Source organism: Coregonus clupeaformis, chromosome 11, assembly GCF_020615455.1.
Source record: "Coregonus clupeaformis isolate EN_2021a chromosome 11, ASM2061545v1, whole genome shotgun sequence".
Classification (NCBI taxonomy): domain Eukaryota; kingdom Metazoa; phylum Chordata; class Actinopteri; order Salmoniformes; family Salmonidae; genus Coregonus; species Coregonus clupeaformis.
This window is the reverse complement of record NC_059202.1, coordinates 8379251-8656550: the sequence shown is the minus strand read 5'-3', so window position 1 is coordinate 8656550 and position 277300 is coordinate 8379251. Positions and strand designations below refer to the sequence as shown.

General features: G+C 43.9%; 5 protein-coding genes and 1 pseudogene across 7 annotated transcripts; 4 read left to right on the top strand and 2 right to left on the bottom strand.

Moving 5' to 3' along the window:
• The first annotated feature begins 67667 nt into the window (after positions 1-67667).
• Positions 67668-81118, top strand: LOC121577409 (annotated as a pseudogene).
• Positions 81119-88954: 7836 nt separating this feature from the next.
• Positions 88955-104004, bottom strand: LOC121576373 (dynein light chain roadblock-type 2). The gene is made up of 4 exons (XM_041889461.1): positions 103894-104004; positions 89913-89988; positions 89430-89597; positions 88955-89227 (listed from the first exon to the last, which is right to left on the bottom strand). The coding sequence occupies exons 1-4, from the start codon at positions 103894-103896 to the stop codon at positions 89184-89186; spliced, it is 291 nt and encodes a 96-aa protein (XP_041745395.1). The 5' UTR covers positions 103897-104004; the 3' UTR covers positions 88955-89183.
• Positions 104005-104041: 37 nt separating this feature from the next.
• On the top strand, positions 104042-107166 carry LOC121576370 (26S proteasome non-ATPase regulatory subunit 7). Its single transcript, XM_041889456.1, has 8 exons — positions 104042-104189; positions 104628-104719; positions 104881-104973; positions 105093-105190; positions 105342-105422; positions 105562-105653; positions 105841-106039; positions 106328-107166. The coding sequence occupies exons 1-8, from the start codon at positions 104116-104118 to the stop codon at positions 106580-106582; spliced, it is 984 nt and encodes a 327-aa protein (XP_041745390.1). The 5' UTR covers positions 104042-104115; the 3' UTR covers positions 106583-107166.
• A 2166-nt stretch (positions 107167-109332) lies between these two features.
• On the top strand, positions 109333-117939 carry LOC121576372 (hypoxanthine-guanine phosphoribosyltransferase). Of its 2 annotated transcripts, none has more exons than XM_041889460.2 (9): positions 109333-109752; positions 111071-111177; positions 114952-115135; positions 115569-115634; positions 115815-115832; positions 116091-116173; positions 116652-116698; positions 117431-117507; positions 117695-117939. In XM_041889460.2, exons 1-9 carry the CDS (start codon positions 109735-109737, stop codon positions 117740-117742), a joined length of 648 nt encoding a protein of 215 aa, XP_041745394.1. In that variant the 5' UTR covers positions 109333-109734; the 3' UTR covers positions 117743-117939. The 2 variants fall into 2 exon arrangements, with proteins under 2 accessions (XP_041745394.1, XP_041745393.1); XM_041889459.1 differs by lacking the exon at positions 109333-109752 and adding an exon at positions 110110-110186.
• Positions 117940-128868: 10929 nt separating this feature from the next.
• Positions 128869-173240, bottom strand: LOC121576368 (nuclear factor of activated T-cells 5). Its single transcript, XM_041889453.1, has 12 exons — positions 172895-173240; positions 140336-140467; positions 136146-136770; positions 135804-135987; positions 135496-135686; positions 135119-135291; positions 134788-134922; positions 134562-134614; positions 134276-134408; positions 133930-134111; positions 131463-133716; positions 128869-131373 (listed from the first exon to the last, which is right to left on the bottom strand). Exons 1-12 carry the CDS (start codon positions 172965-172967, stop codon positions 130955-130957), a joined length of 4554 nt encoding a protein of 1517 aa, XP_041745387.1. The 5' UTR covers positions 172968-173240; the 3' UTR covers positions 128869-130954.
• Positions 173241-189214: 15974 nt separating this feature from the next.
• LOC121576371 (WW domain-containing oxidoreductase-like) lies at positions 189215-270083 on the top strand. Of its 2 annotated transcripts, XM_041889457.1 has the most exons (8): positions 189215-189463; positions 189728-189798; positions 191403-191460; positions 191972-192141; positions 204911-205017; positions 245971-246059; positions 256855-257040; positions 269938-270083. In XM_041889457.1, the coding sequence occupies exons 1-8, from the start codon at positions 189357-189359 to the stop codon at positions 270050-270052; spliced, it is 903 nt and encodes a 300-aa protein (XP_041745391.1). In that variant the 5' UTR covers positions 189215-189356; the 3' UTR covers positions 270053-270083. The 2 variants fall into 2 exon arrangements, with proteins under 2 accessions (XP_041745391.1, XP_041745392.1); XM_041889458.1 differs by lacking the exon at positions 189728-189798.
• The last annotated feature ends 7217 nt before the right edge of the window (positions 270084-277300 follow it).

Below are 277300 nucleotides of genomic sequence, written 5' to 3'. Positions count from 1 at the left end.
TGGAAGGTTTGGGAATCTCTTCCTTTTAGGTGGTTGTAGAATTTAATGGCTTTGATAAATAGCGGGTATCGGCCTCAATTTGGTGTTTGTCCCATTTTGTGAATTCTTGGTTGGTGAGCGGACCCTAGACCTCACAACCATAAAGGGCAATGGGTTCTATAACTGATTCAAGTATTTTTAGCCAGATCCTAACCAGATCATCAGCAAACAGTAGACATTTGACTTCAGATTCTAGTAGGGTGAGGCCGGGTGCTGCAGATGTTCTAGTGCACTCGCCAATTCGTTGATATTTATGTTGAAGAGGGTGGGGCTTAAGCTGTATCCCTGTCTCACCCCACGGCCCTGTGGAAAGAAATGTGTGTGTTTTTTGCCAATTTTAACCGCACACTTGCTGTTTGTATACATCGATTTTATAATGTCGGATGTTTTTCCCCCAACACCAATTTTCATCAATTTGTATAGCAGACCCTCATGCCAAATTGAGTCAAAAGCTTTTTTGAAATCAACAAAGCATGAGAAGACTTTGCCTTTGTTTTGGTTTGTTTGTTTGTCAATTAGGGTGTGCAGGGTGAATATGTGGTCTGTCGTACGGTAATTTGGTAAAAAGCCAATTTGACATTTGCTCAGTACATTGTTTGCACTGAGGAAATGTACGAGTCTGCTGTTAATGATAATGCAGAGGACTTTCCACAAAGTTGCTGTTGACGCATATCCCACGGTAGTTATTGGGGTCAAATTTGTCTCCACTTTTGTGGATTGGGGTGATCAGTCCTTGGTTCCAAATATTGGGGAAGATACCAGAGTTAAGGATGATGTTAAAGAGTTTAAGTATAGTCAATTGGAATTTGTGGTCTGTATATTTTATCATTTCATTGAGGATACCATCAACACCACAGGCCTTTTTGGGTTGGAGGGTTTGTATTTTGTCCTGTAGTTCATTCAATGTAATTGGAGAAGCCAGTGGGTTCTGGTAGTCTTTAATAGTTGATTCTAAGATTTGTATTTGATCATGTATATGTTTTTGCTGTAGGGCCAAAAATATTGTAGAAGTGGTTTACCCATACATCTCCATTTTGGATAGATAACTCTTTGTGTTGTTGTTTGTTTTCCAATTTTCCCAGAAGTGGTTAGAGTCTATGGATTCTTACATTTCTAACGCGCTGTGCCTTCTATTTCCATAGTGTATTTCTGTATTGTTTTAGTGATTCACCATTGTGAAGCCGTAGGCTCAGGTTTTCTGGGTCTCTATGTTTTTGGTTGGATAGGTTTCTCAATTTCTTTCTTAGGTTTTTGCATTCTTCATCAAACCATTTGTCATTGTTATAAATTTTCTTTGGTTTTCTGTTAGAATTTTTTTGATTTTATAGGGACGCTGAGAGGTCAAATATACTGTTTAGGTTTTCTACTGCCAAGTTTACATCTTCACTATTACAGTGAAACGTTTTGTCCAGGAAGTTATCTAAAAGGGATTGAATTTCTTGTTGCCTAATAGTTTTTTGGTAGGTTTCTACACTACCTTCCTTCCATCTATAGCATATCTTAATATTATTCAGTTCCTTTGGCTTTGATGCCTCATGATTGAGTATTGCTCTGTTCAAGTACCGTAATTTTCAGACTATAAGCCGCGCCTTTTTTCCCATTTTTCGACCCTGCGGCTTATATAACGGTGCAGCTAATCTATGGATTTTTACAGCTAACGGCCACTAGAAGACCTCCTAAATCTATGGATTTTACAGGTTACAGTCCACCAACTTTAACTCTATGGGCTCTATGACCGGTCCGCGCCCCCCACCTTTAAGCGGCGGGCTCCAGCAGGAAAAGCTGGAGGCCGGAAAAGAGTGAGACAGGTAGCGCGCAAAAGTAAAAGTGGAACCGAGAGTGGTACGAGAGACAGAACGAGAGACAGAACGAGAGCAAGACAGACAGACATTACGAGAGCGAGACAGTTTGTGCAAAGGAAGTTTTCAATCAGCCATCTCTTTCCCGTCAATCCCCTCTGTGCACGAACCCTTACATATGGTAATTAAACATTAAAACACCTGCGGCTTATAGTCCAGTGCGGCTTATATATGTACACATCATTCAATTTAGCTGCTGCGGCTTATACTCCGGTGCGCCTTATAGTGCGGAAAATACGGTAGACTGTGATTTTGCTGTGATCTGATAGGAGTGTCAGTGGGCTGACTGTGAACGCTCTGAGAGACTCTGGGTTGAGGTCAGTGATAAAGTAGGCTACAGTACTACTGCCAATAGATTAGCTATACGTGTACCTACCATAGGAGTCTCCTCGAAGCCTACTATTGACTATGTACATACTCAGCGTGCGACAGAGCTGCAGGAGTTGTGACCCGTTTTTGTTGGTTATGTTGTCGTAGTTGTGCCTAGGGGGGCACATGGGGGAGGGAATGCTGTCACCTCCAGGTATGTGTTTAATAATAAACAAAAGAGAAATAAACAATCAGAAATTAACAGTAAATATTACACTCACAAAAGTTTCAAAAGAATAGAGACATTTAAAATGTTATGTTATGGCTATGTACAGTGTTGTCTCTTTCTCTCTCTCTCTCTCTCTGGCTGCGTGATCAAGAGGCAGGACTTTTCAGAGGGGGAGGGTGGGAGAGCAAGCACCTGCTCAAACGGACACACCCCTAGAGACACGGCCACAGACATCGAATACATTATATTACTGAAAGTCTATGGGCGATGTCCACTGTTAGGAATAAATCATCAGTATTTTGTTATCCTATATTGTCATCACCAGCCATCACCATGCAGTCACCACTGTGTAGGCTGAAGAGGCAGGCCCATTGCTTCATAGGCTATTCTACAGGTGACAACAAAGTAACTTACATAAAGTAGCTTACACATGCAGTCAGTCACCATATAAGCTAAAGAGGCAGGCCCATTGCTTCATATAGGGTATGCCTATTGCTATGCTACAGTGTATGAGTGCACCTCATCCATACAGTGCCTTCGGAAAGTATTCAGACCCCTTGACTTTTTCCACATTTTGTTACATTACAGCCTTATTCTCTAATTGATTAAATAGTTTTTTCCCCTCATCAATCTACAAACAATACCCCATAATGACAAAGTAAAAATAGGTTTTAAGAAATTATTGCTACTATTTTTTTTAATTTTTATAATTAAATATTAAATTTACATAAGTATTCAGACCCTTTACTCAGTACTTTGTTGAAGCACCTTTGGCATCGATTACAGCCTCGAGTCTTCTTGGGTATGATGCTACAAGCTTGCCACACCTGTATTTGGGAAGTTTCTCCCATTCTTCTCTGCAGATCCTCTCAAGCTCTATCAGGTTGGATGGGGAGCGTTACTGCACAGCTATTTTCAGGTCTCTCCAGAGATGTTTGATCGGGTTCAAGTCCGGCCTCTGGCTGGACCACTCAAGGACATTCAGAGACTTGTCCCGAAGCCACTCCTGCATTGTCTTGGCTGTGTGCTTAGGGGCATTGTCCTGTTGGAAGGTGAACCTTCGCCCCAGTCTGAGGTCCTGAGCGCTCTGTAGCAGGTTTTCATCAAGGATATCTCTCTGTACTTTGTTCCGTTCATCTTTGCCCTGATCCTGACTAGTCTCCCAGTCCCTGCCGCTGAAAAACATCCCCACAGCATAATGCTGCCACCACCATGCTTCACCGCAGGGATGGTGCCAGGTTTCCTCCAGACGTGACGCTTGGCATTCAGGCCAAAGAGTTTAATCTTGGTTTCATCAGACCAGAGAATCTTGTTTCTCATGGTCTGAGAGTCTTTAGGTGCCTTGGCAAACTCCAAGCGGGCTGTCATGTGCCTTTTACTGAGGAGTGGCTTCCGTCTGGCACTCAACCATAAAGGCCTGATTGGTGGAGTGCTGCAGAGATGGTTGTCCTTCTGGAAGGTTCTCCCATCTCCACAGAGGAACTCTAGAGCTCTGTCAAAGTGACCATCGGGTTCTTGGTCACCTCCCTGACCAAGACCCTTCTTCCCCGAATGCTCAGTTTGGCTGGGCGGCCAGCTCTAGGAAGAGTCTTGGTGGTTCCAAACTTCTTCCATTTAAGAATGATGGAGGCCACTATGTTCTTGGGGACCTTCAATGCTGCAGAATTTTTTTGCTACCCTTCCACAGATCTGTGCCTCGACACAATCCTGTCTCGGGGCTCTACGGACAATTCCTTCTACCTCATGGCTTGGTTTTTGCTCTGACATGCACTGTCAACTGTAGGACTTTATATAGACAGGTGTGTGCCTTTCCAAATCATGTCCAATCAATTGAATTTACCACAGGTGGACTCCAATCAAGTTGTAGAAACATCTCAAGGATGATAAATGGAAACAAGATGCACCTGAGCTCAATTTCGAGTCTCATAGCAAAGTGTCTGAATACTTATGTAAATAACATATTTCTGTTTTTTATTTGGTATAAATTTGCTAATATTCTGAAAAACTGTTTTCTCCTTGTCATTATGGGGTATTTTGTGTAGAGTTAGGAGGGGAAAAAAGAATGTAATCAATTTAAGAATAAGGCTGTAACATAACAAAATGTGGAAAGATTCAAGGGGTCTGAATACTTTCCGAAGGCACTGTATAGCCTAGAGAGGCAGAGAGAGCAATAGGAGAGAGAGTCAGGGAATAATAAAGTTGTACAACCCTGTACAGAGCCCAAATGTCTGGCTGTAATGCGTGCCACGTCTACAAGGCCCATGTGTGTTTTAGGGTAGTTGTAATACTTCTGTAATAGCATGGCCAGGCAGTAACTATTTGGTAAGACTCAGCACATTCGCACCCAGAACATGTATCACTTATCTCTACTGTGTCACAGGTAAGAGACAGCTTATAGGGAGGGACTATAAACTGATAGGGAGGGACTATAAATCAGTTACAGTATTAGATTAAAGTGATGGACACATGGACTGAGAGATTGGTCATGTCTGGATGTGTTATCAGGAGGCGGAACACAAAGTGTCTTTGAGAAAAACGTCAATTTCTGGCGATCAGCCACATATGCCATGTAAAATAAATGAATGAGTGAATTCATAAATGAAAGGATGCCCTCTTTATGATCCCACCTCGTACACTTAACCATGATCCCACCTCGTACACTTCATAACCTGCCTCACCTATTATCTCCTCATTCTCTCCTAAGATACCTGCCTTCTCCCTTCTCCTTTCTCCCTCTCCCTCTCCCTCTCCCTCTCCCTCTCCCTCTCCCTCTCCCTCTCCCTCTCCCTCTCCCTCTCCCTCTCCCTCTCCCTCTCCCTCTCCCTCTCCCTCTCTCCCTCAGTCTGTCCGTTGTGATTGGTCTGTACGTTTCTCTCTTCTGTACCTTTTGGCCTCTCCCCTACCTTCCCTTCTCACTCTTTCCCTTCACATGTCACTCCCATCCTCCTTCTCGCCATCCTTCCATCTCCCTCTGTCTCCTGAGCAGCTGCTCCACTTCACAGCTATTTAACAGCTGTTTTGCATATATTTCCCATCATAAATGCAGTTTTCTCTCTCTCTCTCTCTCTCTCTCTCTCTCTCTCTCTCTCTCTCTCTCTCTCTCTCTCTCTCTCTCTCTCTCTCTCTCTCTCTCTCTCTCTCTCTCTCTCTCTCTCTCTCTCTCTCTGTCGCTCTCCTTCCTACCTACCTCCCTATCTTTCCTTCCTGTTGAACCATAGAATAAGATATTCCACGCACAGTAAGATTATGCATGCCCTCCTCTTTTCTCACTCACTCTCTCTCTCTCTCTCTTCTCTGACTGAAAATAATGCTTCCTTCACTTATTTTCCTGAAATCCCCTCATTGCTGGAAGACACACGCACACACGTACATACAAACGCACAAACAAACACATACGCACACACACTGATCAGAGCCCCCCCTCCCCCACTCTCCCGTTGAGAAAACAAAAAGTAGCAAGCCTCTGAAGGAGGCACTGAGAGGAGAGAAGAAAAAAAGAAAGAGAAAAGGGGGGATGTTCAGCCCACCATCACCACCCCTTTCATTTGCAAAATTCTCCTCTCCTTCATAAAGATACACACACACGTTCCACGAATTTGGTGCCTTTGAGAAGTGTATCTTGGTATAAAACAAAAAAAGATTTCACCAACTTTTTTACATTCTATCATAAAGAGCACATGTTCAACTTAATAAAAAACAAGTTTTCCCATCTCAAGAGGTTAAATAAAAAAATGACTATAGTAAGTGCCAATGAAGTGCCAAATAAAGTAACAGGGTTGACGGTAACAGGGTTGACCGTAACAGGGTTGACGATTTCTTCTTAAATCAGCCATAAATCCCCTTATGACAGGGGGAATGGAAGCTTGTTGTGTGTAACCGGGGGTGACAATTGAATGCAAGATTCACAAGATTTTGTACACTGTTAAAACATTTCTAGCCTGTCTATCTATGATAACAGCGTTGATGTGTTATGCTCGACCCACTCAGTTTTCCACCAACAAAACACCAGAAAATGGCAAAAGAAAGTAGAACCAGCTGACCTGCTTTTACTCTATGATTTGACTATTAGATGTTCAATGTTTCTTTTGAAACGTTTTTTTTTTAAAGGAATTGTATCAACGTATTAAAACAGGGTTGACCTTAAAATGAGGGACAGACATAAATTAATCATTAATCAAATGAAATAAATAATAATCTTCATAAATGGCTTTGTCAAAGCAACAAAATAACTAGGGCTTTACAATGATGGTGAAAACTTGGAGTATTTTGGGGGATTAAGTGTGTTAAAATCTTCCTAGAAGTGACACAGGGTTGACAGAAGGACATGTCAAAATGCTGAATTTTGGCACATTAACAAGCCTTTATTCATATAAAAAAATCTGATTTATTGAATTCTCCATGTGGTCCATATAAAAGGGCACTTCTTTTAAGATAACTGGCTTTTAAAATTCGATATTGGTGCCCAATTTCTACTTAAAATAGCAAAGGCACTCATTTCGTGGAACGACCCAGAGCGAAAAAAAATGAAAAGAGAAAGCATCTGCATAGTAGGAACTGCCATAGAATAGGGACAGAAAAAGTGTGTGTGCGTGTGTGTTTGTTTTCTTGTGTGCATGGGTGTGTGTGCCTGCCCGTAGAGAGTAGCAACCAAGATGATTAATGGTGTAGCTGTGCAGGCAGACACTCTCTGGGGGTCTAACCTTCTCTACTCCGCTTTGACCTTCTACACACAGGAATCACAGTGTGTGTGTGTGTGTGTGTGTAGTCCTTTAAGAGGTGTGTAACTGAGGACACTATATTGTGTAGAGCTACAGTGGTAATAATAACAGTAACAGTTTTACTGCTGCTGGAGACCCAGTCATCAGTCTACTTCACCCATAAACTCCCCTCATAAACCTGCATCACACACATACTGACAGGCACACACAAGGATATGCACACATTGGTATGAGGGGTGAAATGGGGACTAAATTGAGCCTAATGTAGCTGGTGATATGTCTCACAAAGTCACCTAATGTGTAATTTAGCGCCTAAGAAACCGTCTTGAATTAACCTGGACTGTCGATGGGGACACGTTTTTTTTTTTCTTAGGCGTTCCCACGCATGTTCACACGTGCTTTCACTCATTGACACGTGTGAATGTGTCAACGCACTTGTCAACGCACGTGTGAAAGCACCTGTCAACACACTTGTGAAAGCGAATCAATTAAAACATTTTTCTGCTAGAATTGCCTCTGCCTTGGGTTTTTAATGTCCCAGTTATCAGGGGATGATTATAGCAGAGGGCATTTTTCATGCTGTGGGCAGGAGCGGTTGGTCAGTCAGACAACTTCAGGATGAAAATATATTTTTGTCCCATCTTTCTATTCTTTGGTCATTATATTCTAGGGTATAAAATCACTTTTGCTGCATTATTCACACATAAGACTTGCTTGCTCAACTTCATTGTTCATTCATTCCTCTCCTCTCCCCAGTTTGGTCCACATGTGTGTTTGTGTGTGGTGTGCCAAATGGAGGCTGCCTGAACGCAGCAGCAGTGAGTGCATGGCGAACTGATTAATAAAAATAAGTATTTAATTATATTATAAAGGCATTTAAACTTGTTTTCGTTAGAATGGGATTTTTTGGAGTCCGACTTAATTTCACTGCTCTACAAAAGCAACAAAGGCAAAAAGATTTACAAAAATGGATAATGAAAGCATATACAGTGCATTCGGACCCCTTGACCTTTTCCACATTTTGTTACGTTACAGCCTTATTCTAAAATGGATTAAATTGTTTTTTCCCCTCATCAATCTACACACAATACCCCATGATCACAAAGCAAAAACAGGTTTTTAGAATTTTTGCTACTTTATAAAAACAAAAAAGTACTTTGTTGAAGCATCTTTGGCAGCGATTACAGCCTCGAATCTTCTTGGGTATGACGCTACAAGCTTGGCACACCTGTATTTGGGGAGTTTCTCTCATTCTTCTCTGCAGATCCTCTCAAGCTCTGTCAGGTTGGATGGGGAGCATCGCTGCACAGCTATTTTCAGGTCTCTCCAGAGATGTTTGATCGGGTTCAAGTCCGGCCTCTGGCTGGGCCACTCAAGGACATTCAAAGACTTGTCCTGAAGCCACTCCTGCATTGTCTTAGCTGTATGCTAAGGGTCGTTGTCCTGTTGGAAAGTGAACCTTCGCCCCAGTCTGAGGTCCTGAGCGTTCTGGAGCAGGTTTTCATCAAGGATCTCTCTGTACTTTGCACCGTTCATCTTTCCCTCAATCCTGGCTAGTCTCCCAGTCCCTGCCGCTGAAAAACATCCCCACAGCATGATGCTGCCTCCACCATGCTTTACCGTAGAGGTGGTGCCAGGTTTCCTCCAGACGTGACGCTTGCATTCAGGCCAAAGAGTTCAATCTTGGTTTCATCAGACCAGAGAATCTTGTTTCTCATGGTCTGAGAGTCTTTAGGTGCCTTTTGGCAAACTCCAAGCTGGCTGTTATGTGCCTTTTACTGAGGAGTGGCACTCTACCATAAAGGCCTGATTGGTGGAGTGCTGCAGAGATGGTTGTCCTTCTGGAAGGTTCTCCCACAGTGACCATCCGGTTCTTGGTCACCTCCCACACCAAGGCCCTTCTCCCCCGATTGCTCAGTTTGGCCGGGCGGCCAGCTCTAGGAAGAGTCTTGGTGGTTCCAAACTTCTTCCATTTAAGAATGATGGAGGCCACTGTGTTCTTGGGGACCTTCAATGCTGCAGACAATTTTTGGTACCCATCCACAGATCTCTGCCTCGGCACAATCCTGTCTCGGAGCTCTACGGACAATTCCTTCAACCGCTTGGTTTTTGCTCTGACATAATAAATCAATTAGTCATTTAGCAGACACTCTTATCCAGAGCGACTTACAGGAGCAATTAGGGTTAAGTGCCTTGCTCAAGGGCACATCAACAGATTTTTCACCTAGTCGGCTCGGGGATTAGAACCAGCGACCTTTCGGTTACTGGCACAAAGCTCTTAACCACTAAGCTACCTGCCGCCCCGACATGCACTGTCAACTGTGGGACGTTATATAGACAGGTGTGTGCCTTTCCAAATCATATCCAATCAATTGAATTTACCACAGGTGGACTCCAATCAAGTTGTAGAAACACCTCAAGGATGATCACTGGAAACAGGATCCACCTGAGCTCAATTTCGAGTCATATAGCAAAGGGTCTGAATACTTATGTAAATAAGGTATTTCTCTTTGCTAAAATTTCTAAAACCTGTTTTCGCTTTGTCATTATGGGGTATTGTGTGTAGATTGATGAGGACATGTTTTTATTTAATCCATTTTAGAATAAGGCTGTAACGTAACAAAATGTGGAAAAAGTCAAGGAGTCTGAATACTTTCCGAATGCACTGTATGCCTATAGGTTTGCTGCATGCAAAGACCAATTTTACCTTTATTTTTAACCAGGTTAATTATTTTTTATTTAACCAGGTATTTCACCTTTATTCAACCAGATCGGTCTAATTGAGATGAAAATTCTATCATAATTTAGCAAAACAGTTAATCTCATGCAAGCAATCTATAGGCAACAGAAATAAACGACAGGTGAACCAAATGGTTCAAACACAATGGCTCTTGTTTCATTAAACTATATTTTTTATTTCCATGATATTGTAAAACTTTGTTCATTAAAATAGAAGGCCTACAAAACAATTGATCTCAAACAACATATAGACTAGCCTAAAGTTGCACGCAGGCTACAAACACCCGTGGTGACTACGGCCTCTCCACATTATTTTTATGATAGCAACGTTTTTGACACCCAAGTTGCTTCTGCTGAAGATGCTGGAGGAAACTGCACGTGAGGAGGTTATGCAGGCAAACCAAAGAGCTCATTATGACTTTGGGCCTTGAGAGTGTAGCCGGAGCCTTAGGTCCCCCACTGATGAAGAGCCTGGACCCTCACAGCCAAAGAGACCAACAGTGAGTTCTCCGACTGGGAGGATGAATTATATGAATGGTCTCTGTGTGCGGCAACATGCACTTTCATTATTATTGCTTTCAGTTATATTATTTATTGTTTTACTTTAATGTGAAATTAACACAATTTATAATTATAATTATTTTTAAATATTTTCTAACCATTTTTTGTTTAAATGCCTTTATTCTGTGTATAATATCCATCCATTTAGTAAAAAAAAGTGAAGGTATCTGTCTGCCTCTGTTATTACCATATTGGCATATCCATTCTAAACTTCTTCTTAACTAGGCTAAATATAAACGCAACATGTAAAGTGTTGGTCCTATGTTTTATGAGCTGAAATAAAAAATCCCAGAAATTATCCATATGCACAAAAAGCTTATTTCTCTCACATTTTGTGCACAAATTTGTTTACATCCCTGTTAGTCAGCATTTCTCCTTTGCCAAGATAATCCATCCACCTGACAGGTGTGGCATATCACAAAGCTGATTAAACAGCATGATCATTACACAGGTGCACCTTGTGCTGGGGACAATAAAAGGCCACTTTAAAATGTGGAGTTCTGTCACACAACACAATGCCACAGATGTCTCAAGTTTTGAGAGAGTGTTCAATTGGCATGCTGACTGCAGGAATGTCCACCAGAGCTGTTGCCAGATAATTGAATGTTAATTTCTCTACCATAAGTTGCCTCCAACGTCGTTTTAGAGAATTTGGCAGTACGTCCAACTGGCCTCACAACCGCAGACCACGTGTAACCACACCAGCCTAGGACCTCCACATCCGGCTTCTTCACCTGCGGGATCGTCTGAGGAGGGGAGGCTGGTGCTGAGGACTATTTCTGTCTGTAAGAAAGCCCTTTTGTGGGGAAAAACTAATTCTGATTGGCTGGGCCTGGCTCCCCAGTGAGTGGGCCTGGCTGCCAAGTGGATGGCCCTATGCCCCCCAAGGCCCACCCATGGCTGCACCCCAGCCCAGTCATGTGAAATCCATAGATTAGGGCCTAATTTGTTTATTTCAATTGACTGATTTTCTTATATGAACTGTAACTCAGTAAAATCTTTTAAAAATTGTTGCATGTTGCGTTTATATCTTGGTTCAGTATAGAAGGTATTGGTAGGCTATGATAAATTATGTGACCACCCCCTAATGCCTTGCGTAATGAACGCCTGGCTAATGTGTAGTTGAGAGGTACGTGTAAAATATGTAACCATAAATGAAAACACGCAGTATTTCTGCTAGAATTGCATCCGGTTTGTGTTTTTCATGTTCCAGTTATCAGGGGCAGGTTAACTCCATGGTGCTGAATTGACAGCACCGCTGTCTAGCCAACTGTAAATCTTTTTTTCTATTTTTTTTCTTTATTCTTATTTTATTTTTTTTGGGGGGGGGTAATTCTTACCGTTTTTGTACAGGCCAGGAGACGTTACAGACCCACTGGTTATGTTTTACAAGTTTGACTAGGCTAATAGTTATTCTTATGTTCATTCAACAGTAGCCTCGCATCTGCTACAAGACCATGGTGCTTGCCTACGGAGCTGTGAGGGGAACGGCACCTCCGTACCTTCAGGCTCTGATCAGTCCCTACACCCAAACGAGGGCATTGCGTTCATCCACCTCTGGCCTGCTGGCCCCCCTACCTCTGCGGAAGCACAGTTCCCGCTCAGCCCAGTCAAAACTGTTCGCTGCTCTGGCACCCCAATGGTGGAACAAGCTCCCTCACGACGCCAGGACAGCGGAGTCACTCACCACCTTCCGGAGACACTTGAAACCCCACCTCTTTAAGGAATACCTGGGATAGGATAAAGTAATCCTTCTACCCCCCCTTACCCCACCCAAAAAATTAAAAATAAAAAAATAAAAAAATAATAATTGTAAAGTGGTTGTCCCACTGGCTATCATAAGGTGAATGCACCAATTTGTAAGTCGCTCTGGATAAGAGCGTCTGCTAAATGACGAAAATGTGAAATGTAAAATGTAGCCTAACCCACATATTGCACAGAAAAATTTATTTAGGCCTACCTTTACTTTTAAATGAAGTCCATTCGTCTGTCCTTATATCACTACATTGCTTCAATCAAATCATTATTTCTTGTGTTTGATGTATCCGAAAACAAGGTGGAAGTCTCCATGTGTCTAGCTAATCTTTTGTCTTTTTCAAAAAAGGTAGGCTATACAATAACTCTAAATATTATTTCTACATCTTTATTTATCATCATAGTGCATAGAAATATCTCCTTTGGAGGGATATGTTGAAATCATGCACGCTCACTTTGCTAGGACACACGAAATGGCAAAAAAACATCACCCTCACCAATATCTAAGCAGGAGTTGTGTGAATTACTTTATGAATGAATCTATGTCTGTCCTGTACATTTGCAATGCATCAGTTTGGCCAATTAGGCTATCAATTTATCACCACCAGTCAATCACATCACATCACACCAGAGATATTTCTCGCAGTTAATTTCCAATGCTGCAGCCTACTTTATACTCTGCTTTCTCCTCGAATATTAGTTTAAAAAATGTATCTAAATAAGTGACGAAACTATATTGCTATTCCCATGGCTCGCATTGAGCTATAGGCTACTCGTTTGGTACAAAGCTATTAGGAATAGAGAGAGAAAAGGGGAAGCAAGAGAGGCCAGTGGAGCTGATGCTAGCAGAGATGTGTGAATTGTGCAAGACAGGAACAGTGAAGACAGAGATTACACTACCAGTCAAAAGTTTGGACACACCTACTCATTCAAGGATTTTTCTTTATTTTTACTATTTTTTACATTGTAGAATAATAGTGAAGACATCAAAACTATAAAATAACACATCAATAACACCAAAAAAGTGTTAAACAAATCAGAATATATTTTATATTTGAGATTTTTCAAATAGCCACCCTTTGCCTTGATGACATCTTTGCACACTCTTGGCATTCTCTCAACCAGCTTCATGAGGTAGTCACCTGGAATATATTTCAATTAACAGGTATGCCTTCTTAAAAATTAATTTGTGGAATTTATTCCTTCTTAATGCGTTTGAGCCAATCAGTTGTGTTGTGACAAGGTATACAGAAGATAGCCCTATTTGGTAAAAGACCAAGTCCATATTATGGCAAGAATAGCTCAAATAAGCAAAGCGAAACGACAGTCCATCATGACTTTAAGACATGAAGGTCAGTCAATATGGAACATTTCAAGAACTTTGAAAGTTTCTTCAAGCACAGTCGCAAAAACCATCAAGCACTATGATATAACTGGCTCTCATGAGGACCACCACTGGAATGGAAGACCCAGAGTTACCTCTGCTGCAGAGGATAAGTTCATTAGAGTTACCAGCCTCAGAAAATGCAGGCCAAATAAATGCTTCACAGAGTTCAAGTCACAGACACATCTCAACATCAACTGTTCAGAGGGGACTGTGTGAATCAGGCCTTCATGGTCGAATTGCTGCAAAGAAACCACTACTAAAGGACACCAATAATAAGAAGAGACCTGCTTGGGCCAAGAAACACAAGCAATGGACAATAGACCGGTGGAAATCTGTCCTTTGGTCTGGAGTCCAAATTTGAGATTTTTGGTTCTAACCGCCGTGGGTGAACGGATGATCTCTGCATGTGTAGTTCCCACAGTAAAGCATGGAGGAGGAGGTGTTATGGTGTGGAGGTGCTTTGCTGGTGACACTGTCTGTGATTTATTTAGAATTCAAGGCACACTTAACCAGCATGGATACCACAGCATTCTGCAGCGATACGCCATTCCCATCTGGTTTGGGATTAGTGAGACTATCATTTGTTTTTCAACAGGACAATGACCCAACACACCTCCAGGCTGTCTAAGGGCTATTTTACCAAGAATGAGAGTGATGGAGTGCTGCATCAGATGACCTGGCCTCCACAACCCCCCAACCTCAACCCAGTTGAGATGGTTTCCAGTTGAGATGGTTTGGGATGAGTTGGACAGCAGAGTGAAGAAAAAGCAGCCAACATATGCTCAGCATATGTGGGAATTCCTTCAAGACTGTTGGAAAAGCATTCCAGGTGAAGCTGGTTGAGAGAATATATTTTCATTTGTTTAACACTGTTTTGGTTACTACGTGATTCCATATGTGTTATTTCATAGTTTTGATGTCTTCACTATTATTCTGCAATATAGAAAATAGTAAAAATAAAGAAAAACCCTTGAATGAGTAGGTGTGTCCAAACTTTTGACTGGTACTGTATGTGTTAATTAGAAATTAATAATATATTAATCTATCATTCGTAGGCCTATGCTGCCATACCACCTGAACATGTGCTATGCAAGACAGAGACAAAAAATATCCACAGGCCTATCATACATACAAATTAAAATGTGGTGTCAGCAATCAGCATAACCACACTCAAATGTCGAATGGTTGTACATTTCATCTTCATCATATGTCTACTATTGCATAGCTGCCTCTCTATCCACCTTGAAACTTTCCTTGTCAATTCATTTGATAGGCTACTTTGTTTTAGCATTATCCTATAGGCCTATATAGGTAATTAATAGCCAACATTCTTAGGAAAGGAGAAATGTGGTTCGATGTTGTGTGTTTGAGATGCGCTGGTGGCTTTGATTGATGCGTCCTTTTGATGGGTGTGAGTGTGTGAGTTTGCTAATTCTTTCAATGTCCTTTCAGAAAGTTTCCTAAAGTAAATTCATTAGTTTCTGTTGTTGCATTGAGATGAGACTGTCCCGTTATCAATTTGGCCGAGCGCTTGGCCGGTGGTCATGGCCCTGATATAGTCACTACCGCCACGGAGACGCACAAAACAGCCCAGCGCTGGGCCTGCACTTCGTCTGGATAACACAAGTTAGCCTATATGTGTCTCTATTTTACCTGGGCTTCTCCCAATTAGTTACAACATGCCACTACCGTGTTCCGAATTAGATTTAGTTTTCAACCACAGTTGGTTAAAGACGTTCTTGCCCTGGGCCCCATAATTGGTTAGTCCGGACCGAATAATGGCTCTGGTCCGGTGTATATCGTAACGATGTTAATGCTTTGCTTATTGGTTATGTGCTGCATTGGCATGCACAGAAACCTGTTGGTGGAAGATTCGATGCATATATTTTATATACAGTGCATTCGGAAAGTATCATCTAAATTAGACCGATCTGGTTGAATAAAGGTGAAATACCTGGTTAAATAAAAAAGGTTAAATTGGTCTTTGCATGCAGCAAAGCTATAGACATACAGTGCATTCGGAAAGTATTCAGACCCCTTGACTTTTTCCACATTTTGTTACGTTACAGCCTTATTCTAAAATGGATTAAATTGTTTTTTTCCCCCTCATCAATCTACACATAATACCGCTGTCATGACTGTCCTGTGAGGATCCAAATAGGTCAGACTAGGTTTGCAATTAATAACTTCAACCAGACCCCCTTTCACCCACAGAGGGAGGAGGGATCTGGGCCGGGTTGACACCTCACGCCCCGGTTGTAAATCAAGGCAGAAGGCCCCATTCACAAAGGAATGTGCTTGTCTCCAGATACTTTTCCCCGCTGAAACTTTAACACGTTCAAAAGCGAATACTGGAACAATATTCCTAACAGAGAACGTGGGGAATGGTCAGAGGCGATCTACAGAAAACAAATGTCATATTGTTGGTTATTTTGTGATGTCATTAAAAATGTTATAAAGGAAATACTGTAACTTGGAAAGGATACCCCCTATATATGCGAAGTTTCAATACGATGCGTTGTGCATGTAATATGAAAAATGATGAAAGTATTTTTGTTAAGAGAGGGATGTGATTTTAGGAGCCATAAGAGATCATTGTTTTACATAAACTTTGCACAGTGACAAGTCACGCCCCTGAGTGAGGTCAGAGAGCGTGTCAGCCCAACGGAACCGCCCTTTTGAACAAACTGTATAAAATTATGGGTTAAGAATGAACATATCAAACCAGAAAACGTGAAAGCGGGAGCTGCACGTTTAAAATGGTTGGAACTTTGAATTGCAACACGAGGTGAAGAAGATAAACTCACCTCCTGGACAATCACTGGTTGGGCTGATTAGCTGTCCTAAGTAAGGTATCTTCGAAAGCGACTTCTATCCAAACCATACCACTAAGCTACTCTCATCACCCCACTGGGAAACCATCGACACGGCTGGCTAGCTTATCTTCACAGAACCAATCTTCCAGAACGAGTGGAAGGAAAACCCATTCTGTAGTTCTGTTTAGGACTACATGACAAGTCACCGGACATTGGACAACTACAGAGGACCACAACAGTAGAAGACTTGTTGTAACTGTTGGACAATCAGAGCCTTACGAGCGAGCCTCCAGAAGGCCTGACCAACTCCCTTTCCAGGACGGCCCGGTTCCGAGAGAGAGAACTACACAGCGGCACCTCACGTAAATACATTCATGATTTCTTACTCCAAGCGGGCGGTGGTTTGTGTGCAAAGGAAAGGAGAAATATAAGTGAGAGTAGTTTCTAAATGTACCAACGTTAAATGTCTCTATCCCTGTCTCTCTACCTCTCCCTCTTTTGTAACAAGCAGTCATGTTGTTGTCAGTCCGCTAGGGACCTGTTGTTAATGTATTAAGTATGTATGTTATTCTGTGTTACCATTTAGTTGACTGGACCATCCCTTGAGAGCCCTCTGTTGCCAGGAAATAGTGGGATCATGAGTGGTTAACCAGGGAAGTCCCAACACCACAGGATACGCAGGAGAATCAATCAGATAGAGACTAATCCTCTCCTCATGACCCCCCTGCGTCCTCATAGAGAGTGGTGCGGTAACCTCCCTGATTAGACCTGACCCTAGCGGGCGACTATCTAATGCGTGGACAGGAAAAGGCACATCAACACGAACAGTAGGAATCCCTAACCTAAGAGAATATTGATGATCAATAAAATTCCCAGCTGCGCCTGAAACTACTAGCGCCTAATGCTGGGAATGAGGAGAAAACTCCGGAAACACAACCTCTATAAACAACTGACCAACAGGGAGCTCTGGGTGAGTCGGGTGCCTACTCACCTGAGATGGTCGACCAGTGCTCTGCTTACTGCCTCGACTCCCTGGCGACCCTCCCCAGCACCGAACCGCAGTGTGTCCTCTGCGGCCACAGTTGGTGCAGGGGACGGCCCCTCTCCTGGTCTCCCTAAGTGCAGCACCTCCGAGCTCCATGGGGGTAGAGTCGGAGGTGCTGGGGGATGGAATGAATGAGCCCTGATCAGAACATCCACGGGTCTCCAACAGGTTATCCAGCCTGATGGACATCTCCACCAGTTGGTCCAGATTGAGATTGGTATCCCTGCAGGCCAGTTCCCGACGAACGTCCTCCCTTAGGCTGCACCGATAGTGGTCGATCAGGGCCCTCTCATTCCATCCGGCGCTAGCTGCCAATGTCCTGAACTCCAGCGCAAAATCCTGGGCGCTCCTCCTCTCCTGTCGTAGGTGGAACAGACGCTCGCCCACCGCTCTCCCCTCTGGTGGATGATCAAATACCGCCCGGAAGTGGCGGGTGAACTCCTCGTAGCGGACCGATGCAGCGTCAATTCCTCCCCACTCGGCGTTGGCCCACTCGAGCGCCTTCCGCGACAGACAGGAGATGAGGGCGGACATGCTCTCGTATCCCGAGGGCGCCGGGTGGATGGTTGCCAGGTAGAGCTCTACCTGGAGCAGGAAACCCTGACACCCGGCTGGTGTACCGTCATATGCCCTCGGGAGCGAGAGCCGAATCCCACTGGGCCCAGGTGGAGAAGAGGTGGACTGTGGTATGGGTGGTAGAGTGGTTGGAGGAGGTGTGGGAAGGCCACCTCTCTCCCAACGGTCCATCGTGTACATCACCCTCTCCAAAACGTTCCTCCATAGATTCGGACTGACGAGCTGTACCTGCTGACTCCATAGATGGTGCGTGGTTCTGTAACGAGTGTCAGTGTAATGCGGTGGATCGAAGTCAGGCGCAGGACAGAGAACTCGAGGAAACGTACTTTACTGAACTTAAGTAAGGAAAATAACACAGCAATACCTTCACGCAGGAAGGAACTAACCCGCTCACCAAACAACACACGAAACGAAAAACTACCACGCACAAGACACATTGGGAGCACCTGGGTTAAATAGGGTAGGCGTGATTACACAAATGGGTAACAGGTGTGTGACATAGACAACAGGTGCAACATAGACACATATAACATAGATCGGCAGTAGCTCGTATTCCGGTGACGACGAACGCCGCAGCCTGCCCGAGCAAGGAGAAGGGGCAGCCTCGGCCAAATCCGTGACAGCAAGCGGCACCATGAACACCAAGGAGCTCTCCAAACAGGTCAGGGACAAAGTTGTGGAGAAGTTCAGATCAGGGTTGGGTTATAAAAAAATATCAGAAACTTTGAACATCCCACGGAGCACCATTAAATCCATTATAAAAAAATTGAAAGAATATGACACCACAACAAACCTGCCAAGAGAGTGGCCACCAAAACTCACGGACCAGGCAAGGAGGGCATTAATCAATGAAGAGACCAAAGATAACCCTGAAGGAGCTGCAAAGCTCCACAGCGGAGATTGGAGTATCTGTCCATAGGACTACTTTAAACCATACACTCCACAGAGCTGGGCTTTACGGAAGAGTGGCCAGAAAAAAGCCATTGCTTAAATAAAAAAATAAGCAAACACGTTTGGTGTTTGCCAAAAGCCATGTGGGAGACTCCCCAAACATATGGAAGAAGGTACTCTGGTCAGATTAGACTAAAATTGAGCTTTTTGGCCATCAAGGAAAATGGTATGTCTGGCGCAAACCCAACACCTCTCATCACCCCGAGAGCACCATCCCCACAGTGAAGCATGGTGGTGGCAGCATCATGCTGTGGGGATGTTTTTAATTGGCAGGGACTGGGAAACTGGTCAGAATTGAAGGAATGATGGATGGCGCTAAATACAGGGAAATTCTTGAGGGAAAATGTTTCACTCTTCCAGAGATTTGAGACTGGGACGGAGGTTCACCTTCCAGCAGGACAATGACCCTAAGCATACTGATAAAGCAACAATTGAGTGGTTTAAGGGGAAACATTTAAATGTCTTGGAATGGCCTAGTCAAAGCTCAGACCTCAATCCAATTGAGAATCTGTGGTATGACTTAAAGATTGCTGTACACAAGCGGAACCCATCCAACTTGAAGGAGCTGCAGCAGTGGCTAGATGTGTCAAGCTTATAGAGACATACCCCAAGAGACTTGCAGCTGTAATTGCTGCAAACGGTGGCTCTACAAAGTATTGACTTTGGGGGGGGGAATAGTTATGTTATTTTTTGTTCAAGTTTTCTGTTTTGTTGTCTTATTTCTTGTTTGTTTCACAATGAAAAATATTTTGCATCTTCAAAGTGGTAGGCATGTCGTGTAAATCAAATGATACAAACCCCAAAAATATCAATTTTAATTCCAGGTTTTAAGGCGACAAAATATGAAAAATGTCAAGGGGGGTGAATACTTTCGCAAGCCACTGTATCTTATCAAGTCCGTATCTTGAGTGAAAACATGGCTGAGACTCTCCGGTGTCCCCCGTCTGATTCCAAATCCTGCTACACACACACACACACACACACACACACACACACACACACACACACACACACACACACACACACACACACACACACACACACACACACACACCCCTTCACATTTGAAGTGTGTGGTGGTGACAAAAATAGAAAGGGCCAGTTCTAGACTGTGGCACGATGTATTGGATGGACTTTCTTCAATTCATTTATTGAAATTGTAAAAAATTATATATAAAAAATATAAAAAGAATGACATGTTCACGCATATCCGCATTCATGCATATAATAATACTTTTTTTAATATGCATTCAGGCGTTCACAAGTCCAACAAGGGGTTAGTAAGGTGTTCAGTAGCCCCCTTCGGTTCATTTATGGCCTTTATCACCCCTCATACATACAGACATGCACAAATATGGACACACACACATTAACCTAGCCTACAGCAAGGGAGCAAGATACACTACATCATTGATTCGGAAAATGACATCAAGCTCTCTCTATTTCTCTCTCTCTCTAATCTGACTTTTTCTCTGTCCATTCTCTATTCCTCTCCTTTTCCTCCTTTCTCTGTTTTCCCCTCATCATTCAACACTGGCAGCTGCGACATTGTGAGAGATATAGAGACACAAAAAGAGAGATTGAGGAAAGAGAGCCAGAGAGAGAGGGAGAGAGGAAAGAGAGCCAGAGAGAGAGTAGTGTAACCTTTAGAGAGAGATGAAAGAAAAGAAGAAAGGGATGTCATGTTAGGCTACTGAGATGCAGTCTAACTAAGCCAGCCAAGAACAGAGAAATGCCTGAGCCACTGTAGCAATTACTAAGGGAAACCATGCAGAGAGAGCGAGAGATAGAGAGGTGCTTGTGCTGTTTATCTTCAGCCAGCACACACACACTGCCACACACACTGCTGTTATATGAGCTATAATCCTGTTTATTACCCTGCCCCCCCCACCACCCCCCAAGGGAGGAGAAAGGGGAGGAGTGTGTGTGTTTGCTCTGCTTTTGAAGTGTACTGTTCGTGTCCTATATATAGAGAGAATTACCTTTCTTTGTTTGTGTGAAAGGGTTACTTACCTCTGCCATCTGTGCAGCAGATACAGTGGCAGTGTCACACACACTCATTCACATACAGGCACACACACACACACACACACACACACACACATACACATACACATACACACACACACACACACACACACACACACACACACACACACACACACACACACATAGAGATTGAGGGAATGAAGGAGTGTGGGTGAGATGAAGGAGAGAGAGATAGAGAGAAATTAAGTAAGAGTTAGATGCCAGGTCGCAGTTGTAAATGAGAACTTGTTCTCAACTGGCTTACCTGGTTAAATAAAGGTGAAATAAAATAAAATAAATATGAAGAGGGAGAGAGATGGAGAAGATTGATCCCTGTATTATATAGTCTTCATACAGCTAGATGTTTCTGCATGACAACAGTAGAACATTAGAGAGATCCATTCTATTCTCTTCTCTCCCTTTCCCTTCCTCTCTCATCTCGTCTCCTTTCTCCATCCAGCTCCCTCCCCTTGTCCTTTCTTTCTTCCCTTCCTACCTACTTCCCCCTCTCCCTTCCTCTTTCCCTCCCCTCCTGTCTCATCCTCTCTCACTTCTCCTCCCTTTTTCCCCTCTTCGTTCCCCTCCCCCCTCCCTGCTCCCTCCCACCCTTCCTCCTCCTCTCCAGATGGGAGGTAGATGTAGTGGAGCAGCTTGTTATGTTCAGGCCAATTAGTGTGATTCATTATCATCTCCTACTAAACCACATGATCTCCTATACCTGGCCACGGCCAATTACAACCAGGCTCGTTATGCAGATTATGCAAATGAAGTCAGAAGCGGAAAGAGGTGGTGAGAGATCACACATGAGCGTGTGCACACACACACACACGCTGCAAACCTGCACACTGACACACGTTGTGTAAGTGCATACTCCTGAGAGTGTATGTGTGTGTAAAATGTAGAACAGTAACCTCCGCATGCTGTGGCCAGGTGGCAGGCAGAGCCATGCCCGAGGCCACTCAACAGGCTGAATATTGAAGCAACATGGTGTGTGTGTGTGTGTTTGTTTTTATGTGTATCACTTTGTTTAAAATAAAATGAAAAAATTATTTGTCACATGCGCCGAAGACAAGTGTAGATTTGACTGTGAAATGCTTACTTACAAGCCCTTTCCCAACAATGCATAGTTAATAATAATGAGAAATTAGCAAAAAATTAAAAAGGAAATAGTAGCACAATAAAATAACAATAACGAGGCTATATACAAGGAGTACCGGTACCGAGTCAATGTGCAGGGGTACAAGGTAGTTGAGGTAATTGAGGTAATATGTACAGTACCAGTCAAAAGTTTGGACACACCTACTCATTCCAGGATTTGTCTTTATTTTTACTATTTTCTACGTTGTAGAATAAAAGTGAAGACATCAAGACTATGAAATAACACATATGGAATCATGTAGTAACCAAAAAAGTGTTAAACAAATCAAAATTTATTTTCTATTTGAGATTCTTTAAAGTAGCCACCCTTTCCCTTGATGACAGCTTTGCACACTCTTGGCATTCTCTCAACCAGCTTCATGAGGTAGTCACCTGGAATGCATTTCAATTAACAGGTGTGCCTTTTTAAAAGTTAATATGTTGAATTTGAGCCTATCAGTTGTGTTGTGACAAGGTAAGGGGGGTATACAGAAGATAGCCCTATTTGGTAAAAGACCAAGTCCATATTATGGCAAGAACAGCTCAAATAAGCAAAGAGAAATGACAGTCCATCATTACTTTAAGACATGAAGGTCAGTCAATACGGAACATTTCAAGAACTTTGAACGTTTCTTCAACTGCAGTCGCAAAAACCATCAAGCGGTATGATGAAACTGGCTCTCATGAGGACCGCCACAGGAAAGGAAGACCCAGAGTTACCTCTATTGCAGAGGATAAGTTAATTAGAGTTACCAGCCTTAGAAATTGCAGCCCAAAAAAATGCTTCACAGAGTTCAAGTAAAAGACACATCTGAAAATCAACTGTTCAGAGGAGACTGTGTGAATCAGGCCTTCATGGTCGAATTGCTGCAAAGAATCCACTACTAAAGGACACCAATAAGAAGAACAGACTTGCTTGGCCAAAAAACATGAGCAATGGACATTAGACCAGTGGAAATCTGTCCTTTGGTCTGATGAGTCCAAATTGGAGATTTTTGGTTCCAACTGCCGTGTCTTTGTGAGACGCGGAGTAGGTGAACGGATGATCTCTGCATGTGTGGTTCCCGCCGTGAAGCATGGAGGAGGAGGTGTGATGGTGTGGGAATGCTTTGCTGGTGACACTGTCTGTGATTTATTTAGAATTCAAGGCACACTTAACCAGCATGGCTACCACAGCATTCTGCAGCGATACGCCATCCCATCTGGGTTGCGCTTTGTGGGACTATCATTTGTTTTTCAACAGGACAATGACCCAACATACCTCCAGGCTGTGTAAGGGCTATTTGACCAAGAAGGAGAGTGATGGAGTGCTGCATCAGATGACCTGGCCTCCACAATCCCCCGATCTCAACCCAATTGAGATGGTTTGGGATGAGTTGGACCACAGAGTGAAGGAAAAGCTGCAAACAAGTGCTCAGCATATGTGGGAACTCCTTCAAGACTGTTGGAAAAGCATTCCAGGTGAAGCTGATTGAGAGAATGCCAAGAGTGTGCAAAGCTGTCATCAAGGCAAAGGTGGCTACTTTGAAGAATCTAAAATATACTTTTTCTGTTACTACATGATTCCATATGTGTTATTTCATAGTTTTGATGTCTTCACTATTATTCTACAATGTAGAAAAAAAAGAAGAAAAAAAAACCTTGAATGAGTAGGTGTGTCCAAACTTTTGACTGGTACTGTACATGTAGGTAGGGGTAAAAGTGACTTGGCAATCAGGATAGATAGTGTGAAAGTGTGTGTATGTGAGTGTCTGTGTCGTCAATATGTGTGTGTGTTCAAATCAAACCAAATCAAATGTTATTTGTTACATACACGTGTTTAGCAGATGTTATAGCGGGTGTAGCGGAATGCTTATGCTTCTAGCTACGACAGTGCAGTAATATCTAACAATTACACAACATATACCCAATACACACAAAAAGGTAAGGAATGGGATTTAAGAATATACAGTGTATAAAAGACACCTGTCCACAGAAGCAATCAATCAATCAGATTCCAAACTCTCCACCATGGCCAAGACCAAAGAGCTCTCCAAGGATGTCAGGGACAAGATTGTAGACCTACACAAGGCTGGAAAGGGCTACAAGACCATCGCCAAGCAGCTTGGTGAGAAGGTGACAACAGTTGGTGCGATTATTCGCAAATGGAAGAAACACAAAATAACTGTCAATCTCCCTCGGCCTGGAGCTCCATGCAAGATCTCACCTTGTGGAGTTGCAATGATCATGAGAACGGTGAGGAATCAGCTCAGAACTACACATGAGGATCTTGTCAATGATCTCAAGGCAGCTAGGACCATAGTCACCAAGAAAACAATTGGTAACACACTACGCCATGAATGACTGAAATCCTGCAGTGTCCACAAGGTCCCCCTGCTCAAGAAAGCACATATACAGGCCCGTCTGAAGTTTGCCAATGAACAGCTGAATGATTCAGAGGAGAACTGGGTGAAAGTGTTGTGGTCAGATGAGACCAAAATGGAGCTCTTTGGCATCAACTCAACTCACTGTGTTTGGAGGAGGAGGAATGCTGCCTATGACCCCAAGAACACCATCCCCACCGTCAAACATGGAGTTGAAAACATTTTGCTTTGGGGGTGTTTTTCTGCTAAGGGGACAGGACAACTTCACCGCATCAAAGGGACGATGGACGGGGCCATGTACCGTCAAATCTTGGGTGAGAACCTCCTTCCCTCAGCCAGGGCATTGAAAATGGGTCATGGATGGGTATTCCAGCATGACAATGACCCAAAACACACGGCCAAGGCAACAAAGGAGTGGCTCAAGAAGAAGAACATTAAGGTCCTGGAGTGGCCTAGCCAGTCTACAGACCTTAATCCCATAGAAAATCTGTGGAGGGAGCTGAAGGTTCGAGTTGCCAAACGTCAGCCTCAAAACCTTAATGACTTGGAGAAGATCTGCAAAGAGGAGTGGGACAAAATCCCTCCTGAGATGTGTGCAAACCTGGTGGCCAACTACAAGAAACGTCTGACCTCTGTGATTGCCAACAAGGGTTTTGCCACCAAGTACTAAGTCATGTTTTGCAGAGGGGTCAAATACTTATTTCCCTCATTAAAATGCAAATCAATTTATAATAACCTACCATTAAAATTATAGAGTCAGTGGGCAAACGTACAAAATCAGCTGGGGATCAAATACAGTGAGGGAAAAAAGTATTTGATCCCCTGCTGATTTTGTAAGTTTGCCCACTGACAAAGAAATGATCAGTCTATAATTTTTAATGGTAGGTTTATTTGAACAGTGAGAGACAGAATAACAACAACAAAATCCAGAAAAACGCATGTATAAAATGTTAGAAATTGATTTGCATTATAATGAGGGAAATAAATATTTGACCCCTCTGCAAAACATGACTTAGTGCTTGGTGGCAAAACCCTTGATGGCAATCACAGAGGTCAGACGTTTCTTGTAGTTGGCCACCAGGTTTGCACACATCTCAGGAAGGATTTTGTCCCACTCCTCTTTGCAGATCTTCTCCAAGTCATTAAGGTTTCGAGGCTGACGTTTGGCAACTCGAACCTTCAGCTCCCTCCACAGATTTTCTATGGGATTAAGGTCTGTAGACTGGCTAGGCCACTCCAGGACCTTAATGTTCTTCTTCTTGAGCCACTCCTTTGTTGCCTTGGCCGTGTGTTTTGGGTCATTGTCATGCTGGAATACCCATCCATGACCCATTTTCAATGCCCTGGCTGAGGGAAGGAGGTTCTCACCCAAGATTTGACGGTACATGGCCCCGTCCATCGTCCCTTTGATGCGGTGAAGTTGTCCTGTCCCCTTAGCAGAAAAACACCCCCAAAGCAAAATGTTTTCAACTCCATGTTTGACGATGGGGATGGTGTTCTTGGGGTCATAGGCAGCATTCCTCCTCCTCCAAACACGGTGAGTTGAGTTGATGCCAAAGAGCTCCATTTTGGTCTCATCTGACCACAACACTGTAACCCAGTTCTCCTCTGAATCATTAAGATGTTCATTGGCAAAATTTAGACAGGCATGTACAGTGGGGAAAAAAAGTATTTAGTCAGCCACCAATTGTGCAAGTTCTCCCACTTAAAAATATGAGAGAGGCCTGTAATTTTCATCATAGGTACACGTCAACTATGACAGACAAAAGGAGAAAAAAATATCCCGAAAATCACATTGTAGGATTTTTAATGAATTTATTTGCAAATTATGGTGGAAAATAAGTATTTGGTCAATATCAAAAGTTTCTCAATACTTTTTTATATACCCTTTGTTGGCAATGACACAGGTCAAACGTTTTCTTTAAGTCTTCACAAGGTTTTCACACACTGTTGCTGGTATTTTGGCCCATTCCTCCATGCAGATCTCCTCTAGAGCAGTGATGTTTTGGGGCTGTCGCTGGGCAACACTGACTTTCAACTCCCTCCAAAGATTTTCTATGGGGTTGAGATCTGGATACTGGCTAGGCCACTCCAGGACCTTGAAATGCTTCTTATGAAGCCACTCCTTCGTTGCCCGGGCGGTGTGTTTGGGATCATTGTCATGCTGAAAGACCCAGCCACGTTTCATCTTCAATGCCCTTGCTGATGGAAGGAGGTTTTCACTCAAAATCTCATGATACATGGCCCCATTCATTCTTTCCTTTACACGGATCAGTCGTCCTGGTCCCTTTGCAGAAAAACAGCCCCAAAGCATGATGTTTCCACCCCCATGCTTCACAGTAGGTATGGTGTTCTTTGGATGCAACTCAGCATTCTTAGTCCTCCAAACACGACGAGTTGAGTTTTTACCAAAAAGTTCTATTTTGGTTTCATCTGACCATATGACATTCTCCCAATCCTCTTCTGGATCATCCAAATGCACTCTAGCAAACTTCAGACGGGCCTGGACATGTACTGGCTTAAGCAGGGGGACACGTCTGGCACTGCAGGATTTGAGTCCCTGGCGGCGTAGTGTGTTACTGATGGTAGGCTTTGTTACTTTGGTCCCAGCTCTCTGCAGGTCATTCACTAGGTCCCCCCGTGTGGTTCTGGGATTTTTGCTCACCGTTCTTGTGATCATTTTGACCCCACGGGGGTGAGATCTTGCGTGGAGCCCCAGATCGAGGGAGATTATCAGTGGTCTTGTATGTCTTCCATTTCCTAATAATTGCTCCCACAGTTGATTTTTTCAAACCAAGCTGCTTACCTATTGCAGATTCAGTCTTCCCAGCCTGGTGCAGGTCTACAATTTTGTTTATGGTGTCCTTTGACAGCTCTTTGGTCTTGGCCATAGTGGAGTTTGGAGTGTGACTGTTTGAGGTTGTGGACAGGTGTCTTTTATACTGATAACAAGTTCAAACAGGTGCCATTAATACAGGTAACGAGTGGAGGACAGAGGAGCCTCTTAAAGAAGAAGTTACAAGTCTGTGAGAGCCAGAAATCTTGCTTGTTTGTAGGTGACCAAATACTTATTTTCCACCATAATTTGCAAATAAATTCATTAAAAATCCTACAATGTGATTTTCTGGATTTTTTTTTCTCAATTTGTCTGTCATAGTTGACGTGTACCTACGATGAAAATGACAGGCCTCTCTCATCTTTTTAAGTGGGAGAACTTGCACAATTGGTGGCTGACTAAATACTTTTTTCCCCCACTGTATATGTGCTTTCTTGAGCAGGGGGACCTTGCGGGCGCTGCAGGATTTCAGTCCTTCACGGCGTAATGAGTTACCAATTGTTTTCTTGGTGACTATGGTCCCAGCTGCCTTGAGATCATTGACAAGATCCTCCAGTGTAGTTCTGGGCTGATTTCTCTCCGTTCTCATGATCATTGCAACTCCACGAGGTGAGATCTTGCATGGAGCCCCAGGCCGAGGGAGATTGACAGTTATTTTGTGTTTCTTCCATTTGCGAATAATCGCACCGACTGTTGTCACCTTCTCACCAAGCTGCTTGGTGATGGTCTTGTAGCCCATTCCAGCCTTCTGTAGGTCTACAATCTTGTCCCTGACATCCTTGGAGAGTTCTTGGTCTTGGCCATTGTGGAGAGTTTGGAATCTGATTGATTGATTGCTTCTGTGGACAGGTGTTTTTTATACAGGTAACAAGCTGAGATTAGGAGCACTCCCTTTAAGAGTGTGCTCCTAATCTCAGCTCGTTACCTGTATAAAAGACACCTGGGAGCCAGAAATCTTTCTGATTGAGAAGGGGTCAAATACTTATTTCCCTCATTAAAATTCAAATCAATTTATAACATTTTTGACATGCGTTTTTCTGGATTTTGTTGTTGTTATTCTGTGTCTCACTGTTCAAATAAAAATACCATTAAAATTATAGACTGATAATTTCTTTGTCAGTGGGAAAACGTACAAAATCAGCAAATACTTTTTTCCCTCACTGTATATGGACAAGCAATGACAGCAATGACAGAGCGGCATGGACTAAGATACAGAAGAATATTATAGAATAGAATGCAGTATATACATATGAGATGAGTAGTGCAAGATATGTAAACATTATTAAAGTGACTAGTGTTCCATTTCTTAAAGTGGCCAGTGATTTCAATAGGCAGCAGCAGCCTCTAATGTGCTAGTGATGGCCATTTAACAGTCTGATGGCCTTGAGATAGAAGCTGTTTTTCAATCTCTCGGTCCCAGCTTTGATGCACCTGTACTGATCTCGCCTTCTGGATGATAGCAGAGTGAACAGGCAGTGGCTCAGGTGGTTGATGTCCTTGATTATCTTTTTGGCCTTCCTGTGACATCGGGTGCTGTATGTATCTTGGAGGGCGGGTAGTCGGCAGACCGTACCACCCTTTGGAGAGCCCTGCGGTTGTGGGCGGTGCAGTTGCCGTACCAGGCGGTGATACAGCCCGACAGGATGCTCTCAATTGTGCATCTGTAAAAGTTTGTGAGGGTTTTAGGTGATAAGCCAAATTTCTTCAGCCTCCTGAGGTTGAAGAGGCTCTGTTGCGCCTTCTTCACCACACTGTCTGCGTGGGTGGACCATTTCAGTTTGTCGGTGATGTGTACGCCAAGGAACTTAAAACTTTCCACCTTCTCCACTGCGGTCCCGTCGATGTGGATAGGGGGGTGCACCCTCTGCTGTTTCCTGAAGTCCACGATCATCTCCTTTGTTTTGTTGATGTTGAGTGAGAGGTTATTTTCCTGGCACCACACTCCCATAGCCCTCACCTCCTCCCTGTAGGCGGTCTCGTCATTGTTGGTAATCAAGCCTACTACTGTTGTGTCGTCTGCAAACTTGATGATTGAGTTGGAGGCGTGCTTGGCCACGCAGTCATGGGTGAACAGGGACTACAGGAGGGGGCTGAGCATGCACCCTTGTGGGGCCCCATTGTTGAGGATCAGCGAAGTGGAGATGTTGTTTCCTACCTTCACCACCTGGGGGGCGGCCCGTCAGGAAGTCCAGGACCCAGTTGCACAGGGCGGGTTTCAGACCCAGGGCCTCAAGCTTAATGATGAGCTTGGAGGGTACTATGGTGTTGAATGCTGAGCTATAGTCAATGAACAGCATTCTTGCATAGGTATTCCTCTTGTCCAGATGGGATAGGGCAGTGTGCAGTGTGATGGCAATTGCATCGTCTGTGGATCTATTGGGGCGGTAAGCAAATTGAAGTGGGTCTAGGGTGACAGGTAAGGTAGAGGTGATATGATCCTTGACTAGTCTCTCAAAGCACTTCATGATGACAGAGGTGAGTGCTATAGGGCGATAGTCATTTAATCAGTTACCTTTGCTTTCTTGGGTACAGGAACAATGGTGGCCATCTTGAAGCATGTGGGAACAGCAGACTGGGAAAGGGAGAGATTGAATATGTACATGACCACACCAGCCAGCTGGTCTGCGCATGCTCTGAGGACGCGGCTAGGGATGCCGTCTGGGACGGCAGCCTTGCGGGGGTTAACATGCTTAAATGTCTTAATCACGTCGGCCATGGAGAAGGAGAGGCCACAGTCCTTGGTAGTCCGCGTGATCAAAACAAGCTTGAAGCGTGGACTCCGATTGGTCAGACCAGCGTTGAATAGCCCTTAGCACGGGTACTTCCTGTTTGAGTTTCTGCCTATAGGAAGGGAGAAGCAAAATGGAGTCGTGGTCAGATTTGCCGAAAGGAGGGAGGGGGAGGGCCTTATAACCATCCCGGAAGTTTGAATAGCAATGGTCAAGGATTTTAGCAGCGCGAGTACAACAGTCGATATGTTGATAGAACTTCGGCAGCCTAGTCCTCAAATTTGCTTTGTTAAAATCCCCGGTTACAATAAATGCAGCCTCAGGATATGTGGTTTCCAGTTTGCATAAGGTCCAGTGAAGTTCTTTGAGGGCCGTCGTGGTATCGGCTTGAGGGGGGATATACACGGCCGTGACTATAACCGAAGAGAATTCTCTTGGGAGATAATACGGTCGGCATTTGATTGTGAGAATTTCTAGGTCGGGTGAACAGAAGGACTCGAGTTCCTCTATGTTACTACAATTACACCATGAGTCGTTAATCCTGAAACACACACCTCCGCCCTTCTGCTTCCCGGAGAGATATCTATTCCTGTCTGCGCGATGAACTGAGAATCCATCTGGCTGGACCGATTTCGACAGAATATCCCAAGAGAGCCATGTTTCCGTGAAACAGAGTATGTTACAGGCCTTGATGTCTCTCTGGAAAGAAATCCTTGCCCGTAGTTCGTCGACATTGTTAACCAAAGATTGATGATTAGCGAGTAGAATACTCGGTGGGTGGTGTGGTGTGCGCGCCTCCTAAGTCGGACCAGCAGGCCGCTCTGAGTGCCTCTCCTCCGCCGGCGATGTTTTGGGTCAGCCGGCTGTATGTAATGATGCAAAAAACTGTTTGAGCTAATAATGTAAAAAATAATAAATAAAAAAACAAAATACTGCAAAGTTTCCTAAGAGCTAGTCTTCTAATGGGCATACACAAAATAGACCAAATTGGTGAAGTGAAATGAAGAACAAAAACTTGTTTCCAAAAATTCTAAAAAATAAATAACGGAAAAGTGGTGCGTGCATATGTATTCACCCCCTTTGCTATGAAGCCCCTTAATAAGATCTGGTGCAACCAATTACCTTCAGAAGTCACATAATCCACCTGTGTGCAATCTAAGTGTCACATGATCTGTCACATGATCTCAGTCTATATACACCTGTTCTGAAAGGCAACACCACTAAGCAAGGGGCACCACCAAGCAAGCGGCACCATGAAGACCAAGGAGCTCTCCAAACAGGTCAGGCACAAAGTTGTGAAGAAGTACAGATCAGGGTTGGGTTATAAAAAAAGATCAGAAACTTTGAACATCCCACGGAGCACCATTAAATCCATTACTAAAAAATTGAAAGAATATGGCACCACAACAAACCTGCCAAGAGAGGGCCGCCCACCAAAACTCACGGACCAGGCAAGGAGGGCATTAATCAGAGAGGCAACAAAGAGACCAAAGATAACCCTGAAGGAGCTGCAAAGCTCCACAGCGGAGATTGGAGTATCTGTCCATAGGATCACTTTAAGCCGTACACTCCACAGAGCTGGGTTTTATGGAAGAGTGGCCAGAAAAAAGTAATTGCTTAAAGAAAGAAATAAGCAAACACGTTTGGTATTCACCAAAAGCCATGTGGGAGACTCCCCAAACATATGGAAGAAGGTACTCTGGTCAGATGAGACTAAAATTGAGCTTTTTGGCCATCAAGGAAAACGCTATGTCTGGAGCAAACCCAACACCTCTCATTACCCCGAGAACACCATCCCCACAGTGAAGCATGGTGGTGGCAGCATCATGCTGTGGGGATGTTTTTCATCGGCAGGGACTGGGAAACTGGTCAGAATTGAAGGAATGATGGATGGTGCTAAATACAGGGAAATTATTGAGGGAAAATGTTTCACTCTTCCAGAGATTTGAGACTGGGACGGAGGTTCACCTTCCAGCAGGACAATGACCCTAAGCATACTGCTAAAGCAACACTCGAGTGGTTTAAGGGGAAACATTTAAATGTCTTGGAATGGCCTAGTCAAAGCCCAGACCTCAATCCAATTGAGAATCTGTGGTATGACTTAAAGATTGCTGTACACCAGCGGAACCCATCCAACTTGAAGGAGCTGGAGCAGTTTTGCCTTGAAAAATGGGAAAAAATCCCAGTGGCTAGATGTTCCAAGCTTATAGAGACATACCCCAAGAGACTTGCAGCTGTAATTGCTGCAAAAGGTGGCTCTACAAAGTATTGACTTTGGGGGGGGGGTGAATAGTTATGCACGCTCAAGCTTTCTGTTTTGTTGTCTTATTTCTTGTTTGTTTCACAATGAAAAATATTTTGCATCTTCAAAGTGGTAGGCATGTTGTGTAAATCAAATGATACAAACCCCCCAAAAAATCAATTTTACTTCCAGGTTGTAAGGCAACAAAATAGGAAAAATGCCAAGGGGGGTGAATACTTTTGCAAGCCACTGTATGTGTGAGTGTGTGGGTAGAATCCAATGAGTGTGCAAGAGAGTCAGTGGAAATAAAAACGGGGTCATTGCAAATTGTCAGGGTAGCTATTTGATTAACTGTTCAGCAGTCTTATGGCTTGAGGTAGACACTGTTCAGGAGCCTTTTGGTCCCAGACATGGCGCTCCGGTATCGCTTGCTGTGCGGTAGCAGAGAGAACAGTCAATGACTTTGGTGGCTGGAGTCTTAGAAAATTTTTAGGGCCTTCCTTTGACACAGCCTGGTATAGAGGTCCTGGATGGCAGGGAGCTCGGCCCCGGTGATGTAGAGGTCCTGGATGGCAGGGAGCTCGGCCCCGGTGATGTAGAGGTCCTGGATGGCAGGGAGCTCGGCCCCGGTGATGTAGAGGTCCTGGATGGCAGGGAGCTCGGCCCCGGTGATGTAGAGGTCCTGGATGGCAGGAGCTCGGCCCCAGTGATGTAGAGGTCCTGGATGGCAGGGAGCTCGGCCCCGGTGATGTAGAGGTCCTGGATGGCAGGGAGCTCGGCCCCAGTGATGTAGAGGTCCTGGACGGCAGGGAGCTCGGCCCCGGTGATGTAGAGGTCCTGGATGGCAGGGAGCTCGGCCCCAGTGATGTAGAGGTCCTGGACGGCAGGGAGCTCGGCCCCGGTGATGTAGAGGTCCTGGATGGCAGGGAGCTCGGCCCCGGTGATGTAGAGGTCCTGGATGGCAGGGAGCTCGGCCCCAGTGATGTAGAGGTCCTGGACGGCAGGGAGCTCGGCCCGGTGATGTAGAGGTCCTGGATGGCAGGGAGCTCGGCCCCGGTGATGTAGAGGTCCTGGATGGCAGGGAGCTCGGCCCCGGTGATGTAGAGGTCCTGGACGGCAGGGAGCTCGGCCCCGGTGATGTAGAGGTCCTGGACGGCAGGGAGCTCGGCCCCGGTGATGTAGAGGTCCTGGACGGCAGGGAGCTCGGCCCCGGTGATGTAGAGGTCCTGGACGGCAGGGAGCTCGGCCCCGGTGATGTAGAGGTCCTGGACGGCAGGGAGCTCGGCCCCGGTGATGTAGAGGTCCTGGACGGCAGGGAGCTCGGCCCCGGTGATGTAGAGGTCCTGGACGGCAGGGAGCTCGGCCCCAGTGATGTTTTGTGTGCAACCTCAGTTGGAGTTGCTGTTGACTAACTTAAGGTAAACACACCAAGCAGTGGATAGAAGAGAGAGTGAGTGTGTGTGCGTGCATTTGTGTGTGTTTGTGCGTGTGTGTGTGCTGAGTGAAACTGCAGTTAATGAACAGCTTGTTAGAGACAGCAGCTCCTTTGACCAATTAGGGCTGCTGTTTGGATGTTTGTTTTCCGGCCCCAAGACCTTAACGAAACACACTTGTTTATCCCTCCCCCTTTATCCCCCTCTTTTGTTCAACCCCTCTTCTGTTTATCCCCCTCTTCTGTTCATCCCCCTCTTCTGTTCTTCCCCCTCTTCTGTTTATCCCCCTCTTCTGTTCATCCTTTCCATCTCTGAAGGATAGAAGGGTGAGGATTCTTTATTTTTCTTGTATGTTGTTTCATTTTCATATTCCCGAGAGACAGTGTCCTGTTCTTACATGATTGGGGAGCAGTGTGTGTGTGTGTTTTCTGTACCCTAAAGCTGTTGACATAAAGCTGTTGTCATGGTCTCCTACAGTTGAAGTCGGAAGTTTACATACACTTAGGTTGGAGTCATTAAAACTCGTTTTTCAACCTCTCCACAAATTTCTTGTTAACAAACTATAGTTTTGGCAAGTCGGTTAGGACATATACTTTGTGCATGACACAAAGTATATGTCCTTTCCAACAATTGTTTACAGACAGATTATTTCACTGTATCACAATTCCAGTGGGTCAGACCTTTACATACACTAAGTTGACTGTGCCTTTAAACAGCTTGGAAAATTCCAGAAAATGATGTCATGGCTTTAGAAGCTTCTGATAGGCTAATTGACATCATTTGAGTCAATTGGAGGTGTACCTGTGGATGTATTTCAAGGCATATCTTCAAACTCAGTGCCTCTTTGCTTGACATCATGGGAAAATCAAAATAAATCATCTAAGACCTCAGAAAACAAATTGTAGACCTCCACAAGTCTGGTTCATCCTTGGGAACAATTTCCAAACACCTGAAGGTACCACGTTCATCTGTACAAACAATAGTACGCAAGTATAAACACCATGGGACCACGCAGCCGTCATACCGCTCAGGAAGGAGACACGTTCTGTCTCCTAGAGATGAACGTACTTTGGTGTGAAAAGTGCAAATGAATCCAAGAACAACAGCAAAGGGCCTTGTTAAGATGCTGGAGGAAACAGGTATAAAAGTATCTATATCCACAGTAAAACGAGTCCTATATCGACATAACCTGAAAGGCCGCTCAGCAAGGAAGAAGCCACTGCTCCAAAACCGCCATAAAACTACGGTTTGCAACTGCACATGGGGACAAAGATCGTACTTTTTGGAGAAATGTCCTCTGGTCCGAGGAAGCAAAAATAGAACTGTTTGGCCATAATGACCATCGTTATGTTTGGAGGAAAAAGGGGGAGCTTGCAAGCCGAAGAACACCATCCCAACTGTGATGCACGGGGGTGACAGCATCATGCTGTGGGGGTGCTTTGCTGCAGGAGGGACTGGTGCACTTCACAAAATAGATGGCATCATGAGGAAGGAAAAGTATGTGGATGTATTGAAGCAACATCTCAAGACATCAGTCAGGAAGTTAAAGCTTGGTCGCAAATGGGTCTTCCAAATGGACAATGACCCCAAGCATACTTCCAAAGTTGTGGCAAAATGGCTTAAGGACAACAAAGTCAAGGTATTGGAGTGGCCATCACAAAGCCCTGACCTCAATCCTATAGAAAATTTGTGGGCAGAACTGAAAAAGCGTGTGCGAGCAAGGAGGCCTACAAACCTGACTCAGTTACAGCAGCTCTGTCAGGAGGAATGGGCCAAAATTCACCCAACTTATTGTGGGAAGCTTGTGGAAGGTTACCTGAAACGTTTGACCCAAGTTAAACAATTTAAAGGCAATGCTACCAAATACTAATTGAGTGTATGTAAACTTCTGACCCACTGGGAATGTGATGAAATAAATAACAGCTGAAATAAATCATTCTCTCTACTATTATTTTGACATTTCACATTCTTAAAATAAAGTGGTGATCCTATCTGACCTAAGACAGGGAATTTTTACTAGGATTAAATGTCAGGAATTGTGAAAAACTGAGTTTAATGTATTTGGCTATGGTGTATGTAAACTATCGACTTCAACTGTATATAAGCACTGGTTGGCTGCTAGTTAGCCCTGGCACGCACTGGCCTCACTGTCAGGAAGCACTTATTGCTAAGTGACATATTGTGTCACTGGTGACATTAACAGCAAGATAACCCATTGTGTGTGTGTGTATGACATCACCCATTAATCACATCTCTTGGTGTCCTTGTAGCTCAGACACACATCATAGAAATCAATGCAGAGGTCAAGTCATACACAGCCGACCAGCTCCTAGAAATGCCACAACAGCTAATAAATATGGCTGACTAACACACACGTCAACCACGCTGCTTTTTAACCTTATTGACTCATGATAAATTATCTAAGGTGTGTGTGTGTGTTTGTGTGTGTGTGTGAGAGAGAGAGATGTGTTTTGAACAGTCAAACCACCACCACTGGGTATAGTGTGTAAAGGTCACATAGAGCTCTGGGATGATTGGCAGAGGAGAGTTCCCTCTGTGCATGCATATCTCCTCTCCTTTCCTCTCCTCTATTTTTCTTTTCTTCACCTCTCCTGTCCTCTTTTCCTCTCTCCCCCTCCATTTCCCCCCCGCGTCTGTTGTCCAATAATCATTGTATAGCTACTGTAGATGTGGTTGACACACTGTCTCCACGGCAACCACACTTAGACCAGGAGGGGGGCTGGGAGACCATTATCTCCGTGGACAAGGAGAGACACCCAGACACGCACAGAGAAACACACACGCAGGCAGAAATGCATGTGCGCGCGCACACACACACACACCACAGGGAGTGTGTAGAAACCTACTAAACAGAAGAAAGGAGGATGAAAGAGAGAGAGGAGAGGGAGGAGTTTTTATCCTGAGGAGGGAGAGAAATTGTCTCATCTCTCTCCACCTATCCCCCATCCATGTATATGGATAACCCCCACACAGCAGACACACACACAGCAGACACACACACAGCACACATAGCACACCCGTGCAAGCACACACATGCACATACACACACACAATGACAAAGCATCACATAATCACTTTGGTTCAACCATTTATGAAAGCAGATGTATAATTCAATAACCAGCCTAAAAGATTCAGGAGGTAATGAGCATTGTTTAATCTAGCTCCACCCTCCCTCACTCGCTCAATTGAGGTCTTACCTGGTAGATAGAATTGTGGAGTTTTAAACCAAACAAAGTTCTCAATCACTCATCTGTAGACAACGCTATGACAGATCCTCCAGGAAAGGTGGAAAGAGGGGGGACTCCGGCTGTTTGTGGGGATCTCCGTGTGGGGGGTGAGTTATTAGACTGGTCCCTGCTCTGTCTTGAAGCCTGGAGGTGGGCATGTGTTACCCCCCCTTGACTGCTCTCACACAGAGGGAGATCAGACAAGCAGAAGAAGGAGGGATCATGAAAACAGATGAAAAGAGAGAGGGTTACTCCGCCATACTAGGCTGAGAATGAGTGTGTGTGTCATCCTGTCATCCTATGTTCATGGAATCCTCAGAGAGAGAGAGAGAGAGAGAGAGAGAGAGAGAGAAAGACAAAGAGAGAAGCTGATTTGTTCCGCTTTCCTCCTCTCTTCTTTTAATTCTCTGCTTTAGCCTCCTTTGCTTTCATTCTTCCATTAGACACGTCCTCTGTTTTTCAATCCTCCATTCTCTTTCTCTGTCTGTTCTCCCCCTTCGTCGTCCTCAAAACCTCTGTCCCATTCACTGCACTGCTCATCCGAACACTGAAGAGGAGAGAGAGCGAGAGAGAGAGAGAGAGAGAGAGGAGAGAGATGGGAGGAGAAGAGAAAAATTAGACAGATAAAGGAGAGAAAGTTGAATGTGTTTTGTGAGAAGATAGAGAGGGAGGGAAGAGAGATGGGTGAGAGAATTTGAGACAAAGACTTATAGAAGACGAATTGAGCTGAACTGAATTGAGAAGGGAGGATAGAGAGAGGGGGACAATGCAGGACATTAACAGTAGATTGGACTGGTGCCTGACTGACAGCTGATTCATCATCACCCTGAATGATAGAGGGGGGGGGAGTAGGAAAGGATTAGGAGAGGGAGATGGAAAGGGAGAGAGAGATAGAGTGAGATACTTCCCCCACACACTCATATAGACACACACTCCTCACACACAGGCCTGCCATCAACCACAGCTGGGCTCGCGTCCTTATGGGCCAGAGGTCACTCCCTGTGTATGAAGCAGGTCACCAGAGGTCACGAAGTCAGCCACAGGCCAATGAACACGCTGCATGATCTGTGATGATTACAGGTAGCAGCCAATAACGATTGATGATCTCTGACCTCATCACCGTGGATACATGACGGAATGCCTTGGGATTATAGGATAACTCAATCTACCCCTGACACACAAACAATTACGATATTCCTCTCTCTCTCCTCCCTGTGAGGTCACTGACCCTCTCTCCGTCCTTCTCTACCATATGTACATCTGTCTGTCCAAACGTGTGAGCAGAGCCACAGTCATACTGAGTGTGAAATAAGCCTGCTGTGTGTGTGTGTCTTTGGCCCCGCTCTGTCTGTCCAGATGGTGTATCACTGCAGTGGCCAATGGCCATCTCACTCTTTCTCTCTATCTCTCCTTCTCTCTCTATTTCTCTGTCTCGCTCACCCTGTCAGTCAGTTGGAGTATGTCCCGCCCTGTCACTGCCAGAATAACGTGTCATTTCAACAACTCTCCCCAAGTGGCTTTTGAACTTAACTCAGAACAGTGACCACTGACCCCTAACCCCTGATCTGAGCCTGTGACCTCTGACCTCTCCCATCTGTCCCTGGAGATACATTAATCACATCACTTTCAGAGACAGAGAGGAGGGGGAGAGAGGATAGAGAGTGAGGGAGGAAGGAGAGAGAGTGAGGAAAGAGAGAGGGAGAGAGAGATTGATGACAATGTCAGACCTCCTCTCCCAGACAGGGTAGAATGACACTGCAGGAACGGAATGATACAGAAACTCCTACACCACTAACACTAGCTCAAGGCCTCATTTATCTACAGTATTTTGCTTTTCTAGCTCTATATCATATCAACTCAATCAATTTCTATTTGTGTACAGCCAAGCATATTCTGACAGAAACTACATGAATAATAACATCACCAGTTTTAGTAGTCAGTCTGTCAGGCCGTCAGTCCGTCTGTCTGCAGTCAGTCAGTCAGTCAGTCAGTCAGTAAGCCAGCCAGCCAGCCAGCCAGTCAGTCTAACCTACATTGGTCCTGATCCATTATTGAATGTGAAGATACTGTACTGTGCCTGTCAGTCATTCTTCTGACTTAATTCTCTAATTTCAGTTATTACCTGAGGGGGTCTCATCCTGCACGCTACTCTCAATTAATCAGCCAGCAGAACAGATGTCAGGGACAATGGAAAGATCTGGAAGCCTGGGGGGAGAGGGGTGGCTAGAGGAGAAGGGATGAGGGGGAGGAAGGAAACATGGGGGAGGGTGGTTGGTGGGAGTAGGTGTGTGGGATGGAGTGATGGGGGATGAAGGGAAAGAGAGGGGGAGGGTGAATGAAAAAGAAGGAGTTGGTTTGATGTAGCTGTCAATGGTCTGTTGTGTGTACTGTATACTGTAGAGGTGTATAGTGCCAGGGGAGGGTGGGGGCTGTACACACACACACACAAGCAGACACACACCCGCCCCATTTCCACTGGGGGTGCTAGCCTGACCTCTTTAACAACTTCCTCAGCATCTGTTTTAGGTGCTGCAGCTAATCGGCAATGAAGGAGGCAAGAATGGAGGAGTGAAATAAACCAACCACTTATTAAATCCACTACACCATGCCCCATAAACATGCTGTGATACCTATAGATATGTCCTACAGTCTGATTACAGCAGTATACACGCCAGTTTATTAGGTACACCACCCCATTCACGAAAATGTATTGCTCCTACAGACAGTGAGTCATGTGGCCGTGGCTTGCTATATAAAGCAGGCAGACAGGCATCGAGGCATTCAGTTACTGTTCGATTGAACATTAAAATGGGCAAAACTAGTGACCTAAGCGACTTTGAGCGTGGTATGATCGTCGGTGCCAGGCACGCCAGTTTCAGTAGCTCAGAAATGGCTGCCCTCCTGGGCTTTTCACGGATGACAGTGTCTAGGGTTTACAGAGAATGGTGCGACAAACAAAAAACATCCAGCCAGCGGCAGTCCTGTGGGCGAAAACAGCTTGTTGATGGAAAGGTCGAAGGAGAATGGGAAGAATCGTGCAAACTAACAGGCGGGCCACAAACAGACAAATAACGGCGCAGTACATTTCGGAATGCACAACTCGTCGATCCTTGTCACATATGGGCTATTGAGGCAGACGACCACATCGGGTTCCACTCCGATCTGCTAAAAACAAGAAGAAGCGGGCGGCTCCAGTAGGCACGCGATCACCAACACTGGACAATTGAGGAGTGGAAAAACATTGCCTGGTCCGACGAATCCCGGTTCCTATTGCGTCATGCTGATGGCCGAGTCAGGATTTGTCTTAAGCAGCATGAGTCCATGGTCCCATCCTGCATGGTGTCAACGGTACAGGCTGGTGGTGGTGGTGTACTGGTGTGGGGAATGTTTTCCTGGCACATGTTTCTGACCAAACCCAATAGAGCATCTTTGGGATGAGATGGAAAGGGCTGTTCGCAGCATGAATGTACCGCCTCCAATCTGCAGCAACTCCATGATTCCATCGCGTCAGCATGGACCAACATCCCTGTGGAACGTTTCCGACACCTTGTAGAATCCATGCCCCGAAGAATTCAGTGTGTTCAGGAGGTAAAGGGGGTCTAACCCAGTACTAGATGGGTGTGCCCAATAAACGGGCCACTGAGTGTACATCTTAACGCATGAACTAATTGCCCTGTGGATATGCCCTATGAACCATATACAGTGTACCATAAGGAAATTGCTTATCTCTTCTGCTGCTCCACACCTGCTACAGCTGTGTGTTAGTGTGTGTGTGTGTGTGTGTTAATGTGTAGTTGCTGTGGCAAATCGTGGCAGCAGCCAAAGTATGTACGCATAAAACATCAGATACATTTTAATGTCATCTGAAAAATAACAAATACTTGGTTTTATCTGCATTAAAGGGACATTTCACCACTGCTCTATTTCACGATATATGTCCATTGATATGTTATTAACATATCATATGTGTCATAAAAATGTTGAATTTCCTCACTACACGCAAATACAAGCGTTTCTGCATCTCACTGGTAGAAACGGGCCAGCTACATTGCCCGGTTGTAAGCAAACCACAATATCCAGAATTCATAGCGATTTCAAGACGTGGATGACCGCCCCTGTGTAGGTGTGAGAAATATAAAAATGTCTGTGTTTGTAGCCAGCACTTTCAGCCAGAGGATTTCGAAACGGAACTGAAGTCTTAACTGATGGGGTTGCCATGTCGTCGAACGTTGAAAAGTGATGCTAATCTATCGATTTTCCCCTTCACTTCAAAGAGGGAGCTGTCCGATCAGCCAACATCAGCACAGTAGAAAACAAGTCAAGCTGAGGTAACGTAGCTAATATTACCTTGCTAACTAGGTAGCTAGCTAGCAAACTACACTATATATGTGACCGACCGGCTCGATTAGGCCTTATGTAGCAAAATTTGAAATTGTGTTTTTTACATTGGATAAAAGTAGAGACTCAGAGCTAGAAATAGCTATATCCTACACTACAGTTGAGGAACAATGGGAAAGTAATTCTGCTTTGAAAGTTGATAAACTTGAATGTTTTGGTACCTACTGGAGAGCTCTTCTTTGTCTACACTCATTCAGTATCATTCACACCCTTTTAATCTTTAGCCCCACCCATCTCTTTAAGGATTCACATGTAAGGCTATGTACTAAACAACCAAAGATTTCAAGACTAAAGGCTAGCTTATACTACGGGTGTGTTCGTAAATTGAATCTGGAGTGCCAGAGTGTGTCAGATTGGCTATTCGTAAATTCAGAGCGTTTCGCTCTCGGAGCGTTCAGAGCGCACACTGGACGCTCTGGCCGGAAAGTAGGGTTGATCCAAGCCTTCTGACCTAACAACAGCAGTCAAGCACCCAAGCGAACCAGCTAACGTTGGCTAGCTTGCTAGCTACTTCCAGACACAAATGAGAGAATAGCTCACTCTGACCATTTTACTGGCCTAGTAGAGCTGGTTAGGCTGTTTTTATGTTATCCAGAGCGTTGGTGACTGCAACTGTGCTGCTGGCAACAATTTAATTATGCTTTTTTGCCAACGTTTACTGACACTGGCCTTATTCAATGGGTGTTGAGCGTTCGTAAATTTGTCAGTTATTCTGCGTAGATAGTAGATAGCCAGAGCGAATTTACCAGCTACGTCTATCGACAGTTGTCGCAGTGACATCATAAACATTCTATTGAAGTAGTTACTTGCGTAGTGGAGTCATTTTTTTAGACATATAGCTAGCTAGCTAAACAATTAACCATAATCCCAACTCATAAAGTTACTACCCTGCATGAATCTGCAGTTAGCTAACCAACCAGGTTCAATGTTAGCTAGCTAACATTAGGCTATAACTAGCAATGCAAATGGCTCTGAGATACGAATAATATTACTACACAGATCATACATGTAATGTTAGCTAGCTAGCCAGCCTGCTAACGTTAGCTAGCTAGCTAACAGTACACTTTAACTTAAAATGAAGAAACAAAATTAGAAACGTGTAATATCTGAACATGTCGCTAGCTAGTATACATGGATGGACGCTTCTCCCTCTCTGTCACGGATGCCATGGTTTCCCTTAGTTTGAAGATATAATCCGGAGACGTGTTTTATACAACAGCCTTCCGTGTTCTCTTTTCAACTCCATCTGCATATTTGCAATCAAACGCCAGAATTTTCTCCATCTCCTTAGCTATCATACTCTAATTCCACTGATCTCAAAACTCAGTTCTCCAGAAAGTGAAGAGCAACACTTATGCAGTTCTACTACGTGATATCTTTCAAAAAGGCCACTTTAGAAAGGATTACCTACACATACTGACCAGCTCATATTATAGACAGAAGCGTGCTACATGGCAGACCAATCCGAACTTATCTCTCGGCATGTCCAGCCCACTCATTATCTCAGCCAATCATGGCTAGCGGGAAGGTTGCTGTCTTTTTCCAATGGCTAAACCAACTAGGCTCATAATTTAACGATGTTATTCGTATTTACAGATGGCATACAAGTTTGTTATTAAGGCACATGAAAGTTCACATGTTCCAGAAGGCATTTCTGCCAAAAAACGCATTTTGACTGAAAAAAAGGTTTACGTTCAAATGGCGCTCCTGTGAAGTAGTAACGCGCGACATACGCCTAGTTTCCTGAAATGAGTCACATTTACAAAATGCTATTTCAGCGACACCCGTTGCTGACAGGTGTATAGAATCGAGCACACAGCCATGCAATCTCCATAGACAAATATTGGCAGTAGAATGGCCTTACTGAAGAGCTCAGGGACTTTAAGCGTGGCACTGTCATAGGATGCCACCTTTCCAACAAGTCAGTTCATCACATTTATGCCCTGCTAGAGCTGCCCTGGTCAACTGTAAGTGCTTTTATTGTGAAGTGGAAATGTCTAGGAGCAACAATGGCTCAGCCGTGAAGTATTAGGCCACACAAGCTCACAGAAAGAGACCGCCGAGTGCTGAAGCGCGTAGCATGTAAAAATTGTCTGTCCTTGGTTGCAACACTCACTACCGAGTTCCAAACTGTCTCTGGAAGCAGCGTCAGCACAATAACTGTTCATTGGTAGCTTCATGAAATGGGTTTCCATGGCCGAGCAGCCGCACACAAGCCTAAGATCACCATGCGCAATGCCACATACTTTTGGTCATGTAGTGTAGATTTGTTTATCTAAACCAAAATCTAGCTAGCTAGCTTTCATAATACACTAGCTATACATTCCAAAACATATCAATGTAATTAGGCAGCTACTATCTGGCGATGTGATTTGTAACAAGCAAGCTAATGCTAGTTTTGTTAGGTTACGTTAGCTAGCTAACTAACTACCGTAGAGGCTAACGTGACTGTATTCTATTTACAGTCCGATATACTTGAGCTAGGCACAAACATGGTCCATGTCTTGTTGTCATAGTTGGTGTGTTTACAAGTAGGCTACAACTTCTACTGTAGTTTTCTGTATTATACATTGATTGTACAATATAGTACGTTGTTTGAGTGTGTATTGATGGGGCAAAAGCAGTAAAACGGTGGCTAATCACTGACTACTGTGTGTCCTACAGACTAATCCTGCTGCTGATGACTATGACCTTGACACCAGCTTTAGTAGTAAAGAGCCTGTAGACCAGAGTATAAGAGCGGTCGGAAATCCCGCTCATCGCTGGCGCTCCATGTCCTTTCCAACCACTCCGCTACAAACAAACAAAAAATGCCACTCCAAATTCGCTCCATTCATTAAAATGACAATTTAACCAACAACCATCAATTGTTTTGACTACCTGGACCTACCATTTGGTTTTGAAGTATTGAAACCAAACCATATGATTTGAATGAAAAGCATTTTAATAAACAACATGAAAAGGTGCCCTGTAAAAATAGAAAGACTCAAAACACCATGATTGTGTAATGAAACCATGAAAAGCAGTGCATCTAACCTCAGATCTGGTGTTTGGAGGGTGTTGGAATGCAAACCCAATGTAAGTGTTATGATAAAGAAAAAAGTGTTTTCAAAACAGAATAAAAGTACTCTGAAACACCCAAAGAGGTTTTTCAATCTGAATATTGGTATTTCTAAGAGAGTGTTGTGAAAACACTTTTGGGGGTTTTCAGTGCATGTAAAAGGCAGCATCAAAACACACACAAAATATATTTTCCTCGAAAGTACGTAATGTCTTGATTCCAAAGCTATACGATATTAAAGATAGTAAGTTAAATATCTCCCATCTCTGAAAAGATTTGTAATGTTGTACTTGTTGGTGACGAAATTCATTAAATATTGGGTTTTTGAGTTAGTCTCCCATTCACTCCTTGAAGGAGAGCGCTCCTTGTCCCAGAATTGCCCAAAATGCACCGCTCAGTCCATTTACATAGCATGGGCAACGTTTCCCATTTCCTCAAAAATATATCTGCCGTTGCAAATGTCAGACTCCACTCTGTGAGGCACATAGATCTGCAGGTTGAACATGGTGAGACTGTAGACTCCGAAATTGGTAGTGCAGTTTGTTTAGGCAATTTTATAGCTAACTAGCTTCTTTACATGCTGATATTGTCTTTGGTATTATTGTGTGTAGCAACGTTTGATCTAGCTAGCTAGCTAGCCAGCCCATAGAGAGAGCATTGTATTGTGGATTTGTAGTCGACTTGAGCTGCAACAGATTTCCACAACGAACATTTGTTCACAGAAAATATTGTTCTCACATATTAGGGTTATTTAACACATGTAAACTAAATGAATGAGTGGTTTTGGGTGGATTTTTCCTTTAATATGTTTCTTAAAATGTTGGCCTAAGTATATTTTCTAAAAGGATAACCAAAGATAGAGAACATTTAGTGATTGAACTAATTAGAAGTCTGGTTTTAATCTCTTTGCACTTCCTATCTTGCCACGTGGCTCTGTTTTTAGAGGATTGTGGGTAATTCAACATTTTTAGACTTTAGTATTGTTTTACACAATGTTGTATGCATGTTTGAAGAAATAAGAGTATACTTTCTATATCAGTATTAAGCAGCTTGTTGTGCCATGAGGTGTTGGCCTAATGGATCATGATGAATGGATATCAAAACCATCAGGCAAAATGACGTTCAATGCTGTAAAACCTCTAGTTACTGCTGGTTGATTGAGCACTGCTCAACAATGCCTGCCAATGATCAGATACATAAATCAATGAAAATACTCCAGAAGAAGTGATCTAATTCTGCACTAGACAGGATTTGAAATTTGTTTAGAAGCTTTAGAGAGACGAAATGACACCAAAAGAGAAGATATCTAATTCTGCACTAAACAGGACTCGAAAAACCAAAATAGTGTTTTCATCCTCTTCCAGTAGTGTCACGGTTCAGACAGACGACAAGAGGACCACAATTGCGTCACACCAGAAAGTTTATTTAAACTTAAGGGGAAAGGGATGTAGGGAGTGAGTGAAGGCTCCAGGGGTTATCCCGTCCGATGTGCTGGGTCTGTGCCTCCCCCCAGTGGCAGCGATGCGTCCGATGACGCCGGTGGTTGGTGGTCCAGAAGTCCTGGGGGGGGGAGGAAACACAGACACAACGGGGCGGAATGAAACCAGGCAGCAGTACAGTTCAAGGGAAATCCAAAATACGTAGTAGCAAGGCAGAAGGCTGGTCAGAGTTACCGGGATTGAAGAGTAGTCAGGAGTCGTAATGGCAGAAGCAGGTCTGGATCTCCTGAGGCAGAAGAGTATCCAAAAAACAGGCAGGTCCGGGGTCACAAAACCAGGGTGAGCCAGAAGCGCGAGCAAACAGGTTCCGGGTGTGAGCTTTGCAGACGATCTGACAAAGGAGAGCTGAAAGACAGGGCTATAAATACTGGGAGAGGTTAGTGGGTAATGCAGCGCAGCTGGCAGAGTAATTAGAGCCGAGCAGAGCAGGGACAGGTGGAGCTAGTTAGGCTGAGTAGAGAGAGTGGTGAGCAGAGTGGAAGAAAATTAAGGTGGTAACCCGGTGGAGTGAGAGGCTCATGACAAGTAATGCTCCCAGTACCTGGCAAGGTGTTGCACAACACTTGATTAAGTGGTGTTACAACACACCATGTAATGTTTCAAAACATCTCAGGATGATTTGTTTCAATACTCCAGCAAAGTTAAGGTTTCGTCTCTTTCAAGTTGGTGGCAGCTCAGTTCCCACTAGTTTTGGTGTTACAAAGCACTTAATTTTAACAATGCAGACAGTTTAGTGTATTGGTGATTTTGTTTCATAAATACCTTTGGCTGTCCTGGCTTGTTTCAAAGTCATATTATGTTGAGCTTGAGCTTATTCCAGGCTGAAAGATTTCATCCAATGGGTCTACAGCAGAGTATGTGAGTGGAGCGGAGCTGGAGTGGAGCGAGGAGCAGAGCATGAAGCGCGTTTCCCAAAGGCTGGAGCATTTGTATTTGTATTTATTATGGATCACCATTAGCTCCTGCCATGGCAGCAGCTACTCTTTCTGGGGTCCAGCAAAATGAAGGCAGTTATACATTTAAAAAAACATTACAATACATTCATAACAGATTTCACAGCACACTAAGTGTGTGCCCTGAGGCCCATACTCCACTACCACATATCTACAACACAAAATCCATGTGTACGTGTGTGTATAGAGCGTATGTTATATATGTGTGTGTATGCGTGTGTCTGTGCTTATGTTTATGTTGCTTCACAGTCCCGGCTGTTCCACAAGGTGTATTTTTATCTGTTTTTTAAAATCTGATTCTACTGCTTGCATCAGTTACCTGATGTGGAATAGAGTTCCATGTAGTCATGGCTCTTTGTAGTACTGTGCACCTCCCATAGTCTGTTCTGGACTTGGGGACTGTGAAGAGACCTCTGGTGGCATGTCTTGTGGGGTATGCATGGGTGTCTGAGCTGTGTGCCAGTCCTTCAAACAGACAGCTCGGTGCTTTCAACATGTCAACACCTCTCACAAACATAAGCAGTGATGAAGTCAATCTCTCTTCCACTTTGAGCCAGGAGAGATTGACATGCATATTATTAATGTTTGCTCTCTGTGCACATCCAAGGGCCAGCCGTGCTGCCCTGTTGTGAGCCAATTGCAATTTTCATAAGTCCCTCTTTGTGGCACCTGACAACACGACTGAACAGTAGTCCAGGTGCGATAAAACTAGAGCCTGTAGGACCTGCCTTGTTGATAGTGCTGTTAAGAAGGTAGAGCAACTCTTTATTATGGACAGACTTCTCCCCATCTTAGCTACTGTTGTATCAATATGTTTTGACCATGACAGTTTACAATCCAGGGTTACTCCAAGCAGTTTAGTCACCTCAACTTGCTCAATCTCCACATTTATAACAAGATTGAATTGAGGTTTGGAGTTTAGTGAATGATTTGTTCCAAATACAATGCTTTTAGTTTTAGAAATATTTAGGACTAACTTATTCCTTGCCACCCACTCTAAAACTAACTGCAACTCTTTGTTAAGTGTTGCAGTCATTTCAGTTGCTGTAGTAGCTGACATGTATAGTGTTGAGTCATCCGCATACATAGTGTCACGATCGTCTAAGGAAGCGGACCAAGGCGCAGCGTGTTGAGCGAACATGTTGACTTTATTCAATTAAAGCAACCACGAAACAACAAAACAAATGACGATACGTGAAGTCCTCTGTGACACTGACAGAACATGGAACAAAAACCCACAACCCCAAGGTGAAAACACACAGTTTAAATATGGCTCCCAATCAGAGATAACGAGCCGACAGCTGACACTCGTTACCACTGATTGGGAGTCACACGAACAACCAAGACAACACACCCAAAGACAACCAACCAAAACACAACAAAACGAACACACCCTGGCTCAACATACAAAGTCCCGGAGCCAGAGCGTGACAGTACCCCCTAAAGGCGCGGACTGCGACCGCGCCTCAAAAACCCCAAACAGGGGGAGGGCTGGGTGGGTGTTGCTCCTCGGAGGCGGCTCCGGCTCGGGCTTGACCACCACCCTTCCTCAATCCCCCCGTAGCGCCCCCGGTCCGATCCGACCCAGCTGGTAGGATCTGGACTGACGACGCGTACCCCTGGCTTGGCGCGTGAGGCAGAAACGGACCGGACCTGGCTGACGATACGCACCCTAGGCTTGATGCGTGAGCCGGAACGGGCCTCACCAGGCTGACGACTCGCATCCCTGGCTTGGTGCGAGTAGCAGGAATGGGCTGGATCAGGCTGACGGCTCGCACCCTTGGCTTGGTGCGAGTAGCAGGGACGAGCTGAACCAGGCTGACGACTCGCACCCTTGGCTTGGTGCGAGTAGCAGGAACGGGCTGGACCAGGCCGACGACTCGTACCCCTGGCTTGGTGCGAGTAGCAGGAACGGGCTGGACCAGGCTGACGACTCGCACCCTTGGCTTGGTGCGAGTGGCAGGAACAGGCCGGGTCGGGCTGGCGACGCGCACCGTAGACTTGGTGCGGGTGGCAGGAACAGGCCGGACCGGGCTGGCGACGCGCACCGTAGGTTTGGTGCGAGGGAGCAGGAACAGGCCGGGCAGGGCTGTCGACGCACACCGTAGACTTGGTGCGTAGAGCAGGAACAGGCCGGGCAGGGCTGTCGACGCACACCGTAGACTTGATGCGTAGAGCAGGAACAGGCCGGGCAGGGCTGTCGACGCACACCGTAGACTTGGTGCGTAGAGCAGGAACAGGCCGGGCAGGGCTGTCGACGCACACCGTAGACTTGATGCGTAGAGCAGGAACAGGCCGGGCAGGGCTGTCGACGCACACCGTAGACTTGGTGCGTAGAGCAGGAACAGGCCGGGCAGGGCTGTCGACGCACACCGTAGACTTGATGCGTAGAGCAGGAACAGGCCGGGCAGGGCTGTCGACGCACACCGTAGACTTGGTGCGTAGAGCAGGAACAGGCCGGGCAGGGCTGTCGACGCACACCGTAGACTTGGTGCGTAGAGCAGGAACAGGCCGGGCAGGGCTGTCGACGCACACCGTAGACTTGGTGCGTAGAGCAGGAACAGGCCGGGCAGGGCTGTCGACGCACACCGTAGACTTGGTGCGTAGAGCAGGAACAGGCCGGGCAGGGCTGTCGACGTACACCGTAGACTTGGTGCGTAGAGCAGGAACAGGCCGGGCAGGGCTGTCGACGCACACCGTAGACTTGATGCGTAGAGCAGGAACAGGTCGGGCTGGGCTGGCCACGCACACCGTAGGCCTTGTACGTGGAACAGGAACCGGCCGGGCTGGACTGGCGACGCACACCGTGGGCTTGATGCGTGGAGTAGGAACAGGTCGGGCTGGGCTGGCCACGCACACCGTAGGCTTTGTACGTGGAACAGGAACCGGCCGGGCTGGACTGGCGACGCACACCGTGGGCTTGATGCGTGGAGTAGGAACAGGCCGGTCCGTACTGGGAACACACACCACTGGCCTTAACCGGGGATCAGGAACGGGCCGGACCGGACTGGTAACACACCTCAGTCTCTTACGCCGTGCCTCAACTACTTCCCTCCCTCTACTCGCCAATGGCTCCCGTAATCCGGTAGCCTTCTCTCCACGTCTCCCTGTGGCAGCCTCCTGCTGCCCAGCCGCCCAAGCCATGTGCCCCCCCCCCAAAAACTTTTTGGGGTTGCCTCTCGTCCTTCCGACGATGACCCTGCTGACGCCGTTGCTCCTCTCTCGCCAGGGCCTTGATCTTCCCCCAAGGTCCCTTGCCCCCGAGCATGTCCTCCCAGGACCACGATTTGCCCACCTGGGCCATCGCCAGCCTCTCGATCTCCTTACCCGGCGCTTCCTCCCATGTCCAGTCTCCTTGCTCCTGGACACGCTGCTTGGTCCTTCTTTGGTGGGTTTTTCTGTCACGATCGTCTAAGGAAGCGGACCAAGGCGCAGCGTGTTGAGCGAACATGTTGACTTTATTCAATTAAAGCAACCACGAAACAACAAAACAAATGACGATACGTGAAGTCCTCTGTGACACTGACAGAACATGGAACAAAAACCCACAACCCCAAGGTGAAAACACACAGTTTAAATATGGCTCCCAATCAGAGATAACGAGCCGACAGCTGACACTCGTTACCACTGATTGGGAGTCACACGAACAACCAAGACAACACACCCAAAGACAACCAACCAAAACACAACAAAACGAACACACCCTGGCTCAACATACAAAGTCCCGGAGCCAGAGCGTGACACATAGACACTCTGGCTTTAGTCAAAGCCAGTGGCATGTCATTAGTAAAGATTGAAAAAAGTAATAGGCCTAGAAAGCTGCCCTGGGGAATTCCTGATTCTACCTGGATTATGTTGGAGAGGCTTACATTAAAGAACACCCTCTAGCCCGCTCCAATTTCGCTCCAGTACCGCTCCAGTAGCGCTCTCTTCACGAGCTCAGGGCATGCCCGGCCCAGCATGCATTTGTAGGCTACTTGTGTGCTGTTATAGCCCCTTGCTTTAGCAACTGTCATGGAGTTCACTAAATATTTTCATAAAGAAACAGATAAAACACACAGGTGCAAAATCAAGGTGACATACAAAGATGAGGACCAAGAGCAAGAGAGAGAGTGTGGTGATGTAGTGTCCAAAGAAGAATCATTGTGGAATCGGAAAAGACACATATCCCGAAAGCATGATGGTGTACTTACTACGTGCACATGCTAACAGAAAGGAAGGAGGTGGGTAGCTAGCTAAGTGTGTCATTGTAGCAAAGTATTTCTAAACTAAAAATCAGATCTCTTAAAAGTTTAGTTCATTTTCCTTCTATTATCTATACAATAGGCTATCATTGATTTTGGCCAAATAAGCCTGACATATTACCTCTTTCAAGGAGATTTCCGTTTTGATAGGATTATTTTGCCTAAAAACCTTTAGGCCCACCTATAGAAAAATAAAGGAATGCTGATGGGTGCTTAGGATACCCAGTGGCTCTGCAAGCACGGAGAGGGTATTCTCCGCTGCTGGCCTGTTTTCCAGGCACCATCACATGCCTGAAACCAAAAACTCCTGTTTCTAAAAATGAATTCAAAGGCACTGTAGACTGAGCCTAATAAGGCATTTTCTGTTTAATTTGTATTACATTCTCAGTAAGTCACAGCCTATATGCGCAATGTATAGACTATAATGATTTAATACAATGAAATGTTTAAATGCTGAGCACTATAATGTTCCTGCCAGCCTAGTGTGTCGCACTCGCAAATGCTTCACAATGTATTTCTTTGTAGGCTATAGCCTTGAAATAATTGAAATAATAGGCTAATAATATAGCCTAAATAATTTATTTTCGTTCCTCCTTCTTAGGCTACCTGTCTGGCTCCGGACAAATTTAGAATGATTATATGCTGTTTAATACAACATGTAGCCCATTTGAATTTTGAGTGCTTCTTACAGTCACACTGTTAAATTTAAGTGCTTTGTAACACCAAAGCTAGTAGCAACTGAGCTGCCACCAACTTGAAGGAGACGAAACCTTAACTTTGCTGGAATATTGAAACACATCATCCTGAGATGTTTTGAAAACATTACATGGTGTGTTGTAATACCACTTAATCAAGTGTTGTGCAACACCTTGCCAGGGACTGGGAGCACTACTGGAAGAGGTTGAAAACACTATTTTGGTGGTTCAAATCCTGTTTAGTGCAGAATTAGATCACTTCTGTACTCATATCCTTCCATATCCTTGTCTGTACATAATGCCCTGAATCTATTCTACAACTCCCCTTTTATTCTCTGTACCCAACGCACTAGAAGACCAGTTCATAAAGCCTTTAGCCATATCCTGCTTCTATTCCTCCTCTGTTCCTCTGGTGATGTAGAGGTTAACCCAGGCCCTGTAGCCCCCAGTATCTCTCCTACTCCCCAGGCGCTATCATTTGTTCACTTCTGTAACCGTAAAAGCCTTGGTTTCTTGCATGTTAACATCAGAAGCATCCTCCCTAAGTTTGAGTTATTCACTGCGTTAGCACACTCCGCCAACCTTGATGTTCTGTCAGTGTCTGAATCCTGGCTTAGGAAGGCCACCAAAAATTCAGAAATGTCCATCCCCAACTACAACATTTTCCGTCTAGATAGAACTGCCAAAGGGGGCGGAGTTGCAATCTACTGTAGAGATAGCCTGCAGAGCTCTATCATACAATCCAAGTCTGTGCCCAAACAGTTTGAGCTTCTACTTCTAAAAATCCACCTTTCCAGAAATAAGTCTCTCACTGTTGCCGCTTGCTACAGACCCCCCTCAGCCCCGAGCTGTGCCCTGGACACCATATGTGAACTGATTGCCCCCCATCTATCCTCAGAGTTTGTACTGCTTGGTGAGCTAAACTGGGATATGCTTAACACCCCGGCCGTCCTACAATCTAAACTAGATGCCCTAAATCTCACACAAATTATCAAGGAACCTACCAGGTACAACCCTAAATCCGTAAACATGGGCACCCTCACAGATATCATCCTGACTAATTTACCCTCTAAATACACCTCCGCTGTCTTCAACCAGGATCTCAGCGATCACTGCCTCATTGCCTGCATCTGTAATGGGTCCGCGGTCAAACGAACACCCCTCATCACTGTCTGATATTAGGTTTTTATAGTGTTATGATGTCATGTCATAGTATCGTGGGGAACAGGTTAGAGTTACTAGATAAGTGGTTTCGGACCATGGAGTCTACATTCCGTTATGTCAAAGGAGATTACTGATGTTTAGGATAGCATGATTGATGGACAGGATATACTGACTTGGGGTAAAGAGTAATAACATCAAAGAATGGGAGTGCTCATTGACGATGGCCAGATGTGGTTGAAGAAATGTGTAACCAAGAGTATAAAAGATGTGAGATTTGTGTACGTGGGCAGTTCAACTGACAATGGGGCAAGGCTATGTCTGTTTGTTAGATGAACCCACGGGCTCGTGATCAAATAAAATCTCCACAGTAAATTCTTGCATCTTGAACTTCTCAATACCAGAAACTCATCATAACACTGTCAAACGCTCCCTAAAACACTTTAGTGAGCAGGCCTTTCTAATTGATCTGGCCCGGGTATCCTGGATAGATATTGACCTCCGTCAGTAGAGGATGTCTGGTTGTTCTTTAAAAGTGATTTCCTCTCCATCTTAAATAAGCATGCCACATTAAAAAAACTAAGAACAGATACAGCCCCTGGTTCACCCCAGACTTGACTGCCCTTGACCAGCACAAAAACATCCATTAGCATCGAACAGCCCCCGCGATATGCAACTTTTCAAGGAAGTCAGGAACCAATATACACAATCAGTTAGGAAAGCAAAGGCTAGCTTTTTCAAACAGAAATGTGCATCCTGTAGCACTAACTCCAAAGAGTTTTGGGACACTGTAAAGTCCATGGAGAATAAGAGCACCTCCTCCCAGCTGCCCACTGCACTGAGGCTAGGAAACACTATCACCACCGATAAATCTACAATAATCGAGAATTTCATCAAGCATTTTGCTACGGCTGGCCTTGCTTTCCACCTGGCTACCCCTACCCCGGCCACTAGCTCTGCACCCTCTGGTGCAACTTGCCCATGCCCCCCCCACTTCTCCTTCACACAAATTCAGACAGCTGATGTTCTGAAAGAGCTGCAAAATCTGGACCCCTACAAATCATCTGGGCTAGACAATCTGGACCCTTTCTTTCTATAAATTGCCACTGAAATTGTCGCAACCCCTATTACTAGCCTGTTCAACCTCTCTTTCGTAACGTCTGAGATCCCCAGAGATTGAAAAGCTGCCGCGGTCATCCCCCTCTTCAAAGGGGGTGACACTCTAGATCCAAACTGTTACAGACCTATATCCATCCTGCCCTGCCTTTCGAAAGTTTTTGAAAGCCAAGTTAACAAACAGATCACTGACCATTTCGAATCACACGGTACCTTCTCCGCTATGCAATCCGGTTTCCGAGCTGGTCATGGGTGCACCTCAGCCACGCTCAAGGTCCTAAACGATATTATAACCGCGATCGATAATAGACAGTACTGTGCAGCCGTCTTCATCGACCTGGCCAAGGCTTTCGACTCTGTCAACCACCGCATTCTTATTGGCAGACTAAATAGCCTTGGTTTCTCAAATGACTGCCTCGCCTGGTTCACCAACTACTTCTCAGATAGAGTTCAATGTGTCAAATCGGATGGCCTGTTGTCTGGACCTATGGCAGTCTCTATGGGAATGCCACAGGGTTCAATTCTTGGGCCGACTCTTTTCTCTGTGTATATCAATGATGTCGCTCTTGCTGCTGGTGACTCTCAGATCCAAATCTACGCAGACGACACCATTTTGTATACATCTGGCCCTTCATTGGACACTGTGTTAACAAACCTCCAAACGAGCTTCAATGCCATACAACACTCCTTCCGTAGCCTTCAACTGCTCTTAAACACTAGTAAAACTAAATGCATGCTCTTCAATCGAACGCTGCTGGCACCCGCCCACCCGACTAGAATCACTACTCTCGACGGGTCTGACCTAGAGTATGTGGACAACTACAAAAACCTAGGTGTCTGGTTAGACTGTAAACTCTCCTTCCAGACTCACATTAAGCATCTCCAATCCAAAGTTAAATCTAGAATCAGCTTCCTATTTTGCAACAAAGCCTCCTTCACTCATGCTGCCAAACATGCCCTCGTAAAACTGACTATCCTACCGATCCTTGACTTCGGCGATGTCATTTACAAAATAGCCTCCAACACTCTACTCAGCAAATTGGATGTAGTCTCTGGATGCGGCTCACTCTTGGATTGCGTCCTACCTGACAGGTCGCTCCTACCAAGTGGCGTGGCGAGAATCTGTCTCCGCACCACGTGCTCTCACCACTGGTGTCCCCCAGGGCTCAGTTCTATGCCCTCTCCTATTCTCGCTATACACCAAGTCACTTGGCTCTGTCATATCCTCACATGGCCTCTCCTATCATTGCTACGCAGACGACACACAACTAATCTTCTCCTTTCCCCCTTCTGATAACCAGGTGGCGAATCGCATCTCTGCATGTCTGGCAGACATATCAGTGTGGATGACGGATCACCACCTCAAGCTGAACCTCGGCAAGACGGAGCTGCTCTTCCTCCTGGGGAAGGACTGCCCGTTCCATGATCTCGCCATCACGGTTGACAACTCTGCTGTGTCCTCCTCCCAGAGTGCAAAGAGCCTTGGCGTGACCCTGGACAACACCCTGTCGTTCTCCGCTAACATCAAGGCGGTGACTCAACCCTGTAGGTTCATGCTCTACAACATTCGGAGAGTACGACCCTGCCTTACACAGGAAGCGGCACAGGTCCTAATCCAGGCACTTGTCATCTCCCGTCTGGATTACTGCAACTCGCTGTTGGCTGGGCTCCCTGCCTGTGCCATTAAACCCCTACAACTCATCCAGAATGCCGCGGCCCGTCTGGTGTTCAACCTTCCCAAGTTCTCTCACGTCACCCCGCTCCTCCGCACACTCCACTGGCTTCCAGTTGAAGCTCGCATCTGCTACAAGACCATGGTGCTTGCCTACGGAGCTGTGAGGGGAACGGCACCTCCGTACCTTCAGGCTCTGATCAGTCCCTACACCCAAACGAGGGCATTGCGTTCATCCACCTCTGTCCTGCTGGCCCCCCTACCTCAAAACTGTTCGCTGCTCTGGCACCCCAATGGTGGAACAAGCTCCCTCACGACGCCAGGACAGCGGAGTCACTCACCACCTTCCGGAGACACTTGAAACCCCACCTCTTTAAGGAATACCTGGGATAGGATAAAGTAATCCTTCTACCCCCCCCTTACCCCACCCCCCAAAAAAAACATATTGTAAAGTGATTATTCCACTGGCTATAAGGTGAATGCACCAATTTGTAAGCGTCTGCTAAATTACGTAAATGTAAATGTAATGTAAATGTCTATCACAGTGCCATCCGTTTTGTCACCAAAGCCCCATATACTACCCACCACTGTGACCTGTACGCTCTTGTTGGCTGGTCCTCACTACATATTTGTCGCCAAACCCACTGGCTCCAGGCCATCTATAAATCACTGCTAGGCAGATCCCCACCTTATCTTAGCTCATTGGTCACCATAGCAACACCCACCCGTAGTATGCGCTCCAGCAGGTATATCTCACTGGTCATCCCCAAAGCCAACACCTCCTTTGGCCGCCATTCCTTCCAGTTCTCTGCTGCCAATGACTGGAACAAACTGCAAAAATCTCTGAAGCTGGAGACTCTTACCTCCCTCACTAACTTTAAGCATCAGTTGTCAGAGCACCTTACCGATCACTGCACCTGTACACAGCCCATCTGAAATTAGCCCACCCAACTACCTCATCCCCATATTGTTATTTATTTTGCTAATTTGCACCCCAGTATCTCTATTTGCACATCATCTCTTGCTCATCTATCATTCCAGTGTTAATACTAATTGTAATTATTTTTCACTATGGCCTATTTATTGCCTTACCTCCATAACTTCCTACATTTGCACACACTGTATATATATATATATTCTGTTGAATTTTTTACTTTATGTTTTGTTTTACCCCATATGTAACTCTGTGCTGTTGTTTTTATCGCACTGCTTTGCTTTATCTTGGCCAGGTCGCAGTTGTAAATGAGAACTTGTTCTCAACTGGCTTACCTGGTTAAATAAAGGTGAAATAAAAATAAAAATAAAAACATACCAGTCTACTGTATCCTTTGTTGTTTACAGATGAACATGCTTTATTGTATGGTTACACATCCTCATGATCAGTTTTCATGTTTTACACATCCTCATGATCAGTCTTCATGTCTTTCCAGGAGACTTGCAGTACAAACAAATATTCTACAAGAGATCGAAGCAGTGGGTGGTGAAGAAAGTGTACAAGTGGCGTGTCCACCTGGCTGTGGAGTGCAGAAAGGACCAGACGGTTGTCTACAAAGAGTCAGAGTCACAGCCCCCCAAATCCAACTTCATCACCACCGCGCCAAAGCTTGCTAAACCAGCTGCCATTACCCAACACAAGAACAGGTTCACCAGCTGAAGAACATTCTGGAACCTGCCTGGAATATTCAACAAACACAACATCCATATTCAGTTAGACTGATGTTGTGGTATAATATAGAATGCCTAGTATACTCACAACTGCATTGTGGTATAGATATTGCTAGCTGTTGTACATATGTATATAATGGTGTTTTATATATAATTTTTTACAAGTGTACTGACAAGTGGCTAAATTATTCTAGCTGCATCAGAAACCAATAAAGTGTTGATTTCAACTTCTTCAAAAATGTATTTGAATAAACTAGCTTCAGTCTTATTGCTAAAACAAATGATGCAGGGAGTTGGTGTATCATTTAAACTAATTTGTTGGCAAGTAAACATGTTTTAATAAAACAGTAAATTAGTCTGTCAATATAGCAAATAAGTAGACGTGGCTTGTATTCAAGATAACGTTTTTTTGCTCTGGAGACCGAGGTGAGTTTGGACAGCAGTATGCAGGAACATGGCGACGTATGATATAGTAAAATAAAAATATACTACTAATGCTTATAATAAATACTACAGTTCTACAAAGGGAATACTAGCATATGGTGTGTTTGGGTGGTGCAGTGAGGTGTTCGGAGCCACTTTGATACAAGGGGAGTTTGTTGTTATGGGACCTTTCACATCTCCTCTTGAGAGTCAGCAACTTCTTTGTATCTAAGTGGTATTGTCTGTGAGAGAAAGATTAAAATTATATTACACATTTATGAGCAATCGTTGTGTACTGTCTGTATTCCTACTGTAGCAGCATGGTGTAGAATATGAGACATCTGACAGACACACATTAGCTAGCACACAGGTATAGTTACTCCAATACTAATATGAGTCATCAAGCCAAAATCATTCCTTTACTCTCTGCCATCATCATAAAAAAGAAATATCCAGTTTTGCTCATAATGAGAGGCACTGAGGCTACCTAGGCTAGTTAGCTAGCTAGCTATACCGTTAGACTACAGTACATTTTAGGTATATCAAACAACACAGCTAGCTAGCTAGCTAGCTAAACTTGGCCATCTTGGCTTGTATTGGTTCTACCAAGTCCCATTATGGCTGAATAGATCCCAAAATTGTACTGTACTGAACAACACTACCTCGGTTAAAAGAGAGCTAGCTAGCTACCGACAGCAAAACAACTTACTCGTTTGTCAATACCCTCCTGTCCTGGTCCAGCTGGTCTAAGCTGCCACCGCTGCTTGCTGGTCTCGCAATTATTTTTCTCGCTGTCCCCTCTTCAGTGTATCCGGGCTCAAATAAATAGGGCTGTATGTTCCTATGTAAAAGGACATCAAAATATGTTTTCTCGTCCAGCTCCTTTTGGAAGGAGGAATCATCAGAAGCAGCCATTAACCACGTTTCCATCCACAGTTTTATTGCGAGTAAAGTCTTACCATATAAAAATAAATCACGACAGCTGTGATGGAAACAATACGTTTCGGTAAAAAATTTTTTTAATGCCGACAGATAATTTGTTAGTTTGACATGGTGGGATCTTTTTGTGTGTATAGAATTAATAATGCAAGAAATGGCGGTGGAAATGCCTTTATGCACAAATATTGATATAATAACCATCATATCGAATTAAACTTCAAGTCACACGATGATATTGTGTGTGGTCCACCCACTACGACTCGGGAAACCATGCAGTTTATTAGGCTACAGAGGAAATAACTTATGATTAACTGTTTTTGTGACAAAACTATCAGTACAGTTGAAAATCCAATGGAAATTAATCCAATGAACTTGAAAAAAAATCCAATGAACTTTCGATTTTTATTCTGTACGTGAAAACTTAAGCGAAAAAATATATTTTGTGTGCACTACGTCATCACGTAGTGATTTTTATCCATAACAAGTCAGTTTGGTGGAAACACACCACTGGTGGGAAAATGCGCATATTCACTTTATGCGCTTTTTTGAATATTCGCATGAAAATCTGTCGCCAATTGGATGAAAACCTAACTAGTGTAGCTAATTATTTAGCAGTCTTGGATAGACAGTGCACGTTAATATAGCTCCCATGAACCTGTAAACTAGTACCGCCCTGTTTTGAAAAATCTACTCGCTGCTAGCGTGTTGTGCAATCGGCAAAACACGAAGGCCACAATAATTGCTAAAAAACATGACTCCATTTTTAGATCAGAGAGCAGCCTCAATCAACCAATGACGTCATTGGTTGAACTCTCCTGGCACGGAAATTCAAAAATACAGCTATAGTGCATAGTTATGTCTGAAACACCCTCTCTACACTCATCGTTATGTAGGGAGACTTGAAAAATACCCCAAATAGTGTCTAGTGGTGAAGTTTCCCTTTAAGAACCAATTTCAGTTCAATTAAGGCTTTCTGCAGGGCAATACGTTCTGACAGAGCCTGGTCAGCTGTGGGGGCAATTGCATACACCACAGTACAGTATCATCTGCATACAGGTGAAAGTTCAAGATTATTTTTATTTAAAGAAAAAACAATATTGTTAAAATATTGAAAAGAACCGGACCAAGAATCGATTCTTGTGGGAAACCCTTTGTTATGTCCAGAAAACCTGATTTAACACCATCAGTAAATACACACTGTCCTTTCAAGTGATCCACTGTCCTTTAAATAATTTTCAAACCAGCTACACGCAGTCTGGTCCAGGCCAATTGATGAAAGCATCTGTATAAGTAACGAGTGATCCACAGTGTTGAAGGCTTTAGATAAGTCAATAAAAATGCTGCACAGTGTTTCTTCTTATCCAAACAATTAAGAACCTCATTTAAAACCAAATAAGTATCAGAGATGGTGCTATGACCTGGTCTGAAACTGACTGCTGTACATTTAGTAGTTAAAAAGAATCGAAATTGAGTATTTACCAAGGATTCTAGAATTTTTGCTAGACAAGAAAGTTTGGAAATCGGGCGATAATTATTTAGGTCACATGGGTCACCACCTTTGTGAAGGAGGAATATATGGGTAGCTTTACAGACCCTAGGGATTGTACCAGAAATAGTTGACTGGCTGACCAGGGTCAGTTAAACCACCATTTATTTCAAATAAAAAGCCTACTAAGATAAAATGCTGATTAAAAGCATCACTTATCTCATTTTTCTCAGTAATGATGCCAGAGTCTGACAACTAGCTTAGGCAGGGGAGAGGAATTTCCATGCTTCAGTGCATTAACTGTTTTCCAAAGGTTTGACGGATCATCAGCAGAGTCTGAGATAGAACTTAGAAAGTAACTAGATTTAGCTTTCTTGATTGAGGAAGTGCATCTATTTCTCATTTTCTGAAAAACTGACAATCAGCTGCAGTCAGTTTAGCTAGCCTTGGCCCAGGCCTGATTTGTCATCATAACAAGATCTGAAAGTTCTGTAGAGAGCCAAGGATTTGTTTTATTTTTTCCCTCTAAGGCGTTTAAAGGGAGCGTGTTTGTCTGCCAGAGAGATACAACTAGATGAGAACAATTCTAGAGCTAATTCAGGGTCAAGCATGCAGCTGATCACCACTTTATTTTAAGAATGTGAAAGAGAATGATTTATTTCAGCTTTTATTTCTTTCATCACATTCCCAGTGGGTCAGCAGTGTACATACACTGAATTAGTATTTGGAGCTTTGCCTTCCAATTGTTTAACTTGGGTCAAATGTTTTGGGTAGCCTTCCACAAGCTTCCCACAATAAGTTGGGTGAATTTTGTCCCATTCCTCCAGACAGTGCTGGTGTAACTGAGTCAGGTTTGTAGGCCTCCTTGCTCGCACACGCCTTTTCAGTTCTGCCCACACATTTTCTATAGTATTGAGGTCAGGGCTTTGTGATGGCCACTCCAATACCTTGACTTTGTTGTCCTTAAGCCATTTTGCCACAACTTTGGAAGTATGCTTGGGGTCATTGTCCATTTGGAAGACCCATTTGCGACCAGGCTTTAACTTCCTGATTGATGTCTTGAGATGTTGCTTCAATATATCCACATCATTTTCCTTCCTCATGATGCCATCTATTTTGTGAAGTGCACCAGTCCCTCCTGCAGCAAAGCACCCCCACAGCATGATGCTGCCACCCCCGTACTTCACGGTTGGGATGGTGTTCTTCAGCTTGCAAGACCCCCCTTTTTCCTCCAAACATAAAGATGGTCAGTATGGCCAAACAATTATATTTTTGTTTCATCAGACCAGAGGACATTTCTCCAAAAAGTACGATCTTTGTCCCCATGTGCAGTTGCAAACCGTAGTCTGGCTTTTTTATGGCGGTTTTGGAGCAGTGGCTTCTTCCTTGCTGAGCGGCCTTTCAGGTTATGTCGATATACAGTGGGGCAAAAAAGTATTTAGTCAGCCACCAATTGTGCAAGTTCTCCCACTTAAAAAGATGAGAGAGGCCTGTAATTTTCATCATAGGTACACGTCAACTATGACAGACAAATTGAGAAAAAAAAATCCAGAAAATCCCATTGTAGGATTTTTAATGAATTTATTTGCAAATTATGGTGGAAAATAAGTATTTGGTCACCTACAAACAAGCAAGACTTCTGGCTCTCACAGACCTGTAACTTCTTCTTTAAGAGGCTCCTCTGTCCTCCACTCGTTACCTGTATTAATGGCACCTGTTTGAACTTGTTATCAGTATAAAAGACACCTGTCCACTACCTCAAACAGTCACACTCCAAACTTCACAATGGCCAAGACCAAAGAGCTGTCAAAGGACACCAAAAACAAAATTGTAGACCTGCACCAGGCTGGGAAGACTGAATCTGCAACAGGTAAGCAGCTAGGTTTGAAGAAATCAACTGTGGGAGCAATTATTAGGAAATGGAAGACATACAAAACCAGTGATAATCTCCCTCGATCTGGGGCTCCATGCAAGATCTCACCCCGTGGGGTCAAAATGATCACAAGAACGGTGAGCAAAAATCCCAGAACCACACGGGGGGACCTAGTGAATGACCTGCTGAGAGCTGGGACCAAAGTAACAAAGCCAACCATCAGTAACACACTACGCCGCCAGGGACTCAAATCCTGCAGTGCGAGACGTGTCCCCCTGCTTAAGCCAGTACATGTCCAGGCCCGTCTGAAGTGCATTTGGATGATCCAGAAGAGGATTGGGAGAATGTCATATGGTCAGATGAAACCAAAATATAACTTTTTGGTAAAAACTCAACTCGTCATGTTTGGAGGACAAAGAATGCTGAGTTGCATCCAAAGAACACCATACCTACTGTGAAGCATGGGGGTGGAAACATCATGCTTTGGGGCTGTTTTTCTGCAAAGGGACCAGGACGACTGATCCGTGTAAAGGAAAGAATGAATGGGGCCATGTATCGTGAGATTTTGAGTGAAACCCTCCTTCCATCAGCAAGGGTATTGAAGATGAAACGTGGCTGGGTCTTTCAGCATGACAATGATCCCAAACACACCGCCCGGGCAACGAAGGAGTGGCTTCGTAAGAAGCATTTCAAGGTCCTGGAGTGGCCTAGCCAGTCTCCAGATCTCAACCCCATAGAAAATATTTGGAGGGAGTTGAAAGTCTGTGTTGCCCAGCGACAGCCCCAAAACATCACTGCTCTAGAGGAGATCTGCATGGAGGAATGGGCCAAAATACCAGCAACAGTGTGTGAAAACCTTGTGAAGACTTACAGAAAACGTTTGACCTGTGTCATTGCCAACAAAGGGTATATAACAAAGTATTGAGAAACTTTTGTTATTGACCAAATACTTATTTTCCACCATCATATGCCAATAAATTCATTAAAAATCCTACAATGTGATTTTCTGGATTTTTTTTTCTATTTTTGTCTGTCATAGTTGACGTGTACCTATGATGAAAATTACAGGCCTCTCTCATCTTTTTAAGTGGGAGAACTTGCACAATTGGTGGCTGACTAAATACTTTTTTTCCCCACTGTAGGACTTGTTTTACTGTGGATATAGATACTTTTGTACCTGTTTCCTCCAGCATCTTCACAAGGTCCTTTGCTGTTGTTCTGGGATTGATTTGCACTTTTCGCACCAAAGTACGTTAATCTCTAGGAGACAGAACACGTCTCCTTCCTGAGCGGTATGACGGCTGCGTGGTCCCATGGTGTTTATACTTGCGTACTATTGTTTGTACAGGTGAACGTGGTACCTTCAGGCGTTTGGAAATTGCTCCCAAGGATGAACCAGACTTGTGGAGGTCTACAATTTTTTTTCTGAGGTCTTGGCTGATTTCTTTTGATTTTCCCATGATGTTAAGCAAAGAGGCACTGAGTTTGAAGGTAGGCCTTGAAATACATCCACAGGTACACCTCCAATTGACTCAAATGATGTCAATTAGCCTATCAGAAGCTTCTAAAGCCATGACATCATTTTCTGGAATTTTCCAAGCTGTTTAAAGGCACAGTCATTTTAGTGTATGTAAACTTCTGACCCACTGGAATTGTGATACAGTGAATTATAAGTGAAATAATCTGTCTGTAAACAATTGTTGTAAAAATTACTTGTGTCATGCACAAAGTAGATGTCCTAACCGACTTGCCAAAACTATAGTTTGTTAACAAGAAATTTGTGGAGTGGTTGAAAAACTAGTTTTAATGACTCCAACCTAAGTGTATGTAAACTTCCGACTTCAACTCTATCATGAAGAAAAGCTTGTAGGGGAAAATGTTTAATTATAATTATACGAGGATCATTGTTAACCTGTTTGGTATCTCTAATACATGTACTAGGACAGTGATCACTGAGATCATTAGCAAATACATCACTAGACAAGTACTTTTGTCAGAATTTGGTCAATCAGTGAGGAGTTTGCTGGATTTTTTACATTAATCCGTGTGGGTTTTGCAATCAGTTGAGTCAGGGTTAAGTCAAGACAAATATTCTTAAAATGGGGTGGTAAATCCTTGCAACAGATAAATGTGTATTTTGGCTTATGGCCACATTAACCAAAAGCTCAAAAGTGGAATTCAACTTTATGGTCACAAGATTATTACTGACAATACCCCTGGGAATATGGTTATCTGTAGCAGTGCGATGATAACGCTGTGAAATAGTGGGAATGGGAAAAAGTTCCCTGAGCAGGGGTTGGGCAGTTTTTGAGTCAATGTTTTACAAGAGCCTCCTCGATGTTGGCTGAGATAAATTTTGCCCCTTTAATATTAGGATGCAAGCCATTCCTCTTGTAAAACTGTGGCCTCTCCCAAAAGTGGTCAAAATTGTCAATGTACTCCAAATCCATCGAGGAACAGTAGGATTTAAGCCAGTAATGTAGCCAGAAGACGACTAAACCGTTCCATTCCGTGACCTATTGTTGGTAGAGGCCTAGAAATGAGAACCCGCTTGTCTGTCTCTACTTTGGCTATGAGCACTCTGAAGTCAACCTTTAATTTACGAAGATTGATGTTGTTTGTACCAACATGAATGACTACAGTGTGAACATTTGGGGGCTTCTCCATCACAGCAGGGACCTGGTGATATATGTAGAATATAAAAACAGCTTCTAAACTGTCCATCCACTGTTAGTGTAAAACAGATCAATAGCATTCTGTTATGAGAGAGAATCGTGTCTTATTCACTAGAGCAGACATACACATTTCATATGTTTGTAATAAGTTGCACATAGGCCTACTTGTAGAAAGAGAGCGGAGGAGGGAGAGAGAGTTGTGGGGGAGAAGCAGAGAAGAAAGAAAATGGAAGAGGGAGGAAAGGAAATGGAAGAGGGAGGAAAGGAAATGGAAAAAGGATGCTTCCATGCTGTTTCAATGTGTAGTATCTCTGCAGCTTGTGGGCTATTTTCTATCTAGATCATAAAGTACATAACATGCTGTCCTTTATAGAAATAGGTATACATTAACTGCATCCCTTAACCGATTCATGTTGCATGCTCACTTACACACACATCTGTGTGCATGAGTGTGTGAACATGTGTGTGTGTGTTGAGCTGTCAGAGGAGATCAGGTGATAGTGGGGTAATCGGTGTTAATTCCCCATCTGTCGGATAGCCAGCAGACCTGGGTCGTTAGTAGAGCCAGTACAGCCACAGGGGAGACTCATACTTTCTTTATATTTCCCTCTCTCTATCTCTCTCTCACACTCTCTATTCTCTCTCTTTCTGCCTACGTATATTGTTCTCCCCCTGCTCTCCTCTCCTTCTCACTCTCTTGGTATCACTCTCTCTCATTTTAGAATGATCACGTGGATTAGCAGCCACAGGTGATGACTCTGAGAAGATGATTTTCTATCTGTTTGTAATGAAAACATACTCCAGCATTCTGATTATCTTAATGCTCCTCAGATTTAATGATTTATACCAATGTTTCAGTATCAATAAACCATCATCAGGGTTTTTCTCTGGTTGTGACAGACAACATATGCCCTCTGCTGGCCAGACACTGTCTGATATCTGAGTTCACACAGAACCAGAGAGAAAGCCAAGTTTCAAGTTCAGTGGAACCCACTCCTACTGCTCAGAACAAACCGTTAAAGGGAAATTACACTTATCTCTGTGACTCTGCTACTCAGTGTGTGTATCACCATGGCAGAAGCAATTTTAGAAGATAAGGATTTGATGACTTGTTCAATCTGTCTGGATGTACTGAAGGATCCAGTGACCACTGTCTGTGGACACAGCTACTGTATGGGCTGTACTAAGGACAGCTGGGATCAGGACAATCTGAAAGGTGTCTACAGCTGCCGCCAGTGCAGACAGATCTTCACCCCAAGACCAGCATCTTGGATGACTGTCATTCATATTCCATTCATCCACTCAGTGTAACATCGATAGGTTTAAACTGAATGTTCCCTATACCCATCATGAGGTTGCTACAACCTAGCCTACGAATTAATGTTTACAACGTAGGTGCACAGGTCAAGAGAAAATGTTGAGTAATGAATGTGACAGACAGTGACACATTCAATACTGCCTTCCACACTCTTGCCTGCATCTAGCTGATCTAGGTTGTAATCATTAGTCCAACAGCTGCAATCGAGAGTTTCTATTGGACAAATTCAGGTATGTTTATTCCCATTTGTTGCGTTTGCTTCCGTTTAAGAAACATTTTTCAACAGAATCTGCATAATGAATACACCCCTGATCACATACAAAAAGCATGCTCACTTTGCTCGTTGTATACAGTGCATTCGGAAAGTATTCAGACCCCTTCACTTTTTCCAAATTTTGTTGCGTACAGCCTTATTCTAAAATGGATTAAATTAATGTTTTTCCTCATCAATCTACCCCATAATGACAAAGCAAAAACACGTGTTTAGAATTTTTTTCAAATGTATTACATATAAAAAACGTAAATATTACATTTACATTAGTATTCAGACCCTTTACTCAGTGCTTTGTTGAAGCACCTTTGGCAGCGATTACAGCCTCGAGTCTTCTTGAGTATGACGCTACAAGCTTGGCACACCTGAATTTGGGGAGTTTCTCTCATTCTTCTCTGCAGATCCTCTCAGGCTCTGTCAGGTTGGATGTGGAGCATCGCTGCACAGCTATTTTCAGGTCTCTCCATAAATGTTAGATCGGGTTCAGGTCCGGGCTCTGACTGAGCCACTCAAGGACATTCAGAGACTTGTCTCAAAGCCACTCCTGCGTTGTCTTGGCTCTGTGCTTAGGGTCGTTGTCCTGTTGGAAGGTGAACCTTCACCCCAGTCTGAGGTCCTGAGCACTCTGGAGCAGGTTTTCATCAAGGATCTCTCTGTACTTTGCTCCATTCATCTTTCCCTCGATCCTGACTAGTCTCCCAGTCCCTGCCGCTGAAAAACATCCCCACAGCATGATGCTGCCTTTGTCATTCTCTCTCTTTGAGTCAACTACTCACCACATTCTATGCACTGCAGTGCTAGCTAGCTTTAGCTTATGCTTTCAGTACTAGATTTATTTTCTGATCCTTTGATTGGGTGGACAACATGTCAGTTCATGCTGCAAGAGCTCTGATAGGTTGGAGGACGAAATTGTCCTAATTATGTGTAAGTCTATGAAAGGGGGTGAGAACCATGAACCTCCTAGGTTTTGTATTGAAGTCAATTTATCCAGAGGAGGACGGAAACTAGCTGTCCTCCAGCTACACCATGTTGCTACCCCAGAGAGTGCTGTTGAGGCTACTGTAGACCTTCATTGACAATTAGTGTGTTTTAATCAATTATTTGGTGACGTGAATATATTTAGTATACTTTCATCTAAAAATGATAACTTTTTTAATGTTTCACTATTTTATTTTTATGAAATTCACTGAGGAGGATGGTCCTCCCCTTCCTCCTCTGATGAGCCTCCACTGCCCAATACCTTTTCTGAGGAAAAACACTGTACTTACTGAATTAGTGGAAAAACTGATGAAGACAGGACTCCAATCTGCTCCTCCCCTTCACTGTTATGCTGGACCTTTAGGTGTGGGGTGTGACATCTTCACTGGGAGAAAACCCATAGCTGTCAAGTCCTGTCTGATGTGTCTGGCCTCTTACTGTGAGACTCACCTGAAACTTCACAATGCCCTCAACCCAGGAAAAAAACACATGTTGATTGATGCCACTGGACAACTAGATATGAAGAGCTACTCTCATCATGCCGTACCGATCAGCAGTTTATCTGTCTGCTGTGTGTGATGGATAAACATAAAGGCCATGATACAGTCTCAGTTGCAGCTGAAAGGACTGAGAAACAGGTAAAGATGGGAACATTCAAATTTTCCACATCTAGCTACATTTAAAAATGTTTGTCTGGCATCGAGACCAGTGACTGAGAATAGTGTAATAAGAAGAGTAGAGCATGGCGTGTAGCTCAGTCCCGTGTAGCTCAGTTGGTAGAGCATGGCGCTTGCAACGCCAGGGTTGTGGGTTCGCGTCCCACGTGGGGCCAGTATGAAAAAAAAGAAATAAAATGTATGCCCTCACTAACTGTAAGTCGCTCTGGATAAGAGCGTCTGCTAAATGACTAAAATAAATAAATAAATAAAAAATATAGAGAGACTCACACGTAGTTCATTAACTAGCAAAAACAGTCTGATATTGCCACATTGATTCGTAGAACAAGTTACAATTCTGGTTACATAGTCTGTTCACTTTTTGCTACCTCATGTTCCATCTGATAGGTTGATACCTCTGGTTCTGCATACAAAACAGGGAATGATAGGTTCAATTTGAAAAGGGGTCATCCAATCAGTGTAAAGTCAAAATCAAATCAAATCAAATTGTATTGGCCACATGCGCCGAATACAACAGGTGCAGACATTACAGTGCATTTATTTCGTAATAAAAAAGTAAAATAAAACAACAACAAAAAAGTGTTGAGAAAAAAATAGCAGAAGTAAAAAAAATAACAGTAGGGAGGCTATATATACATGGGGGTACCGGTGCAGAGTCAATGTGCGGGGGCACCGGCTAGTTGAGGTAGTTGAAGTAATATGTACATGTGGGTAGAGTTAATGTGACTATGCATAAATAATTAACAGAGTAGCAGCAGCGTAAAAAGATGGGGTGGGGGTGGGGGGACAGTGCAAATAGTCCGGGTAGCCATGAATAGCTGTTCAGGAGTCTTATGGCTTGGGGGTAGAAGCTGTTGAGAAGTATTTTGGACCTAGACTTGGCACTCCGGTACCGCTTGCCGTGCGGTAGCAGAGAGAACAGTCTATGACTAGGATGGCTGGAATCTTTGACAATTTTGAGGGCCTTCCTCTGAAACTGCCTGGTATAGAGGTCCTGGATGGCAGGAAGCTTGGCCCCAGTGATATACTGGGCCGTACGCACTACCCTCTGTAGTGCCTTGCGGTCGGAGGCCGAGCAGTTGCCATACCAGGCGGTGATGCAACCAGTCAGGATGCTCTCGATGGTGCAGCTGTATAACTTTTTGAGGATCTGAGGACCCATGCCAAATCTTTTCAGTCTCCTGAGGGGGAATAGGCTTTGTCGTGCCCTCTTCACGACTGTCTTGGTGTGTTTGGACCATGATAGTTCGTTGGTGATGTGGACACCAAGGAACTTGAAGCTCTCAACCTGCTCCACTACAGCCCTGTCGATGAGAATGGGGGCGTGCTCAGTCCTCTTTTTTTTTCTGTAGTCCACAATCATCTCCTTTGTCTTGGTCACGTTGAGGGAGAGGTTGTTATACTGGCACCACACGGCCAGGTCTCTGACCTCCTCCCTATAGGCTGTCTCATCGTTGTCGGTGATCAGGCCTACCACTCTTGTGTCGTCGGCAAATGTAATGATGGTGTTGGAGTCTTGCTTGGCCATGCAGTCAAGGGTGAACAGGGAGTACAGGAGGGGACTGAGCACGCACCCCTGAGGGTCCCCCGTGTTGAGGATCAGTGTGGCAGATGTGTTGTTACCTACCCTTATCATCTGGGGGTGGCCCGTCAGGAAGTCCAGGATCCAGTTGCAGAGGGAGGTGTTTAGTCCCAGGATCCTTAGCTTAGTGATGAGCTTTGAGGGCACTATGGTGTTGAATGCTGAGCTGTAGTCAATTAAAAGCATTCTCACGTATGTGTTCCTCTTGTCCAGGTGGGAAAGGGCAGTGTGGAGTGCAATAGAGATTGCATCATCTGTGGATCTGTTGGGGCGGTATGCAAATTGGAGTGGGTCTAGGGTTTCTGGGATAATGGTGTTGATGTGAGCCATGACCGGCCTTTCAAAGCACTTCATGGCTACAGACATCAGTGCTACGGGTCAGTAGTAATTTAGGCAGGTAATCTTAGTGTCCTTGGGCACGGGGACTATGGTGGTCTGCTTGAATCATGTTGGTGTTACAGACTGGGTCAGGGACATGTTGAAAATGTCAGTGAAGACACTTGCCAGTTGGTCAGCACATGCTCGGAGTACACGTCCTGGTAATCCGTCCGGCCCTGCGGCCTTGTGAATGTTGACCTGCTTAAAAGTCTTACTCACATTGGCTACGGAGAGCGTGATCACATAGTCATCCGGAACAGCTGGTGCTCTCATGCATGCTTCAGTGTTGCTTGCCTCGAAGCGAGCATAAAAGTGGTTTAGCTCGTCTGGAAGTCTTGTTTCACTGGGCAGCTCGCGGCTGTGCTTCCCTTTGTAGTCTGTAATAGTTTTCAAGCCCTGCCACATCCGACGAGCGTCAGAGCCGGTGTAGTACGATTCAATCTTAGTCCTGTATTGACTCTTTGCCTGTTTGATGGTTCGTCGGAGGGCATAGCGGGATTTCTCATAAGCGTTCGGGTTAGAGTCCCGCTCCTTGAAAGCGGCAGCTCTACCCTTTAGCTCAGTGCGGATGTTGCCTGTAATCCATAGCGTCTGGTTGGGGTATGTACGTACGGTCACTGTGGGGACGACGTCATCGATGCACTTATTGATGAAGCCAGTGACTGATGTGGTGTACTCCTCAATGCTATCTGAAGAATCCCGGAACATGTTCCAGTCTGTGCCAGCAAAACAGTCCTGTAGCTTAGCATCTGCGTCATCTGACCACTTTTTTATTAACCGAGTCACTGGTGCTTCCTGCTTTAGTTTTTGCTTATAAGCAGGAATCAGGAGGATAGAGTTATGGTCAGATTTGCCAAATGGAGGGTGAGGGAGAGCTTTGTATGCGTCTCTGTGTGTGGAGTAAAGGTGGTCTAGAGTTTTTTTTCCTCTGGTTGCACATTTAACATGCTGGTAGAAATTAGGTAGAACGGATTTAAGTTTCCCTGCATTAAAGTCCCCGGCCACTAGGAGCGCTGCCTCTGGATGAGCGTTTTCCTGTTCACTTATGGCCTTATACAGCTCATTCAGTGCAATCTTAATGCCAGCATTGGTTTGTGGTGGTAAATAGACAGCTATGAAAAATATACATGAAAACTCTCTTGGTAAACAGTGTGAGCAAAACCTTGAGACTTCCTTAGTATTTAATTTTGTGCACCAGCTGTTGTTTACAAATATACAAAGACCACCACCCCTTGTCTTAACGGAGTCAGCCGTTCTATCCTGCCGATGTAGCGTATAGCCCGCTAGCTGTATGTTGTCCATGTCGTCGTTCAGCCACGACTCGGTGAAACATAAGATATTACAGTTTTTAATGTCACGTTGGTAGGATAACCGTAATCTTAGGTCATCCAATTTATAAATCCAATCCATTTTACTGACAATTGAGTGTTTACAGAAACCAGACTGTTCAGTCATATCACAAATTGTAAGAAAAAGCAAGATTTCTCACATACAGAAAAAAACTGTCCGTTAGGTTTTATTACATTTTATTAGGATCTCTTTTCGTCCTCATTTGGACTAATCTTCCAAGAGTCCTTAAAATGTTTTAATACAATTTATAATACAATCACATTTTCACATATACAGTGGCTTGCGAAAGTATTCACCCCTCTTGGCATTTTTCCTATTTTGTTGCCTTACAACCTGCATATTAAAATTGATTTTGATTGATGATTTGATTTTTTTTTTAATCATTTGATTTACTCAACATGCCTACCACTTTGAAGATGCAAAATATTTTTTATTGTGAAACAAACAACAAATAAGACAAAAAAACTGAAAACTTGAGCGTGCATAACTATTCACTCCCCCAAAGTCAATACTTTGTAGAGCCACCTTTTGCAGCAATTACAGCTGCAAGTCTCTTGGGGTATGTCTCTATAAGCTTGGCACATCTAGCCACTGGGATTTTTGCCCATTCTTCAAGGCAAAACTGCTCCAGCTCCTTCAAGTTGGATGGTTCCGCTGGTGTGCAGCAATCTTTAAGTCATACCACAGATTCTCAATTGGATTGAGGTCTGGGCTTTGACTAGGCCATTCCAAGACATTTAAATGTTTCCCCTTAAACCACTCGAGTGTTGCTTTAGCAGTATGCTTAGGGTCATTGTCCTGCTGGAAGGTGAACCTCCATCCCAGTCACAAATCTGTGGAAGACTGAAACAGGTTCCCCTCAAGAATTTCTATATTTAGCGCCATCCATCAGTCCATCAATTCTGACCAGTTTCCCAGTCCCTGCATATGAAAAACATCCCCACAGCATGACGCTGCCACCACCATGCTTCACTGTGGTGTTCTCTGGGTGATAACTGGTTTAGGGGTTTGCGCCAGTCATAGGTTTTTCCTTGATGGCCAAAAAGCTCAATTTCAGTCTCATCTGACCAGAGTACCTTTTTCCATATGTTTGGGGAGTCTCCCACATGGCCTTTGGCGAACATCAAACGTGTTTGCTTATTTTTTTCGTTAAGCAAAGGCTTTTTTCTGGCCACTCTTCCGTAAAGCCCAGCTCTGTGGAGTGTACGGCTTAAAGTGGTCCTATGGACAGATACTCCAATCTCCGCTGTGGAGCTTTGCAGCTCCTTCAGGGTTATCTTTGGTCTCTTTGTTGCCTCTCTGATTATTGCCCTCCTTGCCTGGTCTGTGAGTTTTGGGGGGCGGCCCTCTCTTGGCAGGTTTGTTGTGGTGCCATATTCTTTCTATTTTTTAATACTGGATTTAATGGTGCTCCGTGCGATGTTCAAAGTTTCAGATATTTTTTATAACCAAATGATCTGTACTTCTCCACAACTTTGTCCCTGACCTGTTTGGAGAGCTCCTTGGTCTTCATGGTGCCACTTGCTTGGTGGTGCCCCTTGGTGTTGCAGACTCTGGGGCCATTCAGAACAGGTATTTGGTAAGGATAGGAACTCCAATGGCAAGGCAGAGGGAGAAGATGGAGCAATATGTGTCACGATCGCTGGAGGAAGTGGACCAATGCGCAGCGTGATGAGTGAACATACTTCTTTAATTGAGAACAAAACAACAAAACGATAACGTGACGTCCTTGGTTACAAACACTAACCATACACGGAACAAGATCCCACAACACACTGTGGAAAACAGGCTGCCTAAGTATGGTTCCCAATCAGAGACAACAAGCAACAGCTGATACACGTTGCCTCTGATTGAGAACCACACCGGCCAACATAGAAACAAATGAACTAGATAATAACCTTAGCACACAAAACACATAGAAACAACACACCCTGGCTCAACATAACAGAGTCCCAGAGCCAGGGCGTGACAATATGAAACTGAGTCAAAACATTCAGATACTACCCACTGGGCACAAACCGGTTGAATCAACGCTGTATCGACATATTTTGACGTGGAATCTATGTGTAAAATACATTGGTTTTGAGGGTGAAATTTCAACCACAGGATTATGTAATCAAGGTAACCAAATTTCAACATAGACAAACCTTGTATGAAATAAGTTGAATTTGTACCTTTAAAACAATGTCAGATCGTCAACGTTATATTAACTATCATGAAAATAAACTATAGGCTGGGCATCACCACCTACTGTAGAATGTATATACAGTTGAAGTCGGAAGTTTACATACACTTAGGTTGGAGTCATTAAAACTTGTTTTTCAACCACTCCACTAATTTTTCCAACAATTGTTTACAGACAGATTATTTAACTTATAATTCACTGTATCACATTTCCAGTGGGTCAGAAGTTTACATACACTAAGTTGACTGTGCCTTTAAACAGCTTGGAAAATTCCAGAAAATGATGTCATGGCTTTAGAAGCTTCTGATAGGCTAATTGACATCATTTGAGTCAATTTGAGGTGTACCTGTGGATGTATTTCAAGGCCTACCTTCAAACTCAGTGCCTCTTTGCTTGACATCATGGGAAAATCAAAAGAAATCACAAGTCTGGTTCATCCTTGGGAGCAATTTCCAAACACCTGAAGGTACCATGTTCATCTGTACAAACAATAGTACGCAAGTATAAACACCATGGGACCACGCAGCCGTCATACCGCTCAGGAAGGAGACGCGTTCTGTCTCCTAGAGATGAACGTACTTTGGTGCGAAAAGTGCAAATCAATCCCAGAACAACAGCAAAGGACCTTGTGAAGATGTTGTAGGAAACAGGTACAAAAGTATCTATATCCACAGTAAAACAAGTCCTATATCGACATAACCTGAAAGGCCGCTCAGCAAGGAAGAAGCCACTGCTCCAAAACCGCCATAAAAAAGCCAGACTACGGTTTGCAACTGCACATGGGGACAAAGATCGTACTTTTTGGAGAAATGTCCTATGGTCGGATGAAACAAAAATAGAACTGTTTGGCCATAATGACCATCGTTATGTTTGGAGGAAAAAGGGAGACTTGCAAGCCAAAGAACACCATCCCAACCGTGAAGCACGGGGGTGGCAGCATCATGCTGTGGGGATATATTGAAGCAACATCTCAAGACATCAGTCAGGCAGTTAAAGCCTGGTCGCAAATGGTTCTTCCAAATGGACAATGATCCCAAGCATACTTGTTGTGGCAAAATGGCTTAAGGACAACAAAGTCAAGGTATTGGAGTGGCCATCACAAAGCCCTGACCTCAATCCTATAGAAAATGTGTGGGCAGAACTGAAAAAGCGTGCGCAAGCAAGGAGGCCTACAAACCTGACTCAGTTACACCAGCTCTGTCAGGAGGAATGGGCCAAAATTCACCCAACTTATTGTGGGAAGCTTGTGGAAGGCTACCCGAAACATTTGACCCAAGTTAAACTTTTTAAAGGCAATGCTACCAAATACTAATTGAGTGTATGTAAACTTCTGATCCACTGGGAATATGATGAAAGAAAAAAAAGCTGAAATAAATCATTCTCTCTACTATTATTCTGACATTTCACATTCTTAAAATAAAGTGGTGATCCTAACTGACCTAAGACAGGGAATTTTTACTAGGATTAAATGTCAGGAATTGTGAAAAACTGAGTTCACATGTATTTGGCTAAGGTGTATGTAAACTTCCGACTTCAACTGTATATCTCCCTCACAAACGACTCTCCTCTAGACTTCTTTCCCAGTGAAATGTGCTTGAAAAAAATAAAATGTTGTATTTTTCAATATTGTAGTTTCCAGTCTCTCTGTGTCTCTCCTGGATCTGAGGCCATACCCAGCATCATTGTCACTTTTAAGCATGTAAATAAATTTGTCTCTGAACTGAAAGAGCGACTACAAGACATCTGCAAGGAGGAAATGGACAGGATATCTGGGAAAGGTTGGTAGAAAGCTCTTCAGTGCTGTTTTGTAAATTACTTTTTGCTAGAGATAAAGTTAAATCTATTGTGCTATTTGATGGCTAAGTTAGCATCACTCAGTGATGTTGCACTCCTGAAACGTGTTGTGTAGCTTACTGATGATGGGCAGGAACTCTGTCTTTTTACATTGTCTCTGACCACATTCACTCAACCCCTCAATCCAGGATTTGGGGTTGGTTCATCTGTGCGGATACTGACACTTATTGAGTGGTAACTAACAAGTACTGTGTAAAACATAATGTACATACACTGTGATTAAACTGTACTTGCCCATGTAACTGCTATGTAAATACATAAGTATTATGGACACATTGTAAAGTGGGACCATTATTTTTGTATTTAAATTTGGAAAATGCCCTGCTGACTTGGAAATGAGATTCCTCTACAATGATGTGGATTAGACCACCTTCTTGTGTCCTCTTTGAAAATCTCCCACATATATCATCCTCCCTACACCGGCAATATATACAGCAAAGGATAAGTTCAGATGCTGTACAACATACTCAGTGCCAACATCTGGCCAAGGTCACGTTTTGCTGCCAAAACAAACCATAACTCTATCTTATTATATTACCTTGATTGTAATCATGTCATGTCATGTATGAAGTATCCTTCTATATAAGTCTAATAAAAATGAGACAATGATTTGTTATGAGCTTTCTGCATATCTATTCTCAGTCCAGTGACAGACCACTTACGACTTCTTCTGGCCAGACCTAGTACCTGACATCACCGACAGAACCAGGAAGCCACTACTACACCTCAGAACAAACAGGAAAATAAGGAAACTCTGTCTCTGTTACTCTGCTACACACACTGTCCGTTAGTGCAGTGTTTTTAATTCCTTATTAAAACTGGATCCTGGTTAAACATAGTTTCCTTCGGTGGGGCACTAAATACTGTGTACTGTGCTCTCCACACTTGTGAAACATAGACATCTACAGTGAGGGAAAAAAGTATTTGATGCCCTGCTGATTTTGTACGTTTGCCCAATGACAAAGACATGATTAGTCTATAATTTTAATGGTAGGTTTATTTGAACAGTGAGAGACAGAATAACAACAAAAAAATCCAGAAAAACGCATGTCAAAACATTTATAAATTGATTTGCATTTTATTGAGGGAAATAAGTATTTGACCCCCTCTCAATCAGAAAGATTTCTGGCTCCCAGGTCTTTTATACAAGTAACGAGCTGAGATTAAGAGCACACTCTTAAAGGAAGTGCTCCTAATCTCAGTTTGTTACTGTATAAAAGACACCTGTCCACAGAAGCACTCAATCAATCAGATTACAAACTCTCCTCCATGGTCAAGACCAAAGAGCTCTCCAAGGATGTCAGGGACAAAATTGTAGACCTACACAAGGCTGGCATGGGCTACAAGACCATCGCCAAGCAGCTTGGTGAGAAGGTGACAACAGTTGGTGCGATTATTCGCAAATGGAAGAAACACAAAATAACTGTCAATCTCCCTCGGCCTGGGCCTCGTGGAGTTGCAATGATCATGAGAACGGTGAGGAATCAGCCCAGAACTACACGGGAGGATCTTGTCAATGATCTTAAGGCAGCTGGGACCATAGTCACCAAGAAAACAATTGGTAACACACTATGCCGTGAAGGACTGAAAGCCCGCAAGGTCCCCCTGCTCAAGAAAGCACATATACAGGCCCGTCTGAAGTTTGCCAATGAACATCTGAATGATTCAGAGGAGAACTGGGTGAAAGTGTTGTGGTCAGATGAGACCAACATCGAGCTCTTTGCCATCAACTCAACTCGCCGTGTTTGGAGGAGGAGGAATGCTGCCTATGACCCCAAGAACACCATCCCCACCATCAAACATGGAGTAGGAAACATTATGCTTTGGAGGTGTTTTTCTGCTAAGGGGACAGGACAACTTCACTGCATCAAAGGGACGACGGACGGGGCCATGTACCGTCAAATCTTGGGTGAGAACCTCCTTCCCTCAGCCAGGGCATTGAAAATGGATCGTGGATGGGTATTCTAGCATGACAATGACCCAAAACACACGGCCAAGGCAACAAAGGAGTGGCTCAAGAATAAGCACATTAAGGTCCTGGAGTGGCCTAGCCAGTCTCCAGACCTTAATCCCATAGAAAATCTGTGGAGGGAGCTGAAGGTTTGAGTTGCCAAACGTCAGCCTCGAAACCTTAATGCCTTGGAGAAGATCTGCAAAGAGGAGTGGGACAAAATCCCTCCTGAGATGTGTGCAAACCTGGTGGCCAACTACAAGAAACGTCTGACCTCTGTGATTGCCAACAAGGGATTTGCCACCAAGTACTAAGTCATGTTTTGCAGAGGGGTCAAATACTTATTTCCCTCATTAAAATGCAAATCAATTTATAATTTTTTTTGTTATTCTGTCTCTCACTGTTCAAATAAACCTACCATTAAAATTATAGACTGATCATGTCTTTGTCAGTGGGCAAACGTACAAAATCAGCAGGGGATCAAATACTTTTTTCCCTCACTGTATGTGACTGGTTCAGATTTGGTCCAGTCTGGACTGGACCAAATCTGAACCAATCATGGATGTCTATGTTTGGGCCAAATCAAGGCCAGTCCGGACCGAACCAAAAATCCACATCTGTGGACGTTGAAATCAAGACCAGGACGGACTGACCAATTTTCCACTACTTTTCAACATCCGGTGTCGTTCGGTGCTCAGTGGGTAAGGATGATGTTTACAGTAAATGGAAAGAGAGGGGGCTCATGGGTAGGTGTCAGTAAGAGCTGGGAGAGATTACATTAACTGGAGAGAGAGAAAAGAGAGAGAGGGATGGGGTTGTCCAGACTGTTTTCACACCAGACAACAGAAAGAAAACAGTTATGAGTTGAACGTAACAGTATGCCAGTGGAAGGGAGGACTGTAGAAGGTGACCCAACTGTGGTTTGTGACTACTATGGTTTCCCATTGTAGCCAATTCAATTTCAGTAATTCCGTTATTGATTTTTCTAAAATTCCATTAACAATTGGGTAACAGAATTGAAAGTCTTAATCACTTAATAATTCATAAACCAATAGATATCAGTAAAACACAACTAATTGGTAGGTCTAGCTTCACTTGTTACTTCTGTGAACTTTCATTATCCTCCATCGTCATGAGGGAGAGAAATTAGAAATAATCTTAAAGATCTGTGGGTTCTAGGTAACGTAATTTCAAGGCACAGGGTAATGTTTCTTAAACGTACACAAGGCAAATAATTTATCCCAAACTAAATATAAGTGTTGGCAGGGGTCTTTACTTCAACATTTTTGTGTTTTGATGTGTTTATAATACCTTTTAAGACTTTTTATGGTAGATGTTTTCTAAGAGCCCTTTTCCAACTGTTTGACCAGAAGTCAAAGCCTTTGCTTGTTCCTAATATTTAGGATAGAAAATGGTTGAGAAATGTACAGTACCAGTCAAAAGTTTGGACAAGTTAATTTGTGGAATTTCTTTCCTTCTTAATGCGTTTGAGCCAATCAGTTGTGTTGTGACAAGGTAGGGTTGGTATACAGAAGATAGCCCTATTTGGTAAAAGACCAAGTCCAAATTATGGCAAGAACAGCTCAAATAAGCAAAGAGAAATGACAGTCCATCATTGCTTTAAGACATGAAGGTCAGTCAATACGGAAAATGTCAAGAAAAACATCAAGCACTATGATGAAACTGGCTCTCATATGGACCACCACAGGAAAGGAAGACCCAGAGTTACCTCTGCTGCAGAGGATAAGTTCATTAGAATTACCAGCCTCAGAAATTGCAGCCCAAATAAATGCTTCACAGATTTCAAGTAACAGACACAACCGTTCAGAGGAGACTGTGTGAAACAGGCCTTCATGGTCGAATTGCTGCAAAGAAACCACTACTAAAGGACACCAATAAGAAGAGGAGACTTGCTTGGGCCAAGAAACACGAGCAATGGACATTAGACCGGTGAAAATCTGTCCTTTGGTCTGATGAGTCCAAATTGGAGATTTTTGGTTCCAACCATCGGGTCTTTGTGAGACGCGGAGTAGGTGAACGGATGATCTCTGCATGTGTGGTTCCCACCGTGAAGCATGGAGGAGGAGGTGTGATGGTATGGGGGTGCTTTGCTGGAGACACTGTCAGTGATTTATTTAGAATTCAAGGCACACTTAACCAGCATGGCCACCACAGCATTCTGCAGCGATACGCCAATACATCTGGTTTGCGCTTATTGGGACTATCATTTGTTTTTCAACAGGACAATGACCCAACATACCTCCAGGATGTGTAAGGACTATTTGACCAAGAAGGAGAGTGATGGAGTGCTGCATCAGATGACCTGGCCTCCACAATCACCCGACCTCAACCCAATTGAGAGGTGAAGCTGGTTGAGAGAATGCCAAGAGTGTGCAAAGCTGTCATCAAGGCAAAGGGTGGCTACTTTGAAGAATCTGAAATATAAAATATATTTTGATTTGTTTAACACTTTTTTGGTTACTACATGATTCCATATGTGTTATTTCATGAGTAGGTGCGTCCAAACTTTTGACTGGTACTGTATATGTGCTTTAATTTCTCAAAAATATAGACTCTTAGCTTTCATTTGACACCAGATTTGACATGCTCCTATGAACTTCACGTTGGTGCTCATGGTTCCTTTTAAATGGAAATAACCATAACCTATATTTATACATGGACTCTCATTAAGTACACATAGAGCTTTTTGATGTATCAGACACTAAATTAATTTCAGTGTGGTATGATTTCTTTCTCTGCAGAAACACTTCGTGAAGAATCATCAGAAATCCAGGAGAGAGAAGGAGATGCAGGAGCTGAGACAAGCTGTGGTCTCTCTGAAGGTTAGTGTTGGGCCATCTACAGTATATTTAAATTATATATATATTCCCGTTTCTATTTGCAGGCTGTCTGAGGTCCTGGTAAGGCTGAGTAAATGGGCTGGTTAAAATGGATCCCCTCCTCTCTTTCAGTTTGCCCTAAAAGCGCTCTGCACAGGCAGCAGTTGAGGACAGTGAGAGGAACTTTGCTGAGCTGATCCGCTCCATTGAGGGAACACGCTCTGAGGTGAAAGAGCAGATCAGAGCCCAGGAGAAGGCTGACGTGAGTCGGGCTGAAGGACTCCTGGAACAGCTGGAGCAGGAGGTTGCTGAGCTGGGGAGGAGAGATGCTGAGCTGGAACAGCTCTTCCTCACAGAGGATCTCATCCATTTCTTCCAGGTAACATCACTGGTTCTATACAGGCCTGAGCAGTCTTGGATAGGTACAGCAATATGGTGGTGCACTGTACTGTTTTACTCCTGTTGTGTCCTGTGTACGTGGCGAATAAACTTTGAATCTTGCTCCATCTTGTCCTCTGAAAGGCCATGTGGAATTGTTACCACACTGTGGGACACTTATCCAATTTCTCAGATCTCCAAAAGTTATAGATTCTAAATGCCTTTACTCCTCTCTGTAGTTTCAAGTGTCTCTGTGTCCCTCCTGGATCTGAGGCCTTGCCAAGGATCTCTGTCAACCAATTTATTTCCACATACTGTAAGTATAAACAAATTAGGCATACATGCACTTCAATGGTGGAGGAAATGATTGTGAAGTGAAAGACTATATTCAATGTCTGGGAGTGCAATACTGTTGAACTATTCCAGGGTAGTAATCAATTATACTTGATTATTAAGTATTTTGGCTTGGCTGTTGCACTATAATCCAGCAGGTATATCTCACTGGTCATCCCTAAAGCCAACACCTCCTTTGGCCGGCATTCCTTCCAGTTCTCTGCTACCAATGACTGGAACGAACTGCAAAAATCTCTGAAGCTGGAGACTCTTATCTCCCTCACTAACTTTAAGCATCAGTTGTCAGAGCAGCTTACCGATCACTGCACCTGTACACAGCCATTCTGAAATTAGCCCACCCAACTACCTCATCCCCATATTGTTATTTATTTTGCACCCCAGTATCTATATTTGCACATCATCTTTTGCACATCTATCATTACAGTGTTAATACGAAATTGCAACTATTTTGCACTATGGCCTATTTATTGCCTTACCTCCATAACTTACTAACTTCGCACACACTGTATATATATTTTCTGTTTGTATTTTTGACTTTATGTTTTGTTTTACCCCATATGTAACTCTGTGTTGTTGTTTTTATCTCACTGCTTTTTTTTTTATCTTGGCCAGGTCACAGTTGTAAATGAGAACTTGTTCTCAACTGGCTTACCTGGTTAAATAATGAAAAGGTGTGTATTTGGGACAAAAGTAAATCTTTAATGAAAATAGTACTTTATACTGTATGTTGATTGTGTGCCTTAACGAAGATAACTGATTGATTGTATTATATAATGTTTGTGTCAAATGAGGTAGAACAACCTTTCATTTCATGAAGTGGAGGGAATTTGGTTCACATTCAGTGTCAGAGAATGGCGCCGAAAGAGATGGCTGCCGTTTTACGGGCTCCTAACCAATTGTGCTATTGTGTGTTTTTTCGCATTATTTATAATTTATTTTGTACATAATATTTCTGCCACTGTCTCTTATGACCGAAAAGAGCTTCTGGATATCAGGACAGCGATTACTCACCTCGTACTGGACGAAGATTTTTTATTTAATGAGTCGGACGCGAAGTATATACTTCAGACACCCGACAAGGCCCAAATCCCGGTGCATCAGCAAGATAGAACAGCTGCCTCCGGCAAGACAAGGGGTGGCGGTCTGTGTATATTTGTAAATAACAGCTGGTGCACGAAATCTAATATTAAGGAAGTCTCAAGGTTTTGCTCGCCTGAGGTAGAGTATCTCATGATAAGCTGTAGACCATACTATTTACCAAGAGACTTTTCATCTATATTTTTCGTAGCTGTCTATATACCACCACAAACCAATGCTGGCACTAAGACCGCACTCAACGAGCTGTAAAAGGCCATAAGCAAACAAGAAAATGCTCATCCAGAGGCGGCGCTCCTAGTGGCCGGGGACTTTAATGCAGGGAAACTTAAATCTGTTTCACCTCATTTCTACCAACATGTTACATGTGCAACCAGAGAAGAAAAAAAAACTCTAGACCACCTTTACGCCACACACAGAGACGCGTACTAAGCTTTCCCTCGCCCTCCATTTGGCAAATCTGACCATAATTATATCCTCCTGATTCCTGCTTACAAGCAAAAACTAAAGCAGGAAGTACCAGTGATTCGCTCAATACAGAAATAGTCAGATGACGCAGATGCTAAGCTACAGGACTGTTTTGCAGACTGGAATATGTTCTGGGATTCTTCCGATGGCATTGAGGAGTACACCACATCAGTTACTGTCTTCATCAATAAGTGAATCAATGACGTCGTCCCCACAGTGACCGTACATACCCCAATACGAAGCCATTGATTACAGGCAAAATCCACACTGAGCTAAAGGGTAGAGCTGCCACTTTCAAGGAGCGGGACTCTAACCCGGACGCTTATAAGAAATCTCGCTATGCCCTCTGATGAACCATCAAACAGGCAAAGCGTCAATACAGGACTAAGATTGAATCATACTACACCGGCTCCGACACTAGTCGGATGTGGCAGGGCTTGCAAACTATTATGGACTACAAAGGGAAGCAAAGCCGAAAGCTGCCCAGTGACACGAGCATACCAGACGAGCTAAATTACTTCTATGCGCGCTTCGAGGCAAGCAACACTGAAGCATGCATGAGAGCATCAGCTGTTCCGGACGACTGTGTGATCACGCTCTCCATAGCCAATGTGATTAAGACCTTTAAACAGGTCAACATTCACAAGGCCACAGGGCCAGACGGATTACCAGGACGTGTACTCCGAGCATGTGCTGACTAACTGGCAAGTGTCTTCACTGACTTTTTCAACTAGTCCCTGACAGAGTCTGTAATACCAACATGTTTCAAGCAGACCACCATAGTCCCTGTGCCCAAGAGCACCAAGGTAAGCTAAATGACAACCGATCCGTAGCACTCATGTCTGTAGCCATGAAGTGCTTTGAAAGGCTGTTCATGGCTCACATCAACACCATTATCCCAGAAACCCTAGACCCACTCCAAATTGCATACCGCCCCAACAGATCCACAGATGATGCAATCTCTATTGCACTCCACACTGCCCTTTCCCACCTGGACAAAAGGAACACCTATGTGAGAATGCTATTCATTGACTACAGCTCAGTGTTCAACACCATAGTGACCTCAAAGCTCATCACTAAGCTAAGGACCCTGGGACTAAACACCTCCCTCTGCAACTGGATCCTGGACTTCCTGACGGGCCGCCCCCAGGTGGTAAAGGTAGGTAACAACACATTTGCCATGCTGATCCTAAACATGGGGGCCCCTCTGGGGTGCGTGCTCAGTCCCCTCCTCTACTCCCTGTTCACCCATGACTGCATGGCCAAGCACGACTCCAACACCATCATTAAGTTTGCCAACGACACAACAGTGGTAGGCCTGATCACCGACAATGAAGAGACAGCCTATAGGGAGGAGGTCAGAGAGCTGGCCGTGTGGTCCCAGTATAACAACCTCTCCCTCAACGTGAGCAAGACAAAGGAGATGATTGTGGACTACAGGAAAAGGAGGACCGAGCACGCACCCATTCTCATCGACAGGGCTGTAGTGGAGCAGGTTGAGAGCGTCAAGTTCCTTGGTGTCCACATCATCAACAAACTATCATGGTCCAAAGCCTATTCCTCCTCAGGAGACTGAAAAGATTTGGCATGGGTCCTCAGATCCTCAAAATATTCTACAGCTGCACCATCGAGAGCATCCTGACTGGTAGCATCACCGCCTGGTATGGCAACTGCTCGGCCTCCGACCACAAGGCACTACAGAGGGTAGTGCGTACGGCCCAGTAAATCACTGGGGCCAAGCTTCCTGCCACCCAGGACCTCTATACCAGGCGGTGTCAGAGGAAGGCCCTAAAAATTGCCAAAGACTCCAGCCACCCTAGTCATAGACTGTTCTTTCTGCTACCGCACGGCAAGCAGTACCGGAGCACCTAGTCTAGGTCCAAAAGGCTTCTTAACAGCTTCTACCCCCAAGCCATAAGACTCCTGAACGGCTAATCAAATGGCTACCCAGACTATTTGCATTGTCCCCCCCACCCTTTTTTACGCTGCTGCTACTCTCTGTTTATTATCTGTGCATAGTCACTTTAGCTCTACATGTACATATTACCTCAATTACCTTGACTAACCTGTGCCCCCGCACATTGACTCTGTACCGGTACACCCTGTATATAGCCTCACTACTGTTATTTTATTGTTGCACTTGAATTAATTTGTTATTTTCTTTTTTACTTATCTGTTTTTTACTTCAGTTTATTTGAGTAAATACTTAACACTTATTTTTCTTAGAACTGCATTATTGGTTACGGGCTTGTAAGTAAGCATTTCACTGTAAGGTCTACACCTGTTGTATTCGGCGCATGTGACAAATAACATTTGATTTGATCTATTTGTTGATTTCTAAGTTAAATTGTTGTTAGGTTTATCAATATCATTATCACTATACAAGATACTCAATAATCCAAAGAACAGAATCTGTCTTAAACGGATAGTTCACTTAAATTACAAAATGACACATTGGTTTCCTTAACCTGTAAGCCAGGGGTGTCAAAACTCATTCCATGCAGGGCCTAGTTACATTTTAGTCATTCAGCAGACGCTCTTATCCAGAGCGACTTACAGTTAGTGAGTGCATACATTATTTATTTATTTTATTTTTCATACTGGCCCCCCGTGGGAAACGAACCCACAACCCTGGCGTTGCAAACGCCATGCTCTACCAACTGAGCTACATCCCTGCCGGCCATTCCCTCCCCTACCCTGGACGACGCTGGGCCAATTGTGTGCCGCCCCATGGGTCTCCCGGTCGCGGCCGGCTACGACAGAGCCTGGATTCGAACCAGGATCTCTAGTGGCACAGCTAGCACTGCGATGCAGTGCCTTAGACCACTGCACCACTCGGGAGGTGTGTCTTCAGGTTTTTGGTTTTCATTTCAATTCACCCTAGACAACCAGGTGTGGGAAGTTCCTTACTAATTAGGGACCTACATTTATCAATCATCTGTAATTAGCCCACCCAACTACCTCATCCCCATATTGTTATTTACATTGTTATTTATTTTGCTCATTTGCACCCCAGTATCTCTATTTGCACATCATCTTCTGCACATCTATCACTCCAGTGTTAATACTAAATTGTAATTATTTTGCACTATGGCCTATTTATTGCCATAGTGCAAAACTTACTACTCCATAACTTACTACATTTGCACACACTGTATATAGATGTTCTATTGTGTTATTGACTGTACATTTTGTTTTTGTTTATTCCATATGTAACTCTGTGTTGTTGTTGATTTTATCGCACTGCTTTGCTTTATCTTGGCCAGGTCGCAGTTGTAAATGAGAACTCGTTCTCAACTAGCTTACCTGGTTAAATAAAGGTGAAATAAAAAAAAATTGGCATGAGTTTGACACCTGTGCTGTAAGTAGTCTTTGGACAAGGTACACTGTAAGACTTTTCTGTAATTTCAACAGTAAAAAACTGTAGAATGCACAGTAAAATAGCATAAAGGTGTTTTACAGCATTAATGCTGTAGATTGCAATGCATTATGGGTAAAATGCTGAAAAATACTGGTATTAACTGTAATTGGAAGCCTCCTGTAAAAGTTACTCTAACATACTGTATTTCTTTACAGTAACAGCTTATGACTACTGTAGATTGAAAAGATCTGTTTCAAACGCCAACCTCATGCTGTGGGGTGAGACACATGAAGCTCAGACTATTTTAGTAAATATCTTCTTGAAGTGGAATAATATTTTCAGCAGCTGCTGGGTAGATACATTGACTTGTTTATAAGTGTCTTTATTGCTAGCCAACGTTAAGTTACTGCATGTTTTCTTAGCTAATCTAGCTAGCTAGCTGGCTAACATTTGCTTGCTAGCTAGCGCTTTCGGTCTGCTCTAGCCATTTTGGTCTGCTCTAAATTGCTTGTAAATGCGACCTAGAAAAAAAAAATCACCCAGATAATAACTGTTGTGATAGTAGGATTCGCTGCCTGTACTGCAGCCTCTGAGTGCCATAGAGAATAAACTGACCGCAGATTTGTGACCGTTTTTATCATGCCTACAGAGAACATTTCTTGTTTTTAGCGGTTCAAAAGATATGACGACCGTAGCTGGTTGTCACTTGTTACCACGGCCCACAAAGTCAAAATTGGCAATATCCTAAAAATTAATGCAAACACAAATCAGCTTTTTGGTCTTAATTTAAGGTTAGCCATAAGTTTATCAGTGTGGTTATGGTGAGGGTTAGGTTTAAAATCCGATTTTAAGAAGATAAATTGTAGAAATAGACAGGGTTTAGCCATAATTATGACTTTTTGGCTGTGGTAAACTACCGGCGCAACCACAGTGTGAGCTGTTAAACTACTCGCAAACTGCTAAAGCCGATGCGAATGACCCGTGCACCGGTGTTGTATCGACGTGCCTGCCGACCTAGGTAGCAAGTAGCATGGCCAATTTTCTCCCTCCCAGGATTATATTTCAAGTAGGATAGCCGCCTACACAAGAAATAACTAATATTGGTATCCATCTAGATGCCACTGTGATACAGTCTACTCAATGGGGAGAGCATGAACGGCACCAACACTGGGACAGTGTCCTCCTTAGCTGTCACAACCCTGTGTGATTCGGATCACTCGGCTCTCAGCAGGTCTCACACTTTGTCTCTCGTTCCCCCACACCAAGGCACACAATATAGTTTTGAAATTAGTGTTGTAATGATGCTCTTATTTGGTTACATATGTGTTAACTGTTGTTAGTTCTATTGTTAATTTGTTAATGTTTTTACCAATTTGAATAAATGTATTTTATGTACAAATTGGTTTTTCTTACATTTAGATTTCAGGGAGAATTTCACTGTACATTTACAGCATTACACTGGCACCAGAGTTGCCAGTTTAATACTGTAATTTTGCTTTACAGCAGAGATGCTGCAATATATTTTACAGTACTATTTTCCTTACTGTAAAACATATTACAGCATCCCAACTCTGGTGCCAGTATAATGTTGTACATTCACAGGGGAAAGTTTTACAGTGTATGACAGCAATCCATGCTGTAAATGTACAGCATTATACTGGCGCCAGAGTTGGGATGCTGTAATATGTTTTACAGTAAGGAAAATAGTACTGTAAAATATATTACTGCATCTAGGCGGCAGGTTGCCTAGCGGTTAAGTGTTGGGCCAGTAACTGTAAGGTCGCTGGTTCGAATCCCCATGCTGGCAAGGTGGAAAAAATCTGCCATTCTGCAAGGCAATTACCCCCAACAACTGCTCCCCGGGCGCCGATGACGTCGATTAAGGCAGCCCCCCGCACCTCTCTGATTCAGAGGGGTTGGGTTAAATGCGTAAGACACATTTTGGTTGAATGCATTCAGTTGTGCAACTGACTAGGTATCCCCTTTACCTAAACCAAAGCATTCATTGCTGTCATACCTTGTCCATAGACTGCTTACAGGGTAAGGAAACCTTTGTCATTTGAGTGAACTCTCCCTTTAAGTGCCATTCAACAACACTGTAATACACTGTGCTTGTGTAACTGATGACCAACATATCCTATTTAACTATCATGTAAATAAATAGGGTAGGTATTAAGGACACATTGTAAAGTTAAAAAAAAAAAACATTTGTTCTAGCCCAATAAAAGTGAGCCAATGATTTGTTGTGAGTTTGTGTTGTAGTTCTATTCCAGTAACTGGAACCTGAGGAGAGGCACATGTAGACCACATCCCCCACCTCCAGCAGTAGTGGCTGTGTACTCGCTATGGTCACTAGTAACATTTCCCTCATTCTCTTTACATTATCACACCCACATACATGCACAATTCTGAACAAAAAAACGTATACATTTTTGCACTCACTACTGTAAGTCGCTCTGGATAAGCGTCTGCTAAATGGCTAAAATGTAAAATCACTGAGAATGTGCTGTGACAGCCAGCGTATGCCCTTTGCTGGCCTGACCTGGTATTTGATTTCTGAGTTCACACCATAGATTTCTACCAAAGTGGGGTATTCTGGAAAGCAGAATTATTAAATTAGCCAGCTAACTTTGATAAAACAGCCACATATGACACTTTGATTTTCTGATGAAGAAAGCTAAATTTGTATATGGGGTTGTTGTCAAGTCAATTATACCTTGTCAATTGTAATTATACATTTCCCAAAAAATGAAATGTATTTCAAGCAATTTTGGAAAGTTAGCTAGTTAACTCAATCACACCCCAGGAAGCTCTTTAGAACAAACAGTTGAATGAAAATTAAACATGTCTGATACTGCTGCTCTGTGGTAACTCTGACCATACACTACAGCTCTGTCTCTGACACATTGACCTTCCTCAGTTCCTCTACATTAACTCAGAATAAAGTAATTCAGATTCAGTCATTATCTACCCTCCTTACATAAGACTATATTCATATCATCATACAGGGGTCGACATGGGACATAGGAAAATAGGACATACACAATGCACCAATTGTTATGACATTCTTGTTTCTTCTATTTTTTTAATTGATGACAATGGCTAAGAAGAAGGAGAATGAATAGAATAAGGCAACATATTGCAGAGTACAAAAAGCCGAAAAATAAGAAAATACACAGAAAGCAAAATGTGTGGTCCAGTTAAACAAAACATCTATTCTTGACAGAGACAAAGATCAGTGTGTGAGGAGCTACTGCCTGACTCTCACAGGAACATCCTGGGGCTATTCACTAGGGTTCTGGATGACTATCAATAGATACTCCTTGTCTGGAAAAGAGTGAGAAGAGAGAGGAGAAAAACTGTAAAACCCCTAAATGTGTTTCATTACATTTCAATATTGAATTACATTTATGTTAACAATGAATCAAATAATCAAATGATGAGCACAATATCAACACGTCAGATACATAGATGATCTTCACGTGTCTGGGCCTCCCTTGAGAACCTAAACCACCTCTGCTACACTCACCAGGTGCCACCATGATCTCATGCTTCTTGGAGCGGATTCGGAGGAAGGTCAGGTCGTTCTGAGGGTCGATGTCTCGGACTGTGCTCCTGGCTTTCATAGTGAGCTGGTGCAGCAGACCAGCATACTGCACCGTGGTGGAGTTGTCTAAGGTAGTTCTGATTGGGATACCTAAGAAAGACCAACACACAGCATCAACTTTATAATAGAGAAGTGATGAGAGTATTACTGATTAGTTAGCTTGCTACATAAATTCAAATGGTATGTCTAAAGTGTAAAATTGTCTTCACATGTCTCTGACGCCCAGCGACTACAGATGAAAATTAGCTATCTAGCTAAATCTGGTGCAATGGCATGTTGTACATGGTCCCTGACAAATAAAAGTAATAATAATGTTGTGGCTATAGGTACAGCTCCTGTAAGAGAATGTAAACATAGGATTGTAGCGAGGGAGGGATACTGTTACTTCAGTGTTGTCTTGCTTACCCTCGGCATTAACAACTATTGTTCCAATTACACCTTTGTGAGTTTGAATTCTCTTTAGTGTCTCCTCGACTTCTGCCTGTTTATGGAAGAAAATAAAGCATGTCAGTATTTTTTATGATTTCTTACTGTTGTTGCATTCTCGAGAAGGAACCTGCAAGTAAGCATTTTGTTGGACGATGTATACCATGTGTATCCAGTACATACAACTAATAAAACTTGAAACAGATATTTTCTTTTGGCTATACAGTGTTTGTTGACATTTACTTTCTTTACAAACATTGGAGTAAAACAAGCTTATATTATGGCCACTGATGGGGTATGTCAGCTGAACTAAGCTCATGAGGCACTTATAAGTTATATTCTTCAAGAATCAATGGGTACATATCATTAATTTATAAGTCAAAAAATGTATGTAGCAACTGCTGATTGCCCCTTTAAAGTGCAATGGGTTCATAGCTGCGGGGAGTACAGGTGCTGAAGGTGCTGCAACACCCCCTGGTAGTGAGATGGTAAAATTGCAAGAATTTGTGTTGTTGCAATAAACTATTAAACTATTTTTTGGTTGCATTATTGATATAAATTACACTATATTTATATATGGGCCCCATTCTGCAAGGAGAGCTCTCAGCTCTGTTTTGTATGTGGTGGGCTCCTGATATGCTTTTTTTCTATTCAGTTGTAGGGGTTTGGTGTCGGACACACGCTCTGCTGTATGATAGACCGTTTTTTCTTTCTTTTTTAGGGGGTAGATCAGCTTAATATTGCAGATAGATTGTAACTTCCATCAATGTAATTGTCTGCATCACTTCCAATCCCCCATGTTTTTATATATATATATATATATATATATATATATATACACATACATATACATATACATATATATACATACACACACACACACACACACACACACACACACACACATATCCTTTAAAAAAAAATATATTCCCCTTTATTACTTTCCAACCCCACCACCCTTTCCCTAATTGGAGTAAACTAGTGAACAACAATGCTTAGGCCTCTACTTCCAGCTTATACTTACTATATACATTTTATGGACACAGTCAATTTTACAATAATTATATTTTGTTTGTTTTTTCTCCTGAACTTCTTCTACTCTCAACCTCTCCGATCATTTTCATGATGTCCATCCGGTTTGCTTCTATATGCCATAACTTTCTAATTGTGCTCTTTCACAAAAGCTCCCAACCTACAACCTATATACTTATTATGGACACAGTATGCTTACATTATTAGTTATCTTGTTATTAGTTGTTGTTATTAGTCCCATCCTTCAACTCCATTCAACACCTCCCATCTCTCTTAACATCATCCATATAGGATTTCTATTCGCCATATATTTTTCAACTGTACTGTGATGTTTTACAAACGTTCTGAACCTTTCTATTCTCATTGTTTCTACAGATTGTAAATTGAAAATAAACTTTTTTGCTAAAAGTATTATTATATTATTGATCGATTGACTATGACTTTTCAGATCACCCAGTAATGCCATCTGCAAGGTAAATATTGCAATCCTTTAGCCATTCCTGGACCTGTGTCCAAAAACAAGCTACAAATGGACAGTACCAAAACAAAATGATCTAATGATTCTGTCTCTTCGATGCAAAATCTGCAGAGCTGGGACGATTGTATCCCCCATATAAATAACATTCTATTGGTAGCAAGAATTTTATATAATAATTTAAAATTGAAAGATTCTAAGTTTTGAATTCGGTGTCGTTTTGCGTATCAGTTCATAAACACTATGCCATGGGATCGGTACGTCAAAAATCTCTTCCCAGCTATTTTGCAATCTATATGGGACGGCTGTCAATCCTTTTGTCCTTAAATGAAACTGGTATACTTTTTTATTTTTCACAGTTGTTTTCTTTAACCAATTATGTTCTTTAATGCAAGGCTGACAGACAAGTTCCTTACTTTCTCCCCCTTCCAATTACCTCTTCCATTTTTGCGGTAAGGCTGCAATTATTTGGTTGTAATTTTGGGTAGAGCAGACATTTCCATTTGTTTTTGTTAGCTGCATGTACGACATAACTCCACCAGTCCTACCGATGATATAATTTACGAAGATTATACCTTTTTTAAACATTTTGTCAAGGTTTTTTGTCAATTAGTATATTTGAGTTTAACCACAATATTTGTTGCATTATTTGTTCTGTCGTTTCTGGAGGATTAATAATAATTTTGTATGACTGAAGCTTTTAGTGATAGGTCTAATGCTTTAATATTTAATAATTTCTGTCCTCCGAATTCATATTCATTATATAAATAGGCCCGTTTAATTTTGTCTGGCTTGCCGTTCCAAATAAAATTGAATATTTTTTTCTCATATAATTAAAAAAAAACTGTTAGGCGTAGGCAAGATCATAAGCAAATAGGTAAACTGGGATAATACTAAAGAGTTAATCAGGATGATTTTTCTACAAATTGACAGGTATTTACCTTTCCATGGTAGCAAGATCTTATCAGTTTTTGCTAACTTTCTATTACATTTTATTGGAGTGAGATCATTTATTTCCTTTGGGATATGTATTCCGAGTATATCCACATCACCATCAGACCATTTTATTGGTAAACTACATGGTAATGTAAAAATTTTATTTTTTAGTGATCCAATAAGTACATTTGTCATAATTTGGTTGTAATCCAGAGAGGTTAGAAAATGTATCTAGATCCTCTATGAGGCTGTGGAGGGATTCTAGTTGTGGATTTAAAAGAAAACATGAATCATCAGCGTACAATGACACCTTTGTTTTTAAGCCCTGGATTTCTAATCCCTTGATATTATTGTTGGATCTGATTTTAATAGCTAACATCTCAATGGCCATAATAAATAGATATGCCGATAGTGGACAAACTTGTTTCACTCCTCTTGACAGTTTAAAACTTTCTGAGAAATAGCCATTATTTACTATTTTACACCTAGGGTTACTATACATGATTTTGACCCAGTTTATAAGAAATTCTCCAAAATTGAAATGCGCCAGCATTTATATATAAACCTCAGTCGTACGTTATCAAATGCCTTTTCAAAGTCTGCTATGAATAGCAGGCCTGGTTTCCCAGATTTTCCATAGTGTTCTATTGTTTCCAGTACTTGCCTTATATTATCTCCAATGTATTTTGTAAACCTGTCTGATTAGAATGAATAATGTCCGACAATACCTTTTTAATTCTATGCGCGATACATTTTGCTAGAATTTTTGCATCACAACACTGAAGTGTAAGGGGCCTCCAATTTTTGTAATGGACTGGGTCTTTATATTTCCCACTTGTATCCTGTTTCAGTAATAACCAGAAATCAGACCTTCTTCTTGAGTGTCTGATAATCTACCATTTACATAGGAGTGGTTAAAACATGCTAATAACAGTCCTCTTAGTATATCAAAAAAGGTTTGGTATACCTTGACTGGTATGCCATCCAACCCTGGAGTTTTCCCCGACTCAACCCCTTTCCTCCACAATCAACCATAAAATCAGATGCTCAACGGTTGGTACATCCCAGAGCCCAACTCAAGAAAGGACCTGATTTACGAATGCATATTCAGTTACAGCTGATTGAGAAAGCATGCAAGATTGAGCAGAAATTGAAAACAATGTGACATTTGATTAATCTATTTAATCTATGTCAAGTCCTAGGTGATGGAGATCAGATCCACCCTCTTCACCTGAGACACAAACACTCTGATCTCCGTGCAGTCAGACCTTTGATTATTTTGTGCCACCTGGGCCACAATGATAAGCCTCTGATTGTCCGAGTGTGACCCCCTCCCCTTGGGTTACTGCAGCCAGTGTTGCCAGCACTGCCACTACCTGGGTGGGGGTACCCCACCGGAATCCCCACCGGCTAGGTACAAGGTCGTCAAGGTTCTCATTAGCAGCTTTGAGAATTTCCTTGTATATAATGCTCTCCCATCAGGGGGCTTTGTAGGACCAACCCTGCCAGGCAGGCTCAGAATCTTGGGGGGGCGGTGCTGCTCAAGTAGGTCTCTGACCACATTTATTTTCCTGTTTTGGCTGCATATAGGCAACTCACAGCAGGTCCATAAAACAGATGGGGACTTCACTTTGGTGTATGGGTCGCTCAGGTGGGTGTCTAGGATATAGGATTGGGGATCGTTCCATCATGATAGGACAATAAAAAATAAAATGTATACATTTTACATTTTAGTCATTTAGCAGACGCTCCTATCCAGAGCGACTTACAGTTAGTGAGTGCATACATTTTTTATTTATTTTTTCATACTGGCCCCCCGTGGGAATCGAACCCACAACCCTGGCATTGAAAACACCATGCTCTACCAACTGAGCAACACGGGACTATACTTTAAAATGTATTGAAAGCTCTCTCTCACAACTCCTGCTCACAGACACATGTTGGTTCTGGGATATGCAACCATTTCCTTTCTCACTCACTTAACGCCACACTTATTCAAACACCAAAACGCACACCACACCTTCCATCACAATTCATCCATACATATCCCCAAACTGTGCCTTCTATGTCTTCTATTTGCTATGTTTTTATCTCCACTATGTTGATTGAGTACTTGTGTTCTAATTTAGTTGTATTTGAAAATGTATTATTTAGCTTGTTATCTTTTCTTGTAATACTGTCTTATCCCTTTATAAATTACTATACCTACTATAAATATGTTTTATTATTACAATCCCTACCATGACTAGTATTGGGTGTTCCATTATTCGACTCCTCTATTAGAACTTTCAGAATAGCCATGGAGTAGTCTTTGTGTCGCGGAACATTTGGTTTAGGGCTGCACGATATATCATTTCAGCATCGACATTGCGATGTATGCATCCGCAATAGTCACATCGCAGAACATGCGATTTAGTAAGGTAAACATATATCAGTCTACAATATATATATATTTTCAATGTTAAACTAGCATTATATCTGTCTGATATAACGTAATTTACTCCAATTTATGGGTTATTGGATACACAGTTTATTATTATTATTTTTAAACACGGAGTTCGTTGCTGCACGTGGTTGACATGCAGGCTCTGCTTGCGACGAAATGATGAGCGAGGAACAGGCAAAAAAGACCGAAATTGAGAATTTGGTGGCAAAAATAAATGCATCGTCAATTATATGGAAATATTTCGGCTACAGACAGGATGATGTTGACCAAAAACAGGTACTTTGTCGAGAGTGCCTTGCAATTGTTGCCACAACACGAGGCAACACGACCAATTTGTTCGATCATTTAAGGCGGCACCACAAATCTTCGTATGACGAGTGCAAAGCATCTCAATGCCCTCCAAAGCAAAGATCTAGTTCGGATGCCTTTGCCAGTATTACACCATACGAGAAAGGTTCCAAACGGCAGAGAGAAATCACAGATTCAATAACATTTCACGTCGCCAAAGACATGGTACCAATTAACATGGTTACCAAAGAGGGTTTTAAAAACATGATCCGGTCGCTTGACAAGCGGTATGTAATGCCATCACGCAACAATTTTTTTCAAGTTGCCATCCCAGAGTTGTACGAGAAATGCAAGGCACAAGTTGAAACAGAGCTGTCACAAGTGGAATATTATACAGCAACAACGGACTTGTGGTCCAGCTGGACAACGGAGCCCTACATAAGTCTGACCGTACACTTTATTAATGAGGACTTCCACCTGAAAAGTCGCTGTTTGCAAACTGCATTTTCCCCAGAGGATCATACATACATCCTGTATTTTTTCATTTCGCAATATATATAGCAGAAAAACAAAATATCGCAATGTCAGTTATTTCCAATATCGTGCAACCCTAATTTGGTTGTCAATATACAGTTTATCAACAATGAGAGCAACACGCTTCCCTTTTAATCTGTTTTCCTTGAAGATTGGGTACAGAACTTTGCGCCGTTCTGCAATCTCCCTCGGGAACTGATCATTCATGCCTATTTTCATGCCAGCAAGTCTTTTTCCTAGGTTTTTAACCATTACTTTGTCCTTAAAAAAGGCAAATTTGGCAACGATTGGACGCTCATATCTCTGCCCTCTTTGTCCGAAACGGTGTACACGTTCGAGTTGGATTTTATCGACAGCCTCGAGTGGAATCTGCAGCGCTGTAAGAAAGAAGTCCCTCACTATTCTTTCTGTAATCTCTCTCTCCTTTTCCTGGATACCCGTAAGTACTAGCTAATTCTCTCATCGATCTAGTTTGTATATCTAGTAAGGCTTCTTTCAGAAAGTTGTTCTCCTTTTTAAGTTCCTTAACATCCGTTTCTATCCTAGTGACTGTCACTTTTAGTTTTTTTGTATCGCTCTCCATTATCGCAGCATTTCCGTCACTCATTTCCAGACTCGCCTTCAACTATTTTACATCATTACTGACCAACTCCAGTATGCCCAGTTTGTCATTTATCAACTTCAACAGGTCACTTTCCACACTTACCAGTCCGATGATAGACAGTTTGCGTTAAGTCCGGTCTCTCTCGCTCCCTTTCTGCCCCTCTTCCCTTCTCTCACCCTATCAAGAGTAACGCTCGCAACAGTTTTCCACATCTATTTTATATTAGTTCAGAATTCTAAACTTGGAAAAAAGGGAATGGGAACAACTCAACGGCTCAAACACGAGACATGTGGCAGGGTCTACAGACAATCACGGACTACAAAAGGAAAAACAGCCACGTCGCAAACACCTTCTTCGCCCGCTTTGAGGATAACACAGTGCCAACAAGATCATCAAGGACATCAACCACCTGAGCCACTGCCTGTTCACCCCGCTATCATCCAGAAGGCGAGGTCAGTACAGGTGCATCAAAGCTGGGACCGACAGAATGAAAAACAGCTTCTATCTCAAGGCCATCCGACTGTTAAATAGCCATCACTAGCACACTACAGGCTGCTGCTGCCTATTGAAATCACTGGCCACTTTAAGAAATGGAACACTAGTCACTTTAATAATGTTTTCATATCTCGCACTACTCATCTCATATGTACAGTTGAAGTCGGAAGTTTACATACACCTTAGCCAAATACATTTGAACTCAGTTTTTCACAATTCCTGACATTTAATCCTAGTATAAATTCCCTGTCTTAGGTCAGTTAGGATCACCACTTTATTTTAAGAACGTGAAATGTCAGAATAATAGTAGAGAGAATGATTTCTTTCAGCTTTTATTTCTTTCATCACATTCCCAGTGGGTCAGAAGTGTACATACACCCAATTAGTATTTGGTAGCATTGCCTTTAAATTGTTTAACTTGGGTCAAACGTTTCGGGTAGCCTTCCACAAGCTTCCCACAATAAGTTGGGTGAATTTTAGCCCATTCCTCCTGACAGAGCTGGTGTAACTGAGTCAGGTTTGTAGGCCTCCTTGCTCGCACACGCTTTTTCAGTTCTGCCCACAAATGTTCTATAGGATTGAGGTCGAGGCTTTGTGTTTGCCACTCCAATACCTTGACTTTGTTGTCCTTAAGCCATTTTGCCACAACTTTGGAAGTATGCTTGGGGTCATTGTCCATTTGGAAGACCCATTTGCGACCAAGCTTTAACTTCCTGACTGATGTCTTGAGATGATGCTTCAATATATCCACATAATTTTCCTTCCTCATGATGCCATCTATTTTGTGAAGTGCACCAGTCCCTCCTGCAGCCAAACACCTCCACAGCATGATGCTGCTACCCCCGTGCTTCACGGTTGGGATGGTGTTCTTCGGCTTGCAAGCCTACCCATTTTTCCTCCAAACATAACGATGGTCATTATGGCCAAACAGTTCTATTTTTGTTTCATCAGACCATAGGACATTTCTCCAAAAGTACGATCTTTGTCCCCATGTACAGTTGCAAACCGTAGTCTGGCCTTTTTTATGGCGGTTTTGGAGCAGTGGCTTCTTCCATGCTGAGCTGCCTTTCAGGTTATGTCGATATAGGACTTGTTTTATTGTGGATATAGATACTTTTGTACCAGTTTCCTCCAGCATCTTCACAAGGTCCTTTGCTGTTGTTCTGGGATTGATTTGCACTTTTCGCACCAAAGTACGTTCATCTCTAGGAGACAGAACGCGTCTCCTTCCTGAGCGGTATGACGGCTGCGTGGTCCCATGGTGTTTATACTTGCGTACTATTGTTTGTACAGATGAACGTGGTACCTTCAGGCGTTTGGAAATTGCTCACAAGGATGAACCAGATTTGTGGAGGTCTACAATTTTTTTTCTGAGGTCTTGGCTGATTTCTTTTGATTTCCCCATGATGTCAAGCAAAGAGGCACTGAGTTTGAAGGTAGGCCTTGAAATACATCCACAGATACACCTCCAATTGACTCAAATTATTTCAATTAGCCTATCCAAAGCTTCTAAAGCCATGACATCATTTTCTGGAATTTTCCAAGCTGTTTAAAAGGCATAGTCAACTTAGTGTATGTAAACTTCTGACCCACTGGAATTGTGATAGAGTGAATTATAAGTGAAATAATCGGTCTGTAAACAATTGTTGGAAAAATTACTTGTGTCATGCACAAAGTAGATGTCCTAACCGACTTGCCAAAACTATAGTTTGTTAACCAGAAATTAGTGGAGTGGTTGAAAAACGAGTTTTAATGACTCCAACCTAAGTGTATGTAAACATCCGACTTCAACTGTATATACTGTATTCTATAATATTCTACTGTATCTTAGTCCATGCCGCTCTGTCATGGCTTGTCCGTATATGTATATATTCTTCAATTCCATTCCTTACTTAGATTTGTGTATATTGGGTATATGTTGTGAAATTGTTAGATATTACTTGTTAGATATTACTGCACTGTCGGAGCTAGAAGCACAAGCATTTCACTACACCCGCAATAACATCTGCTAAACACGCGAATTTGACAAATAAAATTTGATTTGATTTGATATCAAATAAGGAACATGGCATTCTCTAGCCCTCGGCTCACAGGCCTGCTCCTGCCCATGTCAAACACGTAGGTGTACTAGCCCACTAGTCTAGCAAGCAACACAGTGCTGGGTGGTGCGTGGTGCTTTCCACCCGCTGGTGCTGGATCGAGGTGAGCGCTTTTCTCCGCGATGGATCGCATAGCTGTCCATTTGTGCTCAGTTTTAATAGGCACAATCTTAGTTACAACAACCCTCTCATTATCTCTCTCTCACACACACACACCTGTTGTAATTACGCAGTACAAAGAATGTGCGATCTGTTCACAACGGTCTATTCCTAGGTGGCACGTGAGTTTCAAGTTTGTGATTATCAAGGGGGAGAGTGTTGGAAAGATTTTTCAAATACTGAGAGGAACTATTATCATTCACAATGGATTCTTTTTTTTAATGACTTTGTTGACTCAAGGTGTGAGGTGGAGAAAAATCACTGAGTAGCCCACCTTATTAGTGGTGGTGAGATAAGACAACCAGAAATCAGACATCCCCAAATGGGCACTTTCCTACATTTGAGCGCAGCAGGCCAGTTAGCCTACTTCTACGCATGCTCAGGCGCGCGCGCACTCCGTCAACACTAAGAGGACAGAAAAACCACACACATGCTCATTGCTCACATGGAGCGCTCCAAACAAAATACAATGAAAAAATTGACAAAATGTGCATTAACAGAAATTAATGTAAGTAAATGATGGGGATTAACAATACATTTACTATTGGTGACATATGTAATGGGGAATTTACCAAAATAAACAATCGAAGGGCAAACAATTAAGACAATACAAAAATGAAAGTGCAAGAATTGGAGGGAGACAGCTCAGCGCATTCTGTAGCATGTTGACTCACTGCTGTACAATGTAGAGAAAAACGGGGCAATTCAAGAGGGTGCTACGAAATTGTCAAAACTTAGTTTTCTTTGCCCCATGTCATTATAAATTTCATAGAATTAATAATTAGATTGTTCTCTACAATATTGTAACCTTAATATACTTGTACTTGACAGTGTTGATTAAATAAGAACGTTCATTTGCTAGTTTAAACTGCTCCGCTCTTGGTTGTATCTTCCATATTTGGCACTGTGGTACCGTTTGGAGGTGTTTCCGCTCGTTAGACCAACCAAAATCAACTTGATACCTTCCTCATTTTCACATCCAGATCCTTTGCTTTCATTGCCTATAGAGTGCCTTGCAAAAATATTCATCCCCCTTGGCGTTTTTCCTATTTTGTTGCATTAAAACCTGTTATTTAAATTTCAGGTAATGGACATACACAAAATAGTCCAAATTGGTGAAGTGAAATGAAAAAAATAACGGAAAAGTGGTGCGTGCATATGTATTCACCCCCTTTGCTATGAAGCCCCTAAATAAGATCTGGTGCAACCCATTACCTTCAGAAGTCACATAATTAGTTAAGTAAAGTCCACCTGTGTGCAATCTAAGTGTCACATGATCTGAGTATACAGTTGAAGTCGGAAGTTTACATACACTTAGGTTGGAGTCATTAAAACTCGTTTTTCAACCATTACACAAATGTCTTTTTAACAAACTATAGTTTTGCCAAGTTGGTAAGATCATTTACTTTGTGCATGACACAAGTCATTTTTCCAACAGTTGTTTACAGACAGATTATTTTACTTATAATTCACTGTATCACAATTCCAGTGGGTCAGAAGTTTACATACGCTAAGTTGACTGTGCCTTTAGACAGCTTGGAAAATTCCAGAAAATGATGTCATGGCTTTAGAAGCTTCTGATGGGCTAATTGACATAATTTGAGTCAATTGGAGGTGTACCTGTGGATGTGTTTCAAGGCCTACCTTCAAACTCAGTGCCTATTTGCTTGACATCATGGGAAAATCAAAAGAAATCAGCCAAGACCTCAGGAAAAAAATTGTAGACCTCCACAAGTCTGGTTCATCCTTGGGAGCAATTTCCAAATGCCTGACGGTACCACGTTCATCTGTACAAACAATAGTACTCAAGTATAAATACCATGGGACCACGCAGCTGTCATACCGCTCAGGAAGGAGACGCGTACTGCCTCCTAGAGATGAACGTACTTTGGTGCAAAAAGTGCAAATAAATTCCAGAACAACAGCAAAGGACCTTGTGAAGATGCTGGAGGAGACAGGTACAAAAGTATCTATATCCACAGTAAAACGAGTCCTATATCGACATAACCTGAAAGGCCGTTCAGCAAGGAAGAAGCCACTGCACCAAAACCGCCATAAAAAAGCCAGACTTCGGTTTGCAACTGCACATGAGGACAAAGATCGTACTTTTTGGAGAAATGTCCTCTGGTCTGATGAAACAAAAATAGAACTGTTTGGCCATAATGACCATCGTTATGTTTGGAGGAAAAATGGGTAGGCTTGCAAGCCGAAGAACACCATCCCAACCATGAAGCACGGGGGTGGCAGCATCATGCTGTGGGGGTGCTTTGCTGCAGGAGGGACTGGTGCACTTCACAAAATAGATGGCATCATGAGGAAGGAAAATTATGTGGATATATTGAAGCAACATCTCAAGACATCAGTCAGGAAGTTAAAGCTTGGTCGCAAATGGGTCTTCCAAATGGACAATGACCCTAAGCATACTTCCAAAGTTGTGGCAAAATGGCTTAAAGATAACAAAGTCAAGGTATTGGTGTGGCCATCACAAAAGCCCTGACCTCAATCCTATAGAAAATTTGTGGGCAGAACTGAAAAAGCGTGTGCGAGCAAGGAGGCCAACAAACCTGACTCAGTTACGCCAGCTCTGTCAGGAGGAATGGGCCTAAATTCACCCAACTTATTGTGGGAAGCTTGTGGAAGGCTACCCGAAACGTTTGACCCAAGTTAAAATAAATCATTCTCTCTACTATTATTCTGACATTTCACATTCTTAAAATAAAGTGGTGATCCTAACTGACCTAAGACAGGGAATTTTTACTATGATTAAATGTCAGGAATTGTGAAAAACTGAGTTTAAATGTATTTGGCTAAGGTGTATGTAAACTTCCGACTTCAACTGTATATGCACCTGTTCTGAAAGGCCCCAGAGTCTGCAACACCACTAAGCAAGGGGCACCACCAAGCAAGCGGCACCATGAAGACCAAGGAGCTCTCCAAACAGGTCAGGGACAAAGTTGTGGAGAAGTACAGATCAGGGTTGGGTTATAAAAGAATATCCAAAACTTTGAACATCCCACGGCGCACCATTAAATCCATTATTAAAAAATTGAAAGAATATGGCACCACAACAAACCTGCCAAGAGAAGGCCACCCACCAAAAGTCACGGACCAGGCAAGGAGGGCATGAATCAGAGAGGCAACAAAGAGACCAAAGATAACCCTGAAGGAGCTGCAAAGCTCCACAGCGGAGATTGGAGTATCTGTCCATAGGATCACTTTAAGCCGTACACTCCACAGAGCTGGGCTTTACGGAAGAGTGGCCAGAAAAAAAGCCTTTGCTTAAAGAAAAAAATAAGCAAACACGTTTGGTGTTCACCTAAAGGCATGTAGGAGACTCCCCAAACATATGGAAGAATGAGACTAAAATTGAGCTTTTTGGCCATCAAGAAAAACGCTATGTCTGGCACAAACCCAACACCTCTCATCACCCCGAGGACACCATCCCCACAGTGAAGCATGGTGGTGGCAGCATCATGCTGTGGGATGTTTTTCATCAGCAGGGACTGGGAAACTGGTCAGAATTGAAGGAATGATGGATGGAGCTAAATACAGGGAATTTTTTTAGGGAAACCTGTTTCAATCTTCCAGAGATTTGAGACTGGGACGGAGGTTCACCTTCCAGCAGGACAATGACCCTAAGCATACTGCTAAAGCAACACTCAAGTGGTTTAAGGGGAAACATTTAAATGTCTTGGAATGGCCTAGTCAAAGCCCAGACTACAATCCAATTGAGAATCTGTGGTATGTCTTATTTCTTGTTTGTTTCACAATAAAACATATTTTGCATCTTCATGTTGTGTAAATCAAATGATACATACCCCCCAAAAAATCAATTTTAATTCCAGGTTGTAAGGCAACAAAATAGGAAAAATGCCAAGGGAGGTGAATACTTTTGCAAACCACTGTATTGGCAATCAATCTACTTTGAGAGGGCCGTTTCTATGAAGATTTAAAGGGAAAGACTCAGAAATACACAAACAAACAGGAACATATTGTCTTCGCGGAGGGTGGATATTGAAATTCAGCTTTGTAAATAAATACATATTTATAATAATAATAATAATAATAATATATTATTATTATATTTAGTCCCTATTCAGTTTTGTATTCAACTGATTTCATTTGGGGAAAAAACATGTTTTACTCACAAACCTGCAGCCACTAGTTAGCTTGTGAGTTGACATTCGAAGTTAGCACCGTTCTGCTTCGCAGCAGCGCCCCAGTTCTATTGAGCAGTGACCACTTTGTGATCATGCCTGTGATGACATTCCATTTACTCTAAACATGCTAAATGTTCAGAGTAAATCGTCTGTAACGTTTGAACCATATATGGTAGAGGCATGGGGTTTGGACTATTGTTTTTCTTTTGGAATCCTCTATTGAATGGACATATTTGTATAAACCTTGAATTAATTTATCCTTTTATGGGTGAACGCCGTACATTCTGGAGAGCTGAGCGCATTCTGGGGAGAGGCCCGCCAATATATTCACCACGCACCACTCCCCTTCTTGTCTCAACATTTCAAATTATACTCAAGACAAATTATCTTCACACATATTTTAGATGCATTGGTTTTCACTGACAGCCACATCTCAATAATCAGCTAGGCCTATTGCCACGCCTTCTGCCCAAATTGAGGTCTTCCCAACTAGGCATACAAACAATCCACATCTTTAAAATAAACTAATGATCCTCTGTGGCTAAGATTGTATGTACTTCCTCTGCACCCCGTACTCAAAACATCTTCCCGCGACTATGAATGGCTTGGTATTGACATCAATATTTGATATTAGGCCTGCCTGCACGTAACTACCTTTTACATAACTATTATTGAACTAGCTAACAACTTGAGACAAAACATTTAATAATGAAATCATTAATTCTATTTTACCATATTTGCAGGTTCTGATTAACGTTAGCTGTCAAATCAATGTTGTTGTAGTCTAACAAGCGGCTTCCAAAGATATTCCTTCTTCACTACCGTCGCGTTCTGTTTAGTGGTTCTGTTGCTACGTAGAAACGGAAGTAGCTAGCCATTTGACAGGAAGTAGCTACCTAGCTAGACAGCTAGCATCACAGAGTTTGGTTGAATCCTCAAACACTTCACATAAAAATGCCGGAGTTAGCGGTAGAAAATGTGGTTGTCCATCCACTGGTGTTGCTCAGCGTGGTGGATCATTTTAATAGGTATGTCATTAATAGTATATCTGTTTCGAAATCATATCCATTCGCTACCTCTTTACTAACTTGCCACTTTTTGTACGAGAGATTATGTTGCAGCCAGGCCTAGCTAACCTGCTGAGTCAGAAACCCATATGAAGCTGTGTATTTGTTAGCCATGACAGTAGCATAGCTAGCTAGCTAATTTTGGCTAGTCAGTTGTATTTACAGGCCACTCACTATCAGTTAGTATTAGCAAGTAACATAAACTGATTTCTAAATAATGGAATAATTGGAAAACCTTTTCAGTCTGTTTCGTAGAGCACAACGTCATTATGGATCAGGGTAGTTAACTTCGCTAGTGCCGGGGTAAAAGTAGCTAGTTATGTTCACTTTAGTTGATTTTTGATTTCCTCTAAGACATCCTATGGTATTGATTGTGTAAATGTTATGTTGTTTTTACAGAATAGGGAAAGTAGGCAACCAGAAGCGAGTAGTGGGTGTTCTCCTCGGCTCTTGGCATAAGAAAGTCCTTGATGTGTCCAACAGCTTTGCAGGTGATTTCTTCTCCTTTCATCATGTACTAAAATAACCTGTTATGTCATATGGCTAGTTTATAACATTCATATAACATTTGTGATGGCAGAGTAATTATGATGACAAAATGTTTAGCTATAAAAGCCTGTAGTTGGATCCATATTGATTGGGTTTTCTCCAGTGCCTTTTGATGAGGATGACAAGGATGATTCTGTGTGGTTCCTGGATCATGACTACTTGGAGAATATGTACAGCATGTTCAAGAAAGTCAATGGTGAGAACACACACTCAAACACACTATACATTAGTACATTTTAACTATTAAATTCAGTCTCATCGACTTCTACAGTTATCCTATAAGATTCTTAAACCTTTCCCTTCTCTTCTCTTCAGCCAGAGAGAGGATAGTGGGCTGGTATCACACAGGTCCTAAACTACATAAGAATGACATTGCCATCAATGAACTCATCAAGCAATACTGCACCAATTCAGTAAGTGCTTTCAACCCTGTAAATATTCCACATTAATAAATACCAGTAAGACATATTTGTCTCATCTCCTGTTGAAATTATAAAATTGTATTGATAATGCAGCAGAGATTTTAACAATGACTGTGTTTGTATGGAACTTCCTCCCTCTCAGGTTTTAGTGATCATTGATGTGAAGCCTAAGGACCTGGGCCTGCCTACAGAAGCCTACTTTTCTGTGGAGGAAATACATGACGTAAGTGGAGCATAGACATGTATGAGCCTAAATGACAAAATCAGTCAAACCCTGGACCAGCCAACCCCGGGGTCTCTGGGCTGATTTTGGACTAGGCATACAAGTGATCACACAAGTTCTTGTTACTGTACTCCTCCAGGACGGCACTCCGACCTCCAAGACGTTTGAACATGTGACCAGTGAGATCGGAGCAGAGGAGGCGGAGGAGGTGGGCGTGGAGCACTTGCTCAGGTACGCATTATCTTTTAACTAGACCACACACAGACGTTCCACATACCAATCTCTCTTTCTCTCTCACTGACACGCACAATAAAGCTTTTCACAGAGTCTTCTGACTTCAAGCTTAACTCCACACTGAATTCTAAATCCTTTTCTATTCTCCTCTGATATATTCTATCATATAATCTTGTGTCCACAGAGACATCAAGGACACAACAGTGGGTACTCTGTCTCAGCAGATCACCAACCAGGTACATGGCCTGAAGGGACTCAACTCCAAACTGCTGGACATCAGGTCTTACCTGGAGAGAGTGGCTGCAGGCAAGCTGCCCATCAACCACCAAATCGTTTACCATTTACAGGACGTCTTCAACCTGCTTCCCGACGTCAACCTACTGGTATGATGGGGTGTGGGGGTAGGCTTGAGTGTGTGTGGGAGCAAGGGGGATAGGGGCAGGGGGTGGCAGGCATGGTAATCGATATTACCTTTTTTTATTTAGGAAAAAGTGCACATTGATACATTTTCATTCTCAAATCAAATAAATTCAGGTTTGTAGGATCTACTACCTCATTACAATGAACAGGTAGCGTGGCTTTTTCCACCAGATTCCTTGTTGTGCTGATCAAATCCCCTGGTTAGTTAATCATAATTCACAATGCCCTAATCCTGCCACCTCTCCCTGCAGGAGTTCACTAAGGCCTTCTACCTGAAGACCAACGACCAGATGCTGGTCGTCTACCTGGCGTCCCTCATCCGCTCAGTGGTGGCTCTCCACAACCTCATCAACAACAAGATCTCCAACCGCGACGCAGAGAGGAAGGAAGGACAGGAGAAGGAAGAGGGCAAGAAGGAGAAGAAAGAGGACAAGGAGAAGAAGGACGAGAAAGAAAAGGAGAAGGGTGACTCCTCATCCAAGAAAGAAGAAAAGAAGAAGAAATAAGTGTGCACTATTTTGTTGTCTTATTCATACCCTATTCCCCTGGATAGTGCACTACTTTTGGCCTGAGCCACATGCGTCTGTGTATATGGTCTAGCTAAAAGTAGTGCTCTATATGGGGATATGGTGTCATTTGAGACTTGCCCTTTGTCATAACTGACATAATAACTATAGTGCTGAGGGTGAGAGGATGGTTATGTGTGTTGATGTTCTCTACAATGAGAACGTTTGTTCTGCACCGTCTGGGCTGCGTTCTGTAGGGCACAACGTTAAGGAACGCTCAGATAGAAATGCATATTGTAGAACAGACATGCCTCTCTGATGTGAGTAATCACGTCAGCTCTATTCTGTTATTTCTATCGGTAACGTTCAGTAAATTGCCCCCTCCTGAATGCGACCCTGGTGGTGTGTGTGTGTGTGTAATATATATATATATATATATATACATGCATGCATGCATGCATACATACATACATACATACACACACAATTGCCTGGGAGCTCTTATCTTTCGTATGGTGAAAAGGAACCTTCAATTTCTGTGTCACTCATTAAAGTGGGGTCATATTAAATAATTTTGTTATGTTTCCAATTGGCAAATGTTTTCTTTTGTCCCTTGCATTTATTTGGGTGTTTTTTGTACTGTATAATATTTAATGTAATAGAAACCCAGGGAGGAGAATTGTGAGGTTATGCTGCCTCCCCTGCAGTCTTGCCAGGCATTTGTGGGGAAGACATAGGGCTTGTTTTACAGTGCAGGCGACTGCCGACTTACTGATCTACAAAGAACCTTGCATCATAAATAACTACTCAGTATTTGTAAGTCAGTCAGTCAAAATGTACCCATATACAGTCGTGGTCAAAAGTTTTGAGAATGACACAAATACTAATTTTCACAAAGTCTGCTGCCTCAGTTTTGATGATGGCAATTTGCATATACTCCAGAATGTCATGAAGCGTGATCAGATGAATTGCAAAGTTCCTCTTTGCCATGAAAATGAATTTAATCCCCAAAAAAAATTTCCACTGCATTTCAGCCCTGCCACAAAAGGACCAGCTGACATCATGTCAGTGATTCTCTTGTTAACACAGGTGAGAGTGTTGACGAGGACAAGGCTGGAGATCACTCTGTCATGCTGATTGAGTTAGAATAACAGACTGGAAGCTTTAAAAGGAGGGTGGTGCTTGAAATCATTGTTCTTCCTCTGTTAACCATGGTTACTTGCAAGGAAACACTTGCCGTCATCATTGCTTTGCACAAAAAGGGCTTCACAGGCAAGGATATTGCTGCTAGTAAGATTGCACCTAAATCAACAATTTCTCAGATCATCAAGAACTTCAAGGAGAGAGGTTCAATTGTTGTGAAGAAGGCGTCAGGGCGCCCAAGAAAGTCCAGCAAGCGCCAGGACCGTCTCCTAAAGTTGATTCAGCTGCGTGATCGGGGCACCACCAGTGCAGAGCTTGCTCAGGAATGGCAGCAGGCAGGTGTGAGTGCATCTGCACGCACAGTGAGGCGAAGACTTGGAGGATGGCCTGGTGTCAAGAGGGGCAGCAAAGAAGCCACTTCTCTCCAGGAAAAACATCAGGGACAGACTGATATTCTGCAAAAGGTACAGGGATTGGACTGCTGAGGACTGGGGTAAAGTCATTTTCTCTGATGAATCCCCTTTCCGATTGTTTGGGGCATCCGGAAAACACCTTGCCCGGAGAAGACAAGGTGAGCGCTACCATCAGTCCTGTGTCATGCCAACAGTAAAGCATCCTGAGACCATTCATGTGTGGGGTTGCTTCTCAGCCAAGGGAGTGGGCTCACTCACATTTTTGCCTAAGAACACAGCCATGAATAAAGAATGGTACCAACACATCCTCCGAGAGCAACTTCTCCCAACCATCCAAGAACAGTTTGGTGACGACCAATGCCTTTTCCAGCATGATGGAGCACCTTGCCATAAGGCGAAAGTGATAACTAAGTGGCTCAGGGAACAAAACATCTACATTTTGGGTCCATGGCCAGGAAACTCCCCCGACCTTAATCCCATTGAGAACTTGTGGTCGATCCTCAAGAGGCGGGTGGACAAACAAAAACCCACAAATTCTGACAAACTCCAAGCATTGATTATGCAAGAATGGGCTGCTATCAGTCAGGATGTGGCCCAGAAGTTAATTGACAGCATGCCAGGGCAGATTGCAGAGGTCTTGAAAAAGAAGGGTCAACACTGCAAATATTGACTCTTTGCATAAACTTAATGTAATTGTCAATAAAGGCCTTTGACACTTATGGAATGCTTGTAATTATACTTCAGTATGCCATAGTAACATCTGACAAATATCTCATAACACTGAAGCAGCGAACTTTGTGAAGACCAATACTTGTCATTCTCAAAACTTTTGACCATGACTGTACATTATGGTTTTGATCCTAACATGGCCATACATTCAAGGCTGGTGATGGACTGCATATTATGAATCTGTATCTAACATAACACAGGCTATACCAAGCGAAAGGAGTGGTTTGAAGTTTATTTTCCCATTTGGATAAACTGTAGACAAACTATTGATCGGACAAATACTGGGTTACAGACAATGAACTAAATAGTCATGGAATACGCTGTATATAGATCATCATTGAGCAGCATGTCACTATGACAGCAAGCCTCCCAAATGTATGATAATCCTTGTCATGGCGCAGCTATAGGCTAGCACAGGGAAAACGCGTTTCTGCATTGATTTGGATGTGTGGATTTATATTATAACATACGATATAACGGACGGTGATTTACGACAAATATTCACTAGGCTACAATTATTTTCACAGTTCAGCTAATTCGACAATTGTACCATTCATTTCAACGCAATGAGTACGGCGGTATTATGAAATGTGCAACAGCCAGTGCATTAAACGCAGGTTGCGTCCGGTAAATCAGATTATTGGTCGGTAAAAGGCTAGCTGTGGTAAAATGGATTGTGACGTGATGGTTTAAAATCCCGGGGGAGGGAGAGCATCGCATGTACTCGACCACGGTAAAGTAGGTCGACAGAGCACATACGAGAGACGCCCCACCCATTACACTAAATAACATTATTTCTTCCCTATGGATCCGGGCATGACTCCTCAAATATCACCCTAGTGAGGCGTGAACAGCACGAGCGGTAACATGGCCTCCTATCTCCAGGTAAAGTGTACCCTATGTTCTATTTCCAATGTCAGTCAGACAGATCCCTTGTCTTGCTCTGGACAGAATGGGTTTCTGCAGAATGGACGTTTTTGATTTATGTGTCGGAGTGTGGTTTCATAATGACTTCAGGATTGCGGGACAGGACAGGTGTGAATAAATCCCTGGCATATGTTAGCTACCTTGTCAATTGACATAATTTCACAATTGACGCAGCCAGTCAGGCCTAGTATGAAATCCTGAAAGCGGATCGCACTCGCTATCTCTGTCTCACCCAGAAACAGGTGGTTGAAAGCAAGCTTAAAAATGTTGCAGGGGTGACGTTAGTGTGTGATCGCGCGTGCGTATGTGCTTCCGTTTGCGAAGACTTGGTCAACTCAATGAAGACTTGTGCCATTCTGTGCCAACATTTCCAGACATTGGAACTATATAAGGTTATATTTTGTTTTAAAAAAGTGTTCAGTCACATATAATTTGATCTTTAGATGCTTCTTCATATGACTTTGATGTGAGATTTTTTTAAAAGTTAGTTTTAAGTGAAACAAAAATGGAAAAACTAGAAAGTTCTATCTGCATAAATACCTTTTGAATTTGGCAGTATAATGTTCTATCTGCAATCCAATCACAAGCCTGAACAAATACAGACGTACCAATCAGAAAATGTCTTTGCTATCTCCCTCTAATAATGATGGAGTTCGTTTTTCATGGCCCGGTGCCCAGGGTGGGTGGAGATTTCTATTTAAGACCAATGGAAAGGTTTAAAATTACCTAACTCCGTTCACCTGGGGCACAGGGCCATGCAAAATGAACTTGACCTGTGTTGTAGGCTAGTCTAGCAAGTAATAATGGCACGCAAACAAAATACAACGTCAGAAATCTTAAAAGTATATCTTGTCAGATCGTTTTTCAGTGATGATCGTAATTCGTCTGATCATAATATATTTCTTAATGTATTTGATGAGTTCTGACTCTATCTTGGTAAAATAGTTATTCTGTCATTTATGTATTCAAATAGCTACAGTTCTTAACTGAATGTTTCATTCAGAAGTGTCAATAGGCTCTGAAATGTCAATCTGGGTTCAGCCATAAGGTTCTATCTGTGATTGCAGCCCCCTAAAACAACAGATTGACAAATGTCTCAGGATTTTGATACTCTGCAATTTAGGTACCTGAAAGAACAATTCACTACAAAACAGTTCTGACATCTGGAATGTGAAAACTTTGATGCTCAATATCTCAGAACTATGCTTTGCACAGATATAACCTTACTCCCAAGGTCATGATTTGCTAAATGTGTTTTATCTCTTTGCTCCTTCAGATACCTGATGATGAGAAAGGGTATGAGTTGGACCTCTTCTGTGTCCCCAAACACTATGAGGAGGATTTAGACCGGGTCATCATCCCTCATGGACTGATCATGGACAGGTAAGTCAAACCATCACCACTGGACTGGCACTCATGGGACCTGGGTAGGCTACTGTACTGTAGCATCATCATCAAACCCCAAGGCACGATGCTGCGTCAAGGTTATTATAGTAAACAAAGAAAACAAAAACTAATCATGAAAAACATTTAGTAAACTGAAATAAAATGATTAAGAAACCCGTTTGGAAAACAAAAACTATACTGAAACTATTATCTTTGACTCCAAAACGAACTAAAATAAAAACCATCGTACATTTTGTTCAGCTTTAGTTTTTTCTCTTTTAATCTTTGGGCAAAAATCGAATTGGGTTTTCAAGCTTTTTTTTTCTAATGGGGTATTCAAGCTTCTGAATCTGGCAGGTAAATGCTGCCAGGAGATGGCGATGTTTCAAATAGGCTTAGCTTGTGCATCATTAGCGATCCAGTCTCTCATTAGCTATCTCTCTAGACAGATGGGTTACCTTCCACAATGTTCCAGCATACAAGTCTGTACAAGTACCTGCGTCAGTTTGGACAGGCACGGGGGATTGGAACAGGGAAGCGCGTCACATCCGGTGACGTCACCACCTTCTCCACTTGTTGCCCTAGCGTAAACACCCCCGCCGGACACAAAGTAGTAGATAGCTAGCAAGATGGAGAATGTGGAGGTTATTTTAATGAGTGCATTTTGCAAGTGGCTAGTTTGCATCATCTACCTTCAAGCCAGGTTTTGTCTGTCTACAGGCTACGGAAACAGTTAGATTTTTCAGGCTTTGCCCGCCTACCCAAACTCATGATTAGTTGAGAGATTTGTCTGTCTGAAGAGGCCCCTCCCCGGAACCTTTTTTTTTTTTATGTCCAAGAGAATCTGACATCTTCACCAGACCTTGTGCTGCTGCTATAGGTCTGGGATTTCCGAGACTTCTAGCTATCACCAAAGATGATCTATTATATTGACAAGATAGTCGAGTGACTGCGCTAATGATGGAAATACAGGTCCACAAAGATGGAAGGCAGGCGGTAGGAGGAGAGATCAGGTGGGATAATTCTAGCCAATGAGAGGGCAGATATGCGTGTGAACAACAGACACAACTCCGTGTGGCTGATACCATTCCATTTACTCCATTCCGGCCATTATTATGAGCCGTCCTCCCCTCAGCAGCCTCCACTGAACTCCGATAGTCTTTCTTTCAAAGTTGCTGAAATGCCACGTGCATCCACTTATCAGTGCATTCGTAACAACCTAACCATTACGAAACTTCTATTCGATCAAATAAGCCTCAGATAGCAAATACTAATTATATTTTTTGTTGACCAAATTCGACACTCTCATTGACCTCCATACACATACTTTTTTCTCTCTGTTATCACTAACTAACAGGGAAGAATTACAACCTACAACACCTAAATGGCTCCTAGCCTCCCATACATACAGTGGGGAGAACAAGTATTTGATACACTGCCGATTTTGCAGGTTTTCCTACTTACAAAGCATGTAGAGGTCTGTAAATCACATTGTATGATTTTAAAGTAATTAACTTGCATTTTATTGCATGACATAAGTATTTGATCACCTACCAACCAGTAAGAATTCCGGCTCTCACAGACCTGTTAGTTTTTCTTTAAGAAGCCCTCCTGTTCTCCACTCATTACCTGTATTAACTGCACCTGTTTGAACTCGTTACCTGTATAAAAGACACCTGTCCACACACTCAATCAAACAGACTCCAACCTCTCCACAATGGCCAAGACCAGAGAGCTGTGTAAGGACATCAGGGATAAAATTGTAGACCTGCACAAGGCTGGGATGGGCTACAGGACAATAGGCAAGCAGCTTGGTGAGAAGGCAACAACTGTTGGCGCAATTATTAGAAAATGGAAGAAGTTCAAGATGACGGTCAATCACCCTCGGTCTGGGGCTCCATGCAAGATCTCACCTCGTGGGGCATCAATGATCATGAGGAAGGTGAGGGATCAGCCCAGAACTACACTGCAGGACCTGGTCAATGACCTGAAGAGAGCTGGGACCACAGTCTCAATGAAAACCATTAGTAACACACTACGCCGTCATGGATTAAAATCCTGCAGCGCACGCAAGGTCACCAGTTTGCCAATGACCATCTGGATGATCCAGAGGAGGAATGGGAGAAGGTCATGTGGTCTGATGAGACAAAAATAGAGCTTTTTGGTCTAAACTCCACTCGCCGTGTTTGGAGGAAGAAGAAGGATGAATACAACCCCAAGAACACCATCCCAACCGTGAAGCATGGAGGTGGAAACATCATTCTTTGGGGATGCTTTTCTGCAAAGGGGACAGGACGACTGCACCGTATTGAGGGGAGGATGGATGGGGCCATGTATCGCGAGATCTTGGCCAACAACCTCCTTCCCTCAGTGAGAGCATTGAAGATGGGTCGTGGCTGGGTCTTCCAGCATGACAACGACCCGAAACACCCAGCCAGGGCAACTAAGGAGTGGCTCCGTAAGAAGCATCTCAAGGTCCTGGAGTGGCCTAGCCAGTCTCCAGACCTGAACCTAATAGAAAATCTTTGGAGGGAGCTGAAAGTCCGTATTGCCCAGCGACAGCCCCGAAACCTGAAGGATCTGGAGAAGGTCTGTATGGAGGAGTGGGCCAAAATCCCTGCTGCAGTGTGTGCAAACCTGGTCAAGACCTACAGGAAACGTATGATCTCTGTAATTGCAAACAAAGGTTTCTGTACCAAATATTATGTTCTGCTTTTCTGATGTATCAAATACTTATGTCATGCAATAAAATGCAAATTAATTACATAAAAATCATACAATGTGATTTTCTGGATTTTTGATTCCGTCTCTCACAGTTGAAGTGTACCTATGATAAAAATTACAGACCTCTACATGCTTTGTAAGTAGGAAAACCTGCAAAATCGGCAGTGTATCAAATACTTGTTCTCCCCACTGTAGGAGGCTACTTTCTGTCCCCAACACTAACACTAAAACTGAAACTAAATAATATAAAAACGAAATATAAATGTTTTTATAGAAATAAAACGGAATAAAAACTAGTTATTCATGCCGGGAAACCAACTGAAACTAAACTGAATTTCAAATAAATAAATAAAAACAAATAGAAATAGAAATGAATATATAGCTAATAACCTTGTGCTGCGTACAATAAATGGAGAGCAGAATATTATAGGTTCAACTCGTCGGATCAGGTTACAGTGAGTTGTTAACAGAAATAGTGTCTCTCTCTGACACACACTTTCCTATTCACTTATGGAGTAAATCAGGACTCAACGTTCTCACCAACTCCTCTGTGCCTCTATTGTTTTCTTAATTTACCCATGGTTGCAAAGGTATTTTGTGTGAAACAGCTCACCAACATATTTGTTAGGCAAATCACTGTTAGGCATTCAGACCAGCAGGGAAGTTACAGCCACCATCAATTTGAATTGCAGACATGGGGGTGGCAAGCAGCAGGCTTATGAATGCGGTGGCAAGCAGCAGGCTTATGAATGTGACATGGGCAATCAGACTACCCGGTTGTAGAATGCCATGTTAAACCCTGTTCTGAATACGGTAGAAGGACTCCAACCAGATCATTTGATTTGACCCAGGCAGCAACTTTTCATCAGGTGGCCAGACTAACCACAAACCATTATTTATTTTTTTGACTAACCAGATCACAAACCAACTGAAGATTGATGAGCCTGCACATAAATTACAGTTCACATGCCATTGTATCTTCCTCTCTCCTTCTCTCTCTCCATCCCCCTTCTTTATCCTTCTCTCTCTTTGTCTCTCTCTCTCTAGGACTGAGCGTCTGGCTCGTGATATAGTCCGTGACATGGGGGGACACCATATAGTAGCACTGTGTGTTCTCAAAGGAGGTTATAAATTCTTTGCCGACCTGCTGGACTACATCAAGGCCCTAAATCAGAACAGCGAGAAGTCTGTCCCGTTGACTGTGGATTTCATTAGGCTAAAGAGCTATTGCGTGAGTGAACCATTCCACATTTATCTTCCTTCTTCAATAGCTTCCAAATCTGTTAGATACAGTAGATGGCAATCTTTATGTACAGTAAATGCCGGGTTACATGCTTATTCTGGGGGTATTGTTGCTGGAGAATTGTGTTGTCTAGCCTGGTCTTAGATCAGTTTGTGTGTTTAGCCAACTCCTTTGTTATCTGTTCTCATGCCAACAAACACGACACAGGGGTTGGCTAAAGCACAATCAGATCTACTACTAGACTCTGATCTGCTACTGATGCATGAGCAGATAACACTGCCATTGGCCAACACTGTTATGAGGTATATTTAGATCACCACTAGATCACCTTATGATAGATTTAGACCATCACCCTCTTCCTGGATGAGATGTGTAGTTTTACTGGTGTGTGTGTGTGTGTGTGTGTGTGTATTGTCCCCAGAATGACCAGTCTACAAACAGTGTCAAAGTTATTGGAGGGGATGAGCTCTCTACTCTAACGGGGAAGGTGAGATTTGATTGCTTGCCATAATCACTGATAAAATATTGTACATCTTAGGAGTGAAGTTGTAACCCTTTTACCAATGAGGCTCTGTAATTTTTAAATAAATTATTCAAATGTTCTGATCTGTACATATTCATCAACAGTATATTTGTGTGATCAATTGTTTCGTCATTTCCTTTGCAGAATGTTTTGATAGTTGAGGTAAGACAATTTCCCTCTGTCTTTCTAGCACTTCATCTGAATTGTCAATCCTGCTAAATGTTAAAACTGCTGTAAATAAATGTGTGGAGCATGCTAGCTCTCACATGAACCGTAGCAATATGACCAGGGCACAAATCACATTCACTCTTGGGTCCACATAAATATTTTATTGCTTGCCTTGAATTAGTGAAGGACTGCTTTGCATGCCATAAATTGAAACCCCTTATCCAACTGTATCTGTCCTGCTGATTTGTTTAGGACATTGTGGAGACGGGGAGGACTATGGAGACACTGCTATCACTGCTAAGTGAATGCAATCCAAAGATGGTCAAAGTGGTCAGGTGAGAACCATTGTATACAGTACTCTCTTTTCTCCCATATCATGCCTACTGAACATCCTCTAGAAGTGCTGTGTAGCCCTGATTTAGACAGAAGTGTTTCAGCTCAGAATGTCAGTCACTTTGCCGATCCAGACAGCACTCTCTGTCTACCCTAATGCTCTCTCTTCCCCGTAAGCACTGATTTAGAGATGTTATGTGACTGGGGCAGCTTAAGAGTTAATCTATGCACTGTTAACAGATCTGTGGCAGGACGGGATATCCCTCTGCTATCGAAGGAACTGTTTGACCCTCTAGTTTAGGTTGTAGATGGCTATGTTCTTGAGTGCATTATATTATTAAGAACAATACAACACCATTGAGTGAATTGTATTGTTTGCTGTGTCATTGAGATTGTTGTATAGACTATGTCATTGACAACATCGCATGGTTTGCCTAGAGATCCTATTCATTTCTCTGGTTGTATGCATTGTCATTTCAGCCTTCTAGTCAAGAGAACACCAAGGAGCTCAGGATACAGACCAGACTGTGAGTTTTGCTGGTGTGTGTTGGGGAAAGGGGATACCTAGTCAGTTGTACAAGTGAATGCATTCAACTGAAATGTCTTCCGCATTTAACCCAATCAGAGAGATGCAGGGGGCTGCCTTAATCGAAGTCCACGGTGCAGTTGTTGGGGGTTAAGTGCTTGCTCTAGGGCAGAACAGCAGATCTTTCCACCTTGCCGGCTCGGGGATTCGAACCAGCGACCTGCCGGTTACTGGCCTAGCAATCTTAACCGCTACGCTACCTGCCGCCTGTGTGTGTGTGTTGTGTGTGCCTGCCCACTGTTGATGTACTACTGTACTAGAAAGAGCCTCAGCCTTTGGAAGGATGACCACATATAATGCAGTTATATTTTCCACGAGATTAATATGCTTATCTGAAAATCTAGACCTGCTCTATGGCCCTGGCAGCTAAAGGGTAAACCCCAGTCACAGACAACAGGAGTAAACTAGCTAGCCTCGAGAGATATAAAGTATGGTGCTCTTTTCTATCTGCCTTAATGTTGTTATGTAATACTAATGCATATAGCTGTAAAGGAGAAATGTACACTAAAACACATCCCATAAACTCATTATACGGATGTCTTGGTATTTAGCATGCCAGGAACTAGAGACTCGTATCAATATGTTAAGACATGTTGCACATATAGCTGTTTTGCATGTATTTGTAGAGTGATTTTTGTCTGTTTGTGTTTACGTCTGTCTCTGTATTTCCCAGACATCGGGTTTGAGGTGCCTGATTCGTTCCTGGTGGGATATGCCCTGGACTACAATGAGTACTTCAGAGATCTCAGTGTAAGTTGTCTGGGTTAGAGATGATACTGATATTCTGTTATATTCTCTATCCTAGATTCAGCATGTTGAATCTTAGTGAAAGACCTAAATATAAGATGGGTCTGTTAAATCAAGTCTGTCATTGGTGTATTCTTTTACGCGTGTGCGCACACACATACTCGTTACCATGTGTTTTTGCTCTGTGCAGCACATCTGTATACTGAACGAGAACGCAAAGGAGAAGTACAAAGTGTGAGCTGAAGAGGAGGCGATGGACAAATGGATGAAGGGAGTCTAGGACCACTGTGATGATCCTGAGCTTTTTGGGGTTCTGAACCGTATTTTCTTTTCTACGTATGGAACTTACTTACATACTTAATAGAGCCTCACAGTGGAGGTGTCATAATACCCATAAAACTTAGCAGTCAAACAGAGAAATGGTTCCAATAGTTTTTCCACCATTCATTTTTCCCATAGGGAATTTTAGAAATAGTTAAAATAAGGGCTGTGTTTCGTGCAGGCTTACCCTGGTGTGACATTTTGATAACCATGTAAATCTCTCTGACAAGGTGACTTTTATCAATATATTTGCCTCTATTTACTCTCAAATTCGAAAATGCTAATTAGCATCAAAGTAGACATCATGTAAGACTACAGATCCCTGCAAGCTCCTGCACGTCATCTCTAGCTGACACCTTTGCTAATAGTCAATTGTGTCAATTTAAAACTTGCACAAGACCGTTCACAGAATTGTCCATTTTAAAGAAATGTAGTCAATTTATTCATTACTAAATTTAGCTAACATTAGATAAGAATCTCTGGATTAACTACCTTTGCCTCGATTGGGCAGTCTCGTCCAGATCCTCATTTGTAGTTCTTTATGATAGCCACATTAGCAGCTAATTATCATTTCATTTTTGGGGGGTAAATACAGGCAAATATATTGATGTCACCTTGTCCTAGAGAGATTTACACCGTTATCAAAAAGTCACGCCAGGGTAAGCCTACACGAAAAACACAGCCCTTATTTTAAGTGTGTCTAAAATCTCCTATGGGAAAAATTAGTGGTGGAAAAACGATTGGAACCATTTCTTTGTTTGACCGCTAGATTTTATGACTCCTACTGTGGTACTCTATGTGAACACATGGACTGTGAATTCACTTTGCAAGATGCTCTTTGAGAAAACAAACGTTTTATTTATTTATTCTTATTTAACAAAATCTTGTTCCCCTGCAAGGAATGGGATGAGTAATGTGTTTAAGTAGAGGAGGATGTCGTGTAAAGATGGTTATGGGAGATATTACACTATTATCATTTCGATTTTTTTCATACATTCTTTTGGGGCCTTGAATGCCTCTGAGTCTGATTATGTTAGTAATAGTGAATATTGATTTACAATCCACAGGGTCTCAGACTGTACATATCCACAATGAACTCTGAGTCTAAAGTCATGTATCAAACACTTTTACTGCATCGAACAAACTACAAACCAATAATGCTGGAATGTACTGTAACATAATTTTGTTTCATATACAATGGAAATGTTGTGCTGTCAGTGATGTTTTCTTTCACCACTCATTGACAGCAATATTAAATATTATTGTTGTTCATCTTTAAAACCTTGTGCTAGGGTGTGTGTGTGTGTGTCAAAGCTGACTTCCATGGATTGGCTACAAACTCATTCCACGGAGGGTCCAATGATTGCGGGTTTTCGCTCCTCCCTTGTACTTGATTGAGGAATTAAGGTTGCTGATTAGTAAGGGACTTCCCTACCTGGTTGTCTAAGTCTTAATTGAAAGGAGAAACCAAAAACCAGCAGACACTAAGCCCTCCGTGGAATGAGTTTGACACCTGGCCTAAAGGGTTGCAAGATTGTGATTTATTTCAGGGCCCGGTTTCCCTTTAGAGATGGAGTTTAGGTTTACCGAGTGTTTTGATGATGCATCTTTCCTACAACTGCCTAAACTGTAACGTGCGCTTCCCAAAACACCACGCAGAGAGAGCAGTCGCAAGGTGCATCGTTGGAACGTATCGATACTGACAGGATCAAAAGAAAGGAAGTGCTGCTCTTGGGTCAGCTTTCTCCATTCAAATCTGGTATTTTTGACGTCATGAAGAAGACGTCTTATTTTTGTTTATCTGTTTTTTGGTTGAAATCTGATTAAACTCCTGACCACTTATCTAAATGCTACATGTGCATAGTGTTTGTGGGCCATGCACCCATTGCACATAAGACACTAGAACCATTACAATTATAAACATTGGAATAATGTTATTTTTCAGCAGTTATTTTTTTTGTATGAGTTTAGCAGCTTAGCACACTTGGCAAACAACAGCTGGCAGAGCGCATCAAAGCAGGTTAAGGTCTGGTGGCATGCTGTACCCAGTCAACACACTGGGCTCGGGCCTATTCTGTTTGAGGCGGGGGGGGGGCTTCGTGCGAGCTCTTCCCAAATCCAGCAGAATCATATTACTCTGGGCTCCGGCTAATAGTACTCGGGCCGAGTCCACATCAGCTTATCCGGCCCAATTAACTTTTCAGGAGTAGGGCCATTTGAGGTGTTTATTCGTCAGGTGATGAAATACCAATTTTAAAAAACAATGACATTTGATATATTTTACCTCCAAGTCATCAAATTTACAAGGTCATTAAAAGCTCAAAATTGTGACAGTCTCTGCGGTCCTGTAAGTATCAAAGATGGTCCCTAATTTAGAGAATCTCTGATGCTATATTATGCTTTTGCTTTTACTACAGGCTATGGCAGTGTTTTTTGTGGTTTGCAGTCCACCCAACTGAAAAGTGCACATTCACTTCCATAACATTTTGTTCTAGGCTACCAGCATGTAAGATAAATATGCACAATAATATAGGATTCCCTTACAAACTGCAGTACAATTAAATAATGGTTGTTTAATTAATTAACACGCAGCAGTAGCTCGAGAGCATCCATCAACATTCTATATTTGTATTTATTTGATTTCACCTTTATTTAACCAGGTAAGCCAGTTGAGAACAAGTTCTCATTTACAACTGCGACCTGGCCAAGATAAAGCAAAGCAGTGTGATAAAAACAACAACAACACAGAGTTACATATGGGATAAACAAAACGTACAGTCAAAAATACAACAGAAAATATATATACAGTGTGTGCAAATGTAGCAAGTATGGAGGTAAGGAAATAAATAGGCCATAGTGCAAAATAATTACAATTTAGTATTAACACTGGAATGATTGATGTGCAAGAGATGATGTGCAAATAGAGATACTGATGTGCAAATGAGCAAAATAAATAACAATATGGGGATGAGGTAGTTGGGTGGGCTAATTTCAGATGGGCTGTGTAGTTGGGACAGAGCTCCCAGTAAGCTACAACACGGCTGGAAAACAACGACAGTTTCTCAAACTGTACACAAAAACTTCGAAAAGATTTGACAGCTAAGTGGTAGTCCCTGTTCTCCTGCATTATTGTTGTGTAAAGCGGCGGTTTGGGAGAAGAACGGTCAAGGAGTGATTTGCTAGCTAGCTAATTTTGGCTAGCTAGCAAGCGAACATTAGCTCTCTCAAATCCTCCATGGACATGCCATGGTACATTTTCATTTTTACCTGTTGTAGGCGTTGGTTGTAACTAGCTAACATTAGACATTTTGATTTATGTTTAGTTAATGATAGTACATGTGTGTGTGTGTTCTCTACGTATGTGTGTGTGTGACAGAGAGATTATCACAATCACTTTAGAAAACATTGTCATGTCAGCGTTGTCACGTTAACTACCTATGTGTGTATCTGTGTGTGTGTGTGTGAGAGAGAGAGAGATGCTGACAATAACTTATAGAAAATATTGACATCGTGTGTGTGTGAGAGAGAGAGAGAGAGAGAGAGAGAGAGAGAGAGAGAGAGAGTACATGAAAACACGAAACACAGTAAGCTAGCCTCATTCTTGAAACGTGTACCCCCAATATGGATGTGAAGATTTTCTTGATTCATCGGAGATCCTTGTATTTGAGTATTTTGTATATGACAATACTATATATTTTGCTTATCCTTGCTCCCCATCAACACTCATTCTAACGTTACACCTCTCAACTGCCATTTTCAAATCTTGATTCTCTTGTTTTGCAGGAATCTTCTAGCTTGGATGGAGAAGGGAACAAAGGGAAGGAGTACAGAAGTTATCCAGCCTGCTGACTAACTAGACTATGTTTTGCTGTCTAGCTCTCGCCGTCTGTCTGCCTGACTGCCAGATTGATGAGGGTCAACATATTGCATTCAAAAAGTATTCAAACCACTTTCCTTTTTCCACATTTTGTTACGTTACAGCCTTATTCTAAAATTGATTACATTATTTTCCCCCCTCATCAATCTACACACAATACCCCATAATGATAAAGTGAAAACAGGTTTTTCGAAATTTTTGCAAAGTTATTAAAAATAAAAAACAGAAATAACTTATTTAGATAAGTATTCAGGAGGAATAACGTTGTGGGAGAGACAGAAAGTGAGTAAAAAACACCCTAAATATGTTTAGAACTACAAATTAACTTTCTTCTGTCGATTCTTGTTTTTTTTAATGTCACAATTCCAACCCTCCTCCTTTATCCGGGCTTGGGACCGGCAAAAGTGACCCAAAACAGACACTTCGGCGGAGTTACTATTTTAAAAAAAAGTTTTGTTTTGTTTTTAACATTATGGTCCACTTAGGAGCCTACAACAAGTCACAGTAAAACAAGTAAACCATAACATTTTAACAATTTTTTTGTATACAATTAACAATCTAAATGGACCAAAAAGAGACTATAAAAAAAACTGTCAATGGCAATGTGAGAAAATTATGGTAACTAGTCTGGCCCTAATTCAGACCCCCCTCCACACACACACAGGCTGTGCTGGCTCACAGAAAGAGTGGGTCATCGTCATTTTGGTCAAGGCTCTCTATGGCAGGTTCAGCAACTGAGGGAGCTGACTTAAATGAGTAAGCAGCTGATGTGCCAAAAAGCTGCAAAACATTATCAGGCAGCTGGTGCTCATAGCAAGCCTCACCAGACAGCTTCAGTCCATATCGAATGTACAGGATGGAGTTAAGGGTCTGCAAGGACATCCGATTTCTAAGTTTGCTTTTTACCACACTCATCTGGCTGAATACTCTCTCGGCTTCAGCATTCGAGTGTGGCAAGGACAACACAGACACAGCAGCCATGGCAAGTTCTTGAAATGGGTTGAAGTGGCGCCGGAGAAGATGGCTGCCGTTTTACAGCCCTCTAACCAATTGTAATATTATGTGTATTTTTCGCGTTATTTGTAATTTATTCTGTACATAATGTTTCTGCCACCGTCTCTTATGACCAAAAAGAGCTTCTGGATATCAGGACAGCGATTACTCACCTCGTATTGGACAAAGATTTTTTCTTCAACGAGCCGGACGCAAAGGATATCGTACAGACACCCGACAAGGCCCAAATCCCCGTCATTCGCATGAGAAAGAGACGGAGATATCGTGGACGTAGGTCGGGGTGCCTTGTAAGGACCCGACGGCGAGCAAGTAAACTGCGTCTTCCATCAATCCTATTAGCCAATGTTCAATCATTTGAGAACAAATTGGACGACCTAAGATTACGGTTATCCTACCAACGAACTATCATGGTCCAAACACACCAAGACAGTCATGAAGAGGGCACGACAAAGCCTATTCCCCCTCAGGAGACTGAAAAGATTTGGCATGGGTCCTCAGATCCTCAAAAAGTTATACAGACTGATCATGTCTGCACCATCGAGAGCATCCTGACTGGTTGCATCACCGCCTGGTATGGCAACTGCTCGGCCTCCGACCGCAAGGCACTACAGAGGGTAGTGTGTACGGCCCAGTACATCACTGGGGCCAAGCTTCCTGCCATCCAGGACCTCTATACCAGGCAGTGTCAGAGGAAGGCCCTCAAAATTGTCAAAGACTCCAGCCACCCTAGTCATAGACTGTTCTCTCTGCTACCGCACGGCAAGCGGTACCGGAGCGCCAAGTCTAGATCCAAAAGGCTTCTCAACAGCTTCTACCCCCAAGCCATAAGACTCCTGAACAGCTAATCATTGCTACCCGGACTATTTGCACTGCCCCCCACCCCCCCCCCCCTCTTTTACACTGCTGCTACTCTGTTTATTATTTATGCATAGTCACTTTAACTCTACCCACATGTACATATTACCTAAATTACCTCGACTAGCCGGTGCCCCCGCACATTGACTCTGCACCGGTACCCCCCTGTATATAGCCTCCCTACTGTTATTTTATTTTACTGCTGCTCTTTAGTTATTTGCTTTTATTTTTTTTTACTTAACACTGTAAGTAAGCATTTCACTGTAATGTCTACACCTGTTGTATTCGGCGCATGTGACAAATACAATTTGATTTGATTTGATTTGATATCAGCTGCATCCCTGAACTTCCAAATCTCACTCCAGAAGCCCAGTGTGTTTTTTGTCTCATTCCATTTACTAAGATTGCTGGACAATCTTGTCTATCTCTGCAGGGGAGTAGCCAAGGAGCTTAGCTATTTTTTTTATTTCTCCAGGGCTCTTATTGTGCTTTAGAGGTTCCTCCACATTGAAAACTAACATGTACTGCAATGCTTCGATGATGTCCGGCAGTCTCACCCTCAACTCATTAGTGAGGGAGATGGTGAAGGCTACACACTGCTTTCGGACATTGTTTTCATCCTCAGGCGCAAGGTGGAGCTCAGCTGTCTTTGACTCAAAAAGGTAACCAAGGTACGGTTTGGGACTTATGTATCCATCTATTGGCCCTTTGAGTACATCAACATTTGCCAGTGGATTCAGCACCCTGCTGCTCACAGACTTGATCAGGCTACCCAAGCTGTCAAGTTGCTTAAGAGGATCTACTTGCTGTCCCTCAAAAGCCTTGATGGCCAACTGTACCTCACCCAGCACTGACTTCAAAAAAGTCAGATACAATATGTTTTGAGGATCACTGTACATGGAGTATAAAACCTCAGCCATGTAGCAGTGTTCACTGGACTTGGTGACTGTGAAATGCAGCCTAAGCTCCTCCCACTGGTCCAAAATGCGTGAAACTGCGGGTTCAATGGAGAGCCAACGTGTGGCACACACCTTGGTTATCTGTAAAGGTTTCTCCCCACAGTTGATGGTCTCATATATGGCCTTGTAGGGCTCCCTGCGCTTTGGAGACACTGAAAACCAGTTATACAGTGAGAGAAAAAAGTATTTGATCCCCTGCTGATTTTGTACGTTTGCCCACTGACAAAGACATGATCAGTCTATAATTTTAATGGTAGGTTTATTTGAACAGTGAGAGACAGAATAACAACAACAAAATCCAGAAAAACGTATGTCAAAAATGTTATAAATTGATTTGCATTTTAATGAGGGAAATAAGTATTTGACCCCTCTGCAAAACCCTTTTTGGCAATCACAGAGGTCAGACGTTTCTTGTAGTTGGCCACCAGGTTTGCACACATCTCAGGAGGGATTTTGTCCCACTCCTCTTTGCAGATCTTCTCCAAGTCATTAAGGTTTCGAGGCTGACGTCTGGCAACTTGAACCTTCAGCTCCCTCCACAGATTTTCTATGGGATTAAGGTCTGGATACTGGCTAGGCCACTCCAGGACCTTAATGTGCTTCTTCTTGAGCCACTCCTTTGTTGCCTTGGCCGTGTGTTTTGGGTCATTGTCATGCTGGAATACCCATCCATGACCCATTTTCAATGCCCTGGCTGAGGGAAGGAGGTTCTCACCCAAGATTTGACGGTACATGGCCCCGTCCATCGTCCCTTTGATGCGGTGAAGTTGTCCTGTCCCCTTAGCAGAAAAACACCCCCAAAGCATAATGTTTCCACCTCCATGTTTGACGGTGGGGTGGTGTTCTTGGGGTCATAGGCAGCATTCCTCCTCCTCCAAACACGGCGAGTTGAGTTGATGCCAAAGAGCTCGATTTTGGTCTCATCTGACCACAACACTTTCACCCAGTTCTCCTCTGAATCATTCAGATGTTCATTGGCAAACTTCAGACGGCCTGTATATGTGCTTTCTTGAGCAGGGGGACCTTGCGGGCGCTGCAGGATTTCAGTCCTTCACGGCGTAGTGTGTTACCAATTGTTTTCTTGATGACTATGGTCCCAGGTGACTTGTCCCGTTGACAAGATCCTGCTGTGTAGTTCTGGGCTGATTCCTCACCGTTCTCATGATCATTGCAACTCCACGAGGTGAGATCTTGCATGGAGCCCCAGGCCGAGGGAGATTGACAGTTATTTTGTGTTTCTTCCATTTGCGAATAATCGCACCAACTGTTGTCACCTTCTCACCAAGCTGCTTGGCGATGGTCTTGTAGCCCATTCCAGCCTTGTGTAGGTCTATATTACAATCTTGTCCCTGACATCCTTGGAGAGCTCTTTGGTCTTGGCCATTGTGGAGAGTTTGGAATTTGATTGATTGATTGCGTCTTTTATACAGGTAACAAACTGAGATTAGGATCTCAGCTCGTTACCTGTATAAAAGACACCTGGGAGCCAGAAATCTTTCTGATTGAGAGGGGTCAAATACTTATTTCCCTCATTAAAATGCAAATCAATTTATTACATTTTTGACATGCGTTTTTCTGGATGAATGCCAGTGGCGGCTTCCCGCATGTGCGATTCATTTGCGGTCTGGACGCGGAGGTGTGAACATCTCCTGCTCTGACTGCAGCGCGAGACTGGGCCGCCTGTGAGTGCTTTGGGACGGGGCCCACGCAGCACCCGCTGCTCGTTGAGAAGAGTAAGAACGATACGTGCTTTCACGTCAGTCTCCAAAAGTCTCCAATAACACCAGAAAAAGTTGCTAGATTTGTCACTAGTCGATTTTTTTGAAAATGTGTCGCTAGAGGGGTCTGAATACTCACTAAATATAGCGACAGTCACTAAGTTGGCAACACTGGACAGCAGTCATTTGCTGACAAGGCTACACAAGTTGTCATAGTAACGACATGTGTGCGTGTGCAGTGGTGTAGGCTGATTGGTGGTGGTGCCTGTGCTTATGTAGCGAGCTAAGGTGACAATGCCTGCCATGGATGTTTCCCAGTTGCTTTGAATGGTCAAAATCATAGGGTAAGAACACTTTTAAAGCCTCAAAGGATAAGATGATCCAACTTTCAAAACAAGTTCTTTTTGGCTAGCTCCAGCAGTCAACTAAATATCTAGGTAGCTAGCTGTTTAGCTTTCAATCACATTCACTAATTTGTTTGTAAACAACAAGCTAGTTGGCTACCACATGTTCTTGTCAAACTGTCAACAGAGTAGTTAGCAAGCAACAAGATATGCCGAATAACAGTCTAATAACCACTTGAGGGCAAATAAATCAGATTTGACCATTCAGACACATGGCCAGGAATCAGATTTGTATCTGACTTCAAACCACCTTCGTAGTGGCTTGAAATATCAGATTCCATGTGCTTTTTGGCTGTTCAGACTGCAGGAAAAATAACATTCTAATCAGATATGCAAATAAATAGGATTTGAGTCACTTCAAAATCTAGGCCTAAAGCTATACAAAGAACAGTTGAACAGAGGAAAAGTGAGACACAGAGGGTGACATTTGTGAGTAAGCAAACTGACTGATAATGCACAAAACACAGCTCACACTGTTGCCAATAGGAGTCTTTATTATTACCGCATTTTGATCTCATGTTAAACTCTTCACAGCAACAACAGTTATGCTGACAAGCACACACACTTACACGAGAGCTTTCCACAACACCTGATCTGAATAATCTCCACCTCTTTTCCCTTTTACCTCACAATTATGAATCACGACAGGCATGAAGTAGGGATACTTATAGAAACAAACAGGTATACAGTCGACTGGTTAAGCTGCACAGAAGTTCTACAGCAGTGGTTTCCAACTCCAGTCGTTGAGTACCCCCAACAGCACACATTTTTGTTGAAGCCCCGGACAAAAAAAAACAGCTGACTCAACTCATTGAGAGCATGATGATTAGCTGACAAGTTGAATCAGGTGTGCTTGTCCGGGGCTACAATAAAAATGTGTACTGTTGGGGGTACTCGAGGACTGGAGCTGGAAACCACTTGGATGGATGAAATTAAAACACGTTAGGTGGTCATGTAACTAAAAGCAGAACACGGACACTGGCTAGACTGAATTATGAGAAGTCAGAGATCATCTAGGGAAGAGGAACATTAGACAAGGGACATGAACAGTCATGACACAAAGGGAATCTGGTAAACTTACTACACTGATGGTTTGTCAAGGCACACTTGAGAAATTCACAATAACTGATAACCCCAGTCTCATATTTCAACATGGATATTCATGAGTTAATGACAACTGATGTGTGTGGAGACCATGTGTGTGATATTTTGCCACCTTAAAGTTAACATTTTCAGATGAATATGTAGTCACTCAAACAGTTAAACTAAGCAATAGATCAATCCAAATAAGAGTGCTTGACCTTGGAACATGAAACCAGAAATTAGAACCACATTAAAACAATGTATTTCCACACATGTACAATGCACTAAACGTTCAAGATTAGGCTAAGTCAAATATTTTCTCTAAAAACAGTATATCTAGTTGGTCCGGTGGCAGATGCGGTACAAATTGATATTTCCCACACTGTGAGGTAAAGTTACATTCATCACACTGACAGGAGATACTCAGAGGTTGGCTTTTTCTGTTTGTATGGCTTAGTGAGGCACCATGAGCTCTTGAAAATCCCCAATAAAAATGGAATGGAACGCTTGGAAATCAGTAATGGACGTGATCATCTATTGTGTTTAGGCCTAACTGACATTTTGGATGGGTGAAACCAAATGTGGGGTTCAAAATAGTTTACATTTTCTGTGGGTGTTCTCAAAAAGTATGTGCCACCATCTTTGACAGGCTCTATCTCATATGGAATTATAGAATTACAGTAGAATTAGAACGGTGTCCCTTGCATACATTCCATTTATATGGTTAGCACAGAATGAGAGTATACTGTAGACTATTGGCTCGTGTTCTACATGAAGAGATCTGGTAGTATACACACCCCCAAACTGTACACTGGATTTCAGTCCAATTTTTGAACAACAACATACTATACTGCATGTATATAAAACTGAACATCTGTTATAAAAATACTATGTAATCTGATTCATGGGTAAGAAACTTTCTAAAATTACATTTTAAAATTGAGTAATCCTACTTCTGCAAGACAGAATGTGAAAATATGACAAATGTAAACATGAGCATATAGGAATCTGAGCAACAACCGAATAGTTCTCATTCCATCCGTTTGTGTCAATGGCTACATTTAGACAGGCAGCCCATTTGATGTTTTTTCACTAACTGGTCTTTTGACCAATCAGATAAGCTCTGAAAAAGATCTGATGTGATTGGTCAAAAGACCAATTAGTGGGGAAAGAATATCAGAATTGGGCTACCTGTGTAAACACAGCCAATATGTCAAACAGACTACTATTTATCAGATATGGAATAACAGTAGTATCACCTTGCATCTAAAGCAAAGTAGAGCAACATGCTTTAAAATGCATATTAATTTGGATGGATATAACAGAGGCAAAACTGTTGGGAGGAGAGTTCCTTACACAATATGTGTACTACTTAAAGTTTGTAATTTGTACAAAAACAATGTTAATATTATCCATGAAAGCTGTATGATTTAAAATGAGTAAAACATTTACAAATGAGTAAACAAACATTAGGATATTTTAAATGGAACAAATATGACAAGAGTTTGAAAACAGGATACACTCCCCACACACTGCCTGCTCACAGCAATTACTCCAACCTTAGTAACAGAGATTTTAGGCCACATTCCAATGTCCATACTAGCATACCACAGAGTACATGCCCAAAACATTGCTTTATAGTAAGTGGTATGCTATTGTAGCAGAGTTTTTGTGTAGCAGTGAGTCCCTGGTGTCAATGCATGGGACAGGTACTGTGTGTCTATTTCACACAGCTCTGCCCTGAACACTGACAGTAGTGGTTCAACATCTGTCAGTGCATGAACCAGAAACCAACCAAAAACTACAACCACACACAAAACAAGGTAAAACACTGTCTGTTAACTTACACAGATTGCAAAGTACAAGGTAAATAGTAGGCTACAGATAGCAATGTGCTGTACATTCTTAATAAAAATAACACACGCACAAATGTACACACAATGTATCGACACAAAAAAAGTATAATTGGTGGGGATGTAGGCAGAGATATGAAAGCCTAGGAACAGTAGCTAGTTACAATCAGAGACACACCAAAACAAACACTGTATACTCGTTATGGGAATGACAATTGACAGACACTGACTGGACCACTCAGTATAAATAGGCTTCAGATGAATTCACAGACAATCTTTAGAAAAATCTCAAAAATATCTCCAAAAATATAGTGAATGAAAAATGTATGAATACATGGTCAATGTGTTTAAATGTATACCTTGACAACTTTAAAAATTATAATTTTTTAATGGACATCAACAAGTACAAAGTGACTAACCATAGAAAGCCTCTGGATGGATATAAGGATTTGCTGGTCACACAAAACAGTTTATAAAGTGCTTAATGTTTATAAAACCACACAACGCTTCACTCTCCCTAGTAGAAAGCATAATTATATTCACAATATACTGGAAAGACTTCCAAATCCAATTCTAAAATCCCCCAAACACAAGTCGCACGATATATGCAAATGCTTCATAAACATGGAAAAAGCCTCTGTAACCACTTGTAATAATAAGAGACCACATGGAGACTGGGAAATGCCACAGCAAGAGATATTATGAGTTACACTGACTGCTGTATGACCAGATACACTGACTGCTGTATGACCTGAATGAAGCTTTGCAATCACAAACAAGAACAGGGTGAGATACCTTTCTCTGGCCGCACTTCCCTTTCCATCATAAAAATCTCACAATCTTTTCGCCATCTCTTCGGTCTCTCTCTCTAGCTCCAACTTTCTCTATCCCTCTCCTGCTTTCTCTCTCAGTCTTCCTCCCTCCACTCGTAGCCATCAATAACACAGTACATTATGAAAAAGAAGAACCACTGTATATGTTAAACTGATGGATACAGGAGTTACTTTCCTCTGATCCAGCAAAATGAGCAATCACATTTACATTTACATTTACGTCATTTAGCAGACGCTCTTATCCAGAGCGACTTACAAATTGGACCAACTCATCATAACAGTGTCTATATGTCTGTCCTTCTCTATGAATGCATGTACAAACACATCAAAATATGAGCTAAGGGCACAAGAGTACATCTGATAAAAATATTTAAAACATCATCATGACATGTTCTTAGCCTAGGTGGCTCATACCATGGTCAGACACCTCTATCCCCATTATCTGTATCTGTGGGGGGTTGAATTTGTAAGCAGAAGACACAACCTGTCCCAGTCTAAGAGTGGGCAGACGTCACTAGAACCCCCAGTAATGATCACTGTTTCTGTAGACTCTCCAGCAGGTCCTCCATCTTCTCCATGTTCTGGGAGGTGCTCATGGACGTCTGCATGTTGGTCTGTATGGCGTTCTGTAAGCTAGTCTGGACGTTGGTCTGCATGAGGGTTGGCAGGCTAGTTTCTATGGCAGTCTGTATATTGGTCTGCATTGCAGTATGTGTGTTTGTCTGCATTGGGGTCTGTAGGTTGGTCTGCATGGCGTTTTCTAAGCTACTCATGGTGTTTTGTAGACTACTTTGCATGGGTGTCTGAAGGTTAGTCTGCATGGGTGTGGCTGTCTGGGATATGTTTGGGTCCAGTAGAGACTGGATGTGGCTTGCCTGCACAGGGTTGGGGTTCTGGGGTTGGCCCTGGGCTGATAGTGTAGGACCAGAGGACGTCATCAGCTGGGAGGAATCTGAGGAGAAATAGTAGAGGAGGATGTCACACAAATATTATTTTAACATTTAAAACAATTTATACAGTATATATAAAATAAAATCTCACCATTCTGGAGGCCGAACACAAACAGGTTGGGTTGTCCTCCTGGCTGGCTGACGTTCCCGCTCACTCCCGTCTGGAACAGCTGCTCTGGGGGTCTCTGACCGGGGGAGGAGGTGGTACTCTGCAGCCCCACCACCCCCAGCCCGCTCTGCATCACAAAGATGGTTGCAGCTGCTGCAGCCTGGTTTTCTAGTTCCTGCGTGGCCATGCTGCTCTGCAGACCAGACAGAGAACCCTGTGGCAGGAACAGCTCCACCTGCTGACTGGCAGGGCCACTGCCTGAGCTGGAGCCCACCTGCATTGGCTGCTGCCCCTGGAACAGGCCCTGCTGAGAGGGATTGATGGAGGCAGGGGTCCCCCCTACTGTGGAGCTCTGGTCCTGGAAGGACATGGGCTCTGCTGGGTCAGACTGGGCCACCCCTACCCTGATCCCCACCATGGTGGGCTGGGAGAACAGGAGGGGAGCAGGGGTGTCCTGGGGGTGAGGGGTGCTGCTGCTGCCCATGGAGGGGCTCTGGGCCTGGGTACTGAAGAGGAGGGCTGGGGGTAGAGCCTGGGGGTTGAGGGAGGCGGTGCAGAGGAGCAGGTCTGCGGGCTGGGGCTGAGGGTGCTGGCTGGGGGACAGAGTGCTAGTCTGGAACAAGGAGCCCTGCTGAGCCATGGGAAGCTGCTGCTGGGTTTGCTGTGGTTGTGTCTGCTGGGGGGACTGCTGTTGGTCCATGGGGGTGCTCTGCTGCTGCTGCTGGGTCTGAGGCTGGAACACTGACACAGTCTGAGGCTCACTGGCTGAAGTCTCCATGGAGGACAGGAATGCTAGCTGTTGCTGACTACCCTGGTTAGAGAGTGTGTTGGGAGAGAGGAAAAGTGTTGACCCCGTGACCTGCTGCTCATGATCTAGGCTACCACTGGTCAGCACAGTCAAAGTGTTCTGAAGCAGGGCGGCCTGGACCTGGTGCTGTGGGCTGGGGGTCTCCGACAGAGGCCTGGGGGACTGGAGGAGCTGCTGGGGGGGAGAGGTGTGGGAGGGGGGCTGCTGGGGGAAGCTGGAGGTCTGGATGGTGAGCAGCTCCCCAGCCTGCTGGAGGAGAGACACAGGCTGCTGCTGCTGGGGCTGAGACGAGCAGTGGATCTGGGGCTGGAGGAGCTCAGCCTGGAGCTGCTGCTGGAAGTTCTCCAACACCTGCTGCTGCTGTAACTGTTGTTGTTGTTGCTGCTGCTGTTGTAACTGTTGTTGTTGTTGCTGCTGCTGTTGTAACTGTTGTTGTTGTTGCTGCTGCTGCTGTAACTGTTGTTGTTGTTGCTGCTGCTGTTGTAACTGTTGCATGTTGCCTACTGCTTGGTTTTGTTGTTGTAGGTTGCCCAGTAGTTGTTGTTGATCCTGTAGCTGTATGTTGCCTAGGACCTGCTGCTGCTGTTGTTGAAACTGTTGATGTTGTAATTGTTGCTGTTGTAGGTTCCCCAGTATCTGTTGTTGCTGTTGCAGTTGTTGATCCTGTGGCTGTAGTAATAATTGTGGTTGTAGCTGTATGTTGCCAAGGACTTGGTGTTGCTGTTGATGTAACTGTTGCTGCTGCTGTTGCTGTATCTGTTGCTGCTGCTGTATCTGTTGCTGCTGCTGTTGCATGTTGCCAAGGATCTGCTGTTGTTGCAACTGTTGTTGTATCTGCTGCTGCTGCTGTTGTTGTATCTGTAGGTGTTGTTGTGTGGCCAGAGAGCCCTCAGTGCACCCCAGTCTCAGGCTGTTCATGGTGTCCTGTACGTTTTGCTGCAGGGTGTCAGTGGAGGGCGTGGGGCTGTACAACACTGAGTTGAGTTGCTGCTGGGCCACTGCTGCCTCTAGAACTTGCTGTACCAGGCTGCTGCCCCCCGCCTGGAGCTCCCTTACCGCCCTCTCCAGCTGGGGGGCCTGGGAGGGGGGCGCCATCTGGGACATTCCTACTACCATCACCCCGCTGCTGGAGCTGGAGGCCTCTTGAGGCAGGCTCTCCTGGGGGTCCCGGAGGAACTGCTGGGGTACCTCTGGGGGGACAGGGGGGAGGGTGGTAGTGTCGCTGGAGACAGGGAAGGAGGTGATGGGGGCGATGTCCTGCTTCTGGATGGTGCCGAGGGGCTCCAGGGAGGGAAAGACGGGGGCCTGAGGGAGGTCCACGTCCCCAGGCTGGAGGGGCATGGGGCTAGGGAAGGACTCATTGCTAGGCGGGGCGCTGGAGCTCAGGTCAAGGGTCTGCTGGACTAAGATAAGGGTGTCAGAGGGTTGCTGAGGGAGAAGACAAAAAGAGAGTAATTAAATAATTTTGAATAAAGGTATTTTCTAGAATCTACACACTCCCCTAAAAGTTGGCCAATGACTCTGGATCCAGATGTTTTCTTTGATTGATACAACTAAAGAGTGATGTCCCAGCAAAACCATCTGATAATAAATGTACATACAAGGATCCTTGGTTAAATACGATCTGTATATTGTTCCTACCTTGAAGAGTGCTTTGGATGGGGTATTGCTGGAGACCTCCATAGGTGTGACCTCCTGTCGTTTGACCAGTTCACCAGCAGACTGGGCAGGGTCAGAGACCAGAGAATTGATCTGGTCATGGAAGGTGCAGGCCTTGACCAGAGAAGAGCCCTCTGTCTTCACAGACATGTTCAGGGAGTTTTCTGCTGTGGGACAGAACAGAAACACAGCTTGACCATGAGAGAAACAAACACACTGTTTCTATATATACACACCATACCATTACTCAAACCTTCATCACTCCCTTCTTCAACCCATCTCTTACTCCCTCTATCCAAACACTGAAGGAAGGTATCAGTGCACACACCTGAGTCTGGGGTATATGTGAAGGGCTGGATGTCATGTGACCTCCCGGCGTTGGTCATGATGTAGACACCCACAGAGACAGGAGAGGAGACAGACAGGCTGTGGTACGGAGGAACCTTCACGACCACATGGTTCTGGAGAAAACAGAACAACATCATTAGGATTAGGACAGTCAGCTCATGATCCGTATGCATTACTCTCTGATTCTGGTTGGGTTAAATGCATTCAGTTGTACAACTGACTAGGTATCCCCCTTTCCCTTTCATGCATCGATATCAATGGGCTACCTGATGGAACAGCTCCATGTCAATCTCTGCCCCGGCCTGCCACGAGTTATCATCTGGAAAGAAAAGGAATCAATATCATTAATCAATCATTTTTAATAAATGTATCTCAACATCGTCACTATGAGGAGACATCACAGACACCACAGAGAGAGGAAGAAAGGGATGTGAACAAAAGGAAAAGAGGACAGGGAAGAAAGGAGGAAGACGGGCAGGTTGGTGCTGGTACCGGCTGGGTTCTCCTGGAAGATGACCTTGGTTCCTTTGAGGAAGTTCTTCCCTATGATGAAGAGCTCCTCTCCTCCTCTCACTGAACAGCTATGGAGACTCTTCTTCAGGATCTCTGGCACCCCCGCTGGCTGGGCTGGGGAAGGACATGCACAAAGCAGAGTGTGCAGAATTGCTGTTCACAAAACCCTACTATTGAAACTAAGTGGTGTGCCAGCTTTTGTTCCAGCCTGACAAGAACCTAAGGAATTTAATGAACATCAAACAAGCACATACACATACCTGATAGTTATTTGTGTTTGTATGAATAGGGTGATAGTTGGTTGACTCACTGCAGAGGATGGGTGACGAGGTGGTCTGCAGGGTGAGGACAGACCCGTCAGGCTGGGGGATGTTGACCCTGAATGCCAGCCTGGCCCGGGTGCTCTTCTTCTTGGACCCGGCCACACCGATACGAGCCTCCACGTCCGCGTTACGCAGCTTCAGGATCCCCACACAATCAACCCTGTAAAGATTCAACGTTACAGAATGTTCAGATGATGAAAGAAACATTATAAACTGGGTGGTTCGAGCTGTCGTGCCTAAGAACAGCCCTTAGCCGTGGTAAATTGGCCATATACCACACCCCCTCGTGCCTTATTGCTTAAATAACACACTGATATTTCACCAATGTTTCAATGTTCATTAACTCAATGAATGAGGCCCTTACGCAAGTGACATGGTGCTGCTGGGCTCCAGAGGGACCTCTATGACGGTGGTTCCCTCGATGTCCACCTCCTTGCAGGCTGTGGTGTTGCGTCCTGTCACCCTGCATGCCTGGTAGAACCCATGAGGCTTCACTCTGCCTGCGTCACTGGCAACAAACACCTGCAGCACCACCGGCTCACTGACGCCCTCTAACTGGAGAGAGAAGGGGAGAAGATGGTGAGTAGAGTGCAACACAGCTCAACCAAACACAACTTAGCACAATTGTATACGACTAACCAATGGTTAAAAATAAAATAAAGTGTTGCTCACCTTGACCGTGGGGAAGCCCTGTTGTGTGCGGTCTTTGACAGAGCCGCGGCTGCCCTCGGTTAGGTAGCGTGCCCGGTGCTGGGTCTCTGGCTGCACCAGGATCTTCAGCTCCTTGCCCTCACTCTTCTGGGGATACTGACCTGACAGCAGGCCTCCCTTCAGCATGCACCCAGCCTCCAGAGAACTGGAGAACACACAACACACTCTTTATTAGGCCTCCAGAACATCAGGTGATGACTCTGCTTTGCTGTGTGTGCAACAGAGTCAATGGTATGTCAACTTAAATCCTCATGTTCTTAGCAAAGATACATTAAAAGAAGACTAGCATTCTATTCAACCTACCTGGGCTTGGGGCTGGCCTTGTCTGGGCCCAGCTGAGACAGGACAAAGTGTGGGGCCTTGGCGCTGTCTGCATCAAACACATCCATGCTGTCCTCTGGGGGTGCAGGCCTGGGCCCGGGCCGCTGGCGGGGGGTGCGTTTACGGGACTTGCGGGGGACCTCTGTGTTGTCGTTGTAGGAGCTGGAGCTGATCAGGCTGAAGTTGGAGGCCGAGTCGTCAGCCCAGATGCTGCTGCTATGTTCTGAGTCTGGGCCTGCTGGCCCGGCCGGGGCTGGATCCTCCTGGCAGGACATACTGCTGTCATCAAACAGGTCCTCTGGAGGGGGGGAGATGCTCAACACTGGCCTCCGCTTAGAGGGGGTGTTCTGGGGCTGCTGCTGCTGGGCTCCCACCCCCACTGCCCCTGGTGCTCCTGGGTCTCCTCCTCCTGTTCCAGAGCTGGTCTCACTGCCGTCTCCACCTTCAGGGGCAGACAGAGCTCCCTCCATGCCTTGCATCTCTGATCCTTCTGGGGCTCCGGACACCTCTCTGGGGGCACCGCTGGGATGGTGTTGGAGGAGGAGAGGAGGCTTGTGCTGGTCCATGGCCAAAGAGGAGGATGGAGAAGGGCTAGATGAGGTGGCATCTGGATAGAATGTGGAACGATCACAATGTTAGTATGGATGTCAATACAGAGCAGGCTAGCAGTCCCATTCACGCAGCTGAATTTGTGCATGATTTGTCCAGAGTTTTCCCTCTTCCCAACTCTAAATTCCTTTGTCATGGTTTGTTGTGTGGCTAAATGCCCTCACTGTGCATACCAGAGCTCTCTGGTGTCGGGCAAATTTTCTGAAGTTAAAGTTGAGAATGGTACAAATAGGCCCCATGTTCCCCCCAATTGAATGTTTGATTCCTACAAAAACTTGCTCAATAAAAATCAACATGACAAAACTGACATGCTGTGTTTAGAAAAAACAAAAGCAAGCTTTTAAAATTGTTACATACATTGCCCCAAAAAATTAAATAAAACATCTGGTCAGTCAGACTTTCCTCTTAACAGCCAAATTTGCAAACTAATGATGCGGTGCCAAATTAAATGTAAATGGGGGCTAGAGCAGTTTGTGCATACAGTATTCGGCCTATACAGCGGTCTGAGCATGCCAATTGGAGGATTGGGTTGGGACTGAGCGTAGCCATGGCAACAGAATAAACAAGGCTCTGACCTATGGAGCAGTGACCTGCAGGCCATTTTATATGCAGACGCCCCCTTCCTCAGAGGGAGGGAATTTCCTGCAATACAAACGAGACAGCCAATGAACAACAAGAGCTGATCAGTCATGACTCAGTCTATCATTTTAATGGTAGGTTTATTTGAACAGTGAGAGACAGAATAACAACAAAAAAATCCAGAAAAACGCATGTCAGAAATGTTATAAATTGATTTGCATTTTAATGAGGGAAATAAGTATTTGACCCCCTCTCAATCAGAAAGATTTCTGGCTCCCAGGAGTCTTTTATACAGGTAACGAGCTGAGATTAGGAGCACACTCTTAAAGGGAGTGCTCCTAATCTCAGCTTGTTACCTGTATAAAAGACACCTGTCCACAGAAATAAACAATCAATCAGATTCCAAACTCTCCACCATGGCCAATATCAAAGAGCTCTCCAAGTATGTCAGGGACAAGATTGTAGACCTACACAAGGCTGGAATGGGCTACAAGACCATCGCCAAGCAGCTTGGTGAGAAGGTGACAACAGTTGGTGCGATTATTCGCAAATGGAAGAAACACAAAAGAACTGTCAATCTCCCTCGGCCTAGGGCTCCATGCAAGATCTCACCTTGTGGAGTTGCAATGATCATGAGAACAGTGAGGAATCAGCCCAGAACTACACGGGAGGATCTTGTCAATGATCTCAAGGCAGCTGGGACCATAGTCACCAAGAAAACAATTGGTAACACACTACGCCGTGAAGGACTGAAATCCTGCAGCGCCCACAAGGTCCCCTTGCTCAAGAAAGCACATATACAGGGCCGTCTGAAGTTTGCCAATGAACATCTGAACGATTCAGAGGAGAACTGGGTGAAAGTTTTGTGGTCAGATGAGACCAAAATCGAGCTCTTTGGCATCAACTCAACTCGCCGTGTTTGGAGGAGGAGGAATGCTGCCTATGACCCCAAGAACACCATCCCCACCGTCAAACATGGAGGTGGAAACATTATGCTTTGGGGGTGTTTTTCTGCTAAGGGGACATGACGACTTCACCGCATCAAAGGGACGATGGATGGGGCCATGTACCGTCAAATCTTGGGTGAGAACCTCCTTCCCTCAGCCAGGGCATTGAAAATGGGTTGTGGATGGGTATTCCAGCATGACAATGACCCAAAACACACAGCCAAGGCAACAAAGGAGTGGCTCAAGAAGAAGAACATTAAGGTCCTGGAGTGGCCTAGCCAGTCTACAGACCTTAATCCCATAGAAAATCTGTGGAGGGAGAAGAAGGTTTGAGTTGCCAAACGTCAGCCTCAAAACCGTAATGCCTTGGAGAAGATCTGCAAAGAGGAGTGGGACAAAATCCCTCCTGAGATGTGTGCAAACCTGGTGGCCAACTACAAGAAACGTCTGACCTCTGTGATTGCCAACAAGGGTTTTGCCACCAAGTACTAATTTTTTGCAGAGGGGTCAAATACGTATTTCCCTCTTTAAAATGCAAATCAATTTATACATTTTTTACATGCGTTTTTCTGGATTATTTTGTTGTTATTCTGTCTCTCACTGTTCAAATAAACCTACCATTAAAATTATAGACTAATCATGTCTTTGTCAGTGGGCAAACGTACAAAATCAGCAGGGGATCAAATACTTTTTTCCCTCACTGTAAATACTGTTTGAGGATAGCTGATCCTTTGTTTATTTAAGTGTCTTTGGATAACATGATGATGCATGTAGTGCTTGCTTGGGCTAGCATGAAGCCAGCTCTCCAACTCTGAAAATGAGCTTGTGGTAGAAGCTGTCCCTAACCACAGATCTAGAATCAGATTACCCTAACCTGGTTCATGTATGGCATGACTACAAGAGTCAGAAGAATTGGCTAAAACACATATAGATCTGGGACCAGTCTACCCTACACCCCAATCCTAACAGTAACCATTAAAGGGGTTGAGAATTATCTGAGCCTCTACCAGTGGTTATAGGGTCAACTTCTACCTAATCCTGGGTTACTGTGCATAATGACAGCAGCCTCAAGACTACTGAGTTCAGTCAGCTTCCTGTGCTAAAAGGTATGAATACTCTGCCGTAAAAAAACACACTGAGTCATGTAGAACAGTGAGACAGAGACATACAAATGGTATCCAGGAGTTCAACTGACTCTGGGGAAGTAGATAAAGAGCCTCATTGCCAAAATCCCCAAGTATCCCTTTAATAGCCCAACTATGCTGATGTGACACAACATATTGTTTTTCTGATCTAATATAAATGCCATCTCTTGAGATATCATGAGATGTTTTCTTTATGCTGGTCTACATGACTATGTGTGTGTGTTTGTGTGTGTGTATGTAATCTTATCTTCACAGAAAGTCTATCGCAGACAGATTCAGACAGGCGTGCTAATTCAGAAGTGCTAAAAGGACACAATAACTGCTTTGCTAATTATAGCCTAGCTCTTTTAACCTGTTCTCATCATCTAAGAACAAAAACGGACAGTAAGGTTGTCTCTAGTGGTGGGGCTAATTTACATTGCTCCATCTAAGAGAGATGAAAACGTAGGACAATCGAAAGAAAACAAAACAATTTTTAATCCATTTTTGATTAGACCCGAGAGAGACAGATTGCAAGCAATACCAGCCTAATATGACTTTAGCTATAGGCTAATGCAAATAAAATAATATATAGACCAAGGCCATGTTCGTTCATTCAAACAAAACAATATTTATTCCCACTCTCTCACACCTGTCCTGTCTACAGTAACCATGGCCCACATTTACCCTACAGAGGTGAAAACTCAATATTTCCCAGAATACACCAACACTAGCACCAACTACCCCACAGGCACTCAACAGGAACGGTGGTGAAGTAAACTAGGGTGAAGTTTTCGACTAGACATTGAACTAAGGTCAGTCTTATGTTCTGCATCCTAATGATCTAGGTGAGGATGCGGACAGAGTAATCTGATCCTAGGTCAGGCTGGTGGGGTCAGAGTGAAGGGCTTACCTGAGGCCATGGCTGCAGAAGGGGGCGGTCCGGCCTCTCCCCCACTCTTCTGGCTCATGGTGGGTGCGTCTGTCTGGGAGGAGGAGGATGGCTGCAGCTGGAGCTCCTTAGGGAGGAGGTTATACACAGACTCTGGTGAGGAGGAGAGAAATCAAGGGGTTTGTTAGTGCACCAAACACCACCACCAACCAACTACAGTTACTGATTTAAGAGTGAGAGGTAATCTGGTTGCTAAGAAACACAACCCATAGACACCCTGACATAGATATATCTGCCGTGAATGTGCAGCATATCCATCCATCATATGCAGCCTAGCAAGCAGTCATCTAATCTGCCTGTGATGCAGTCAACCCCAGCAGCATAGTGAGACTGACTGACACATAATCTCTGGCTCTGGGATGTCAGCCCAGGGGGAGGGGGGGGGGGGGCTACAGCCAGTATACGGTACAGTACAGCACTCATGTTCTGCTTCATGTGTGTCTATTGTGTTCTGTTCCACTGAGTTAGAGTGAGAGAGTGGGCGAGTGGGGCTTTGTGAATGGTGATGGTGCTGGAGGGATGACGAACTAGCATGACCTCAGCCTTGTGTGAGTCACACTAATGACTGTCAGGTCAGGGCCCAGTGCAGGAGCTGCTCCACTGGCACAGTCTCTCCTCCCTCTCACTTCCACTATCACAGTCACCTCTCTCGTTTTCCATAGTAGCTGGGGTCTGCTCATTTTCTATGGAAATTAGACATTTGCAAAAGCCCCACTGTTTGCATAAGGCCAAGATATCAACAGAAACAAAATGTGATTTGTGAAGATTCTGAAAGAGAGATAGGCCTATTAATACATTACCCTACGTATTTATTTGGACAGTGAAGCTAAAATGTTTAAATTTGGCTCTACTCAAGCATTTTGGATTTGAGGTCAAATGAGGCGACAGTACAGAATGTCATACACATTTTGTTTTACCATTTAGAAATGACATCTAGTCCTCCCATTTGCAAGTGTCATAAGTATTTGGACAAATTCACTTAGTGTATTAATTGTATTTATTTATTTTTTACCTTTGTTTAACCAGGTAAGCCAGTTGAGAACAAGTTTTCATTTACAACTGCGACCTGGCCAAGATAAAGCAAATCAGTGCGATAAAAACAACAACACAGAGTTACATATGGGGTAAAACAAAACATAAAGTCAAAAATACAACAGAAAATATACAGTGGGGAAAAAAAGTATTTAGTCAGCCACCAATTGTGCAAGTTCTCCCACTTAAAAAGATGAGGCCTGTAATTTTCATCATAGGTACACGTCAACTATGACAGACAAAATGAGGGAAAAAAAATCCAGAAAATCACATTGTAGGATTTTTAATGAATTTATTTGCAAATTATGGTGGAAAATAAGTATTTGGTCAATAACAAAAGTTTCTCAATACTTTGTTATATACCCTTTGTTGGCAATGACACAGGTCAAACGTTTTCTGTAAGTCTTCACATGGTTTTCACACACTGTTGCTGGTATTTTGGCCCATTCCTCCATGTAGATCTCCTCTAGAGCAGTGATGTTTTGGGGCTGTCGCTGGGCAACACGGACTTTCAACTCCCTCCAAAGATGTTCTATGGGGTTGAGATCTGGAGACTGGCTAGGCCACTCCAGGACCTTGAAATGCTTCTTACGAAGCCACTCCTTCGTTGCCCGGGCGGTGTGTTTGGGATCATTGTCATGCTGAAAGACCCAGCCACGTTTCATCTTCAATGCCCTTGCTGATGGAAGGAGGTTTTCACTTAAAATCTCATGATACATGGCCCCATTCATTCTTTCCTTTACACGGATCAGTCGTCCTGGTCCCTTTGCAGAAAAACAGCCCCAAAGCATGATGTTTCCACCCCCATGCTTCACAGTAGGTATGGTGTTCTTTGGATGCAACTCAGCATTCTTTGTCCTCCAAACACGACGAGTTGAGTTTTTACCAAAAAAGTTCTATTTTGGTTTCATCTGACCATATGACATTCTCCCAATCCTCTTCTGGATCATCCAAATGCACTCTAGCAAACTTCAGACGGGCCTGGACATGTACTGGCTTAAGCAGGGGGACACGTCTGGCACTGCAGGATTTGAGTCCCTGGCGGCGTAGTGTGTTACTGATGGTAGGCTTTGTTACTTTGGTCCCAGCTCTCTGCAGGTCATTCAGTAGGTCCCCCCGTGTGGTTCTGGGATTTTTGCTCACCGTTCTTGTGATCATTTCAAATCAAATCAAATTTTATTGGTCACATGCGCCGAATACAACAGGTGCAGACATTACAGTGAAATGCTTACTTACAGCCCTTAACCAACAGTGCATTTATTTTAAACAAAAAAAGTAAGAGTAAAACAACAACAAAAAAAGTGTTGAGAAAAAAAAGAGCAGAAGTAAAATAAAGTGACAGTAGGGAGGCTATATATACAGTAAAATAAAGTGACAGTAGGGAGGCTATATATACAGGGGGGTACCGTTGCAGAGTCAATGTGCGGGGGCACCGGCTAGTTGAGGTAGTTGAGGTAATATGTACATGTGGGTAGAGTTAAAGTGACTATGCATAAATACTTAACAGAGTAGCAGCAGCGTAAAAAGGATGGGGTGGGGGGGCAGTGCAAATAGTCCGGGTAGCCATGATTAGCTGTTCAGGAGTCTTATGGCTTGGGGGTAGAAGCTGTTGAGAAGTATTTTGGACCTAGACTTGGCACTCCGGTACCGCTTGCCGTGCGGTAGCAGAGAGAACAGTCTATGACTAGGGTGGCTGGAGTCTTTGACAATTTTGAGGGCCTTCCTCTGACACCGCCTGGTATAGAGGTCCTGGATGGCAGGGAGCTTTGCCCCAGTGATGTACTGGGCCGTACGCACTACCCTCTGTAGTGCCTTGCGGTCAGAGGCCAAGCAGTTGCCATACCAGGCGGTGATGCAACCAGTCAGGATGCTCTCGATGGTGCAGCTGTAGAATTTTTTTGAGGATCTGAGGACCCATGCCAAATCTTTTCAGTCTCCTGAGGGGGAATAGGCTTTGTCGTGCCCTCTTCACGACTGTCTTGGTGTGTTTGGACCATGATAGTTCGTTGGTGATGTGGACACCAAGGAACTTGAAGCTCTCAACCTGTTCCACTACAGCCCAGTCGATGAGAATGGGGGCGTGCTCAGTCCTCTTTTTTTTCCTGTAGTCCACAATCATCTCCTTTGTCTTGGTCACGTTGAGGGAGAGGTTGTTGTCCTGGCACCACACGGCCAGATCTCTGACCTCCTCCCTATAGGCTGTCTCATCGTTGTCGGTGATCAGGCCTACCACTGTTGTGTCGTCGGCAAACTTAATGATGGTGTTGGAGTCGTGTCTGGCCATGCAGTCATGGGTGAACAGAGAGTACAGGAGGGGACTGAGCACGCACCCCTGAGGGGCCCCCGTGTTGAGGATCAGTGTGGCAGATGTGTTGTTACCTACCCTTACCACCTGGGGGCGGCCCGTCAGGAAGTCCAGGATCCAGTTGCAGAGGACCCCACGGGGTGAGATCTTGCGTGGAGCCCCAGATCGAGGGAGATTATCAGTGGTCTTGTATGTCTTCCATTTCCTAATAATTGCTCCCACAGTTGATTTCTTCAAACCAAGCTGCTTACCTATTGCAGATTCAGTCTTCCCAGCCTGGTGCAGGTCTACAATTTTGTTTCTGGTGTCCTTTGACAGTTCTTTGGTCTTGGCCATAGTGGAGTTTGGAGTGTGACTGTTTGAGGTTGTGGACAGGTGTCTTTTATACTGATAACAAGTTCAAACAGGTGCAATTAATACAGGTAACGAGTGGAGGACAGAGGAGCCTCTTAAAGAAGAAGTTACAGGTCTGTGAGAGCCAGAAATCTTGCTTGTTTGCAAATAAATTCATTAAAAAATCCTACAATGTGATTTTCTGTTTTTCTCTCTCAATTTGTCTATCATAGTTGACGTGTACCTATGATGAAAATTACAGGCCTCTCTCATCTTTTTAAGTGGGAGAACTTGCACAATTGGTGGCTGACTAAATACTTTTCCACCCACTGTATATACAGTGTGTGCAAATGTAGCAAGTTATGACTACATCAAGCTTGTGACTACAAACCTGTTGCATGCATCGGCAGTTTGTTTTGGTTGTGTTTCGGATTATGTTGTTCCCAATAGAAATGAATGGTAAATAATGTATTGTGACATTTTGGAGTCACTTTTATTGTAAATATGAATAGAATAGGTTTCTGAACACTTCTAGATTAATGTGCATGCTACCATGATTACGGATAATGATAAATGAATCGTGAATAATGATGAGTGAGAAAGTTACTGAAGCACAAAGATCATTCCCCCAAGACATGCTAACCTTGCACTATTATCAATAAAAGGGGAGGTTAGCATGTCTTGGGGGTATGATATTTATGCCTCTAACGTTCTCTCTCAACTTTATTCATGATTCATTAATGATTGATTATCCACATTTACATTTACATTTTAGTCATTTAGCAGACGCTCTTATCCAGAGCGACTTACAGTTAGTGAATACATTTTTTTTTTTTTTATACTGGCCCCCCGTGGGAATCGAACCCACAACCCTGGCGTTGCAAACGCCATTCTCTATCAACTGAGCTACATCCCTGCCGGCCATTCCCTCCCCTACCCTGGACGACGCTGGGCCAATTGTGCGCCGCCCATGAGTCTCCCGGTCGCGGCCGGCTGCGACAGAGCCTGGATTCGAACCAGGATCTCTAGTGGCACAATTAGCACTGCGATGCAGTGCCTTAGACCACTGCGCCACTCAGGAGTACAATATCCGTAATCATGATAGCATCCACATTAATGTAGAAGTGTTCAGGAACATATTATATTTGTATTTACAATAAAAGTGACTCAAATGACACAATACATTACCATTCATTTCTATTGGGCACAATAATAAATAAGAAAGTTAGAGGCATAAATATCATACCCCCCCAAAAATGCTAACCTCCCCTGTTATTGGTAATGTTAAGAGGTTAGCATGTTTTAGGGATATGATCTTTGTGCCTTTAACTTTCTCAGTCATCATTATTCACGATTCATTCATGATTATCCGTAATCATGGTAGCATCTACATTAATGTTCAGAAACATATTCTATTCTTATTTACAATAAAAGTGACTCCAAAATGACAATACATTATTACCATTCATGTGTTTTGGGCACAACATAATCCGACACAACCAAAACAAACTACAAATGCATCCTACAAGTTTGCAGAGTCACAAGCTTGACGTAGTCATTACGTGCTAGGAATATGGGACCAAATACTAAACTTTTGACTAAACTTAATACACTAAGTGAATTTGTCCAAATACTAATGACACCTTGGAGACTAGATCCATAAAGTGCTGTCATTTCTAAACAGTTCACCCAATAAGGATGAAAATACCCTCACATTAAAGCTGACAGTCTGCACTTTAACATCATAGCCATTGTATCATTTCAAATCAAAGTGCTGGAGTACAGAGCCAAAACAACAACAACAAAAACTGTCAAAATACCTTTGGACCCGACCGTATTTAGGGGAGTCTATGTGAAGCAGTAGGTTCTAACAATTCTCTTTGACGAGCCTAGGCCTACAAGTCAGCCAAGTCCTGCATACATCAAATCAAATTGTATTTGTCAGATGCGCCGAATACAACAGGTGTAGACCTTCCCATAAAATGCTTACTTACAAGCCCTTAAACAATACAGTTAAGAAAACACAGTTAAGAAAATATTTACTAAACAAACTAAAGTAAAATAAAAAAGTAACACAATAAAATAACTATAATGAGGTTATATACAGGGGGTACAGGTTAGTCGAGGTAATTTGTACATGTAGGTAGGGGTAAAGTGACTAAGCATAGATAATAAACAGCGAGTAGCAGCAGTGTAAAAACAAAAGGAGGGGGGTCAATGCAAATAGACCGGGTGACCATTTGATTAATTGTTCAGCATTCTTATGGCTTGGGGGTAGAAGCTGTTAAGGAGCCTTTTGGACCTAGACTTGGAGCTCCGGTACCGCTTGCCGTGCGGTAGCAGAGAGAACGGTCTATGACTTGAGTCTTTGACAATTTTTTGGGCCTTCCTCTGACACCACCTAGTATATAGGTCCTGGATGGCAGGAAGCTTGGCCCCAGTGATATACTGGGCTGTACGCACTACCCTCTGTAGCGCCTTACGGTCGGATGCCGAGCAGTTGCCATACCAGGCGGTGATGCAACCAGTCAGGATGCTCTCGATGGTGCAGCTGTATAACCTTTTGAGGATCTGGGGACCCATGCCAAATCTTTTCAGTCTCCTGAGGGGGAAAAGGCGTTCTCGTGCCCTCTTCACAACTTTCTTGGTGTGTTTGGACCATGATAGTTTGTTGGTGATGTGGACACCAAGGAACTTGAAACTCTCAACCTGCTCCAATACAGCCTTGTCGATGTGAATGGGGGCATGTTAGACCCTCCTTTTCCTGTAGTCCACAATCATCTCTTTTGTCTTGCTCACGTTGAGGGAGAGGTTGTTGTCCTGGCACCACACTGCCAGGTCTCTGACCTCCTCCCTATAGGCTGTCTCACAGTTGTCGGTGATCAGGTCTACCACTGTTGTGTCGTCAGCAAACTTAATGATGGTGTTGGAATCGTGCTTGGCCACGCAGTCTAGGGTGAACAGGGAGTACAGGAGGGGACTAAGCACGCACCCCTGAGGGGCCCCTGTGTTGAGGATCAGCGTGGCAGACGTGTTGTTGCCTACCCTTACCACCTGGGGGCGGCCCGTCAGGAAGTCCAGGATCCAGTTGCAGAGGGAGGTGTTTAGTCCCAGGGTCCTTAGCTTAGTGATGAGCTTTCTGGGCACTATGGTGTTGAACGCTGAGCTGTAGTCAATGAACAGCATTCTCACATAGGTGTTCCTTTTGTCCAGGTGGGAAAGGGCAGTGTGGAGTGCGATTGAGATTGTGTCATCTGTGGATCTGTTGGGGCGGTATGCGAATTGGAGTGGGTCTAGGGTTTCCGGGATGATGGTGCTGATGTGAGCCATGACCAGCCTTTCAAAGCACTTCATGGCTACAGACGTAAGTGCTACGGGGCGGTATTCATTTAGGCAGATTACCTTCACTTTCTTGGGCACAGGTACTATGGTGGTCTGCTTGAAACATGTACAATGGCTTGCAAAAGTATTCACCCCCTTGGCATTTTTCCTATTTTGTTGCCTTACAACCTGGAATTAAAATTGATTTTTGTTGGGGTTTATATCATTTGAGTTACACAACATGCCTACTACTTTGAAGATGCAAAATATTTTTTCTTGTGAAACAAATAAGAAATAAGACAAAAAAACTTGAGCGTGCATAACTATTCACCCCCCCCAAAGTCAATACTTTGTAGAGCCACCTTTTGCAGCAATTACAACTGCAAGTCTCTTGGGGTATGTCTCTATAAGCTTAGCACCTCTAGCCACTGGGATTTTTGCCCATTCTTCAATGCAAAACTGCTCCAGCTCCTTCAAGTTGGATGGGTTCCGCTGGTGTACAGCAATCTTTAAGTCATACCACAGATTCTCAATTGGATTGAGGTCTGGGCTTTGACTAGGCCATTCCAAGACATTTAAATGTTTCCCCTTAAACCCCTCGAGTGTTGCTTTAGCTGTATGCTTAGGGTCGTTGTCCTGCTGGAAGGTGAACCTCCGTCCCAGTCTCAAATCTCTGGAAGACTGAAACAGGTTTCCCCTCAAGAATTTCCCTGTATTTAGTGCCATCCATCATTCCTTCAATTCTGACCAGTTTCCCAGTCCCTGCCGATGAAAAACATCCCCACAGCATGATGCTGCCACCACCATGCTTCACTGTGGGGATGGTGTTCTCGGGGTGATGAGAGGTGTTGGGTTTGCGCCAGACATAGCGTTTTCCTTGATGGCCAAAAAGCTAAATTTTAGTCTCATCTGACCAGAGTACCTTCTTCCATATGTTTGGGGAGTCTCCCACATGCCTTTCGGCGAACACCAAACGTGTTTGCTTATTTTTTTCTTTAAGCAATGGCTTTTTTCTGGCCACTCTTCCGTAAAGCCCAGCTCTGTGGAGTGTATGGCTTAAAGTGGTCCTATGGACAGATACTCCAATCTATGTTGTGGCGCTTTGCAGCTCCTTCAGGGTTATCTTTGGTCTCTTTGTTGCCTCTCTGATTAATGCCCTCCTTGCCTGGTCCGTGAATTTTGGTGGGCGGCCTTCTCTTGGCAGGGTTGTTGTGGTGCCATATTCTTTCCATTTTTTAATAATGGATTTAATGGTGCTCTGTGGGATGTTCAAAGTTTTGGATATTTTTTTTATAACCCAACCCTGATCTGTACTTCTCCACAACTTTGTCCCTGACCTGTTTGGAGAGCTCCTTGGTCTTCATGGTGCTGCTTGCTTGGTGGAGCCCCTTGCTTAGTGGTGTTGCAGACTCTGGGGCCTTTCAGAACAGGTGTATATATACAGAGATCATCTGACACTTAGATTGCACACAGGTGGACTTTATTTAACTAATTATGTGACTTCTGAAGGTAATTGATTGCACCAGATCTTATTTAGGGGCTTCATAGCAAAGGGGGTGAATACATATTAGGGTATTCACTTTTCAGTTATTTTTTTTTAAACAAGTAATTTTTTTCATTTCACTTCACCAGTTTGGACTATTTTGTGTATGTCCATTATATGAAATCAAAATCAAAATCCATTTAAATTACAGGTTCTAATGCAACAAAATAGGAAAAAACGCCAAGGGGGATGAATACTTTTGCAAGGCACTGTAGGTATTACAGACTCGGTCAGAGTGAGGTTGAAAATGTCAGTGAAGACACTTGCCAGTTGGTCAACGCATGCTCTGAGTACACGTCCTGGTAATCCGTCTGGCCCCCGCAGCCTTGTGAATGTTGACCTGTTTAAAGGTCTTGCTCATATTGGCTACGGAGAGCGTGATCACACCGTCGTCCGGAACAGCTGGTGCTCTCATGCATGCTTCAGTGTTGCTTGCCTCGAAGCGAGCATAAAAAGGTATTCAGCCTGACTGGTAGGCTCGTGTCACTGGGCAGCTCGCGGCTGGGTTTCCCTTTGTAGTCCGTAATAGTTTGCAAGTCCTGCCACATCCGACGAGCATCAGAGCCGGTGTAGTAGGATTCAATCTTAGTCCTGTATTGACGCTTTGCCTGTTTGATGGTTCGTCTGAGGGCATAGCGGGATTTCTTATAAGCGTCTGGATTAGTGTCCCACTCCTTGAAAGCAGCAGCTCTAGCCTTTAGCTCGGTGTGGATGTTGCCTGTAATACATGGCTTCTGGTTGGGATATGTACGTACGGTCACTGTGGGGACAACGTCGTCGATGCACTTATTGATAAAGCCGGTGACTGAGGTGGTATACTCCTCAATGCCATTGGAGGAATCCCGGAACATATTCCAGTCTGTGCTAGAAAAACAGTCCTGTAGCGTAGCATTCACATCATCTGACCACTTCCGTGTTGACCGAGTCACTGGTACTTCCTGCTTTAGTTTTTGCTTGTAAGCAGGAATCAGGAGGATATAATTATGGTCAGATTTTCCAAATGGAGGGCGAGGGAGCGCTTTGTACGCGTCTCTGTGTGTGGAGTAAAGGTGGTGTAGAGTTTTTTTTCTCTGGTTGCACGTGACATTCTGGTAGAAATTATCCAGAAGCTCTTTTCGGTCATAAGAGAATACATCCCCTATTACATTTTAGTCATTTAGCAGATGCTCTTATCCAGAGCGACTTACAGTTAGTGAGTGCATACATTTTCATACTGGCCCCCCGTGGGAAACGAACCCACTACCCTGGCGTTGCAAGCGCCATGCTCTACCAACTGAGCTACAGACCGATTACCTCATCGCATACTTACTGTATGTTATGTAGGCTGGCTACACACTCCTCACATTACATTAGCTTTGAAGCTGTGCCAAGCCAACGGTTAGACTTTATTGTTCGCAGCTGGCCCTTTGCTTTGATGACACAGAAATATGTCGGCCCACAAGCAGACGGCAAGAATCCACCACAGTCTATAGCAATGCCCCGGTTTCTAACATGCATCTTGAACTCACAGGTAATTTTGAATGCTAGACTTTACAGCTACAGAGTATGCAATATTTATAGACACACGTCTGGTTCTATGAGATTAACGCAGAGTAAAGACAAAGATCCTATACACTCTGCGGTCTGCACTGAAACGGCAAAGACAAAGCCAGACATTGAAATATACTGCTCAAAAAAATTAAGGGAACACTTAAACAACACAATGTAACTCCAAGTCAATCACACTTCTGTGAAATCAAACTGTCCACTTAGGAAGCAACACTGATTGACAATAAATTTCACATGCTGTTGTGCAAATGGTATAGACAACAGGTGGAAATTATAGGCAATTAGCAAGACACCCCCAATAAAGGACTGGTTTTGCAGGTGGTGACCACAGACCACTTCTCAGTTCCTATGCTTCCTGGCTGATGTTTTGGTCACTTTTGAATGCTGGCGGTGCTTTCACTCTAGTGGTAGCATGAGACGGAGTCTACAACCCACACAAGTGGCTCAGGTAGTGCAGCTCATCCAGGATGGCACATCAATGCGAGCTGTGGCAAGAAGGTTTGCTGTGTCTGTCAGCGTAGTGTCCAGAGCATGGAGGCGCTACCAGGAGACAGGCCAGTACATCAGAAGACGTGGAGGAGGCCGTAGGAGGGCAACAACCCAGCAGCAGGACTGCTACCTCCGCCTTTGTGCAAGGAGGAGCAGGCGGAGCACTGCCAGAGCCCTGCAAAATGACCTCCAGCAGGCCACAAATGTGCATGTGTCTGCTCAAACGTTCAGAAACAGACTCCATGAGGGTGGTATGAGGGCCCGACGTCCACAGGTGGGGGTTGTGCTTACAGCCCAACACCGTGCAGGACGTTTGGCATTTGCCAGAGAACACCAAGATTGGCAAATTCGCCACTGGCGCCCTGTGCTCTTCACAGATGAAAGCAGGTTCACACTGAGCACGTGACAGACGTGACAGAGTCTGGAGACGCCGTGGAGAACGTTCTGCTGCCTGCAACATCCTCCAGCATGACCGGTTTGGCGGTGGGTCAGTCATGGTGTGGGGTGGCATTTCTTTGGGGGCTGCACAGCCCTCCATGTGCTCGCCAGAGGTAGCCTGACTGCCATTAGGTACCGAGATGAGATCCTCAGACCCCTTGTGAGACCATATGCTGGTGCGGTTGGCCCTGGGTTCCACCTAATGCAAGACAATGCTAGACCTCATGTGGCTGGAGTGTGTCAGCAGTTCCTGCAAGAGGAAGGCATTGATGCTATGGACTGGCCCGCCCGTTCCCCAGACCTGAATCCAATTGAGCACATCTGGGACATCATGTCTCGCTCCATCCACCAACGCCACGTTGCACCACAGACTGTCCAGGAGTTGGCGGATGCTTTAGTGCAGGTCTGGGAGGAGATCCCTCAGGAGACCATCCGCCACCTCATCAGGAGCATGCCCAGGCATTGTAGGGAGGTCATGCAGGCACGTGGAGGCCACACACACTACTGAGCTCAACAGCGCCGGAGAAGATGGCTGCCGTTTTACAGCCCTCTAACCAATTGTACTATTATGTGTGTTTTTCCGCGTTATTTGTAATTTATTTTGTACATAATGTTTCTGCCATCATCTCTTATAACCAAAAAGAGCTTCTGGATATCAGGACAGCGATTACTCACCTCGCATTGGACGAAGATTTTTTCTTCAACGAGGCGGCCGCGAAGGATATCATACAGACACCCGACAAGGCCCAAATCCCCGTCATTCGCGTGAGGAAGAGACGGAGATATCGCGGACGCAGATCCGGGTGCCTTGTAAGGATCCGACGGCGGCGAGTAAACTGCCTCTTCCATCAATCCTATTAGCCAACGTTCAAGCTTTTGAGAATAAAATGGACGATTTAAGATTACGGTTATCCTACCAACGGGACATTAAAAACTGTAATATCTTATGTTTCACGGAGTCGTGGCTGAACGACAACAATGATAACATTCAGCTAGCAGGCTATACGCTACATCGGCAGGACAGAACGGCTGACTCTGGTAAGACAAGGGGTGGCGGTCTGTGTATATTTGTAAACAACAGCTGGTGCACAAAATCAAATACTAAGGAAGTCTCGAGGTTTTGCTCGCCTGAGGTAGAGTTTCTTATGATAAGCTGTAGACCACACTATTTACCAAGAGAGTTTTCATCTATATTTTTCATAGCTGTCTATTTACCACCACAAACCAATGCTGGCATTAAGATTGCACTGAATGAGTTGTACAAGGCCATTAATCAACAGGAAAACGCTCATCCAGATGCAGCGCTCCTAGTGGCCGGGGACTTTAATGCAGGGAAACTTAAATCCGTTCTACCTAATTTCTACCAGCATGTTAAATGTGCAACCAGAGGGAAAAAAACTCTAGACCACCTTTACTCCACACACAGAGACGCATACAAAGCTCTCCCTCGCCCTCCATTTGGCAAATCTGACCATAACTCTATCCTTCTGATTCCTGCTTATAAGCAAAAACTGAAGCAGGAAGCACCAGTGATTCGGTTAATAAAAAAAAGTGGTCAGATGACGCAGATGCTAAGCTACAGGACTGTTTTGCTAGCACAGACTGGAACATGTTCCGGGATTCTTCAGACAGCATTGAGGAGTACACCACATCAGTCACTGGCTTCATCAATAAGTGCATCGATGATGTCGTCCCCACAGTGAGCGTACGTACATACCCCAACCAGAAGCCATGGATTACAGGAAACATCCGCACTGAGCTAAAGGGTAGAGCTGCCGCTTTCAAGGAACGGGACTCTAACCCGGACGCTTATAAGAAATCCCGCTATGACCTCCGACGAACCATCAAACAGGCAAAGAGTCAATACAGGTCTAAGATTGAATCATACTACACTGGCTCTGACGCTCGTCGGATGTGGCAGGGCTTGAAAACTATTACAGACTACAAAGGGAAGCACAGCCGCGAGCTGCCCAGTGACACAAGCCTACCAGACGAGCTAAACCACTTCTATGCTCGCTTCGAGGCAAGCAACACTGAAGCATGCATGAGAGCACCAGCTGTTCCGGATGACTATGTGATCACGCTCTCCGTAGCCGATGTGAGTAAGACTTTTAAGCAGGTCAACATTCACAAGGCCGCAGGGCCAGACGGATTACCAGGACGTGTACTCCGAGCATGTGCTGACCAACTGGCAAGTGTCTTCACTGACATTTTCAACATGTCCCTGACTGAGTCTGTAATACCAACATGTTTCAAGCAGACCACCATAGTCCCCGTGCCCAAGAACTCTAAGATAACCTGCCTAAATGACTACCGACCCATAGCACTGACGTCTGTAGCCATGAAGTGCTTTGAAAGACTGGTCATGGCTCACATCAACAGCATAATCCCAGAAACCCTAGACCCACTCCAATTTGCATACCGCCCCAACAGATCCACAGATGATGCAATCTCTATCGCACTCCACACTGCCCTTTCCCACCTGGACAAGAGGAACACCTACGTGAGAATGCTATTCATTGACTACAGCTCAGCATTCAACACCATAGTGCCCTCTAAGCTCATCACTAAGCTAAGGATCCTGGGACTAAACACCTCCCTCTGCAACTGGATCCTGGACTTCCTGACGGGCCGCCCCCAGGTGGTAAGGGTAGGTAACAACACATCTGCCACACTGATCCTCAACACGGGGGGCCCCTCAGGGGTGCGTGCTCAGTCCCCTCCTGTACTCTCTGTTCACCCATGACTGCATGGCCAGGCACGACTCAAACACCATCATTAAGTTTGCCGACGACACAACAGTGGTAGGCCTGATCACCGACAACGATGAGACAGCCTATAGGGAGGAGGTCAGAGATCTGGCCGTGTGGTGCCAGGTCAACAACCTCTTCCTCAACGTGACCAAGACAAAGGAGATGATTGTGGACTACAGGAAAAAAAAGAGGACTGAGCACGCCCCCATTCTCATCGACGGGGCTGTAGTGGAACAGGTTGAGAGCTTCAAGTTCCTTGGTGTCCACATCACCAACGAACTATCATGGTCCAAACACACCAAGACAGTCGTGAAGAGGGCACGACAAAGCCTATTCCCCCTCAGGAGACTAAAAAAGATTTGGCATGGGTCCTCAGATCCTCAAAAAATTCTACAGCTGCACCATCGAGAGCATCCTGACTGGTTGCATCACCGCCTGGTATGGCAACTGCTTGGCCTCTGACCGCAAGGCACTACAGAGGGTAGTGCGTACGGCCCAGTACATCACTGGGGCAAAGCTTCCTGCCATCCAGGACCTCTATACCAGGCGGTGTCAGAGGAAGGCCCTCAAAATTGTCAAAGACTCCAGCCACCCTAGTCATAGACTGTTCTCTCTGCTACCGCACGGCAAGCAGTACCGGAGTGCCAAGTCTAGGTCCAAAAGACTTCTCAACAGCTTCTACCCCCAAGCCATAAGACTCCTGAACAGCTAATCATGGCTACCCGGACTATTTGCACTGCCCCCCACCCCATCCTTTTTACGCTGCTGCTACTCTGTTAAGTATTTATGCATAGTCACTTTAACTCTACCCACATGTACATATTACCTCAACTACCTCAACTAGCCGGTGCCCCCGTACATTGACTCTGCAACGGTACCCCCCTGTATATATAGCCTCCCTACTGTCACTTTATTTTACTTCTGCTCTTTTTTTCTCAACACTTTTTTTGTTGTTGTTTTATTCTTACTTTTTTTGTTTAAAATAAATGCACTGTTGGTTAAGGGCTGTAAGTAAGCATTTCACTGTAATGTCTGCACCTGTTGTATTCGGCGCATGTGACCAATAAAATTAGATTTTTGATTTGAGCCTCATTTTGACTTGTTTTAAGGACATTACATCAAAGTTGGATCAGCCTGTAGTGTGGTTTTCCACTTTAATTTTGAGGGTGACTCCAAATCCAGACCTCCATGGGTTGATAAATTTGATTTCCATTGATAATTTGTGTGATTTTGTTGTCAGCACATTCAACTATGTAAAGAAAAAAGTATTTAATAAGATTATTTCATTCATTCAGATCTAGGATGTGTTATTTTAGTGTTCCCTTTATTTTTTTGAGCAGTGTATAATAAGCTGTCTATTTATTTATTTATTTATTTCACCTTTATCATGGATAGCATAGCCAAGATCTATCCATGATGATGATATAAGATGTAGCCACTCTACAAACAGTAAACCACTTGAGATGTGTTCATTAGAAGTGTTTATGAAGCAGCAACACTGCTATCGTCCTTAGCCAATTACTGTCATCTAAATAGGCTACACACCCCTCATCACGTTAGACAGCAGCACCATATGGCCAGCTCCTGTTAGCATGGCATGGCCACTAATACACTGGCTCATTAGTGTAACACACACAAGGTCCGGACATATGTCTGAACCATTGTGTCAGGAGGCAGGTAGTCCATGCACAGAGCATCTGTGAACTGTGGAGAGAGAGAGACCAAGTTCAGAGAAAAAAAATAAACATTTTTAGTTGAGTTAGGCCTATGTCAGCCTACATGTGGAGAAAAAAAACAGCAGTAGTGCTTCGCTGCAAGCCCAGTTAGGCCTAGATGACTAGCCAACGATGAATAAGAGAGAGGTCCAAATCCACTAGCAAACCTCATGCACCAAGACAGCTGATATAATGTCTTGCCATAGTGTTGTATGAACAAAGTTAAATCTGTTAGATAGGTAATTCTTGGTGCCACAGAGTCTGAATGCTAAGGATTCCATTATGTCGAGGGAGCTTACTAGGGTTTATTTTAGAATGATTGATAGATGGAATATACTGACTTGGGTACAGGGTGATACCATCAGAGTGGGGGGTGCCCACTGAAGGTTACCAGATGTTGTTGAAGAAACGTGTAACATGAAGTATATAAACTGAGAGATTTCCTTTGTCCAGAGTTCGGATGACGAGGGAAAGCACGTGCCATTTGTTATACGAACCCGGTACCGTATCTATTAAATAATTTGCATCAACTCTCCATCTAAGTGTTAAATATCTTCTTGCATCATGAATTACTTGATACCAGAGAAACTCGTCATAACAGATTGGCGTCACGAAAAGATGCAGTTTACAGCCGAAATAACAGGTAAGCAGACTTTCATTTTTTTGGATTATGTCAAATTCTGTTTATTTGTAGTAAAGCTGAGCTGTAACGAACGTTTAAAATTCAATATTTTTTTGAGGGGAATAGATGAGTGGTTTTCAAGTACGTAAACAGATGTAAGGAGAAATATCAAATTAGACAATGACATGGTGCTATGATTTTAAACAGGGTTTGTTCAGAGTAATGAGTAAAAAAACAGAGGAGAAGGAGAGTGGGTTTAACAAGATTGGGCGTAGGGTCTTTTAATGTGAACGACATAAAGATAGAGGTTTGAGTCCTTTAATGTGAAAAATCATTATAAAGTTGTTAAGAGGTTCAAGTCCTTAACGAGACTATAAAGATAGAGGTTGTGAGGTTTGAGTCCTGTGGTGTGTAAGAATCATCATAAAGTGTTAGATTTGTTAAGAAGTCCTCAACAACATTTGTTAAAGGTTGTAGGCATTTTGTTAGAGGTTTGAGTCCTTTGGTGTTTATAAACATCATAAAGAATGGGTTTGAGGCCTATGTTCAGTCCTCTTGGTGAAGGGATAATTACTCCTTTGTGAATTACTCAAAACGGCCAGGAGAGAGAGCAGACACAATGAGCATGTTGAATCATAGCACCATTGACAAAATAGGAAAATGAAATTTTAATAAAGATCAAGTTGGGGATTTTATTCAAGTATTTGATTACTAATATTGCATGAACTAATAAAAGCAAGGGATAGCCAACTTAGTAGACTGGAATCTGGCATGACAGTCACCATTAAGAATAAATCAGAGCTTCATTTACCTCGGAGAGCGAAGGGAAATCACGAAATTATTACAGACAAATCCGCATTTAAAACAAGTCACTTTTAAAAGTATTGAAAATCAGACAATGTGCGAATGGATGTTAAGTAAATTAGGATTTTTCTATGGGGAACCATTTCTCAGTGATTTATCAGCATGGACAGATAATGAGTATCCTCAAGAAGGTATTTTTAAAAGGGATAAGTTACAGATAATAAATATATAATTGACAATATCGCCGTAAGCAACACTAAATGGGATTTAGATTATATGAAAGAGGCGTATAAAGCATGCGATTTAATGAGCGCACGATGACCTGGAATATAATTAATAAGGAGAAAAAGTCAGCTAACGAAGTTAAGTAATTGAATGGAACAACATAGGTTATCTTATGAACAAAGAGCAGAAAGTAATTTTAATCTGAAGGGTGCATAATAAATTATAGAAATGGGTATGATAATTTGATATAAGTTTGGATAAGAAGTTTCGATATATAACAGAATTAGGTCATAGGAGTGGTATGGAGAGCGTGAGGTTATTTTCGAGAGAAGTGGAAAAGTCTGTATTTTCTGGGAGGATCCCATGAAAGGCAAGGCAGTGTCCTGGAAACTACAGTCTGTTTTTTGGTTCCGCTGGGAGTATTTTATTAATTTTTATTTTACCTTTATTTAACTAGGCAAGTCAGTTAAGAACAAATTCTTATTTACAATGACGGCCTACACCGGCCAAACCCGGACGACGCTGGGCCAATTGTGCGCCGCCCTATGGGATTCCCAATCACGGCCGGTTGTGATACAGCCTGGAATCGAACCAGGGGGTATGTAGTGACGCCTCAAGCACTGAGATGCAGTGCCTTAGACCGCTGCACCACTCGGGAGTATGTTTGAAGAAGTTGATTTGTGTCGATTGAGAATCGTTTAAAAACACAAAAGGATTGTTTGATGTGAGTACCTAGGAGTTCTAACGTTCTAGGTGGATTATGTGAATATATTAAAATATGATGAATTTTATGGGTGTTTAAGCAATTACTAGAGATTTGATGAAGTAATAATTGGAATATTATTAGTATCCAATACGTTAACCCCAAAACGTAGACGTACGTCAAGGGTGGGAAATGATAAATAAAAGTTTTCGGAGTTGGTGCCTTTGATGGATCATGTGATAGCGATAAGGTTTAAGGAATAAACTGCCCATAAGGACTGGAATTTATAGACGTAACTTATAACATAGTACAAAGCCAATTTGGGGTTTCCATTAAATAAATTATCATTGAGGAGCTATGGTGAGGAAGTGAAGTAATTTCAATATGGATCAGATGTTAAGACGACAAACCATTGTAATTGGGCTATTTGCGGGATTTCTTTGTCATTTCAATAGCATTGAGTCAATGGTATAGAGTAAAATCTGGGTTTCTGAGTGTAATTCAACTGTTGGTATGTGTTGGTTAGACAGATGCTGCAAACAGTGTTTGGTTTGGTGATGTAGAATGGACGATTTAGCAGCGTGCTTGGTTCAAATGGAAAGACTCACTTATGCCATCGGAATAGTGAGACGATTTCGAGGTAGACATTTTTTGAGTTGCCTAAATGGTTTGCTAGCTTAAACTACTGTGCATGGAGTCGTAATTTAAATAACTAAATTGAATATTAATACTATGGGATACAAATTGAATGTATGCTTGTCAACTACAGCACGTGTTTGGTTTGTTACCTGTAGCCTGTAACTACAGGACAGTTACATAGACCTGCTGACTTCTAATAATGGCGGATTGGTGGTTTCATAAGAGCTGTGGCTATGATCTTAGTTGATAACATTAACTGAGGAATATAGAAACTTTTAGCTGAGATCACTACAGAAATGTTACTGACCCAATATCGTAACAGAGACACTAAACCAAAACATAAAGCTACAACAGCAATCTAGGATTGTGAAAGTTGTCAAGTTAGTTTTTTAACCCTACGATAGAGGTAAATGCAGAACGCTGTTTGAGAATGGGTTTTGGTTTTGTATACTAGTAAGAATGGAAGAGTTTCCATGTTTTTGTCTGCGGGTGTTAGCGACTGGAGCTCGCTGAACTCGAGCGAGTTGTAAGGGACATAATGGGTTAAGTTTGGTGTAGTGGGATCACTGGTTGCATTGATTAGATTACACGAAAGGGATTGTCCTACCAACCCATGGTGGCCTAGCATAACATAGTAATTAAAGTGGCCTCCCTGTGAATAGATGTTTTGTTTGTTTTGACTATAATTTAACAATAATTTGTCACCTGCTAAAGTAACATTGGATGGAAAGACAGAGGTAGAGAATAATAGAGATTGTAGAGGGTTTTCTGGGTTAAAAGGAAAGTAGCTTAACATGTCGAATTAGATTGTTTGAGTAGACTAGTATTAAAATAATGCCTTCAAGTAACGTGAATGCAAATATGTTATTAGGTAGTAGTGGTTTGTGAATAGAATTGACTAATGCCATGATTTAGTCCGCGGGTGAAAGACAGTCGTGCTCGCTGGTCTATATCGGGATGTAAAGGACGCAGGGGGTAATGTGAAGCAGAAATCTGAATAGTTGAATAAGAAACGTTCTTTGACTATTTTTAATTATTGTTATTCAATTCTATAGTTTGCGTAACACCAGTGAGTTATGTAGACAGTTAACTAATTCTAAAAACGATAATCTGTTTCTGGTACGTTGAACAATGGGAGGTAGTTTTGACTATTACGCTGATGGGGAAGTACACATTTTTGTAGGTTCTGGATTTATTAAACAATAGGTTTATATTTTAATACATCAATGCAACAGGTTGCGATGATTACATTACCAGAAAGGGGTTATAGGTTTATATTAGAAGGTGTCTATTCCAATTAATGAAACGTGGTATTATCTGATGTGTTTTGAGTAGGATTATTTCTTATAGGATTGGTGGAAGTACCCTACAGTATATATGTTAAGGAAGACATAGGATATCACATCTCAAACACCTTTTTATTAGACGCTTGGGATCAAATATCACTGATTCTTTATGCGTAGTAATTGATTATATTTGCGAATGACTAAAATATTAAATTTATAGGGGTGACAGAAACAATCTAAGGGGAAACAGATATTACCTGTGTCGTTGGACAGTGATCCAGTAACGATACCATGATAATTTGATATGGGATCAAATGGAGCCGATTTTGGGGTTGAATAATCATTGTGAGAATTACAGAGAATGAAGTCTAAAGGGTAATCAATTAAAAATACTAATTGTAAACTCAGAGAACCTATAGTGGTTTTCATCTTTTGAGAGATTTTATGTCATCTTCTTCTGGAGTAGTCACGAGGAATTAAATAGAAACAAACAATTAATGAGTTAAGGGAAGACAGTGGAATTATCGTTGCCATGCTTGTTGATGATTACAAGTAAATGTTAACCATTTGTAAACTTTATTTTCCAGGAGAAAAGGGCTTTCATTATCTTTTACAGATGTTCCCGTGTATGTGGTCTTAGGAAGAGATGTTAGTTACATTTGGCAGTTTGATAAGTATGAAAATATACGGAGTAGGCAGTGAAGGGAGCTACCAACTAACACAAGGCCTGGCCATTTTTTTGTTTTTGTTTTGTTTATCATATGGTTTGCAAATAACCACACAATACACTTGTTATGTACATTGGGTAGTGGTGTTAAAACATGTTTGACTCATTAAGTGGACTATTTAATTTCGTTGAGGGGGTTTTCACGGGTTAGAAATTATATGTCTTAAAGGGACAAGTTTTATTTTCTAAGTGAGTTTTAATGAAACTTGATTTATTTTGATAATAACTGTAATGAAGTCTTACTGTACACTGGGGATACGATATGTATGAAATGTTTTGACTGTTGTTAAGGATTAGTCTACTATAAAATGAAGCACTTCTTTGAAGGATTTGATTGACCTCTGACCTGACTTTCTAGTGTGATTTGATCACCCACACTGGAAAACCGAGAGACATAGGATGAGGAATTTAAGGTAATTTATTATACCGCGTTGAGGGTTATATAATCAATGATAATTATGAAGAAGTTTATAATTTGGCAATAGTCCTATATATATGATTCGGACCATGACAAGGACAGGGAGAGAGTGCTATCCCTGAATGATGGATACCTGTCGCTAGTCAATTTTACTATTCTTGAATTACCTTATGGGATACAATTAAGTTAAGGTATTATCAAAGGTTGTCATTTTAATTTAATATTTTGGTTTAACACGCAATGTTGTTGTTTTGTTTTTTGAACGCATGAATCACGATGTGAGTCATGTGTCCAAAGGGGGGAAGTACTGGTCAAATGGGCCTTTTTGGTAAATAGGCAAATTGTATTAAGAATATGAGCAGTAGTAATTAATGTGTTATGGGTTAGATTAAATGTTTTATGTGCAAGTGTATTTGTGGTAGGAGGCAGGTTGTAGAGGAGGCCTTTCTATGAAACTAGTGGACTACAATGAGCTGTAAGGATGTGCACTTCCTAATCTCAAGGCTTCTCCTGACTGATAAGAAGACATGGTATAGTAGCATACTGTGTATCACCTAACAATGTTTTTAAGACTTTGTTCCCACGGGTGAAGGCAAATCTGCCCAACCTAGCAGGAGAATCTGAGCATTTTCTGCACCCTGGAGGCTTTGTGGCGGTAAAGGATTACAGGAGGTCAGTACTAGGTGTTGCTGGCTACTTCGATGGAGGGGAAAGTAACAGAGACAGATAACTAGATCCAGGTGTCTCACTGTAGGAGAGGTCCAACCCCAGAAGAGGATAATTGTTTTCTTTTGTGTCTGTCTGTGTCTGTGTGTCTTTGCAGCAGTGACTCTCAGTTTCCCTATTGGTATGCTGCCAGAAGGACACACTCCACAGACCGATGTTGGTGGATTGAGAGGGACTCTACCTGATTGGAGACCCTAGTGACGGAAGAAGATTCCGAGCTAAAAAGGGCCCATACATCGTCATCCAGGCTACACCAACGGCTGTATGGATAGAGGGGAGATCGACCTGGTATCATCTAAACCACTGTACCAGAGTACCATGAGGAAACCGCCGACCTAGAGATGAGGGAGATAAGGATGACAATGGGAAGGCTACTGATGAGCTACGCGCTCTGGCTGATTTGATAGGGTGATAAGGAGAGTGTATTAGTAAAAATTGGTTAAAACATAATAAATTGTCATATAGTCAATGCTTACATGGATTTCTTGGATTAGAAATTAACTCAGCTACTGTTATGATCTGTCCTCTCTCGAGGTAACTACAGATGGTGTCTGGAATGCATAGCAGGGGATAATTCGGTCAAGAACGGTGTGAACCTAAAAAAAACCGTCTAAACCGGCTGAAGATGAGCAACAAAGGCGTTGAAGACGTTACTGTACAGCACCACTTCTACCTGCAACCGATGTACAACATCCAATGGAAACTATCAACTGTTTTTTATCTCATGCTTTTCTCGCTGGAGTGTGTCTCGCTGGAGTGTGACAGGAGTCCATGTGGAGTGTGACAGGAGTCCATGTGGAGTGTGACAGGAGTCCATGTGGAGTGTGACAGGAGTCCATGTGGAGTGTGACAGGAGTCCATGTGGAGTGTGACAGGAGTCCACCGGGAGTGAGGATGGAGAGAGATCCGTTCAAATACAACATTTCTCATGTTGTTGGTATACTGGTTGGCAAATGGACGAGACAGAATGGGGGGTAGAGATGGTAGCTGCTCGGATGAGACATTGAAATTGGGACATTGTTATGGGCAATTCAAGTTGAAATATAAAGCTACCTGAAGAACATAATGAAATGCCAGAAGATTGAGTGCCGGGGAAGGACTGGGGTTGGTCAGCTGTGTCTATAATTAATTTGGACTTCTCTAAATTTGATAATTTGGGTATGAGGTTGATGTAGAAGGTATATACACTGCTAAATTTATAGTAATTTGGACTAAAAATGCATTGTGATAATGATCTGTAGTTATTCTCGTGATGAGGAAGGTAATACGAGAATTATGGATAGTTATACTGTATGTTAATATAAATGTACATTCTGCCAGTCTCATGGGTGCTAAGTTGAGGGTTTTAACTTTGAGTGATAGGACCAATGTGAATCACTAAGAATTGTCATTCTAAATTTGTTTTAGGATAATTAATTGGATTACAGTTATGAGTTGTAAGCTTACTTATGGATTTGAGTAAGTTATTAATATGTTCATAACTAAAGATGTTGACACTGCTACTAATGCATTAGATATTGATAGTTATACTACTTGTAATATGGGTAAAGACGTTATGTGAGCTAAAGATGTTGAAACTATTCTCAGCATGCCCTGGTAGTGCTGGTACAATCGCAAGATAAATGTCTTAAATACATATTATGGTTAAAATAACGCTACATTAGTTTTAATGTGTTAGGATACACTTATATGATTTATTTAGAATATACATTTTTTTATATTACTGTTTGGAAGATATAAGTGGCGCAGTGGTCTAAGGCACTGCATCGCAGTGCTAACTGTGCCACTAGAGATCCTGGTTCGAATCCAGGCTCTGTCGCAGCCGGCCGCGACCGGGAGACTCATGGGCGGCGCACAATTGGCCCAGCGTCGTCCAGGGTAGGGGAGGGAATGGCCGGTAGGGATGTAGCTCAGTTGATAGAGCATGGCGTTTGCAACGCCAGGGGTGTGGGTTCGTTTCCCACGGGGGGCCAGTAAAAAAAAAAAAAAAAAAAAATATATGTATTCACTAACTGTAAGTCGCTCTGGATAAGAGCGTCTGCTAAATGACTAAAATGTAAATGTAATCAGGAACATGTTGAATTTTTATGTCGCAGTATTCATATAGTAGTAACTATATATGTTTGAAGTATTGGGATGTATTGATATGAGACCTATGAGGGATTGATGTGTATTTTTACATTGAAAGGTTTAGATGAGTACATACAGTGGGGGGGAAAAGTATTTAGTCAGCCACCAATTGTGCAAGTTCTCCCACTTAAAAAGATGAGAGAGGCCTGTAATTTTCATAGGTACACGTCAACTATGACAGACAAATTGAGATTTTCTTTCTCCAGAAAATCACATTGTAGGATTTTTTATGAATTTATTTGCAAATTATGGTGGAAAATAAGTATTTGGTCACCTACAAACAAGCAAGATTACTGGCTCTCACAGACCTGTAACTACTTCTTTAAGAGGCTCCTCTGTCCTCCACTCGTTACCTGTATTAATGGCACCTGTTTGAACTTGTTATCAGTATAAAAGACACCTGTCCACAACCTCAAACAGTCACACTCCAAACTCCACTATGGCCAAGACCAAAGAACTGTCAAAGGACACCAAAAACAAAATTGTAGACCTGCACCAGGCTGGGAAGACTGAATCTGCAATAGGTAAGCAGCTTGGTTTGAAGAAATCAACTGTGGGAGCAATTATTAGGAAATGGAAGACATACAAGACCACTGATAATCTCCCTCGATCTGGGGCTCCACGCAAGATCTCACCCCGTGGGGTCAAAATGATCACAAGAACGGTGAGCAAAAATCCCAGAACCACACGGGGGGACCTAGTGAATGACCTGCAGAGAGCTGGGACCAAAGTAACAAAGCCTACCATCAGTAACACACTACGCCGCCAGGGACTCAAATTCTGCAGTGCCAGACGTGTCCCCCTGCTTAAGCCAGTACATGTCCAGGCCCGTCTGAAGTTTGCTAGAGTGCATTTGGATGATCCAGAAGAGGATTGGGAGAATGTCATATGGTCAGATGAAACCAAAATATAACTTTTTGGTAAAAACTCAACTCGTCGTGTTTGGAGGACAAAGAATGCTGAGTTGCATCCAAAGAACACCATACCTACTGTGAAGCATGGGGGTGGAAACATCTGTTTTTCTGCAAAGGGACCAGGACGACTGATCCGTGTAAAGGAAAGAATGAATGGGGCCATGTATCGTGAGATTTTGAGTGAAAACCTCCTTCCATCAGCAAGGGCATTGAAGATGAAACGTGGCTGGGTTTTTCAGCATGACAATGATCCCAAACACACCGCCCGGGCAACGAAGGAGTGGCTTCGTAAGAAGCATTTCAAGGCCCTGGAGTGGCCTAGCCAGTCTCCAGATCTCAACCCCATAGAAAATCTTTGGAGGGAGTTGAAAGTCCGTGTTGCCCAGCGACAGCCCCAAAACATCACTGCTCTAGAGGAGATCTGCATGGAGGAATGGGCCAAAATACCAGCAACAGTGTGTGAAAACCTATCAGAAAATGTTTGACCTGTGTCATTGCCAACAAAGGGTATGTAACAAAGTATTGAGAAACTTTTTTTATTGACCAAATACTTATTTTCCACCATAATTTGCAAATAAATTCATTAAAAATCCTACAATGTGATTTCCTGGATTTTTTTTTCTCATTTTGTCTGTCATAGTTGACGTGTACCTATGATGAAAATTACAGGCCTCTCTCATCTTTTTAAGTGGGAGAACTTGCACAATTGGTGGCTGACTAAATACTTTTTTTCGCCACTGTATGTGGCGCTAAGCAAGAACTTAATTGGTTCATCTCACTGGGTTTGGGGTGTGAAAGAGGAATGTTTGTTTTCTATCTTTATCTGATCTGACCTAGGGTTGAATTCCTCACTCCTAACTAATCCAAGGCTGTCCTGATTTATCAGTGACTGAAACCAGAGTGTTATCCTTTGTATCTCTCCTCAGGCATATTATGGAAACAGAGTCAGGGTTGAACAGAGTTGAACATGGTACCTATTAACAGTCTTGGGTTTTCAAGCAATTGGGTCTGAAATGGCACTCATTAGACAATATGCAATTGTTAACCGCATAGCATTGGATGCTATTACAAGAGCTAAAGGGGGAGATGCATGTTGTACATACTTGCCATCAGAATAGGAAGGTTTTGGGAATTTAACTAAAGCTATGGGAAATATTAGAGAAATACAGGATGGAATTAACAATACGAAAAGAGATTCAAAAATATTAGGGGGATATAGCAATTTGGATGCTGTTGAAGTATTTTCTAGGGTTTTTAGTGGTAATTCAATAGGAACATGGATGGCAAGCATTCTAGGTCCCCTAGTGGCCATATTAATTATTGTAGCCATAGTTAAGAGGTGTTTTCCCATATTTCAGGGATTGATTTTGAGATCTGTACAAACAATTACTAACATGCCAGTGATTACAGCTAGAGATGTATCAGTCAATATTAATGCAAGGAGGGAAAGTACAAATTCTTCATCTATAGATGTGACCAGAGAAAAGCTTGGGGTTCCTCTGAATCAAGACAATGAAGAATTAAGTTTTTATTGGGATATGTTCATATACAGTGGGGAGAACAAGTATTTGATACACTGCCGATTTTGCAGGTTTTCCTACTTACAAAGCATGTAGAGGTCTGTAATTTTTATCATAGGTACACTTCAACTGTGAGAGACGGAATCTAAAACAAAAATCCAGAAAATCACATTGTATGATTTTTAAGTAATTAATTAGCATTTTATTCAATGACATAAGTATTTGATACATCAGAAAAGCAGAACTTAATATTTGGTACAGAAACCTTTGCTTGCAATTACAGAGATCATACGTTTCCTGTAGGTCTTGACCAGGTTTGCACACACTGCAGCAGGGATTTTGGCCGACTCCTTCATACAGACCTTCTCCAGATCCTTCAGGTTTCGGGGCTGTCGCTGGGCAATACGGACTTTCAGCTCCCTCCAAAGATTTTCTATTGGGTTCAGGTCTGGAGACTGGCTAGGCCACTCCAGGACCTTGAGATGCTTCTTACGGAGCCACTCCTTAGTTGCCCTGGCTGTGTGTTTCGGGTCGTTGTCATGCTGGAAGACCCAGCCACGACCCATCTTCAATGCTCTCACTGAGGGAAGGAGGTTGTTGGCCAAGATCTTGCGATACATGGCCCCATCCATCCTCCCCTCAATACGGTGCAGTCGTCCTGTCCCCTTTGCAGAAAAGCATCCCCAAAGAATGATGTTTCCACCTCCATGCTTCATGGTTGGGATGGTGTTCTTGGGGTTCTTCTTCCTCCAAACACGGCGAGTGGAGTTTAGACCAAAAAGCTATATTTTTGTCTCATCAGACCACTTGACCTTCTCCCATTCTTCTTCTGGATCATCCCGATGGGCATTGGCAAACTTCAGACGGGCCTGGACATGTGCTGGCATGAGCAGGGGGACCGTGCGTGCGCTGCAGGATTTTAATCCATGACGGCGTAGTGTGTTACTAATGGTTTTCTTTGAGACTGTGGTCCCAGCTCTCTTCAGGTCATTGACCAGGTCCTGCCGTGTAGTTTTGGGCTGATCCCTCACCTTCCTCATGATCATTGATGCCCCACGAGGTGAGATCTTGCATGGAGCCCCAGACCAATTGTGATTGACCATCATCTTGAACTTCTTCCATTTTCGAATAATTGCGCCAACCGTTGTTGCCTTCTCACCAAGCTGTTTGCCTATTGTCCTGTAGCCCATCCCAGCCTTGTGCAGGTCTACAATTGTATCCCTGATGTCCTTACACAGCTCTCTGGTCTTGGCCATTGTGGAGAGGTTGGAGTCTGTTTGATTGAGTGTGTGGACAGGTGTCTTTTATACAGGTAACGAGTTCAAACAGGTGCAGTTAATACAGGTAATGAGTGGAGAACAGGAGGGCTTCTTAAAGAAAAACTAACAGGTCTGTGAGAGCCGGAATTCTTACTGGTTGGTAGGTGATCAAATACTTATGTCATGCAATAAAATGCAAGTTAATTACTTTAAAATCATACAATGTGATTTTCTGGATTTTTGTTTTAGATTCCGTCTCTCACAGTTGAAGTGTACCTATGATAAAAATTACAGACCTCTACATGCTTTGTAAGTAGGAAAACCTGCAAAATCGGCAGTGTATCAAATACTTGTTCTACCCACTGTACCTATATTGTAGTTTACATGTAACTTAGAAATTGTCATGAATCAATGTATCTGGTTGGATGATGTCATGATGTTCAACATTCATTTTATGTATGTTTTTCTTGTATGGTCTATGTGGGATTTTTCCTTATGTATAATTGAGGCTTTGCCTACATAGATATTAAGCGTGAATATAGTAGTTAATCGTATCGATCTTTTACTCAGACTGAGTCCATAGAGGTTTGATTGTGCATGAGCTAGGTGACTGAGAATGTATACCTTTGTTGATTACATATATTGAGAATCTGGTTGGATTCAGGTATAGAAAGTAGAGGGGGATGAATTCTCAGTTATCTAGCTTAGTTTAGGCTTTAAACATATATCTATACTACTGATTGGGGAACATTTTAGTTGATATGAAGTTTTATGTGAATTGTTGGGTTTAAGTAAGGTTAGACAAGGGGAATTTTACATACAACAAAATAAAAATAAATGGTGGATTGATATAACGTCTTGTCATAGTGTTGTATGAACAAAGTTTAATCTGTTAGATAGGTAACTCTTGGTGCCACAGAGTCTGAATGCTAAGGATTCCATTATGTCGAGGGAGCTTACTAGGGTTTATTTTAGAATGATTGATAGATGGAATATACTGACTTGGGTACAGGGTGATACCATCAGAGTGGGGGGTGCCCACTGAAGGTTACCAGATGTTGTTGAAGAAACGTGTAACATGAAGTATATAAACTGAGAGATTTCCTTTGTCCAGAGTTCGGATGACGAGGGAAAGCACGTGCCATTTGTTATACGAACCCGGTACCGTATCTATTAAATAATTTGCATCAACTCTCCATCTAAGTGTTAAATATCTTCTTGCATCATGAATTACTTGATACCAGAAAACTCGTCATAACAACTGCGCAGTGTACATTTTTACTCAAATGTTTTGCAAGGCAGCCATATCTGCCACCTGTAGAAGGTCTTTAAACTGAAACCCCCTAGGCTTTGATCACATTCAGACACAGCTGGACTGAAGGAGTAGTGGACTGAGCAGAGAGAGGACAATGGAGCCTGTTCATAGCACAGTGTTATCACAAGAGCAGCTTTGCGTCGGCCATGACTCAGTCAGCACCCACCAGCCACCACATCAACTGGCAAAGCAGCTAGATAATATAGCTACTGCATCATGCTTAATATAACTAATTCTGAGGAAATCATGATCTAACCTTCCTTCCACTTTTACGTCAATCTACTTCACTTTTGACAAGGCCTGCCAATGAATGAAGGTGAACTTGCCAATAACACCCACATCCACACGACAAGTGCAAGCACACAAAGATAAGGCCACTTTCACTCATCTGAAACCAGTGGAGGCTCCACAGAGGAGGAAGGGGAGGACCATCCTCTTCAGTGAATTTCATAAAAATTAAAATGGTAAAACATTAAAAAGTTATCTTTTTTAGATGAAACTATACTAAATATAATCACGTCACCAAATAACTGATTAAAACACACTATTTTGCAAAGAAGGTCTCCAGTATCCTCAACAGCACTCTATTGAGGAGCAACATGGTGTAGCCGGAGGACAGCTAGCTTCCGTCTTCCTCTGGGTACATTGACTTCAATACAAAACCTAGGAGGCTCATGGTTCTCACCCCCTTCCATAGACTTACACAGTAATTATGACGTCCTCCAGCCTATCAGAGCTCTTGTAGCATAAACTGACATGTTGTCCACCCAATCAAAGGATCAGAGAATTAATCTAGTACTGAAAGCATAACCTACAGCTAGCTAGCACTGCAGTGTATAAAATGTGGTGAGTAGTTGACTCAAAGAGAGAAAGACGATAGTTGAAGAGTTTTTAACAAATTAATTTATTCCAAAATGAAGGAGAAGCAAGAGAGAAATAGAGAGAGACTGTCATTTGCAGCTAGCTAGTTTAGAGTACTGAAACACCCTGCTCAAACAGCTGGCTATGACTTTCCAACACAACACTGGAACTCTTCCAAGTCAAGGTAAGCCTTTGGTATTACTAATGTATTGCCACCGGGGCCCGCCGGTGTAACTGCTTACTGACTGTACACTAACGTTACTGCACGATTGTAGCGGGTTTACTAACGTGTTAGTTCTATTAGCTATGCTGACTATGACGTTACTTTAGCTAATATGGTGACAACGATGTAGGCAGTTTGTAGAGGTTTGGCTTTGAAAGGCTTTTTTGCCTGGTCACATACAGCTGATTTGTGGTGCATTGAAGTCCACAAGCGAAGGGAAGAGAAGGAATACAATGTGGCTGTTATGAGCGTGAAATCTTTACCCGTGATCAGGGGTGTATTCATTCCGCCGATTCTGTTGAAAAAAGTTTCTTAAACGGCACAAAATGGGGATAAACATACCTGAATTTGTCCAATAGAATCTCTCGTTTGCAACTGTTGGACTAATGATTACACCCTATATCAGCTAGATGCAGGCAAGAGTATGCAAGGCGGTATTGAATGTCACTGTCGGTCACCTCAAATTTGTCTCACGACCTGTGTGCACCTACGTTGTAAACGAGGCTAGGTTGTAGCAACCTCATGAGGGGTATAGTAAAAATTTGAGTATCATGTAGTAGCCTAAACCTATCGCTGTTACATTGAACTGGAATAATGGAATATGAATGAGAGTCATCCAATATGCTGCAATAGAAATAAGACCATGCTCATGAAAAAAAATCATCCCACTTGATTTGATTTCAAATAGGATATATTGGTAGTAGTCATCTGGAGGTCGCCGTGATACAGTCTACACTGCTCAATGGGGAGAGTTTGCGCTGCAAGCCGACAACACGGGGCACAGTGTCCTTTGCTCCCACTTGTCGCTGTAAGGAGAGGTAGCTAGATATTGTAGCCAATATCAGGCCAGGGTGACAGGTAAAGCACATTTATTATAGTGATTTTCACTATAACTACGGCATTAACGTCTAACTTTACTTTTTTACTCTGTTACTTTTTTTAACGTTTACTCTGATAAAACAATGATTCCCAATTTTGGCAGAGAAGTTCCAAATTCTTTCAAATTCTTGAAGTTTCTAGCCACAAGCCTAAACTAGCTAGCTGGGAAGGGCTCATCAGGACAACTGACTGAACTGACAATCTGTTTGTCTCCACTCCACTCTCGCTGCACAACAAACGTAATCAATTTAGGCACCGGGCATGTCCGTGTAGCAGCAACCACAGCAGACATTTTGGAATGGCAGTGTCAGCCAAATCAGCTCCTTTGTTGTTCAACGCCATGTGTCATTCCATAATGGCTGCTGTGGCTTCTGCCATCTAGCACAAGGACGAAAACTGCAGTTTACTTAAAAACTAGCAGTCATTCAATCTTCTTGGTGTGACAGTTGGGATAATGGGAATATTCAGAGTACAGCGCATTTCTCATCCATGGATTGAGGGAACTTTTTCCAAGACATATCTTGCGCTGGCTCTGTGGTGTCTTAGGGTGTTTTCACACTTGGTCCCTTTCAGACAATTTTGGGGAACTCAGTGTGAGATAAAGAACTCAGACCCCTCAAAAGAGACCCCGAAGCAAACCGAACTGAGACAATCTCGAGAGGTGTTCTGAGTTCGGTTCACTTGAAGTCTGTGGTTCGGTTCCCTCTTTTAGTGCAATGTGAACACAACAAACTCTCCAGGTTCACTTCTAATTTATTTACACCAAGCACTATAGGCTACTGCAACACCATTTCCCCTGCCATAGGCCCCTCACATTAGTCCCACAACCTAAAAAAAAATATGATGTGCAGGTTGGCGGTATAATTTTGAGTACACATTTTTCAATTAAAGCATTATTTAATCTGCAATTATTCTTCTGCCATTTATCCTGTTACCAGTCATTTTTACATGTAAATATTATATTGATTTTTATTAGTATGTCTTATTTTGTAACTAAATGTAAACTATTAGCTTCCAAAATGTATGCAGGTACATTCCTGGCTGTCCGATAACAGGTTCTGATGGTATGACTTGTCCTGCACTGTGTATTTACCCAGAGTCCATTGAGTGAATGTTGGAAAAAGGTCTTGGTTCCTTTCGAAACATAGCCATGTGAATGCAAAGATGTTGAAGTGAGCTGTCAAGAAAGCTGAGTCCTCATTCAAAGGCAAGGGCAGTGTGAATACAAAGATAACTGAGATATTTTGCTTTATTTCACCCAATAGTTCACTTTAAAGAGGACTGAGATTGTTTATTTTAAAGAGGACTACATCTGAAAACACCCTTAAATTACACAGGAAGCCTGTATGACGCTAGTGCAGCTGTATACAAGCGGGCCGCATCTGCTGGCTAGATAGCTAACTAAACAGCTTAACTAAAGACTGCTAGCTAAGTAGCTAGCTAACGTATGCTAACAATCGTGACAAATTCAGCAAGCAATCGAGGAGGGGTTTGTTACAATGCAAACTGGACCTGACGTTTTGATACTGTAACCATGCCATAGTCATGGGGGACCGAACCACGAGTGCACCGGGGGAAAACAATAACACAACACGCCTCCTGCTGCTACCTAACGTTAGCTGCTAGTTTGTCCATCATGCACACATTACTAGTTAACTAGCTAGCTATAAGCATAGCTAGCTGCTAGCTAACGTGATAATAATCCGTGATCTATCCGTTCATCAGTCCTAGTCCAAAACCATGGCAATACAATGCACATGCAGCCATGCCATAACATGTATACAAGTCTTACCTTTAGAGTAAAGAGATTTGGGGGAATTAAGGTCGAGATCCGCGCTGAGTAGGGATATAAAATCAGAGGGCATCGCAGCGCTTCATGGAGGGAGGCGAAGCAGACGCCCTCTACTATATGGATCAGAACGAAGCCAGCCAGCTAACGTTAGTGAGCAATGAACCAAAAAAATATGTCTGGGGCAAATAAAGTGTTAAGCAACAAAAGTTTAATAGCCACAGATAACCGTTTGTTATGTTGTCTTTTATGCCCAGACTCGCAGTTGCTATGCTAATGTCGCGTTCACGTGTTATCGGAAATTCCTAGTTCCTACTGAGAAGGGGGTAGATGAAGCCCAATATGGCGACCGGAGTATAGATACACACGGCGAGGCGTGGCTTAACGTGACCACGCCCCCAAGAAGGGTACAGACATAGGGTACTCCCTTTACTCCCATGTAATTAGCCTAACTTTTGCATCATCCTGAGCAAACTACTGACACTTTTTTGTTATTTCAATAAACGTTTTCAGCAGCATCAGGTGTCATTAACATACTTGGCTGTCACAACAACAAATTATTTGCATGATACTTATTCTGCCACTCTGTGTTACCCAACCTGCTAACACTGACAATAAAGCTAGTAAAGCTGTCGCATAATACTTATGTCACTGTTTGTTTACCCCTAGCTTTTTCGCCGGTTAACTGACGTTAGATGGCTGGCTAGCGAGAGAAGTTAGTCTCGATCTAATTCACTAGTCTTAGATATGTCGCGTAACTACTTCCAGTCTTTGCCAGCCCTTGAACGGTCATTTAGAAAATACAAGTTGATTCTTGTTGGCTTGCCTATATGTCCTTTCAACTTACCGGAGACCAGCTGTGCAGACAACCCTACCAAATGGCCCAAAGTAGCCTATGGCGAAATCTACACCTACATGGTAGAATCCCCAAGTTTACACAGGCAATACACATAGCGAGTTAGATACAAACAAGTGTTAGCTAGCAACTTACCGTGAATTAAGTGCTTCGAACACACACGTGTCGATAAACCGCAGCTTTCCATCATCATCGCGGCGTATAGCCTGAAAGCATGAGGTTTGTCTAACCTGGTCCTTGGGCAGTTTAAACTTAATTTGGTGGTATTTTCTCCTACTATTGTTCAAACAAAATGGTACGCAACATCGTTTCGGCATTTTAGCTATAAAAGCAGGGTTAAATAGCTAATGTTAGCTAGCTGAAGAAAGTCCATTGGAATCATCTCTTCGGCTGATAATCATGACGTACATTCCATGCGACAGTCTATCTGTTCATGCTAACATTTTTACCTTTAGAATCAAAGTGTTTTTAGGTATGATGTTTACTGAACAAAAATATAAATGCAACATGTGAAGTGTTGGTCCCATGTTTCATGAGCTGAAATAAAAGATCCCAGAAATTGTCCATACACACAAAAAGCTTATTTTTCTCAAATGTTGTGCACACATTTGTTTACATCACTGTTAGTGAGCATTTCTCCTTTGCAAAGATAATCCAACTGACAGGTGTGGCATATCAAGAAGCTGATTAAACAGCATGATCATTACACAGGAGCACCTTGTGCTGGGGACAATAAAAGGCCACTCTAAAATGTGCAGTTTTGTCACACAACACAATGCCACAGATATCTCATGTTTTGACGGAGAGTGCAATTGGCAAGCTGACTGCAGGAATGTCCACCAGAGCTGTTGCCAGAGAATGTAATGTTAATTTCTCTACCAACGTCGTTTTAGAGAATTTGGCATTATGTCCAACCGGCCTCACAACCACAGACCACGTGTAACCACGCCAGCCCAGGATCTCCACATCCGGCTTCTTCACCTGCGGGATCATCTGAGACCAGCCACCCGGACAGCTGATGAAACAGAGTATTTCTGTCTGTAATAAAGCCCTTTTGTAGGGAAAAACTCATTCTGATTGGCTGGGCCTGGCTCCCCAGTGGGTAGATTAGGGCCTAATGAATTTATTTCAATTGACTGATTTCCGTATATGAACTGTAACTCAGTAAAACCGTTGAAATTGTTGCATGTTGTGTTTATATTTTTGTTCAGTATAGTTTATTGATTAAAACGACATGGAAGTATGTTACAATATATAATTTGTAGATAACTGGGCCTCTTTCTGGGACTCACCCACAAACAGGACCAAGCCTGGTCTGCTGAGGAGTGACGGACTCCATCCTAGTTGGAGGGGTGCTCTCATCTTATCTACCAACATAGACAGGGCTCTAGCTCCACAATGAGATAGGATGCAGGCCAGGCAGCAGGCTGTTAGCCAGCCTACCAGCTTAGTGGAGTCTGCCACTAGCACAGTCAGTGTAGTCAGCTCAACTATCCCCATTGAGACCGTGTCTGTGCCTCGATCTAGGTGGAGCGAAACAAAACATGGTGGTGTTCACCTTAGCATTCTCACTGGAATAAAGTTCTCATCCATTCCTGTCATTATTGAAAGAGATTGTGATATCTCACATCTCAAAATAGGGTTACTTAATGTTAGATCCCTCACTTCCAAGGCAGTCATAGTCAATGAACTAATCACTGATCATAATCTTGATGTGATTGGCCTGACTGAAACATGGCTCAAGCCTGATGAATTTACTGTGTTAAATGAGGCCTCTCCTCCTGGTTACACTAGTGACCATATCCCCCGCGCATCCCGCAAAGGCAGAGGTGTTGCTAACATTTCTGACAGCAAATTTCAATTTACAACAAAAAAAAAGACTGCGTTTTCATCTTTTGAGCTTCTAGTCATGAAATCTATGCAGCCTACTCAATCACTTTTTATAGCTACTGTTTACAGGCCTCCTGGGCCGTATACATCGTTCCTCACGGAGTTCCCTGAATTCCTATCAGACTTTGTAGTCATGGCAGATAATATTCCAATTTTTGGTGACTTTAATATTCACATGGAAAAGTCCACAGACCCACTCCAAAAGGCTTTCGGAGCCATCATCGACTCAGTGGGTTTTGTCCAACATGTCTCCGGACCTACTCATTGCCACAGTCATATCCTGGATCTAGTTTTGTCCAGTGGAATAAATATTGTGGATCTAAATGTTTTTCCTCATAATCCTGGACTATCGGACCACCATTTTATTACGTTTGCAATTGCAACAAATAATCTGCTCAGACCCCAACCAAGGATCATCATAAGCCTTGTTATAAATTCTCGGACAACCCAAAGATTCCTAGATGCCCTTCCAGACTCCCTCCACCTACCCAAGGATGTCGGAGTACAAAAATTGGTTAACCACCAAACTGAGGATCTTAATTTAACCTTGCATAATACCCTAGATGCAGTCGCACCCCTAAAAACAAAAAAACACTTGTCACAAAAAATTTGCTCCCTGGTATACAGAAAATACCCGAGCCCTGAAGCAAGATTCCAGAAAATTGGAAAGGAAATGGCGCTCCACCAAACTGGAAGTCTTCTGACTAGCTTGGAATGATAGTACCGTGCAATATCTTAGAGCCCTCACTGCTGCTCGATCATCCTATTTTTCCAACCTAATTGAGGAGAATAAGAACAATCCAACATTTATTTTTATACTGTCGCAAAGCAAACTAAAAAGCAGCATTCAACAAGAGAGGATAGCTTTCACTTCAGCAGTGATAAATTCATGAACTTCTTTGATGAAAAGGTCATGATCATTAGAAAACAAATTACGGACTCCACTTTGAATCTGTGTATTTCTCCAAAACTGAGTTGTCCTGAGTCTGCACAGAACTGCCAGGACCTAGGATCAATGGAGACACAGGTTTTTTTAAATACTGTATCTCTTGACACATTCATGAAAATAGTCATGGCCTCTAAACCGTCAAGCTGCATACTGGACCCTATTCCAACTAAACTACTGAAAGAGCTACTTCCTGTGCTTGGCCCTCCTATGTTGAACATAATAAATGGCTCCCTATCCACTGGATGTGTACCAAACTCACTAAAAGTGGCAGTAATAAAGCCTCTCTTGAAAAAGCCAAACCTTGACCTGGAAAATGTAAAAAACTATCGGACTATATCGAATCTCCCATTCCTCTCAACATTTTTAGAAAAAGCTGTTGCACAGCAACTCACTGCCTTCCTGAAGACAAATAATGTATACGAAATGCTTCAGTCTGGTTTTAGACCCCATCATAGCACTGAGACTGCACTCGTGAAGGTGGTAAATTACCTTTTAATGGCATCAGACCAAGGCTCTGCATCTGTCCTTGTGTTCCTAAACATTAGTGCTGCTTTTGACACCATCGATCACCACATTCTTTTGGAGAGATTAGACACCCTAATTGGTCTACACGGACAAGTTCTTGCCTGGTTTAGATCTTATCTGTCGGAAAGATATCAGTTCATCTCTGTGGATGGTTTGTCCTCTGACAAATCAATTGTACGTTTTGGCGTTCCTCAAGGTTCCGTTTTAGGACCACTACTGTTTTCAATATATATTCTACCTCGTGGTGATGTCATTTGGAAACACTGCTATGCGGATGACACACAGCTGTACATTACGATGAAACATGGTGAAGCCCCAAAATTGGCTACCCTGGAAGCCTGTGTTTCAGACATAAGGAAGTGGATGGCGGCAAATGTTTTACCTTTAAACTCTGACAAAACAGAGATTCTAGTTCTAGGTCCCAAGAAACAAAGAGATCTGCTGTTGGATCTGACAGTTGATCTTGATGGTTGTACAGTCGTCTCATATAAAACTGTGAAGGACCTCGGCGTTACTCTGGACCCTGATCTCTCTTTTGACTAACATATCAATAATATTTCAAGGACAGCTTTTTTCCATCTTCGTAACATTGCAAAAATCAGAAACGTGTTGTCAAAAAATGATGCAGAATAGCAAATCCATGCTATTGTCACTTCTAGATTAGGCTACTACAATGCTCTACTCTCCAGCCACCTGGATAAAGCACTAAATAAACTTCAGTTAGTGCTAAACACAGCTGCTAGAATCCTGACTAGAATCAAAAAAATGGATCATATTACTCCAGTGTTAGCCTCTCTAAATTGGCTTCCTGTTAAAGCTAGGGCTGATTTCAAGGTTTTACTGCTAACCTACAAAGCATTACATGTGCTTGCTCCTACCTATCTCTCCGATTTGGTCCTGCCGTACATACCTACATGTACTCTACGGTCACAAGACGCAGGCCTCCTTATTCTCCATAGAATTTCTAAGCAAACAGCTGGAGGCAAGGCTTTCTCCTATAGAGCTCAATTTTTATGGAATGGTCTGCCTATCCATGTGAGAGATGCAGACTCGGTCTCAGCCTTTAAGTCTTTACTGAAGACTCATCTCTTCAGTAGGTCCTATGATTGAGTGTAGTCTGGCCCAGGGGTGCAAAGGTGAATGGCAAGGCACTGGAGCGACGAACTGCCCTTGCAGTCTCTGCCTGGCTGGCCTCTGACCCTATTACGGGAGCTGAGTCACTGGATTACTAGTGCTCTTCCATGCTGTCCCTAGGAGGGGTATGTTACTTGAGTGGGTTGAGTCACAGACGTGATCTTCCTGTCCAGTTTTGCGCCCCCTCGGGCTTGTGCAGTGGAGGAGATCTTCGTGGCCTATACTCAGCTTTGTCTTAGGGTAGTAAGTTGGTGGTCTGTTGATATCCCTCTAGTGGTGTGGGGGCTGTGCTTTGGCAAAGTGGGTGGGGTTATATCCTTCCTGGTTGGCCCTGTCCGGGGGTATCGTCGGACGGGGCCACAGTGTCCCCCGACCCACCCCTGTCTCAGTCTCCAGTATCTATGCTGCAATAGTCTATGTGCTGGGGGGCTAGGGTCAGTCTGTTATATCTGGTGTAATTATCCTGTCTTATCTGGTGTCCTGTGTGAATTTAAGTTTGATCCTAATTCTCTCTCCCCCCCCCCGGAGGACCTGAGCCCTAGGATCATGCCTCAGGATTACCTGGCCTGATGACTCCTGGCTGTCTCCAGTCCACCTGGCCGTGCTGCTGCTCCAGTTTCAACTGTTCTGCCTGCGGCTAGGGAACCCTGACCGGACGTGCTACCTTGTCCCGGCCTCTCTCTCTCTCTACCGCACCTGCTGTCTTGACCTCGGAATGCTCGGCTATGAAAAGCCAACTGACATTTAATCCTGAGGTACTGACCTGTTGCACCCTCTACAACCACTGTGATTATTATTTGACCCTGCTGGACATCTATGAACGTTTGAACATCTTGAAGAACAATCTGGCCTTAAATGGCCATGTACTCTTATAATCTCCACCCGGCACAGCCAGAAGAGGACTGACCACCCCTCAGAGCCTGGTTCCTCTCTAGGTTTCTTCCTAGGTTCCTGCCTTTCTAGGGAGTCTTTCGGGATGTGCTGTAATATGGAGGACTTGGCAAGCCAGCCTATTCCCTATAATGTAAATTCCAACAGATTTTAACTTCAAATACAGTGCATTCGAAAAGTATTCAGACCCCTTCCCCTTTTCCACATTTTGTTACGTTACAGCCTTATTCTAAAATGGATTGAATATTTTTTTCCCCCTAATCAATCTACACACAATACCCCATAATGACAAAGCGAAAACAGGTTTTTAGAAATGTTTGCAAATGTATAAAATAAAATAAACTGAAATACCTTATTTACGCAAGTATTCAGACCCTTTGCTACGAAACTCGAAATTGGGCTCAGGTGCATCCTGTTTCCATTCATCATCCTTTCATGTTTCTACAACTTGATTGGATTCCACCTGTGGTAAATTCAATTGATTGGACATGATTTGGAAAGGCACACACCTGTCTATATAAGGTCCCACAGTTGACAGTGCATGTCAGAGCAAAAACCAAGCCATGAGGTCGAAGGAATTGTCCGTAGAGCTCCGAGACAGTATTGTGTCAAGGCACAGATCTGGGGAAGGGTCCCAAAACATTACTGCAGCATTGAAGGTCCCCAAGAACACAGTGGCCTCCATCATTCTTAAATGGAAGAAGTTTGGAACCACCAAGACTCTTCCTAGAGCTGGCCGCCCAGCCAAACTGAGCAATCGGGGGAGAAGGGCCTTGTCAGGGAGGTGGCCAAGACCCCGATTGTCACTCTGACAGAGTTCCTCTGTTGAGATGGGAGAAACTTCCAGAAGGACAATCATCTCTACAGCACTCCACCAACCAGACGGAAGCCACTCCTCAGTAAAAGGCACATGACAAACCCGCTTGGAGTTCGCCTAAAGGCTCTCAGACCATGAGAAACAAGATTCTCTGGTCTGATGAAACCAAGATTGAACTCTTTGGCCTGAATGCCAAGCATCAAAATTTGGAAAAAGTAAAGGGGTCTGAATACTTTCCGAATGGACTGTATCTCCTAGATATAGGACAAACACTTCCAAACCTTGTTTCTTATGATTTCTTATTTTTTTTGTGCCATTTATGAATGTGTTATTCAATGTATTTCTCTGGGTTATAGTAGTAAAGGCCAAATTCAATATTTTATAATGTTTTTATATTTCTTTATACCTGAAGGGGTCCTACAATTCTAAATCAAATAGCTAAATGATCCATCGTATGACCATCTTAAAACAATTCCATGTCAGCTTTGAACCCCCCCTCCAACGGCTTTGACTTTTAAGAATGAATAAATATGTAATAACCCAAAAACATTAACCAGATCATGACTACAACTAAGTTACAAAGTCTTTGATCACACTGTGTTATTAACTTGGTGAGTAAAAACTCATGCGTCCTACCCTTTAAAATCGACCAAGAACCATGAAAAAATTGGAAATCTCTAGTGTAAAGCCCAAAAAGTAGGTTACCATTATGTCAGATCGTGATATGCATGTTCAAATCAATTTTTACCTGGCCAAATGATTAGATTGTCTGCAAAAAAGAATACGATTGAATGACGTGCTCTCCCCACAATTTATTGTTCTGCAGTGAGGATTTACCATGTTTAGAGAATGATTTTGTTACTTATTTACAGTAGTAACAATATGCAAATCAAGGAGCCAAATGTACGGTATGGTGATGGGTCCCTCGTGAAGGACCAATCACTATACAGTACATAGAGCTACCATATCTCAAGAGTTTGGACTTCTGTTTTGAAGCCAGCGAATGAGTCAGTCGTATTTCACTGTTAGTTTTACACAAATAATTGTATAAAACTGACAATGGTTTATTTTTTATTAAAACACTGATGATTGGTGTACTATTGCTTTATGCGTTGTATGCGTGTGCTTACTGTGACTGTCACCCTGATACTGGCTACTTGGTAACTCCTTCCCACGCTGTTGCCGAACAGTAGTGCTTGGCAAGCGGGAGCGAAGGGCACTGTGTCCCAGTGTTGTTGCCGTTCATGCCCTCCCAATTGAGTAGTAGACCGTAGTAGTGCCTTCAGAAATTATTCACACCCCTTGACTTTTTCCACATTTTGTTGTGTTACAAAATGGGATTAAAATGGATTGAATTTTCATTTTTTGTCAACGAACATTTGTAAAAAAAGAAAAGAAAAAATAATAATATACACTATATTTGCAAAAGTATGTGGACACGCCTTCAAATTAGTGGATCGGCTATTTCAGCCACCCCCATTGCTGACAGGTGAATAAAATAGAGCACACACCATGCAATGTCCATAGACAAACATTGGCAGAAGAATGGCCTTACTGAAGAGCTCAGTGACTTTCAGCGTGGCACTGTGATAGGATGCCACCTTTCCAACGAGTTAGTTCGCAACATTTCTGCCCTGCGAGAGCTGACCCGGTCAACTGTAAGTGCTTTTATTGTGAAGTGGAAACATCCATGAGCAACAACGGCTCAGCCGCGAAGTGGTAGGCCACACAAGCTCACAGAACGGGACTGCCGAGTGCTGAAGCACGTAAAAATTGTCTGTCATCGGTTGCAACACTCCCTACTGAGTTCCAAACTGACTCTGGAAGAAACGTCAGAACCAGAACTGTTTGTCGGGAGCTTCATGAAATGGGTTTCCCTGGCCGAGCCGAACACAAGCCTAAGATCACCATGCGCAATGCCAAGCGTCAGCTGGGGTGGTGTAAAGCTCACCGCCATTGGATTCTGCAGCAGTGGAAACGCGTTCTCTGGAGTGATGAATCACGCTTCCCCATCTGGCAGATGAATCTGGGTTTGGCGGATGCCAGGAGAACGCTACCTGCCTGAATGCATAGTGCCAACTGTAAAGTTTGGTGTAGGAGGAATAATGGTCTGGGGCTGGTTTTCATTGTTCCGGCTAGGCCCCTTAGTTCCAGTGAAGGGAAATCTTAACGCTTCAGCATACAATGACATTCTAGACGATTCTGTGCTTTCAACTTCGTGGCAACAGTTTGGGGAAGGCCCTTTCCTGTTTCAGCATGACAATGCCCCCGTGCACAAAGCGAGGTCCATACAGAAATGGTTTGTCGAGATCAGTGTGGAAGAAATTGACTGGCCTGCACAGAGCCCTGACCTCAATTCCATCGAATACCTTTGGGATGAATTGGAACTCCGACTGCGAGCCAGGCCTAATCGCCCAACATCAGTGCCCGAACTCACTAATGCTCGTGGCTGAATGGTAGCAAGTCCCTGCAGCAATGTTCCAACATCTAGTGGAAATCCTTCCCAGAAAAGTGTAGGATATTATAGCAGCAAAGGGGGGACCAACTCCATATTAACGCCCATGATTTTGGAATGTGATTTTCGACAAGCAGGTGTCCACATACACTACGTGACCAAAAGTATCTTGATTATATACTGTAAGTATTCAACCCGCTGAGTCAATACATGTTAGAATCACTTTTGGCAGCGATTACAGCTGTGAGTCTTTCTGGGTAAGTCTCTAAGAGCTTTGCACACCTGGATTATACAATATTTGCACATTATTCTTAAAAAAATTATTCAAACTCTAATGTTGGGTGTTGATCATCGCTAAACAGCCATTTTGGAAAGAAGACTGAACCAGATATTCCTCTAGGATTTTGCCTGTGCTTAGCTCTATTCCATTTATTTTTATCATAACAAACTCCCTAGTCCTTGCCAATGACAAGCATACCCATAACATGATGCAGCCACCACCATGCTTGAAAATATGAACAGCGGTAATCTGTGATGTGTTGTATTTGCTCCAAATATAACGCTTTGTATTCAGGACATAAAGTTCATTTCTTTGCCACATTTTTTCCCGTTTTACTTTAGTGCCTTATTGCAAACAGAATGCATGTTTGGAATATTTTTTATTCTGTACAGGCTTCCTTCTTTTCACTGTCAATTAGGTTAGTATTGTGGAGTAACTACAATGTTGTTGATCCATCCTCAGTTTTCTCCTTTCACAGCCATTAAACTCTGTAACTGGCCTTACGAAATCCCTGAGCAGTTTCCTGCCTGTATCTTTGTAGTGACTGGGTGTATTGATACTGAAAAATAGGGGTCAGGTTGTAGAGAATCGAAGGACCATGAATATAATAACAAACCTTAGGTGCTGGCTTAAGGCCGGTAGCAACCACTACAGAATGTCCGGTAAGAATAAGGTGGATGTCCAGGTGAGGGGAGTTTAATGGAAGAAGATGTGTGTGTGAATGTGGACATCTGACCACTCATGGTTCAGATAACTGAGAATCATGTCCTGTGAGAACTGACATTGACTATGGTTCTGAAAGGAAAGAAAACTTAGGCTATAGCACTGCTATAATATGAATGACATGGCTGTATAAGCTAGCACAGGTAAGTATATAACAGCAAGGGCTATACACTACAGCAGGCATAAGGCCTAGTCACATGGCAAAAGACTAAAAAGCCTATTGGATGTACACATGAAACTCAGGCAAATGTGCTGAAATAAACATTACTGTCACGCCCTGGCTCTGGGGACACGGTTACGTTGAGCCAGGGTGTGTAGATCTATGTACTCTATTTCTATGTTGGCCTGAGTGACTCCCAATCAGAGGCAACGAGTGTCAGCTGTTTGCTGGTTGTCTCTGATTGGGAGCCATATTTAAACTGTCGGTTTTTCCTTTGTTTTTGTGGGTTCTTGTTTCAAGTTGGTTGTGTTTGACCGTGAACTGTCACGTTACCGTCTTTGTTGTTTTGATCGTGTTTCGCTCAATAAAGAGTATGTTTGCCTGCAACGCTGCGCCTTGGTCCTCATCTGTTCCTGACGCTCGTGACAGAAGAACCCACCAAGACAGGACCAAGCAGCGTGAAGAGGAGAGAGGATGGACCTGGGATCAGTGGAGTAGGAGTCTCGACTGGGCCAAGCCAAGTGAGGAGCAGAAAGGTTGGACTTTGAAGCAGTGGAGTGAGTGTCTGGCTAGAGACATGGAGACCTGGTCCACGGGTAGGAAAGAACCCCAGAATATGTTTAGGGGGGCTCACGACGTCGGGGCAGCAGGAGGCCGCGATAGAGCGGTCCAACGGGTTGGCAGAGGAGGCCGCCAGGTTACGGGGGCCACTGGTCGAAGAGGGGATGGAAGGTGGAGAGGCACGGCGAGAGGTACTGGGGTGTGTTACCAGTCCGGTCCGGCCCGTTCCAGATCCCGGTGTAGGGCCAGTGGTGTGTGTCCCCAGTACGGTCCGGTCTGTTCCTGCTCCCCGCACCAAGTCTGTGGTGCGTTTCGTCAGCCCTGTCCGGCCCGTTCCTGCTCCCCGCACCAAGTCTGTGGTGCGTTTCGTCAGCCCTGTCCGGCCCGTTCCTGCTCTCCGCACCAAGTCTGTGGTGCGCGTCGCCAGCCCAGTCCGGCCCATTCCTGCTCCCCGCACCAAGTCTGTGGTGCGTTTCGTCAGCCCTGTCCGGCCCGCTCCTGCTCTCCACACCAAGCCAGTGGTGTGCGTCGTCAGTCCAGCACGGCCCGTGCCTGTTCCCCGCACCAAGCCAGGGGTGCGTATCGTCAGCCCGGCTCGGCCCGTTCCTCCTCCACGCACCAGGCCAGGGGTGCGCATCGTCAGCCCGGTCCGGTCCATTCCTGCTCCACGCACCAAGCCAGGGGTGCGTATCGTCAGCCCGGTCCGGCCAGTTGCTACTCCACGCACCAAGCCAGGGGTGCGCATCGTCAGCCCGGTCCGGTCCATTCCTGCTCCACGCACCAAGCCAGGGGTGTGTATCGTCAGCCCGGTCCGGCCAGTTGCTACTCCACGCACCAAGCCAGGGGTGCGCATCGTCAGCCCGGTCCGGTCCGTTCCTGCTCCACGCACCAAGCCAGGGGTGCGTGTCGTCAGTCCGGCTCCGGCCAGCGGGGGCCAGACCGGACCAGGGGTACTTTGGGGGGTTGGAGAGGGAGTGGGGATCAGGCCCGGAGCCGGATCCGCCGCCAAGGCGGAGTGCCCACCCGGTCCCTCCCCTGTGGTATTTAGTTGGCGCAGTCGGAGTCCGCGCCTTTAGGGGGGGGTACTGTCACGCCCTGGCTCTGGGGACACGGTTATGTTGAGCCAGGGTGTGTAGATCTATGTACTCTATTTCTATGTTGGCCTGAGTGACTCCCAATCAGAGGCAACGAGTGTCAGCTGTTTGCTGGTTGTCTCTGATTGGGAGCCATATTTAAACTGTCGGTTTTTCCTTTGTTTTTGTGGGTTCTTGTTTCAAGTTGGTTGTGTTTGACCGTGAACTGTCACGTTACCGTCTTTGTTGTTTTGATCGTGTTTCGCTCAATAAAGAGTATGTTTGCCTGCAACGCTGCGCCTTGGTCCTCATCTGTTCCTGACGCTCGTGACAATTACAGTAATGTTGAAATGTATACATAATATAAATACAATGAGCATGAGTGATATATATATATAATAGAAAACAGCCTAGCACCATAAATGAGCAATGCTAATAAACGGTTAATAGCTAACAGTCATGCTAAAATGCTCATTCATTCCAATGCAAAATGCTTACAATAGTATGAACGCTAGCGGGAGCGTGAGCTAGCTAACAAGCTCAACACACGGTAATTGTACACAATAAACCACAAAACTTAGCGGCACATAATGACACAGATCTCAAAGCACTTACGTTTAGATGCACGCACAATTAAACATCAGACATACAGGGACTCAGTCCACAGGAGGAAAAGTTCAGCAGGAGGGAAACTATGGAAGTGCTCATCAGGATGGGGAAAGCACGTTTCTGATCACACAACGTGCTGGGGTCATAGACAAACTGAAGTCCCAGGAATCAAGGCCACTGATAGGCTGAACGAGATGTGGTGATAAGTATTTGGCATGACCCTGACCAATAAGACACTAAAAAAAGTGGGGGAGACTAAGCTGTCCGACTAGAACTAACCAGAAGGGATGGCTAGACTCAGCTGACTGAAGCTGGCAGTTTTAACAGATACACCATCCAAAGTGTAATTAATAACTTCACCATGCTCAAAGGGATATTCAATGTCTGCTTTTTTTAAACCCATCTACCAATAGGTGCCGTTCTTTGCAAGGCATTGTAAAACCTCCCTGGTCTTTGTGGTTGAATCTGTGTTTGAAATTCACTGCTCCAAAAGTATTGGGACAGTGACAAAACATTTTAATCCCAGATTTAACCCCTTTTTTGTTGGCACTAAAGTACTTCCATACTTCCATTAATTTTGTTTAACTGGTACCAGGTTACCTTCAAACAAGTCTCGTGAGGCTTGTGGGAGGCGTAGCGCAAAACAAATACAGATTTTCGGGATGCCTCCTGGTCTGACAAACACCACTGTAGCTCTGGAGATGTGGAAGGCCGACATCGGCAGATCTAATCAAATCAAATTGTATTTGTCACATGCTGCGTAAACAACAGGTGTGGACTAACAGTGAAATGCTTACTTACGGGCGCTTCCCAACAATGCAGAGAAAGAAAATAGAGAAATAATAGAAAAGTAATAATAGATACACAAGGAGTAACGATAGCTTAGCTGTACAAAACACCTTCCTAATATTGAGTTGCACCCCCTTTTGCCCTCAGAACAGACTCATTTCATCCGGGCATGGACTCTACAAGGTGTCGAAAGCGTTCCACGGGGATGCTGGCCCATGTTGACTCCAATGCTTCCCCCAGTTGTGTCAAGTTGGCTGGATGTCCTTTGGGTGGTGGACCATTCTTGATACACACGGGAAACTGTTGAGTGTGAAAAACCCAGCAGCGTTTCAGTTCTTGACACAAACCAGTGTGTCTGGCACCTACTACCATACCCCGTTCAAAGGCACTTAAATTGTTTGTCTTGCTCATTCACCCTCTGAATAGCACACATACACAATCCATGTCTCAGTTGTCTTAATGCTTAAAAATCATTATTTAGCCTGTCTTCTCCCCTTCATCTACACTGATTGAAGTGGATTTAACAAGTGACATCAATAAGGGATCACCTGGATTCACCTGGTCAGTCTGTCATGGACAGAGCAGGTGTTCCTAATATTTGTTACACTCAGTGTACAAGGGGTACCAGTACCGAGTAGATGTGCAGGGGTACGAGGTAATTGAGGTAGATACTGTATGTACATATAACTAGGATTAAAGTGACAGATAGTAAACGGTAGCAGCATCATATGTGATGAGTCAAAAAAGTTAGTGCAAAAAGGGTCAATGCAGATAGTTAAATAGTTAACTAAATAGCTACCTGGACTAACTATTTTGCAGTCTTATGGCTTGGGGGTAGAAGCTGTTCAGGGTCCTGCTGGTTCCAGAGTTGGTGCATCGGTACGGTTTGCCATGCAGTAGCAGAGAGAACAGTTATGACTTGGCTGGCTGGAGTCTTGGAACATTTTGGAGCTTGGAGGGCACTATGGTATTGAAAGCTGAGCTGTAGTCAAAGAACAGCATTCTCACGTTGGTGTTCCTTTTGTCCAAGTGGGAAAGGGCAGTGTGGAGTGCAATAGAGATCTGTGGATCTGTTGGGGCGGTATGCGAATTGGAGTGGGTCCAGTGTGTCTGGCATGATGATGTTGATGTGAGCCATGACCAGCCTTTCAAAGCATTTCATGGCTACGTATGAGTCCTACAGGGCAATCGTCATTTACACAGGTTACCTTGGCATTCTTGGCACAGGGACTATGGTGGTCTGCTTTAAACATGTAGGTATTACAGACTGGGTCAGGGAGAGGTTAAAAATGACCAGTGAAGACAGTTGGTTAGCGCGTGCTCTGAGTACACATCCTGGTAATCCGTCTGTCCCTGCGGTCTTGTGAATGTTAACCTGTTTAATGGTCTTACTCACATCAGCTACAGTCTTCCGGAACAGCTGGTGCTCTCAAGCATGGTTCAGTTGCTTGCCTCGAAGCAAGCATAGAAGGCATTTAGCTCGTCTGGTATGCTCGCGTCACTGGGCAGCTCACGGCTGGTTTTCCTTTTGTAATCCGTGATAGTTTGCAAGCCCTGCGACATCCAACAAGCGTCAGAGCCAGTGTAGTAGGATTCGATCTTAGTCCTGTATTGACGCTTTGCCTGTTTAATGGTTTGTTGCAGGGCGTTGCAGGATTTCTTATAAGAGTCCGGGATAGTGTCCCGCTCATTGAAAGTGGAAGCTTTCCGAATGGATGCGGTGGATTGAGACGCAGCCCATATAAAAAAACATATCTCTAGTTTAAACCAGGGGAGAACAACTGCCTCGTCTCATTGAAGCCATGGAAGTTCAAGGCCGACCGCGGTACTGCAGGCATTGTTAGCAGAACGCAGAGTCCCCATTACAGTGAATGGAAAAATTGCAATCTTTGTGGTCAATCTTTGTGTAAATAAAACATTTTTAGAACTCAATCATGGTACCAATAATTGCTTCTAATACACCATATGTATGTTTTTGTACTGATTTTTATTTATTTATCGCACGCAGAAGAAGTTATAAGGCTAATTAATTGAGTTGCTAATGGCAGCCTGCAGTAACCCGGTCGGCCTTTCACTTGAGTCACTCAATGAGAGGTGGCAGCACTGAGCTAGCCTGCAACGTCACTTCCTGGAGTAGCTCAAACTGTGCATGTTATGGGAGACTCTGGTTTGACAAAAGACTGTCCTCTGTCCTACGTGACCCGGAAACCGATGAGTGGTCGGTGAGTGTGTCAATTCATTAGTAGGCAAACGGAAGTGTCCTCTCCTCGATAGCCACCTTTCATTGAGGATACTCATCTGTATCCTTCCGCAGAAGAGTTTTGAAATTGGCCACACCCCTTTGAATCAGTGTTTGTTTTGTCAGAGAAAAACATGCACACGTTTAAAAACAATATGCTTTTGTTTTGAGCCGACTTCGCCGTGGGCTTTGAATGGGTCACTTGGCTCACCCCGAGGGAGGCAGCCAATTCCAAAACGAATGCAATCACTTTTCACCCGCTGGAAACTCCTCACTACTGGGTAACCCGGGGCAGATAATCGAATCCCCTCAATTTACTCTTGCAGGACTTCAATACCCAGACAACACTTCGTAGACATCAGAATCGTCACCGTATTATTGCGGAAGTGCTGAGGCAGGATTATAATAATAATAATAACGTGAATTTCGGTTTTCAGGGCTCCTTCGCTTCTGCAAAATATAGATTGTAATTTGTGATTTTGCTATATCTCTGTATTCGTAAGAAACACGGGCTATGGCAGCTTTAAAGTATGCTGGTATGGATGATACAGACAGCGAGGATGAGCTGCCTCCAGGATGGGAAGAGAAATCTACGAAGGATGGATGGGTTTACTATGCAAAGTAAGCGAAAATGAACTATTGCGCATAGTTTCAATGGATCATTCTATTTCTACAAGCGCTGCTTGCCTTTATGGCAGTGTTATCCTTGCCATAAACCAGTCTTTGAACATACTAGCCTTTCGGCTATTACCTTATCTATGCAATATTGCCCACAATAGGGCAGAGCAGCTTATATTTGATGCAGTTAGTTACTAACAGTAATAGTTAGCTAGCTAGTTTGATGGATTCTCTCTCCCCCCTCTACACCTCTCCCTCTCTACACAGTCATGAGGAAATGAAGACTCAGTGGGATCATCCCAAGACAGGGAAGAAGAGGCGCTGTGCTGGACGTTTGGGTTACTGTCCAGTCTGACCCCATTTCCTCCTTTTCTCTTTCTCCCACCCACCTGTTACATCTCACCTTCCCCCATTCAATAGGCCTTTTTGCAAGTGTGTGTGTGTAATTGTCATTACTTGTGCACATTGGACCCAACTAGGGATGTTAACGGTTAACCATTAATCTGTTAGCAACCGAAAATACATTTAACGGTAAGGCTTATCGGGTCTATAGATTAATTTGCATAATTGTGTAGAATGAAATTGGCCCGTGTGTATTTTCTTTAGTCGTGATGCATTTTATTTATCACACGCGCACAGCATACAGAGCATAGTTTGAGGAGGGGAATAGCCTACCATCTGTCAGACAGCGCGAGAGTAACTCCTCAAAAAGCCTGTAGGCTACTGGAGTGAAACCTACTTTCGTAAACCCAGTCATTACGCAACAAATAACAATTCTAAATGCCAAGATTAAAAATGAACTATTTGTATTTTTCAATCTCAACTCGTAAAGCGTGCCTCCTATTCGCCATTCGGATGCATATGCTGTAGCCTGCCTACGGTTGACTATCAGCGCGTCCCCCACCACTTTGCAATGTGAGCTTGAGGCAGTATAATTGTTTGAAACCTGAACGTCTTACCTTGCTTCAAAGTAGCCTTGCGAAAATCCATCCATAGAAACGTGGAGGCAATTATTTTATAAAGACTTCCTCATGCCATTAACCAGCATTTCTCTCCTGTTCTATTGGTTTTCATATCAACTTTATTTCGTAGTCCAGAAGCCAAAGGCACAGTCCTTGTCATATTAGCAACCCATCATAGTATCTGCTATTAGATTCCCCCTCTTTCTAAGTTTCTAACGGAGATTTTCATCTCTGTCACATATGGTACTGCTCGCATTAGGTGCGCAGTTTAGAACTGTGTTTTCCGCGAATTGCATTTGGGCAAAAGTTTGAAAATAACGTTTTATTAGCTGCTTCATTACAGGAGTTGCATGTTCAATAATAGGTTATAGCCGTTTGACTGTCAGACGATAGGCTTGCTATTGTTGCATGTTTCCATTAAACTCTTAAAGAAAATGCCCGGTCCTTATATGCATGCATATAATCAGAGAGGAAGAGGCGAAGAGAGAGGTTTCACTCTCGCCTAAATAAGTACAATGCGTTCCTATGGGCTTATTTTTGGCCTACGCTTATCGCCTGCATTCTCGCCTTGGGACAACTCCCATTGTTAGGGCGGAAACATAAGCATCTCGTCATTATATGCAGATCTCTGATAGTATTTTCTGTTGGTCAAGTCATTTTACTGTTTGGAAAAAATTTAACCATTTGTTGACCGGTTAATGAGGATCAGTTAGTCGGTGGCAAAATTGACCGATATTTGCATCCCTATACCCAACCTAATGTGCACATGACTCACCAGATTTTTCTTATGGCACTGGGTGCACTTGAATATTCATAGTGAGAGGTCAAAACAGTGATACATATCATTCTGCGATTGTAGAGTTATCCTTATGTTAGGATGGTATTCAGTAACAGACCATTCAGAGATATTGAGTTAATGGTATGAATCTAGCTTCTGAATGGCTTGGGGAGTCTTAACAGGAGGGTTTTCTTCTCCACAGATCTACCATATGGATGGGAGCAGAATACAGATGATAAAGGACAGATCTTCTATGTAGAGTAAGTCAGTCCTCTTTTCCGGATATCCTGAACAACTAGCAAGCTAAGGGGTGGCAGTAAAAAAAGAAAAGAAGCACATTATTTGACAGTACATACATTTACCAGGCATTTACTAATAAATTACAAGGTAACAAACAAGTAATTAGGTTGTCACTGTGTAATTAACACAGTGACAACCTAATTACTTGTTTGTTTCTTTGGGATTCATTCAAATGAGCACCATTTCATATAAGAATGTACCAGAAAGTAGCAATTGTTAGTGTATTTCCTATTTAATACCAGGTAAATATCAGTGGAAACTGGTGTAAAGTCTGTAGACCCATGGCTGTGAGCAGCCTATCTATGTCCCACTGCCTGCCTGAGACTGTTCATGAGGCCTTGTTTCGGTAGAGAGGGACCTCTCAGAGCATCCTTACAACCACTTAGCTTAATAGTTATCGCAAGTTCATACAACATGAAACGTACTCCACATGAAACACGCTCGCCTCTCCCTTTCCCCCTTCCCTAACAGTCACATTAACAAGAGGAATACCTACTTTGACCCACGGCAGGCATTCACGGTGGAGGATGTGCTGGTGAAGCCGAAGCGTTATGATGGGAACACAGCAGCCCTGGAGATCCTGCAGGGTCGCGACCTCTCAGACAGGGTGGTCCTCATCACCGGGGGCAACGCTGGCATCGGTGAGTTTACGACTGTGTGTGTGTCTGTGTATGTGTAATTCACTTACTGTATTTATGCCTTGATAGTTAGCAAGTGCACCATCATTCCTTCACCAGTAGGTGGGGGTATTGACCACAGTATTTTTAGTCCAGTACTGACAGTGCTTCTCTATCTTCCCCCTGCAAGCCAAAGCTTAATTGTATCCCTTTAAAAGCAGGCATTCATCAACATTAACCTCCAAAATGATATACTTAGACTGAACAAATCATTCCCAACATGATTACCCAACATGATTGTATTGAAGTTCATTAACCGAGCTGAATTGGATGTCATTGTTAACTGTAATGAATGACGGCCATTTGTGGCGAGCAATTGCATGGCTCACTACATAATGGCCCTGGAAACAAATGCATTTCCTCTTCCTCTCTGTGTAAATTAGCACAAGTAGAAGCTTTTTATCCAGTTTGAGGGAAGATAACGACAGCACGAGGGAAATTAAACAAACATAAAATTGTTAATTGTCTTTATATTAAAATCATTCCTCTTTCCTAAAGTTATGGCTTTGTAAATGGAGTGAGTATATCACTAGAGTTGGTTGTGAAACAGTGTTGTTGTTTTCAGATTTATAATGGTCAAGACTTCAGACTTTATGAACTGGAGAGGTTGCAGACTTTCTCAGCACTTAGCTTCCCACCCTTAATGACATTTTAATATATATATATTACTTTTGTCCAGGGGTTCTGCACCACTGTCAAGTTTGTACCCAAGAAGGAACAAAACAAGAAGGAAAACATACAGGGTAGAATAAAGGGCAAAACTCTAGGAAAACATACAGGGTAGAATAAAGGGCAAAACTCTAGGAAAACATACAGGGTAGAATAAAGGGCAAAACTCTAGGAAAACATACAGGGTAGAATAAAGGGCAAAACTCTGGCTATCACATTGAAGTCATTCGAGAGAAACAACTTTTGCCACGTAAGAATGGACTAGTCAAATGCAAAACATATAGGCCTACTGTCACAAAATACCTATTGTCAACTTGGTAAAGCTGATGTAGTTTACAGTCCTTTTGCCAAGACACTTTCCAGTGAGTGAGATGGTTTTTTTTTTCTTCTCCACAAGAGGGCACAGAAGCTCTTTCAGATGGTATGTGGCGATCAGAATAATACACTGATCTTTACACACATCAGTCCTTTTGTTTCTCTTAAAGGGGCAATCTGTGATTGGTGCATCCATTTTTGGACTTATAAATTATTGATATATATAACCAATACCTCTTGATGAATATAACTTATAAATACTTCATGAGCTTAGTTCAACTGTCGTACCCCATCAGAACCCAAAATATAAGCCTGTTTTATTACTTTGTTTGTAAACAATGTAAATATAAACAAACACTGTATAGCCTCAAGACATGGTTAAATCTATAGTTTTGATGTCATGTATGGTCAGTCCTTGTATCCATAGATCTATCTATGAATTTGAGAGTGGTTACATTTCTCCACCCCCATCCCTCAGCTGTTTACCAAATCAGTGGCTGGTGGTCTCGCTGTTATTGTTCGAACTGCAGATTGCCACTTTAAGATACAGAATATCTAACTTATCAAAAACACACTTTGATATTTTAACTATAGATTTAGCTGTTGTTCCATTGATTCTGATGAACTGTGATGCATTGCGCCCTGTCTCTAATTTATTTTCCTCAGTGACGGGGGTTCTTGTATTTCAGTGAAAATTATCCAAAAGTATCAGAGACAATTATAAACAAAATAACCCATTGATGTTATTATTATTACTAATATTGTCTAAAGTTCAATGTTTTTTCGAAAGTGTCAATGCCTAATGAACACACATTTACCTTTATCCTCCACTTTTCTCCCAGTGTACTGTATATGAATTAATCTGCTATAATGAACAGTATGCCAATAGTAATTGCCACCAGTAGCGAGCTCTCTTGACATCCCAATGGCCTATGTGTGAAATGTGCTTATGCCAATTGACTAGACACAGTGGGAATTTTAATTGCATCAATAGTGTCCATTCATTTGGTCAAGGGAATTGTTTCAACAGGCAATACCAGGACATTTATTTTTCACTATAACGTTAGCGGGCTATTATTTAAATTACGTTTCCATTTTATTGTGTTAATTTAGCTCTTAACGCATGGGGAATGTACATACAGTTGAAGTCGGAAGTTTACATACACTTAGGTTGGAGTCATTAAAACTCGTTTTTCAACCACTTTTTAACAAACTATAGTTTTGGCAAGTCGGTTAGGACATCTACTTTGTGCATGACACAAGTAATTTTTCTAACAATTGTTTACAGACAGATTATTTCACTTATAATTCACTGTATCACAATTCCAGTGGGTCAGAAGTTTACATACACTAAGTTGACTGTGCCTTTAAACAGCTTGGAAAATTCCAGATAATTATGTCATAGCTTTAGAAGCTTCTGATAGGCTAATTGATATCATTTGAATCAATGTACCTGTGGATGTATTTCAAGGCCTACCTTCAAACTCAGTGCCTCTTTGCTTGACATCATGGGAAAATCAAAAGAAATCAGCCAAGACCTCAGAAAAAAAATTGTAGACCTCCACAAGTCTGGTTCATCCTTGGGAGCAATTTCCAAACGGCTGAAGGTACCACGTTCATATATACAAACAATAGTACGCAAGTATAAACACCATGGGACCACGCAGCCGTCATACCGCTCAGGAAGGAGACGCGTTCTGTCTCCTAGAGATGAATGTACTTTGGTGCGAAAAGTGCAAATCAGTCCCAGAACAACAGCAAAGGACCTTGTGAAGATGCTGGAGGAAACGTATCTATATCCACAGTAAAACGAGTCCTATAGCGACATAACCTGAAAGGCCGCTCAGCAAGGAAGAAGCCACTGCTCCAAAACCGCCATAAAAAATCCAGACTACGGTTTGCAACTGCACATGGGGACAAAGATCGTACTTTTTGGAGAAATGTCCTCTGGTCTGATTAAACCAAAATAGAACTGTTTGGCCATAATGACCATCGTTATGTTTGGAGGAAAAAGGGGAGGCTTGCAAGCCGAAGACACCATCCCAACAGTGAAGCACGGGGGTGGCAGCATCATGCTGTGGGGGTGCTTTGCTGCAGGAGGGACTGGTGCACTTCACAAAATTATGTGGATATATTGAAGCAACATCTCAAGACATCAGTCAGGAAGTTAAAGCTTGGTCGCAAATGGGTCTTCCAAATGGACAATGACCCCAAGCATACTTCCAAAGTTGTGGCAAAATGGCTTAAGGACAACAAAGTCAAGGTATTGGAGTGGCCATCACAAAGCCCTGACCTCAATCCTATAGAACATTTGTGGGCAGAACTGAAAAAGCATGTGCGAGCAAGGAGGCCTACAAACCTGACTCAGTTACACCAGCTCTGTCAGGAGGAATGGGCCAAAATTCACCCAACTTATTGTGGGAAGCTTGTGGAAGGCTACACGAAACGTTTGATCCAAGTTAAACAATTTAAAGGCAATGCTACCAAATACTAATTGAGTGTATGTAAACTTCTGACCCACTGGGAATGTGATGAAAGAAATAAAAGCTGAAATAAATCATTCTCTCTACTATTATTCTGACATTTCACATTCTTAAAATAAAGTGGTGATCCTAACTGACCTAAGACAGGGAATTTTTACTAGGAATAATTGTCAGGAATTGTGAAAAACTGAGTTTAAATGTATTTGGCTAAGGTGTATGTAAACTTCCGACTTCAACTGTATATAAGGCCATTCATGCATGAAATGTATTGTGGTATGGTTTTGTGAACAGGCCTGAATAGGCACTGGTAATATTGCGGTGATACAGGACTGTGGTGCGTCTCAGCAATGTGATCACTGTTCTGTATTCACAACATTAGTCTTCTTTTCTCCCTCTCTCCTTTGTAATTTAAAAACTAGTAAGAACTCAGATTGTGTCTTTAATTGTAATGGAAATTAATGGTCACTGTCTCGAGCGCTCTCTCTCTGTCTCTCTTTCTGTCTCTCTCTCTGTCTCGCTCTCTCTCTCTCGCTCTCTCTGTCTCTTGCTCTTTCCCCCTGACGCTCTGTCTCTCTCTCTTTCTCTTTCCCTCTCTCTGTCTCTCTCTCTCTTTCCCTCGCTCTCTCTGTCTCTCTCTCTCTTTCTCTCTGTGTAAAGGTAGTGTTCACTAGCCCTCAGGTCCACCTATATGTGTACCATTGATCCTGTAGTGACTGTGACCCTGACTCAAGCCTCCCATCCATCCCCATTAATAGCTCTTGCTCTAGCCTTCATTATCCTCCATTCAACTAACTAACTCTACACAGTTACTGTAATTACTGGCCAAGGGTCCACTGTACTGCTTGTCCTTAAAGGGTAGGTAGCATAAACGTAACCACATGTAACATGGATTTGCATAGTATATGTAGTATATGCATCAAAAGTCCCAATGCAAAGTTACACCTCACATTTCTATTTTTCTAGTTATTACATAAAACCGATCACAATGCCGAAGTCATGCCAGAAAATGTTTTTGCTGGGTGTGACGTAATATGGAGGACCAGGCAAGTAAGCCTATTCCCTTTTAATGTAAAACTCCAACAGAAATAACTTCAAATATATAACTTCAAATTAAACCAAATCGTTTGCACTTGTGACTATTGGTTTCAATTACATTTTCAGCCAATTTACAAGAGAATACTTTATGAATTTATTGTTTCAAATCAGCTTGCAAGGTTGCTAGCCAACTAGCCTGCTAATGTTCGCCCTACTAGCCTGCTAACGTTAGTCCTAACAGCCTTCTAATGTTACTTTTGCACTGCATGAGTCAGACAGTTGCTAACACCTACAGTGGCTTGCGAAAGTATTCACCCACCCATGGCATTTTTCCTATTTTGTTGCCTTACAACCTGGAATTAAAATGGATATTTGGGGGGTTTGTATCATTTGATTTACACAACATGCCTACCACTTTGAAGATGTGTTTTTTGTTGTTGTTGTGAAACAAACAAGAAATAAGACAAAAACAGAACTTGAGCGTGCATAACTATTCACCCCACAAAGTCAATACTTTGTAGAGCCACCTTTTGCAGAAATTACAGCTGCAAGTCTCTTTGGGTATGTCTTTATAAGCTTGGCACATCTAGCCACTGGGATTTTTGCCCAGTCTTCAAGGCAAAACTGCTCCAGCTCCTTCAAGTTGGATGGGTTCCGCTGGTGTACAGCAATCTTTAAGTCATACCACAGATTCTCAATTGGATTGAGGTCTGGGCTTTGACTAGGCCATTCCAAGACATTTAAATGTTTCCCCTTAAACCACTCAAGTGTTGCTTTAGCAGAATGCTTAGGGTCATTGTCCTGCTGGAAGGTGAACCTCCATCCCAGTCTCAAATCTCTAGAAGACTGAAACAGGTTTCCCTCAAGAATTTCCCTGTATTTAGCGCCATCCATCATTCCTTCAATTCTGACCAGTTTCCCAGTCCCTGCCGATGGAAAAACATCCCAACAGCATGATACTGCCACCACCATGCTTCACTGTGGGGATGGTGTTCTCGGGGTGATGAGAGGTGTTGGGTTTGCGCCAGACATAGCGTTTTCCTTGATGGCCAAAAACCTCAATTTTAGTCTCATCTGACCAGAGTACCTTCTTCCATATGTTTGGCGAGTCTCCCACATGGCTTTTGGCGAACATCAAACGTGTTTGCTTATTTTTTTCTTTAAGCAATGGCTTTTTTCTGGCCACTCTTCCGTAAAGCCCAGCTCTGTGGAGTGTACGGCTTAAAGTGGTCCTATGTACAGATACTCCAATCTCTGCTGTGGAGATTTGCAGCTCCTTCTGGGTTATCTTTGGTCTCTTTGTTGCCTCTCTGATTAATGCCCTCCTTGCCTTGTCTGTGAGTTTTGGTGGGCGGCCCTCTCTTGGCAGGTTTATTGTGGTGCCATATTCTTTCCATTTTTTTAAATAATGGATTTAATGGTGCTCTGTGGGATGTTCAAAGTTTCTGATATTTTTTAAATAACCCAACCCTGATCTGTACTTCTCCACAACTTTGTCCCTGACCTGTTTGGAGAGCTCCTTGGTGTTCATGGTGTCGCTTGCTTGGTGCTGCCCCTTGCTTAGTGGTGTTGTAGACTCTGGGGCCTTTCAGAATAGGTGTATATATACACTGACATCATGTGACAGATCATGTGACACTTAGATTGCACACAGGTGGACTTTATTTAACTAATTATGTGACTTCTGGTTGCACCAGATCTTATTTAGGGGCTTCATAGCAAAGGGAGTGAATACATATACACGCACCACTTTTCCGTTATTTATTTTTTTGAATTTTTTGAAACAAGTTATTTTTTTCATTTCACTTCACCAATTTGGACTATTTTGTGTATGTGCATTACATGAAATCCAAATAAAAATCAATTTAAATTACAGGTTGTAATGCAACAAAATAGGAAAAGCACCAAGGGGGATGAATACTTTTGTAAGGCACTGTAGCTTACAGCCACATTAACATAAACCAACGTTTTGGAAATGCATAACACCATCTAACCAGTTAAAACCAAATAATGCTACCAGTACATGCAGTTATCTTAGCCAGCAAGCAAGCCAGCCAGCTAAAGTTATTTTAGCCTGCTAGCTAGCCTAGCCAGCTAACTAGCCTAGCTAGCCAACCACCCCGGTCGACATAGCTAAGTAGTAGAGAACAACACCAACTAGTCTAGCACAGGCAGGAACCCACAGAACACACACAAAATAAGACAGCAAATAGAAAGTAGGTAGAGCAGAGACTTACCGTTTGACGGCTGAGTTAGCTACCAAAGAAGAGCCAAGGAGAGAGGGGCTTCAGAGGGAGAGGCCATTTCACAGGGCGAGGGAGAGTCAGCTAATCCAATATAGTGAGGTAAATCCAAAGTAGATTCCAGAGGCAATAATCCAGAAGCTGCATTGGGCACAGGATATGAGGGGAAGCGTCAACAATAAGACCACGATTGGAGGAAGGCTCCAGGCAGATGGAAATTATCACAACAGCACAGTCAGTCAGCTACTGTAGCAAGCTAGTACTAAGCCAAGGTTGAAAAACTCTGGTAGCCTACTTCATGGAGAACAGATCAACAAGTTTACCAAACAAATTGGAGGATGAAAAACAAACAAGTTACTAAACAATTAGAGCAGGCAGGAAAACATTTTTCACTTTCCTTTTGAGCCAGAGGCAAGCCTGCCGGTGCAGGAGAAGTCAGAGCTGCCTGGAGCAGCCGAGCAGGATTATGCGGCCCCCACGTGTGGAAAATCTGATTGGTTGTTTACATCACACCTCCTTGTGATTGGTGGATTATAGCTCACCTCTGCCAACACTCGGTCTGCATGGCTAGTGGCTAACGTTAGCCAGCTTGAGCTAGCTAACGCAGAGTAGATTCTCCATATGACGTTGAGAAACAGTGCATTGTGGGTAGTTTAGAAGAACTCCAGAAATAAGTTGATAAATATGTAAAACCCCCAAAACATAACTATGTTTGTAGTTATAGGTAACCAGATCGTGACTACAACTAAGTTACTAAGTCTTTGACCACACTGTGTTGTTACTTTAGTGAGTTAAAAACTCATGCTTCCTACCCTTTAAAGGGCTACAGTCACTGGGAGAAGCAAAGGAAAACTGGAGGGTAAACGCAAGTAAACGCAGTTTACCCACCTTCTTTTTTGCCTAACAGTTTAACCACCTTTTGTGGAAAAATGCATTGAAAGGATGGGGAGCGTTACTTTTTTCACTGCAACCGGCGATCAGAGTTTACCCACCTATTTGTTTTTACCACTACATCACTGATTGTTAGCATTTTTGTAGAGGTTCTGCATGGTCCAGGGGAAGGTAGTCTCTTGTCTGTTAAAATTCTGAGAGCCCATTAATATCGTTGTCACCTTATATTTGTACTGAATATCTACATCCATACACAGTGTTATATGTGTGCGCTAGATACTCTGTAGGGCGTGTGTGTTCTCAGGGGAGGTGTGTAGGTCTCTGGGGTGTCATGTTAATAACTTGATAATATGACATATGGTTTAGTAATGGTTAGTAATGGTCCCACTACAGCAGGACTACATGCAGCCCATTCATATCCATCAGGACTGGCTCCACAAATATGACTTCTGTAAAAGGATTATTGGATTCTTATAATTTTTATCAATTTGATTCATTTATTTTTTATTAAGATGTACGTTTAATTTGTAACATTTGCCGAACATTTAATTTCACTGGGACAACATAGATTTTTGTGTGCATGATTTGTGGTTTGATTTCAATTTGACATAAATTGCAAGATTTTATAGAGGACATTTTAGATGGCTGGTTTACAGTTGTGGTACTTTGTCTAAAGTATTTTGTCTGAACATGCTGAGAATTGTTCCTAAACAGCTTTCCCAAGTCGTGTGTGTGTGTGTGTGTGAGAGAGAGAGAGTGAGTGAGACCTGGGAAAGCCCCTGTCTAATTCATGCTGTGAATTTCACATGGTGTTGCAGGAGGATCAATGTCACAGTAAGAAGCAGAGGAGAGTTAGGAGGAGGGACAGCTAGTGAATAACAAGGTATTAGGGACTGAAAGATGTAGCATATGATCATCCTATCCCTATCTCTAAACAACATTCCCGTAGTGTTTTAGGTCTTTAAATGGTATTTGTTATTCATGAAAGAATGTCATTGTTCAGTGTTTGTGTTGATCTCTGTGTTGTGTGGATTATGAGCTAGGCCTTCTCTCTCCTCTCTCTGGAAGGACAGATCACTAAACCGATGCAGCCAGTCGCGGAGAGGGGGAGGAGAGGAGAGGAGGGAGGCTCAGTGTGCAGATTAAGCCCATAGCCAGGCTTTGTGAGTGATCATTAGATTGAGGCAGATTTGTTAAACATAACATAAATATTTACTGCACCACTGCTGTTTGTGAATAAGGAGCCTGTAAAGAGTGGCCCAGCCATGCGCTAAACCAACCGCTCGGTAAGGAGGGGATTCATTATTCATACTGGGATTGACTGGGGGGAAGTAGATGCATAAGAAGATGCTCCTGGAGAGGGTGGCATGCAGCGCAAGTTTGTAACGGGCGTGTGTTTATACACACTGTATGTGTACTTCTTCACTGTGGGACAATCACTTGTGTAAAGTCCTCTGTCTCCTCCCCTTGGAGGTGACTGGTGTTATTTTAACTGAGGAAATGGAATGGGAGTTTAACAACAGGCATTTCATGTCCTCTCTGAGGAAGATGTTTATTGGCTACGTAATGAGAACCAGTTATGGTTGGTTAGTCAAATTATTCAACTTTATTAACCTTGGATCAAACAATGCAGACCCAAACTGGTGTAACATGCGAGGGAATTGTGCCGGAGGCCAGGAGGGTTCGATAATGATTACAGCTCTAATATAATTTAACTGGAATGGTTTGAGAGAGGGGATGGAATACATATATGTGCTTAAAGCCCCTCAGTGGAATCAAATGAAAGGCTACTGGGTTATTGTGTGTAGTCAAGTAGTTTATAGACCCATCGGGTTTACAGTGTGGGGACGATGAGATGAAAGCTACGTGAAGGGGGGGGTGATTTTGATGACAGTGATGAAAATAGCCCTCCTCCAGTGATGTGTGTGTGTGCGTGTGTAACCCGTTACCGTAGGGACAGGGGTGACCGGTGTTATTGGAGGCCATGATGAAGTCTGTGTGTGAGTGTGTGTGTAAAGGTAAGGTAAAGGCTGAGGTAACCAGTGTGATGGGAGGCCTTGATGAGAGATTGCGGTGGGAGTTGGAGGTGGTCACAGGGGGAGTGGGAGTTGGGGGGGGTGTCATGGAGGTGTGTGTGAGAGGGCATGCAATGTGAAGCATGAGGGGAGTGTGTGGGGGTGAGGTGGGGGTTAAGAGGGGCCAGGCCAGGGGTAATAGAACCCCTCCAGGCCTCTCAGATGGAACAACTCACCCCTGGGCTGTAATTACAAACCATACATCCTACTTTTGGGGTGACACCACCTCCCTGAAACTAATGGAAGAGCTGCAGTTGGAATGGAGGAGAATTAGAGCACTCAGAGAGAGAGAGAGAGAGAGAGAGAGAGAGAGAGAGAGAGAGAGAGAGAGAGAGAGAGAGAGAGAGAGAGAGAGAGAGAGAGAGAGAGAGAGAGAGAGAGAGAGAGAGAGAGAGAGAGAGAGAGAGAGAGAGAGAGAGAGAGAGAGAGAGAGAGAGAGAGAGAGAGAGAGAGAGAGAGAGAGAGAGAGAGAGAGAGAGAGAGAGAGAGAGAGAGAGAGAGAGAGAGAGAGAGAGAGAGAGAGAGAGAGAGAGAGAGAGAGAGAGAGAGAGAGAGAGAGAGAGAGAGAGAGAGAGAGAGAGAGAGAGACTTGTTTTCCGTTTGCCAAATAAACAGCTTTACTGGTAATGATCTCATTAGGCTGAGCCAATACACCTGTGTACGGAGGGAATACGAACAAACAGCGTTAAATCACACTCATTATTGGGGATATCAGGACGGCCAGGATCCTAATGTACCATGCAGAGCATCCACCCACTGGTTCATAGAGATTTCTCTCTGATTGTATAATACAGGATTATAATGATGGATGCTGTGAATCTGAGCAAAGTTGCTGTAACTCTCTGGTCCTCATTTGCTGGTAGTCTGGATTATAAGCACTTTAAAGGAAAATTCTCCATTGAGAATGCTTTTTAATCATCATTTAGGCTTCATCTGGGTCTGGGTAACCAGCCCTAAAAGTGTGCTGTGTGTTTCCCTCTAAACGCTTGCTGAGGAGTATTACAGCCCATGGCCTCTTTTTATCCCTGAGTAGAACACACCTCAGCCTGACCTCCTGTCATGTTCTACAGTCTGGGTGCCACGCTAAATAACCTCCCCTGTTGTTCACCTGACCAGGAACTAATCTCAGCACCAAGGGAAACACAGGCGTGAGGGCGGGAAGCCTCTGTAAAACAACGTCATTCTCGTTATTTCACAATGAATGTCAAGCCCTTGTTATTTGTCATGAAGAAAACACAGCTCCTTCGCCCATGTTGTTGTTGTTACTGCCAAATTCGAAATTTGTACTCCATTATGGAAAACACTGGTGTCGATTAATTTCACTTTCATGCTTGGTACACACAACAAGTGAGTGTGAGGTGGCGTTGTTTACCCAGCTGCCAGTGTTCTTGTTCAATTTAGACAGGATGGAATAATCGTTGTTTAAGCTGTAGCACGCATGTCTGCCCTCCTCTTCTGATTGCTGTTTATCATTTGTAAATTTAAGTCCAACCTTGGGTTTGTTGCTTTCCGGTTCATTGTTTAACGTAAATCAGATATTGTTAGAGAAACATTCACATTTTACGTAATAATACTCACATTGTATTTTAACTGGTGGTGGGGGGGGGGGGGAAAGACAGAGAGAGTACACTTTGTATGTATGTATGCCTGTTCAAACACTTTTTAAAAAGTGTTTACCTACTATTTTTATCCAAATGTCAAAGTGCAACTCTTTCTCTTCTTTCATTTAGTTAATATTGTGAGGGGACCATTAGCATGGGGCAGCACTCTTTCCATTACACCTAGTAAGGTGTCATATGATTTAATTCCATGCTTCAGTTGTCAGAGAGCCCCTCCAATCCCACTCCAATTTACAGTTTTAATAGATATTACTATTTAACACTCCACTCACAATTAGGCCTCCTAGTTCTCCACTTAATGAATATCAGATTAAGACCTAATCTAATTACCGGTTGGTTTTAATCCACGCTGGCTGTGATACTGGCTGTCTGCCGCGCCTCCTCTCAACTCCTCTCCGCCACAACCACTTAGTGTGCACCAACCTGCCCTATCGGCCTATCACTCACCACTCTACGTCTGTGTGTCTGTTTCTGTTTATTAAATATGTATAAATGAGTGGATACTGAACGGTTTATAGCACGCTGTTAAAATCAATGTCTTAACGGGAAATAAAAATATGATTTAAGGAAACGTTAATCTCGTAAATGAATTCTACCTCTGGGTTGAAATGACCCATTTAGACTGGCAATTTGGAAAATAACTTCCGTCTCTATCTTGGTTTTTTGTTCGTTTTATCGTGACTACATGAGTTGGATGGAGTCGTGAAGTAGTCTTGGCCTGATAAATCCAGTTCCTATCAGAACAACTTTTGATGTAATAAATGTCCTTATCAGTCAGTCTTTGAAGTGCTGGAATATCATACCAAGGTTTGAAATGAAAGTTATTCTCAAGTCAGTTGATTGGTTCTGATTTTCTAGTTATCTTCTCTATAACTTCAGTTGTTAACCATATCATCAACATCATTATTATTATTGCTAGTATAATTGATACTGCATTACCACTCCAACCAATATGAATTTCTGTGTTTCTCTCAGTAAGAGTCAGTGGATAGTGATACCTTCTGAGATGGTTTGTGGTTGGTTTCCTATAACTGTATCAGGGACTAGCGGGTGAAGTCCTGAACCACATTAATTAAATCAGTGTCATCACTTCACAGACATGATTAACTTTCCCCAGTAGACCCTTTGGCTCCCTCCTCAGTGATAGAAATTATATGCAACATAGATATGGATTCTAACCCATCTTCTACCCCTTCACAGTCAACTGCCCTGAGTATCTCCAAATTATCTCCCAAAATAACTCATCTTTAAAGCATTACTCTTTCTCTCTCTGTCTCCCTCCTCTTCTTGTCTCTCTCTTTTCTCCCTCTACCCTCTCTATGTTGCTCCCCTCTCCTCATGCCCCCTTCTCCCCTACCCCCCTCTCTCCCTCCCTCCCTCCTTCTTCCCCTCTCTGTTTGTAGGCTTTGAGATAGCCAAGTCGTTTGCCCTCCATGGCGCCCATGTGATCCTGGCCTGTAGAAACCTCTCCAAGGCCAGCAAGGCTGTCAGGCTCATACAGCAGGAGTGGGTGAGTCACACTGCTGGAGCTTTATTAACCTACACCCGTGTGCACTTGCACGCATGCAAACTGGAAACCCTTGAAACCCACATGAGTTAGAGTTGGGATAGAGAGAGAGAGAGAGAGAGAGAGAGAGAGAGAGAGAGAGAGAGAGAGAGAGAGAGAGAGAGAGAGAGAGAGAGAGAGAGAGAGAGAGAGAGAGAGAGAGAGAGAGAGAGAGAGAGAGAGAGAGAGAGAGAGAGAGAGAGAGAGAGAGAGAGAGAGAGAGAGAGAGAGAGAGAGAGAGAGAGAGAGAGAGAGAGAGAGAGAGAGAGAGAGAGAGAGAGAGAGAGAGAGAGAGAGAGAGAGAGAGAGAGAGAGAGAGAGAGAGAGAGAGAGAGAGAGAGAGAGAGAGAGAGAGAGAGAGAGAGAGAGAGAGAGAGAGAGAGAGAGAGAGAGAGAGAGAGAGAGAGAGAGAGAGAGAGAGAGAGAGAGAGAGAGAGAGAGAGAGAGAGAGAATTACATTACCTGAGAATATAGCTGTAATATCTTAGCGCCTGTGACGCACCCCCAGATTTACGAGTGGGGGAAAATAAACAAGTGGGATGTGTCTGCTGGAGCAGAAAGAATAAGCCATTAGTACTGGGTTGAGGAGGGGGGGGGGGGGAGAAAGAGAGCGCTCATTGCAGAAAGTGAGATAGACAGAACAAGAGGGAGAGGGATCATAGTGAGAGAAACTGAGAAGAGAGAGGGAGCACTGAGTAGAGAGAGCGAAAGACTGATAGCAGGATGTCAATGATAATAGACCTGCAGTTTCAACTCAACACAGATCTCTCTTCCTAAACAGCAATACCTCAGTTTGTTCTTAAATTCATTTGTTCTTAAATGTTTTTGAATCATTGGTATTAGATTTTAAGTGTAAATGGACAGTGATTTATCCATGGCCAACCATTGTCGGCGTGCTACAGTGTTGACATACACTCCCCTCCGTATGTATTTGGACAGTGAAGATGTCATTTTAATTTGACTCTATACGCCAGGATTTCAGATTTGAGATCAAATGTTTCATATGAGGCGACAGTACAGAATGTCACCTTTCGTTTGAGGATATTTTCATACATGTTTTACCGTTTATAAATGAAAGCACTATGTATCTAGTCCCCCACATGTGAAGTCATATTTGGACAAATTCACTTATAGTGTATCAAATTAGGGGACCAAATGCTAAACTTTTGACTACTTTAATACACTATATGTGAATTTGTCCAAATACTTATGACTTCTTCAAATGGGGGGACTAGATGCATAAAGTGCTTTCATTTCTAAACGGTAAAACAGATATGTATGAAAATACCCTCAAATAAAAGCTGACATTCTGTGCTGTCGCCTAATATGAAACATTATATCTCAAATATAAAACTCTGGAGAATATAGCCAAATAATAAAAAAATTGCTTAATTGTCCAAATACATATGGAGAGGAGTGTATACCATCACATTTATGTTTATTTAATATGTATGCTACCAGTCAAAAGTTTGGACACACCTACTCATTCAAGGGTTTTTCTTTATTTTTACTATTTTTTACATTGTAGAATAATAGTGAAGACATCAAAACTATGAAATAACACATATGGAATCATGTAGTAACCCAAAAAGTGTTAAACAAATCAAAATATATTTTATATTTGAGATTCTTCAAATAGCCACTCTTTGCCTTGATGACAGCTTTGCACACTCTTGGTATTCTCTTAACCAGCTTCATGAGGTAGTCACCTGGAATGCATTTCAATTAACAGGTGTGCCTTCTTAAGTTAATTTGTGGAATTTATTTCCTTCTTAATGCGTTTGAGCCAATCAGTTGTGTTGTGACAAGGTAGGGGGTGTATACAGAAGATAGCCCTATTTGGTAAAAGACCAAGTCCATATTATGGCAAGAACAGCTCAAATGAGCAAAGAGAAACGACAGTCCATCATTACATTAAGACATGAAGGTCAGTCAGTACGGAACATTTCAAGAACTTTGAACGTTTCTTCAAGTGCAGTCGCAAAAACCATCAAGCACTATGATGAAACTGGCTCTCATCAGGACCGCCACAGGAATGGAAGACCCAGAGTTACCTCTGCTGCAGAGGATACGTTCATTAGAGTTACCAGCCTCAGAAATTGCAGCCCAAATAAATGCTTCACAGAGTTCAAGTCACAGACACATCTCAACATCAACTGTTCAGACGGGACTGTGTGAATCAGGCCTTCATGTTCGAATTGCTGCAAAGAAACCACTACTAAAGGACACCAATAAGAAGAAGAGACCTGCTTGGGCCAAGAAACACGAGGAATGGACATTAGACCGGTGGAAATTTGTCCTTTGATCTGGAGTACAAATTGGAGATTTTTGGTTCCAACCGCTGTGTCTTTGTGAGACGCAGTGTGGGTGAACGGATTATCTCCGCATGTGTAGTTCCCACTGTAAAGCATTCAGGAGGAGGTGTTATGGTGTGTGGGTGCTTTGCTGGTGACACTGTCTGTGATTTATTTAGAATTCAAGGCACACTTAACTGGCATGGCTAACACAGCATTCTGCAGCGATATGCCATCCCATCAGGTTTGGGCTTAGTGAGACTATCATTTGTTTTTCAACAGGACAATGACCCAATACACTTCCAGGCTGTGTAAGGGCTATTTTACCAAGAAGGAGAGTGATGGAGTGCTGCATCAGATGGCCTGGCCTCCACAATCCCCCGATCTCAACCCAATTTGAGATGGTTTGGGATGAGTTGGACCACAGAGTGAAGGAAATGCAGCCAACAAGTTCTCAGCATATGTGGGAACTCCTTCAAGACTGTTGGAAAATTATTCCAGGTGAAGCTGGTTGAGAGAATGCCAAGAGTGTGCAAAGCTGTCATTAAGGAAAAGGGTGGCTATTTGAAGAATCTAAAATATACTTTGATTTGTTTAACACTTTTTTGGTTACTACATGATTCCATATGTGTTATTTCATAGTTTTGATGTCTTCACTATTATTCTACAATGTAGAAAATAGTAAAAATAAAGAAAACCCCTTGCATGAGTAGGTGTGTCCAAACTTATGACTGGTACTGTACGTAAACCCTCATTCACAAAGGATTTTTTAGAATAGGTCAACGAGTACTTGAATTTGCAGTCTAAACAAGCTCAGTCAATGTGCTGAGAATTTGCAGTAAAAAAACTAGAGTCCATATTCCTTGCTAAAAGGAAAGGCCCGTTATGCAGGTTAATGAATAAAAGTCACGATATCAGAATAAATCTTGGGAGCAAATTCTCCCCTCTGGCATCATTATTAATAGATGGAGCAGAAGAATGGAGAGGAGGATTAATCTGCCCCATGATGGATGTCTCTCCTCCTCTTCCCATGTACCCACGCTAAGGTCGTTGTGATAAGAGGATATTTTGGGGTCTTCTAGACAAAAGGTCATGAAAAGGTCATCTATTTCCTGAGTTCAGTCAGGGCTGGCAGGAGCTGAGCTGCTGTCCCGATAGCACCTGACCCCTGACCCCCCCACTACCTGCCTGGCCCGCCACACAGATTACAATAGGAGTCTCTGTCTCTCTCTCTCCCTCTCTTTCTCTCCCTCTCTCTCTTTCTCCCCCAACTCTCTCTTTCTCTCTCTGTTCGCTCAGAATGGGCTACTTTATCATAACCCCAGTGTAGTGGTAGCTGTGTGATGAGTGCTGTGTCATGGAATCCTGACAGTGGGTATAACAGTCAGGTGACAGAAGGATAATACCATGGGTCAAGACAGATAGGCTGGAACACAGGTCAGAGTTCAGGGGTCATATCCTGTTCAGGGAATCACACTCCTCTCTGCTATGCCTGCAAACACACCCACACCACTGGTTCTTGGAAGACAGGATTTGTGGAATTTTCTTTCTCTTTGTAATGTTTGGGACATACAGTATTCTGATGAAGGCCATGATATCCTAACAGTCAAAATGGTATCCGTTTTTGCACTTCAGTATTCTGCAATGCAGCTGTGACGTTTGTCTGCACCTTGACTGGTTGACGCACTGTCCACTCATCTCCTGTAAACTATACAGCTCCATACCACTGTGCCTCTGAAACAGAATCTGATATTCCGCTCACAGTAAAGCAGGTTAAGCTGCTGGTTAAACTGCGTTGGCCCAGTGATTTATTTTTCCTGATTGCCTCTAAAATTCTGCTTATCTTTGGTTCCGCCACCCCCCATGGAGAGGCGTAATGGACTCCCCTGAGATACCACCCTCTGATTGGTGGGCCTACCAAGGCCCATGGCCACTGTGCAGAATATCACTTACACACTTTCTCCTTCCCCTCTGTAGGAAATGCTAATGAGATGTTTTGTGAGGATGTTAATTAGTCAGCTAGCCACTGATTGTCCTGTTCTTGTTGTTTACAGAGTGTATTTTACAGACGGGTTTGTGTGTCGGGGCATTAACATGGCTGTTTGCGGCTGTGGAGGGTTGTGTCAGGGTTGTGCTCAGGAACCAATTAGGGTAAAGCCTACTGTCCACCGGGGCTTCTAGGAGAAGAAAGCCCTCTGCATGCAATGTCAAACAACCACATTAACACCGACCAGGGCCGGGGAGACAGGCAACAAAATAAGCAGACAGACAGAATAGTTAGTCACTGAGGCTGCTATTGTTGTCCTAGCCAAAGCAGTCCATTTTACAGAGCAGGTGTTCAGCCAGGCAGGCAAGGAAATAGAAGTCAGTCATCCACAGACGGAGGCAGATTGAGAGGTACAGAGACGAGGAGGCAGTGAGGTAGCAATAGGGTTGGGCGGTATCCAGATCTTCATACCGTCATCTCGTTTTTGTACCATACTGGGGTATACGGTATTACTGAATGTGCACACAACGGTATTTCGAAATACCCCGGTATACGGTATAAACAATATGTTGCCCAAGCCTAAGCAGAGCTCTCCAGTCCTCACATACAGCTTCACAAACTATATGGCAAAGTTCTACTGGAAAGTGTGTGTTTCTGTGTGTATGCGTGTGAGAGATCTTGTATGTGGTAATGTGAGGCTATACCTGTGGTCATTAGTGCATATGTACAGTATGCATGTGCTATAGGCCGGTGTATGCCACCTAAACTGTAATGCACTTTACTCTCAGCTAGACCCAAACTAGTTTGCAGAGAAATGTGTGTGTGTCTCCCAGTGTGGTAACCTGCTGTGTCAGTCTTTCCCGCTGGCGGCCCTAGTGCCAAGCTACGCTCCTGCCGCATTGGCCAACAGGAAGTGACACATATGAAATGCTGACCTTGACACACACACACACACACACCACCCCACAGGGCCTCAGGATGCCTCTCTTTTAGTTAGCACTCCAAAGACTGTCACCTCTCCACTCTGTTCTCCTTGTGCCCCTCTGCTTTTGTATTTTCTTTTTAGTTAGTGCTCAAGACTTCCCCGTGTTCTCTCTCTCTCTCTCTCTCTCTCTCTCTCTCTCTCTCTCCCCCTCTCCCTCCCTCCCTTTGTTTTTTCTTCTTTCCTACCCAGAACTAGCGAGGAAATCGGCCCTCATTTCCCAGGTCAGTGAGCAGGCCCCTGTGCTCTCTCATTCTCTCTCTTTGTTCATCTTGTTTTATAATAATAATATGCCATTTAGCAGACGCTTTTATCCAAAGTGACTTACAGTCATGTGTGCATACATTTTTACGTATGGGTGGTCCCAGGGATCGAACCCACTACCCTGGCGTTACAAGCGCCATGCTCTACCAATTGAGGTTATGCTTTTGCTTACAGGTGGTCTTTTTACTCATTTTATAATCATCAAATTATTGAAGAAAAACTATACTTTGTTCTAAACAGCCCTCTTGCACTTTGAAAAAGGTATTTTGTTGCCCATTCATAATTCATACACAGGGATAACAGTGTCTACTGTAGCTTTAGATGCATAAATCCAGCTCAGATTGCTGCCGGATGTTTAGGCTTGTACATAAGCTGGCTCAGAACCCCCTTTCAGATCCTCATAAACACCCCTCACATTAAAACACACTGTCTTACCTCCTCCTCCTCCCTCCTCTCACCTCTCCTCTCGTCTCAGCTACATGAGCAGAATCATTCATGGGCCTCTGTCCTATTCCCGGGGGCGACACGCGCTGCAAATTGGTCTGTTTCCTCACATATTACTAGCATGTCTCCTGTTCTCCTGGGATACTTTCACATCTCTCACCTTATTTACTTCCTGTTTACCCTTCCTGCTCAGCCATAAACACCCCCCCGTCCCTGCATTAGTTTAGTGGAGACAGGGATGGAGAGAGGGAGGAGAGGCTTGGGGTGGCGTGATGTAAATGAGATGGGAGAACTCTCCTCGGCCCCTCAGCCCTCTTTCTCTCCCTGATCTCTCCTCAGAGCAGACACACACCGCAACTCACCTACACCAGCCTTACCACCGCACTCTGTAGGGGATTTCAGCAGGATATAACACAGGGGCATAATATGGAGGGATACTGTATAATATAACCAGGTTAGATATTATGGAGGGTTTTACAGAAGGCATTTGGATGACTGTGTGTGTGTGGACAAACATAACTGTGTGTGTGGCTGATGTGTACGTGTCTGTATTTGCGTGTGTTGTTGTATGTGTGTGTGATAGCGAGAGACTGTGGTGTTTGTTTAAATGCTTGATTATGCATTTCTCTTGGCTTGGGACATACATCATTCTCTCCAGACTGCTAATAGAGTGGCCAGGGAGAAGAGGAGTGCCTAAATGAAGCCTAAAGTGCCAAGCAAGCATTCTTCACTCACTCTCCCCACGCAGGAGCAGACTGGACTGCATAGTTATCACGCGTGCACACACACACACACACACACACACACACACACACACACACACACACACACACACACACACACACACACAGTTTGCTGTCTTATGTCTGTCTAGTAAGAAGGAGCCCTCTGTCTTCTGAAGAGGAGAGGGCCAGGTTTTAATTGCACTGACCACACTGAGCTATAGGAACATTTTGTATGGAAAGAGCCGTAGAGGAATAATTTTGAATAAATCAAATAATAACCGGGCCTTATCTTGCTAGATATGCAGTATTTTTTAGGCCTGTCGTGAAGGTGTGTGTGTTAGAGTGATGGGTCACTAGCCAGGGGTCAGATGGGGAGAATATAGATGATTTAGATGACTGATGCTGTCACTGTGGGGCATGGCTCAGACGTTATGGGTATTACACCACCTTGTTGTCTGAACGATATTAGGACTTCAAACTCTCTCTCCATCTCTATCTGTGCTCTGTCTCTCTCCCTCACTTGTTCTCTCTGTCTTCCCCCTTTCTCACCCTGGGAGGGTGCTCCTAAAGACGTCTTAGGTGAAAGGTTACTCACATCTAGAGTAGGCTTTTAACTGCAGGGCCAGTCTTTACTAGTGCTGACCAGAGCAGAGCAGTAAAGATCCAGCCTGTCTTTAGAACACTACAGAGTCTGCTTTAATCCAGGAGGTGTTGGGTTTAGCCTGGCTGCCAGTCTGTCTGCCTTTGTTGTAGTCAACGTAGGTAACAAGGTGCCAATGTAGTGTTGTGGAATATGGAGACAGTCACACACCCATGCCATATTTAGCTTTTTGTCTTCAATCATCAAATCTAATGGCACCACAACAATATTATTTAGATATCATCAAGGTCTCCAATGTAAATGGAAAGGTCCAGTAGCTTTATCAAAGGACCCAAGACAGATCTCTCTCCTCTGCTCTTGTCCTTCTAGACCTGTCTGCTGCCTTTGATACTGTGAACCATCAGATCCTCCTCTCCACCCTCTCCGAGCTGGGCATCTCCGGCGCGGCTCACTCCTGGATTGCGTCCTACCTGACCGGTCGCTCCTACCAAGTGGCGTGGCGAGAAGCTGTCTCCGCACCACGTGCTCTCACCACTGGTGTCCCCCAGGGCTCAGTTCTAGGCCCTCTCCTTTTCTCCCTATACACCAAGTCACTTGGCTCTGTCAAATCCTCACATGGCCTTTCCTATCATTGCTACGCTGACGATACACAACTAATCTTCTCCTTTCCCCCTTCTGATAACCAGGTGGCGAATCGCATCTCTGCATGTCTGGCAGACATATCAGTATGGATGACGGATCACCACCTCAAGCTGAACCCCTGGCAAGACGGAGCTGCTCTTCCTCCCGGGGAAGGACTGCCCGTTCCATGATCTCGCCATCACGGTTGACAACTCCGCTGTGTCCTCCTCCCAGAGTGCGAAGAGCCTAGGCGTGACCCTGGACAACACCCTGTCGTTCTCCGCCAACATCAAGGCGGTGACCCGCTCCTGCAGGTTCATGCTCTACAACATTCGGAGAGTACGACCCTGCCTTACACAGGAAGCGGCACAGGTCCTAATCCAGGCACTTGTCATCTCCCGTCTGGACTACTGCAACTCGCTGTTGGCTGGCCTCCCTGCCTGTGCCATTAAACCCCTACAACTCATCCAGAATGCCGCAGCCCGTCTGGTGTTCAACCTTCCCAAGTTCTCTCACGTCACCCCCTCCTCCGCACACTCCACTGGCTTCCAGTTGAAGCTCGCATCCGCTACAAGACCATGGTGCTTGCCTATGGAGCAGTGAGGGGAACGGCACCTCTGTACCTTCAGGCTCTGATCAGTCCCTACACCCAAACGAGGGCATTGCGTTCATCCACCTCTGGCCTGCTGGCTCCCTTCCTCTGCGGAAGCATAGCTCCCGCTCAGCCCAGTCAAAACTGTTCGCTGCTCTGGCACCCCAATGGTGGAACAAGCTCCCTCACGACGCCAGGACAGCGGAGTCACTCACCACCTTCCGGAGACATTTGAAACCCCACCTCTTTAAGGAATACCTGGGATAGGATAAAGTGTTCCTTCCAACCCCCCCCCCAAATTGTAAAGTGGTTATCCCACTGGCTATAGGGTGAACGCACCAATTTGTGAGTCGCTCTGGCTAAGAGCGTCTGCTAAATGACGTTAATGTGCCCTTGAGCAAGGCACTTAACCCTAATTGCTCCTGTAAGTCGCTCTGGATAAGAGCGTCTGCTAAATGACTTAAATGTAAATGTAAATGTAATGTAAATGTCTGACAAGGACTAACATTATGATGTGTCTACATGTGTTCCAAGCAGTAATTAGACCTAATGAGATGTTTGATGTTAGGATAGTGACTGACTGTCTCTCTGAGCTCCATCCAGTCTGACGTTGTCTCTCCTCATCTCCTATTACCAGCACTGAGTCCCTCCAGACACCACCCTCTTCTCTGTCCTCTACCCTGGGTTTTTATATAGAGGTAAAGAGGCTGTGTGTGTCAAATCAAATCACATTTTATTTGTCACATGCGCCAAATACAACTGGTGTAAACTTTACCGTGAAATGCTTGCTTACGAGCCCTTCCCAGCGATGAGCTAAAATATAATAATACAAATAAAATGGTAACACGAGGAATAAAATCAAATACACAAGAATGGAGCTACAGTTGAAGTCGGAAGTTTACATACACCTTAGCACGTTTCGTGTAGCCTTCCACAAGCTTCCCACAATAAGTTGGATGAATTTTGGCCCATTCCTCCTGACAGAGCTGCTGTAACTGAATCAGGTTTGTAGGCCTCCTTGCTCGCACATGCTTTTTCAGTTCTGCCCACAAATTTTCTACAGGATTGAGGTCAGGGCTTTGTGATGGCCACTCCAATACCTTGACTTTGTTGTCCTTAAGCCATTTTGCCACAACTTTGGAAGTATGCTTGGGGTCATTGTCCATTTGGAAGACCCATTTGCGACCAAGCTTTAACTTCCTGACTGATGTCTTGATGTTGCTTCAATATATCCACATAATTTTCGTTCCTCATGATGCCATCTATTTTGTGAGGTGGACCAGTCCCTCCTGCAGCAAAGCACCCCCACAGCATGATGCTGCCACCCCCGTGCTTCACGGTTGGGATGGTGTTCTTCGGCTTGCAAGTCCCCCCTTTTTCCTCCAAACATAACGAAGGTCATTATGGCCAAACAGTTATATTTTTGTTTCATCAGACTAGAGGATATTTCTCCAAAAAGTACAATCTTTGTCCCCATGTGCAGTTGCACATATTGATATTGATACTTTTGTACCTGTTTCCTCCAGCATCTTCACAAGGTCCTTTGCTGTTGTTTGGGATTGATTTGCACTTTTCGCACCAAAGTACGTTCATCTCTAGGAGACAGAACGCGTCTCCTTCCTGAGCGGTTTGACGGCTGCGTGATCCCATGGTGTTTATACTTGCGTACTATTGTTTGTACAGATGAACGTGGTACCTTCAGGCGTTTGAAAATTGCTCCCAAGGATGAACCAGACTTGTGGAGGTCTACAATTATTTTTCTGAGGTCTTGGCTGATTTCTTTTGATTTTCCCATGATGTCAAGCAAAGAGGCACTGAGTTTGAAGGTAGGCCTTGAAATACATCCACAGGTACACCTCCAATTGACTCAAATGATGTCAATTAGCCTATCAGAAGCTTCGAAAGCCATGACATCATTTTCTGGAATTTTCCAAGCTGTCTAAAGGCACAGTCAACTTAGTGTATGTAAACTTCTGACCCACTGGAATTGTGATACAGTGAATTATAAGTGAAACAATTGTTGGAAAAATTACTTGTGTCATGCACAAAGTAGATGTCCTAACCGACTTGCCAAAACTATACTTTGTTAACATGAAATATGTGGAGTGGTTGAAAAACGAGTTTTAATGACTCCAACCTAAGTGTATGTAAACTTCCGACTTCAACTGTATATACAGGGTGTACCAGATCAATGTGCAGAGGTACCAGGTATTTGAAGTAGATATATACATGAAGGCAGGGTAAACTGATGTGTGTGTATTTAAACCTCCAGGATCACAGAATCACCAACACGCAGGCACACTCACCATCCGTACACACTAATCCACATTCATTAGGGAGGCCTAGCCAGCGAACAGTACATTAAAATACAATGTGTTTTTTACAGCTCTATAAATCAAACGTGGGGAGGGGGTATTAATATAGACAACACCAGGGTGGAGGTGTGCTTGGTGTCACGTGATAAATGTATGTGTTACTATGATACTTTGATGTACAGTGATTTCATGACATTTATTCTCTATTTATGTCTTGTATTGATGTGATCATTGAGCTGATGTTTGACTAGAAGATAACACATTTTACATTGACATTTTAGTCATTTATCAGACGCTCTTGTCCAGAGCGACTTACAGATGCTTGTACAGATGTAGGATGTTAATTTGACCAGTTTCTCACAGCAGGAAAATTATCCTGCAGCAACAGGAAATTCTAATTATTATGTGGATTATAATGAATGGGCATTTTTATAGGGTTTGATAAATTTTTCTTAAAGGTAAATCAAGTCTGACATTTTAAAATAGGAATTACAAACTTTAGAAGCCTTTTAAAACTTAAATACTCTACAAGTTTGCATTCCTGCTGTACAGGAAAATTCTCTGTGACCACCGAGTGATCAAATTAAGATAGCAGTAAGATATCTGTAATCAGTTGTGTGTGAATGTGAGCACACATGCACATGTGTGTGTGTGTGTGTGTGTGTGTGTGTGTGTGTGTGTGTGTGTGTGTATGTACCTTTAACACACAGTTTCGTATCCACTAAATCTGTGTAGAAATGTGCATGATCCATAGCTGGGTATTGCTGTGGTATTGCAACACCATGACAACAAAGCACTGTAGCACCATAGTAGCAGCTGTATTCCAATGACCCTGCAGTCACCCTGCTAAATGGCATATTATTATTTTATTTAGGAGATGAGAGCTACTGCAGGCTTTTAGTCTGTTATGGACGTCAGGGAGCCTCATATTTTTAGAGCAGAATCAGTGTTTTAATGTGTGAAGTGTGAAGCACCACTATAAAATGTTTTGTTGATCAGTGATGTTGTGGCAGCCAGGGCCTAAATGAAACTACAGTTCACATACACACCTCGCCCACACAGCTCAGGATTTAGTATTTTACTGGTGTGTGTGTGTGTATTCATATGTGTGTGTTTTTGTGATTGATTGTTTGTGTTTATATTTGAGAGATGTGTGCCTTGGTTCCCTTGTATCCTGGCTTTGTAATCCAAACGAATGTGTGTATCTGTGTGTGCGTACGTGTGTGTGTGTTGGTCTCAGGCCCGAGAGCAGGTGTAATTTCCCCTGTAGTAAAACCCTACAAGCAGCAGCATGGGAGCAGGGAAGATATTACAGGTTAAACTCTGCTCTGCTCTGGTCTGTTCCACTAGACTACAGAGATTACACTAACTACCCAGCACGCCACGACCTGTGACCACAGTCAGTGTCAGTGTGTGTGTGTGTGTGTGTGTGTGTGTGTGTGTGTGTGTGTGTGTGTGTGTGTGTGTGTGTGTGTGTGTGTGTGTGTGTCTGTGTGTCTGTGTGTCTGTGTGTCTGTGTGTCTGTGTGTGTGTGTGTGTGTGTGTGTGTGTGTGTGCGTGCAGAGGGAGGCTCAGAGGTGTCAGAGCTGTTTCCTTCAGACCGTAAGCCTTTATTAGGGCCCAGGTCTACTGGGGACCACAGGGCAATATTGCTTTATGTGTGCCAGCGGGGAGGTGTGTGTGTGTGTGTGTAACTCTCCTGTGTAGCTCTTATGTGTTATACCTATGAACTTCTAACTCTAACTTAGACTCTGTTTATGAATGAGGCATCGGGGGAACCATGTCTCATAAAGATGTCTACATAGGTGTTGACCTATGACCCCCAACATTGCCCTCTCTTCTCATCCTGGAACACCAGGCAACCATCTAAAGTATACCTTTTTTTCCCCTCCCCCTCTCTCTGACTTTACTGTACTGGTTGATTGACGCCGCTCTGTCATTCTCCACGCCTGTATATGTATGGCAGTGAACAGTGAGTTAATTGGTGACTCATCTCCCCTGTGAAGGGCACTGCTGTCCATACTGAGTCATGATGAATTTGCTGAAATAACACAGTGTGTGTGTCACTGCAGCCCATTAATACAGTGTCATGATGAATTAGGCCAAATCAACTCTGGTCTGATGAGGGGTGACCAGCTAACACTCCCTCACTGGGATAACACAAAGACAGAACAATGGGGGCTTACACCCTGCCACATTGTGTGTGTGTGTGTGTGTGTGTGTGTGTGTGTGTGTGTGTGTGTGTGTGTGTGTGTGTGTGTGTGTGTGTGTGTGTGTGTGTGTGTGTGTGTGTGTGTGTGTGTGTGTGTGTGTGTGTGTGTGTGTGTGTGTGTGTGTGTGTGTGTGTGTGTGAGATAGATGTGGGATGGGGTGTGTGAACAGAGTGGGAGAAGGCTGGGGGTCTAAAGGTGGAGCAGAGCAGGGAGGGGGTGTCAGTCGGCCTTGTAACCTTTTTTGTAACCAAATCTCCATCAGGTAAGAACTATTAGTTTCAGATCATCACTCATTAAGCCATTACATTGAGGAAAGAGAGGAGGAGTGGATCAGAAAGAGTGGAGGAAAGGAGGGGATAAGGAGCAGAAGAGCGAGGGGAGGAGGTGAGAAGCAGAGGGAGAAGAGGGGAGGAGGGGTGGAGGTGATGAAGAGGTTCATCTATCCATCCTGGGGCAGACTGGTAGACCACAGGTCGTCCTCAGGAAGACTGATGCCTAACCATCAGCTGCAAACTCCATCTCCCATAAATCGCTGATGTGCGTGTGTGTGTTTATGTGTGTGTGTGTGTGTGTGACTGATGGATCTGTGCCATAAAGCTTTGTGGTGTGACATGTGGAGAGCAACAAAGTGAACCCTGAGAACATAATGTACCACTGCTCCAGGTTAATGTCAACGATCCCTGAAAGGGAGGGAGGAGAGGAGAGGCTTTGACATTACACTTGTTCAGCAGGCTATAAGTGTGAGGCTGACCCAATGTTGCCTCAAGTGCAGTCATTGAATAGTTATTGTCCTATAGATTTATTGTCCCATGTATCAGAAATGTAGACATAAATGTACCTTTATTATGACCCATTTGTCATTTGTCTTTTATCATTGCCAAACGTTTGTCAAAGGGTGGATATTAGTAATTTAGCTTCAGGGTGTGTGTCCGTGTGTGTTTCTCTGTGTGTGTGTCCATGTGTGTGAGCAGTGTAAGACCAAGATGAATGGCGTTCATTATGTGGCCTAATCATAAAGCCCAGAGAGGAAGTGCAGACCTGTCCAGACAGGACCTGAAGACGTGCACTTCCTCATTAACAGAATCCCATCAGGGTCATAAAGCACCAGCCCAAAATGCTCAATGAAAATGCACCGAGAGGGAGGAAGGGAGGGAACTCCCAAAAGTCATTCAGGATATTAGTATGGGTAGGATAGAAGATATTTGTGGGATTGTTTGAATATGGGGGAATGTGTACAGTTTCGATAATTGATTAAACTCAAATATTCCAATATGGGCTTTGGGAAATGTGCTTTAAGAGCTTGAAAAATAAGCTAATTTAGCAAGAAAACAAAAAAGGTGTCAGACACAAGACCAATGCCCCTCTCTCTTCTCTCCCTCATCTGTCCCTTCCCTCCTTCCTCCTCCCCTCTCACCACAGGATCTACCTGAGGCCCTGGTGTCCACCTCATTCATCACTTGGGTTTGATTCCCCCGCTCTCCTCCGTTCTCTCCCCCATCCTCTACTCCCTTCTCCAGTGCAGCCAGTAGAGTTAATAGTGCTGTGTTACCTGGGATCATCAGGTTTGCTGTGCTGGCGTGCTGCTCGGCCATATGGTTACCCACTGGGTGAACACTTTGATTAATGTTCCCCACAGCACACTTCCTACACTCATATCTGATCCTGAAAACAGAAACCCAACTCTCTCTCTCTCTTTGTTTATATCCCACTTAAACTCAATAATTCTGTTTATGTTTGTTGGTAAACACTCTACTTTATGTCGCAGTGAGAGAGAGAGGCAGACAGGAAAATACATAGAGAAACTGGTGGTAGATGTAAGTGGCCTGTACAGTACAGTTGATTAGGCCCCTGGTGTGTCGGTGTTATGGTAGATATCTCTATTAGTCGCCTCTCTTCCCCTGGCCTCTCCTGTGTGCTGTGACTTCTGTCTGTCCCTGATGTGCACACACACCCACACACCCACACACACACCCACACACACACCCACACACACATTCAGTCAGTCAGTCAGTCAGTCAGTCAGATAGATAGGAGGCCGTGCTGCAGTCTAAGCAGTAACTAACAAGGAGGTGAACAGATGCTGGAGTCACAATATCAATACGGCAGAGTGTGTGTGTGTATTACCCTGGCAGAGTTCAGCCATGAGACAGCACTAACAGGACAGAGACCTCTCAGGTGAGCAATTAACTATCTGCAAATGATACTACATAACACTATCTCAGTTACTCAGCTGCATAAGGTGTGTGTGATTGTGTGTGTGTTGAGCAGCTTTACGAGGTGAAGTCGTTACATGCCTACATTTGCTCCTGAGGAGCAGAGGGACGATGTCCCCATTGACACTGAAATGAACCATCCTCACACAGGGTCAGAAGTTCATACCTGTTCTTCTATTATGGTATAATAAGACATCAGCACAGCAGAAACAATATGCAGACACTGTTATTGTGGATCATCCATTATCACCAGACAGATGCTTTGTTCTGCCCTCATTTTTTGGGGGGGTTCTGCCTGCTAGTTGTCTATTTTGGTCTTCCTCAGTCTTGTTAAGTGCTGCCATTCCCCAGCTCCTGGATGAGGCCCAGAGGGCCCCTAGTGAGACCAGGGGCTGGGAATGGGCTGTCTGCCCCATCCGGAGATGCCCAAGGTGGGCCGTGAGGCACGGTAAATCTCCCTGATTGTGCTGGGGGTGGTACCAAGGTGGCCAGCCCTCCGTAGAGGCTGTTGGACATGCAAATAGTGACTATAACTCAGAGATAATGGCAACACTGTTCCTCTCCTCCTCCTCGTCCCTCCATCCTTCTGTATTTACCACAGAGTTAGGAGCTGAGAGAGAAGGATAGAGAGGGCCCAAAGTCTCATGGTGATATAATATGAAGTGTTGACCAGAGTATTATATAGAAATAGAATTAAGTGCAAATATGAGTTGCTACAAAATAAAGTAGCGCAACCTAAAAGGTGACGCTGTATGTAAATGTAATCATTTTTACTTTTAGCAGACGCTCTTATCCAGAGTGAATTACAGGAGCAATTATGGTTAAGTTCCTTGCTCAAGGAAACATCAACAGATTTTTCACGTAGTTGGCTCAGGGATTCGAACCAGGGACCTACCTACCTTTCTATATCCGTGAGAACAAATGGACACCGTGAATTGAGGGAGGATGGGGACGGTGGAGGAGAGGTGGAATGAACAGGGGAGGAGGAGAAGTAGAAGGAGTAATTGTGCAGTCCTTTGCTGAATTGTTCTGTGGAGGCAGATTTAAATCCCTCCTATTATTTTAATAATCTGCCTTTTACTGCGTCTGCTCGGATCATTTGTTTGCCAACCGAGTTATTTGGAGAGGGAGGCTCATGGGTAATTTCATGCTACGGAGCATCTCTACCTACAAGTTAATGAGGAAAGGACTGTTGTTTCCACTAGTACAGGACGCTGCTAAGAGGAGACCAACTTAGTAGAGTTTAGATGACGATTGAAAAACAGCAATGAGAGGTGTGTGTTAGTGTTATCCTTGGGGGTGTTCTTTTGGTTAGATTGTGGTTGGGAAGATCAGTTCTGTATCAGGTTAAGAACTACAGTGCCTTTGAAAAGGATACCTGAAAGTTGAGTGATCTTACATGGCTTTCATTATACTGTAGCAAAGTGGACATTTGAAAAATTATTTCAGGTAGAGTTCAAAGTTTTATGAATACTTTATTCTATGTTTCAGATCTTACAAATCAAGATGCGTGAATACCTTTACACTCTCTCTCACCCTGTCTGTCTCTCACCCTGTCTGTCTGTCTGTCTGTCTGTCTGTCTGTCTGTCTGTCTGTCTGTCTGTCTGTCTCTCTCTGTCTGTCTCTCCCCCCCCTCCCCCTCTCGCTCTCTCTCTGGGTATTGTTAGTCAATTCATGGCGGGGCAGGGCAGAGTCATCCGTGCGGCCCAGCCCAACTCAATTAACATGGAGCCTGATTACATTTAGATGCAAGACTATAGACAGGCCTATCCAACTCTGCAGCGCAACGCACCGTACTGGGAAATAATAGGCCATTTTAATGTAGTTACACCTCTACTGAGGAGAGGGAGATGGAGGGATAGAGAGATGGAGGGATGAGGTATCCGCCCGCCTCTCACCGCCCGTAGCCTCTCCTCCCTGCCTGTCATTTGTTCATTTGTTTGTCCCTCTGTTCCCAGGCAAGGTGTCCTCTCCCTGTAAATTGAATGAGGGTGCATGAATTAAAACAATAACACAAATTGTTGACGAGGCATGGTTTATTCTCTGTCAGACTCTTGTCCATTGATAGTCTGCCTGACCACCTGACCTTCCCCTGGGTCATGTGACACATATATTACATTGTTCTATGAGCTCCTCTGTGGTTCACACCAGGAGAGAGGAGATTAAGAACACATGAGGAGAATACTTTTATAAAAAACACTATATAACACGATCTAAGGCCTTACATTTTCCACAATCAGGTGTTGAGTTGCAATGGCACTAAATCAGGGAAGGAAATAAAGTAAGATAGTTTAACCCAAAGAGGGAGAACGATCGAGAGAGTAAGAAAAGAGAAAAAAAGAAAACGCTGTGTTTTCATTTTATTTCCAGGCTTAACTATTGCGACAATGGAAAGCACTTAACAGTTTAGTTTAGAACGTTCCTAAACAAAAGAGAGTTTAATCCAAGTGGTTCCAGAACCCTACGGAGAACATTCCCTCATCAAAATACCAATTATTACATTATTCAGATCAAAGACCTCCATGGATCATAATGGCCGGATCCTTTTCTTATTCAATTATGCTACACTTGTGTTTTTATGATGCACATGCAAAGCAGAGCAATAAACTAAATCAAAGGGACTTCATTTATCATCTGTGTGTGCGAGCGTGTGTGTTTGTGTTAGATTGCCAGCCCTTAAGTTACTGAGATGACAAAGCATATTGGCCGCATCTTTCGGAAGATGTAAAAAAATATATAGCAACCCACTAATTTGGGACAAAGCAATCACGCGGCAAAAGAGCACTTGAAAATAATGAATTATTTTGTATCTTCAGAAAGTGAGCTTATTTGCTGACACTCACAAATAGAAAGTTGTGTGAGTAAAGTGAAGTGGGGTCTTGTAGTTTGACTTCTTTGTTATCTATCCCAGACATAATCAGCATCTAAAGCTGTGTGTGTGCCGTCCGCCACCCCCACCACCAAAGCCCTCTACAGAATTGCAAAATAAGCTTGGTGTGAATATGTGATTGCTAGTGTTTATTGTGAGATGTGGAATATTACTGAGCAATATTGATCACATTAAGACCCTGGTTGTTAGGGTATTGGTAACACAGAAGACACGCATGCCGGGAAAACCTGCACCGTCGGCATAGCTTGTGGAAAGGGGAGGGAGAAGGATATAAGGGAGGGGAAAGGGATGAACTTAGATTTTTTGGCAGGGAGATATACAGGTGTGATGGGTGATTTGAAGGAGTCAGGCACAGGAGAGGCAAAACAAGACAAAACAAATGGAATGATGAGATGAGGAGCGGCAGTGGCTAGAAGGCCGAAGCCTGCCCGAACAGGAGGCAGCCTCGGAGGAAGTCGTGACAGTACCCAACCCTTGACGCGCAGCGCGCCGACGCCGGCCTCGGGGACGACCAGGAGGACATGGAGCAGGGCGAGCCGGATGGCGATGGTGGAAATCCCGCAACAGGGAGGGATCGAGGATATCCCTCACTGGGACCCAGCACTGCTCCTCCGGACCGTACCCCTCCCAATCCATGAGGTACTGAATGCCCCCCACCCGACGCCTTGAATCCAGGATGGAACGGACAGAGTACGCTGGGGCCCCCTCGATGTCCAGAGGGGACAGATGTACCTCCCGCATCTCAGACTCCTGGAGCGGACCAGCCACCACCGGCCTGAGGAGAGACACATGGAACGAGGGGTTAATACAGCAATCTGGAGGCAGTAATAACCTATAAGTAACATCGTTTATACTCCTCAGGACTTTGAACGGCCCCACAAACCAGGGGTTCAGCTTCCGGCAGGGCAGGCGGAGGGGCAGATTCCGGGTTGAGAGCCAGACCCGATCACCCGGTACAAAGGCCGGGGCCTCACTGCGGTGGTGGTCAGTGTTGGCCTTCTGGCGACACACGGCGCGTTGGAGGTGGACGTGAGCAGCGTTCCACGTCTCCTCCGCGTGCAAAAACCAGTCATCCACCGCAGGAGCCTCGGTCTGGCTCTGATGCCACGGTGCCAGAACCGGCTGATAACCTAAAACACATTGAAATGGCGTTAAGTTAGTGGAGGAGTGGCGGAGAGAGTTCTGGCATATTCGGCCCATGGCAAGAACACCGGCCGGTCCTGGCAGTAGGACCGCAGGAACCTACCCACATCCTGATTCACCTATTCCACCTGCCCATTAGATTCGGGGTGAAAACCAGAGGTCAGGCTGACCGAGACCCCCAGACGTTCCATGAACACCTTCCAGACCCTGGATGTGAACTGGGGACCCAGATCAGACACTATGTCCTCTGGCACCCCGTAGTGCCGGAAGATGTGTGTAAACAGGGCCTCCGCAGTCTGCAGGGCCGTGGGGAGACCGGGCAGAGGAAGGAGGCGGCAGGCTTTGGAAAAGCGGTCCACAACGACCAGGATGGTGGTATTACCTTGAGAGAGGGGAAGATCAGTAAGGAAGTCAATACACAAGTGGAACTGGTAAGGGCTGTAACTTACCCGCTGGGACGTGCCTAGGTGCCTTAATCTGGGCGCACACCGAGCAGGAGGAGACATACACCCTCACGTCCTTAGCCAAGGTAGGCCACCAGTACCTTCTGGTCAGGCAGCGCACTGTACGACCGATTCCGTGTGTGCCCAATAGACAGACGGTCACGGACAAGAGAAGGCACGTACTGCAGCCCAGCTGGACACTGAGGTGGAGATGGCTCTGTGCGTAACGCCCGCTCTATGTCCGCGTCCATCGCCCATACTACCGGAGCCACAATGTGGGAGGCCGGGAGTATGGGGGTGTTGTCTATGGGCCTCTCCTCTGTGTCGTACAGCCGTGACAGTGTGTCTGCCTTCACGTTCTTCGTACCCGGGATGTAAGAAAGTGAAAAATCAAACCGGGTGAAGATTAGGGCCCACCTGGCCTGGCGAGGGTTCAGCCTCCTCGCTGCCCGGATGTACTCCAGGTTATGGTGGTCCGTCCAGACGAGGAAAGGGTTTTCGCCCCCTCGAGCCAATGTCTCCACACGGTCAGGGCTCGGACAACAGCTAACAGCTCCCGATCACCAACGTCGTAGTTCTGCTCCGCCGGGCTGAGCTTCTTGGAGAAGAAGGCACAGGGGCGGAGCTTGGGTGGCGTGCCCGAGCGTTGAAATAGGACAGTGCCTATCCCTACCTCGGACGCATCAACCTTCACTATGAACGGTAGTGATGGATCGGGATGGGCCAGTACCGGGGCTGAGGTGAACAGAACCCTCAGGTTACTGAAGGCCCGGTCAGCCTCAGCAGACCAGCAGAGCCGGGACGGCCGACCCTTCAACAGAGATGTGATGGGAGCTGCGACCTTGCCAAAGCCCTGGATAAACCTCCGATAGTAGTTGGCAAAGCCAATAAAGCACTGCACCTCCTTAACCGTGGTTGGAGTCGACCAATTACGCAAGGCTGAAATGCGATCTCCTCCATCTCCACACCTGAGGTGGTAAAGCGGTATCCGAGGAAGGAGACGGACTGTTGGGAAAACAGACACTTTTCTGCCTTGGCATAAAGGTCATGTTCCAACAGTCGGGTCAGCACTTTGCGAACCAGGGACACATGCTTGGTGCGCATAGCGGAATACACCAGAATGTCATCGATGTAGACCACTACACCGCGACCAAGCATGTCCCGAAACACCTCGTTCACAAAGGACTGGAAGACGGATGAAGCATTCATCAAACCGTAAGGCATCACCAGGTATTCGTAATGCCCCGTGGTTGTGCTGAATGCTGTCTTCCACTCGTCCCCCTCTTGGACACGCACCAGGTTGTACGCACTCCGGAGATCTAATTTTGTGAAGAAGCGCGCCCCATGCATTGACTTGATCACAGATGGAATGAGGGGTAGAGGATAACTATAACGTATTGTCCCCTTGTTCAGTGCTCGGTAATCAATGCAAGGGCGCAGACCACCGTCTTTCTTCTTCACAAAAAAGAAACTTGAGGAGGCGGGTGAAGTGGAGGGACGAATGAACCCCTGGCGCCGGGACTCAGAGATGTATGTCTCCATAGCCTCCGTTTCAGCCTGCGACAGGGGATATACATGAGTCCTGGGAGGCACAGCGTCTACCTGAAGGTTTATCGCGCAATCCCCCGCCCGATGAGGTGGTAATTTGGTCGCCTGCGTTTTGGAAAACGTGTGCGCCAAATCGAGGTACTCGGGGGGAATGCGCACGGTGGAGGTAGTGTCTGGACTTTCCATTGTGGTTGCACCAACGGAAACACCTAGACACCTACCCTGACACTCTCGCGACCACCATGTGAGAACCCTCTGCGACCATGAAAAGGTGGGGTTGTGTAGTGCTAACCAGGGAAGACCTAACACAACAGGGGGTGGACTGGGCAGGCCCCTTCCAGAATGTCCTCTAGCTGCCAGCAGGTTGTCCAACCGGATGGCCATGTCCACCAGTTGATCGAAGGACAACATGGTGTCCCGGCAGGCTAGCTCCCTTTGGACGTCCTCTCGTAGATGGCACTGGAAGTGGTCGATGAGGGCCCGCTCATTCCACCCGGACCCAGCCGCTAGAGTCCGAAACTCCAGGGCGAAGTCCTGCGCGGTCCTCGTCCCTTTCCTCAGGTGAACCAGCCGGTTGCCCGTCTCTCTACCTTCGGGTGGGTGGTCGAAGACTGCCCGGAAGAGGCGAGCGAACTCCCCGTAGTTGTTCAACACGGCTCCTCCTTCACTCCAAACCGCGTTGGCCCACTTCAGGGCTTTCCCCGAGAGACAGAAGATGAGGGTGGACACCTTCTCCCACTCCAATGGAGCCAGGCTGATGTTAGAATAATATAGCTCCAGTTGTAGGAGGAATCCCTGGCAGAGAGCAGCTGTCCCGTCAAAATCCCGTGGTCGGGATATATGGATCCCTCTGGGTGCTGGGGTGTGGGTGGCTGGATCCGGTCGTCCAGCTGGTCCCGACAGATCGGGTCCTCTCCTCTCCAGGCATTGGACGACCTGGAGAACCCGATCCATCGCTTCTCCCAAGCTGGCTAGCATCGTCGAATGCTCCAGGTCCCGTGCCACGACTCCCAGGCATGTGTTCCTCTCCTGCTGACTCCATGGCGGGTGTGTGATTCTGTGATGGGTGATTTGAAGGAGTCAGGCGCAGGAGGGTAAATCACAGAATAACAGGATTTATTCCGGAATACAGAGTTACGCAGTAAAGCGTCAAAACTGTCCAGTGCGCAAAACAGGCGCACTGGAACCAACAAGGCACACAGGGAAAAATAACCAGGCGATACAAAATACAAGGAGCTCCACTGAGCTTCACTATCCTCACAATAAACAATCACACACAAAGACAAGGGGGCAGAGGGAACACTTATATAGGTACTGATGAGGGGATATGAACCAGGTGTGTGTAATAAACAAGACAAAACAAATGGAATGATGAGATGAGGAGTGCCAGTCGCTAGAAGGCTGGTGACGACAAACGCCAAAGCCAGCACGAACAAGGAGAGGAGGCAGCCTCAGAGGAAGTCGTGACAACAGGATGCTACCCTCCACAACATAACCTTCAGTCTAAACCAAAACTCCAAACCTACAACCTGATTTTGGATGGAATTACCTGGAGGCTTTCTACTACCAAGTATTACTATTCCCAAGCTAAACATCAAATGCTCTGGCAAACAGAAACCTGAAAACACCATCCAACCTGGAACTGAGTGAGTAATGTTTAGTCTGAAGCTATTTTTTACTTTCAAAAACCAAGAAGAACAATACATTACAATGATATATTTTACTTTATAAGGACTGAATGCTAAGGCTACCAAGCTTGCTAGGACAAAGAGATACAAATACAATTAGCACTGACGTGTGAAGTGACAGGTGTCAAAGCCCTTGAGTCCAACAATAGCAGGAGAGTCGCACAGTCTACGCCAACCAAATGGAGAGGCCTTAGAAGCACCCTCCCGCTGTTCAGAGGTAATTAAAATACAGTACCCTCTGTATGTAAAGAATGATAAGACACGAAAAGAGTACAAAACTCCTTATGGGAAATCAGGAAACACTTTTTGCTGACTTTTATAAAAATGGGAACATAAGCAACCTTATCTTCCACACAGACCATCCCCTGGCATGGCACAGTGCTATATTAGCACACTACCCCTCTGTTAAGAGGGGGTGTTAGCGATGGGTGGAAACTCAGAATACTAGACAACGAGGACTCTGAATCAGCTAATATAAATCTCTGTAAGTCTGGAACAGTATTGGTACAGGGCATCCCCAAACAGATTCAGCTGGACTTTCACCTAATCAAAGAAATAGCTCAGCAGGAGAAGGAGAAAGATACCCCCACCCCGAGCGGGTCAGACCAGACCTTTTCATTAAATAACCCCACAGACGAGCAACCCCAAGCGGAAAGTCAACTTCCCAGCACAGAGTACTACTCCCTCATTGAAATGAAGGATAAATTCACCCAGCTGGAGGTAAGGCAGGTGGAGCTGGAACAGCAGGTGATTACACTCCAGTCAGCACAGACCCAGACAACAGTCCAGCACAACAACACCACCTTAACTAGACCTGGAGAGCTTGAGGTGGAGAGAGACATGTCTGCACTCTGGACTGTAGTGAGACAACATCAACATAAGAAAGAGCAGGAGAAGAACAGAGCACTAGAGGAGAGGATGAGAGTGCTGGAGGAGAGGGTGAGGGGGATGGCGTGTGACAGAGAACAACCCATTAGAGAGCTGGCCACCCCCGCAGAGAAGCCAGCAGAACAGCCCACCTCAGATCCTGACCAAAGTTTCGACACTGCAGCAGAACAGTACACCCTAGACCCTGACCATAGCCTCGACATCACAGCCGGACAAACAAATGAAGAACCCCAAGCCCAGGGGATCCCAACCCCTCTGAGCACCCCCCGTCAGCCACCCTGATAGCCCTCCTGACGACCCCCCCACACCCACTGAGGACATACACAAGCCACAGATTGTACTCCTTATGGACTCAAACGGGAAATACATACAAGAAAATAAACTTTTTCCCAAACACACAGTGTCTAAACTCTGGTGTCCAAACACCCAGCGCGCCTAGACCTTCTGTCTGAGGACCAACTAGGATCACGCAGCCACAAAATAATACACACAGGCACAACCGACCTGAGAACACAGCAGGAAAGGGTGGCCATAGCACTCAAGGGAGTGATATAAAAAGCTTCTTCTACTTTCCCCAACGCACAAGTAGTTATTTCAACCCTGCTACCACGAAAATACTTCTACCCTGTTACCATACAGCAGGTAAACGCAAGTATTTCCCGTGACTGTGCCTCAAAACCAAATGTCTACCTGGCCCACCCCTCCACCCTGGACTTGAACAGCCTTTACGACCAGGTCCACCTATGCAAGGCAGCTGTGCCCACCTTCGCCCGGACCCTAAAGGATATCGCCCTCAACCGCAGACCCAACACCTCACACAGGAGCAACAGCTCAACAGACACCCCGCCCAGACCAGCGAGACACTCTCCCAGACATGCAACATTAGACACTTTATGGAACACAAAGCCTTCACTATCTCATCCTGGATTTTTATTTATTTATATTGTACCTTTATTTAACTAGGCAAGTCAGTTAAGAACAAATTCTTATTTACAATGACGGCCTACACCGGCCAAACCCGGACGACGCTGGGCCAATTGTGCGCCGCCCTATGGGACTCCCAATCACGGCCGGTTGTGATACAGCCTGGAATCGAACCAGGGGGTCTGTAGTGACACCTCAAGCACAGAGATGTAGTGCCTTAGACCACTGTGCCACTCGGGAGCCCAATATATCCAAGGCCTGAGGTCATCTGCCTTTGGCCTAAAGAGCAGGAACCTGGACTTCACCAAAGAAATCAGAAATACAGACATTGTCATCCTACAAGAAACATTGTATAGTGGAGATGGACCCACTGGTTGCCTTCTAGGTTACAGAGAGCTGGTAGTCCCATCCACCAAACTACCAGGTGTGAAACAGGGAAGGGACTCAGGGGGTATGCTAATTTGGGAAAGAGTAGACCTAACTCACTCTATTAAATTAATCAAAACATGAACATTTTACATTTGGCTAGAAATTCCAAATGAAATGATCTCAACAGAGAAAAATGATGTCCTCCTGTGTGCTACCTATATCCCCCCACTAGAATCTCCATACTTTAATGAAGACAGCTTCTCCATCCTGGAGGGGGAAATCAATCATTTCCAGGCCCAGGGACATGTACTAGTCTGTGGCGACCTAAATGCCAGAACTGGACAAGAACCTGACACCCTCAGCACACAGGGCGACAAACACTTACCTGGAGATGACAGCATTCCCTCTCCCATATGCCCCCCTAGGCACAATTACGACAACATAACCAACAAAAACGGGTCACAACTCTGTCGCACGCTGGGTATGTACGTAGTCAATGGTAGGCTTCAAGGGGACTCCTATGGTAGGTACACCTATAGCTCATCTCTTGGCAGTAGTACTGTAGACTACTTTATCACTGACCTCAACCCAGAGTCTCTCAGAGCGTTCACAGTCAGCCCACTGACACCCCTATCAGACCACAGCAAAATCACAGTCTACTTGAACAGAGCAATACTCAATCATGAGGCATCAAAGCCAAAGGAACTGAATAATATTAAGAAATGATATAGATGAAGGAAAGTAGTGTGGAAACCTACCAAAAAACAATTAGACAACAACAAATTAAATCCCTTTTAGACAACTTCCTGGACAAAACGTTCCACTGTAATAGTGAAGGTGTAAACTTGGCAGTAGAAAACCTAAACAGTATATTTGACCTCTCAGCTTCCCTATCAAATCAAAACATTTCAAGCAGAAAACCTAAGAAAATTAAGAACAATGACAAATGGTTTGATGAAGAATGCAAAAACCTAAGAAAGAAATTGATAAACCTATCTAACTAAAAACATCGAGACCCAGAAAAACTGATCCTTCTCTATGTTGAATCACTAAAACAATACAGAAATACACTACGGAAAAAGAAGGAACAGCATGTCAGAAATCAGCTCAATGTAATTGAAGAATCCATAGACTAACCACATCTGGGAAAATTGGAAAACTCTAAACAAACAATAACAAAAGAGCTGTCTATCCAAAATGGAGATGGATGGGTAAACCACTTCTCCAATCATTTTGGCCCTATAACAAAGAACAAACAGCAAAAAAATATACATGATCAAATGCAAATCTTAGAATCAACTATTAAAAACAACCAGAACCCACTGGATTCTCCAATTACATTGAATGAATTACAGGACAAAATACAAACCTACAACCCAAAAAGGCCCGTGGTGTTGATTGTATCCTAAATGAAATGATAAAATATACAGACCACAAATTCCAATTGGCTATACTTAAACTCTTTAACAGAATCCTTAGCTCTGGCATCTTCCCCAATATTTGGAACCAAGGACTGATCACCCCAATCCACAAAAGTGGAGACAAATTTTACCCCAATAACTACCGTGGGATATGCGTCAACAGCAATCTTGGGAAAATCCTCTGCATTATCATTAACAGCAGACTAGTTCATTTCCTCAGTGAAAACAATGTACTGAGCAAATGTCAAATTGGCTTTTTACCAAATTACCGTACGACAGACCATGTATTCACCCTGCACACCCTAATTGACAAACAAACAAACTAAAACAAAGGCAAAGTCTTTTCATGCTTTGTTGATTTCAAAAAAGCTTTTAACTCAATTTGGCATGAGGGTCTGCTATACAAATTGATGGAAAGTGGTGTTGGGGGAAAATATACGACATTATAAAATCCATGTACACAAACAAGAAGTGTGCGGTTAAAATAGGTAAAAAACACACATTTCTTTCTGCAGGGCCGTGGGGTGAGACAGGGATGCAGTTTAAGCCCCACCCTCTTCAACATATATATCAACGAATTGGCGAGGGCACTAGAACAGTGCAGCACCCGGCCTCACCCTACTAGAATCTGAAGTCAAATATCTACTGTTTGCTGATGATCTGGTGCTTCTGTCACCAACCAAGGATGGCCTACAGCACCACCTAGATCTCCTGCACAGATTCTGTCAGACCTGGGCCCTGACAGTAAATCTCAGTAAGACAAAAATAATGGTGTTCCAAAAAAGGTCAAGTTGCCAGGACCACAAATACAAATTCCATCTAGACACCGTTGCCCTAGAGCACACAAAAAACAATACATTCCTTGGCCTAAACATCAGCACCACAGGTAGCTTCCACAAAGCTGTGAAAGATCTGAGAGACAGGGCAAGAAGGGCCTTCTATGCCATCAAAAGGAACATAAAATTCGACATACCAATTAGGATCTGGCTAAAAATACTTGAATCAGTTATAGAACCCATTGCCCTTAATGGTTGTGAGGTCTGGGGTCCGCTCACCAACCAATATTTCACAAAATGGTACAAACAACAAATTGAGACTCTGCATGCAGAATTCTGCAAAAATATCCTCTGTCTACATGACAAACACCAAATAATGCATGCAGAGCAGAATTAGGCTGATACCCGCTAATTATCAAAATCCAGAAAAGTGCCGTTAAATTCTATAACCACTTAAAAGGAAGCGATTCCCAAACCTTCCATAACAAAGCCATCACCTACAGAGAGATGAACTTGGAGAAGAGTCCCCTAAGCAAGCTGGTCCTGGGGCTCTGTTCACAAACACATCAGAGCCCCAGGACAACAACACAATTAGACCCAACCAAATCATGAGAAAACAAAAAGATAATTACTTGACGCATTGGAAAGAATTAACAAAAATAACTGAGCAAACTAGAATGCTATTTTGCCCTAAACAGAGAGTACACAGTGGCAGAATACCTGACCACTGTGACTGACCCAAACTTAAGGAAAGATTTGACTATGTACAGACTCGGTGAGCATAGCCTTGCTATTGAGAAAGGCCACTGTAGGCAAACCTGGCTCTCAAGAGAAGACAGGCTATGTGCACACTGCCCACAAAATGAGGTGGAAACTGAGCTGCACTTCCTAACCTCCTGCCAAATGTATGACCATATTAGACACACATATTTCCCTCAGATTACACAGATCCACAAAGATTTCGAAAACAAACCCAATTTTGATAAATTCCCTTATCAACTGGGTGAAATACCACAGTGTGCCATCACAGCAGCAAGATGTGTGACCTGTTGCCACAAGAAAAGGGCAACCAGTGAAGAACAAACACTATTGTAAATACAACCCATATTTACAGTACCAGTCAAAAGTTTGGACACACCTACTCATTCAAGGGATTTTCTTTATTTTTACTATTTTCTACATTGTAGAATAATAGTGAAGACATCAAAACTATTAAATAACACATGTGGAATCATGTAGTAACCAAACAAGTGTTAAACAAATCAAAATATATTTTATATTTGAGATTCTTCAAATAGCCACCCTTTGCCTTGGCATTCTCTCAACCAGCTTCACCTGGAATGCTTTTCCAATAGTCTTGAAGGATGTTCCCACATATGCTTAGCACTTGTTGGCTGCTTTTCCTTCACTCTGCCGTCCGACTCATCCCAAACCATCTCAATTGGGTTGAGGTCGGGGGATTCTGGAGGCCAGGTCATCTGATGCAGCACTCCATCACTCTCCTTCTTGGTAAAATAGCCCTTACACAGCCTGGAGGTTTATTGGGTCATTGTCCTGTTGAAAAACAAATGATAGTCCCACTAAGCCCTAACCAGATGGGATGGCGTATCGCTGCAGAATGCTGTGGTAGCCATGCTGGTTAAGTGTGCCTTGAATTCTAAATCAATCACAGACAGTGTCACCAGCAAAGCACACCCACACCATAACACCTCCTCCTCCATGCTTTACGGTGGGAACTACACATGCGTAGATCATCCGTTCACCCACACCGCGTCTCACAAAGACACGGCGGTTGGAACCAAAAATCTCCAATTTGGACTCCAGACCAAAGGACACATTTCCACCGGTCTAATGTCCATTGCTTGTGTTTCTTGGTCCATGCAGGTCTCTTCTTCTTATTGGTGTCCTTTTGTAGTGGTTTATTTGCAGCAATTCGACCATGAAGGCCTGATTCACACAGTCCCCTCTGAACTGTTGATGTTGAGATGTGTCTGTGACTTGAACTATGTGAAGCATTTATTTGGCCTGCAATTTCTGAGGCTGGTATCTTATCTTCTGCAGCAGAGGTAACTCTGGGTCTTCCATTCATGTGGCGGTCCTCATGAGTGCCTGTTTTATCATAGCACTTGATGGTTTTTGCGACTGCATTTGAAGAAACTTTCAAAGTTTTTGAATTTTTCCATATTGACTGACCTTAATGTCTTAAAGTAATGATGGACTGTTGTTTCTCTTTGCTTATTTGAGCTGTTCTTGCCATAATATGGACTTGGTCTTTTACCAAATAGGGCTATCTTCTTTATAACCCCCCGTTTGAGATAATGCCAAGAGTGTGCAAAGCTGTCATCAAGACAAAGGGTGGCTATTTGAAGAATCTCAAATATGGGCAGGCTCCGTGTTATGCAGAGCTACGTACTGTGTCGCCAGTGCACCGGCACAGTCCTGTATGTCCTGTGTTTGCACCACGCACGTGCCGTGCGAAGATGGGCATCCAGCCAGGACGGGATGTGCCGGCTCAATGCTCCTGGTCTCCAGTACGCCTCCTCGGTCCCGCATATCCTGCGCCAGTTCTACGAACTGTATCGCCAGTGCGCGTGCACTGCCCAGTGCGTTCTGTGCTGATGCCTCACACATACTGTGTGGAAGTAGGCATTCAGCCAGGACGGGTGGTGCCAGCTCTCCGCTCCAGACCTCCAGTCCGCCTCCACAGTCCGGCCCGGCCTGTTCCTGCTCCTCGCACCAAGCCAGTGGTGCGCGTCGCCAGTCCGGCCTGGCCTGTTCCTGCTCCTTGCACCAAGCCAGTGGTGCGCGTCGCCAGTCTGGCACGGCCTGTGCCTGTTCCTGCTCCTCGCACCAAGCCAGTGGTGCGCGTCGCCAGTCTGGCCCGGCCTGTTCCTCGCACCAAGCCAGTGGTGCGCGACGCCAGTCCGGCCCGGCCTGTTCCTGCTCCTCGCACCAAGCCAGTGGTGCGCGTCGCCAGTCCGGTCCGGCCCGGCCTGTTCCTGCTCCTCGCACCAAGCCAGTGGTGCGCGTCGCCAGTCCGGCCCGGCCTGTTCCTGCTCCTCGCACCAAGCCAGTGGTGCGCGTCGCCAGTCCGGCCCGGCCTGTTCCTGCTCCTCGCATCAAGCCAGTGGTGCGCGTCGCCAGTCCGGCCCGGCCCGTTCCTGCCCCTCGCACCAAGCCAGTGGTGCGTTTGTCCAGTCCGGCACGGCCCGTGCCCGTTCCACCAGTGCCTGGTCCGGCACCGGTCAGCTGTTCCACTCCGGAGCCAGAGCATTCTGCTCCACCGGTGCCAGATCCAGCTCCGGTCAGCGGCTCCACTCCGGATCCAGAGCAGTCCGCTCCACCGGTGCCTGATCCAGCTCCGGTCAGCGGCTCCACTCCGGAGCCAGAGCAGTCCGCTCCACCGGTGCCCAGTCCAGCTCCGGTCAGCGGCTCCAGTCCGGAGCCTGAGCAGTCCGCTCCACCGGTGCCCGGTCCAGCTCCGGTCAGCGGCTCCAGTCCAGACCATGACGTCAGCCCCTTTCCAGGTTCAGGTCTCCCACACCAGGGTCCAGACAGGGCCTGGAGTATCGTGGGAGGAAGGAGAGGGGAAGCAGCGCGCCGAGGTCCAGACCAGACCAGGGGCGCAACAGGGAGGCGGAGAGGGTGTGGTCGTCACGCCCGGAGCCGGATCCGCCTCCGAGGTGGAATGCCCACCCGGCCCCTACCCAGGTATGTGAAGGTTGTGCGGTCGGAGTCCGCACCTTTGGGGGGGGGGGGGTACTGTCACGCCCTGACTCAGGGGACTCGTATATGTTGAGTCAGGGTGTATATATTCTTTGTTAAGTAGTATTTTCTATGTGGGCATGCTAGTATGTGTAGATCTATGTTGGCCGGTGTGGTTCCCAATCAGAGGCAGCTGTCGCTCGTTGTCTCTGATTGGGGATCATACTTAGGCAGCCGATTGGCACTATTGAGTTGTGGGATCTTGTTCCTTGTAAGGTATGTTGTGTGTTCTACCTTGGACTTCACGTTTCGTTTCGGTTGTTGTTTTGTCGTTGTGTTTATAAGTTAATAAACATGTACATATATCACGCTGCGCCTTGGTCTGACCCGTCATTCAACGAACGTGACACTTGCTTTAGCAATGTTAACATACGTTTCCCATGCCAATAAAGCCCTTAAATTGAATTGAAATTGAATTGAATTTAAATTTAAATTGAATTGAGAGGGATGTGAGGGCTGTGGGGAGAGGAGGATGAGAGGAGAGTAGAGGGAGATGGGGAGTAGAGAGGAAGAGAAGATGAGGAGGAGAGAAAAGAGTCAGTCTGGATGTCTGTATGATAACATCGGCACCTTATTTAAATCTCTGTCACTTTCTGATGCAAATCTGAATCTGCCCTGAATTAGAAAGATGAATATGAGAGAGGGAGGAGAAGGAGGAATAGAAGAGGAGCAAAGGGCGTCCGTGTGCACGTGATCTGTGCCTGAGGCTCCATGGCCCTGCTCTGTCTGCATCCGAAAAGCAAACTCTGCAATTATGATGAACGCCCTGTCCTCTTAATTTCCCATCTCTCTCTCTCTCTCTCGCTCTCTCTTTCTTTCCTGTGCAGTACTTCCAGTTTTACCAGAGCTAGAGGATAAAGAAACAGAGGTCTCTCCAAAAGACCTCTCTCTGCTCAGACCTCCTCCATTCCCTCCTCTGTCCAGAGAGACAGTAACACTTCTGTCTTTTCTAAGACATACTAATAGCCTCTCTCAGTCCTGATGTATCTTTCTCTTAGTGTCCTCTCAGAAGGCCTGTTCTCTTGTTAAAGTGACTGAAACAACTATAATGCGGTCGTATGTCATCTCCTAGTAGACTAGCCCAGGCTGGCCTAGACCTGGTATATAGTGGTGATTATTCACCAGACTAGGAGCTGTAATCACAGGACACCAGTAAAACACACACTGCTCACACCGCTTAACTTTCATGTCAGAGAGAAATAGGAAATATTTGTTTCTATATCTAACTCTTCCCTTTTCTCTCTTTTCCTGTCCTTCTATTATCTCTCTCACTTTCTCTCTCCCTCATCTCTCTGAGCACAGTTCACACCACTTGAATTAACACATTGAAGCTTGAATTAGTTAATGTGTTTAATTAATAACAGTCGTAATTGCAGGGTTTACCAACAGGACCCTGTCTAGCCCTGATGATAGACAAAATACATTGAATTGTAGGCCAGTGAAACACAAATGACAAAATACTAAAAAGTCATTCAGAAGTAATTAAATACATATTTCATATACATGGAACAGAAATACTGCCCATCTGTGTGTGTGGTGTGTGAGCTGCTCTCCATTGTCTGTGTTGAGAGTATCAGCACGTACGGTATGTGCCTCATTCTCCATGTTCCTCATCTGGAAAATCATCCTGTGTCCTTCCTTCACCTTTCCCATATCAGCTCAACAGTCGCTTGATTTGTAACTTGATTTCAGGAAAGGGAAAACCTGTAGATTATCCTGCTTTCATTAGGGGGGAAAAACCCCTGTCTGTGTCAGACAGTAAAGAAATCAATTTAATACAGACTTAACGGGAGGAAATTGCATATTCAGCCTCTATGTGCTGAACAGGCACTTTCCCCTTCCTACCAGAGACTGGCCTCACTATTAATTGTGATGTGTGTGTGTGTGTGGGGGGTGTATAGAACCGAGAAAGGGAGCTCAGTACTTAGACTCAGATCCTAAGTAGAGACGCAGCCAGGTGGAGTGGTGTGTACATGTATCCGTGTGTGTGTGCGTTCGTATGTATGCGTGTGTGCCTGTGTGACTCAGCCAGGTGGAGAGGAGATTGGTCGGTATTTATGAAGGAACGTCATAATTCTGACAGGATGATTTATGACCAGCTCACGCTGCCGTTTCCCTCCTTCCCCTTTTCTCTTTCTACCCAAAATATGTACACTGAGCCAAAATATAAAGGCAACATGTAAAATGTTGGTCCCATGTTTCATTAGCTGAATAAAAGATCCCAGAAATCTTCCATATGCACAAAAAGCTTATTTCTCTCAAATTTCTTGCACAAATTTGTTTACATCCCTGTTAGTGAGCATTTCTCCTTTGCCAAGATAATCCATCCACCTGACAGGTGTGGCATATCAAGAAGCTGAATAAACAGCATGATCATTACACAGGTGCACCTTGTGCTGAAGACAATAAAAGGCCACTTTAAAATGTGCAGTTTTTGCAGGCATAAGCTACGCACAACGAACACAATTGCATTTTATCGATGGATAAAATCCTGAGGCCCATTGTTGTGCCATTCATCCGCCGCTATCACCTCATCTTTCAGTATGATAATTCACAGCCCCATGTCGCAAGGATTTGTACACATTTCCCAGAAAATGAAAATGTCCCAGTTCTTCCATGGCCTGTATACTCACCAGACATGTCACCCATTGAACATGTTTATGATGCTCTGGATCGACGTGTACGACAGCGTGTTCCAGTTCCCACCAATATCCAGCAACTTCGCACAGCCATTGAAGAGGAGTGGGACAACATTCCACAGGCCACAATCAACAGCCTGATCAACTCTATGCAAAGGAGATGTGTTGCGCTGCATGAGGCAAATGGTGGTCACCAAATACTGACTGGTTTTCTGATCCACACCCCTACCTTTTTTTAAGGTATCTGTGACCAACAGATGCACATCTGTATTCCCAGTCATGTGAACTCCATAGATTAGGGCCTAATGAATTTATTTAAATGACTGATTTCCTTATATGAACTGTAGCTCAGTAAAATCTTTGAAATCCTTGCATGTTGTGTTTATGTTTTTGTTCAGTATGTCTCTGATCCAATACTGTCTTAAAAGCTGATGACCAAGTGGAGTGGTCAGGACAAGGTCATGGAGGTTTTATTCTGTTCTGTTCTCTTCCTCCCAGTCAGGCCTGTTCTAGTCTATGGCCAGGCTGTGGCTGACTGAGCTGTTCAAAGCCAGCTCTCTTAATTGCTTTTATAAGGTGCCCTTTTCACATGGGGACTTCTCTGCTCACTCACTTTCACACATACAGTAGAACTTAGTATCATTTTACTTTCTGTTAACAGTATTAACACACAACATTACAATTGTTACAGATTTTGCCTGTATGCTTATAAACTGCTAATAAAATGTTATAACTACTTTGTTATGATGATTATATCATTATTTCATATCATCCCACTCCATCTACCTACAGTGGGGAAAAAAAGTATTTAGTCAGCCACCAATTGTGCATGTTCTCCCACTTAAAAAGATGAGAGAGGCCTGTAATTTTCATCATAGGTACACGTCAACTATGACAGACAAATTGAGAAAATAAAATCCAGAAAATCACATTGTAGGATTTTTTATGAATTTATTTGCAAATTATGGTGGAAAATAAGTATTTGGTCACCTACAAACAAGCAAGATTTCTGGCTCTCACAGACCTGTAACAACTTCTTTAAGAGGCTCCTCTGTCCTCCACTCGTTACCTGTATTAATGGCACCTGTTTGAACTTGTTATCAGTATAAAAGACACCTGTCCACAACCTCAAACAGTCACACTCCAAACTCCACTATGGCCAAGACCAAAGAGCTGTCAAAGGACACCAGAAACAAAATTGTAGACCTGCACCAGGCTGGGTAGACTGAATCTGCAATAGGTAAGCAGCTTGGTTTGAAGAAATCAACTGTGGGAGCAATTATTAGGAAATGGAAGACATACAAGACCACTGATAATCTCCCTCGATCTGGGGCTCCACGCAAGATCTCACCCCGTGGGGTCAAAATGATCACAAGAACGGTGAGCAAAAATCCCAGAACCACACGGGGGGACCTAGTGAATGACCTGCAGAGAGCTGGGACCAAAGTAACAAAGCCTACCATCAGTAACACACTACGCCGCCAGGGACTCAAATCCTGCAGTGCTAGACGTGTCCCCCTGCTTAAGCCAGTACATGTCCAGGCCCGTCTGAAGTTTGCTAGAGTGCATTTGGATGATCCAGAAGAGGATTGAGAGAATATCATATGGTCAGATGAAACCAAAATATAACTTTTTGGTAAAAACTCAACTCGTCGTGTTTGGAGGACAAAGAATGCTGAGTTGCATCCAAAGAACACCATACCTACTGTGAAGCATGTGGGTGGAAACATCATGCTTTGGGGCAGTTTTTCTGCAAAGGGACCAGGACAACTGATCCATGTAAAGGAAAGAATGAATGGGGCCATGTATCGTGAGATTTTGAGTGAAAACCTCCTTCCATCAGCAAGGGCATTGAAGATGAAACGTGGCTGGGTCATTCAGCATGACAATGATCCCAAACACACCGCCCAGGCAACGAAGGAGTGGCTTCGTAAGAAGCATTTCAAGGTCCTGGAGTGGCCTAGCCAGTCTCCAGATCTCAACCCCATAGAAAATCTTTGGAGGGAGTTGAAAGTCCGTGTTGCCCAGCGACAGCCCCAAAACATCACTGCTCTAGAGGAGATCTGCATGGAGGAATGGGCCAAAATACCAGCAACAGTGTGTGAAAACCTTGTGAAGACTTACAGAAAACGTTTGACCTGTGTCATTGCCAACAAAGGGTATATAACAAAGTATTGAGAAACTTTTGTTATTGACCAAATACTTATTTTCCACCATAATTTGCAAATACATTTATTAAAAATCCTACAATGTGATTTTCTGGACATTTTTTTCTCATTTTGTCTGTCATAGTTGATGTGTACCTATGATGAAAATTACAGGCCTCTCTCATCTTTTCAAGTGGGAGAACTTGCACAATTGGTGGCTGACTAAATACTTTTTTTCCCCACTGTATCTCTATATCTCTCCCTCATCCCCTGTCTGCATCCTTTTCTCCATTACTCCTGATAGGTGTGTGAAGATGGAGGTGGGGGGGGTTTGATTTCTTAAGTGTCCTGGATCCTGTGGGAGGTCGTTGGCGGGGGCAGGTGATGTGAGAGGGGCAGTATGGGTGAGGGGGGTGAGGGCAGTGAGAGGGTGCTAGTGCATTAACCCAGTGCATTATTTGGCCGTTCCACTCTTCTAGCTCCATTAGGGCTGGCTTCAACACTATTGAAGGGGTCAGTGGTGTGTGTGTATTGAAGGGGACTGTAGAGTGGTCTAGTGTCTTACTGAACAGGAAGGGGCTCGGTCCCCTCATACCTCTTAATTTGATTGGATTGGATGGCCACGCTTATAATTATATTACAGCCCCCACTCTCTTTCCTATTGCTTTCCTCTCTCTCTCCCTCCTCTCTCTCTTAAATCTCTATGCATCTCTCAACACACATGGGAGGAGGTGTGTGGTACCTGTGTAATTTGTCTCAGGTGTGTGGTACCTGTGTAATTTGTCTCAGGTGTGTGGTACCTGTGTAATTTGTCTCAGGTGTGTGGTACCTGTGTAATTTCTCTCAGGTGTGTGGTACCTGTGTAATTTGTCTCAGGTGTGTGGTACCTGTGTAATTTGTCTCAGGTGTGTGGTACCTGCCTGACTTTACTTTCCTTCTCTGCTCATCTGTGTAATGCAGGAGGGTATGTGATTTTATATTTTTATAAGAGAGAAAGGAACCCGTCATCCTCTCGTTCTATTTTAGCATATTTAGCTATCCCTCCATCCCCTTTCTTGCGCTTTCCTCCCCGATCTTGCTCTTTCTGTATCTCTCTCGCTCTTTTCTTTCTCAATCCTCCCCCTCTCCCCACGCACTCTCATTCTCTCTCTGTCTCTTTCTCTCTCTCTCTGTGTCTGTGGTGAAAGTCAGAAAGGTCATAGTGATGTAACAGACAGCTGTTCTCTAGGGGTGATGGGTGGGGCAGGGTGTGGAGTGGGATCTGAAGCTCGTGTTGTCATCATGGTGACCTTGTGCTTTGAGTCCTCACCATGTACCTGTTTTTGCCGACAGACAGACAGATGACAGAAAGACCCCAGACCATCTTGCTCTGTCAGTCTGCTACCAAATCCACCCAAAACCTGAGTGTAAGTTGATGCATTGACTTTATGATTCTGTTTTTAGTATTCAGCCAAAGTCAAAGGAATAATAGTTTCAAAGTCTGAGAATTTAGCCAGAATTTGTATTTCACCAAAGTCAGAGTTAGTATCTAACAGAAGTCCAAGATGGTATGTAGCCAACAGCGTGTAGCCCTGTCACCCCTCCACTAGCGTCCCCTGGTGTAGCCTAGTCAGCGTTAGTGCAGTCAGTGTTACCAGAGCAGCTTCACTGGCTCTCACTTCCTCAACGCCCTTCAAGAGACCACGACTTGTCAGCTTCCTCGTAAACCCCCTGAACGATTGCGTCCGCATGTTCTCCCTTGCTCTTTCTGCCTCTCTCCTTTTTCCCCCCTTTTCTCCTTCTGAAACCTGGCCATCTGTCTAATTGTTCACCTCCATCGCTTTAATGCTTTTTACATGCTTTTCCCCCTCTTTCCAGGCAATAAAGTTTATTTTCTTCGCAAGACTTGAATCTGTATAGGGAGGGTAGGCAGGCGGGAGGGAGGGAGGGAGGGAGGGAGGGAGGCTGCTCACTTCCCTCTGCTAGATTTGCTCCAGTACCCCCCTTCCCCCATACCCCCTCCATTCCGCCATCTCTCTCTCTCTCGCTGAGGATCTTCAGACACCTTCTCTGTCACTGAGAAACAGGAGTAGATCCATTTATCATATTGTATTCATATTGAGCATTTTAATACATGTCCCATATTGCTTTAACCCCTATAGAACAAGGAGAAATGAGTGGTCAGGAAAAACTCCCTAGGCAGGAGGAAACCTTGAGAGGAACCAGACTCTAGTAAGGGAAGCGAGGGAGGTTTAGACCGTGTGTTTGTTGTGTGCCACTTTTACAGGGTCATTAAAGGAGATGATCATACTCTCTCACCTGTGATTAATGCTATGTGTAGATCATATGAAACATCCCCTATATCCCTATAATCAGACATATATATATAATGGCCATAATCACCTCCTTAACTCTGTGTAATAGCGGCCCTGGAATGGTATATCATAGCATCAAGAGAACCATTCAGATTAGATCATTCTAAGCTGGCCTGGTTTTACCCTTGAGTCACAGAATTGAACATTTGTGTGTATTGTGTGTGTATTGTGTGTGTGTGAATGTGTAAATACTTATAGGGGCAGTAAATGCAAGTATAAAACGCTTGAAAAGTGTTCCTTAAATATGAAGGAGATGTTAACCCTTGGCGTGTTTTGCTTGACTGGTGGGTATTGTTCCATGTGTGTCCTTGCTGTGGGTGTCATGTACAGTTACTCTCTACAGAGACAGATGCATGAAGGAAAGACGCTCCCTTATGACGTTCCTGGGATAGAGATGAGATGTGGGAAAAGGCTGACAGGGGAGTCGGAAGCGGAGAGCGGAACATTGAACGCTCTTTCCTGGGGTAATGTGAGCTGACAGTGCTCTCTAGGGACAAACAGCGGGGGAAGTGTGTGTGTGTGTGTGTGTGCGCACATGCATCAGGAATAGCTGATATTCCCGATCCCAGACGGTGGAATCCCAGGAGTGATGTCTCTCTCTGGCTTGAGGGACCATTGTTCTGAGAGGAACACACACAGGATTGGGCGACATACCATATATACCGTATACCGTGGTATTTTGAAATACAGACAGTATGATTTTTAATACCGTAAAAATTAAAAATAACTATAAGTTATAACTAACTATAAGTTAACTACCTAAGACAGACCTTTTGGGGGGCATGTGCTCAAAACAAGAAAAGGGCAACCCCAAAAAAGTTTTTGAGCAATTATTAGAAGACGAGGGGAAAGCAGCACAGTCTGATGAGTGAAGTATAATGCAAAACTATTTTCGTCTGGAATAAATGCTGCACTTATTAACAATGACCACACAATTCCTGTCAAAATAGAAGATTGTAAGAAATACTGAAGCCTACCATTACTATATCCAACCCAATTCCATGTACCCCAGTGGTTTTAAAACATTTTAACCCGCTACCCCCAAAAAGGAGTTGTACAAAACTTGCGACCCACGCACATGCACATGTGCACACAATCGCTGCGCAAATGTAGCCTGTCATTACAGCCATAAACGTTGATGGATTTTCAAAAAGCAAGATAGGCTACAGAAATAAACTGTGTTTTACACCTGATGCATTTGGAGCAGAAATGATTTAATGTTAGCATCCAATATCAACTAGCGATATATCATTTCACTTCTTTGGAGTCCAGAGCAAGCTAAATCATACAGCCTATTTGTAGCAGAGGTTGCAGGATCGGATGGAAAGCATGTTCTGTCCGCACCACGCCATCACTTTGGAGGCCTGCAGAGTGCTCGTTGCCAGCCGTTGTAGCCCTGTTCTTCCTCACAAATATCATGATAAATTCAGAATATGTTAGATCTTCGTCCTATAATGTTGAAGGCAGTGCCATGTATTTTATATAATATAAACGTAGGACTACTCTGTTTTTGTCATGCAAAACTGGAGAAAATGAAACAAGTTCTTTCTGGTCACTAATCTGATATGTGCGCCCACCTTTGCGCGCCAACGCTGATGACTGGTCATTGGTCAACAATCAAGACACAACTTTTTGGTTCTGAAGCATAGATGAGAATTTAACGACAACTTGCGGGCAGTGGGTTCAGAACAACAACGAGAAAAAAATGTATGCAAAAAAAATCGACCACAACCGAAAAGGGCACTTTGGAGACTGGAAGGGCAAAGGGGCATGTGCTCTGCCCAGGTAGAGCCCTATCTGTGCACATTGTGCCAAATATCTCCAGCTCAGGGAATCAGCTATGCATTTTGTTTGCTAACTTGCTAGCTAAGTGGCTAGCTTGCAAGATCAAGCTTCTTAGTTACAGCAGACAATCAATCCCCTCCTGGATCAAGATCCCTGCTGCCTAAATTTGTGAGCAATTTTATGTTTTGAAAGAAATAGCGCCCCTTGTGTGCACTGCCGGTAATAACGTATACCTTGGTATGGTACAGGAATGGTATGAAGGTATGAACATTTGAATAACCCTACTTGTATGTTTTATGGAGAGCAGAGGGCCTGAGTTAACACACTAAGAACAAACGCATGACTGCTGTGAGGGGACAGGGCAGAGGTCTGGGTTCTATACCTGGTCATGGTAATACAGCTCTGACAGGATCAGATGTGTGTGTAGACTGATCCAGTCTGATAGAGTAGATGATGAGTAGTCTGAATTCAGTGTGTAAATGCAGCTATGTATTTAGCTCTATAGGAATCTATATTTCACCACTTCTTCTCCTCTCCACTCTCCTCCTCTCCCTGTCTACCAGCATATGGTGGGTGATGAGCTACACACGCACTCTCTGACAGCAGACAGACAGAACCGACAGTACCATGTGAACCTGAGACGACATCCTGAGACATAATAGTGTCTGTCTGCTGTAGATGGGCTGTGCTCATGATGTCTCATCAGATCTGCAGGCATCTGCACGCTGTCTGGTCTAACTCAACATCAGCTGATGTCAATCTAAATGTCTGCTTCTGATTTATGGGTGTCAGGCCAGGAGCTAGTGGTTGTGGGACTGATTCTCAATATGCCGTCATGAGGAGGAGGATGACTATGATGACGTGTTGTGTGTGTTCTCTCTGCAGCATAAGGCCAGGGTGGAGGCCATGATGTTGGACCTGGCCTCTCTCCGCAGTGTCAGAGAGTTCACTGACTCCTTCAAGGCTAAGAAACTGTAAGTACACAACTCACCACCCCACCCCTCTCACTGTAAACCTGTCTGTCCCATTCTCCTACTCTGTGGTTGTTTTTGTTTATTCCAATATAAATCAGTTATCCTGTAGCAATATCATCTGCCCCACCGGTGTTCAAAAACAGAAAGCAGCCTGATCGTCTGGTTTGGACCTCTAAGAAAATTTATCCATACTTAGGTTTTGATTAAATAAGATCATTAGTGTTTTTTTCAGAGCAGTTAAATCCCTCATGCTTGATACAGTATAGTACATGCCCAGATGAGTTAGACATAATGAAGTCTGTCATTTGATGAGGTCTGTGCATATCAGTCGTTATTCTCCTACCTTAGGGATGTATCTCCCCTGATGTTGCTGTCGCTGCACACACGCACACACACACAGTCTCAGCTGCCCTAATAACACTTTAATTTGGCTTATTCCCTCTGCTCTCAGCACTCTGATACACTCTGACAGTGTGTGTGTTTGTGTGTGTGTTTGTCAGAGGAGATTAGAAAAGGATAAGTGAAAACGGAGGATGTGTAACCTGAGCTACCCACAATGCAAGGCTCTTTGAGACCAAGCAACAGCTGATATTGGTTTGAGTCACCTACTCTTACACCACATAGTCACACAGGACATCCTGACCATGAGCCTCTGTCGGACACCATATGGGCACGTACGTCCATGCGATGTGTGTGGATGACATTGCTCCACAAGAGACTTTGTAACACTTATTCTGTGGTGGTCAGCGTTTATGGTGTGTGTGTGTGTGTCGTCACTCTGTTACTGTCTTGGGTTCACGTTCTGTTCTGGCAGCCATGCTCATATTGTGTGTGTGTCTGTGTGTGTTACGTTTGTGCACAGGGTGTATTGCTGGCCCTAGGGGAGTTTTAGGGCTGTCATTGCCCCTAGCTGCCCTGGGGCAGGGTATGGCCATCCAGGACATGTGACTTCGGCTGCAGCCAAACCCTTCCAGAGCCTCCCCTTACCCCCCTGCCCACCTCCAATCTCCTCAGACCCCCTCCTTATACTCCATCCCCAGCAACTCCCCCAACCCTCCAAGCTGGTGTCTCCTGTTCCCCCCACCACACACCACTTGCACCCCACTGCTTCTCCAGCTCTCCTGCACCCACAGCCTCTCCTGAAGTGGTGTAATGGGTACCAGACCAGTAGGAGTAGTGAGTGACCTATCCTTTGCTCTGTGATCAGAGTGTGATGGTGCTTAATGGTAGAGACAGATTAACCCCACTCACTTCTCTTCCCTTTTCCCTTTCTCTATCCTTCCCTTTATACCTCCCTCTATTTCCCTCTATGTAGCCCTTTTCTCAATCTCTTTTCCCTCTTTTTGTCTTTCCCTCTCCCCTCTCCCCCATCCCTATATCTTACAATCTCCCCCTCTCTGTGCTCCTTCTTTCTCCCATCCTCTCTTCCTCTCTCTTTGTACTCCCCTCTCTCTCTCTCTGTCTCTCTCTGTCTCTCTCTCTCTCTCTCTCTCTCGCTCTCGCTCTCGCTCTCGCTCTCTCTCCCTCAATCCTCCTCTTTTTCTTACCTCTCTCTCCCCATGTTTTTGGCAAGGCTGTATTTCTTCATTAGGGGTGGTGGTGGGGGTAGTGGGGGAGTCTCTGGGGGACGTCAGAGTACATTAATTCTCATCAGAACAGGAGAGCAGAGGGGAGCGGAGTGAAGCAAAGTGGAGGGTAGAGGAGAGAGAAGAGGAGTGGCTGTAAGCTGTGAATGGCACGGGGCAGCTGTCTGAATGCTCAATTACAGAATGCATGTCTTCAGGCACAACACACACACACACACACACACAGATACACACTCACACACACACACACACACCAGTACCAGTAGCAGTGCGTGTAAAAAATCACTGGGGAAGCCAGGGAAAAAAAGCTTATGTGTTGTGATAATTGTGTTGTTTGCTCTATAACATTTTAGTTCATATGCCTTACCAGAATAAATGAAACCACACCTTTGTTTCATCACAAAACCAGAGAGCAACATCTGTCCAGGCGAGTCCACAAAGCATTTTGCATGTACCAAATAGTTACATGACCTACACATGGTCAAGCAAGTTAATCTTTCCGACATTTTCGGACTACTAAACAACCATTGATTTAGAACCACGGAGAGTTATCGCAAGTCGAAAAGAAAACAGAAGCTGCCTTCACTATTCCAGCACCATTTCAACCTTAACAGTTCAACATCATCAAATCACCTATGCTTAATTTAATAGTGACAAACTAAAAAATACCAAAAACTATTTAGTCCAATCAATGTAAGCTAAATATGATGTGGCTGTACATGGTACTAATTTGTGTGTGCGTGTAAGTAGAAAAAAACAATGCGCAGGACAGCTAAATGACGTAAATGTAAATTGAACATATTGAACAGACATCCTCTCAGGCCAGGGGCACAATGTTAAAATGAATGGTTGGATCAGAATCACAGTTATAATCATTGGCCATACAGAAAATTACGTAAAACCACAAGTCCAAATCCCTGTCTCCATCCATGGCTAATTTAGGAAAGGCACTGGGGAGAGTTTTTTTCTGTGAATGACGTTCTGTTTTTGATGTGATGTGATTGGTGTGAAGCCAAATCCAAACCGGCTTCCCTTGACCCTTTTTTTGGTGCGCCATGACCATTCGCAGTTGAGCTCACTCAGTTTAGCTCACCACTAATTGGCAAATATTATATTATTTTTTAATCAAGGGATGCCAAATGCTCGCTGGCTTCCCTTGCATTTAATGCTACGGGCGGCAACAATGTCATACTATTTTTGACCAGACAGCATCAGATAGATGGGCTACACATACTGAGACAGAGGGGGCGCTGTTTCGCTCGCTCAGGGGCTTTCTCCGGTGAGATACTGTCACGACTTCCGCCGAGGCTGCCTCCCCTCCTTGTTCGGGCAGGTTTCGGCGTTTGGCGTCACCGGCTTACTAGCTACTGCCGATCCATTTATCATCACTCCATTTGTCTTGTCTTCAATCACACACACCTGGTCCTTATTCCCTCATTAGTCATGGTATAAGTGTTCCCTCTGCTTCCTTGTCTGTGTGGGTGATTGTTTATTGTGGAGGTTTGTGAAGCTCGGTGGAGCTTGTGTATTGTGTATCGACGGGAGTATTTTTTCCCGTGTGCCTGTTTTGTGCCCTGGAGTGTGTTTGACACATTTCTGCGTAAACCTGTATTTTTGCGAATTAAAGCCTGTTATTCTGTGATTTACCCTCCTGCGCCTGACTTCTTCAACACCACCTCATCACAGATACATTCAGCTTTTTTCGAAATGAAGGAAAATTATTAAACGCAGAGAGACGAAGATACGTTATTTTCTTTTTAACCTTTTCCATTTGTACATTTTTGGGGGAAGCCTGGAGTCCCTTAGAATCCACTGACACACACACACAAACACACACACTCACACACAATACATACTAGTGTTGCACGGTATACCAAAACTTCGGTACTTTTTTCGATACTAGAACATGAAAAACTGTTCGGTACTAGAATTTTTGTTGCTTTCGGAATTATGTGTCTCACGGATCAAGCCTGTCTATCAGCGCAGTTGATGTCCCCCTTATAGTGGCAAAGCCTGCTCCACTTAACCTTAGTCTGGGCTGCATCATGTTAGCTCCCCACTCACGCTGTCCCAAATGGAAGAGATTGTTTGATATCTGTACCCCCATGAAATCAGCCAAAATGAGCTCAGTAACTCAATGCATACACACACTTCCATTTAATATGCATTCACCTGTACAGTGAGGGAAAAAAGTATTTGATCCCCTGCTGATTTTGTACGTTTGCCCACTGTCAAAGAAATGATCAGTCTATAATTTTAATGGTAGGTTTATTTTAACAGTAAGAGACAGAATAACAACAAACAAATCCAGAAAAACGCATGTCAAAAATGTTATGAATTGATTCGCATTTTAATGAGGGAAATAAGTATTTGACCCCTCTGCAAAACATGACTTAGTACTTGGTGGCAAAACCCTTGTTGGAAATCAGAGGTCAGACGTTTCTTGTAGTTGGCCACCAGGTTTGCACACATCTCAGGAGGGATTTTGTCCCACTCCTCTTTGCAGATCTTCTTCAAGTCATTAAGGTTTCGAGGCTGACGTTTGGCAACTCGAACATTCAGCTCCCTCCACAGAGTTTCTATGGGATTAAGGTCTGGAGACTGGCTAGGCCACACCTTAATGTGCTTCTTCTTGAGCCACTACTTTGTTGCCTTGGCCGTGTGTTTCGGGTCATTGTCATGCTGGAATACCCATCCACGACCTATTTTCAATGCCCTGGCTGAGGGAAGGAGGTTCTCACCCAAGATTTGACAGTACATGGCCCCGTCCATCTTCCCTTTGATGCGGTGAAGTTGTCCTGTCCCCTTAGCAGAAAAACACCCCTAAAACATAATGTTTCCACCTCCATGTTTGACGGTGGGGATGGTGTTCCTGGGGTCATAGGCCACATTTCTCCTCCTCCAAACACGGCGAGTTGAGTTGATGCCATTTTGGTCTCATCTGACCACAACACTTTCACCCAGTTCTCCTCTGAATCATTCAGATGTTCATTGGCAAACTTCAGACGGGCATGTATATGTGCTTTCTTGAGCAGGGGGACGTTGCGGGCACTGCAGGATTTCAGTCCTTCACGGCGTAGTGTGTTACCAATTGTTTTCTTGGTGAATATGGTCCCAGCTGCCTTGAGATCATTGACAAGATCCTCCCGTGTAGTTCTGGGCTGATTCCTCACCGTTCTCATGATCATTGCAACTCCACAAGGTGAGATCTTGCATGGAGCCCCAGGCCGAGGGAGATTGACATTTATTTTGTGTTTCTTCCATTTGCGAATAATCGCACCAACTGTTGTCACCTTCTCACCAAGCTGCTTGGCGATGGTCTTGTAGCCCATTCCAGCCTTGTGTAGGTCTACAATCTTGTCCCTGACATCCTTGGAGAGCTCTTTGGTCTTGGCCATGGTGGAGAGTTTGGAATCTGATTGATCGATTGCTTCTGTGGACAGGTGTCTTTTATACAGGTAACAAGCTGAGATTAGGAGCACTCCCTTTAAGAGTGTGCTCCTAATCTCAGCTCGTTACCTGTATAAAAGACACCTGGGAGCCAGAAATCTTTCTGATTGAGAGGGGGTCAAATACTTATTTCCCTCATTAAAATGCAAATCAATTTATAACATTTTTGACATGCGTTTTTCTGGATTTTTGTTGTTGTTATTCTGTCTCTCACTGTTCAAATAAACCTACCATTAAAATTATAGACTGATCATTTCTTTGTCAATGGGCAAACGTACAAAATCAGCAGGGGATCAAATACTTTTTTCCCTCACTGTATATAGTGAATAGGCCTGGGCTACATCTTGATTTACCCAGTTTATCAATAAATGTACCATTCAAATAAATGATTGCCATTATGTTGTTATGTAGTTAGATTGGTATAAACAAAGTCAAATTGATTCTATGATTGTATAATTGATTGGCTGTCTCTGAAAAACGTTGACGTAAAAAAAATCGAGTGTAATGACATTGAACTCAAAAGATACTTAACAATTGAACAGTGCAGTAGCTGAGTTTAAATTCAAGCGCCATTCTGTGACTTTGAAAAATACCGTAAAACCTCAATTAATAGCCCAGATGTTTATTTGCTTAAATCACTGAACACAACAGGCACTTATTAGAGACGGGCTTCTATTTCAGCCAGGTGTCTATTTCCTTAATGCACACACGTTTTGCTCAATTGTTTAATTCCAGCATTTACTTCCAGCATTTTAATTGATTTCTTCATTTCCTGCACTAATGTGTTATCATTTACACATTGTGTCACATTTCTTTTGTCTTAATATGCCGCAAAAAAAGTAATAAATCCTTGACAATAAATATTCTCCTCTTTGACTGTGCATTTTCGGTAGTTCTTACTTTCGCCACTATCGGACGATTTCTAGGATTCTGTACTCCCAAAGTTGTTGACTGTTTTTGTGCTTGCCAGTTAGCAAGCAGTTCTCAGCTGTTAGCAGCCAATGACTAGCAGTTTCTTACTGGCAATAAAAATGGATGATTGCCATCATTTTTTCGAGTCATTACTGAATTATTTAATGCAACAAATCAAACATTAAACCTCGTAAACAATTCATGGTAATTCATGGTAACCTCGTAAACAGTTCATTTAGACCAATCATTTATTTGAAACAGGAGTTTATTTCCTGAAATGTATGCCATTGCCCAGCTATTAAAAGGGACAGGCGGCTATTTGAGACTGTGTTTAATAGAGGTTTTACGGTATGCCTTCTTTTTTGCCGTGGTATCATTTTGGTATCATTTTGGTATTGAGTATCGTGATGGTATCGAGAATCGTGATACTAAACCTGGTATCGGTATCGAAGTCAAAATTTTGGTATCGTGACAAGACTTATACACACACATTTCTACCTGTTTGTTCCAGTTCCTGTCCCGGTATGGCCAATAAAGCCCTAATGACAATTGGACAGAGCCTAGCTGCACCCAGAGCCAATCACCTCCTTCAGGCAGGTTATCATAGAGGTCAGGCCAGGGGGGGCTAGTTACACTAAATATACAATTCACTCATCTCTTCCTGTTTAGTACTTAACACCCCCACTTGACCAGCGCTAAGATAGCAGTTAGGGCCAGCAGTAGGCCCATTAAATATCATTACATTAGGGCTGTGGTTATGAAGATGAGACCCTGGGCTAGGAGCTGATGTCTTCTTCTGAGGACGAGGGGTTCTGACCGCTGAGAGATAAACAATAAGATCAAGTGGTCTCTCCTTAACTGCTCTTTAAAAAACAGATGTCTGTGGCTTCTGACCAATTGTACTATTTTGATAATTTTTTTGTACTGGTATTAACTTATTTTGTACATATTGTTTCCACCATCGTTTCGTTTGACCGAAAAGAGCTTCTGGACATCAGAACAGCTATCACTAACCTCCATTTGGCGAAATACATATTGATTATCACGGACCAGGCCCAAATCCCCAACACAGCGCTATAAGTGGGGTAAGGGGAGGCTCTACCCTGCGTTCTATTGGCGAACGTGGAGAATCACTGGAGAATAAACTGAATGAGCTCCAATCGAGACTATCTTATCAACGTGATCTTAAGAACTGTAATATCCTATGTTTCTCTGAGTCTTGCTGAACAAGGACATGATAAATATAAATCTAGCTGGATTTTCTATATACATCGGCAGGACAGAACCGCTGCAAGGGGGAAACTCAAAAGGGGTGGGGGGATGTCTCTTTGTTAACAATTACTGGTGCGCAATCTCAAATATTAAGTATGTCTCAAGGTTCTGCTCGACTGAGATATAATACCTCATGATAAGCTGTAGACCACACTATTTACCTAGAGCTTTTTCATCTATATTTTTCGTAGCTGTCTATTTACACCACAAACCAATGCTAGCACTAAGACCACACTCAATGAGCTGTATAGGGCCATAAGCAAACAAGAAAATACTCATCCAGAGGCGGTGCTCCTAGTGGCTGGTGACTTTAATGCAGGAAAACGGAAATCCGTTTTTACCTAATTTCTACCAGCATGTCACCTGTGCAACTATAGGCAAAACAACTCTAGATCACCTTTTCTCCACACACAGATGCATACAAAACTCTCCCTCGCCCTCCATTTGGCAAATCTGACCATAACTATATCCTCCTGATTCCTGCAGGAAGGACCAGTGATGCACTCAATATGGAAGTGGTCTGATGAAGCAGATGCTAAGCTACAGACCGTTTCGCTAGCACAGACTGAAATATGTTCCGGGATTCATCCAATGTCATTGAGGAGTTTACCACATCAGTCACCGGCTTGAGGACTCTACCTGACCAAGTCTGTAATACCTACATGTTTCAAGCAGACCACCATAGTCCCTGTGCCCAAGAACGCCAAGGTAACCTGTCTAAATGACTATCGCTCCATAGCACTCACATATATAGCCATGAAATCCTTTGAAAGGTTGGTCATGGCTCACATCAACACCATTATCCCATACACCCTGGACCCACTCCAATTTGCATACCACCCTAACAGATCCACAGATGACACAATCTCTATTGCACTCCATACTGCCCTTTCACACCTGGACAAAAGGAACACCTATGTGAGAATGCTGTTCATTGACTACAGCTCAGCGTTCAACACCATTGTGCCCTCCAAGCTCATCACTAAGCTAAGGACCCAGGGATTAAACACCTCCCTCTGCAACTGGACCCTGGACTTCCTGAAGGGCCGCCCCCAGGTGGTGAGGGTAGGTAACATACCATCTGCCACATTGACCCTCAACACGGGGGCCCCTCAGGGGTACCTGCTTAGTCCCATCCTGTATTCCCGTTCACCCACGATTGCATGGCCGCACATGACTCCAACACCATCATTAAGTTTGCAGACGACATGACGGTGGTAGGCCTGATCACCGACGACGATGAGACCGCTTACAGGGAGGAGGTCAGAGACCTTGCAGTGTGGTTCCAGGACAACAACCGCTCCCTCAACGTCAACAAGACAAAAGAGCTGATCGTGGACTACAGGAAATGGAGAGCCAAGTACGCCCCCACCACATCGACGGGGCTGTTGTGCGACAGGTCAAGAGCTTCATGTTCCTCTGTGTCCACATCACTAAGGAACTATCATGGTACACACACATCAACAGTCGTGAAGAGGGCACGACAACGCCTCTTCCCCCTCAGGAGGCTGAAATGTTCTACAGCTGCAACATTGTGAGCATCTTGACTGGCTGCATCACCGCTTGGTACGGCAACTGTTTGGACCTCTATACCAGTTGGAAGGCCCTAAAAATTGTCAGACTCCAGCCACCCAAGTCAGACTGTTCTCTCTGCTACAGCACGGCAAGCGGTACTGATACACCAAGTCTGGAAGCAACAGGACCCTGAAAAGCTTGTACCCCCAAGCTATAAGACTTCAAAATAGTTAGTTAAATAGTTAACCAATAGCTACCCGGAATATCTGCATTAACCTTTTTTGCACTAATCTCTTTTGACTCATCACATACACTGCTGTTACTGTTTATTATCTATCCTGTTGCCTAGTTACTTTATCCCTACCTATATGTACATATCTACCTCAATGACCTTGTACCGCTGCACATCAACTCGGTACTGACTAGTACCCCGTGTATATAGCCAAGTTATCGTTACTCATTGTGTCTTGTATTTGTATTTATTAAGGATCCCCATCAGCTGCTGCAGCTACTCTTCCTGGGGTCCAGCAATATTAAGGCAGTTATAAACAATTTTTAAACATTACATGACATTACATTTCATAACACTTTTCACAACACATTAAGCGTGTATTTATTCCTTGTGTTATTATTCTTATATCTTTCCACTATTTCTCTTTTTTTCTCTCTCTGCATTGTTGGAAATGGCCCGTAAGTTAGCATTTCACTGTTAGTTTACAGCTGTTGTTTATGAAGCATGTGACAAATACAATTTGATTTGAACAGTTAAGACAGAAAAACTGCCTTTCCAAGGTGACTGTAGAGTTCCCAGGCTGCAGCAGCAGCAGTCAGAGCCAGTGTTTCCTGGCAGAGGTGATACAGAGGAACAGAGGCCAGGGCTCTGAACTTCATGCTTTATTAAACAGAGGCCTTCTTATTAACCACTAACCTGTTTTATGGCTCTGTTATAAAAGTTTGAGTTTAAGGCTTGACTTCCAACGCACTGACTGATGCTGGTTACATTTCAGGCAGTGGATTTGGAGTTAAATCTAAAGATTACTTCTTACTTTGGGTAAAAAACTCTGGCTTAATAGTTTTTTTAATGATATATAGCAAGTACAGTATGTGGTATTTATGAAGTGTATGATTTGCATACGTAGGCATTCGGTAGTTAGTGTGGAGTGAGTGTGACTCTCAGTAATGAACCCTGTGTGTGTGCATGTGTGTGTGCATGTATGTGTGCGTGTGTGTTAGGAGGCCTGAAGGTGAACGTTCACTCCAGTCCTCTCTAACAGCGTTATAGGGAAGACTCATTAGAGCCAGGGATAACAATTCACACATTAATTTTCCAGCATCCAGTTTTTAATTAATCCAGCAGGCAGTCTTAAACACAGGGTACACAAACTGCCCTGGGCCTCATAATGAATTCTAATGGAAGAAATTAAAAATTGGTGGGGTGTGTTTGGATTGTTCGCCTGTGTTACTGTGGTTTCGAGCTCGCTGGAGCGACGCTGTCACCGACAAGGATCTCTCACCGCCGAGGCCGACACGGCAATCTCCACTTGCTCACACACACACAAGAAAGGGAGGCCTGAAAGACACATTCCCAGATGCGATGTGTATGTGTATATGGTGAGTTTGATTGTATGGGAGTGTGTGTGTATGAGTATATATTATATTTTTCCTCTCTCTCTCTCTCTCTGAGGTTGATATGATGACTATTCAAGGGGTTGGTTGTTTCTGTTGGCTGGTGTCGAACTGAATTCATTATCAATCAGTCAGACCATGGGGGAGTAAGAGAGGAAGCCCTCTATACAGTATACATACAATCATATCACTAATACCCTGTCTCTGTCTCTGACATGGTCTACTGAGGTCTAGCAGCTGCACACAGGAATAGCACACCTCTCTCCTACCCTCCTCTCTTTCCCTCTCTGTTCCTTTCCCTTTCCCTCTCCACCATTGTTCCCTTCTCCCTAGATCTCTGGTTACAGTATGGAGAATAGGTCACAGTGCCAATAACTTGTAATACTGGCCCTCAATGTGTCATTGCTCTGTATGTCCCTCTCCTCTCCCCGTAGGCCGCTCCACATCCTGATATGTAATGCGGCGGTGTGTACCCAGCCCTGGCGTCTGACGGAGGACGGCCTGGAGTCCACCTTCCAGATCTGCCACCTAGGTCACTTCCTGTTGGTGCAGTGTCTACAGGCCGTCCTGCAAAGCTCTGCCCCCGCCCGCGTGGTGGTGGTGTCCTCTGAGTCACACAGGTCTGTATTCACTGACTAAACAAATATTATTTATAACCAGGAGTTGGAACCGGTTCAGGGAACAAAACCAGAACCGGGAACGACCGTGATCTATACTGTCCCGGAACAGAACCGTTATTTTAAAAGCATGGGAACCGGTAATAGCGTTATTTTACGTTCTGTAAAAAAACGCAACAAAGCACCTATGCAATGCCCTCACTCTCACTCAGAAACTTATTCCAGTGTCTGACTGCCTGCCAGCTGAAAATCTTTGCCAGTGTGTGTGCATGTGTAGATTACCTGCCCCTCCCCCTCTGAAACATAGGCCACTGTAGCCTACTGACATTACAAGCGTGATTCAGAAATTAGGGAGAGATTTTTAATTAGAGAAGAATGGATTAACTTTTTCGATGCTAGTTAAGGATACTATAGTTATCATGTTTCACATTGGATTTATTAACTACAAAAAGGTAAGACGTGTTTTTAGTTCTGGTGCCGCTCTGCACACACAAGCTAGCTAGCTAGCGCTGGTCCAACATTAAGCAAACTCCCGGACGTTCAAAGACATTCAAAGTTCCTCCATAAAAGCAGCTCCTCTGTAGGTATACTGTAATTCAGTGGGCCTAATTTGGATAATGCATGTCATAACAAGATGCCCAGCGCTTTAAGCCAAGCAGCCTCCTCCACCCTCTTGCTTTCTCCCCACCTGCAAAATTTCAGTCGCATCTCTCGCCCTACACTTGTATGTCCATCGCGCATGTAAACAACTAGGCTTTCCCGCTCCATAGCAAGCTGCTCTATCCGCACTGATAGGTGAAGTAATCGATTTCAGAGGTTTAAAAAGGAACAGAAAGGAATGTTATAAACTAGGCTGGGGCGATACCCCGGTATACGGTATAAACAGTATATTATAGATTCAATCACAAAGACCAGGGAAGCGTTCCAAAGTTTCTTAAAGAAAGGCACCTATTGGTAGATGGGTAAAAAAACAAAAACAAACAGATATTGAATATCCCTTTCAGCATGGTGAAGTTATTAATTACACTTTGGATGGTGTATCAATACACCCAGTCACTACAAAGATACAGGTGTCCTTCCTAACAGTTGCCAGAGAGGAAGGAAACCGCTCAGGGATTTCACCTTGAGGCCAATGGTGACTAAAACAGTTACGGAGTTTAATGGCTGTGATATGAGAAAATTGAGGATGGATCAACAACATTGTATTTACTCCACAATACTAACCTAAATGGCAGAGTGAAAAGATTGAAGCCTGTACAGAATAAAAATATTCCAAACATGCATCCTGTTTGGAACAAGGCACTTAAGTAATACTGCAAAAAATTGGCAAAGAGATGAACTTTTTGTCCTGAATGCAAAGTGTTATGTTAGGGGAAAATCCAATACAACACATTACTGAGTACCACTCTTCATATTTTCAAGCATGGTGGTGGCTGCATCATGTTATGGGTATGCTTGTCATCGGCAAGGACTAGGGAGTCTTTTAGGATAAAAAGAAATGGCTATAAGCACTGGCAAAGTCCTAGAGGAAAACCTTGTTCAGCCTGCTTTCCAACAGACACTGGGAGATGAATTCACCTTTCAGCAGGACAATAACCTTAAACAAAAGGCCCAATCTACACTGGAGTTGCTTACCAAGACAACATTGAATGTTCCTGAGTGGCCTAGATACAGTTTTGACTTAAATCGTCTTAGAAATCTATAGCATGACGGTCAACTTGACAGCTTGAAGAATTCTAAAAAGAGTAATGGGCAAATATTTTACAATCCAGGTGCTCTTAGACTTAGACTTACTCAGAAAGACTCACAGCTGTAATCGCCGCCGTGCATCTACAAAGTATTGACGTAGGAGTGTGAATACTTATGTAAATGAGATATTTCTCTATTTCATTTTCAATACATTCTAAAAACATGTTTTCACTTGATCATTATGGGGTATTGCGTGTAGAAGGGTGGGAAAATATATATTTAATCCATTTTGAATTCAGGCTGTAACTCAACAAAATGTGGAATAAGTTAAGGGGTGTGAATACTTTCTGAAGACACTGTGTATCTCATTTTATCATCAATGTGTATATTATGTCCAGGCCTTCCTCTCAGACCCCCTGACTCTAACTCTCTTTCCCTCCTCTCTGTCGCTCTTTCCTCTCTCTCGCGCTCTCTCTTGTCTTTATCAAGCATGTCCATATGTATACAGTGATCCCCGGCTGCTACAGTATGTTGTCCCGTGTGTATCCGAGGCAGTCAGTATGCATGGGACACATTGATCCTGGCTACAGTCAGTCAGTCAGCTAGTCAGCCAATCACAATGATTGATTAGCCCCTAGCTCAGAGGGACTGGACATATAGGCAGAGTTATTCTAGCAGATCAAACACCAGTCATAGTGCAGCCCTGCTCTGCTAGACATAATATAGTGTAGTAGAGGCTGACAGGCATGAGAGGAGAGCAGTAGACTCATTGACAAGAGGTCAGTCCCCATACACTGACAGGGAGTGAAGAGAGTGAAATGTGATTTGAAATAAAAAAAGTGGAACGATACAATATGATTGATACAGGGCATATAAAGTTACAATTAGACCAGGCACTTTCCTCTCAAACCTGTTTTTCCTCTTTCCATCCCCCTGATTTCCCCTTCTTCTTCTCCTGTTTTCGCTCCCCTTCTACCTATTTCCCCATATTTTTGTCTCTCCTCATCCATCCCCTCTACCCCTCCCTCCTGTGCCTCCCCTTCCTCCTTAGTTTTGCCCTCCTCTCCCATCCCTAATCAATGGTGCCTATCCCCTTCAAAGAGGGCTTAGCAGTGACAGAGAGAGTCAGTTACACACTGGTCATAGAAGAGGTGATAGATACAATATCTGATATTACATCTGCCATTCTGCCCGCTCCATTCCACACCTATATTGCATTTGTTGAAGTCGCTCACTTTTTGGTTTGTGTGTTATTTCCTATGACTTCCTGGTTATTTCACTTAGCTTCTCCCTCACAGGCTCTCAGTCTGACCCCTGACCCGGTGGTGGATTATACTCCCTAAGCCCCCTGTTGTAATGAAAAGCTGTGACCTACAGCATATAGCAGACAAGGTGGGAGGGATGAAAAGATGGAGAGATGGAAAGGAAGAGGGATGGAGACAGATGATGAGGGAAAAGGCTGAAAACTGTATCACCCCCCAACACCAGGGCCAGCAGTGTAATTGGCACAATACTAATAGGTGAACTGTCTCTTACTGCATTACACCTGCTCAAAGACCAGGAAACAAGTCTATTATGAAATCTCTCTGTTACACTGTATCTAAAACCTCCTATTGCACCCTCTCTGAAAGGGTTAGGGTTTAGATGGCTGAAATTGTGTCCAAATGTTTTTGGTTAGTTTTTCTAAGTAAACCCAGACATTTTGCTATTTTTGCTATTTTCTAACCTAAAAAAAGACCATTTATATTAATAGAAGTGTTGACAAAGTGGCATAGGTCACTATGAAATCAGAGTGTAACTTCATTTAAATCTGGACAGGCGCAAGTTAAAACAGAGCATATTGAATTATCAAACATCAACAAACTTGCTTTGAGAGAAACATTTGCATATTTCACTCAGCCAATTGATTTATCAACCCCACCACACGCTAAAGCAGTTGTGAAGTTTCCTCACATAAAATATAAAGCCTGCAGATGTTGTAATTTAGCCAAGCAAGGATGTAGCCGAGACAGGACGGTAAACAAACACCAAGCAGGCAGCTTGTAAAATCACAACAAGGAAACCAGGTGACATGTTGATTGGTTGTTTTCTAATGACTGGATTAAGATGTACACACACACACACACTTTGAGGCAGGAGGAGGGAGTGTGTTTGACTGTGGTGTGTCTCTGTGTTATTTTGACTGCATAATAACCCAACAAGCGGTGTAATGTTCAAGGGCCTTGTCAAACATCTGGGTATTAACTGCTCTGTCGCAGACAATTAAAGAACATCATGTCATGCCTTGGATTTGTATTCAGTCAGGACCACGCTGCTATAAAAACTCTACAGAATGTATTCACACACATGCACACACATACATACACACTTAAATGTTTTACTTAAATGTGTATAGCCAATGGAGATGAACTCAAGTGCAGTGGCGGCTGGTGAAAAATATTCTCGGTGGGGCTGTGCCATACTTTTTTTTTCCTGTAACCATCGCGATATATTTTAACACAAACTGCAGGACAGCAGTGCTCAGTGAAACATTCAGTAATTATTTAATGCCAATATTAAAAAGTTGAGGCATTCTTACACAAAAACATATTACACAAACCCAAGCCTTTCATTTGCATTTAAAGTGAACTTTTCACCATTGGTAGTAAACAGGCAACGCAACAGGCATGCTGTCAGAACAGAGTGGAAAGTGGACAATAACATGAAATTATTATAAAGTTTATAGGAAATCTTACACTGTATAAAAGGATGTATAATATAGAAATGGATATCAAGTGGATGAACTCAAACCTTTGACTGGAAGAATAGCATACAGTATTTTATGATCATACTAAATGTGACTAATTGTTAATGTGCTCCAGAACTGCAACAATTAATTGATACAAAACAACATATATACAGTAATATTAGCAAAGACACTATTAAGACTTTCTAGAGTACCATATATAACTGGATTTTTTATGCTAAGGTCAACTATATACAAAGAAACATGCGGCCAGAGCTGCTCTGTGTGTGTGTGTCTGTCATCTTATTTGTACAGGAATTTTGCCCGTCTGTCCTTCTGAGTGGCAAACCTCTCAATGACCCTTTGATTAAAGTCAGGAATGTCCCTGACAAGTTTCTTCTCCATGGAGAGCATGGCCAGAGCGTTCAGGCGATCCTGTGTCATGCTGTTTCTCAGGAAGGTCTTGATCCTTTTCAGTGTAGAGAAGCACCTTTCTGACTCAGCAGTTGTCATGGGTGTGGTGATGAGGATCTTGAGGAGGCTGGCAGTCTCTGTGAAAGTGCTCTGAAGGTTGTTCTCCATGAAGAACTGGTACAGGGGCACTGCACCACTACAAGCCTTGAACTCACTGTTCTCATAGATGAGGGACAGTTCGGTTTTGAGCTTGGCCTTGTTCAACATGGGGTACGCCTCCACGGTTGTTTCAAGCGCTGTATCGGGGAACTTCACACTGTGTTGTGGGAACAACTCTCCGTGCAATAGTGTTGCGCTGATGAGGTGCTGGGTGAAGGAGAACCTCTCTTTGGCATGACTCAGGATGGTATCACATACCTGTAAAAGATACATCATCAGCTTTAATTTGCAATTAAGCTATTTTGATGCAAGTGATCCTGACTGACACATGCCTATGTCCAACTCAAGTATATGATTACCAAGGTGCTGATTGTTCAGGGTTTTGGCTACATACTACCAGGCCTGAAAAAAGTTCTAGGGGGAAACACTGACAATTACATCACAACTTACCTCTATAGCCAACCTCTGTTGTTCTCCTGGTCCCAGCATCCTCCGTCGCTTGATGGGCTGTTGCTGCTCGTCAGATGCGCTGTCCCCACACAAAGAGGGAATTGAGGCCCTGGGTCCAAAAAATAAAGTTTAATTTGATAACTTGCAATCAGACTTCTTAACTCACTGTAATTCCCCCTCAACACACAACCAGTGACTTTTATATATATATATATATATATATATGTATATATATAGACAGACAGACAGATAGTGTGTATATACTGTGATGTCACGAGAGGCTACACAGCTTTCAGCGGGATTGCTCAAGTAGTGCAAGGAGACCAGGTTCAACCAAAACAAGGATTTTATTAAAGGTCTTGGGAAACTAACGAAAGTATAACACAATTCTGTTCTCTGGTGGCTCTTTAAGGGTTAACAGTTCAGGGATGTCTCTTCCACATCCAAAATCATAACTCTCCCTCGCTCAAATAACTTTTCCCCAGTCTTACTGTATTCCACGTTGCAGCTAGTGGCCAACCCAGCAAAACGTCCTTCCAAATGTCCCACACGTATTTCCACAGGTGCATATATCCAAAGGTGAGTATTTCCCAAAGGTAAGTATCTCCAAATCCTTATATTCCTCATGGAAGTGGACGTGCAGCACTCTTGTCCTCCAGAGAGCCCAGGTTGGAGCCTGTGTCTCTTCCCTTCCCAAACCTTCAGCTCATCAGCTCCTCATTTGTTTCAGCTGCGTGGGAAGATTGGCCATAGAGGGGTGGAGTTCCCGACCATACCAGCAGATGGAGCCATAGCTGTCTGGGTTTGCAGCCACCTCAGGGGGATGTAACGTCCCTCCAGGACACAGCCTCTCGTGACATCACACATCCCTCTCCTCGGGACCGACGTCCTCGTCGGGGTAAAGGCAGCGAAGAAGGCATCACGCCGGGAGAGGGCGTCCGCATTGCCGTGGTGCTTGCCAGACTGCTCTCTCTTCAACTCCTCCAACTCTAGGACCAGGGACTCAGCCTCCTGTTGTCTCTCCTTGAGTTTCTTACTGAACGCATCAGCCTTGGTTTTAGCAGAGTTTAGCTTCTGTTGAGCAGCTTTCAGTTCCTTCTCTCTCTCTGCCTCCGCATTCTTCATCTTGTTCTCCAACACCTTGTACTTCTCCTCTGCCTTCTTCTGGACCTCCTTACTACTGCGCAGGGTCTCCTCACACTCCTCGATGGTCCTGCGCAGCCTCTCCAGCTCCTCCTGTTGCTTAGGGAAGGAGCTCTGTTGGAGTTTAGCCTGGAGGATATCTAACTCTTCTGTCTTCATGTCTAACTGTTGCTTTAACAAACGATACCTCTCAGCGGTCCCCTTCAGACCAGACAGTTCTTTGTCCAGATTCTGTAGCTCCGTCTCTGTGTCGGTCTGGGCACCTGCCATCCCTATCAGAGCCCGGGCGGGAGTGAGTAACTCGGAGGATTGCACCGGAGCCTTCCCAGGATGAGTCTTGCCTCTCCGTTTCCGAGGTACTCGGGTTAACCTCTCCTGAGACTCTCTCCAGAGTGGGTAAAAGGCTGGGCAGTCTCGTCCAATTAGGACAGGGACGGGGAGGGAATCAACCACCCCCGCCGTCGTGTGTATGGTTCCCCGTGTGCTGGTCATTGTAAGTTCAGTAATGGGGTATTCTCTGGTGTCCCCATGGACACAGGAAACTGGGAGGACTTTCCCCGGGGTCAGACACGTTGGGCCCACCAAATCCTTACGCACCAGGGTGGCCCGGCTACCAGAATCCAGTAAGGCCTCCACATCATGGTGATTCACAGTTACCGGGCAGGTGGGGGGGTCGATCTGGGCCGCCATCTACGACTCCCAAGAGCGAGGCAAAACGGTGTGTGGGTGCTGAGCTGGAGGACTCCGCAGTGGGCATAGGTTCATCGGCTGGTTTCCCACACTGCCAGGAGATATGTCCCATCTCCCCACACCGGTAACACTGTCGAGTTTCCCCCCTCCTGGTGTACTCTTCTTGGACCCGCCTGGTTTCTGGCTCCCCCTGGAGCCGGGATAAGTCCTGACGTGGCTGGGTTCGAGACCTTGGGGTCCTTTGGACGGGTTCTTCCCATTTGTGGTGGGGCCGCCCTCCTGGGGTCTTTTCGGGAAGCATTCAGCATCTCCGCTGTGGCCTGGTACTTTTCCACAGCTTCCACGGTCAGATCAGCCGTGGTCAAGGCCTGTTGACTGATGAACCGTTTTGCCTCATAAGGCAGGGGCGCGTAGGTAACGATCCACCACAACGGCCTCCACCACCGCCGCTGCTGTATTCCTCTGCGGATCCAGCCATTTCCTTGCGATTCGGACAAGTTCATGCATCTGCGCCCGAGGAGGTTGGTCTGGTTGGAAGGTCCAACTGTGAAAGCGCTGGGCCATACCAAACTTTGTGAGTCCATATCTGCTGAGGATCTCAGACTTCAGGGCATCATAGTCAGTAACCTGGTCAGGGCCCAGGTCCCGGACAGCATTCAGCGCTTCCCCGGTTAGAAAGGGGGCTAACAGACCAACCCACTGTTGCTTGGGCCAGGCTTCCCTAGTGGCCGTGGCCTCAAATGCATGCAGGTATGCCTCAATGTCATCGGTAGCTCCCATCTTAGATATAAAGTCACTTGCCTTTATTGGGCGGGTATTTTGGACCACCCTCTGTCTCTGCAACTGCAATTCCTCTGCCTTCAGAAGGTTGGCTTTCTTTTGCTCCTCCAAGAGAGCCACGTTTGCTTGCATCTGGGCTTGGTGGCCAGCAACAAGGGCTTTCAATATGTCCTCCATTTCAGTCGGCGGGGAGCCTACGGCCAGCTTGGAAAACTGGGTGATCAAACCTTCGGTATCCTCCTCTGACATGCACTATTAACGCTTGAGCGTGCCCGTATTCTCCACCATCTGTGATGTCACGAGAGGCTACACAGCTTTCAGCGGGATTGTTCAAGTAGTGCAAGGAGACCAGGTTCAACCAAAACAAGGATTTTATTAAAGGTCTTGGGAAACTAACGAAAGTATAACACAATTCTGTTCTCTGGTGGCTCTTTAAGGGTTAACAGTTCAGGGATGTCTCTTCCACATCCAAAATCATAACTCTCCCTCGCTCAAATAACTTTTCCCCAGTCTTACTGTATTCCACGTTGCAGCTAGTGGCCAACCCAGCAAAACGTCCTTCCAAATGTCCCACACGTATTTCCACAGGTGCATATATCCAAAGGTGAGTATTTCCCAAAGGTAAGTATCTCCAAATCCTTATATTCCTCATGGAAGTGGACGTGCAGCACTCTTGTCCTCCAGAGAGCCCAGGTTGGAGCCTGTGTCTCTTCCCTTCCCAAACCTTCAGCTCATCAGCTCCTCATTTGTTTCAGCTGCGTGGGAAGATTGGCCATAGAGGGGTGGAGTTCCCGACCATACCAGCAGATGGAGCCATAGCTGTCTGGGTTTGCAGCCACCTCAGGGGGATGTAACGTCCCTCCAGGACACAGCCTCTCGTGACATCACAATACACACAAACTATGTCTAGTAACTGCTTTTAACCTGTGATGTACATAATTAACTGATGTTATTACGTTTTAAAGCCTTTTTCTATTACATTTGTGAGAGGGATGCAACATCATTTTGTTCTGCTGTGCACTTAGCAATAAAGTTAATCTTCAATAACAACTAGGCCTCTTCTAGAAATTGACCTGGTGGACACCTGAATAATTATTACAAACTGTGTAGTACTTTCCTGCATTATTATCAACGTCTGATTGTGTCTTCTCTTTCCTTTTAAAATACTAAAACAAATATAATTGTGACGGCTCTATGATAATCACTCACTTTGATGACCAGACACATTTAGGCTTTTAAACTGTTGTAAGTGAACTATTCATCTTTCTAACAACATCTTTATCAGCCAATAGTAAATATAGTTATTTACCTGATTGTTAGCATGCTGTCTGTGAACCTCTGGACAAGTGCTTTAATGAAGACAGGGTCGATGTTCCTCTTCTGCAGCTGGCTGAAAAGCATGTCCACATTTGGCATGATCTTGTGGAACAGTGCCAGGAAAAAACAGAAAGCCTCGTCTTCGAGCATCCTCACAAAGCCCCCGCCTCTCTGACAGTCGGGGCATCAAAGTTCCCAGAGTCTCTGATGGTCTGGAAACACGTTAGGAGGTCATCCCTGTACTCGTACACAGTGTTTACAGCGCGACTGTGGAAGTTCCACCGTGTTGTAGAGGCTCTGGGGAGTCTATGCGCAACCACTTCGTCAAGCACGGTGGTTCGCTTGGGAGACCTGGAGAAGAAAGCAGAAAATCCTGCAAGGTCGGAAAGAAAGTGCCGATCCTGGGGATGCGTGAAGTAGCCTGCTGCATGATGAGGTTCAGCTGATGTGCATAGCAGTGGACGTAGTGCGCATTTTCGTACACATCCACTATTTTACGCTGCACTCCGCCGGTGGCTCCCCTCATCACACTTGCTCCGTCGTAAGCCTGGGCAATAAGTTTGGCCTTTTGTCCATGTGAGAGTATGGTGCTGAGCCTCTCCAGCAGCGCTGTAGCGATGGTGTCGGGCGGTTGCGTTCTCGATCAAAATGAACTCGAAAAACGCTCTTGGACGTTACTTTTAGCATCGATGTAGCGTATCACAAGCACCAACTGGCAGTGGGTGGAAACGTCAGTCGTCTCGTCAGCTTGAATGGCGATAAAATCAGCACTCTTTACTTCCTCCAGGATGTAATCCTTAAGCACTGACAGCATACAGTCCAACAGCTCGTTCTGTATCGTCTTTGACGTGCCCTTAAAAACGGTAGCTGTCTTCAGGTGCTCCTCCAGCACACTGTCGAGGGAGGCAACAAAATCCACTAAGCCCCGGAAAATGCCGGGGTTGTCCGAGGAGTCAGTCTCCTCGTGCCCACGCAAGGCCAACTCAAAAGCCCCACAGAACTTCACACAATCGATAATTTTGGATAGAATGTGCCTGTTTTTATCCACCTCCTCATTGTGTTTCCTCACCGCAATCCTGTGGCCGTCATCCAGCTGCGTAGCAATGTTCACCCTTCCTAATACAGCTAGCTTTACAGAGTTGTCCATGTGTGCCCTGGTGTTCTCATGTTTCTTTACCTTCTCTGACAGGTGCTTCATATCCCTCACTCCGGTACCTGTCCATGCTGAATCTGACCCTGTCGTTTTAAAAAAGCAAGCACGGAAAGCAAAATAAAGCATTAGCATCAGTGCACCCAGCTAGCCAAGCCTTCCTGGTGTACCAGCTACGGGAGAAGCCGCGCATATACTGCTTCCCTTTCTCGCTAGCCTGCTGTCTGATTGAGAGGTCAGGTTGATCTGGGCCCAGCTCTTTCACCCGAACTTTCTCTGACAAAGTTCTCCTCTCAAACGGATCTTGGAGGAGAGATTTCACCGAGTTAGGGTTGGGTCTTGGAGGAGTAACGTTTGCGCTCGCCATTGTCGTCTAGTAAAAATGGCGCCACTGGAGCCCGGTCCTTATTTTATCAGGGGCGAGCTTGGGGCGATAAAATAATCGCCCTCCTTGGATTCGATTTAAGATCGCTGATTGGCTACATTTTATGTCATACATTCATATCTTAAATTAGCAATTGGCTTAACTGCTACGTAGACCCGCCTCCTCGGGGCACTTTCTGTATCGCCCAGAGCTGACGAGGCGTTTGACAGGCAGAGGAAAGGTTGCGAATATGATTTTCTATCATATCTTACACATATTACTGTGTGCATTCCATATTTCAAACACACAAATATTGACATACTGATGTTTTTATTATTATTATTATTATTATTATTATTTTTTTTTTTTTTAAATAATTTTATTTAAGGGGGCGGCGCCCTAGCGCCCTCTATCGGCCAGCCGCCACTGCTCAAGTGTACTTTCAATAAAGTTATCCTTGACTGGACTTGTTCCTGTAAAATGTATACTTTTCTACACTGAACAAAAATATAAATGCAAAATGCAACAATTTCAAAGTTTTTACTGAATTACAGTTCATATAAGGAAATAAGTCAATTAAAAAACATTAATTAGGCCCTAATCTATGGATTTCACATGACTGGGAATACAGATATCCATCTGTTGGTCACAGATACCTTTAAAAAAAGGTAGGGGTGTGGATCAGAAAACCAGTTAGTATCTGGTGTGACCACCATTTGCCTCATGCAGCGCGACACATTTTCTTCGCATAGAGTTGATCAGGCTGTTGATTGTGGCCTGTGGAATGTTGTCCCACTCCTCTTCAATGGCTGTGCGAAGTTGCTGGATATTGGCGGGAAGTGGAACACGCTGTCGTACACGTCGATCCAGAGCATCCCAAACATGCTCAATGTGTGACATGTCTGGTGAGTATGCAGGCCATGGAAGAACTGGGAAATGTTCTGCTTCCAGGAATTGTGTGCAGGTCCTTGTGACATGGGGATGTGCATTATCATGCTGAAACATGAGGTGATGGCTGCGGATGAATGGCATGACAATGGGTCTCAGGATCTCGTCACGGTATATCTGTGCATTCAAATTGCCATCAATACAATGCAATTGTGTTCGTTGTCCATAGCTTATGCCTGCCCATACCATAACCCCACCTCCACCATGGGGCACTCTGTTCACAACGTTGACATCAGCAAGCCACTCACCCACACGATGCCATACATGCTGTCTGCCATCTGCCCGGTACAGTTGAAACCGGGATTCATCCGTGAAGAGCACACTTCTCCAGCGTGCCAGTGGCCATCGAAGGTGAGCAATTGCCCACTGCAGTCAGGTCAAGACCCTGGTGAGCATGATGAGCACGTAGATGAGCTTCCCTGAGACGGTTTCTTACAGTTTGTGCAGACATTCTTCAGTTGTGCAAACCCACAGTTTCATCAGCTGTCCGGGTGGCTGGTCTCAGACGATCCCGCAGGTGAAGAAGCCGGATGTGGAGGTCCTGGGCTGGCATGGATTTGCGTGGTCTGCGGTTGTGAGGCCGGTTGGACGTACTGCCAAATTCTCTAAAACAACGTTGGATGCGGCGTATGGTAGAGAAATTAACATTCAATTCTCTGGCAACAGCTCTGGTGGACATTCCTGCAGTCATCATGCCAATTGCACGCTCCCTCAAAACTTGAGACATCTGTGGCATTGTGTTGTGTGACAAAACTGCACATTTTGGAGTGGCTTTTTATTGTCCCAAGCACAAGTGCACCTGTGCATTGATCATGCTGTTTAATCAGCTTCTTGATATGCCACACCTGTCAGGTGGATGGATTATCTTGGCAAAGGAGAAATGCTCACTAACAGGGATGTAATAAAATGTATGCAAAACATTTGAGAGATATACGCTTTTTGTGCGTATGTACAATTTCTGGGATCTTTTATTTCAGTTCAATAAACATGGGACCAACACTTTACATGTTGCATTAATATTTTTGTTCAGTGTAGTTAAATAAAGTTAATCTTGGTTCCTCCCTCTCCCAGGTTTACAGACCTGCTGGACCAGTGTGGTACGGTGGACCTGGCTGTGCTGTCTCCTCCTCAGAAGGACTACTGGTCCATGCTGGCCTACATTTACATTTACATTTTAGTCATTTAGCAGACGCTCTTATCCAGAGCGACTTACAGTTAGTGCATACATTATTATTATATATTTTTTTTCATACCCCATGTGGGAATCGAACCCACAACCCTGGCGTTGCAAACGCCATGCTCTATCAACTGAGCTACATCCCTGCCGGCCATTCCCTCCCCTACCCTGGACGACGCTGGGCCAATTGCGCGCCGCCCCATGGGTCTCCCGGTCACGGCCGGCTACGACAGAGCCTGGATTCGAACCAGGATCTCTAGTGGCACAGCTAGCACTGCGATGCAGTGCCTTAGACCACTGCGCCACTCGGGAGACAAGCTGTGTAACCTCCTGTTCTCCAACGAGCTCCACCGACGCCCCTCGCCCCACGGCGTCACTGCCAACGCAGTGCACCCTGGGAACATGATGTACACGGCCATCCATCGTAGCTGGTGGCTGATGACCCTGTTCTTCACCCTGGCTCGCCCCTTCACCAAGTCTATGGTAAGGAAGCAGATAATTAAGACTTCTGGTGTTAAAAAGATGGCCATGTAGCATGGCTGTCACTATGTGGGGTAAACTAGATATGACTGAGTTATTTGTGTAATTTAGTAGATGGCTACTTGGATGTTGAGTCAGTTGTTTGCTTTATGGCTACTGGAACTGACTGGCTGTTTTGGAGAGTGGGAATAGATGCTACTGTTCATGGTCCTAATACTTTATTCTGTTGTCTCAACTGTCCCTCATTAGTCCACATATTTGTCTTGGCATCTATCTGTGAGAGGAGAGGGAATGATGGAGGAGAGGAAAAGGAAGGAGCAGATCTCTAGAGAAGTCAGGGTTCAGGGAGAGAGTGTGACTTTCACAGAGATGGCGAGAGAGAGATATTCATTGGCTTGTTTTTCCTCTTTTCCTCTTCCTCCTGTCTTTGTTAGTTTAGCTCTGAGAGTGTGTCCGCTCTTCTCTTCGTGAGGGTAGATATCATAAACCCTTACTGCTCTGAGACTATAGTGTTACGGTATAGTATTCCTACTACTCTCTGTTCATACAGTGCTCACATATGGCTTTCCAATCATAGATGTTTTATCCATAACCAGCTCCCGTGAGGAGAATGTATACATTATAGGTTATATTAGCGAATTTGACACACACCACTCTCTATATCCCCCCTCTCTATAGATATTATTATTATAGGCATCATGAGGAAGGAAAACTATGTGGATATATTGAAGCAACATCTCAAGACATCAGTCAGGAAGTTAAAGCTTGGTCGCAAATGGGTCTTCCAAATGGACAATGACCCCAAGCATACTTCCAAAGTTGTGGAAAAATGGCTTAAGGACAACAAAGTCAAGGTATTGGAGTGGCCATCACAAAGCCCTGACCTCAATCCTATAGAACATTTGTGGGCAGAACTGAAAAAGCATGTGCGCGCAAGGAGGCCTACAAACCTGACTCAGTTACACCAGCTCTGTCAGGAGGAATGGGCCAAAATTCACCCAACTTATTGTGGGAAGCTTGTGGAAGGCTACACGAAACGTTTGACCCAAGTTAAACAATTTAAAGGCAATGCTACCAAATACTATTTGAGTGTATGTAAACTTCTGACCCACTGGGAATGTGATTAAATAAATAAAAGCTGAAATAAATCATTCTCTCTACCATTATTCTGACATTTCACATTCTTCAAATAAAGTGGTGATCCTAAGTGCCCTAAGACAGGGAATTTTTACTAGGATTAAATGTCAGCAATTGTGAAAAATTGAGTTTAAATGTATTTGGCTATGGTGTATGTAAACTTCCGACTTCAACTGTATGTACTTAAATACTTTTAACTTATTACTGGCATGGATATTTACAATGTCATTACTATGGTGAATGGTTTCTGTAATACTTTCACGCTGATGATGTGAACTATAAAATGTACCACTGTGATTTATCATCAACTAGCCTATAGGCCTAACACACACAGGCTCCTGCTCTTCAAGGCTTCTCTACTAATCCTGCCACTCTATAGCCTGTAGGCCACATGCTGTTGTTATATAGGCTTTAGTTTGGACTGTTACGTCACTGCATTAGCCCCTCTAGTGTTTTCACTGCAGGCAGGATGGGATGTGGAGAGAAGCGGTGTTTTAGTGAAGTGTGGTTGTGATGAATGATGTTCGATAGACAGAGGGAGTCAGGCAGAGGGAGTCTCTCTCCTGACTCTGGTCTCTCTCCTCAGAGATGCTTCTCAGCAGGTTTTACTAAACACTACTCTGTTCCTCTTGCTCAACTATTATCTGCAGCTAGCTGTTGGCTCGCTATGTTCCCCTATGAGTCCTGTATGTGCAATTAGCAGTCTAGTTTCTCCTCCAGACCATACCAGGGCGGGGTGTTTTCCTAATTAGCTAACTAACTAACAGTGGTGTAGATGTTTGTAAATATTAAAGGACAAAGGTAGCTAGCAAGCACTAGTAATTAAATCCTGGTGTGCTGACACAGCGCTTAGCTTAGCGTCCTGTGTCTGATAAAGACCACACACACACACACCATATATACATACACACTACACACCCTTAAGCTAAGCATTTTGCTGTTATTTAAATCAGAGGTTGATAAGGCATCTGAACGGGTATCCTCTTTAGCGCCCCAGCCCTCTCCCCTCTTTCCCCACATTAAGGCTTAATAAAACAGTGATATTATTTCAGTTATTGGGAGCAGGGATATGAAGCAGGGATATGAAGATGCTATCGTTTTAATTGCTAGCGTTCGCTTGCGGGATCCGTGGAGATTGTTCCAGGATGCAAACATAAACAGAATGTCTACTCCAAAAGAACTATCCAAAAGCCTGTGTGTGTGTCTGTTGTGCAAGTAACTGAGACCTTGTTTAAAACACAGGCCTGATTTATAGGACCACAGGTGGAGTGGTACACACACACACACACACACACACACACACACACACACAAGGTACAGACAATCACTGAAACACCTGGAGCTACATGTGGTCTTAAAATGTTTTTTTTTTATAGTTGTTGTTAAAGCGGGTTAATGTCTTGGATCATTAGATGCTCTCACAGACTGTTGTATAGAAGGGTTGGTTGTTTAGCAACAACTATGGGGCAAAACAGACAGGGTTGGCTTAGATTGTTGACAACATGTAAACTATATTTCGTCTCCAATGTTTCTTTAAAACATAAATAAATGTGCACAATGAATGAGCACTTGATGGCTCTCAAATACATCGCTACAGTTGTTGGTTAGCTAGCGAATTTTTGTAATATTAACATTGACATGATACAGTGCCTTCAGAAAGTGTTCAGACCCCTTGACTTTTTCGACATTTTGTTAAGTTAAAGCCCTATTCTAAAATTGATTAAAACAAATTTTCCCTCATTAATCTACACACAATACCCCATAATGACAAAGCAAAAACAGGTTTTTAGAAATTTGTGCAAAATTATACAAAAATGAAGAACTGAAATATCACATTTACATAAGTATTCATACCCTTTACTCAGTACTTTGTTGAAGCACCTTTGGCAGTGATTTACAGCCTTGAGTCTTCTTGGGTATGATGCTACAAGCTTGGCACACCTGTATTCTCCTCTGCAGATCTTCTCAAGCTCTGTCAGGTTGGATGGGGAGTGTCGCTGCACAACTATTTTCAGGTCTCTCCAGAGATGTTCGATCGGGTTCAAGTCCGGGCTCTGGCTGGGCCACTCAAGGACATTCAGAGACTTGTCCCGAAGCCACTCATGCGTTGTCTTGGCTGTGTGCTTAGGGTCGTTGTCCTGTTGGAAGGTGAACCTTCGCCCAAATCATGCCCAATCAATTTAATTTACCACAGGTGGACTCCAATCAAGTTGTAGAAACATCTCAAGGATGATCAATGGAAACAGGATGCACCTGAGCTCAATTTCGAGTCTCATAGCAAAGGGTCTGAGTACTTATGTAAATAAGGTATTTCAGTCTAAAAATAAATACCTGTTTTCACTTTGTCATTATGGGGTATTGTGTGTAGGATTTTTATTTATTTAATCAATTTTAGAGTAAGGCTGTAACGTAACAAAATGTGGAAACCGTCAATAGGTCTGAATATTTTCCGAAGGCACTGTATCTGTCAAAACACCTCAGAACAATACATAGTATCAAGACCAAGATGAAACAAGATGAAACTAGCTGAATCTAGCTTACGATTCCCCACATGGCAGTTTCTTGTCATTCCTGCTAGAAATCTGGCCATCCAGAATCACAACAATACACGGACTCTGCCCCATAGAAGTGTGCACATTGTTTTCGTGATATTGTCAGCTAACCCATATATAGCCTAGTTCAGTGGGCTGTAGGCACTGTTAGTTGATGTAGGCCCATACACTCAAATGAATGAAGAAATTCAGTGATCATTTTCATTAAATATACAATATTATTAATGTTCTCCTAATCAGTCAAGTGTTGTATTTAAGTTGCTTCTACATGTACAGCAGTCATCTGAGGAGAATGAATAACAAAATATATTCCTAATATTATCATAGCAGGGTATTGCAGCACCTTCCCTCACTGTGATCAGAGTGGAGCAAGGCATCTATAAAGAGCCATGAACTGAATACTCTAGCCTGCAGTGGTGTGTGTGTGTGTGTGCGTGTGTGTGCGTGTGTGTGTGTGTGCGTGTGTGTGTGTGTGTGTGTGTGTGTGTGTATGTATGAGAGGCTAAACACATCTCTTATCGCTAGCTTTATGATGTGAGGAAAAATGAATGTGGAAATATAGAGCATTCTGGGTGAGCTAAATCCCACACAGCACGCATGTCTACTGTCTAGCTCTATAGTTTAGTTCATATTGTGCTTGTGTGTGTGTATACGTAACATTTCAGTCTTAAGACTTGTCTTGTCAGTCAGCAGTGTTGACATGGTTGCGTGACATTTTCTTCACTAGCATCTTCACTACTGCTTCAGGAGCTTCTCTGGGTAGAAGTTGCCCTTAGACACTGATCTAAAATCAGCTTACCCTAATCAGATCCTAACCTCAACCGTTAGGGATAAAACACAAGTCTGACCATAGATCAGTGTCTAAGGGCAACTTCACTCCACTCCACTTTAATGGTCGGAGAAGAGGTGGGTTGTGGGTAGAGGCTCAGAGGGGTCTCTCTGGTTCAATGAGACATGTTCATTCCCTGGGGGCGGGGGCGGTACCTTCAGCACCCACTCCCAGGCTCCTTAGCAATCAAGCATACTAATAATTACCCAGCATTCAGCCTGGGGCGCCAGCCCACCTTTTTACATATGCAGGGCAGAACTTCTGACCAGGCGCCATCCAGCACTCAGACAGACAGACAATCGTATACTATTCAGCTCCGCTGTGTTCTCTGAGTGACGACACAAGACAGATCCTTAAACTAGCTCCTCTGTGCTTTGCTTTCCACCCCACGTTCTCTCTCTCTCTCTCTCTCTCTCTCTCTCTCTCATCTCTCTCTCATCTCTCTCTCTCTCTCTCTCTCTCTCTCTCTCTCTCTCTCTCTCTCTCTCTCTCTCTCTCTCTCTCTCCTCCCCCAATCTCCCCATCCCCCTCTTCCCCCTCTGTCCCCAGACCCCAGCTCTCTCTCCCCTCTTTATTGGGTCCAGGGTAACGCAGGCTCTGCTCTGCTGCTATTAGGAGACGACTCAACAAGGTGCACAGGCCACTGACCACTGAAATACCTAATGACCTGTCTAAGAGACACTCTGAGAGCTATCCCCCTGAGAGGGGCGGGGGGAGAGGGGGAGAGAGTGTGTGAGGGAGAAAGAGAGAGAGAGAGAGAGAGAGAGAGAGAGAGAGAGAGAGAGAGAGAGAGAGAGAGAGAGAGAGAGAGAGAGAGAGAGAGAGAGAGAGAGAGAGAGAGAGAGAGAGAGAGAGAGAGAGAGAGAGAGAGAGAGAGAGAGAGAGAGAGAGAGAGAGAGAGAAGAGAGAGGAGAGAGAGAGAGAGAGAGAGAGAGAGAGAGAGAGAGAGAGAGAGAGAGTTTATACATCTCAGTGCCGCTACTGTACAGTAGCTCCTCACTGTCAGGTGTAAGGTCACACATACACACAGGCGGAGAGTTTAGCCCGATCACAGTAGCTCTGCTGTGGGCTGTGACCACCTCTCTGTGCCGGTCTGTGTGGTGCTCAGCCGTGCGGAGAGAGAGATGGGGGTGGGGGCAGAGGTCCCTCCAGTCCCAGACCTCTACAACTGTAGTGGGGGTAATGAGCTGCCAGCTCCCTGAGATGAAGTCATTACAGCTGATTAGGAACAGCACAGGTAGAGAACATCTTCATTTACACTGGAGATACACTACAGTGGTACAGAGAACTGGAACAGAACTACAGGCTTGAAGCAGGCTCCCTTTAGCTGTACCTCTCACCGCACACCTCTAGCCTTCCTCTAGCTCCAGACACCTCAGGGAGACCATTAGGACCTGTTGCCCACTAAGGGTGTGTGTGTGTCTGGGCTGGGGCTAGGTTGAGGCTGGCTTAAATTACCCCCTGACCTGGAGGTCAGGCCCGGACAGGCTGCTAAGACCCAGGGAGCCACTCTATAACATAAAGACCCAGATCAGAGAAAAGACAAGGCTATACAGCCCTGACCTCTTATATTTACTACTCACTTCATCCCTCCAACCCCCACACTGCCAATATCTCTCCCCTGACCCCATAGAGGAGAAAAGAGGAAAACCCTCACCTCTTTCTCTCTCCCTCTCCGTCCTCCACCTCCCCCCTCTTTGTTGTGACACGGCGGCTGATGGACTATTCTTCAAATTGATTTCTAAAATGTGCATAAGCAGCGATCCCCCAGCCCAGATTACCTATTGATTTTTAATATGAAAAGCTCATTACAGAAGCAGGAAACTGCAACACAAAAAGCTAGCCAACCTTTGCATAAATCCTTTAATTGAATTTCCAGAGCCTGTGGTTCTACATGTTTTAATTAAATCCATTTCTTTTTTTCCTGCCAGTTTTGCTGTGTGATTTGCATGCTATGAAGTGGAAGCCTGCCTGGATAAAGTGCCATTGATCCTTATTAAGACTCACCTCTGGGCTCGCTGTAAACCACACACACAAATTAAATGTGTTCATGGTGCATACACTTATTGCCCACATGAACGGATTAGGGAGTGAGAAAGAGGGGGAGAGGTAGGAGCAGAGGGGAGAGAGGTGGGGAGAAGAGGGCGTTATTAATGGTTGTTCATATTAATGTAATATTTCACCTTAGCGTCTGTGGGTGAGGTTATAAAGTGCTTGTTTATAAATACAGTTTGGCCTGGATGTTACATTGCTTTCACA

Excerpts from the sequence above, each read along its gene's own strand:
- LOC121576368 (XM_041889453.1), bottom strand. The coding sequence starts at position 172,967 with ATGCCCTCTGATTTTATATCCCTACTCAGCGCGGATCTCGACCTTAAT. Across the intron at positions 135,988-136,145 it reads AAGGCCAGCCCCAAGCCCAG|TTCTCTGGAGGCTGGGTGCA; the intron begins GTAGGTTGAATA and ends TGTGTTCTCCAG. Across the intron at positions 131,374-131,462 it reads TGTGTTCGGCCTCCAGAATG|ATTCCTCCCAGCTGATGACG; the intron begins GTGAGATTTTAT and ends ATTTCTCCTCAG.
- LOC121576370 (XM_041889456.1), top strand. The coding sequence starts at position 104,116 with ATGCCGGAGTTAGCGGTAGAAAATGTGGTTGTCCATCCACTGGTGTTG. Across the intron at positions 105,654-105,840 it reads GGCGTGGAGCACTTGCTCAG|AGACATCAAGGACACAACAG; the intron begins GTACGCATTATC and ends TTGTGTCCACAG. Across the intron at positions 106,040-106,327 it reads TTCCCGACGTCAACCTACTG|GAGTTCACTAAGGCCTTCTA; the intron begins GTATGATGGGGT and ends CTCTCCCTGCAG.
- LOC121576373 (XM_041889461.1), bottom strand. Across the intron at positions 89,598-89,912 it reads AATAGTTGTTAATGCCGAGG|GTATCCCAATCAGAACTACC; the intron begins GTAAGCAAGACA and ends GGTCTTTCTTAG. Across the intron at positions 89,228-89,429 it reads TGAGATCATGGTGGCACCTG|ACAAGGAGTATCTATTGATA; the intron begins GTGAGTGTAGCA and ends ACTCTTTTCCAG.
- LOC121576372 (XM_041889459.1), top strand. The coding sequence starts at position 110,133 with ATGAAGACTTGTGCCATTCTGTGCCAACATTTCCAGACATTGGAACTA. Across the intron at positions 115,136-115,568 it reads TTAGGCTAAAGAGCTATTGC|AATGACCAGTCTACAAACAG; the intron begins GTGAGTGAACCA and ends TATTGTCCCCAG. Across the intron at positions 116,174-116,651 it reads AAGATGGTCAAAGTGGTCAG|CCTTCTAGTCAAGAGAACAC; the intron begins GTGAGAACCATT and ends TTGTCATTTCAG.
- LOC121576371 (XM_041889457.1), top strand. The coding sequence starts at position 189,357 with ATGGCAGCTTTAAAGTATGCTGGTATGGATGATACAGACAGCGAGGAT. Across the intron at positions 189,464-189,727 it reads GGATGGGTTTACTATGCAAA|TCATGAGGAAATGAAGACTC; the intron begins GTAAGCGAAAAT and ends CTCTCTACACAG. Across the intron at positions 257,041-269,937 it reads GTGTCCTCTGAGTCACACAG|GTTTACAGACCTGCTGGACC; the intron begins GTCTGTATTCAC and ends TCCCTCTCCCAG.